This window comes from Eleutherodactylus coqui, chromosome 4 (assembly GCF_035609145.1).
Source record: "Eleutherodactylus coqui strain aEleCoq1 chromosome 4, aEleCoq1.hap1, whole genome shotgun sequence".
NCBI classification, from domain to species: Eukaryota; Metazoa; Chordata; class Amphibia; order Anura; family Eleutherodactylidae; genus Eleutherodactylus; species Eleutherodactylus coqui.
This window is the reverse complement of record NC_089840.1, coordinates 233035294-233323651: the sequence shown is the minus strand read 5'-3', so window position 1 is coordinate 233323651 and position 288358 is coordinate 233035294. Positions and strand designations below refer to the sequence as shown.

General features: G+C 44.0%; 1 protein-coding gene across 3 annotated transcripts; it reads right to left on the bottom strand.

Annotated features, from left to right (window-relative positions):
• Nucleotides 1-161922: 161922 nt before the first annotated feature.
• WDR11 (WD repeat domain 11) lies at nt 161923-282470 on the bottom strand. Of its 3 annotated transcripts, none has more exons than XM_066600851.1 (29): nt 282302-282470; nt 266471-266582; nt 259592-259745; nt 256153-256326; nt 254770-254956; nt 254493-254658; nt 254247-254361; nt 252341-252539; nt 236891-236994; nt 236289-236459; nt 234481-234565; nt 231472-231578; nt 217824-217899; nt 217492-217600; nt 211523-211647; nt 209106-209253; nt 194656-194762; nt 192625-192739; nt 185799-185973; nt 183457-183565; nt 180859-180921; nt 180419-180484; nt 178965-179112; nt 176899-176994; nt 174907-175072; nt 174570-174667; nt 172240-172385; nt 168898-168977; nt 161923-163808 (listed from the first exon to the last, which is right to left on the bottom strand). In XM_066600851.1, the coding sequence occupies exons 1-29, from the start codon at nt 282385-282387 to the stop codon at nt 163654-163656; spliced, it is 3642 nt and encodes a 1213-aa protein (XP_066456948.1). In that variant the 5' UTR covers nt 282388-282470; the 3' UTR covers nt 161923-163653. The 3 variants fall into 3 exon arrangements, with proteins under 3 accessions (XP_066456948.1, XP_066456949.1, XP_066456950.1); XM_066600852.1 differs by having other exon boundaries at nt 185799-185970; XM_066600853.1 differs by having other exon boundaries at nt 236289-236456; nt 236900-236994.
• Between the last annotated feature and the right edge of the window lie 5888 nt (nt 282471-288358).

The following is a 288358-nucleotide window of genomic DNA, read 5'->3' as shown; positions in this document are numbered from 1 at the left end:
GGACGTGGACGCGGCCGAGGACGCGGAGGGCCAAGTCAGGGTGTGGGCACAGGCCGAACTCCTGTTCTAGGTGTATCGCAGCCGTCTGCTGCTCGATTAGTAGACAGGCACGTTTCTGGCGTCCCGACAGTCATCGCCCAATTAATGGGTCCACGCGGGAGACGGTTATTAGAAAATGAGCAGTGTGAGCAGGTCCTGTCGTGGATGGCAGAAAGTGCTTCGAGCAACCTATCGTCCAGCCACAGTTCTGCGCCGTCCACTGCTGCAAATCCGAATCCTCTGTCTGCTGCTCCTCCTTCCTCCCAGCCTCCTCACTCCACTACAATGACACATGCTCAGGAGCGGGAACACTCCCAGGAACTGTTCTCGGGCCCCTGCTCAGATTGGGCAGCAGTGGTTCCTCTCCCACCAGAGGAGTTTATTGTCACTGATGCCCAACCATTCGAAAGTTCCCGGGGTCCGGGGGAAGAGGCTGGGGACTTCCGCCAACTGTCTCAAGAACTTTCTGTCGGTGAGGAGGACGATGACGATGAGACACAGTTGTCTTGCAGTGAGGTAGTAGTAAGGGCAGTAAGTCCGAGGGAGCAGCGCACAGAGGATTCGGAGGAAGAGCAGCAGGACGATGAGGTGACTGACCCCACCTGGTGTGCAACGCCTACACAGGACAGGTCTTCAGAGGGGGAGGCACGGGCAGCAGCAGGGCAGGTTGCAAGAGGCAGTGCGGTGGCCAGGGGTAGAGGCAGGGCCAGACCGAATAATCCACCAACTGTTTCCCAAAGCGCCCCCTCGCGCCATGCCACCCTGCAGAGGCCGAGGTGCTCTAAGGTCTGGCACTTTTTTACAGAGACGCCTGACGACCGACGAACAGTGGTGTGCAACCTTTGTCGCGCAAAGCTCAGCCGGGGAGCCAACACCAACAGCCTCACCACCACCAGCATGCGCAGACATATGATGGCCAAGCACCCCACAAGGTGGGACGAAGGCCGTTCACCGCCTCCGGTTTGCACCCCTGCCTCTCCCCCTGTGCCCCAACCTGCCACTGAGATCCAACCCCCCTCTCAGGACACGGGCACTACCGCCTCATGGCCTGCACCCACACCCTCACCTCCGCTGTCCTCGGCCCCATCCACCAGTGTAGTTCAGCGCACCGTCCAGCCGGCGCTTGCGCAACTGTTGGAGCGCAAGTACGCCGCCACACACCCGCACGCTCAAACGTTAACCGTCCGCACAGCAAAATTCATCAGCCTTGAGATGCTGCCGTATAGGGTTGTGGAAACGGAGTCCTTCAAAAGTATCATGGAGGCGGCGGCCCCGCGCTACTCAGTTCCCAGTCGCCACTACTTTTCCCGATGTGCCGTCCCAGCCCTGCACGACCACGTCTCCCGCAACATTGTACGCGCCCTCACCAATGCGGTTAGTGGCAAGGTCCACTTAACTACGGACACGTGGACAAGCACAGGCTGCCAGGGCCACTACATCTCCCTGACGGCACATTGGGTGAATTTAGTGGAGGCTGGGACAGAGTCAGAGCCTGGGACCGCTCACGTCCTACCCACCCCCAGAATTGCGGGCCACAGCTCGGTGGTGGTATCTGCGGAGGTGTATGCTTCCTCCACTAAAGCACCCTCCTCCTCCTCCTCCTCCTCCTCCTCCGCAACCTCTGTCTCGCAATCAAGATGTGTTAGCAGCAGCATGTCGCCAGCAGTCGGTGTCGCGCGGTGTGGCAGCACAGCGGTGGGCAAGCGTCAGCAGGCCGTGCTGAAACTACTCAGCTTAGGAGATAAGAGGCACACGGCCCACGAACTGCTGCAGGGTCTGACACAGCAGACCGACCGCTGGCTTGCGCCGCTGAGCCTCCAACCGGGCATGGTCGTGTGTGACAACGGCCGTAACCTGGTGGCGGCTCTGCAGCTCGGCAGCCTCACGCACGTGCCATGCCTGGCCCACGTCTTTAATTTGGTGGTTCAGCGCTTTCTGAAAAGCTACCCACGCTTGTCAGACCTGCTCGTAAAGGTGCGCCGGCTCTGCGCACATTTCCGCAAGTCCCACACGGACGCTGCCACCCTGCGCACCCTGCAACATCGCTTTAAGCTGCCAGTGCACCGACTGCTGTGCGACGTGCCCACACGGTGGAACTCTACGCTCCACATGTTGGCCAGGCTCTATGAACAGCGTAGAGCTATAGTCGAATACCAACTCCAACATGGGCAGCGCAGTGGGAGTCAGCCTCCTCAATTCTTTTTTAGAAGAGTGGGCCTGGTTGGCAGACATCTGCCATGTCCTTGGTAATTTTGAGGAGTCTACCCAGGTGGTGAGCGGCGATGCTGCAATCATTAGCGTCACCATTCCTCTGCTATGCATCTTGAGAAATTCCCTGCAAAGCATAAAGGCAGCTGCTTTGCGCTCGGAAACGGGGGCGGGGGAAGACAGTATGCCGCTGGATAGTCAGGGCACCCTCCTGTCTATTTCTCAGCGCGTACAGGAGGAGGAGGAGGAGCATGAGGAGGATGAGGAGGAGGGGGAAGAGACAGCTTGGGCCGCTGCTGACGGTACACCGGCTGATTGCCTGTCATCCTTTCAGCGTGTATGGCCTGAGGAGGAGGAGGAGGAGGAGGAGGATGATCCTGCAAGTGATCTTCCTAGTGAAGACAGCCATGTGTTGCGTACAGGTACCCTGGCACACATGGCTGACTTCATGTTAGGATGCCTTTCTCGTGACCCTCGCGTTACACGCATTCTGGCCACAACGGATTACTGGGTGTACACACTGCTCGACCCACGCTATAAGGAGAACCTGCCCACTCTCATTCCCGAAGAGGAAAGGGGTTCGAGAGTGTTGCTATACCACAGGACCCTTGCGGACAAGCTGATGGTAAAATTCCCAGCCGACAGCGCTAGTGGCAGAAGGCGCAGTACCGAGGGCAAGGTAGCAGGGGAGGTGCGGAGATCGAGCAGCATGTACATCCCAGGCAGTGCAACAGTCTTTAAGGGCCTGGACAGCTTTATGGCTCCCCACCAAGACTGTGTCACCGCTCCCCAGTCAAGGCTGAGTCGGCGGGAGCACTGTAAAAGGATGGTGAGGGAGTACGTAGCTGATCGCACGACCGTCCTCCGTAACGCCTCTGCCACCTACAACTACTGGGTGTCGAAGCTGGACACGTGGCCTGAACTAGCGCTGTATGCCCTGGAGGTGCTTGCTTGTCCTGCGGCTAGCGTCTTGTCGGAGAGGGTGTTTAGTGCGGCTGGGGGAATCATCACAGATAAGCGTACCCGCTTGTCAACCGACAGTGCCGACAGGCTAACACTCATCAAGATGAACAAAGCCTGGATTTCCCCAGACTTCTCTTCTCCACCAGCGGACAGCAAGGATACGTAAGCAATACGTAGGCTGCACCCGCGGATGGAAGCTACGTTCTCTCTCACCATCCAAAACGGGGACATTTCTGCTTCATCAATCTGTGTCTAATATTCCTCCTCCTCCTCCTGCTCCTCCTCCTGAAACCTCACGTAATCACTCTGAACGGGCAATTTTTCTTAGGGCCACAAGGCTCACTCAAATAATTTTTCTGAACAATTTTTAAAAGTTTCAATGCGCTTAAAAGCGTTGGAACTTTAACTTGAACCAATTTTTCGTTAAACTGGGCTGCCTCCAGGCCTAGTTACCACTTAAGCCACATTAACCAAAGCGATTAATGGGTTTCACCTGCCCTCTTGGCTGGCCATGGCCAATTTTTTGGATGTACATTAGTACTGTTGATACAGCAATTTTTGTGGGCCCTCGCCTACAGTGTAATCAAATTAATTTTTAGCCCACCTGCATTACAGCTGACGTTACATCCGCTGTGTTGGGCAATGCAATGGGATATTTTTGTGTATCGCCGGTGGGTTCCAGGGAGCCACCCATGCTGTAGGTGCACACGGAGTGTAACCTACATGTGTCCACTTGTAAAGAACCCCAGTCTGACTGGGGCATGCAGTGTGGGCCGAAGCCCACCTGCATTAAGCACGACATTACTACCTCAGCTGTGTTGGGCAATGCAATGGGATATTTTTATGTACCGCCGGTGGCTTCCTGGCACCCACCCATGCTGTGGGTCCACAGGGAGTTGTAAATGCATCTGTTTCCACTTGTAAAGAACCCCAGTCTGACTGGGGCATGCAGTGTGGGCCGAAGCCCACCTGCATTAAGCACGACATTACTACCTCAGCTGTGTTGGGCAATGCAATGGGATATTTTTATGTACCGCCGGTGGGTTCCAGGGAGCCACCCATGCTGTCGGTCCACAGGGACTTCACAATAGGGGGTTGTACCTGCCTGTGTCTATGAATTAAAAAGCCCGGTCTGACTGGGGCATGCAGACACCTTGACAGAATGAATAGTGTGTGGCACATAGGTTCCCCATTGCTATGCCCACGTGTGCAGCTCCTGATGGCGGTGGCACAGGATTATATTTCTCATTGCTTCTGTACAGCATTGTGGGCTATCGCCCCGCCCCTTTTAAAGAGGGTCGCTGCCTAGCCATGCCAACCCTCTGCAGTGTGTGCCTGCGGTTCCTCCTCATGGCAGACGCACTTATAAATAGACATGAGTGTGGCGTGGCATGAGGGCAGCTGAAGGCTGCGCAGGGACAACTTGGTGTGCGCTGTGGACACTGGGTCGTGCGGGGGGGTTGGTCAGCATGTAACCCAGGAGAAGTGGCAGCGGAGTGTCATGCAGGCAGTGATTGTGCTTTGTTGGAGGTAGTGTGGTGCTTAGCTAAGGTATGCATTGCTAATGAGGGCTTTTCAGAAGTAAAAGTTGTTGGGAGGGGGGGGGCCCACTCTTGCCGGTATTGTGGCTTAATAGTGGGACCTGTGAACTTGAGATGCAGCCCAACATGTAGCCCCTCGCCTGCCCTATCCGTTGCTGTGTCGTTCCCATCACTTTCTTGAATTGCCCAGATTTTCACACATGAAAACCTTAGCGAGCATCGGCGAAATACAAAAATGCTCCGGTCGCCCATTGACTTCAATGGGGTTCGTTATTCGAAACGAACCCTCGAACATCGCGGGAAGTTCGTTTCGAATAACGAACACCCGAGCATTTTGGTGTTCGCTCATCTTTAATTATATATAAACTTTGTGATGTAAGCTGCAAGTTAATTAGTTTATCAGATTGTATTGAAGTATCACTTATTTTATTGCTGTTGTGTTTTACTGATACTGGAATTAATAACTGTTGTTCTATAGTGCGCATATAATATTAGTTAGCATTGTTAGCAGGGGCGTAACTATAGAGGGTGCAGGGGATGCGGTTGCACCCAGGCCCAGGAGCCTTAGGGGCCCATAAGGCCTCTCTTCTCCATATAGGGAGCCCAGTACTATGAATAAAGCATTATAGTTGGGGGCCCTCTTCCAGGTTTTGCATTGGGGCCCAGAAGCTTCAAGTTATGCTGAAGTTATAACTGATACAGATAGAGGGAGGGCCCCAGCTCACCTTTTGCATCAGGGCCCCTGAGCCTTTAGTTACGCCCCTGATTGTTAGCTAGCTATTCAGATTTGCATAACTGTACTGTAAGATTGAAGTGCTTTCTCTTCTGTTTCCTTAAACCACATAACCTTGTACTTTTAGGCTAGGTTCACACGGGGTGGATTTGCTACGGAATTCTCACGGATTGGCCGTACCGAAAATGGGCCACGAGGATTTGGAATTTTGCTTTTCCGCTGTGGCCATCTCTCCCCATAGAGAGAAGAGAGGTCGCTGTGGAAAAAAAAAGAATTGACATGCTGCATATTTCATTTCGGCGCCGTATGGTCGTTTCCAAAGCCTTTTTCCGCAACGAATTGGCCGCAGTATGTGGACGAGATTTTTGAAAAATTTCGTCCACTTTGCTGGCTAATCCCGGGATTAGGGGCCACGGACGGAATTTCCATGAGGACAATTCGCAGCAAATCTGTCCCATGTGAACCTAGCCTTATAGTTTATTGGTTACAATAAACATTGTTAGTTTTGTAACTCTGTCACCTGATTCATATCCTGAAATCTATGTCTCCCCGCTCGTCTCTAAAGATTCGGGGCAGCGGGGAGTGGGGAGCAGTGGGGGAGAGTGGGGAGGAATGGAGGGGAGATCTCTCTCTCCCTCTCTCCCCCCCCCCCCCCCCCGCTCCCCGCCGCTACTCACCTGTCACCCGCACCCCCGAATCTTTAGAAATGAGCGGGGAGATACTCGGCTAAATCACTACTCGCTCGAGAAATGTGCCTTAGCGAGTATACTCGCTCATCTCTAATTGTGACATGTGCATGTGCCTACTTGAAGCAAATTTCTGCTGTTCATAGGACAAGCTAAGTGGCTACTCCAGAATCAGGTAAAGAAAATAAAAAATGGATAGAAAATCGGAAAATAAAATCAGATTAGAATAAAAAACATATTTCAGTATAGATTTTAAATTAGTGTAAAAAATTAGACATTCCCTTGTAAGAGGTGGAGTAACTACTTTTCTTAATTTTTTTGGCAAATCTCTTTTGTACTATCTCATACTGTACTTATACAGTATAATGGGACTTGTCTTTTTTAAACTCTTGGTTATATACGGCCCTGTAAATTATGTACTAAAAAAAACACCGCTTGCCTTTTATACAATCCAGGGCAGAGTACCCTGCTGCGATGTTCCTTTAGAGTAAAGTCTGAAAATCACTCAATAACTGAAAGACTAAATGAATCTGTTCTATTTCTATGCAGAATGTCTAAGAGCACAACATATCCTAAAATATCACATGAAATGCACTAACAATGTGTTACATCAAAAACCACAGGAACGAATGTAAAACACAAAAACACAGCCAAATATAAGTCTCCATAATATTCAGAAAAATGTTACTTACCGTATATACCGGCGTATAAGACGACTTTTGAACCCCGAAAAATCTGCTCTGCAGTCGGGGGTCGTCTTATGCGCCGGTAATACAAAAAAAAAAAAAGTGTAAAAAAAAAAAATTTATTACTCACCTCCCACGGCGTTCTGTCGCGCTCCGGCAGGATGTCGCTCGCTCCGGCAGGATGTCGCTCGCTCCTCGTCCCTGGCGCAGCATAGCTTTCTGAATGCGGGGCTTGAAATCCCCGCTTCCAGAAAGCTAATACACACGCCGGCAGCCATGACAGCATTGAATGGCTGTGATTGGCTAAAGCACACGTGGCTTCAGCCAATCACACTATTCAATGACATCATTGAATGGCTGTGATTGGCTGAAGGCGCACGTGTTAGCAATCACACCCATTCAATGATGTCATTGAATAGTGTGATTGGCTGAAGCCTTGTGTGCTTTAGCCAATCACAGCCATTCAATGATGTCATGGCTGCCGGCGTGTGTATTAGCTTTCTGGAAGCGGGGATTTCAAGCCCCGCATTCAGAAAGCTATGCTGCGCCGGGGACGAGGAGCGAGCGACATCCTGCCGGAGCGCGACAGAACGCCGTGGGAGGTGAGTAATAAATTTATTTTTTTTTCTCCACTGTATACCGGCGTATAAGGTGACAGTTGGGGGGTCGTCTTATACGCCCCGTCGCCTTATACGCCGGTATATACGGTAATTGTTTCAAGAAGATTCCTATGATTCCTTTTCCATAATAAAGTGTCAGTAAAGTAACTCGTAGAAAAAAAAAACATTTTTAGACCCTGCTGAGAAAGGACCAATGTGACTGATAGTTTTCATTGTACCATGTGGGACCATAAAAGTCAATCTCTAAGTTTCAATTCTTTATCATTCTCAAGATTTTGGTTTGCTACAATATATTAGCCTAGTTAAAGGCTATGTAGACCTTTGCACTCCTTTTTTTTCTTTAACCAAGGTGTCTTTAGAAATTAAGACTTTTTGTAATTGGTGTTCATGAAATATTTCTGATTGTTTGGTTTACATGCTTGTATTCTTTTCCATGGCACTGCAGACTGGAGGACTGACAGATTAGCGAAATCTGTCAGTGAGAGTAAGCTGAACACATTACACAGCAAGGGATTTGTGAGACATGACAACTCAGGAAGAAACTAGCACATAGTTATTTGTAAGTTCATGCGAGTATTCCACACAGGAAACTTCAGTCTATGGAAAGCTTCTATATCATTGCTTATTACAGTAACTCCAAGTTATAGAAGTAGAGGATAAAAAGCCTGTGATATAACAGGACGGAGAAGACTTTGTAGCGGCTTGTCTGTAGTGACAACGTCGTGGCATGGTGGCTTCAAAGACCTGTTGTCTTGTTAAGCAGGTAAAGGGTTAATACACCATGTGGAGAGTCTGCTGGTGTTGTGTGCCTTTGCTGCATGATGGATTAGTCATGCCTGGGAGTAGGGTGGAGGTGTGGTTTTCTATTCACTCTGTCAGTGTTTTAGGTGCAGAGTGGCTATATATTCTCACCTTTTCTGGTGAGCAGTGCTGCTTATTCCGTTCCATAGTGGAGAAGTTGGAGTTTGGAGCTCTGCTGTGCTGGGTGTTTTTCCTACTTGCAGATAAGTTGCTGCAGGTTCTTTTTCAGTTGTATTGTTGCTATTCATTTCTGGTTTTGTGGTCATTTACATGCAGTTAGCACTATTATATGGGCAGGGCAATTCAGCATAGCTTTTTTAAGTTGGGTTCCCATAGCCAGAGTCAGACACAACTGATGGTATTTTGGTGCACTTTTTGCATTGGTCCAACATTAATAGCCAGGCAGAACATTGGTGCATGCAACGTTTTCCTGTCTGGTGCAAGTTGGCTTTTTTGCATCAAAACTGAGTTGCCATATGCCTTATAAGGGTTGTCCAGTTGCAAACTATTGATTATCTATTCTCAGGATCAGTCATTATTAGTGGATTGGTGAGGGTATGTCACCAGAGACCCTGTCAAACAGCTGTCCACCAGGTCAGTGCACTTTAGCATGGAGCTGATTTTGGCAGGAAGCAGACAGCTCCGTTCCCACTGCAGTGGCCAGGCTTGGTATTAGAGGCAAAATTCCCATTGAAATGAATAGGAACTTGCCTGCAATACAAACTCTTGCCACTGCAGTGGGAATGGAGCAGTTTGCTTCCTCTAAACATCAGCTCAGTGCATGAGAGTGGCTGATCGTCAGTAGTCACTGGCAACAGACCACCATCAATCTACTATTGATGGTCTATCCTAAGGATAGACCATCAATAGTTTACATCATTTCACTACAACACCGATGGGGGATAAAAAGGCTGCGGGGCCAGATATATGAAAACTCAGCCTTATTTGCCTGGATTTTTTTTTTTTTCCAGAGGTGTCCCCAAACTGCATCTTTGCCCTAAATGCAAGAAAACCTTTCTACATCATTGGCAGGCAGCGCCAATTAGTGTCCAAGTTGTTACTCCTTTAATTGAATATATAATGTAGACACAAAATTACATAGCTGTGACCAAACATATATGCTGAGGCTAGAAGTTGTACGGTCATGTTCTTACTGCAGCCACGAGCCTTTCATCATACATTTTGCACAAGATCCTTTTTCAGCTTACAGTACTTAACTATATTGCCAACTGACATCGTTTTCATTTTCAGTTGCCTAATGGAGACCCCCACTGATGCTACCTCAGAAAGAAATGTTATTTAATGCTTTCATTGCCAGAGGGGTCAGCAATTTATTTGTGAAGCTACACATTGATTCTCCCATAGCAGCAGCGAAGTTCCGAAGTTGCGGGTAAAATCCCACCTCGCACCCCTCCTTACATAGGAGACAGCTGGTGACGCTTCAGATATACCCTGTGCAGTGAACACAGTTGTCTATGACCGGTGTGATGCTGCACTAAGTGAACCGGCTCTTTGCTGGCGAGGGGCCCTCTAGAACACGTGCTTTAATATTAATCATTTCCTGGCTTATAACCGTAACAGATAACTGTAATTATTAGACCTTGTTCTTCCGAAATCATTTATTTTCAACCCTTTTGCTGCGAGGAAGTGGATGAAAAGTTTATTCTATCTGGTCTTTTTGTAAGGTTAACCCATTCATTACCGTCACAAAAACTAAACACCTCTTTTACCATTAGCACATGTTAAGCAAAAGATAAGTTAGAAAAGTTATATTTAGTGCAGCTTCCTTAAAGGCGATAACTTGTGGGAACCAAAATACCCCTTGAAGGTACCTTTTCAAGGGAGAATTGTTGGGCGCAGAAGCGCCAGACATCTACTCTGACCACTGTGAATCTTGTGCTCCCCCACCATGTGAATTCCCTGAGGTTGCGAGGCGTTTTCATGGGAAAACAGCCTCGCATCACTACGGGGAGGGAGGGAATCCCCGCCGCGGCTGTAACAGTCACAGAAGAAGATCATGGAGTTTCTCCACTTCCTTTCAATGGAGCCGCTGCTGCTACACCACCCCTATTGAAAACAATGGGTGGTGCGATGCGAGATCACGCACAAGATACAACAATTTTTCATAATGATTTTTGTTTTTTAACAGAAAGAATAGAATTTTATAGAAAACATGATTATTATGGTCTTTATGTTGTATCTATGCTGCTTTCTCCAATTATATCACTTCATGATTAGAGATGAGCGACCACCCAAATGCTCGGGTCCGCGTTATTCGAGTCGAGCTTTTCATAAAATTCGAGAGCTCTACTCGAGTAACGAATCTCTCTCTCTCAAAACTGGGGCGGGGTTGAGTAACGAGCACCATCAAGTAAGCTAATACTCAAACGAGCATCAAGCTCGGCAGAGTATGTTCGCTCAACTCTATTCATGATCTGTATAGTGACTCCCTTTGTACTTCATTATCCCATCTATGTCATTAGATATGTTGAACGCAATCAATTTGACCAACAGTCATCAATGCAAGAACCATGGAGACCTGGGGAAACAGTTAATATACTGCACATGCAAATGGTGGGGTAGACATATTGTCTGCTTTAAGGGTCCATTTTTTTAGACAAGCTGATCATTCGAACTAGCAGATGATGTGACCGCTCGCTCTTGTGCCACCTGTTTAAACAGGCAGATACATCGTTGGCACCTTTAAATGATAATGTGCCGTGAACGAGGGCCTGTTGACATGCAAGCGTTACAGCCCCCCGCCATGATTTAAAAGGCTATTTAGCCTCAGGAAGTCCAGATGTGTTCTTCCCATCATGGAATTGCACAGCGTATTAGACTTCTATGGGGCTATTTGTGCACAAATATGCAGGAAAATAGAGCATGTCCTATTTTTTCCACGTGTTCAAAATAAAAAGGATGAGGATACACCAATTGAAATCAATGGATTGTATTCTCTGCGTATTGCATGTGCAAATATGCATGCAAATATGGTCATCTGAAAGAGCCCTAACTCTTTGGCCCAAAAGCCCACATACACCAGGAACCAATTCTGTAGTCTTGCTATGTGTTGGCTTACACTAAAATGTAAAAAAAAAATTGCTTTGCTCAACTGAGTTAAAGCTTTATTCATGAGGTCTTGGATACGATGGCGGTTTTAGTTGGCGATGGCGGTTTTAGTTGGCGTTGGCGGTGGGTCATTTTCTTTTTTGAGGTATATCCAATTTTTTTAGTAAAAATTACACAAAAATATTCTATTCTCTGTGTGCGATTCATTCACTGCAGCAAGCAGAAGTTAGCAGGAGGGTAGATTGAGTGATTTTGCCAATTCTAACTTTATCACAGTGGTTAAGACTCTACCTAGAAGGGTGGCTCGTGTAGTAGGTGAGATTGCAATAGGGTCCGTGCCAGGGCAATCTATATTTAGTGTAGGTCGGATGTGACGCCACTGCCTTTTAGTGAGTGTGTTATGGTAGTGACGAAATAAAGAGACAAGTCCAAGTGAGTATCAGTAAAACCAAAGGCATACAGTTTACTACAGCTTGGAACACAGAACACAGTCCGACAGGGGTAACTATATACATTCACTTCTGGTTTTCTCAATTGAAGGAAGAAATTATGTCACCAGGCTAAGTGAAGTGGTTGCTGTACCAGGAGGTTATTTCTGGAGGAATGGGGAGAACAGTGCAGGCTTTCCTGTGGACACTGAGGCCTTTTGACTGGACCGGAGCAAGTTAGACTCACGATTGCGCTGGCTGACTTCCTTCCCGCTGATAAGCAGACCTCCCCTGGCAATAATCCTTCAGGGCAAGGTTGCAGAACACCAAAGAAAACTCCTCTCTGTCCTGCTGTTCTCCCCTCCTGCTCACTCCACGACTAGGTTTTCTCCATGACTTGCCTTCAGGCTTAGGCCAGGCCCTCTCCAGGCTTGGGCCAGCCTAGAAGTTGGACTCCATTCCTCTAGACTTGTTTAGTCTCCTGGCTCAACTCCCAACCAACTGCTGAGACTGAAGAAGAACTCCTGACCCCACCCCCACCTTGTCTTTTATACCTTCCCCACTAACCAATCCCGAGCTAAGGGAAAATCTCTCCACCCAATCCCAGTACTAGCTAGGGGTGATTGACAGAGGACAGAGAGGGTTAGGGTGAATTCTACAAAGTCATGCAGTGTAGACAGAAAAACAGACATTAACTCTTTGTTATGCAGTAAAGGCCAATACACATAGATAGACATTAAGACACAGACAAACATACACACACCCCATGAGGTAGCTAATAAAGTGCTCTGGGACCCCAACTCTAAGGTACTACATGCTACTTATTCTCAACAATCTTTAGGTTATTGTATATTAACCCTTTCCAATCCACTGTCTGACGTCTGAAGACATTATGATTGAAGGCTGTGCAGCTCCAATGGTGGAAGACATCCGGCATGGTATTCTTACTGTAGATTACTGGCCGCTCTGTTGTCGGGTGCCCTTTCTAGCATGTCGCATACCGCAGTACTGTCTCTAGCCAGCAGATGGCACCATTGTAAAATGGAAGAAAGAGAAACCCCTCTAGGAAACCCTGAATCCAAAATTGGATTGCAAAGGGTTAAAACAGTAGTACTAAAGGGGTTATGCAAGTCTTGCAAATGTTTTAAAATAATAAAAGATGCAATATTTGCCCATTCATTTCCCAATGATCCAGTACTGCAATGCAGCGGTCCTTGCTGTTTTTGTTTAGAAATGGCCAGCACCTACCTAATACTGGGAGCCATGATGCGAGGAGTATGGCTAAATGCCATCGCAGCCACTGATTGGCTAGAACAGTCAGGTGGTGGCCACTTGTAAACTTCCAGCAGACTGAATGCAGCAGATGCAGCGTTGGATCACGGAAGAAAAGAATTGATGAGAACTGTGTCTTTTATTGTTTTACTGCCTTTTCCGCCAAGATTGTGAGAGTTGTATGACCCCTTTAATCCCTTCCCGCTCCAGGGCGTAAGTTTACGTCCTGGCAGCAGAGTACTTCCCGCAACAGGGCGTGAACTTACATCCTGGGGATAGCGCGAGATCACATATGATCTCGCGCTATCGGCAGCGGGAGCTGACTATCAGTCACAGCCGGCGTCCCGCTGCAACAGCAGGGGGGGGGGGCATCGGAGATGCGCCCCCCGCTGTTAACCCCTTCCCTGCCACGATCTAAGTAGATGCCTTATCACAGCGATGGGCAGTACAGTTGTCAAAGTCCCCCAGGGGGACTCAAGTTGTTTAAAAAAAAAAGATTAAAAAATGAATAAAAAAAAAAAATGTAAAAAACCCCCTTTTTTTATGCTTTTTCTCATATTAGCATAAAAAAGGTTAAAAAAAATTAAAACCCCACATATTTGGTATTGTCACGTCCGTACCGACGCGAACAATAAGCTGCACATGCTTTTGAGTGTGCATGGAAAAAAGCTAATTTTTAGCATTTTGCCTCACTAAAAACGCAATAAAACTGATCAAAAAAGCTGTATGTACCCCAAAATGGTACCAATAAAAACTACAGCTTGTCTCGCAAATAATAAGCCCTCACAGAGCTCCAAACATAGAAAAATAAAAAAGTTACAGGACTTTGAATGCAGCGATTTAGAAAAAAAAAAGATTTCCAAAAAAAGGGTTTTTATTGCAGAAAAGGGGAAAACCTAAAAAAATGTAAGAATTTTGGTATCGTTGTAACCGTACCAACCCGCAGAAAAAATGGATTGTGTCATTTATGCTGCATAATTAACGCTGTAAAAAAATATATATATGGCAGAATTGATGCGTTTTCTCTTCCTGTTATCATTAAAAAAAAAAAAAAGTTTTACAATATAGTCAATGTACCCAAAAGTGGCACCAATAAAAACTACAGTTCGCCACGCAAAAAACAAGCCCTTATACGGCCGCGTCAACGGAAAAATAAGACAGTTATGACTTTTGATAAATGGAGAAGAAAATCCGCCAAAAATCATTGCGTCCTTAAGCCCAAAATAGGCCAGGTCATGAAGGGGTTAAGAGCTTATTTTATAATGAAATTCAGTAATCAGTACATCCCGATCTGCCAATATGACGGCTTAGCAGCGATGTGTCCCTGCCTGGAAACTGTTTTAAAATGTTCCCAACGTATATGTAAATAAAGATTGAATCCCGCCAAGCTTGATTTGATCCAGAAGGATGGGAGAGTCGGGTAAGCAGGATGCATGCAGCCATTACTTCGAGGGATGGAGGAAGAACATTGAAGTCTCGGTCAACTCCTGAAACTGCTGGAATGTTACGTATGTGTAATGAGTGGAATGTGAAAGACTCTAAGTAGCACCCGGAAGGCAAAAATGTCTGAAAAAACATTAATTGGATAATGTGCAATGATTTACCAATAAGTTATATCAACAGTATGCTATTGTGTTTTGTGCCATTGCCATCTTTTCTTAACCCATTAAGGACCAGGGTGTTTTGCTCCTAAAGGACCGGGCATTTTTTAAGCATTTTACCCATGTGGTGGTTTTACTGCCCTATTATTTCCTTCAGCTATTATTTTTGATACATTTTTTTCGCAAGACATGTAGGGCTATTTTTTATATCTTTTTTCACCAACTGTTTTTTCCCATTTTCTAGTTTTTTGTGGGTAAAAAGCTAAAAAAAAACATTTTTTTATCATCTAGTTGTTTATTTTTAAAATTAGTATATTTGCTCTTATATAAATTGCGCAACTTTGTATCGACACAAAATTGCAATATCACAGCGAAAAAAGCAGCAATATTGCTTAGAACACTGCAATATCACTGCGATGATCACTGTCACCCATGTCAAAGAGGCCTAAATCCCGTACTTCTGCTATCACGGGATAAAAGCCCAGGACCAAGTGCTGTAAATTTTCCACGCTTGGTCCTTAAAGGTTAATGAGGCAGAACATAGGTTGCCTACTAGAGATGAGCGAACGTACTCGGATAAGCACTACTCGTCTGAGTAATGTGCCTTATCCAAGTACCGCTGTGTTCGTGCTGAAAGATTCGGGGCGCTCCGCTGCTGACAGGTGAGTCGCAGCGGGGAGCGGGGCAGAGCGGGCGGGAGAGAAGGAGAGAAAGATGTCCCTGCTCTCCCCTGCAGCTCCCCGCTCCGCAGCGCGTGCCGAATCTTTCAGCACGAGTACAGCGGTACTCGGATAAGGCACATTACTCGGACGAGTAGTGCCTATCCGAGTACGTTCGCTCATCTCTATTGCCTACACATTTCCTAAATCTAGCCCTGGAGCTATGCGGATGTCTCAAATGTAGTTATTGCTCAAGGCTTTCACTGTACTATGTCCTCTCTCTCTCTAATAAAACCTTAAAGCAACCCTCCAGTTTCTTGACAAAATTCTGCCCCAAGACCAGAGGCTGGAGTAGGTTGTTCTACAGGCCCACCGAATATGATTGTGCTACGCAGTGCTACTAAGCATAAAAGTGCCACAGAGTGCCCTCTGAAATCTATGGCACCGCACACAGTACCCCATGATTATAAAAGTACAAAAGATTGCTGAATATAATGGTGCTCCACATAGTTCCCCGTGTCACACGGGTGATACATTTTTACGCATCAATAAAGAGTGGCTGCTATCAAGTCCCGAGATTAATTAGCGCTTTCTCGTCCATTCACATGGGCGTATCGCGTGAAAAATACGCTGCAGAGCGGAATTCCATTAGGCGGCAGAAATCCTTGGAATGACTTCCAACGTTTAAATAGAAGCCGCTCTCTTCTTTTCCAAGCGCCGGACGTAGGTAAACTCCCTCCCCCTCCCTCTTTTTTCAGCTCCCATAGGAGTCCATGGGAGCCTCCAGCATTTTTTGTCAAAAGATAGGTCAAGACCAAGACCTATCTTTTGACACAGCATGAAAAATTGACGCCTGAAAACAGTCACTGATTTCACGTTTTGACGGTGCAATTTTTCATGTGCCCGAAAATCACCCGTGTGAATGAATGCACTGGAATCCAATGCTTCACATGGTCACGATTTTTGTGCAACGCTTTATCCGGACAAATAGTCGCATAAAAATGCACGTGTGAATGAGGCCTTAGAAAGGTGGGGATGGAGATGCCACAGGATGACTGCGGGATCCCCAAAAAGCAATGTGGTGGGGAGAAGGAAGACAGGGCAGGGCGTCTGCATGATTAATGAAAGTGCTGCCAATCAGATAATTCCCTACCCTGCACTCCTCGCTTCATATGAGCGTAAGCGCAATTGCGTACGCCTTAGTGCAACTTTTTTGCAACAAGGCTTTTTTGTGCACACATCAACGTAATTAAATGTACTTTTTCTGCTCGCAGGGCATGTTCATTCACGCGTGGCAAGCAAATGCGACGATTAAAATGGCTAATTAGATCCAAATATATTTTTTTTCCCAGCGCAATAACGCAGTGTTTCACGCATCTCCTTGCATATTGTGTGCCCATTTGTGCACCCCGATAAACTTTTGTGGAAGCCCTAAGCTAGAGCATGGTCTATCTTTTTTTGCGCGACCGAAAAAGCGCACTCAAAATCTGCGTATATCACCCAGCAGTTGGGTTTGGTGGCCATATATAAAAAAAAAAAAAACTCCAGCAGAAGGAAGGGGGCACCACGGCCCCGTACCAGACAAAGCTACCATGTGTGTACTACCATAGATACATTTTACCGCAGGCTGGTACATTCGACTCATTAAGTTTTTTCTTCTTCTCCCCATCTGTTTAGTAATGTCACACTCTGCACATTAAGGAAAATGTGTTAATGATAATAGAAATAATTGTGGGCTTAATTCTCTGTTGAAAGAACATGGCCCGTAAGTAGTAATTACCTATCCAGGGCTCCGGCATTGCATAAGACCTGAGAATGTGGGTGCGTACTGCGGCTCCTAATTGGTTCGAATGCTGGAGGCTACATTACATAATGCATTTATATTAGTACAGCTAGTATTAGTAATAGGCTTCTCATCACATGTGTTATTGTGTTGTGGGAGACTTAATTGGAAAATGTTGCGTTTTTCTCGACGGAGGGCATGTCTTTCTTTACCACAACGTCATGGACGACTCTTAAAAATAGGACAGTTCTGTATGAACACGATCGCTAAAAAGGGGAGAGACAAAAATAAAGTTTCTTCTATGATGTCAACAAGTCTCTAGACTAAGATCTAATAAACTGTTCATGCCAAGTACAATATATAGCTCCCCATGTGTGATTTATGCCTATAGGGTTCATAATGAGCTGGAATGTCATCTTTAATTGCCATCATAGCACTTGTAGGGGTTTGCATTTATTTTGCAAGGACGAGATGATGGCAAACTGACTAAAGAGGGTCCTGGACACCTTTCTTGAGTGCAATAATATTACGTTATAGTTGTAAGAGGGGTTGCATAGCGCTTGGGTTTTATTGTGGCATCAATTATATGTACTATCTCTTTAAGATTTTGTCTTAAGCCACTAACGCTGCAGGACATAAGTTTATGTCCTGGCCAGGGACACTTAACTCAACAGGACGTAAACTTACGTCCTGTGAAGAGCACAGTTGTAACAGTAGGGATCGATGTTCTCATCGATGCCCTCTTTTAAACCCAGGGGCGTAACTATAGTGGGTTCAGGGGATGCGGTTGCACCCGGGCCCAGCAGCTTTAGGGGGCCCATGAGGCCTCTCTTCTCTATATAGGTAGCCCAGTACTATTAATAAAACATTATAATTAGGGGCCCTGCTACACATTTTGCATTGGGGCCCAGGAGCTTTAAGTCACGCCTCTCCTTAAACCCCTTATGTGTCTCAATCAATGCACATCACAGTATGTAAAGGATTTAGAGGAAGCACGCTTCCGTCATCGGCACTCTGTGATGTAATCGTGGAGGGACGATGGAGAGCCATGGCAACTGGGCATCAGATACTGTTGTCCGGGGCTGCCATGGCCTATGATTAGAGATGAGCGAGCACCAAAATGCTCGGGTGCTCGTTACTCGAGACGAACTTTTCGCGATGCTCGAGGGTTCGTTTCGAGTAACGAACCCCATTGAAGTCAATGGGCGACCCGAGCATTTTTGTATATCGCCGATGCTCGCTAAGGTTTTCGTTTGTGAAAATCTGGGCAATTCAAGAAAGTGATGGGAACGACACAGCAACGGATAGGGCAGGCGAGGGGCTACATATTGGGCTGCATCTCAAGTTCACATGTCCCACTATTAAGCCACAATAGCGGCAAAGCACAATCACTGCCTGGATGACACTCCGCTGCCACTTCTCCTGGGTTACATGCTGCCCAACACCCCCCCCCCCCGCATGACCCAGTGTCCACAGCACACACCAAACTGTCCCTGCGCAGCCTCAGCTGCCCTCATGCCACGCCACCCTCATGTCTATTTATAAGTGCGTCTGCCAGAGGAAAAGCAGGCACACACTGCAGAGGGTTGGCACGACTAGGCAGCGACCCTCTTTAAAAGGGGCGGGGCGATAGTCCACAATGCTGTACAGAAGCAATGAGAAATCCAATCCTGTGCCCCCTCCATCTGGAGCTGGACACGTGGGCATAGCAATGGGGAACCTATGTGCCACACACTATTCATTCTGTCAAGGTGTCTGCATGCCCCAGTCAGACCGCGGTTTTTTATAAATAGTCACAGGCAGGTACAACTGGGAATCCCCAACTCCGCAATGGGAATTCCGTGTGCACACACAGCATGGGTGGCTCCCTGGAACCCACCCGCTGTACATAAATGTATCCCATTGCAGTGCCCTGGACAGCAGAGCTAACGTCAGATGAAATGCAGGTGGGCTTCGGCCCACACTGCATGCCCCAGTCAGACTGGGGTTCTTTAGAAGTGGACACAGATGCATTTACAACTCCCTGTGGACCCACAGCATGGGTGGGTGCCAGGAAGCCACCGGCGGTACATAAAAATATCCCATTGCATTGCCCATCACAGCTGAGGTAGTAATGTCATGTTTAATGCAGGTGGGCTTCGGCCCACACTGCATGCCCCAGTCAGACTGGGGTTCTTTAGAAGTGGACACATGTAGTTACAACTCCGTGTGGACCCACAGCATGGGTGGCTCCCTGGAACCCACCGGTGGTACATAAAAATATCCCATTGCATTGCCCATCACAGCTGAGGTAATAATGTCATGTTTAATGCAGGTGGGCTTCGGCCCACACTGCATGCCCCAGTCAGACTGGGGTTCTTTAGAAGTGGACACAGATGCATTTACAACTCCCTATGGACCCACAGCATGGGTGGGTGCCAGGAAGCCACCGGCGGTACATAAATATATCCCATTGCATTGCCCATCACAGCTGAGGTAATAATGTCATGTTTAATGCAGGTGGGCTTCGGCCCACACTGCATGCCCCAGTCAGACTGGGGTTCTTTAGAAGTGGACACATGTAGTTACAACTCCGTGTGGACCCACAGCATGGGTGGCTCCCTGGAACCCACCGGCGGTACATAAATATATCCCATTGCAGTGCCCAACACAGCTGATGTAACGTCAGCTGTAATGCAGGTGGGCTAAAAATTAATTTGATTACACTGTAGGCGAGGGCCCCCAAAAATTGGTGTACCGACAGTACTAATGTATCTCTGAAAAATTGCCCATGCCCAACCAAGAGGGCAGGTGAAACCCATTAATCGCTTTGGTTAATGTGGCTTAATTGCTAACTAGGCCAGGAGGCAGCCCAGTTAAAATAAAAATTGGTTGAGGTGAAAGTTTCAACGCTTTAATGAGCATTGAAACGTATAAAAATTGTTTAGAAAAATTATATGACTGAGCCTTGTGGGCCTAAGAAAAATTGCCCGTTCGGCGTGATTATGTGAGGTTTCAGGAGGAGGAGCAGGAGGAGGAATATTATACACAGATTGATGAAGCGAAAAGGTCCCCGTTTTTGATGGGGATAGAGAACGATGCTTCCATCCGCGGGTGCAGCCTACGTATTGTTTATGTATCGCTGCTGTCCGCTGGTGGAGAAGAGAAGTCTGGCGAAATCCACGCTTTGTTCATCTTGATGAGTGTAAGCCTGTCGGCACTGTCGGTTGACAGGCGGGTACGCTTATCTGTGATGATTCCCCCAGCCGCACTAAACACACTCTCTGACAAGACGCTAGCCGCAGGACAAGCAAGCACCTCCAGGGCATACAGCGCGAGTCCAGGCCACGTGTCCAGCTTCGACACCCAGTAGTTGTAGGGGGCAGAGGCGTCACGGAGGACGGTCGTGCGATCGGCTAGGTACTCCCTCACCATCCTTTTACAGTGCTCCCGCGACTCAGCCGTGACTGGGGAGCGGTGACACAGTCTTGCTGGGGAGCCATAAAGCTGTCCAGGGCCTTAAAGAGTGTTGCCCTGCCTGTGCTGTACATGCTGCCTGATCTCCGCGCCTCCCCTGCTACCTGGCCCTCGGAACTGCGCCTTCGGCCACTAGCGCTGTCGTATGGGAATTTTACCATCAGTTTGTCCGCCAGGGTCCTGTGGTATAGCAACACTCTCGAACCCCTTTCCTCTTCGGGTATGAGAGTGGAAAGGTTCTCCTTATACCGTGGGTCAAGCAGTGTGTACACCCAGTAATCCGTAGTGGCCAGAATGCGTGTAACGCGAGGGTCACGAGAAAGGCATCCTAACATGAAGTCAGCCATGTGTGCCAGGGTATCTGTATGCAACACATGGCTGTCCTCACTAGGAAGATCACTTTCACGATCCTCCTCCCCCTCCTCCTCAGGCCATGCACGCTGAAAGGATGACAGGCCAGCAGCATGTGTACCCTCACCAGTGGGCCAAGCTGTCTCTTCCCCCTCCTCCTCATCTTCCTCCTCCTCCTCCTCCTCACCGCGCTGAGATATAGACAGGAGGGTGCTCTGACTATCCAGCAACATACTGTCTTACCCCGGCTCTGTTTCCGAGCGCAAAGCGTCTGCCTTTATGCTTTGCAGGGAACTTCTCAAGAGGCATAGCAGAGGAATGGTGACGCTAATGATTGCAGCATCGCCGCTCACCACCTGGGTAGACTCCTCAAACTTTCCAAGGACCTGGCAGATGTCTGCCAACCAGGCCCACTCTTCTGAAAAGAATTGAGGAGGCTGACTCCCACTGCGCCGCCCATGTTGGAGTTGGTATTCCACTATAGCTCTACGCTGCTCATAGAGCCTGGCCAACATGTGGAGCGTAGAGTTCCACCGTGTGGGCACGTCGCACAGCAGTCGGTGCACTGGCAGATTAAACCGATGTTGCAGAGTGCGCAGGGTGGCAGCGTCCGTGTGGGACTTGCGGAAATGTGCGCAGAGCCGGCGCACCTTTCCGAGCAGGTCTGACAAGTGTGGGTAGCTTTTCAGAAAGCGCTGAACCACCAAATTAAAGACGTGGGCCAGGCATGGCACGTGCGTGAGGCTGCCGAGCTGCAGAGCCGCCATCAGGTTTCGGCCGTTGTCACACACGACCATGCCCGGTTGGAGGCTCAGTGGCGCAAGCCAGCGGTCGGTCTGCTCTGTCAGACCCTGCAGCAGTTCGTGGGCTGTGGGCCTCTTATCTCCTAAGCTGAGTAGTTTCAGCACGGCCTGCTGACGCTTGCCCACCGCTGTGCTGCCACGCCGCGTGACACCGACTGCTGGCGACGTGCTGCTGCTGCTGACACATCTTGATTGCGAGACAGAACTTGCGTTGGAGGAGGAGGAGGAGGAGGGTGCTTTAGTGGAGGAAGCATACACCGCCGCAGATACCACCACCGAGCTGTGGCCCGCAATTTTGGGGGTGGGTAGGACGTGAGCAGTCCCAGGCTCTGACTCTGTCCCAGCCTCCACTAAATTCACCCAATGTGCCGTCAGCGAGATATAGTGGCCCTGCCCGCCTGTGCTTGTCCACGTGTCTGTTGTTAAGTGGACCTTGGCAGTAACCGCGTTCGTGAGGGCGCGTACAATGTTGCGGGAGACGTGGTCGTGCAGGGCTGGGACGGCACATCGGGAAAAATAGTGGCGACTGGGAACTGAGTAGCGCGGGGCCGCCGCCGCCATCATACTTTTGAAGGACTCCGTTTCCACAACCCTATACGGCCGCATCTCCAGGCTGATAAATTTGGCTACGTGCACGTTTAACGCTTGAGCGTGCGGGTGCGTGGCGGCGTACTTGCACTTGCGCTCAAACACTTGCGCTAGCGACGGCTGGACGCTGCGCTGACAGACATTGCTGGATGGGGCCGAGGACAGCGGAGGTGAGGGTGTGGGTGCAGGCCAGGAGACGGTAGTGCCTGTGTCCTCAGAGCGGGGTTGGATCTCAGTGGCAGGTTGGGACACAGGGGGAGAGGCAGCGGTGCAAACCGGAGGCGGTGAACGGCCTTCGTCCCACCTTGTGGGGTGCTTGGCCATCATATGTCTGCGCATGCTGGTGGTGGTGGCTCCCCGGCTGATGTTGGCGCGACAAAGGTTGCACACCACTGTTCGTCGGTCGTCTGCACTCTCAGTGAAAAACTGCCAGACCTTTGAGCACCTCGGCCTCTGCAGGGTGGCATGGCGCGAGGGGGCGCTTTGGGAAACAGTTGGTGGATTATTCGGTCTGGCCCTGCCTCTACCCCTGGACACCGCACTGCCTCTTGCAACCTGCCCTGCTGCTGCCCTTGCCTCCTCCTCTGAAGACCTGTCCTCAGTAGGCGTAGCAAACCAGGTGGGGTCAGTCACCTCATTGTCCTGCTGCTCTTCCTCTGAATCCTCGGTGCGCTCCTCCCTCGGACTTACTGCCCTTACTACTACCTCACTGATAGACAACTGTGTCTCATCGTCATCAGCCTCCTCACCCACTGAAAGGTCTTGAGACAGTTGCCGGACGTCCCCAGCCTCATCCCCTGGACCCCGGGAACTTTCCAATGGTTGGGCATCAGTCACGATAAACTCCTCTGGTGGGAGAGGAACCACTGCTGCCCAATCTGAGCAGGGGCCCGAGAACAGTTCCTGGGAGTCTGCCCGCTCCTCAGAATGTCTCATTTTCATGGAGTGAGGAGGCTGGGAGGAAGGAGGAGCAGCAGCCAAAGGATTCTGAGTTGCAGCAGTGGACGGCGCAGAACTGTGGGTGGACGATAGGTTGCTGGAAGCACTTTCTGCCACCCACGACAGGACCTGCTCACACTGCTCATTTTCTAATAAAGGTCTACCGCGTGGACCCATTAAATGTGCGATGAATGTGGGGACGCCAGAAACGTGCCTCTCTCCTAATCCCGCAGCAGTCGGCTGCGATACACCTGGATCAGGAGCTCGGCCTGTGCCCACACCCGGACTAGGGCCTCCGCGTCCTCGGCCGCGCCCACGTCCTCTAGGCCTACCCCTACCCCTCAGCATGCTGTATTACCAGTAATGCAGAAACAGAACGCTGTAATTAAATGTGCCGCTTATTGGCCTGTAGTTGGAGGCTGACTTCGCTTACGGAACGCCAGGAAATAATTTGGCGCAAGCCTGCTGTAACACTTAGCTGGCTGCGTATGATTTTGTTGTAGAACTACTACACCCAGCAGAGACCTAGAACACTGAGTACAGTGACAGGCAGGCCAAATAGATTTTTTGCCCAATATTTTTTAGAAAAGGCCCACTGCCTATATTCAATCAATAATTAATATGTCTTCTGTCCCTGCCTAACCACCACTTCTGTCCCTAGGGTATGTGACAGAACTGCAGAGTGTTGCACTGTTAACTGCTACACAGCGGTGATTTCAGAGCCCAGACAGAGCCAGGAAATAATTTGGCGCAAGCCTGCTGTAACACTTAGGTGGCTGCGTATGATTTTGTTGTAGAACTGTTCTGGATTATGATTTCTCCAGCAGGCTTTGGGGTATTTTGCCGCTTCCAAATTGAGTATTGTGTGCACACTTCGTCGACCAGTATCAGACACAAATGCTTGTCTAAAACCGGGAGAGTCTCTACAATGTGTAGAGGCTCAGGCTTTTTATTATAACACATGACAACCACCCTTCAATGGGCGTGCAACAGATTACATCAGTAACATATAAGATTCTCATTCGCTGGATCATATAGAATTCCCAGCCTCCTTGCCCACCTTCTCTCAAGTCCAGTATAATGTGGACTTTTGTCCTAGCTGAAGTCATCTCCATGTAGTGATGAATCATTGTTTACCTAGCTTGTGTTTGAGGAGTGGAAGGGGGCTAGGTAAACACTCAGTATTAAACACAGGATATACACGACACTATGGCCTTTTAACTCTTAGAGGCTTCTTGTGTAATTCTATGTACTTAGAGCAAATACTATGATTAGATTGTGTGTGTGTCCTTTAAACTCCTCAGAGCTTAGAGTCATTGCAACAGCAAAATACATTTGTGTTATATAAATCGATAGACATTTTATCATAATTAATTATTATGTCTACTACAATCCCCCCTTGAAATGTCTATTCTCTAACTTTCCCTAGTAATTCCACAGTTTTCTGCGCATGAGCCTATAACTGGAGCGCGTTGAAGGTTCGTTTTAGGGTCTTCAAGGGGGTGTAGGACTTGTCCACTCCTTCTGGGGATGCATTCAGCAAACTCATGGTGGGGGCGGCTTTTCCAGCATCAGTTTCACAGGTCTCTCTGACACAGGGGATAACACAGCAGACTAGAACAGAAAAGGTAACCATCAGTTCACATACAACAGCGACGCCAGGATCCTTTACCACCCGCTCATCCATGGCGAGTGCTGGTCCCAAAAGTTAGCTCTTTTTAGTCAGTGCGGTCAGCTTCTTAATGGCAACTGCGTCTTTACCCGCGGGTCACGTGTCGTCTTACAGACACTCCCCTTTTTAGCTAAAGTCATATCTAAGGTCACTCTATTTTAAAAAAAAGTCATAGTCGAGGTAGGTCCTATTGGTCGACTAGTCCCTATAAGGCGTCTCTAGTATAATTTATAAACCGCTGCTAATTATAATAAACATAATTAATCCAGTCAACATTTATTTACCATAATGATCAGGAAAATGGACTCGATTCTAGTTTTAACTTGATCTCTAATTTTTAAAACTTGTCAGGTACCCCCCTTGGCTATCCTATGACGTCAATTTATACGTGTAGATCAAAACTACCACCAGGGGTCTCTCTTCTCGCTCTAGCATAATGTTACAATACTAGTAGCGTGCACAGGTACGCACGGCGTGGGACTCCCTAATCTTCACCCACACCAATGTCCCTCCTGGAGATAGTCCTAATGGTGAACACGTCCAAGTCGCCTCACCCTTGCGTCAGGGTTTTCCCACTGCCCGTAAGTCCCTACTCCTAGGAGGGGGGGGATCCCTACCTCACCTCAGAGGGAGGCCATGGATTCCCTGGGCTCATTTCCGGGCATCCATACCCTCTATCTGTACAAGTTAACACCCCACAGGGTGTGCCCTTGCCGGAACCTAAGGTCTTCTGCACTATCCCTTGGCAAATGGGAATTCCACTGACAATCCATCTTAGGAGATCGGGGCAGGCGCAGTACTAGTACATTTCTCCTTTTCTTTGGTAGCGTATGTGGTTGGCATTATCGGAACTGGCTCTTCATCTTTTTTAAACAAGGGAAATATTGCTGAGTTCCCCAAAAATCTCCCTCCACCCTGCCTAATTGCCTGGCAGGTGTAGTTTCCTGGGTAGTCAGTAATACTCTCTCCGGTGCAAAACACTTTAGTTATAGAGTATTCCTTCTTCCATTTCTCACGGACAGTGTAATTAGCGGAAATGTTCGTGAAGAGACTAAGCATCTACAGGGAGATTTAGGGGGACCATCCCCGAGTGTAGTCGGGCACTACCGCACACGCAACAGTTAGACTTGTTGCTCCTGTTAGCATTGTACCTCATCAACTCCAACCAGAGATTCTGGTCAGAGTAGCCAGTCGCTACTGTCAAGGTGTCCTCAAAGGTAGGGTCGGCTATGATCATCATGTTCGTCAAGGTCTTTATCTTACGGCGGAGGGGGTTAATTATGGGCACGGGACTAAGTGAAGGCTTCCATTCGGCTGCATCTACCATACCCCTTATTTTAAACTTCCCTAAGGGATCTGTCCTCCCGTACCGGTATGTCCCCAGACTATAAGTCTCCCTGTCCCCCGGGCTGGGATCTCCCATGGTTAATGTAAAAACCGCATTAAAACCAAGCAACATACTAAGTTCAGCCTTCCAATACCTGCTGTCCTTATTATTCTCAAGGAGGGTTATACGACTAATTAGGGATTTCCCGCTCTTATTTTTCTTATTTAAGGCACTTCGCGGTTTATAGGACTAGTCTGTTCCTGCGTTCCATCCCACTAATCCCCAATAACGGCAGTCTTCTCCCCAGACGTTATCAGTGGCGCAAACATATTGTATTCCCCGGGTATATAAGTCATATAACCAGCTGGACTGAGCTAAATCTGGCCTGCGGTGGGATCTTGCGCCTAGACACGGGACCACAGTACAATAGTCGAAGGAATATGCGGCTACTTGAGCATTGGACGAGTTATACTAGAAGGTAACCATACCCTCATATTCTTCCGACTAAGGATTCCAGTTGCCACCCTCCTCTCTCACTAGCCCTAACCAGAGTAATGTCTTTGGCACAACTAAGACTGGTCTCCCGGATGTGAAGCTTTCTTACAGTATGAAGCATGGATCCATGTAAGTCTTTCGGCTAGTTTCACAGCTGTGGCAGTAGTCAGAAGCACCTGGTAGGGGCCATCAAATCGGGGCTCAGGAGGGTGCTTCCTGGGGAACTTCTTGACACACACCCAATCCCCAGGCTGCAAGATATGTGTCCCAGTGTCTGCCTCTGAGTCTGGAAGAGAACACCTGTGCATAGGCTTTGGTTAGTTCTTTAACAACGGAAATCACATACTCAGTCAACACATCAGATTGTAATTGTAACCACTGAGGATAGTAACGACCTAGCCTTGGGGCTAGCCCAAACAATCTCGTAGGGAGATAATGTATAATCCCCCCTGGGTTCATATCTAACACTGTATAAGGCTATTGGATGACAGTCTTTCCAAAGTGGCGTCATTTTTAAGTATCTTACTTTTTAGCGTGCCACTACGTCTCTCCACCTTTCCACTACACTAAAGGTGGTACAGTATGTAAAAGGCCTGGGATACACCCAGAGCAGACATGACATGTTACATTCACCTGTGAAGTTTATACCTCTGTCTGACTCTGAATCACTTCTGGTACCCCATATTCACAGTTTACCTCGTTCATGAGCTTCTTTGCGGTTACCTACTTGTTTGCCTTGGTAACAGGGTCAGCCTCCAACCTGCAAAGACATCAACAACAACAAGCACGTATTCATACTTCCCAATAAGTGGGAGCTGAACGTAGTCAATTTGCAATCCCTGAAATGGGTAGAGTGGTCCAGGCAAGTGTGGTGTGGCAAATTTACTTCTGCCCTGACTTACCCATGGCATAGATCATGCTAAACCGGACAAATGATGCAGCAGCTACAGAGAACCCAGAAGTCGCCCAACCTCTTTCAAGCGTCGTCGTCAGTGCTGCTTTACTAGGTGGGTCTTTGCGTCCATCAGCTGGGCCATCATGGGATACAGGAACTGTGGTGGGCAAGTGCTGTTGACCGTTCACCACACGCTGTCCTGTTTCTGCTGCTCCCATATTAGTCCATTTATTCTTTTCTTCCTTGCTGGCTTGTAACTGTAAAAGTCTTTAGCATATCAAAGTCCAAATTTTTGTCAATGTCCAAAGTTTTTTACCACTGACTCATGCTGTCAGTATCTTTCTTCTTTCTTCCACGGCTTGAGGGCCGCTGCCTTTGCTGCGCTGTCAGCGAGGGTGTCGTCTCTCGCCTCTCCAGTGTAGGACTCGGTGCGAACTCTCAACTTTGTCAGGTAGAAGCAGGGCCTCCATGCGACTCTGCACCGCTGCACCATTCTCAATTGGTTGTCCTGCTAAGGTAAAAAACTGTCTGGCCTTCCATATTGGGCCGTAATCATGAGCTATGCCAAATGCATACCAGGAGTCAGTGTAAAGGGTTGCCGTCTTACCTCTCACCACTCTACTCGCCTCAGTGAGGGCCTTCAATTCCGCTTCTTGTACTGTGACATGCGGAGGCAGAGCTTCTGCTTCTAGGACATCTTGTTGTGTGACCACTGCATATCCGATGTGGAGTCATCAATCCTCACCCTGGTACCATCTACAAAAAGCTCAACATATGCATTATCAACAGAGGTTCTGATAACTGTTTGCATATCTGCAGTTTCTTACTGAATTAGTACTAAATAATCGTGCTGATGTTTTATTTCACATGGCTCGGAATCTTGTTATCTTATTCCATTTATTTTTATTTTTTTCAAACCCAATAGCTGATCTACAACACCTAGATCATCTATGGCCCAGATCACCTATGCCTCCCCCCTTTTGAAGCGGAATACTCAATGGAAAAAGAGTCATTGCGTTCAAACTAGTAAACCAAGAGGCACAAAAACAAACACTTTGTAGGTCAAGGTGACATTGTATGCAGCGAAGTCTGAGCGAAAATATCCTTTAGATTTTTTTTTTTTTTTTTTTCAGGTTGCAGTTAGCATTTTTTAACACAAGGGGGCGCCACACAATTCAAATTTTACGTCACCCAGTGTAATAGTATTTCAGGGTATGGCCAGCATTTAGCTTTTACTCTCCTGTCAGAATATAATTATAGCTTCAGTGTAAATTGACACTAGAATATACAAAAGACTTAAAGAAAAACTAAAGAATACGGATGACTTAACATCCTACTCTGGGCAATTCAATCCCTCTTTCTTCACATAAAAAGTTAAATTACTTCACCAAATTGCATGAAAAAAAGTTTGCTGGGTGACTATAGGGAAATTATTTCATCTGTAGGAGCCTTCCGTAACATCATCGGTCTGAATATCCATTGGAGAAGCGGGCAGTGGAAAACAGAGCCCCTGGGAACATGAGAGAGCGTCCCCTGTCATGTATTCCTGGTCTCTGCCCCCCATGCATCAACTCCAATCTTCCATGCACTATAAACCAGCTTAGTCATCTACTATGTCCCAAGCTGTATCTCCACAAAGGTTTGTCTCCCTGAACTTATCACACATCCAAAGTGGCCACATCTTGGAGCGCAACAAAGTCTGGTCAAACAAAACCTTACTTCAGACAATCATGATGTTAGCACTGGATACAGTGGCATTGGGGAATATAGGCCTCCCAAATGCAGCAAAATGGCCGCCAGAGGCAGAAAGGGGCGGGGCTACAAATCTCCCAGGTGAGGCAAAATGGCTGCTGGAGGACCGGGCGGGGCCAGGGGCAGCAGCACTCCCAGGTGAGGCAAGATGGCCGCTGGAGGACCGGGCGGGGCCAGGTCCTGTCCCGGATGGGGAGGGACCGGAAGTAACATCACACACCCTGAAAGTGAGCACATGGGGGGGGAAGTAACTTCAGGGTGGGGGCAGGCCTCACTACATTTACTGCAGAGTCACACTATGTTGGATTGTAAACATTGCAAGCATGGCCGCCATTACAGGGAGGGGCTGTAGTCAACACAAAGACATTACATTGTTCATAAGCAATACACATACCCCACTACATGCTTTCCCCTCTTCAATCTCTTAACTACGTTATACCTCCTCCTAGCAATCTAAAAACACCTTTCTTTCTGCTGGGCTTCCTGCTCATCTTCTGAAAACTTTCTACAGTCTATCTTACCTGTCCATGACCTGACATTTCTTTCTGCAACTTTTCCTGATCCTTTCCCATCAGCAACCAAATTACAAGCTCTATGACCTTTGTCCTTGCTCACTTTGCTCAACTCTATTCTATTCGAAGTTTCTGGACACAATAGTGTTTCTCTTGTAAAATCTGCTTTCTTCAAATCCTTCCAATATAACCCCTCTTTCCCACTCAGAAAAGACAAAGGAAACAGAAAGGGTTAATTGAAAAAGCTTTCAGTTCACTCTCTTACCAGCACCCCTCCCCCCACATAACAAAGGGAGACCTCTTCAGCCACATGTTGCACAATGGCTTATATCAACTTTCCTTTTTACTTTCTATAATACCAGACAGACGGGATTACTGGAGAATACCCACAACGGCTCAAGGTATATATATATCTCATCCACCTTTATATCAACCAACCTCTACTAGTAATCCCCAAGAGCACTCCTTGTACACGATCTAGACAGGACATTTAGCTATACACAGAGACTGACGATTATTTTCAATGACCAAAACCTCAATAATATTCTGGAGAAATCAGCCGTCACACCACGGCTATATTCCCGCATATATACCTTTTCACATATGAGAACATAACACGCTCAATCATAAAAGGTAAATATACGTATCATAAATCTTCCTAACCTCACACTAGTTTTACCTAGGAGCACGTGTCACTGGCGTGTTCCCTCAGACTTAAACAGCCGAGTCCGCCCTTCTGACACATTAACCCTCACAGAATTTATCTCTTGGTCTTGCATAAACAATTTTTAACCGTCTCAGACACAACAGCATACACAGCGTACAAAATACCCCTAGACAGGTAACGTGGTGATTTTTCGAGTGGACAGACCTGTCTTTCAGTGAAGGTCCAGTCTGGATCAGGAACAGGCAGAAAAGCAGTCAGAACCCAGCTCACATCGGTAGATTTACATAAAGCAATCTTACCGTGTTCTGTAGATTTTCGGGCCCCTGAGTTCTGCGTGCCATCTGCCGATCTCTGTACGTTCCAGGCTGTGACCTCACAGATCCACTCGAGCCCACCCAGGGACGCCACTGTTCTGGATTATGATTTCTCCAGCAGGCTTTGGGGTATTTTGCCGCTTCCAAATTGAGTATTGTGTGCACACTTCGTCGACCAGTATCAGACACAAATGCTTGTCTAAAACTGGGAGAGTCTCTACAATGTGTAGAGGCTCAGGCTTTTTATTATAACACATGACAACCACCCTTCAATGGGCGTGCAACAGATTACATCAGTAACATATAAGATTCTCATTCGCTGGATCATATAGAATTCCCAGCCTCCTTGCCCACCTTCTCTCAAGTCCAGTATAATGTGGACTTTTGTCCTAGCTGAAGTCATCTCCATGTAGTGATGAATCATTGTTTACCTAGCTTGTGTTTGAGGAGTGGAAGGGGGCTAGGTAAACACTCAGTATTAAACACAGGATATACACGACACTATGGCCTTTTAACTCTTAGAGGCTTCTTGTGTAATTCTATGTACTTAGAGCAAATACTATGATTAGATTGTGTGTGTGTCCTTTAAACTCCTCAGAGCTTAGAGTCATTGCAACAGCAAAATACATTTGGGTTATATAAATCGATAGACATTTTATCATAATTAATTATTATGTCTACTACAGAACTACTACACCCAGCAGAGACCCAGAACACTGAGCACAGTGACAGGCAGGCCAAATAGATTTTTTGCCCAATATTTTTAAAAAAAGGCCCACTGCCTATATTAATCAATAATTAATATGTCTTCTGTCCCTGCCTAACCACCACTTCCCTCCCTAGGGTATGTGACAGAACTGCAGAGTGTTGCACTGTTAACTGCTACACAGCGGTGATTTCAGAGCCCAGACAGAGCCAGGAAATAATTTGGTGCAAGCCTGCTGTAACACTTAGCTGGCTGCGTATGATTTTGTTGTAGAACTACTACACCCAGCAGAGACCCAGAACACTGAGCACAGTGACAGGCAGGCCAAATAGATTTTTTGCCCAATATTTTTTAGAAAAGGCCCACTGCCTATATTCAATCAATAATTAATATGTCTTCTGTCCCTGCCTAACCACCACTTCTGTCCCTAGGGTATGTGACAGAACTGCAGAGTGTTGCACTGTTAACTGCTACACAGCGGTGATTTCAGTGCCCAGACAGAGCCAGGAAATAATTTGGCGCAAGCCTGCTGTAACACTTAGCTGGCTGCGTATGATTTTGTTGTAGAACTACTACACCCAGCAGAGACCCAGAACACTGAGCACAGTGACAGGCAGGCCAAATAGATTTTTTGCCCAATATTTTTTAGAAAAGGCCCACTGCCTATATTCAATCAATAATTAATATGTCTTCTGTCCCTGCCTAACCACCACTTCCCTCCCTAGGGTATGTGACAGAACTGCAGAGTGTTGCACTGTTAACTGCTACACAGCGGTGATTTCAGAGCCCAGACAGAGCCAGGAAATAATTTGACGCAAGCCTGCTGTAACACTTAGCTGGCTGCGTATGATTTTGTTGTAGAACTACTACACCCAGCAGAGACCCAGAACACTGAGCACAGTGACAGGCAGGCCAAATAGATTTTTTGCCCAATATTTTTTAGAAAAGGTCCACTGCCTATATTCAATCAATAATTAATATGTATTCTGTCCCTGCCTAACCACCACTTCTGTCCCTGGAGTATTACTGCAGGGCGCAATGCTCTGCACGGCCGATATACCAAAAAAAAAAAAAAGTGCAACACTGCAAAAAGCAGCCTCCACAGTACTGCACACGGTTAGATGTGGCCCTAAGAAGGACCGTTGGGGTTCTTGAAGCCTATAACAACTCCTAACACTCTCCCCATAGCAGCAGCACCAGCAGCAGCACTTTCCCTCAGCTAAGTGAGAACGCATCTGTGGCGAGCCGCGGGAGGGGCCGATTTTTATACTCGGGTGACACTTGATCCCGCCAGCCACTCACTGCAGGGGGGTGGTATAGGGCTTGAACGTCACAGGGGGAAGTTGTAATGCCTTCCCTGTCTTTCAATTGGCCAGAAAAGCGCGCTAACGTCTCAGAGATGAAAGTGAAAGTAACCCGAACATCGCGTGGTACTCGTTACGAGTAACGAGCATCTCGAACACGCTAATACTCGAACGAGTATCAAGCTCGGACGAGTACGTTCGCTCATCTCTACCTATGATCCATAAATACTGCAAAGCATTATCAAAGTGATCAGAGCTTTTATGGTATCACTTCCACTACAGGGACATAAAAAAATGTGAGAAAAAAATAAAATAAAAATAGCTTTAAAAAACAAACAAAAAAAACTTTTTTGCACACTTTGCCGTTTGTATAAAGCTTTTTTTTTTAAACCCACTTATTTGGTATCATCATATCCATCATGACCTGTTCAATAAATTGAACACGCTATTTATCCTGCAGGGCTAAAAAAATGTTTTTTAAAAAAAGCAAAAGACAGGCAAAATGCAAAAAACAAGCCCTTGTATGGCCATGTCGATGAAAAAAATTAATATGTTATGGTTTTTGTAAAGTGCAGATGAAAATCCCCCAAAATCGTCCAATACAAGTCTATGAGAGAGTGTGTGCATCCCCAATCTAAAAAGATTTCCATGCACCACGCTATCTTCAGAGGGGAACACCGCAGGAACCAGGGGGGTATAAAACTACCTTTTCCGACTCCCTGCCACCTCTCTTAACAGTACCATAACTTATTTTATGGTGCTGTAGGGAGGTGAGAGGCTCCCTCTGAGTTATCATTTGGCTGTGCTGTCAATTCAGTCATTGCATAGTGGTATTATTTGGGTACTGTATGGTACTATGTGTTTAATATAGGGGCGTAACTATAAGGAATGCAGAAGATGCAATTTTTTTAACCCAGGCCCAGGAGACTTAGCTTGCCCATAAGGCCTCTCTTCTCCATGTAGAGAGCCCAGTACTATGGATAAAGCATTATAGTTGGAGGCCCTGTTACAGGTTTTGCATAGCTTCAAGTTGCGCCTCTGGTTTAATATATGGCACTGTTTGGCACTACTGTCCTCTGTACTGTATAGTGCGTCTACACGACATTCCTGCACTTGTGTATCATATGCATTCAAGGAACACAGATAAATCTCATTATGCTGTTCCTTAATGTATTTGACAGGAAGCTACCGGTCTAAATCTTTCCACCCTTTCTGTATAAATGCACTATACAAATATACAAATATCTGTAGATACGCTCAGTCACATATTTACTTAGCCCAACTTGAAAATCTAATGGATACTTGAAGGTAATGCATTCTTTCTCCCTCATTCCTGCTTCCCTAACAGTTTATTGCTGCATGCGGAAATGATTTAGGAGTTTGTATATTTTTCGTTTCATCCTGTTGCACATTTTGTAATACTCAAGAGAGTAAACATGATTCTTTGGAGGGCCCCAAGTTTCCATCCTCCTGTCCCAAAACACAAGTCTGAACAAAGATAGACCCTGCAAGTGGGGGCTCTGAAAAGAACAAGTCAATGCAAATACGTTCAGTGTGTAGCAGAAGGTTTCTTGAGAGTGGAATGTTAAATGTATCGAAGTCTGCAGGTATTGACACATTCTGTAGTTCTGTTCCAGCTTTGCTCCATATTATAAGATCTATGAACTTCGCTTTACTAGTCATGCAGTATTTGGACAATGCGTTTGGCATACACGATTGTAGAGCATCACCCTGGGACTTATGTGACTGTGCATGTAATAAAAAGTCTCTACATACTTTTCCTTTTCCTACAGTAGTTCCACATAGAAAAAAAAGTAATCAGAATCAAACTGTGATTGGATGCAGCTGCAACCAATCCTGGAAAGAACAATTACCGCTAATCATGTTGTCAAATTTGTAACTGAGTTCCAGATGAAACAATCATATTGCTCATATGTATATGATGCTTTTGCTGTCTATCTTAAGTGACCGGTGTAGAACATGTATTACATATTCAGCTGGCATCTATTGTTTATGTGATGACAAGACATTAACGACTTAAGGACCGCCCCCCTTTTTCCATTTTCATTTTTGTTTTTTCTTGCCCACATTAAAAAAAAAAATCATAACTTTTTATTTATCCATCAAAGTAGGTGTCTGAGGTCTTGGTTTTGCGGGACGAGTTGTATTTTTCAATGGTACTATTTAATGTACCATATAATGTACTTAAAATTTTTTCTTATTCTTTTATTATAAATATGGCAAAAAGGGGTAGGGGTTACAACCTTTATTACCTTTAGTTTTTTAAAAATAATTAATAAAACTTTTTGAAACTGATTAATACATTTTTTTAGTCCTTATAGGCGACCAGTACGTGCAATAGTTTGATCACTTTTGCAGTATGATGTAATACCAGTATGATATACCAGTATGTACTATCAGTATGATGTCATACCACGATTACATCATACTGCAGTATGATGTAATCGAGATATGATGTAATACCATAGTATTACATCATATGGCGCGATCTGACATGTAATCTATCAAGCCACGCCACAGGCATGACTTGATAGGCAGTCTACTATGGTAGACCAGGGGGATTTCAGAAGGCCTGTGGCTGCCATGGCAACTGCATGGCATCCGCGATCTCATCAAACATCGATCAGGGCATTTTAATGCCATTGTCTTAATTGATAGCAAAACTTAAAGGGTTAAAAATTGCGATCAACATGTGTGCTGATTGTAGATGTTGCAAGTGGGTGACGGCTGTAAGAAACAGTCCATTCCTTTGGTCTGCTATGCTCCTACGCAACAGGCTAGTTGTCTGCTAGCTCAGTCTCTAATGGTGTGCACACCTAGTATTGGAGTTGAGGCTGGCCTCACTTACACTTTGTTGCATGGGAATCGTTGCTACCACCAACTCAGGTTAATATAAGCTCGGGAGGACAACTCTACTACAGTTCTCTTGGATACCTGTAGCAGCTCTGATATCCCACTGAGTTGGTGAAGTAGTGCAGCTGCTCTCTCACACTTGGCTCCAGATGCTTGGCTTCCTTGCAGGCTTCTAGGTGGCACCTCTCACATTCAGTGGCCTCCTTTCCTGCTCTTCTGCTCAGTTTGCCTAGCAGCAGCTTCTTGCAGGCTCTTAGTGGCATAGCAAAACTTATGCTTTTTATATGGCGTTTGTAGTGCTGAGAGAGTTTGGACACCTTCAAGGGGCATGGCCTCCACCAGTGCATGTAAAGCTGACTAGTAATTATTATAAAATTATAGTACCAGTATTTCTGGAGGTGCAATGCACCACACGGCTGTGCTACATGGCAATCCCCACACATTATAACCCCACACATCGCACACACAGCTCTACTACATGGTACATCCATTTTAATCTCAACACATCACACACAGAGCTCTACTACATCCATCATGATCCCCACATAAGACAAACACAGCATGGCTCCTCCCACAGCAGTGATGTCCCCACAGGTCTTTTAGCTCACCGGATCTCTGTGGTGGGGGTAAGTTGGTGTCTTCTGTTAGGACTAGTGAGTTGTGTCTGAGATAATAATGTCTTAGTTGCATTCTCATTTTATTATTGTTGTCGTCCCCTTTTCAAGAGCCCTAACTTTGTTGTTCTTCTATTGGTAAGGCTCTGTGTTATGTATATGTGTTAGTGGACCTTTGATGACGCCACAAGGGGGCGGAGCGATGGCATCACCAGGGGTGGAGCATAAGAAGCACTCACATACATATTCACAGACAAGTGGTCGTTAGTAGGTTGACAATTACTGGCACAAGGACAGTCTTCTTCTTAACTCTACTCCCCTGCTCGGCCTAATAGGGGGGGCCGAGCTTGGCATGGCTGAAATGGACGTTTGCCAGAGCATCTGGGAGACGCTGTAGTAAGAGAAGGTAAGTTCTAGTGACCCTTAATGGTGCATAAAAAGTTAGTATATAAAATGGGAATGCTTGGTCTGGGCAGGAATGTGTGTAAGTCAGTAAGTAACTGGCTCAGTGATGGAAAGCAGAGGTGGTTATATATGGTACATACTCTGATTGGGTCACCATTACTAGTGTTATTGGACCCTATTCTTTTTGTAGAGGGATTGCACAGTAAAATATCAATATTTGCAGATGATACAAAACTATGTAAAGAAATTAACGCACGAGATGACAGAATGCAGTTGCAAATGGATCTGGATAAGTTGGCGGTTTGGACAGAAAAGTGGCAAGCAGGGTTTAACACTGATAAATGTAAGGTCATGCACATGGGCAAAGGAAATACTTGTCATCATTACACACTAATAGAAATGCCGGAGCTGAGCACAGAGGACAATAAGCGTAGGCAGCATGACAGGGTTAATGGGGAGTGAAGGGGTTAACCAATCCAGGGGAATGCTGGGAGCTAAACGGGGTGGAGTTTTCACAGGAAAGTGTGAAAGGAAGAGTGGAGGAGCCAAACCATTGGCTAAAGAGCCAGGAGAAGGAAGAACAGAGCCATGGAAGAAGAGAGAAGATTGAAATCAGTGGTTCCAGCAACAGGAGAAGTCGCAAGACTGAGGAGAAGTTCCTGAGGGAAGAGGGAGGAAGAAAGAAGTAAGAGCCTGAAGAGGTCGGCTGCTACTTACCCAAGATGGAGGCTGTGCTGGTGAGGATCCAGGCGGCGGTGGAGAAAGATGGCTGGGAGTGGCTGCAGCGGCTGACCAGAGAAGCGCTGCAGGACGAGCCGGCTACAGGAGTGGTGGGAAAGAGGAGGCCACGGAGGGAGCGTGGCTGAGCCCCAGGCATGTGCCTTCCTGCAGGTGCAGCGTCAGGAGTCCGTCCAAGGGCCCTCACTCGTAAATCCGCCAAGCGGGATGGGGGGGAGGGGCAGGCCTGGGAGAAATTCCATGCGCTGTAGTGCTGCGTCCGGAACGGCCCCGTGCTGCGAGGGGTGCGGGGCCTAGCACCGGACAGTTGTCTGAGAGAGGAGACGAGGTAGGGGGGGGCCCTCCCCCTGGGAGTTCCAGGGGTCAAGAGGCCCCCTCCTCCCGCTGCATGGCTAATCTAGCAGGAGCTGGCGGCTAATGTACAGAGGGAGACAGAGATGGAGGCAAGCTTGGAGAAAAGGTCAGCGGGCCGCAGACAGCAGCGACAGCGGTGGCCCGGTGTAGTTCGGCACCCAGAAGGTCCACGGCGGCTGTGAATACAGCGAAGCGGTCGCAGCCAGGGAGAAGCAGGTCAGCACAGAGGGACAGCAGCAATGAGGACCGGATGGATCGGCTAGAAGACGGATCAGCAGGTAAGATACCATCTATGCTTGGTATGTGTAATGTACTTAGTCAGTTGGCGCCTGCAGGAGGTAGTTGGAGGGAATTTGCGGGGGAGGGAAGGCGCTTGTGGGTGCGCCAGACATTGGTGAGCAGATGAGGGCCTTAGTGGGGTGTATGTAGGAGTTCTTATGGAGCCAGAAGTTAGGGCGAACATCGTCGCCTGCGGTGGCGCAAAGCACGCCGGGAGCGCATTATGCAGCAGGGATAGTTTTTCTGTAAGAAGCTTGGCTGGAGGGACTGGGGTAGAGCAGGTGGTGGGTGTGATGGACGCTTGGCCCACCCCAGGGCTGGTTACGGTATTAAACCTGCCGGATGGCGGGTCGTCTAGCGGGGAGAGTGTCCCAGTTGGAAGCTCCGCCAGCGGGGTGAGAGTCGCAGTAGCGGTCCAGAAGGAGAATGGCGGGGACGGGATCTGCCTGGATGGTAGGGCAAAAGGCGAGGTATATGTTTGCTTTGAGTTGCCCTTGGCGGCTCAGAAGGAGGTACCAAAAAAAAATTTGGAGCGATGAATACATTGAGATATTCTCCCTCTTGCCCTAAAAAATTCTGTTGGACAAGGGAAAATGGACAGAGTACAAAAAGGAGGAAAAGGGCAGGTGGACATTCACAAACTGGTTACAGGTTTTTGCCATTTTGGCTATCGTCATAGATGAAAAGGCGCCAGAAAATTGTATCTGCTACTTGCAGTCGATCTGGGAAGCTAATTGGGTTTATGGGGGTCAGAGCTGGCTGCGCTATGATGAACAGTTCAGGCAGAGGAAAGTGGTCCGTCCATTGATTCGATGGGATGAAGAGAATATTGGGTTGGGGCTGAGAGTAATGGCCCCAGTGCGTTTTGGGCTGCTCTTGCAGGGGAGAGCCAGGTCTTCTGGCTCGACATCCACATCCATGGCAAGGGGTTAAGGGGGACAGGTGGGGGGGGGGACAAATTTGGCTTTTGTTAGCAGTTCAATGAAGGCCAGTGTAGGTTTGGTGCAGCATGCAAGTTTAAGCATGCCTGCTTACATTGTAGCGCAGGGTCGCACGAAGCATTAAAATGTTTCAAACAACAACAACAAAAAAGATGGGGGGCACGTTTTTTGAGAAAAGAGAGGACTCTCATGAAATTGGCAGAGATCGTGCCGTTTCTAAACGCATATCCGGACAGGGAGAAAAAGGTGTTATTTTTTAAGGGATTTTAGGGAGGGGTTCGTTATTTCACCCCCTGCATATAAAGTCCTGTTTTTCCACGGAAAATCTACGCTCGGCACTTGAGTACTCGAGTGCGGTGTTAGAGAAACTGGGTAAGGAGGGTAGCTTAGGCTGTATGTCGGGTTCGTTTATGAACCCCCCTTAACAGGATTTGGTGGTGTCCCCGCTGGGTGTAGACATAAAGAAAGGAACTGAACAAGCTTCGGTTAAATTCATCACTAGTCCTACCCCGAAGGATGTAAATGATGGCAGAGACCCTGACATTTGTTCGGTTGTTTATGCGTCCTTTGATGCCGCATTGCATTGGGTGCGGACATATGGACACAGGGCTTTACTGGAAAAGGTAGATATTGCATTGGCCTTTTGCTTGCTACCGGTGGTGCTGGAGAGCACTAGGATATTGCAGTATTTGGGGAAGGAAGTTATTTGGCTGATCGTTGTTTGCCCATGGGATGTTTCATCTCATGTGCATATTTTTTGAAGCATTTAGCTCATTCTCAGAGTGGGGATGGGAGACCCAGTCGGGTATCCGTTACCTGGATGATTTTGTGCTTTGGGTGAACGGGTCGCCAGTGTGCGTCTTTGGTGGCTACGTTTTAATGGACTGCTCAGCTTTTTGGGGTGCCATTGGCCCGGATAAGAGGGACGGGCCTACGACATGTTTAAGCTTTTGGGCATAACCATTGACACCGAGGCAATTGGTTTGCCGATTGCCCAAGGAAAATTGTACGATTTAAAGAAGGAGGTGGCAAAGGCCCAAGAGAAAAGAAAATTTTCTTCGAGGACTGCAGTCGCGGCTGGGAAAACTTTACTTCATGTGCAGGATATTGCCCATGGGTCATGTCTTATGTAGGAGATTGGCAGCAGCCACGGCTGGTGTGAAGGCCCCGCATCATTTCATTACATTTGGAAAAGGTCACAAAGTTGACCTGACTGTATGGGCCTCCTTCCTGGAAAGGTATAATGGCAGATCGGTAAGAATAAGTGAAAATGCTGATTTGGAGTTATATACGGATGCAGCGGGCAGTGCTGGGTTCGGTGCATATTTCCAAGGACAGAGGAGTGACCCGAGGCTTGGAAACAGACTGGCTTGGTACAGAAGCTGGGGTTATTGGATCTTTTTTTTAATAGTGGGGGCCGTAGTGCTTTGGGGTGCTCACTTCCGGAGCAGGAAGGTGAGATTTCATGGTGATAACCTGGAAGTGGTTCAGGTAGTTAACATGCTTACGGCCTCAACTTCTCCAGTGGTGACTTTGCTGCGCCATCTGGTGCTAGAAACATTATCATTGAAGGTGTGGATAGTGGCAGTGCACGTCCTGGGGGTGGAAAAGTCTCTTGCGGATTCTCTCTCTAGTTTCCAGTGGGAGCGGTTCAGGATGCTGGCTCCGGAAGCAGATGTGAAGGGGAAGACCTGCACGTTTCAGCTCTGAAACGTTGTAAGCGAGCAGTTGGACACCTGATGAGGGTCACTGGCTCAGGGTATGAGGGTGGCATACGATGCGGCATGGCATGACTGGGAGGCATGAATATTACAGTGTGGGGTTGCGGACTCTGAGGATGACAGGGTGGAGGGCCTTGTTGAGTTGGCTTGGTACGGTTTCGGAGGAGGAGTAATCAGTAGTATCGGTTTATGGCCAGGGTGGCATTTTTTGGGCAGTGAGAGGATTTAGGAGGGAGAAGATGTGGCGTGATCCAAGGAGATCAGTATCTTTTAGCCTGCTGGAAAGTATGGGTCAATGTTGGATACCATATGTGTGGATCCTTTTGAGAGAACGTTATTTCAGGCAGCGTTCTCAGTGGCGTTTTTTGGGGTACTGAGGATAGGCGAGTTACTTTCGCCTAGAAAAAGGTGTGGGGGGGGGGGCGGTTTACAAGTGGAGGATGTTAGATTGGTGGACGGGAGGCTAGAATTTTTCATTCAGCGGTCAAAGATGGATCAAGGGGGTCGTGGACAGAGGGTGTGCATTGGAGTAGTTAAAGGGGGGGGGGGCGCAGATGTGCCCCATATGGGGTGGGAAGACTGCAGGAGTAGTGAGGATAGGTGGTGTTCGTGGGGTAATTAATTATTCTGTGTTTCTGTTTTTGTTAAAGGTCATCAGCCTGCATTAGTGTGGACTTTGGGGGTACTCCTATTTTTTGTGGGGGGCAGTAAGAGCAGCAGTTAGACTGGAACGGAGGCAGTTAAGGTTTGAAAGGAGCGAGGTGGTCATTAGGTAGAGTGGCTTGAGGGGGATGTGGTGGTGCAGGCTGTTAGAAGAAGTGGAGAGGATGGTGAGTCTAGATAGAGTGACGGATATTCTATTTTTGCACATGGGGGAGAACGATTTAGGCAGGAGACCATTCAGAGGCCTCTCGAGGGATATTAAGTGTGACATGTGGCTGCTGCTAACGTCATACTGGGGCCTGGTAATTGTATGGTCGGAAAGAGGCCCTAGGAGGAGTTGGAGGGGAGTGAGGTCGGTGAAGGGTGTGAATAAGGCCAGGATAAAACTAAACAGGGGGTTTTCTTGTTGTATAGGTCGCAAGGGCGGAGTGGCGGTTAGGTATTTAAATTTGGAGGCAGGCACAGGTAATTACTGGAGATCAAATGGGGATCATGGAAACGTCATAGGGATGGATTTGTGCTCAAAAGGAATTTAAGAGAGCTTTGAACAAGCTCTAGTGGTGTGGAGGACAGTGCAGGCTTGAGGGGGTCAAGCTGTGTCGGCTGTGGCGGTGAGGGGAGGGGTCCTTGGAGTCAGCAAAAACGTATGGTGGGGGGGATGGCAGGGGCTGGATAGCTACCTTCACCTTTGATTCTTTAATTGGTGGGTCTGTTGCCTCTTTGCTTTGCCAGGTCGGTGGCCTGCAAAGTTGGTGGGTGTGGCTAGCCAGGGTATGGCTAGTCTGCCTCAGTGTCGGGAGGTCCGCGACTAGAGGAGAGTTGGTGAGCCTCCCGAGTCGGTTGGTTTGCGGCGGGAGGCGTGTGTTGGGAAATAGGGTCGCCCGAGTTGGTTATTACGCGACGAACGGCAGTTACAACTATTTCCCGAGTGGTGAGGCGACAGAGTGGTACAGGGCTCCAAGGATCTCTCCCCAGTCTTCCAGAGGGTTATAAAATGTTGTTTTAAGTTAATGTTGTTTGTCAATATATATGGCTGCTGTGGCCAAAATTATCCAAAAATGAAATGGTGTCAGTAGTTACTTTAGGTAAGTGGGGTGAGGGAGGTTTTGAAGGGGAAATGGCTACAGCGGAGACGACTCCGTTATACCCAGGTCATCTGACATTTTTGCTGTCTTTTTGTTTCTTTTCTACTTTAAATGAAGCTGACTCCATACCATTTTATGCATGTAAATAATTAATATTTTTTGTGATAATCAAAATAAAGCATGCTACAAAAATGGGATATTTAGCTTAAATAAAGAAAAATGCATAAAAAAACCCCAAAAATCTCACATGTGAATACAACCTAAAACGTTGTACCATATTTACGAAATAAAGGCCATATTAGGGACATTAAATTCTATGAAGGTGGAATATTCTCCCTGCATGTTGGAAGGAAGAGTCCTCAGGAAGAAACATTTGATAAAACTTGGTATAATAGAGAAAGGGACTCATTTTGACAATTTCCTGCACATATAATGTGCTATGTGTTCCACAATCGTTTACATTCGGGTGTTATGACTGTTCCTGGAGGGGAAAGTTTAGTCTAGGTGAGAAATGATTGAGCCCACCATGTTAATGCCCTTTTAATGGCAGAAAGACTGCGATAATAGTAAACACCTGGAGCACTTTATTACCATCACGTGGCACTTGGTGAGATTCATGTTTAGTGGAGATGTCTTGGAAAAGAACTACTTTATGAAGCTGTAAAGATAGTAAATTGATTATAGACTGGATACTCTACTGGCAGGTGCCACTTGCAAGATGCCGCCACTAAGCGCCGGCTCTATTTTATAGTCTGATAACGGCTGTGAACAATAAGGAGCACAAACATACCAGCGCCGCAGCTGCTCCCACAAGGACACATAGGGGGTGATTTACTATTATTGCTCCAAGGTGCAAATCAGCACTAAACCGGGGCAACTGACCGGACATCTGCTGTTTGTCTATATTCCATAAATCTTTATTGCCCATATTATATAAAACTCACACCACTTGTTGATAACTAATTATTGCAGTTTATTACAGACTAGCACCTTTGTGTAGGACTTGCAACAATGTATATATGTAATAGAGCATACTATATGCGGAGAGGAATATATTTATAGTCTATTCTCACACATGTAGTACAGAGAAGCCATAGGAATGTATGTAGAATAAGCCTCAAGGTCCATGCAATATTATGGCCCTTCTTTGACCGGAGAGGCAATAGGGCTGCCATAGAGGTGCATGAGCCCCTGCTGTAACTCTGTGTGTCTCCGATTTATTTTTATTTTTTTTACAGAGGCAGATAAAGGTTTTATTAGTTGAAGTACATAGAAATCCAACAGATAAAAAGTTTTAGCACTCTCTAACAAACTCTGTAAGTATAGAGGTATTCTTCGGTAGAAGCATTACAAGCATATGCGTATTTGCGCGTGCATAAGGGAATCTATTTGCGTTTTTTTGCGACGCATCATTGTATTTTACTCTACTTTTTGCACCTGCAAGGCATGTTTATTTGTGCAAGGCAAACAAAGATGAAATGGCTAAGTAGTCTTAATGAGTTCCAGATGTGTTTTTTTTTCCCTGCGCAATTATGCAGTGTTACGTGCATCTCTATGCTTATTGCGCTTCCCCATTAACTTCTATGGAGATCTATGGTGTGCAAATATGGCAAAAAATAAAACATATTCTATTTTTTGGGGCGTAACCAAAATGACACGCAAAATACAGAAATGTGAACAAACCTACTGAAATCAATGAGTTCTGTTCTCTGCATAATGGACATAATTACACCCATGTGCAACCGGCTGAAGAGAGGTGTCTCACAAGTGTGTAGGCACATGTTTTTGCTTGAGCAACATCTGAAGCGCTCAACACATGGAATAGAACCCATTAATCTCAATGCATTTGTTCTCATGTACGCAAAAAATACATGTTCATGGCAGGTGCGCAGATATGCATGGGGAAGAGTGAAACACTGAGGCGAATGCATTTGCGCAAATGCAGAGGCACAGGGGGAGACCATGTGGATGCTATGATGGCTTATCTGGCCTATTCTCTATGCTACGGAGTAGAAAGAACCTCTGTTAGCAAGCAAAAGGGGGAATTAACCCAAATGGAATGAAAAGTGTATGGCATGGGCATCGGGACTTTCTGACCTGGGTGATAAAACTGGGCACCGTAATGGGGGGCTCATGTTGCATGACTCCCACTCTTCTACATATGGCACTAATCCAAAGGTATCTGAAAGTGTCTTATTTTTTATGTAGTGATTGACCCAGAGAGACACCTTGTGTTACTTCTTTGGGATTTCCTTTCTAATATTTTCTAAGACTGGCCATACTCACTAGATGGCTTCAGCTGAATGCTTGACCGAAAGTTACTATATCTCTCTTGACTCTCATCTTAGAACAAGTAGTCAGACGTGGGTTGGCGGCAGGGGCCATGTCCCATTTTGAATGGTTCGGATATGGAGAGATTGGACCACCGGACATACTGTTTTTAACAAAACTTTATTCCCAAATCACAAACTTTCAAAATGTAGAGGAATCAAGGCCAAATGCCACTGGCAGTCTTGCGATGGGTTGACTGATTCTTGTTGGAGTGAGCAGACTATCCGCTGTGTGAAACTCCTGTGATAACGCACTCTGAATTGCCCATACGGTGTTGAGGCTTCCTCCTTCCCTCCTCCTCCAGTTCTTACTACACCACCCAATCACCTAACCCTGCTCTTCCAATGAGCTGGTTTGTTTTAAACAGAGATGTTACACCTTAACATGGTGAAGAAAAAATTATTATTCTCCCAGATAATACCTCTTACTGGGGTTCCCTTATTGACTTCAACTCTAGAGGGGCTACCCCTTTACACTCACATGCATGTGTTCTCAATGGGGGGTGGTGAATGTAAGCCACTGTCAGTCTCCTTTCGGGGCAGTTTATCTCCCTAACAACAAAAAGATCAGGCGAGTTGAAGTTCATCTTTCACTGAAATAGGCAGCTTAGGTAGATGTACATCTAAGACTGGCTGTACGTCGGCGGGGCGGAATCCCGCAGCAGAATCTGATCTTGTGTCAAGCCGGCATCTGCGCATACCTGCTTTCTAAAAATCTTCTCTGTACTGCAGATGGTCGGCACGGCAAGCCATCGGACACGCGCAGTACATAATTTTTCTAAAAAACCTCTGCTTTTCCCGTGTCATGGCCTAGTGATGACACAGAATCCACGACCTTTCCGCAAGGTCATTGCAGAAGGGCCGCAGATTGGACAGCTACCATTGCCTTAAATGGAAGCCATCTGTGCAGAATCAGCGCAAAAATAGAACATGCTGTGATTTCCGCTCGTGTAGAGGAAAAAGCGATTATCAATAGTACGTTACGGGCAGTATTTGCTGTGGAAATCCGCTAGGGATTCCACAATGCAAATCCGACTTATGTGTATGGCTAGCTCAAAGGGGTTCTGTCATTAAAGAAAAATCAATACTTACCTACTCCTTCCTCATCAGTCTTCTTATCTCATCTTCTCCCTGCTGATCATCTGATTCATCTTCTTCTGGTGACGAAGCGTCCATTCTAGGCAGTCTCCTTCTTTTAAGTCGATGTACGCTACGTCACTAGTGATGTAGCATTCACTGCCTAGCAGGAAGTGCCGAGCTATTGCCGAGACTGTGCATGCGCGCTTTCTTGCGTCAATAGTATATGAACACTCACGTCGAGACACCACGCATGTGCAGTCTCTGCGATAACTCAACATGCCATACTAGGCAGTGAATGCTACGCCACTAGTGACATAACCTACACTGACCTGCTGGAAGGAGAATGCAGAGAATGGACGCTCCAGAACAGGAAAAAGAGAATCCGACCGGCTTGCGGTGAGGTGACTCAGGGGGCTGGAGAAGATCGGTCAGGAGAAGATGCGGTAAAAATACTGCCGGGGAGGAATAGGTAAGTATTGATTATTTTTTTTCTAATGACAAAACCCCTTTAATTTTTTTCTACGGCATGTACAGTAACTTGAAAACCGGCTAGCCTTCCTGCTGAAAACCCTGTACCATTCATTGTATGACATCACTTTTAATGAAACCTCTCACAAACATATGGGCATAATAAACGATAATTGTATTGTGTTATTAGACCAGATTAAATACAACAATCATAAAAGAAAAAGGGACCCTGCGCCTGTAATGAATTACCCAGCTGACCAGTGAACTTGGCATTTACCCCCGATAGACTACACAGCATATTTTCACTTTTATATCAAAGCACAAGATCTAAGCAGTCATTTCTTTATTACTTTCAGTAGCTTGGAAGAATCCACAAAATAACATGGTCATATTTCTAAAGGGAACATTTACATTTATGTTGTATATTATACATTTTGGATGGATAGAGATTTGTGTTGTTTTTGGCCGGCGTTGACCACATGAGCATCTCTGGTTAAAAAGAGGGCAGTAATAAAGCATTAGTAGTCTAACACTACCAATACGCTGTGGGGGATTAGGTAGTCTGAATATTCCATTGGCCATCTTGGATGCCCCAAAAACAGGACCCAGAACCGGCAGAATGAAGGGACGGCAGAGAAGAACTGCAAGTAATATACCCCCCCTACGGCCCTGGAACAGAATTTTGCCTCAAAATCGGAGGGTTGCTTTAAGTATCTTATGTAGATACTGATTTACATATAATTTTTGAGCTCATGACGAGGTTTTGCAAAAATGTGTCATTCTGATTACTAACTCCTATGCCTGGGGTCAATGAGGAAGCTATGACTTACGATGACATAGGACTGGTTATAGTTCTGTAATACTATGCTATCACAGGAAGGAATCTACAGATGACTAGGGATTAGGTGTCTGTACTTGTATGCTCTTGTGGGCTAATTATGGCAGTGAACATTCCTCATCGTGTGCTCGAACATTGATGAATTGATGCACCGAAGGAGTTTCTTGTAGAATTTGCATTGAGGGATCACATCTGTAAGGCTGGGTTTGCAAAGAGACTTTGGAGACCCACATACATATCAGAATGACTGATCTAACTGGACCATTCGCACTGGAGAAATCTAATGAGATTTTCTCTGAAAATAGTGTTTACATGGTACAACCGATAGACGTTAAAGGCGGCGTACCATGGCAGTATTTACCCACGCAAAATCTGCATGCGCTAAACACAAAGAATAGAACTCATTGATTCCAATGAGTTCATTCGCATTTTGCACGGGTATTTCGTGCGTGCACAAAAAATTGGTCCTGCTCTATTTTCCTATTTGCCGAAAGTGCCATGGAAATCTATGGCAGGTGGGAAAATACGCAACTGGAAGGGTGTAACACTGCGGAAAATGCAGGAAAAAGACAGCTGGACCTTATTAGATTTACTTTACTTCCCATTTAAATTCTTTGCTGTTCCTAATTTGCCCATGCCGTCGCCCACTGCTTTGTCCCATTCACACCATCAGCACAATGACAATTAATGGCTGTCAAGTCACCAATGTGGACTCCCCAGATCCCCAATATTGAACTGAACGTGGATCACCATAGGGATGTAGTAACGGTGCAAAAGTAAAGATGACTTATTCATACATGAATTGATATAAAACAGCCGGAATAACATGAAAAGATAGAAGTCTTGAAGTTTTTAAAGCACCTTACAGACAGTCAATGTGGGTCTCGTTGGTGATATGGCAGATGTCAAGTCCACTTCTATCCAGACGCATCCCAGCATATCTTCTGTTATCGATTCCACTGAACTGGACTACCAACTTGACATCTGCCGTGACACAGATTTAGGTATTATTGGTGTCATCTGCTATATCACCAACAACACCCACATTGAACATCTGTAAGGTGCATTAAAAACTTCAAGACTTCTATATTTTCATGTCATTCTGGCTATTGTATGTAAATTCATCCATGAATAAGTCATCTTTACTTTTGCACCATTAATTATGAATTCCCCTGTACAGACCGAAAAATGGGGCTGTATTCCAATTCCAATTCTATCTAAGTCATGTCTGACTCTTGGACACCCTGTAGGCCGGTCCTTTCCATGCTTCTCTATTCTCTATGTATGCTTTCATTTGCTTGATGTCCATTCCTGTGTCCTTCTTATTGGTGTCCAGCCAACATGTCTTTCGTCTTCCGTTTCCTTTTACCACTGACCATAAATCAGCCTTAATTTCAGGGGGAATCACAACCTGTGCATGGTTGTTCTTAGCTATCAATATCATGATCCAACTAACTAAGCTAAAACATCTACCAAATTCATGATGGGAAAGGGTGTTAATTGGTTGAATCAAAACTCCAAGTGGTCTATGGTAGGATCTTCCTAATATATTCAGTTGAGAAAAACATTCTCTTAGGCAAGGGTGGGACAAGGCCACTCGGTGTCCAAGAAAAGAGTTTCGAGATACGTCCTATCACCTGCAGTCCTTGACGTAAGGAATAATAACTACCCCCTGTCCCTCTTCCAACTTACCTAGCCCTCTTATCCATCATGCTTCTCATTTCTCTCTACCCCAATCTCTTTGACAAGCACTTCAGATGGTCAAGGAAAGATATTTGAAGGAAGAGTTTGGGGTGTTTTTTCGAAATTGTTCAATGGAGTCCTACATGGCTGCCTACTCTGCATGCCTCTAGTCCTGCCACTTCTCTTTGGGGTGTCTAATTATACTATTTGAAATAGATATTGTTTTGGGTAATAAGGTTTTTTTTCCCCCAAAGCTGCACTACATTCACACAGTAGCCAGTCCGAGTGAATGGGAGATATTTCACACCAGGTGTGATTTTATTTTTCACATCAAAACTTATCCTTCTTCCAGATAAACTCAAAGAAAAAAGGCGAGACAGGAAAATTGCATCACTCTCTGACCAGGTGTACTCGCCAATAAACCTGCTCTTCCATATTTCCCAAACAGTAAATGTCATTGTACAAGCAGCACTTCATCACATTATGATATGTTATTGCTGAGAATGATGATAAGGCTGATGCATTGATTTTTTAATGATAGGTTTAAAAGCTTTTTATGGTTTGCCGAGACCACTATGAACAGACTAGTGGGAACCTATCTCCCCTGTCAAATCTGTCATGTAGTCTATAAATTACAGCATTGCTGACCTTCAGGGGACATCTGCTACTATGTTCACACATGTCTTGGAAAAGCAGCAATAAGCCGGCCTAGGGTGATTAAACATTGACTTTTACGTTTTTATTAAAAGGGAACGTGAAGCAGAAAGCAAATATTAAATTGTGGCGTTACCTGCAATTGTGCTATCAGCAACAAGAAATAGGACTCTAGACTACAAATCTGTGCTGATACATATTGGGGAAAGTCGCAAAGACTTGATTTTTATGGCACATGCTATAAGACCACTGGCCATATTCACTTATATTAGTACTAGTAAAGAGAGATATTTGTTTACAGTAAGGCAGGGCTAGAACTATGGAGTTTATGATCATTATTTAAGGAAAATCCCACCTTTATGGCGTACGGGTTCAACGTAGAGGAAAGGGAACATAGTTCTTTCTTCAATATAAAGAGAACGCTAGAATTCCACTACTAAGATACTGCTAGTCACTGCTTTGGGCTCGACCACCTTTGGAACGCTGCTCCTTCTATCTCTGTTGCCTTGAATTATGTATTGCTCAGAGACTATTTCTATAATTTCCCTGCAATTGAAGTAACTGGTTGGTCATGCTGTTGTGTTTCCATCGCAGCTACTAAACTGTTTCAGAGCAAAGATACTTTACAAGTTCTACTTCTGCCAGTCCACTGCAGAATATGTGGAACCCGCAACCTGTTGACCACTTACATCCACATGCATGTGCCTTATTGTGGGGCACTTGGAGCTCAATGGCATTAATGGGATAACTAACCCTGTACCCGTTTGCAGCCACATGCTGTCCCGATTTTCACCTCTACCGATCCAGCCCATCCCTGGACCTTTCCACAGAACCATGGACACCAACTGTTCAATACTTGATATAGTGGAGAAAGACTTCTAAAGGAACAGTAGGTTAGGCATTGGAAGTATCTGGTACTTTTTTGTCAAAACAGTACCCCACCTGCCCATGGGCAGTGAATAATATTGGAACTCAACCCAATTTAGTGATTAGATGCGATACCAGACACATCCCTTAGACAATAATGCTGTTTCTGCAATAAAGCAGAAAACATTTTCTTCTCCTGCACAGTCCCTTTAAGCAGGAGCTTAACTATAGGGGATGCAGGGAATGCGGTTGCACCCGGGCCCAGGAGCCTTAGGGGGCCCATAAGGCCTCTCTTCTGCATAAAAGGAGCCCCGTACTATGAATAAACCATTATAGTTGGGGGCCCTGTTACAGGTTTTGCATTGGGGCCCAGAAGCTTCAAGTTACGTCTCTGCCTTTAAGGATTTAGCCTTACAGGTTTAGAACTAGAGATGAGTGAGCATACTCGCTAAGGCTAACTACTCGAGCGAGTAGTGCCTTAGTCAAGTACCTGCCCGCTTGTCTCTAAAGATTGGGCTGCCGGCGTGGGTGACAGGTGAGTTGCGGTGGTGAGCAGGGGGGGAGAGAGGGAGAGACGGAGAGAGAGATCTCCCCTCCGCTCTTCCCCTCCGCTCCCCGCCGGCAGCCGAATCTTTGCTTCCGAGCGGGCAGGTACTCACTAAGGGCAATGCTGGATCGCGTAGTTAGCCTTAGCGAGTATGCTCGCTCATCTCTATTTAGAACCTTTTAGCAATGTCTTCCAAAATAGACTTTGAAGCCAGGACATGTACAAATGTGAACCTTTTGGGACATATTCAAAATTGGAAGATGATGTAAATTGTAAGAAGTGGTAAGGAGCGTATTTCTGAAGGATACTTCATACCAAAGTAATTGCATTGCGGTAATTATTGTTTTGTCTGAAATAGATCTTGGCTTGCTTACAACCCATGCTGCTGAATTGGTATTCATGGAAAGTATTTTTTGTTGGCAGAAGAGAAAAATTGAACTGTAAATGACATTAATTGGAGAAAGATATGGAGGAAACATTTTTAGGAAATAAAAGACCCTTCATCTTAGCCAGCAGTACAGTATATTATATTACATAACACTTTACATAACAGGAAATCCCCATTTACAGGAAATATAGTTAAAGGGGTTGTCTGACTTGTAATATCTCGGTTCAACTCCTTCCCTATGTACTAACATACCAAGTAGTGATATACTATAAGCTGAGCCCTGTGATTGGCTGCAGCCCCTATAACTTTTCCGTAAGCCTGGTGGGACTGCAGTTGTAAATACACACCAGAGCAGGGAACCGAGTACTGGTGCGGGACACATCGGGAGCCTTGAGTATATCACTGCTTGGGTTGTACTGAGATGTTACAACTCAGACAACCCCTTTAAATCAGTTTTAAATAGTACAAATTTATGATTTTATTAAAGGTTTGTACCTATGATATTGGAATAAGCACTCGCATCACTACAAACATCACATCGGCTGCTAGAACAGTGTAGACATCAAATTAATTAACATGTACTAACCTTGGTGAAAGATTGGTCCCCTGCAGCATTCTCCAACTTTTCCCTCTAGTACAATCTACAGTAAAGCAGAATACTGTGAATGCATTGTGAGCCAATGGATGTTGCAATGCTGACTTTGACTCTGTGTGGTTTATGTAACAACTCTAATGTATAATGCTGTCACTGTGCACTACCGCCACAGTTTACTTGTCGCTGGAGCTGTGGTCCGGTGCTACTGTTCTCCTTGCCTTTCCCGCCGGGCTGGGTCCACTCCATGTTGTACTTTTTCTGCTCCATCTCTCTTATCAGCAACCATACTACTGGGACTATCTGGACCAGTAACGGCTTGGAGACTCCACAGCAAAGACCGTATCCCACTTGGAGGGGTCAAGGGTGAAAAACGGGCACTTATAGCCCAAAGTCAAACCGGTGTGTTACAAGGTGGATCCACATCCACCCAACCGACAAATGCACTGGGCTCTGGTCCATCTATATGTTCATTGGTGGCACTGAAACTCTAGTACCTCAATGTATCTCAATGTAACTAAATGCCAACAGAGAGGCTTTTCCAGGGAACTAAAATGACCTTTACTTAGTATAGTCCATAAATGTTTTACCTCTGCTAGACGTCCAACCTCGAAGTCTCCTGCGATAATCAAAAAAAAAAAAGTCGAAGGTGATTGCTGATTGAAGCTATAGAAAGGAATTCCAGCCCAATTTGGGTTGAAAAACTAGCATACAGGACTCGCAACACATTTATTCCGGGTTTTAGATACTTTTTGTGCCTAAATAGGCACGGTGCATCATGGAAAGGGCAGGACTCAGAGGAAAGGGTCATTGCCTAAAATTGAACGTGTAAAAAATTGCACCAAAATTTTAACACAAAGCATTGTCATAAAGTCAGCCAACCAATAAGTAGTATAACATTAGACAAAAGTGTCTAAAGGCTCGTATTCACACTTTCACTATGGATTCAGTTTTTCCTGCTCCATAGAAATGGAATCCCTGGGCCATATTATGATGGAACCAAGTGGTGCCGATCGCACCCCATTGATTTCCATCCAGCTGTCCGACATTTTCCCGGATGCAGTAGTACAGCATGCTGTGCTATTTTATCCAGGATTTTCACTTAAATCAATGATGGACGTTCCGAATTGAACCTTCGATCCCAATGTGAACGCAGCCTTACATGTCTAGCAACATGCACCGAATTTATTCTCCAGCCTGAGCTGCTGTGACAAATTGGGCACATTTACAGACCGCCTGGTCTACGCTTAGGCAGTCTAAATATTAGACAGTATTAGTAAATCTGCCCCACTATGCCGGCAATGAAGGGGCAATGTCCTTCACCACATCAATGAGGGCTGGACAACTACCGATTAAACCTTGATGACCTATAAGAAAACCCTGTAAAAGGAAAGCAATGAGGTATATAATCCATATATTATGAGAGAGTGAGTGTGAATAGGATTATTACCCAGCGGCAGAATGTGTGCTTGTCCTAGACTTACGTCTGATATGGTCACACTAGTCAGTGCGCCAAAGAAATACCTGGAAAATAGATATGGTATTGATACGAGATCGGAAGTACACAAGACTCGTTAGTCACCCTTTATGCACAGTGCAGTCCATTCACTCATGGGCAGGTAAAGATTAACACATCATTTTAATAGTATCGCAAGTAAACAAAGGAAATGGCACACAGGAAAAAACAGCGCACTTATCTCAAGTCGGAAATCTCAGAAGTACCCAATAAAAGTACTACTCCATGTATAGATAAGAGCGGCGGCTCAAAGACCCGACGGAGGTTCTCACACTTGACCTCTGCTGCTGCTGTTCACCGTATGGATTTGTATGCGTGACTGGCTTTCCTTAAGGCTATGTTCACATTGGACGGATATGCGGCGCAATGTCCGCAGCATTTTGAAATCCCAACTAAATGAATGAGTTTTAGGGATTTTTCGTCTACGAGGAGCGGAAAATATCTGCTGCGTAATTGTGTTTGCAGAGCGAATTTTTAAAGTTGCACAGAAGCACGTTTCCGCAGCCATGGAGGTAATACAGAGGAACATAGTTAGGGCGGTTTCAGACGAACATATGCGCAAATCTGCTCACCTCACTGAAACCTATCTGTCCTATGAACAAGGTTGATGAGCTTGATTTGCGCGCATATCTGTGCAGAGTACTGTACATTTGGCGCACGCAGGGCCAGATCACATGCGTGCGACACCTGTGAATTAAACAGGTTAATGAGGTCCAGATGTGTTCTTTTTTTCATAGAATTGCGCGGTGTAGACTTCTTTGGGGGCCTTTGCTATGCAATACGCAGAAACTTAGAGCAGGACCTATTTTATTGCGCACGCAAAACACGTTCATGAGAACAAACCTATTAACATCAATGGGTTCTATTCTCTGCACATTGCAAAAACAGGCAAACATGGAGGAAAATCCGCATACGTTAACAGAAATCAAAATCGCCCTAAAATCCGCACTGAAAAAAAAGCACTTTTAGCCGAAAAAAAATGCTACGGAATCCACAACAAACGGCAACTTTATATCTTGTGGATTACAGGACGGTTTATCAACTGCCCTGCGGAAATTTCAAAGCGGACATTCCACAGTGTATCGGTCCTGGTTGAACATAGCCTTATAGTATAACACGTATAGTAGATTCTTGCTCCTTTTCTATCACATTTTATAGGAGACTTGTTATTTACAGATAACGGACAAATCCTAATTGAAAAATAATGTAAAGGACAGTCAGTAAAGGAAAGGGTTAAATACTCATTGCTCCAGCACTGCTAATGTGCAGAATAGAAAGTAGCAGAATTCTGCTGGCAATTCCACATAAACATTGCATTTAGGCGCATTCAGATGCGCAGATTTTGGTGCTGAATTCCAAAACGTCATATTCGGCAACGTTTTTGCGGAATATTCCGTCCCGTGTGAAAGTACCCTTAGGAATGAGGGGAGCGTAGAAAAGGAGCAATAATGAGATATAACTAGAACTTCTGGGCCCCTATGTACAACTTCTAACAGGGACCCCAGCTACTATGTGCCATTTGGTGCCTCCTTCGGGTGCATTCACATGATGCAATCAAATTGTGCTTTTTTGCCATGATTACTGCAGCAAAATGCAGCTTTGTTGCAAAATCATGACATTTTGCTGTGAATTTGCAGTAATTTGGGCAAAAAAATTGAATTGACTGCACCGTGTACTCTTAGAGGGGTTGTACCAAGATTTAATTTTGTCACCTATCTGTAGGAGAGGTAATACAAGTCTGATTGTGGGGTCTCACCACTGAGACGCCCACTGATTCCTGGAATGGGGGTCCTGTGACCCTCTCATCTCCTCACTGGGGGCTTGCTACACCCACCTGCAGTGATGTACAGATTGAACAGAGTGGCGGTTGCACATGCATGGCATCACTCCATTAATTTAAGTGGAACTGACGGAAAGAAACAGCCTATTGAAGTCTTAATGCGTTATCCGTTTCACCAAATTACGCAGTATATTGCACATTTCTTGCGTTTTGTGCCGCATTTTCGCGAGTCCCGTAGACTTCTACTGGCAAATAGTGCGCAAATACACGGGTAAATAGAGCAGGTCCTATTTTTTTGGCGTGGACGAGATATGAAGGCGCAAAAAAAGGAAGTGAGAAGAAACGCATTGATATCAATGGGTTCTATTCTCCTTGCAGCGCACATGCAATTTTTGCGTACACGAAAATGCATGCAAATATGTCCGTGTGAAACCGCCTAAGGCCAGCTGTCATCCACGATGGATTAACGCTACTTCACAGAAGTGATGCAAGGCATTTTTTTTGCAAAAAGGCCTCGCATCCACGGCAAAATTACAAGTTGGCGAGCGCAATGTTAAGCCGTGATGCGCGGCAAAAGCTTGTAGATGCAACTGCGCCTTATGAGCGGTCCAATACAACAAACAAGCATGATATTTGGGGCCTATTACAAATTTTGGATTGGGTCTACACATCCATTTTCTACATAAATCTATGCAAAATTTTTAAAAATGTGCTTTTCTGCAAAAAAAGGGTAAAATTCAGCACAAATACTCACCAATAATAAGACTTGCTATATATAACAGAAATACATCTCAAAAATGTGAGACGGCCTACAGGCAGCTTGTAAGGGTTAATTCTGACTGTTCTCCCCCTTACCCAGCTATAACCCTTCCTGCCCTACTGCAAACATAATTCATAATTCTTCACATAATGGTCTTTTCATAAAAGGTCTTGAATACGACTTCTTTCCCCTCCCTTGTGTAAGTAATAAACTATTTCCTGCTCTGGCTGTGACATGTTATTTTTTTCCATTATACCTCTAAACAAAAACTATTTGCTCTGTGAATAAACTTCTGTGTTGATTGGAGGCTAGCACAGCCGGCATATTGTTTCTCACCCCGGCCCACGACTCAGACAGACCTGGGGGTGAAGTCATTGCTGATTTCAGCTTAAACACGCTATTGATTAATGAATTACACCCTTCATAAGAAACATTCCATCATTTTCTTTATTATGAGGTTGGAAACAGAAGTTTTCTTTCTATAAAAAGTCCTCAAAACATGGAGGAAGCCTAAACCTGGAGAGCGTTTCTGCTCTGCGTGGCAACTGTCTACACTTTTTGGCCTTGCGTGATTCACTTCGACGTCTCACAGGACAAGACCGAGCTGGCAAGGCTAATCACAAATTAGGCTAGTTATTTTTTTACCTACTGTAAGTTTGCAGAAGAGGTCATCCTGCCATCCGTAAAGCTCCCCTTTGTTTCTCCAGCGCCGGGGCGTAGCTATGGGGGTGAGGAGGTAGCAGTGGTTACCGGGCCATGGAGTCTTAGGGGGCCCAAGGGCCTTTGTATCATATAAGAAAACATCAGTGTTACACATGGCACATGGATGGTTGGGGGATGATGTTACAGAATTTGCATCGGGGCCCCCTACATTGACCTTCTGCCTAATCTTTTAAGATTCTAGCAATGTTCCTAGATGTTACTGTTGTATTGATGGGCTTCTTAAGAGACCCAACGATGAAGAGGAAAGTTGGGGAGGCCCCATGCTGAACTTTAGTATACGGCTCATGAGCCTTTACCTACATTTCTGCTCCAGCGGATTATATCACTTCAAATTATTCTGGGTTCCTGGGAGCTATCATTCTGTTCTGAAGACATATTGGATTGGTTATAAATGAATATAGTTCTCTTAAAGGGATAATTCTATGACAGACTACCCTTTTCCTAATGTTTCGGCTCTTAGCGCTTTTGGCAAACAGCTGATTTTGCCGGGAAAATCGTCTCTGGACAGATATTTTCTCTGCAGCCAATGTTTTTGTAAGCTAATTAAATGGTAACAGTTGGCATAAAACCAATTTGAAGCCTATCTCCTGGTGCCCAGCACTTCTTCACCACCTTCTCATGCCTTGTACATAACTCACAAATAGTATTGAGCGAACCAAACCAGTAGAACCCTGTTTCTGGTCAAACTTTGCTAAAAGTTTTGTTCTTCGTGTGCCCAAACTGAGCATTTAGAAAATTTCTACCAGCTCCTTTCGCCAGTGGAAAGGAGCCCTTAGGATTGACTACCCACTTCAGTTTTTTTTTTCACTGCGAAATTTGCAGCGTTTTTTTTTCTGCAGGGGTCTATGGGACGTGTAATGTTAAAATCGCGATCGCGCAAAATCGGAATTTACCGCTTGTGGCATTGTGCTCTGCAGCTCCCATAGTAATACATAGCCCGGAAATCTTCTGGGCTATATCACTATCGGCAGTGGAGCTCGTCCCGGAAAATTTCCAGGCGTGCCACTCGAGGGGTTAAAGGTACAAGTTGCTGCTACTTAGTTGTACTTCCTAGATTTCGGCATTTACAGAATTTACATTTTGTGCCCAGAAAACCCTTTTAACACTATCTAAGAGCCATAAAGGCCATGTATAATGCTCTCAGTATGTCTTTATGGCTCTTAGGGCTTATTCAGATGAGCATAGGCGCAACTTCCTACGTCGGCACGGAGCGTAGTTGTGCCTGAACCAGGGGAAGATCTTCTCCCTTGCCAGATTTACAAACTGCATATGGGAAAGATATCATAGGTCCTATCTTTTCTCCACCATACAATTGCTGGCCGAGAATCCCAATAGTAAAAACGAAAGCACTGAAATCCATTGATATCAGTGCCTTTGTTTTGTCCCGTTATGCAGGATACAGATACAGAGAGAGGGGGGCCCCTGAGCCTTTAGTTACGCCCCTGAAACCATGTGTCACTGGGGAGTGGTATATATTGGAGGTTCTGTTGGCCTTATGGCTGCCTAAGACTCCTGGGCCCGGGTGCAACTGTATCCCCTATAGTTACACCACTGATGACTACGTTGTATGGCACTGTCCTTTGCTGCAAACCATATGGCTATACTGGTCCACATGAACAAAATATACAAAGTCCAATTCTGGCCAGTCTTTTGCAGATGTAATTTGTAAAATAAAAACTAATCTATATATATAAAGATGAAAGCCCTCACTGACTCACTGACTCACTGACTCACTCACTGACTCACTCACTGACTCGCCAAAAGTTCTCCAACTTCCCGATGTCGTAGAAACATGAAATTTGGCACACACATAGATTATCTCCAAAAAAGGAAAAGTAATTGGGTCCCAACTCGATTATTCAATTCTAGCGCAAAAGAATTGGCGTCGCAATTTTACGTACGTAATCTAAATCTGTCACTTTCCAATGTCATAGAAACTTAAAATTTGGCCCGAGCATTGATTATGTCATAAAAAGGAAAAGTTAATGGGTCCAAACTCGATTATTCAATTCTATGCGCAAAAGAATTAGCGTCCAAATTTTACGTACAGAATCTAATTCTCTCACTTCCCGGTGTTATAGAAACTCGAAATTTGGCAGGAGCATTGATTATGTCATAAATAGGAAAAGCTAATGGGTCCCAACTTGATTAGTCAATTCTATGCGCAAAAGAATTAGCGTCCAAATTTTACGTACGGAATCTAATTATCTCACTTTCCGGTGTCATAGAAACGTGAAACTTGGCACGAGCATTGATTATGTCATAAATAGGAAACGCTAATGGGTCCCAACTCCATTATTCAATTCTATGCGCAAAAGAATTAGTGTCCAAATTTTACGTACGGAATCTAATTTTCTCACTTCCCGATGTCATAGAAACGGGAAATTTGGCACAAGCATTGATTATGTCATAAATAGGAAACGCTAATGGGTCCCAACTTCATTATTCAATTCTATGCGCAAAAGAATTAGCGTCCAAATTTTACGTACGGAATCTAATTTTCTCACTTCCCGATGTCATAGAAACAGGAAATTTGGCACGAGCATTGAATATGTCATAAATAGGAAAAGCTAATGGGTCCCAACTCGATTATTTAATTCTAGCGCAAAAGAATTGGCGTCGAAATTTTACGCGCGGAATGTAATTTTTTCACTTTCCGGTGTCATAGAAACGGGAAATTTGGCACGAGCATTGATTATGTCATAAATAGGAAACGCTAATGGGTCCCAACTCCATTATTCAATTCTATGCGCAGAAGAATTAGCATCCAAATTTTACGTACGGAATCTAATTTTCTCACTTCCCGATGTCATAGAAACAAGAAATTTGGCACGAGCATTGATTATGTCATAAATAGGAAAAGCTAATGGGTCCCAACTCCATTATTCAATTCTATGCGCAAAAGAATTAGCGTCCAAATTTTACGTACGGAATGTAATTTCTTCACTTTCCGGTGTCATAGAAACAGGAAATTTGGCACGAGCATTGATTATGTCATAAATAGGAAAAGCTAATAGGTCCCAACTCGATTATTCAATTCTAAGCGCAAAAGAATTGGCGTCGAAATTTTACGTACGGAATCTAATTTTCTCACTTTCCGGTGTCATAGAAACGGGAAATTTGGCAGGAGCATTGATTATGTCATAAATAGGAAAAGCTAATGGGTGCCAACTCGATTATTCAATTATAGCGCAAAAGAATTGGCGTCCAAATTTTACGTACGGAATCTAATTTTCTCACTTCCCGATGTCATAGAAACAGGAAATTTAGCACGAGCATTGATTATGTCATAAATAGGAAACGCTAATGGATCCCAACTCCATTATTCAATTCTATCCGCAAAAGCATTAGCGTCCAAATTTTACGTACATAATCTAAATCTCTCACTTCCCAATGTAATAGAAACATGAAATTTGGCACGGGCATTGATTATGTCATAAATAGGAAAAGTTAATGTGTCCCAACTCGATTATTCAATTCTATGTGCAAAAGAATTAGCGTCCAAAATTTTACATACGGAATCTAATTATCTCACTTTCCGGTGTCATAGAAACGTGAAATTTGGCACGAGCATTGATTATGTCATAAATAGGAAAAGCTAATGCGTCCCAACTCGATTATTCAATTCTATGCGCAAAAGAATTAGTGTCCAAATTTTACATACGGAATGTAATTTTTTCACTTTCCGGTGTCATAGAAACGGGAAATTTGGCACGAGCATTGATTATGTCATAAATAGGAAAAGCTAATGGGTCCCAACTCAATTATTCAATTCTAAGCGCAAAAGAATTAGTGTCCAAATTTTATGTATGTAATCTAATTCTCTCACTTCCTGATGTCATTTTATATAAAGGAAACGTCGCATGGTTACCTCCACGTGGTGTTTCCTGGGTAACGCAGAGAACTATGCAAAATGGTGAACATATGTTTTTCCGGTATCTCTAAAGTAACCACGACTTCATAAGATTTTCCGTGTGAACACCAGATAAACGCCAGTACCAAATTAACTCGGGTGAAGCCGGGTATATCAGCTAGTATAGAATATGGACAGGTGTGTAGAAGCAGCTCTTTCTCATAATGCACTGATAAGAGTCCTTCTTTAACCAAGCAATATATTGTAAACCGGTGTTATAGGACATCATTCTACGGAGTTCTTGCTCCCTTCTATACTAAAAGGGAAAGAGAAAACTTGCAAAAGTTTTCATAGAAAAAAAGTTCTAGTCTAGTTAAGTTCAGCCCCCCTCTCCATGGGCCCACATAACCTTCAAGGGCTGCTACTATAGTCCATATGCCCTTGAATATTACCTAGGTTACCTAATCTGAAAAGTGATATTACTCCACAACATTCAGATTTCATTAGTGTTTTCCCGGCAGAACTTTGCTGTAAAATGTGTATGTGGTTTACCAGACTTTTCAATGATACTCTTGTTTATTTGCTTTAGTACTTTTTCCTGTATTAGATTTTGGATGGTTTTCATTACTGTTTCAAGGGCATGCTATCTGTAATGGATAGGTATATTAAAAAGGAATCTATCATCACACTTGCATAGATCTGTATTTAATGCTGAAACCAGTTCTTGGCAGCGTCGAGTAGCTGTTTGTGGAAAAATGGGATATTTGAAGACAATGCGGAACTTATTTTCTTCAGTACAGTCTGTATGGGATGTCTTTTTCTCCTTGAGAGATTGTTCCAAGTATTTTTCTGACATGTGAACAATAAGTTACATGACATCAGTTGCTTTACTTCTTACTAATGGCTGTCAAGCTAATGTCTAATAAATCCGGCCAAAGCATTATGATTTTTATAAAGGGCTGTAAGTAACACGCCTGGTGGGCCTAAATATGTTTAACAAGATCGTGTAACTTCTTTAAGAACATGTAATCATTGCCATCAGCTTTGTGAATTTTGTAACAATGCAGAACAAGAATAACAATACTTCTGCAATACTTTCAATTACGCATCAAAATCCACAGGTAGCCTGCGGACTTTGGTGCAGTATTTACTGCGGCGTAATTCAGGCCCGTTTAAAAAGTCCCTTTACGCCAATTTGAACTTACCGGTTCTAATAAAAGTGTGTATTTTTGTAACTTCAATGTGGGCTTTGTATCCTGGTACCTGTGTTACCTACTACCTGCTGCGACCGGCCTCCTGCACACTGCAGAGTAGGATTCTGCATGCGGAATCCGATTCTGCCAGAAGCAACTTCCGTGCGTATCTGCTCTGTCACTGGAGAATCTGTACTGCGGATGGACTGCACATTGGCAGTACAGATTTTGTTCCCCGTGTCGTCACCTAGCGATGTGAACAACCCAAAGCTACTGGTATTGCAGTGGAAATTCTGCAGCATTTACAGTACAAGGCATGTGAAGGAGATTTCTAAAATCTCCTTCAGAAGTTACAAAAAAATTCCGTAATTATTCTGCAACATTCTGCTGCAGATTTCATTGAATTGCATTGAATGGATGTGATTGGTTCATCGAGCGCTGGCTCTGATTGGCTGAGCCGCAGCACTCGAGAACCAATCCCAGCCAGAGCTTCCTGGAGGCGGGGATTTTGAACCTCCCATCCAGGAAGGGCTGATAGAAGACTTCAAACAAGTGTTGGGGACCAGCGAGAAGAAGTGCGGCGGACCTGACAGTCTTTGTTAGGTGGTATATTCTGTTTTATTATTGTTTTAATGCAGCTAAAGCTTATTTTCGGGGTAGGGCTTATATTTCAAGCCCCCCCCCCCAAAAAAAAATCCCGTCAAAAGAGCGATACAAAGTTGCCCAGCTTTGTAGCACCACATACGACTTTGTGGCGACACAAAATAGCGATATCGCTGGAGAAAACACAGTGATATTGCACAGAACACCGATGTGATATTGCTGCGATTTTCTCATGGCGATATCGCTGTCGTCCATATGAAAGAGCCCTAAATCATGCACCACATGCTTAATATCAGCTGGGATTAAAGCCCTGGACCAAGTGCCATATATTTACGGCACTTGGTTCTTAATGGGCTAAAGGGGTTGTTCTACTATTAAATATTACATTTCTCTGTTAGATCATGAAAAACACAGCAATTTTTACTTAGAATCATTTTAAAAACTTGCTCTCGTGTCCACATATTACTGCTACATACATGCTAGGGTATATTCCAATGGGTAGGATCCACTGCAGAGGGGCAGCACGAACAACGGGCCACATGAACCCAGGACAGATATGCACAGTGCCCCCGTGTATGTGTCATTGTGAAATGCTGTAGTGCTTCAGAATAAACATAGTGAGGCTCGTGGTCTTTGACATTGGGAACACAAAATATTTTTTTCAAGTGTATTTATTGTGCAAAAGTAATAACACATAAACAATGTACTCATTGTCTGTATTGAGCTTGGTTCTGATGCTGTACATACTGTATGTATTGAGCTTGGTTCTGGTGCTGTACATACTGTATGTATTGAGCTTGGTTCTGGTGCTGTATTTATGTACTGAGGTTTGTTCTGATTTTGTATTATGTACTAAGGTTGCTTTGTGCTGTATTTATTTTCTAAACTTGGTTCTGGTTGGGATCTTTCACATGAGATGGAATATTCCGCAACAGCATTGTGGAATATGCCGCCCCTAAATTCCAGATCAAAATCTGCACTGCTAACTGTGGACTTTGATGCGGAATTGCAGGCAGGTTTCTGCTATTTTCAATTCGCACTAAAATCGGCACTATCAGTAGTGCAAATTTTGGGACAGAATATCCACTCTGCAGAATATTTCACACTCCGCAGTGCCTCGCAGGAAACCAGAAGATACAGTTCTATTTGTTTTTTGAGTATTTGATACATATCTACAGAACATATCCTGTGGGATGAATTGAGATCAGAATCAAGGTAGAAAGGCTTTATCTGATATGTAAGGGACCTCTTTCACACGGGACGGAATAGGCCACACCAGAGGTGTAACTTGAAGCTTCTGGGCCACAATGCAAAACTAGGAACAGGGCCCCCAACTATAATGCTTTATTCATAGTACTGGGCTCCCTATATGAGAAGAGAGGCCTTATGGGCCCCCTAAGGCTCCTGGGCCCGGGTGCAACCACATCCTTTGCATCCTCTACAGTTACGCCCCTGGTCACACGACACACCGCAAGTAGCAGTAAATTCAGTAGATTCTGAAGGCTACCTTTTTGACCTGCCTGTGATTCCACATCAAAATTAGCAGTTAGACCCACGGATTTTGCTGTGGAATTCCGCAGCTCCGGATTTGGCTGCGTCCTGCGGCGTAATTCCGTCCCGTGTGAAGGTTCCCTTAGTGTTTCAAAGTTATCATTTTCTTCTGCATGTTTTCGCTTCATTCCTTAGGATTACCACAGCCTTTGGCTTTGTCTTTCTTGGCAAACGTTCAACCCTGTGTGAGCGAATTCTCCATGTCTGTCCAGACCTGTTCTGAGCACAACATGTAGAACTTTCCTTCAAGGAAAATAATTACAGCCAAAGAAAGACAAGTAGGAAAACTGACAGGATCAGGCTGGGAGGCAAGCAGGGAAGTGAAATTTCTCTCTCCTTCTCTTTGGCACCTCGGGCAAACATTCTTGTCGTGGCCAGAAAATACACAGCTTGGATTTTTAAAGCAAGAGCTAAGTAAACATGGAGAGTTGGCCTGGAGGCCTTCAGACAATGCATACCTTAATGAAAACCTTTGTCAAGGAAAATTATGGGATCTGTGAGAAGAACCAGGTGTTATCTCTCTTTCTATGAAGGCCTCCACGTGCCGGGAAGATATTACTGATATCTCTATCTAAGAGCTGGCAGACTCTTAAACCTGTTGTGTCTAAAGGGAATTTTGCTACCAGGCTATTACATGGGCAGAGTAGTCGTTTCTAAGAAAATGGTATATTATGTGGTAAATCTTAGATTTCGTCCCACCACATAAGGAGGCACAACTTAGAAGGGGTTGCTTAATGGAGGGGGAGAAATATCCAAAATCCATGGACGGCCGTAAGGGCTTCTTCAGACGGACGTATTTGCGCGTGTTTTTGCATATCCCAAAATTGCATGCACAAAACACAGAGAATAAAAACTTGCTGTCTAACTTACACAACTGGATTTAAATTGCGGAATCCATGATCGTCACCTGCTCGGACGATCCGCGGTATTCTGCACACATAAAAAGAATAGAACATTCTCATATCTGCTCGGATTCCACTGCGGGCTCTCACATGTGGAATCCAATCTGTTCATGTGAGAACGACCTAGGGCTTGTTCACACGAGCATATATTGGCCGGCGTTTTCACGGCCGGCCGATATACACTACCATCTGATGCATTGGATTCCAATGCATCAGATCACACAGGCGTATTCCCACAGCGTAAAAACGCCCGGCCGGAATACCAATCATGGCCACTGCAGTAAGACCAGAGCTGCAGAAATCAGCTCAGTACGTGCGTACACCAAGCCAGAGAGGAGCTAATAGGTGAGAGTCCCGACTATTGACTATCCTAAGGATAGTCCATCACTGGTTTACAACTGGACAAACCCTTTGGGGTGGACACCCACTGGCGATTTATTCTCTCGCGCTGCAAGAGCACGAGAAAACTCTCGCCTCGCAGCGCAAAAAAGACGCCGGTATAGAACCAGCATATCGCCAGTGTTTTCAGCAGCACTAGCCCCATTGAAAACATAGAGAGAATGTCGCGGACCTCTGCCACAGCTGTGACAGCTGTCACAGCTGTGGCAGGAGTTTCCTTCATCCCCGCAGGGACCGCAGGGATGAAGGAATCCTCTGCCACAGCTGTCGCAGCTGTGGCAGAAGTCCCCGGCATTCTCCATCTCTTTTCAATGGGGCTAGTGCTGCTGCTGCTGGCCCCATTGAAAAGACTGGCGATATGTCAGCGTGATGCAGATATCCCGGCGTCATGCCGATTTTTTTTCTCGCACTGCGATGCGAGACTTTAACTTTAGTCTCGCATTGCAGTGGAGAAAAAAAAAGGCCAGTGGGTGGGAGCCCTTAGGGCTTCTACCCACTAGTTTTTTTTTAATGCTGCGATATCGCTGCGTTTTTTTCAATGGGACTTTCTAATGTTAAAATCACATCGTACAAAAATCGCAAAAGCACAAACTTACGATTTTGGTGCGATGCGATTTTAACATTCGAAAGTCCCATTGAAAAAAACGCAGCGATATTGCAGCATTAAAAAAAAAACACTAGTGGGTAAAAGCCCTTAATGCCAATATCTAGAATTCACGTGGCTCGCTTAGTTGTAATGCATACTTAGTGAGTGTCTGTCTTTGACTGTATACTATGAAAATGGCAGGCCTACTGTTTATCTACAAATTGGACGTAAAATCTGTCTTACGCGGACAGGTCGGATTCCGCATGCGGGAGCCCACAGCGGAATTCGGCCCTCTGTCCGGCCGGCGTCCGCATGTACCAGTTTAAATCTGTATTGCGAATGGACCCATGCACAGTACAGATTTATTTTTTTTAAAATCACTGGCTTTCTCGCACCGTCACTTGTCAATTGCAGATGGGATGCGGGTCAGACAGCTTCCATTGACATCAAGAAAATAGAAAATGCTGCGATTCAATTTCCACAAGCTAAAATTGCAATCGCTGTCTGCTCATGTGAATGCTCAACACAACTAGTGTAGTGGCCCAGAACACCATACTGGTCCCCTCCATAAATGTCATATATGTTTTGTCCTATGTGGATGCACTGAATGGTGGCATCACGAGTGATAAAAACTACTACGCCCATCAACCCGTTTATTGGCATTCCCTATCCTAGGGGTGTCGAAGCTGATCTGCGATCCTGCTCTGGCCTTGGCTGTGTGTCATCCCTCTGGGACCAGAGCCTGGTAAGTGCCGCCATGACAAGCCAACACTTAACCCTCCCAGCTCTTCACGTTAGCCAGGCGCTCAGGGTCATCCTTCTGGGCTGTTGCACTAGTATAACAAGTGGTATTTCCAAATTCAACACAAAATGCTACTTTTAATGACTAGTGCGGTGTCAGGCCGGTTTCACGGGGCCGAGAAGCTCATGTGAAATTTGTGCGTTGTGTTGAGAAAGTTAAAAGGCCACTCTGGTGATTTTATTTTTATTCTTTCATTATATAGCTAACCCCTCAGTATATATAAATTGGCTAGTGTTACGTTTGTTAGTTATTCCTTTCTATCTGTAACTCCTGTCCTCTTTTTCCTCAGTTGGTCATGTGATCTCAATTCTGACCAGCTCAGATCTACTAGGGGTTATGTGTTCTCGAATGAAGTCAGTTTCTTAGTCTGGGTGATGCTGTTACATGCACTTACTGCAGAAACTGCCTACAGGGAAATACAGGCACTTCTGTCAAAATTTATGATGATCACACAGCTCCTGTCACACAGTTGTAATAGAGGAGATCACAACTCACTCTTCTGATTGTAAACCTATGATCTATAGCTTATTTAGGGGAATACAAAAGATAATGATAATTAAATTGCCCCCCCAGCAGGCAAAAATGGTTTAGCCTCAGCTAATGTTGTGCTGATGCATCATGGGGCAGGTGTGAAAGTAAAATATCTCAGCATCAAGATGGTGCCTGATAAGCATCAGACAGGGGGCTGCACTGCATGGAAGTGGCTGGAATACACAAAGGAGACCTCCAGAATGTGACAGGCAGTCTGGTGAGGTTAGAAAAATGTGTTTTTGCCAGAGTGGCCCTTTAAATTGTTCTTGCTTGATTATTTCTTTTGCAAACCGCTAAAAGTTTATAAATTTGGCACATAAACCTAATTTGCAGTAAGGGATGAATAATTTGGATTGCAACTGTAATTATTATTACTATTATCTTTATTTTTATAGGGCCAACCTATTCTGCAACACTTTACAAATCAGAGTGTGCAAGTACAGGCAGAATCAGACATTACACATGGCATGAAACAAAATCAAACAATAGGAGTGAGAACGCTGCGTGCAAAAGTGACTAAACTATGAGGAAATAGTTCATAAATTGTAATCCACAGTTACAGGCAAGACTTGTGATCACATATATGCCTTGATGGTGGGATACAATGGAGTAATTACTCACAGCTCCTCCGACCCCAAGGGCTCTTTCACACGACCATATGCGTTTTTACAGTCGCCCATATGCACTGTAAAATCGCATGAAAGAAGAATAGCCATGATCAAGCCCCGATCTTTAGCCACATATTTTCTGGGGTTCACATGGGCGGCTGCTGCGTATCGGCAGAAAAATACGTGCGGAAATGCCTCAATCGCCAGAAATCCTCGGAATGACTGCTAATGCTTAAATAGTGGCAGCTGTCTTTTCCCAGCGTTAGATGCAGTTAAACTCCCTCCGCCTGCCTTTTTTTCAGCACCCATAGGAGTCTATGGGAGCTTCCAGCGTATCTTGGCCAAAAATAGGGCAAGACCTATGACGCAGTGTATAAAATCGGCAACCGAAAACGGTCGCCAATATGCTATTTTTCCTGGCGCAATTTTTTTATGCAGCTAAAAAATCGTCCATTTGTTTGAATACATTGGCATCCAATGCTTTAGATCAGTGTTCCCCAACTCCAGTCCTCAGGGACCGCCAACAGGTCATGTTTTCAGGATTTCCTCAGTATTGCACAGGTGATGTAATTATTGTCGGTGCCTCACACATTGCCACAGGTGTTCTTACCAAAGGATATCCTGAAAGCATGACCTGTTGGTGGTCCCGGAGGACTGGAGTTGGGGACCCCTGCTTTAGATGGTAGCCTTTTTTGCCCGATTTTTGGACACAGCTAAACAGCTGCATATATACGGTCATGTGAATAAAGCCTAAGGGTAATCTACCACTATATCCCTAGGGAAATTGCCCCATAAGGCCGGGCTCACAGGATCGTATCACAATACGTAGCATAAAATTTGCAGATTTTACCCATGTATTGCCACCTATGTGTGCGTATGTACTGTATATGTTACATGCGCAAAAACAAACGCAAGCAGGTAATGATGTCAGGAGTTGCCCTACCCCATAGAAACACCCTTCAGTGCTCACATGACCACACAGGCGCCATTTTCTTGTAGTTTCCTGTATTGGTGAATGTTGTTCATTGCGCTCCAAGGGCCATGTCTTCACTAGAGGATGACGCTCTCTTGGCTTGGCTGTTTTTTTCCCACTTTTGCTCAGCCAAGTCTAATGCATTAGAGCAATCAGTTTGCCCCACATCAAAAGTCGCCATGGTATTATTATTATGGCCTCCGATATCCACAGACAACAGGTTGGATGGGTCGGTGCCCCCTAGAGGTTTCTGCACTGTCTGCCTATAACTTTTTGGTTTCTTTTTTAATGTCCTTCATGTCTTCTAGCAACGTGCGTAAAAAAGTTACAAAGGCGCAAAGTAATTGCATAATCATGGCGTTCGTATTGCACCCATAGAACAATAGGGCTTTTACACGTGTAATACGCGGAAAACTAGAACATGCTGGGACCTTTTTTATACGCATAACATACGCATTAAATTAAATATACGTAAATGTGAGTGGAACAATGAAAAGCAATGCACTTTCATTGACGCCATTTTGCACGTATTATACACGCGTACATTGCGAACGTAATATGCAACGAAAATACGTTCATATAAGCCTGGCCTAAGAGCCATGGGAAAATGCTCACCATCTATGAGAGGAGTCAACAGTTTCTTACCACCAGCTGAAGTTGGCCCATAAGGAGACTGGATCACAGTTTTGCCTCCTGATTTGCTTGACTGACTATTTTATTTGTTTTTTCATATATAAGTATTGAAGATGGGCAGAAGCCCAATCCATGGTGACAGAACAGCGACACCTTCCATTGTACAAATTTGAAATCAAAGACAACGTTCACATAAGATATGAGAGTCCTTCTCCGAAAGCTTCCTTTTTAGCAAAAAGAGAACTGACCAAACTTAACTCCATACCCAAATCGCTCGATGCCATCCCACCTCAAAAAGTTTACAACTGCCATAAAGGCACGAGAGACGGGCAACATGTAGATAAAGTAAATTCTGCATATTGTGTGAAACCTGGGGCAGTTACAAGACTCCATTATAGAATACGAATTTCAAATGAAATGGATGTAAATGACCTAGCCTCCCCAAGTGTCCTGCCTCCGACTTCAGCAAGTACCAGAAAGTATGTCAGAAGAATTCTACCAGCTGTTTAATTTCATTATCGGAACAAAACTTCCAAATAAAACATCTCCATTTCCTAAAAAAAGTGTGTTTTTCTTCCGACCATTCTATTTCCAAACGATCCATAGTAAGATACACCTTGATTTGTTCAATAACCTCCACAAGCGTAGGCTGTAGCCAATGGTTCGCTAGGCATCCTGTGCTACTAGTATGAAGACATGTGCAATCTGCAGGATTTATTCCTCTTCGGAAAATGAATGGAATAATAGGCCTCCAAGGATTAATGCAATAGTGACAAGCAGCAGCTGAGTTCTATGAGACCAAATTTTCCGTGTTTGGGGACAATTCCATATTCCATGTAACATGTCTGTCCTTGGCTCTCCACACTTCGGACACTGCAGTATCCTATCTGGTGCATTCGGTGGGAAAGGATATTAAATCCATGAATAGTTGGATAATAATAGATTAACTTAAAATGAGTCCCCCACCACTTTTCAATGATAATCGCTTTTCTTGCTGTATTCCATCCCTCCATTATCTTGAAATTTAGTAGCCTACACCCCAAATGCCTTCCGCAATCGTGGCTCAACTGCAATATATGATAACCATGGATAAATCTTGGAAAGGAGCGTTTTGGATTTGGAGATAGTAATCCAAATATCAAAAACATTACTTGATCGATCCCGCGTCCAAGTAGTGAAACGCAATTTTACACACACTTTTAGCTGCCAGTAAGTCAGGAAATGCTGAGAGCCAAAGTCAAAAGCAGTGCAACACTCATCAGACGTTAGATATCTATTCTCCTGCAGATGTAAAAGCTGATATGCCGTTCTAAGCCCCTTTTCCTTCCATTGTACCAATAATTTGTTATCCGGCCTAGATAAAATTCAGAGTGACCCCAAAGCATGAGTTATTTAGACATAAGATAGGGATAGCAGAAGACTGCCTTCCATGTGCCAGTGGTACCCCTGAACGTCAAAGAGGTTTTGATTGGTGGGGATAGTGCAGCATACCTAATATACAACAGTGCTGCTATGTTAGTGCAATGAAGGCAGAGTGCAGCTCATTGAAGCCTGAATGTTTAATAAGAAGTGGGATAATTTGCAGGGGTTACAAAGGCCAAGCAAAACGTTGATCAACTGGCAATGGGCTAGTAATGAGGAAGGTAGCCCATGGCTTTAGTTCCAAGCAAATTTTCCCTACGAGTAGAGGGTAGTTCAATTGATATAATAACCCCGGTGTCCTATCCATTTTAATTCCTAAGTAAGTGATAGAAGAATATGCTACAACAAGTGGAACAGATAAGTTTCTCCATTTATTCTTATTTACCTTTGAGGAAAGATCTAGTAGTTTGCACTTCTGTGTATTTATTTTAAAACTGGAGTATCGACCAAATTGTGATAAAAGTTGAAAGACTATAGGTAAATCTCAAAACGGGCAAGATAAAAAGAGCAGCACATTGTCCTCACATAGGACTGTTTTCAGCACCTAACATCCTATTTTAATGCCCGTAACTTCGAGAAGCTGGGGATGGGGTTGGATAGAGATATTAAAAAGCAATGGAGACAGAGAACAGTCCTGCCATCCCTCCTTCTTAAGGGTAAGAATGGGAGAAATAAACCCTAGAGTATATATACTTGCCAGTGGTGAGCAATATAGAGAATCCAAATATATGCAAAAAGGACCCGTCAAATATTATCTAACACATTGCCTATCCATTCCTAATACACATTATCAAAAGCTTTTTCTGCATTGATAGTATGGATGGCTGGGGATAAGTGGGCAGTGGTGGTTGGCCTCACAGCATCCAGATCTGTAAAGTCTTAAGGCCCATTTAGACACAGCGATTATCGCTCAAAAGATATCTTTTGAGTGACTTTTGAGCGATAATCGTAGCGGAGGATGCAGAAGACAAGCAGGGCCGCTTGTCTTTTGCATCAAGCTGTTCCCCGTACCCGGAGCGCCCGACTGTTATACAGCCGAGTGCTCTGAGCGGAGGATGCTGAAGACAAGTAGGGTGGTCCTGCTTGTCTTTTGCATGCAGCTGTTCTCTGCTTGGAGCGCCCAGCTATTATACAGCTGAGCACTCCAAGTGGGGTATGGAGAACAGAGCTAGACCGCTCTGTTCTTCATACCCAGCCCGTTATCAGGGAGCGGGATACAGCTGAAACAATAGTATCAGCTGTATCCTGCTGTGAATCCCTGATAAGGTTCATCGTCGTCTTTCAGCATGCTGAAAGACAACGATGCATGACGGCTTAACGAAAACTGCACGATGTCAGTACAGTTACACACAACGATTATCGCTCAAAGGACGGCTTTTGAACGAATTTTGAGCGATAATCGTTGTGTCTAAATGAGCCTTAACGGACAATAATAACCTCTGACCGACTCTTCACAAAACCAGCCGAATTAGGCGAATTCATTCTGGGAAGACCTATTCTAAACGATCTGCTAACAGCTTTGACATTATTTTCAGATCAACATTTATCAAAGAAATTGGGTGGTACTATGCTGGATATAGTAGGTCTCTACCCAGTTTGGGGAGAACTTTTATATAAGCTGTAATTGTGGAGGATGGCATTTTTTTCACATTGCATCCTTTTTGCCACCCATTATATAACTAGGGATATCTGCTCCTTCAAAAGCTTATAAAATTCCCCAGAATATCCGTATGGGCCTGGGGTTTTCTGATTTTTAAGGGAGGTAATAAGTCCAACTCCTCAATTGGGCTATTAGGGACCTACCCTTTCCAAAGTGGTTAAATTGGGTATATGAATATATGCCAAGAAGGAGGAACTATGAGAATTGGATTGTGAGTCAGAAGTGCTATATAGGTTGGCATAAAATTAGGTTTCAGGACATTTTGTTTAATTTTTTTTATCCAATCCAAATCTCGTCCAATCCATAGATTTTGTCCATTGCTTTCATTGTCCACTAGGACATTTTGTCCAATTTCTTTCGACCAATCAACATTTCGGCCAATTGCTTTCCTCGTCCACTAAGACATTTGACATTTCCCAATTGATACTTTATGCCTTACTTAAGAAAAGAGACATGTATTCTGCTCTCAAACATGTAGTCTAAATGAAATCACTGTCTGAAGGATGACTTCGGATGTCACCACCTCTTGACTTAATACTGTAGCAAAAAAGTTGTAATTTCAAAAATTTTTAACTGATCACATGACAGTGACATCATCACAGGTCTTGTAGTGCAAGCGCTGAAGGACCTGTGATTATGTCAATTATACGCAGATCAACAGACATTTTAAATTAATAAATGAGCAAAAACAAAGAGGCCCATTAACGACAAAGTTCACTAAGTAACTGCTATACTGTATATCTGTGATATTCGATTCTCCCACAACCAGAGTTCCTGCCACAACCCAGTGCAAAGTTGTCCTGTGGTTGCATAAAACATATTTTTCATATGCATAAAAATACATATTTTGATTGTACTCTGCATTGCACAGTTATTTCTATGTTAAATTGACACATCTGATTTCTGGCCATTAAGGCGCAAACAGGCCCGGTCACTAAAGGGCTAAAACAACTGTCTCAGAATTACTCTTGAGTTTTCAATGCTAAGTGGATAAAATCTAGGTTGGACATAGCCATATATAGGACAAATTGAGATTGGATGAATTGTCTGCCTGGATGAGTTTTTTCTTGGACAAACTTATGAAAGGACAAGAAATCTTGGACTAACTGCCCTCAAACCTAAAATTGCTTTACAATATTGTTAATTACTTTGAGGTGAGTTGCCTTCTTCCCTGTCTGATCATAAAGAGCTAAAATATGAGCAGGAATATGGTGCCCTCTGGCTAATGTCACCAATGAGCATCCCGTGTTTGTTACCATATTTGAATAAATGGGCTTCCTTGTATAATTGCTTTGAGCATTCTTGTTTGTCCATCCAAATCTCATATTCCTGTTTAGTTGTGGATCAGTCTGCTTTTGTTTGCACTGAATGGGCTGCCAAAAAGGCATTATAAGCTGTTCTCAACTGTGTACTAAGCTCCTCCAACTTTTTATGAACTTTTTACAAGATGATACATAAGCTAAGATGCATTTCCTGAGCACAGACTTAGCCGCATCCAAAAACAACGGGATTATCTTTATGTGTTTGATTTGTGGATTCATATTCGCACCCCCAGCCAAGCAGTAGTTCTTGGAAGTTTTCATCAGTGGCTAGATAAGTGGAAAAATTTCATTTATAATCTCTGCCCCAAGGGGTAAAATCCTCTAAATCTAATATTTTCAGGGAATGATCAGAAATAATCATGTTGCCACATGACATGCAGGGGAATAAAATGAACCCCTGACTAAATATTGCATGCCTAACACAGGACGAAGTGCAGAGCCGGTTAAAGAGGATCAAAATCGATAAATCGCAGGCCCAGATGGAATACACCCAAGGGTTCTAAGAGAACTTAAGGACGTGATAGCTAGACCCCTATTTCTTATATTTATGGACACTATTGAGACCACGGTCATACCGCTAGATTGGCGCATTTCCAATGTGGTTCCAATATGCAAAAAGGGGTCTAAAAGAGAGCCTGGTAACTACAGGCCAGTAAGTCTCACTTCAATAATTGGAAAGATATTTGTGGGGTTTCTGAGAAACGCCATCATAGAATACCTCAAGGAAAACAACGGTATAACCCCTCATCAGCATGGGTTCATGAGGGGTCGATCATTTCAGACCAATTTGATCAGCTTCTACAATACAGTAAGTTCTAGGCTGGACCTCGGAGAGTCTATTGAACTCATATATTTGGATTTCTCGAAAGCATTTGACACGCGCAGCATAATAGGTTGATATATAAAATGAGACAGCTCGGTCTGGGTGAAAACATGTGTATCTGGGTTAGGAACTGGCTCAGAGATAGAAAGCAGAGGGTGGTAATAAATGGATCATACTCTGATTGGGCTAGTAGGGTACCACAGGGTTCAGTATTAGGCCCCAATGTGTTCAATATATTTAGCAATGACCTGGTAGAGGGACTGCACAGTAAAATATCAATATTTGCAGATGACACAAAATTATACAATATAATTAATACAACGGAGGACAATGTGCGGCTACAAAGGACCTAGATAAACTGGGGACTTGGGCAGAAAAATGGCAAATGAAGTTCAATGTTGATAAATGTAAGGTTATGCACATGGGCAGCAAAAACGGATGTCACCAATATTCACTTAATGGGGTACCGCTAGGGAAAAATGATACAGAAAAAGACCTGGGGGTACTAGTGGACTGTAGACTTATCTGGAGCAATCAATGCCATTCAGCTGCTGCAAAGGCAAATAAAGTCTTGGGGTGCATTAAAAGAGGTATAGGGGCGTGGGACGAGAACATTATTCTTCTACTATATAAGGCACTTGTCAGACCCCCCATGGAATACTGTGTACAGTCTGGTCACCGGTGCTCAGGAAAGATGTTGCAGTGCTTAAGAAGGGTTCAAAGAAGGGCAACTAAACTAATACATGGAATGACGGAACTGGAATACCCAGAGAGGCTATCAAAATTGGGATTATTTACCCTGGAAAAAAGACTGTTAAGGGGTGATCAAATAACTATGTATAAATACATGAGGGGACAATACAAGGATCTCTCCCAGGAACTGTTTATACCCAGGACTGCGACGGTAACAAGAGGGCATCCTCTACGTCTAGAGGAAAGCAGGTTTCATCACCAACACAGAAGGGGGTTCTTTACTTCAACAGCAGTGAGGCTATGGAACTCTCTGCCTGCGGACGTGATGATGGGAAAATCCATAGAGGAGTTTAAGAGGGGACTGTCTTTCTAGAGCGGAAGGATATTACAGGATATAGACATTAGGTGACCAGCAGGATTGTTTATCTCAAATGTTGATCCACGGATTACTCTGGCTGCCATTACGGAGTCAGGAAGGAAATTTTTTCCTCTATAGGAGCTAATTGGCTCGCTCATTTTTTTTTTTTAAACAGGCTGAACTAGAAGGACATTGTCTTCATTCAGCCTAACATCCTATGTCTGTTATAGAGGGTCCAACTACCCTTTGTCACAGGGAGATGGATACTAATAAATAATCAATTCTAGACCATGTGTTATGTGCGTGTGAAAAGTGAGTATATTCCCTTCCCTCTGAGTTTTCCTGCCTTCATGGGTCTACTAAGTTAGTATCCTCCATTAGTGAGGGCATCTGCTGACTTGATCTAGGTTGGGATAAAGATCGTTCCACAGCTCCTCCTTTTCTATCCTCCCCAATATGTACCACCGACTATTTTATGAGAGACATCATCTGTCCAAAGCATACCTTCCAAAGAACGAAAGAAAACCCTATTTTTCACATTTGGGCCATATATATTACAATCATGAAGCTTATCCATAGTAGACTATAGGAGGACACAAACCACTTGCTCATCAGCGTCAACAGAAAAATAGCTGGCTGTATAAACGATCTGTTTTATGAATAAGTATAAGCACATCAGCCCTATTGTTAACAGGCGGTGAGCCAAAAATTTGCCCAACCCACAGCTTTTGCATATGGTCAAAGTCTGTCTCCTCCAAATGTGTTTCTTGCAGTAAGGGTATGTCCACCTGAAATCTTCCCAGATGTCTCAACACCATAGCCCGTTTGGGTGGAGAGCATAGCCCTTTAACTTTCCACAAAATTATTTGTACCACATATATAGCATGATCCAAAAATTGTCCCCCAAACGTGAAACTAGCAACCCCCTCCAACATCTTCTTTACCTCCTTTCCATACTAGAGCGGAAAGATATTACAGGATATAAATCTTAGGTTAATTGTTAATCCGGGTATACAGGCAGGTAGAAACTATTAGGGGTTGATCCAGGGAACAGTCTGATTGCCATTAGGGAGTTGGGAAGGAATTTTTCCCCCAAAAGGGCTAATTGGCTCCTGCCTCTTAGGGTTTTTTGCCTTCCTCTGAATCAACAACACAGGAGGATAACGGGCTGGACTAGATAGACATTGTCTTCATTCAGCCTTACATACTATGTTACTATGACCCTAATATTTTTCTTCTGCTTCTTGTGTAGGTAGTTAAACACCATCCAATGCTTGATGCTACCCCAATCTGCCACGGTTGGAGCCCCGCAATACATCCCTTGCAGCTTTCTTGGCTGTAAAGTCTCCTCTGATCCAACTCTTTTGCTCACAGCAGCCAGTCCTGCTGCTATTTTTACGACTCTTCCACTTCATCTTTCTACCAGCCTTATGGCAAAGGGAGACTTTAATATGTGGGTAATTGTCATTGCAAAGAGATTGTGCCAACAGCTATACATTGCCCAGGTGTTACTAAACGTCTTTTTTCCTTACTCTCTCTAGTTTCTGTCCAGATGGGAGAGAGTTAATACTGCAGATTAATTAAGGTTTTCTAATAAACTGTAGAAAAAACTGTTGAAATGAAATTAAAAAAGACCAGCTTCACTTAGGAAATCTTTCCATATTTAGAAAAGTTTCCAAGGATGTATATTGTTCTGCCCCAGGGCTGATTTCGTAGAAAGTATTTTCATCATAGAAATGGACCTAAAATTTTTCTACAAACGACAGGATTTTAGGTCATCGCTGCCTTGACTCATGCGCCAGTTACTTCTAACATTGAAGCCAAACAAAATCATCTGAACAGAAAGAGGTTAAAAACCTTTCCCTGGGGCCAAAACTTAATTAAAAGATTGTAATATTTGATTTTGTTATTAGTATTTTCCTGTCTAAACCTGCACTGCTCCGAGCTGCAAAATGTATGTATTTTAGGACATGTTTCACCAAACCTGTTATTTTTAAGAAGCATCTTGGCTGGAAGTAAGTAATTACATCTGTAAGACAAAATAAAGAGTTTCCATACCCCAAGGGACGGGAGGATCAGGACAGTGAAGACAGAAAGGATCTAAATTCAGGAACGAAACATTAAACATTCAATGGTAAGTTGAGTAATTGGAGAGGGAAATGACTTACCGTGATTATTTAAAGCAGTGATTCATTTTTCTGCTGCTTCCTTTTTTGGGGGTTTGTATGGAGTCTCAATAGAGTTTCCATAAGGACTTTAGGCTGGGTCTACACGGGGGCAAATTCGCCTGTGAGAACCAGACTTGCTCTGTCACACTCTGTATATACCGAGGTTTCATGAGCGGACTCAGGAGCGTAACTAAAGGCTCAAGGGCCCTGATGCAAAACGTGAGCTGGGCCCCCCCTCTATCTGTATCTGTACCCGTACCCATACCTAAACCATGCTGCACAGAGACATAACTTGAAGCTTCTGGGCCCCAATGCAAAACCTGTAACAGGGCCCCCAACTATAATGCTTTATTCATAGTACTGGGCTCCCTATATGGAAAAGAAATGCCATATGGGCCCCCTAAGGCTCCTGGGCCCGGGTGCAACCGCATCCCCTGCACCTTCTATAGTTACACCCCTGGGAAGAATCATTGCTTCTATGGGACAACATCTTCGTACATACAGCAAGGAGTCGGTATGGCAGTCCACAAAGGTTATGCGGTTCCATACTACAGAGCTAGATGACCTTCATATAATAACATAAATGAGCACTTTGGCACACATTCAATATCTGAATAAAATTGCACAACTATTGTTTATACTAACCGCATAAAAATGCAAGGTTTTTAGCAGATATTGTGATCAAAGCATGTGGGCCCATCTGCCACGTTCCAACAAACTTTATTGGATGGGTACCCATCCCAAAAGACACCTCTCTTTGGACCAACTCAATAAACTCATGGAAAGCTGGATACCTGGCTATATACTGTCATTAAGACACCTGGGACATTTGGATGAATGGAGTGCTAGAAAAAAGTGAGGATCGCCACTCGCCCACCAATGCAATGCATATAAAAAACTAAAGTCAGCAGAAATATAGTAAATGTAAAGGTTTGCAAAAATAACTTTGACAAAAAGTTAACTAAAAGAACATATATCACTCCATAGGAGGGTTTGTGTAGTTTAATGTTGCGGAATAACTTTGGTGTAAACTCCCTTAAAGAGATAGTCATCAAATTATCACCTGTGACACAAAATCTATTTTCATCACACGACATCCCTCGCTGTCATGTACATCTCTTTTAGTCCAACTTTCAGCAGCAAGGCACATTAATATCAGCATCTTTTCCAACTTCTCTTGGCTGCAGCATAACCGTTACATTAATCATCTTTATGGCTGAAGGCCCCGACCTCAAATGTCCCATCGGAGCAGCGTCCTCTACACAGAATGCTTAACACATCATAGACTTACATACCCAGAGGTTGTCATATTAAAGACGGTTCCATACTTTGCACCACATCCAACTTTGCACATTATTGTACTCAAATATGTATTGCTGCTCTATTACATGTGCCTCACTGCACCATTATACATACTTTGTCATAGACGTATCCTACACATTTCACATCAGCAAACAGTTTACATAGCTATCTTTCTTCTTAGGGAGAGCACCTAGACGCTGAGTGAGGAGACTCAAAAGGCCATTCATGCTCCTCTGGGTAATATGCAAATAAGGGAGATGAAATAATACCTCCACAGTGCCACCTATTGGAAGGCAGCTTTCCTTCAAGCCAAAGTTAGACTCTTTATCCAAGCCGTGTAACAATGACTGGGAATTAAAAGCAAAGCCAGATTCCATGTACAGACAGCTGTTTCAGGGTATTTTCCCTTCATCAGTGTACAGTAGGAGTCTGGCTTTGCTAGTGAGAGGCCTGAGATGGGGGCATTACCCAGAGGAGCATGAATGACCTTTTGAGCCTCCTCACTCACCGTCTAGGTGCTCTACCTAAGGAGAAAGGATAGCGTTTCTGACCCCCGTCCCTCCACTGGTGCAGCTCTAACATCTGATATGGCACCTGCCTAAGGGCGCCCACCCACTGACGTTTTTTTACCTGCGTTTTGCGTTTTTCCTGCACAGGCATAGAGATAACATGTGTTCCTGTCCACTGGCGTTTTTTTTGCGTTGCGTTTGCGTTTTTAACATAGGAACTGTCAGTTGCATATGTGTCCTTATTTTTCTCCTAATGCACCCATGAAAGTCAATGGAAATTAATGGAAAAGCCGCGAAAACGCCGTGAAAAACGCGCGGAAAAATCGCGGTAAACGCGGCGAAAACGCTGCGTTTTTTCCCCGCGGAAAACGCAAACGCCAGTGGGTGGGCGCCCTAATGCAGTAACCTGGTGATGCACACCTTACAAGTGTCTAAATGGGTGTGTGAGCATCGGAGCTGGACCATGGAGCAATGGAATAAGGTGCCTGGTCTGATGAATCATGTTTTCTTTTATATCACATGGATGACCCAGAAATAGAACGTCACTTACTGGGGGAAGAGATGGCACCAGGATGCACTATGGGAAGAAGGAATGCCGGAGCAAGCAGTGTGATGCTCTGGACAACGTATAGCTGGAAAACATTGCGTTCTGGCATTCATGTGGATGTAACATGTACCACCTACGTAAACGGTGTACAGACCAAGTACACCCCTTCATGGCATTAGTATTCCCTAATGGCAATGCCCTCTTTCAGCAACCACACTGCAGAAATTGTTGAAAAATTGTTTTAGGAATATAAAAAGAAGAGTTCAAGATGTTGACTTGACCTCTAACTTCCTAGATGACCATTGATCGTGTAGCTCCCTACCTGCCATTCCTCAGTGCTATACTGGTTGGACATGGCCAAATCAGGAGAACCTGTAATGACTTACAATAAAATCATTTTGATGTAGAACAAAAATAGTGTGGAAAAATCTATGTTACGTTAAATAGTCTTGTATAAAAAAGATAGAAGTATTATAGTGGTGATATCTTTATTGGTTAGTCAAAAGAAATTATAAATCCAGGCTTCGAGGTGACTTGATGCTTCTTCATCAGGCTAGAGTCAGAGCATAACTTGTGTATAAATGTTTCCTCAATTACAATCTGACTAAGGGCTCATGTCCACGGGCAAAATAAGAATTAAAATCCGCAGCGGATTTTAACTCTTCTCCTGCCCGCGGATCCGCATCCCATAGGGATGCATTGACCACCCGCGGGGTAGATAAATACCCGCGGATCGTCAATAAAAGTGATTTAAAAAAAAATGGAGCATGAAAAAATCTGGACCATGCTCCATTTTCATGCGGGGCTCCCACGGGGACGGCTCCCGCGGGCTTCTATTGAAGCCTATGGAAGCCGTCCGGATCCGCGGGACACAAAAATCTGATTTTACTCACACGCTCCGGTTCTTCTCTTCGCCGCGGCGCCATCTTCTCTCAGTCGCGGCCGGATCATTTTGCTTCGGCCCGGCGCATGCGCGGGGCACGTCACCGACGTCATCATGCACATCCGCCGAGCCGAAGAAAGAAGATCCGGCCGCGACGAGAGAAGATGACGCCGCAGCGAAGGAAGTATCCGGAGCGTGTGAGAGGTAAGTTAATTCTGATTTATTCCTATTTTCAGCCCTCATGTCCGCGGGGCAGGAGGGACCCGCTGCAGATTCTACATGGAGAATCCGTAGCGGGCCTGATTTTCCCCGTGGACATGAGGCCTAAGGCCGACTGCACACAAACAGGTCAGATTTCACGTGCGGGATCACGCAGCAGAATCCAACTCTGTGCCTGGACAGTGAACCCACATACCTGTCCGAAATCTTCTTATTCTGTTCTGCAGATGGTCCGGCCGGCGCACATGCGCAGTACAGATTTTGCCACGTCATCGCTAGGCGATGACGCAGATTCCGCGACCTTTCCACAATGATGATTGCGGAAGGGCCACGGGTCGAATGGCTTCCATTGACTTCAATGGAAGCCGTCCACATGGAATCCGTCTAAAAACAAAGCATGCTGCGACTTTTCCTCCGCAATCGGAAAAACGCAATTGGTTTCCGCTCATGTACAGGAAAAAATCGCTTTTTCATAGCATGCTATGGGCAGTATTTGCTCTGAAATCTGGAGCCCGACACCCGCTCTAGATTCTGCAATGCAAATCTGCCCGTGTGCAGGAGGTCTTTAAGGGGTTCTGCCATTAAAGAAAAAATTCTATACTTACCTATTTCTCTCTCTTCAGTCTACTTACTGCATCTTCGCCTCACCTAACTCCTGTCTCCTGCAGTCCCACCGGTCACCTCACCTCCAGCTGGCTGATTCTTCTGCTACCTGTGACATTATGTACCTTCACAGGCAGTCTTCTTCCTGCCCGGCAATGTACACTACGTCACTAGTTCACAGCCTAGCAGGGAGTGCCGAGCTATTGCAAAGACTGCGCATGCCCGCAATCAATCGGCATTCCTTCCTAGGCAGTGAACGCTACGTCATAGGGACACAACCGTCACTGATCTGCAGGAAGAAGAATGCGAGGAATGCAGGGTTCATAACAAGCTGGCTGCCTTGCGGTGAGCTGACCTGGGGGACTGGAGAAGATCAGTGAGGAGAAGATGCTGTAAGGAGTCTGCATGTGGAGGAATAGCTGAGTATAGAATTTTTTTTTAATGACAGTACCCCTTTAAGCCTGATGAAGAGGTTTTAAGTAATCTTAAAAGCTTGCATTTATATTTGTTCTAGTTATAAATAAATCCAATAAAGGTATTGCCTCCATAATACTTGTGTTTTTTTTTTAATACAAGAGTATTTAACATCACATAGTAAAACCATCTAAAACAGTCTTAAGGACCAGTCCAGAAGGGTCATGTGACCCAAAGGTCCTACTACACAGCAATAAACACACTGCAACAATTTCAACATTTTTATTTGGTGATACTTCCATACCTTACTGTAATACTAGAAATAAGATATGAGAAACGGGTTGCTGCTGATTTTGTATTTAATCCCATGAGGTACAAGTTATGATTCTAGGAAGAAAACCAAAATATATACAGGGACAATGGGAGACCATGCAAATATCATGTAGATGTCACCATACTGGAATTGAAAGTCAGAGCTTGGTTTACAAAGATTGAGTTGCTTACCAGTGAGCCGCCATAGGTTCCACCATATTATATAAAATGGTAGCATATGTTTCGGGACTTTTTACAAAATGTAGAGAAAACCACATTTAACTTTTCATTGTCAAACTTATTCATTGGATGATGTGATTTATCATGAACAAGTCTGTGGCTTGTTGCATGTTTTTGGCAAATCACAGGATGACTCACACAACTAAGCTATTTCTGTTTTAATGATGTATTTGTCTACCTTTGCCACACACCTTCACCCACTCAGTGATTTGCGGTTATATCTCATCATATTAATTTATTGACACAGTGATTGCTAAATGCCGAAGAACAATGTGAAGCATGTCCTGAAATAGACACGTTTAATGATTTTTGTCTGGAGCGATCATCGCTGCATGACTAATTTTTTGGGATAAAATAAAGACTGATTTAAGAAGAGCTTGTTCATTGTTCCCATAGGAATTGGGTGGTTATACGATTATCCTTTTTTTTTTTTTTTTGCACCATCCTTACCACAAAACACAACAAAGTAGACTTGAATCATATCATAACTTGTGTAAACCCTGGGAAAATTTTGAATAAAGCCACATTGGGGAATGTTTGTGAATTTAGCAGGTTTTAGGCCCTCCACACCCTATTTTATGACTGTTCAGATCATGAACAGAAAATCACTAGTAATTGTTAGGAAATTTATAGCACCAGTGCTTGTGGTGGTGCTATGCGCCACACAGCTCTGCTACATGCATGTCCCACACACAGCTCTGCTACATGTACATCACATACAGCTCTGCTACATACATTCTTCATCCCATACAACAGGGATCACAACCACCACAGCAGAGTCCTGCACACACTGATCACCCCCTGTTCACCTCCCACACAGGTGACTGATCAGATGATGGTGACATCATCACAGGTGCTGTAAGCACACGGCTGCTGTCCGGCCCTACAGGTTTTTAATAAAGTAAAGGAGCTGTGATGATGTTACCATCATGTGATAAACAGATTAAACAATGTAATTTTATTACCCAAATTGCTTTCTTTAACTTGGAGGAACTTGTTAAGGAAAGGTAGCAACAGATCTCACACATGTTCTCCAAGTGCCATCAGCAAAATATAGAATGGTTGTCCCAAAAGTTCCTCATTTTTACTCTTCATTTATCTTTCATTATAGTCCCCTGACATCTCGTCACACTTGGCCCACCCATGTTCCAAGGCTCGGATACCAGTGGAACAGAAGGTTTTGTTGAAGCATTTTAAAACCTCCTCCACCGTACAAATGACATCTTCATTTTTCTTGAAATGCAGCCCTTCCAGCTTTTCTTAAGATTTGAGAAGAGATGAAAGTCTGAGAGTGCCAAATCAGGAGAGTCGGGTGGGTTAGGTGATTCGGTGTTCGGTGATTTTTTAGACACATTCATAAATGCCAGCCACAGAAATGATGGCTTTTCTGTTTGGACGTATTGTTCTGGTAGAAGAGAACGCCGATGATAATCTTTTGCATTGCTTCTGCTTAATCTCCTCACACAGTTAACTCAGCAGACTGGCATAGTACGTCCAAATCACAGTTTGCCCCTTTGGAGGGTAGTCTGCTATCACTATGCCCTCAGAGTCCCAAAAAGCCATTGCCATGAGCTTCCCAGTTGAGGGCACTGAATTAGCTTTCTTTGGTGGAGAGGATTAGGGGCGTTTCCATTGCATGGAGTTCTGTTTGTTCTTCAGCTGGGAGTGATGGACCCAGATCTTGTTGATGCACTGGTGCACCGCTAGGGGTCGCAATTGCGACCTAGACCCTTAGCAAACAGGGGTCCATAGGTCCCCTGCCATAAACTTTATTGCTGCCGCAGGCCAGCTATGGGTGACCCCTAGGGTGGGGAGGGGCCACCACCTGGGGAAATCGGCATCAAATTCCACATTACAAACTTCCCCAGTGAGTGGTCCTCCCTACCATTGAGATACTGCAGTTGTGATTCGTCACATTCTATCAGCGCAATGCCGACCATGTGATTGGTCAGGCCAGCGGTGTCTGATAGTGGAGGATGGGCATGGACCAGGGGTGTAACTAAAGGCTCAGGGGCCCTGATGCAAAACGTGAGCTGGCCCCCCCCCCTCTATCTGTATCTGTACCTGTACCCATACCTAAACCATGCTGCACAAAGACATAACTTGAAGCTTCTGGGCCCCAGTGCAAAACCTGTAACAAGGCCCCCAACGATAATGCTTTATTCATACTACTAGGCTTACTATATGGAGAAGTTAGGCCTTATGGGCCCCCTAAGGCTCCTGGGCCTGGGTGCAACCGCATCCCCTGCACCCTCTATAGTTACGCCCCTGGCGTGGACCATGCAATGTAACAAGATATGTACTGCATATAATGATGTATGTCCAAGACAGGGGTCATCTTCAATGCTGGTTCTCCTGTCTTGAATTCCGCCACCCAGTTTTTCAATATCGTATATGAAGTAGCATAGTCCCCAGGTGTTGTCACCATATCAATATGGATTTCTTTTGGTGCTTAACCTTTCATATGCACATACTCAATTACAGCTCGGTGTTTGAATTTTTCCATTTCTCAAATTTATCAGACATTCCAATCTTTATCAGTGAGAATGAGAAAAAACAGCAATTTTTAGCTATATAGTCTATATTCCTTCCTCAAAAGAGTTAAATTTCAGGAGTGTATGTCAATTAGAACATAAGATAGCTAAGAACATTTGGGACGACCCTAGTAAGCACCACAACTAATGGCCACCACCACAGCTGAAAGGTGTTTCTATCCATTAAGTACAGTCTTTTCACATTGTGGTCTTCTATCCACCTCTGTCTCCAATCCTGCTTTCCATCTTCTATGCACAAAACCACATAGGGACATAAAGTAGGACAGAACTGGAACTGAATTGTGGTATTTAATATGTGAGACAGACAGACTCTTTGTTCTCCGTCTTATGTATTTTATGTCCTTGCCTGTCTTTTAACCAAGAACAGTTTTCGGCATAGAAGACAGAAAGCCGTGACGGAGCCTATGTTGGATAGAAGAGGACATCGTGAGGACACTGAAAGTCCTTGGTATGACAGTACTAGGAAGCACAGCCACAAGGAATTGAATGTCCCCACTTCTACTATCACCTTTTATTTAACTCTACTCCTTGCAGTATGACTAGGGCTGTAAGCCAGTCCAGAATATCCATCTACATATGGCAGTAATCCTGAAACAGCTGGTCTGTATGTACATGGATATTCTGGTTCGATCTACAACTCTAGTCATATTGCAAGGCTTAATAAAGGGTTAGATATTGACTCATAGTGTAGCTACAATTCCAATAGGTATCAGTACAGAGGATTATTCCATCACTCATTTGAATGGCTTTTTCCCATGGAGCATTGCATGGCCTATATAATCTCCCTACACCCTTGTGGTGCTCTCCACGAGGAGATACATTGCCCCCTGTAACCATACATGAACATCAGGCCATCCTGTTGTCTATTTTTCTATTCCAGCCTTATATGACATCCCAAGACATAAGATCATCGTATGAGATTTGTAATCTATATGGATTTGAGCCAAAACAACATCTACAGTTTCATCTTGTCTCTATAATTCACTTAATTAATTGACATTCCATCATTGATGATCCCTACAAGAGTAGACCTGAAATTACTCCATATTAAACAAGTGATGAAAGGATCTGCATTAAATTGACTCGATGCCACTGCCAGATGTTTACTACACCCAAGATACAGAGGAAACATGGATAAAATATGCATTCTATTATTAGTAGTACTGATGATATACGGTATTCTAAAATATATAAAATGAAACCCAACAAAGTATATATTGATAAATGAGTCCAACCTATAGAAACTAGGGCTAGCATAGAAAAAGTAGAATGTGGCCACATCAAATTTTGGATCTTATGCAATTTTTGAAAAAGAGCTGCAAAACGATACATTTTGCTGCGATTTGAAAAAATCATTGCAAAAAATTTGACTTGAAAGCACCATATGAACAGAGTTGATTCTCTGATGGCATGCTAAATCACTTAAGGTTTAGGCCATTTTGTGCTTTCTGACCTACACAAAATCTTCGAATATTTCATCTCGCCATTCCGGAATTAATAAATTGTTGTAGTTTCTACACATGCCATTTTAGGGTTCATATTAGAGATGAGCGAGCGTACTCGCTAAGGCAAACTACTCGAGCAAGTAGTGCCTTATGCGAGTACCTGCCCGCTCGTCTCTAAAGATTCGGGTGCCGGGGGGGGGGGGGGGAGAGCGCTGAGTTGCGGGAGTGAGCAGGGGGGGGGGGGCGAGAGAGAGATCTCCCCCATTCCTCCCCGCTCTCCCCCGCCGCTCCCCGCCCCCCGCCGGCACCCGAATCTTTTGAGATGAGCGGGCAGGTACTCGCATAAAGCACTACTCGCTCGAGTACCGTATATTCCAGCGTATAAGGCGACGGGTCATATAAGACAACCCTCCAACTGTCGCCTTATACGCCTGGAATACGGTGTAAAAAAAAAAAGCAGTACTCACCTCCCCCGTCATCCTGCGGTGCTGCTGCAGACTGTCGCTCCCTCCTCGTCCCCGACAGAGCATTGCTTTCTGGATGTGGGGCTTGAAATCCCCGCCTCCAGAAAGCTAATGCTGTGATTGGCTAAATCATCATTGCATGGCTGTGATTGGCTAACTCACGCGGCGTCAGCCAATCAAAGCCATTCCACATTGAATGGGTGTGATTGGCTGACGGCGCGTGAGTTAGCCAATCACAGCATTAGCTTTCTGGAGGCAGGGATTTCAAGCCCCGCATCCAGAAAGCAATGCTCTGTCAGGGACACTTTTTTTTTTTTTTTGTATAGCCGGCGTATAAGACAACCCCCGACTGCAGAGCAGATTTTTCGAGGTTAAAAGGTCGTCTTATACGCCGGATTATACGGTAGTTTGCCTTAGCGAGTATGCTCACTCATCTCTAGTTCATATATGTTAGCATTCAATTTTTAAAAGTTTGGGAGGACAAGCAAAAACCACCAGTCCGTCATATTCCTTTTTTCTGTAATACAATGGTAATTGTTTTTCATTATCAGTGAAAAGAACTTTCACAAAACATTATTTTTTTTCTATATTAGGCCGCCTGCAGACGAGCGGAAATCCCGCCGCGGGATTTCCCGCGGGATTTCCGCCGCTGAAAGTCTGCATAGGAGTGCATTACAATACGCACTCCTATGCAGACGGCCGCGGTTTGGCCGCGCGAAATCTCGCGCGGCAAACAAACCGCGGCATGTTCTAATTTTCTGCGGGGCACGCACTCACCTGGCCGCCGGCTCCGGTCTGCGCATGCGCCGGCTGCGCGGCAGCCGGCACATCAAAGAGCCAGGGCCGCCAGGCGCGGGTGAGTACGCGCTCGTCCCTGCAGGCTCTGGGGTCGGATCGCGCGGCGAGATTTCTCGCTGGCGGATCCGACCCGCTCGTCTGCAGGCGGCCTTATACTAGCAGACTTATGTGTGCTGGTATACACTATTGTGTCTGCACAACAATAGACACATGGCACCCGTTACGGCATACCAGCTATCTTTATAGTGACACTAACTTTGGCAATCACAAGTGCAAAGGGGTCTACATCTCTTGTACAGTAATAAGATTTAATTGCGGCACTGGGTTGATTAATCACCAAGATTGGCATTCATATGATCATGGCAGTTGCGTTGGGAATGCAAGTGTGTATTCCAGCTGTCCTCCCACCGCTAATCACATGGGCACAGTAGCAGTGCCCGTGCAATCATCACGACGTTATAGTACATTATATTGTCTCAACTATCTGAGGTCCTGGAGTGCTATTACTTCAAGATGTGGGAACAGGTTAAAGGGGTAACCTTATCTTCTTCAGCTTGATGTTACTACTACTCATTGACAAAAAAATTATAATTCTGCATCAAGAAGTAGTTGGAATCGAATGAAACTTTATATGTGTGATTGTAATGATGATATATGTAAGTGTTTAATGTTAGAGTGAAAGTATAAGTTTATTGTGGAAAATTACAAAATACAATTCGATTTCCCAGCAGTCAAGGTTTCTCGTTCATGGCACCACTGTAAACGAAGGTGACGGTGTTGGGTTGTTAATGGCAGGACACATAACGGGTGCTATGACACCAAATTTCCTTCTGCTAAGCATCTGAAAAATGGTGTGGGCAGAGACAACGTTCTGTAATGAAAGTCCCTGGTTAGTGAAGAACAAAATTGTTGGATCCGCTTGTGCTTGTCTGTGGATCAAATTATTTTCTCCACTGGGGGCTGTCAGAGCCACATTGACATGTGTATATGTGCCCTCACATAACAACTGCTCCCAACACCTCCTAACAGCTTGGTCAGAATGGCCTAGATGGCGGGCAATTTCTTGAAACAACCATCCTGCTTTTCTCATTCCAATGATGAACATCCTATCAAAGTCTGGTAATTGGGCTAAATGTCTCTAAGTGTGTCTTAGATGCATGTCTAGTGGTCAATGATCTCTCAGCAAAGGTTACACTACACAAAAGTAACCTCTGAGAGCCTTTTTATAGGGCAATGAGGGAAGCACTTCATAGAATCGTAGAATTGGAAGGGACCTCCAGGGTGATCTGGTCCAACCCCCTGCTCAGTGCAGGATCTAAATCATCCCAGACAGATATTTGTCCAGCCTTTGTTTGAAGACTTCCATTGAAGGAGAACTCAACACTTCCCAAGGCAACCTGTTCCACTCATTGATCACCCTCACTAACAGAAAGTTTTTTCTAATATCTAATCTGTGTCTCCCCCCTTTCAGTTTCATCCCATTGCTTCTAGTCTTTCCTTGTGCAAATGTGAATAGAACTGATCCTTCTGCACTGTGACAGCCCTTCAGATATTTGTAGACAGCTATTAAGTTTCCTCCCAGTCTTCTTTTTTGCAAGCCAAATATTTCCAAATCTTTTAACCGTTCCTCATAGGGCACGGTTTGCAGACTGCTTACCATCTTTGTAATTCTTTTTTGAACTTGCTTCAGTTTGTTGAGGTTTTTTTAAAATTGGAGTTCCCAGAACTGGGCACAGTTTTCCAGATGAGATTTGATCAAGGAAGAGTAGAAGGGGATAATGACCTCATGTGATCTAGACTCTATGCTTCTCTTAATACATTCCAGAATTGTGTTTGCATTTTTTGCGACTGCATCACACTGTTGACTCATGTTCAGTCTGTGATCTAGTAGTATACCCAAGTCTTTTTCACATGTGTTGCTTTGCTGCTTATAGCTCAATTTCTCACATTCTGTATGAGCTTTTTAAATTTGTCTTGCCCAGATGTAGAACTTTGCATTTCTCCTTGTTAAATACTAGAGATGAGCGATCATACTCGCTAAGGACAATTACTCGATCGAGTATTGTTCTTAGCAAGTACCTGCCCGCTCGGAAGAAAAGGTTCGGCTGCAGGCGTGGGTGAGAGGTGAGTTGCGGCAGTGAGCAGGGGGGAGCAGGGGGGGAGAGAGGGAGAGAGAGATCTCCCCTCCATTCTCCCCCGGCAGCCGAACCTTTTCTTCTGAGCGGGCAGGTACTCGCGAAGGGCAATGCTGGATTGAGTAATTGCCTTTAGCGAGTATGCTCGCTCATCTCTATTAAATACCATTCTGTTAGTTGCTGCCCACTGTTTGTCTAGATATTTTTGAATACTCTCTCTCTCTCTTTCTTCTTCAGTGTTAGCTATGCTATTTAGCTTTGTGTTGTTGGTAAACTTGATTGTTTTACCCTCATTTCCCTCCTCTAGATCATTTATAAAAATGTTGAACAACACTGGGCCTAGGACAGAGCCTTGCGGTACCCCAATTGACACATTCTTTCAATTGGATGTGCAGTCATTTATGACTACTCTTTCAGTACGATCACTCAGCCAGTTGTGAATCCACCTAACAGTTGCCTTGTCAATTGCATATTTGGTCATATTTTCAATAAATATGGTATGAGATACTTTGTCAAATGCTTTACTAAAGTCAAGATATAATATGTCTACTGCATTTCCCTGATCAACCCAGTCAGTGTTTCTGTCATAGAAGGAAATTAAATTTGTCTGGCATGACTTATTTGTTACAAACCCATGCTGGCTCTGGTTAATTACTCCATTCTCATCCAAGTACTTGCATACATGCTATTTAATAATTTGTTCAAAGATCTTTTCCAGTATAGGAGTCAGGCTCACAAGCCTATAGTTTCCTGAGTCCACCTTCTTCCATTTTTGAAGAAAGGGACAACAGTTGCCCTTCTCCAATCTTCTCAGACTTCTCCTGTTCTCCAGGAATTTACAAAGAAAAATTAGCTCTGCTGCTTCCTTTAGTATCACAGGATGTAATTTATCTGGACCTGTAGACTTGAATTTATTTAAGTTAGCTAAGTGTTCCCTCTTAAGTTAGCTAAGTGTTCCCACATAGATAACATACCAACAGAGCTATTGCTGCCAGTATCAGTGGAAACCATCACAGCGCTGTGCCAGGCAGTTTGGGTATCCACACAATGGCCACAGGACTTGAAAAGATCTGTCTTCATCCCTCTTCCAAAGAAATGCGACTCCCAGAATTGCTCTGACTACCAAACAATAACCATCATTCCACATGCAAGCAAGATCCTTCTCAACATTGTACAGGAAGACTGAGATCAGTAGTCGAAGTGGCACTCCCTGATGCGCAGGCAGGATTCCAGCGAGTACGCGGCACCTGTGACCATATTGCAAATCTGCAATAGACCATGGAAAAAGCTTGAGAATACCAAAAGAATATCTACATCTGCTTCATCGACTACATCAAGGCCTTTGACTACGTCGACCATGGCAAGCTATGGTGCTCCCTACCAGAGCTGGGAGTAACGGCGCATCTAGTCAAGCTGATAAAATCACATTATACCAATCAAAAAGACAATATGAGAACACAGTACGGGGACACATACTGATTTGGGATCGGCAAAAGTGTCCGACAGGGCTGTATCCTCTTACCCTTCTTGTTTAACCTATATGCGGAAGTCATCATGTGGAAAATTGACCTAGACAAATTGGAAATCAGGGTGAGAATAAGTGGCAGAAACATCAACAATTTCCACTACGCAGATGACACAACTCTGCTTGCAAAAACAGGAGCTGGTCTGAACTAGCTGATATGTAAGATTAAAGCTGAAAGTGAAAGAATGGGCCTCTACCTGAATTTAAAGAACACAAAAATTATGACAACTGCAAAAAATGGCCAAATTCAAATCAAAATCAACATCGAGACCATTAAATGCGTGAGATTCTTCCTTGGCTCAAAAATTGAACAGGATGGAGAATCTATGCCAGAGATAAAACGTACAATAGCACTGGGGCGAAGCGCAATACTAAACATGGACAAAATCTGGAAAAGTAGGGATTTTGGCATCACAACTAAACGCAGGATAATGCAAACCATCGTTTTTCCCATAGCCATGTATAGATGTGAAAGCTGTACTGCGAAAAAGCTGATAGGAGGATTAATGCACTTGAGCTGTGGTGCTGGCAAAAGCTATTGCGTATGCCCTGGACGGTGAGAGTAACAAACAGAGAAGTCCTGAATATAAGAACCGATATATTTTACTGGAGGGGAAGATGACCGGGCTCAGACTCACGTATAATGTGGGAAGAGTCACTAGAAAAATCTATAATGCTTTGACAGATCAGTGGCAAAAGAAGACCCGGCCGCCAAAGAACACGATGGCCGATACTGTCAGAGCTGATACTGGAATGGATATCACACAAGTGAAAGAAGCAGTGCAAAACCGAAAAACATGCTTATAGATAGCCTGCATTCATTTATTCCTTTAATAGCACAGAGAAGATCAGCTGATGTTACACTTACTTTCTGAAAGAAAACATATACAATATAGAAATTTAAAAGTTCAGCCTTGTCAACATCATTTTTAACCAATTCATCATTTTCATCCTGTAAACATCCTATAGCATCTTTGACTTTTCTTTTGATTTTGACATACCCCCAACATTTACTGCCTCTAGTGGCAAGACCCAGTGTCTAATCAAACCACAACTGTAATCATTTACATATCTGACAGAGACATAACAGTAATCTGAAGTTTTTGTCTGGTGCACTATTTTTTTTCAATAATTTTATATTATATATATATATATATATATATATATATATCGTAAAACCTCTGCTGGTCTCCTGAAGCCTTCATTGGACCTTCAATCTTTCGACCCATGCAAAGAGGGCCAAATATCTTTTCTCTTAAGGAAATACTCCTGTAAAAACCGCACAACGGTAAAAAAAATTATGATGTACCCTTTAATTAAACAGTCCCAAGAAAACACATTGCAGCATGGGTTGTAACTTACATAATGGTGACAGACGCCCTTTAAAGTCTATCTATATCAATAGCTTCAGCCAGAAGTTGCTGACGGAGGGTATATGATACCTTATGGGGAAATTCATTCAGCCATGTATACTATTTAACTGGCTTCGATTATCTCATCAGATACGTATAGGCTTTTCCTTTTTGGCCGCTGACGACAGCTCAGTTACCTTCAATAGAAAACAAATAAAAGACGTGATGACGGACAACTCGCTTGTAGTAATACATTTTACAAACAGACTTGTACAAACATAAAATATTCATAGATCTTACAAAATCTGTTTTCCATAGAAACGTTTAACAAAATATTATGCATGCGGGATATTTGGAAGAATCCAAGTGTTATTCATGTCATGAAAAGTTGTCTCTGAGCTGCTTATGAGCGCGGACTGTTAATTACGTTTAGCCTTAATATAAAGGCTACCGTCCAAATTCAAGTGACAACTCCTTGTGGCAGTCCTCGTTGGCTTTGTCCCTGGCACCGAAGCATTAAAAGCTAGGGAAATTATGACTTCTATTTTCTGGGGAAGTTCTGTATGTAAATGAAAGCACTATCATGTCTTGGAAGCCCTCGTCTCTGTAGGGGAATACATTTACTTGTGACCTGCTAGTCAATAAAATCATCTAACAGCTAGTAGTTCTAGCCCGAGCTGGAGTAGGCTTTTTTTTTACAATCTATGCCCGTTTCTGGTGTAGATTATAGTCAATGTGATTGGGCGTGCTTGGCCACATCCCCGAAAGCTGAACTCTGTCCACTTTTTCAAAAAGGGGAAGGCATAAATGGACAAAAAGTGACAGTTTTGGCATGTGTGCCAGAATTGCAACTTTTGCACGCCAGAATTCTAGCGTCCAAGCATAATATATAAGTTATGGGTTTTTTGGAAAAAGAAAGTCACTGTAGTTTTTGGTGCAGTTTTTTATACAGTTTTATGAGTCCAAGTCAAATGTGGATCCAGCAGGGAGAGTGGTAGAAGTCCTTCCTTCATATATTCTCCATTCTCTTTCAATCCACTTCTGGCTTTGGCTGAAAATACTGCATAAAAAATGACCACAAAAACCTTTTTTGTTTTGAAGATATGCTGTGTGAAACCAACCTTTCTGTGGTGTTTTTTGCCTTTTTTTATCAAAAAACATTGGCCAAATTTTAGTTGTAAAAGTCAACAGGGAAATATTGGACTCACCGCAAACCGTGCAGGTGTTTTTGGTGGTGTTTGTTGTCATGCAATTGTTTTCTTGCAGTCAAAACACAGTGTAGGTTTGGCATTGTTTTTGAGTAGGCTTCTCTATAAGACGTGAAAAACAAATATGGTAGAAACACGTTAAAGTTGAAAAATGCTGGCTTTATAAAAAAAATTTGGGTTTAAAAATATAAGAAAAACTACTGTATGGTTAAAGGAGGTCTAAAAGTATTTTCAGTGTTCAGCTAAATGATCAAAAATAGAATTATAAAAACATTGGCTGCTTTTTTTCCAATAACACAGCCACCACTGTCCACAAATTGTGTGTGGTATTGCAGCTTTTCCTATTCACTTCAATTGAGTTAAGCTGCAAACCATGAACAGGTGTGGCAACCTATGCCTATGGTCAGGCTAATCTTTCCAGAGTAAACATATATACAAGGTCGTAATTTTTACTGCATGAAAAAAACTCTAATAAACCTGGTAGAAGTCACTTAGCTCTATGGGTAACTCATCAGTATCAGCTGTAAGATCTCAGAGCTCCAGTAAAAGCGGATGGCAGTCAGAAGAGTGTTGGGGACCCTTCATCAGAAGTGTTGGTGGGGATATTGAATCACAAATCACGAGCCAAACAAACTCAGTCATGTCAATCTCTATGGTGAGAAACAAGTTTTAGAAAAATGTTTGGTTACTTCAAAGTCCCCATGGCTCATATTATAGCAAACAACTGATAACAGAGACTGAGGGCTCTTTCCCACGAGCGTATATCGGCCAGCTGTTTTCACGGCCGGCCAATATACGCTACGATCTGATGCATTGGATTCCAATGCATCAGATCACATGGCTGTATTCCCGCGGTGTGATAACACCCGGCCGGGCCAGTATAGAGCCAGGCGCTTTCACGCTGGGCCGAAAAGATAGCCCTGGAGCTATCTTTTCAGTCGAAATACTTCTCTGGGAGCCAATGACGGTGGCAGGAGAAGGGAGGTGGGAGGGAGTTTAGCAGTGTGACTTGGATGGCTTAGCTCCGCCTGTCCCTGCTCCTCCCATTGCTGGCTGCGGACAGGGGGCGGGAGCTTAGCTCCACCCCCCACACTGCCCCCTCTTATTGCAAACAGCCAGAGGGGAGGAAAGAGGAGGTGAGCCAGCAAGGGAGGAAAGGGCAACAGCATGACGGCCTCAGCGTATGTGCACCGCGCCCATGCTGTTTGAACGGGCGCACAAACATTAGATTCGTGTGCCCGTTCACAGGTTTTTACGGCGCCGGCGGGCGCATGTAGAAATGCCTACGGCCATGTGGGAGAGGCGTAGGGGTCCTTTTACACCAACAGATTAATTGTTTGAGCAAATAAACGATGTCAGAGTTTGCTCGCTTGTTTGAGCAACCGGCTTATACAGGCAGATAAAATTGTTGACTTGTTTGCTCGCTAAATCATTCAGTCATTCACATTTATTGAATAAGTGAATGAGAACGACTGAACGATTGGTATTTAAACTGAATGATTAGTGAATGAGCCAGTGATGATTTTTGTATGATAAGTAGAGATGAGCGAGCATACTAGATAAGGCAAACTACTTGAGCGAGTAGTGCCTTATTCGAGTACCTGCCGGCTCATCTCTAAAGATTTGGGTGTCGGCGAGGGGCGGGGAGCTGCGGGGGAGAGCAGGGAGGAACGGAGGGGAGATCTCTCTCTCACACTCTCCCCCCTGCTCACCGCCACAACTCACCTGTCACCCGCGCCGGCAGCCGAATCTTTAGAGACAAGCGGGCAGGTACTCGAATAAGGCACTACTTGCTTGAGTAATGTGCCTTAGCGAGTATGCTCGCTCATCTGTAATAATAAGCAAACTAATTGTTCGATTGTTGGCTTTTTTTACACTGTATGATTATTGCTTAGTTTCCCTTGTTTAAATGATTTTTTGAACGATCATCATTTCTTGTAAAAGAGCCTTAACCAAAGACTGGTATATACTTGTTCCTAGACTAATCGGATTGCTGCCTTCACACTGAATTGTACTATCAATTTCATTGACCTGAAAGGGTGTTTCATATGGACTGTATTAATCGGCAATAAGATGCAGCATATTCTGCCACGTGGAAAAATCTACATGTCTAGCATGCGGATCCCGAGGCACATGTTGAAATGCCTTAATTTTACTTGCAATTCTACATCAAGATACACATTTACAGAAAAACACACTTCAGCTCTCATCTACATTTAATACCTGAATAAAAGTGCACGGCTGTTATTTATACTAAACTCCATGAGGCCTCCTTCACACGGGCAACAAAGTTGCGCGATTTTGTCACGTTGCTACAATGCTACAGATGGCATGTATGTGAAGTCCATGCTTTCCTACAGGTTAATTCACACATGCGATGTTTTGTAGCATGCAACATCCCAACACGAAACCCCTAATCTAAGTCCTAGCTGCAGAAAAACATTAAAAAAACAGTATAGATCACCTTAGAAGCGCTGTCAGCTCAGCTGAATCTTCTCCTCCGGGTCCCCAGCACTATTCTCTTTCATCCCCGCCTCCTGGAAAGCGCTGCCTCTGATTAGCTGACGCTTAGCCAATCACAGCCAGTGCTCGATGAACCAATCACAGCCATTCATCAAGTGCTAGCTCTGATTGGCTAAGCATCAGCCAATCACAGCCAGCACCTCCAGGAGGCGGGGATTTTTCAATCTCAGAAGAGATGAAAAAGACCAGTGCCGGGACCGGGAAGAAGCTGCAACGGAGTCCTGGACAGCAGTTCTAGGTGAAGTATACTTTTTTTTCTGCAATTAGGACTTATTTTCAGCATAGGGCTTATATTATGAAAATCCTTGCATGTGGTGCTACAAAAGTCACACAACTTTGTGGCTCTACATGGGACTTTGTAGCGCTATAAAATCGCAGTATTTTCGTGAGAAGATGCAGCGATATCGCACGGACCAGCAATGCGATATCGCATGGAGCAGCCATGCGATATCCCTGCAGTTTTCTTGCAGCGATACAGTGTCGCCCGTGTGAAGTAGGCCTAAAATTGCAAGGTTCTTAGCTCACATTTTGATCAAAACATTATGTGGTTTAGTGTAAACAACTGTTTTGCAATTTTATTCAGATATTAACCCTTTCCAATCCCCTGCCTGACGTCTAAAGACATTCTGATTGAAGGCTGTACAGCTTCCGATGTCGGAAGACATCCAGCAGGGTATTATTACTGTCCGCTGTGTTGTCGGGGGCCTCTCCAGCATGTCACATACTGCAGTAATGGCTCTAGCCAGCAAGTGACACCATTGTATAATGGCAGAAAGAGAAAGCCCCTTAGGAAATTCTGAATCCAAAATTGGATGGCAAAGGTTTAAATGTGTATCAATGCTGAGATGTGTGCTTCTGTTATGTGTTTGTCACAGCCGTAGCTTACATACACTTTCACATTTTATTTATTTGTTGGAAGTGCTTTGTTTTTTGTTGAAAAGTTGCATTTAGACCTGCAGATTTTGACAGTGCAACATCCTGAAGGCTCTTGCAGAAAATTCCAGTATATGTCAACCACCCAAACAGATTTCTGCAGAACTTTGCCACAATATATGAGAGTCATTCATGTTAGTCTTGGCATAGATGGATATGAGCTGTTTCATAACCTCTTTGCAATCGGTGCCTTTACCTATACATGGCTGTCTGTACACAGCCAGTCAATAGCCTGTCGAAAGAATAAGTAGCAAGTGGTGTTGTGATCAATACATAATCATCGATATGTTTCTAAACCCGTGTGGATATATGTTGTTTTTTTTATATAAAGGATAGGTTACAAATCTTTCACTTCTTCTGCAAAAAGTCTCATTCCTGTCACATCACCAGTTATCGTATTATATTAATATCATCGTCTTCTCGCTTCTCTTACTTGGAGGAATTCCATGCATGATGAACCATAGAAGGGTTAAGTTTCATGTTAAAGTTATATTGACAATTTTCCACTCTTTTAGCATGGTAAAAGTAATCTGATATAAGCTAAGAAACAATAAACCGCTTCCTGGGTACCTATACAACTATAACCGGTTGTTAAAACTATCTGTGCTGAGCAAAGGTCAGTGATAAAATGGTCTACATCAGGCTAAGAGCTGGGATTTATGGGATACCGTACCAGTAAGGCTTTACAGTTATAATGTATTACCTGAAGGATTCTCTATTCATTGCAGCACTGACAAAAATAACCTGGTGATCTGATTAATGAGTTGGGTGGGGGAAAGTTTGGTTACAGTTTCCCTGTCTGCTATTTCATTAAATCATGTCTGGCAAGGTAAATACAGATTGTGACTGAATGTTTTGCAGCTCAGCAGGTAAGGGCAAGTTTACGATTTGTTGACTGACAAAGTTAATCTCCATTTCAAAATGCTTTAAATCATCCCTATAAACCCATTTGTTTATCAACGTGTTCCTTTCCAAAGAAAACTGGACTATTACAGTTGCTACAGCTGCGGATGTGGATCCGCTGTGCCTCAGAACTGATTTGACTTGGGGCTAGATCCAGAGCAGCACCCTTTCACCCCACCAATCAGGATTTGGTCTTCAATGTACAGACCCCCAGACCGATACCCTAGAAATCATCTCAATTAAAAGACAACTGATTAAATTGGTCAATTTTTCTGTAATGCGATACTGAAGAGTGTAGATAGTGATGTAGTTATAAAAGAGAGCCAAAGTTGGGCTTGATCTCCAAGCCGTGTCCGTTTACCCCATTGGTGGACAGCCCAGGGATCATGGCCTTTTTTCGAGTTTCTTCCCTGACGGCCAGAATAGCAGACTGAGTCTCCTGTGTGCGTGACCTAGTTATGGACACAGGCATTAAGTCCTTGCAAAAGATATTGGAGGGGGGACCCCCTGACTGGTGCGTGGTACCAGTATCTACAACTCTGTCATTACATTTGGTGGCACCCAGCACTCAGGGCATCCCATAACCTCCTTTGAGAGCCTTTGTCTCTTGACCCCAGAGAAACTTTCTAAAATCTCTGCATTATATCAACTACTTATGGAAAGTGACGCCTGGGACGGGGGGGGGGGGGGAGGGGTCGGATGTTAGAGTCGGAGCTGGGAGGTGAACCCTCAAAGAAGTCATGGAGGAAAGCCTATGTGTTGACACATAAAATGAGTGTGTCCAGTAGGATGCAGGAACTTAATTGTTATTGTACACTTCCATTGCCAATTTATGGTGATGAAAGTATAAGCATAAAACTTATTTATATTTTGACATCTTACTAATTCACATTTCTACTATAATATTACTTCATTGGTAGTGAATATTTCCACCCTCTTTCAGGTGCCTTTGATTTTAGATAACTAAAGGTTTGGGGCTGGCATAAACCCTACTGGATTCCATAAGGAGTTACCACGAATGTCAAGTATCAGTTGGTGCAGGAAACCTGGTTAGAAATAATCCTCTGCACCCAATGAACCTTTCCAGAGCCTTTCCAAAAGTCCTATATGGCGGCCCTCAGTGATAGTTCTATCACACTGTCCCTTCTACATGACATGGGCCGGAGCTAAGTTTTGCACAGCTTGTCTGTCTTTTGGGTAGCGTCAACTGCACTAGCAACATGGAGCCCACCTATGTTCCTTTTACAGTTTCTGTACCACCTGCATATACCCAAAATTAAAGGAACTTACAGATATAGCGTTATTATAACTCGATGAGCCACCGTTTGTTTATTTTTTCAATTACTTTACAATCAGTGTAGTTGTGTTAAGATGACAATAACTTTTTAATGGGTTAAGTTAACTTTCTGCGACAAGCTATCACAGCTAAACTCTACTACATCTATAACACATAATATGAATTGGTTGAGGGGTGTAGGATGGGGTGCCCTTCTACCATCACTTGAAGCTTCTGGGCCCCAATACAAAATCTGTAACAGAACTACAAAATCCCCCAACTATAATGCTTTATTCATAGTACTGGGCTCCCTATATGAAGATGAGAAGCCTTATGGGCCCCCTAAGGCTCCTGGGCCCAGGTACAACCGCATCCTTTGCATTCCCTATCGTTACGCTCATGCTCCCGCTCCCCACTTAACCCCTTCCCGCTCCGCGATGTACATTTATGTCCTGGAACGTCGGGGTATGTTTAAAGACAGATCGTGGGGTGACCTCTCTTCATACAGCACGGGCGTTAGCTGTTTATTACACCCGCATTACGTCATACTGCAGGAGGAATCAAATTGCATGTTGTAGTCCCCCAGGGGGACCTAAAAGAAAAGTTTAAAAACAAAATCAATAAAGTTTTATTAATTGTAAAAAAAAAAAGTAATAAAAGTTTCAATAACCCCCATTTTGCCATACCTATAATAAAAAAATTAAAATCATAAAAGAAAAATACATATTTGGTATCACAGCGTCCATAAAAGTCCGATCTATCAAAGTAGTGCATTATTTACCCCAAACGGTGAACGTCAGCCGAAAAAAAAACAAAAATGCACTTTGTTACCCTGGCTCCCAGAAAAAATGCAATAAAAAGCGATCAAAAAGTCGTATGTATTCCAAATTGATACTAACGGAAACTACAGGACATCCCGCAAAAAATGAGCCCTCGCTCAACCACATCGATGGAAAAATAAAAAAGTTATTGTGCGCTCAAAATGACTGCAGAAAAGAATTGAAAAAAATTAAATGTCTTTGAAAAAAAAAAGAGTAGTATAGTAAAAAAAAAAACTACACAAGTTTCGTATCGTAGTAATCATACCGACCCATAGAATAAAGTTATCTTGTCGTTTTTGTTGCACTTTGTGTGCCGTAGAAACAAGACGCACTGAAAGATGGCGGAATGTCGTTTTATTTTTCATTTTACTCCACTTAGAATTTTTTTAAAGTTTTTCAGTACATTATATGGTACTTTAAATAGCACCATTAAAAACTACAACTCGTCCCGCAAAAAACAAGCCCTCATACAGCGACGTCGATGGATATATGAAGGGCGTTACAATTTTTTTAAAGGGGGGGAGGAAAAAACAAAAATGGAGAAAAAAAAGGGTCCGCGTCATTAAGGGGTTAAAGCACATGTACACAATGGAACAATTGCAAACAACAAAATAAACATCAAACATACACTACCCCCTCAGGGTTCATTCCGATGGCTGTATATATGCGGCATATTACATGCAGATTTTTTACACACGTAATATGCAGTGAATAGAATCTATTGCGGGTAAGATCGAGCGGCACCTGTCTTCCCAAGGTTATTTTCAAACTCCTGTTCTCTGGCGGAATATGCCTTCCCTCAATTCTGTACCAAAATCCACATTGCTAACTGCAAATTTTGAAGCAGAACTGCCGCCATGATTAAATTCGGCACCCAAATCCGCACATTAGCAGTGCAGATTTTTGGGCTGAATATTCCATAAGAGGACATATTCTGCAAGACTGTTGCGGAATATTCTGTCTTTTGTGAAAAGTCCCCAAAGGAACATCCCTGTTACAAAACTGCTTGCACTTAACTTTGTAGCAAATAATATATCAAACACTTTATCTGGTCAGGGCACGGAACGTATATGTAGTCATGAAATATAGAATACACTTCTAGGAGGTTAGAAAAACTTCTATTACTTCTGAAGTCTTGAATCCCCCCTTGTCACGTAGTACAGTGGCGCCTGACACCCAGGATGTAGGGTTGAGGGTTGAGATAAATTCAGGACAGCAAACACTTAGCAGTGACAAAGTTACATTCACCCTTGTCAAACTTTCTGATCCTGTAGGGCTCTTGAACTTCTCCAATCCTGGACCATGGCCGCTCGGTATATCTCATTACAATGCACTTTACAATGGAGCTGTGTGCTGTGCAGACATCCATATCTAAGTATAACTTCACCCCTCTTCTGATATACAAGTGAGTAACCTCTCCAGCTCTCGAGAGCCCTGCAAGGCGCCTGAATTCCTGCCCTTCACTTCAGTAGAGAATTGTTCTACTAACTCCTTCCCTGCTGCAGAGCAGTCCTGGTAATTCTTCATATGGATGGAAGACAGAGCCGAAATATAGGTCGATAATTACATTACTTCACATTCTGAATTGTTTGGAAGGCTGGCCGAGGTTTTTGGAGTTAAAAACTGACTTTTAGAAAAGTTTGAGATTACAAAATCCAAAGAAAATATCTCGCAAGCAGCTTTCCTTACAGGGTGGGTTATGTGATCCTGTTATTACTTACGCATCTAACGGCGAATAAAGTGTTGAGGTCGCAAAACGAAGAATGAAGGATCATTTTTTAAATATTAACCAAAATAAAGCGGTAGCGAGCCAATATGCATGATTAAAGGCTTCATTCTGAGCAAGCCTGCCCGCGTGACTGTTCTGTGTTCTGAAATACGAGACTAGAAAGAAAAGCATCATTAGATTCTCTGCCGTTACAACTGCTGGCGAGTTCCAGATCAGTAGGCGTTTACTAGCGTATTGGAGAGTGGAAATGAGATATGATTAGATGGATCAGGGTAGGATTAGGTCAGGCAGAGAGGCTGTTTTTGCATATCAAGACATGGTATTTTTTGCACCAGGTTTGATTTAAGGGTGCATTCACACATTGCTGCAGATGCTATACAGGCACAGCCTCTATTATATATGCGGCACTGTAGCTAGTGCAGTGAGCTGAAGTTGACAGAAAAGTAGCCCGAGTGGTTGCGCCAGTTCTATCGATGTCACGGTGATGGCTAGTCTGCCTGTGATAATGGCTCGTGCAGCAGGTGGATTGCAATGGAGTTCTTAGGAACAACAATTAGTGGTTCGTGTATTAACTGATGTGACGCCAGTGCCTTCGAATGAGTTAGCTTATTGAAATAAAGAGACGAGTCCAGATACACTGCAGTAAAACCGAAGGCACACAGTTTACTGAATGCTTGCAAATCCATGACAACATTCACATTCTTCTCCAGTAAATCAATAACTTTTCCAACAGGAACTTGTACAAATGACATGACATGCTTTCGTTCTTTACTTCTACCCTCTAAAGAAGAATTGGGGCTGCCAGGCTAAGTTATCTGGCGAATGTACTGGGAGATTATTTGTGCAGGAATGGAGGGATTAATGCAGGCGCTCCTGTATACAGGGTCAAGAAAAACTTAAAGTTGAATTGGCTGCTTTTCCTTCCAGATTCCACAGGGTCTGCCCTGACTTAGACTCCCTCTCAAGCCGGGATGAAAAAGACTCCGCTGTCCTTTAGTTCTCCTCTTCAGCTGACTTCATGACTACACATTCTGGCTGGCTGGCCTCCATACCGACTTAACTCCCTCCATGCTAGCCTAGTCCAGACTCCACACTCCCCAGAAGGAACAAGAAGCACCAACCACACCCAAGTTCTGTCTTTTATATCTTCCCACCAACCAATCCTGAACTAGGGAAAAGCCTACTACCCAATCCCAGGACTAACTAGGGATGACTGACAAAATACTTCAAAGTCATGCAGAAGGTAGTTAGAGAGACACTAGACATTAACTCTCAGGGACTTAAAGGGGTTGTCCCGCAAAAGCAAGTGGGGTTAAACACTTCTGTATGGCCATATAAATGCACTTTGTAATATACATCGTGCATTAAATATTGGCCATACAGAAGTTATATACTTACCCCCCCGGTGTTGGCGTCCCCGTCTCCATGGCGCCGACCGAAGCCTTTTTCTGCCTCGATTAGACGCGCTTGCGCAGTCTGCCTCTTCTGTCCCGTTGAAGGAGCCGCTCCGGCGTGCTCGCGCCGCACAGCTGGTCTGCGCATGCTCATTTTCACGCAGCCGTTCAGGCTGTTCGGTTCTATAACCTAGACTCACCATCCTGATGATGCGGTCACTGCATTAAGGACCGCGAAAAACGCGTAGATGGTGTTAGCCAGCCTAAGATAGCCTTATTGTTGTGCTTGACATGCCACAGATGTCCACATCATTGTATATCGGGCTATCTATGCTTAAATGGTGATAGTGAATGCAGCAGTTACTGACAAAGAGGGTTCATTATATATCTTATTGAACCCTCTTCAGTTTAGCTGCTCGTAGCTGCTGGTGATTATAAAATCTCACAAACAGCGGCATTCATCTCTAGTGAAGCAGTGATCAGCTGTTTTTATTAGCTGCACTCAGCAGTGTTCAGTCCATGTGACAGGGTCTTATGAGATAATGACCCTGGTCTAAGACTCTCCGCTGTGTCTGTCCCTAATGGGAATGTGGCAAAATAAAAGGAACGTTTGGTGCTGTAATATGTCCTTGCACCATTTAACTCCTAGTTACAGACCACTCAGCGCTGCAGTCTATTTGCCAGCTTTTATATAAACTAGATAAACACGCTAAATGACGTCAGTCAAGCGAGTCACTATATAGATGAAATTAGTGACCGTGTTTACTATAGCTGGTTATCGCATCAGGGTATAATCCACCATAATAGGGGATATACCACATAGTATATACCTGATTGATGCTATATTTTCTGGGCATTAATATATGCCTCAATACTCTGCCAGACGGGGGTTACATTTATTATTCTGGCCTTTACCCATTTATCGGCTCCAACGTATAAATACAAAAAATATAACCTACATTGTGCTTTGTTAGCCCTTGTGGCCATTTATACACGTGGAGCTGTACACAACCATAATATATATCTCGACCCATGCACCAACAATATAGATTGGGTCATTGTGGTTGTGGAGTTAGAACTTCATCATCTGGTATATACTTATATGGACCTACTACTGTTAGAATATCTACTTGTCCAGTAGGAGTGTAACTGGAATAAGAGTCCACGCCTTTTATACATTTTTATCTTTACCTAATAAAAGTTATATTTTAGTGATTCCCTCGGTGATAGGCTTGTTGACACACAGGGTTTTCCTTTCTGTCACGGTGACAAATACATTGTATACGGGCTGCGGGTACCCGTGTCATCGCTAAGCGACGGTGCGGGAAATACAAACAAACAAAAAAAAGGTGTACTGCGCATGACCACCCGTGTAAGTGCGCAGTTATGCGCAGTACATTACGTGGCCGTACGCAGGGTCACAGCCGGGATCACAGCTGGGATCCGCTGCGGGCCTCCGTAAGCGGATTCCATCTACGGCTGCGTGAGTCCAGCGTTATTCAGACCGCTACCTGTAATACGTATTTTACAAGAAGCCCCGGGAACGCTCCCCTTCATGCAGTTCCAGGAGCAGCTTGTTGAGTGCCTTCTGTGTGAGACCGCTGCACCTCCGCAAGCTTACGAAGACTCACGCAACTCCACTTTTTACACCCCATACCCGCCACTAAGGTCAAGAAATGACCCCCAAAAAGCATGAGAGGAGGGGGGATACCCAGTTTTATGGCCCTATGGGCCCATTCCAACCAGCCTCCGTAATTACGTCTGTCTTCGGAAATACCACACAGTTCACATTATTACTTTTATCTAAGATTTGGGGAACGCCGAAATAGGCGCGGAGGGGGAGGGAGGGATATTTTTAGGGAGTCAATTTTTATTCCGTACAAATAAGCAATGGGGCCTGGAATTTATTCAGTTGTGCCCTGCAATCCAACGGGTGTTTCCTCCTTTATAGGCCTTGCCATGGGTCCTGTAAGTAAATTAGGGCCACAATGGGTATGTTTCTGAACACAGAACAAACGGGGGTATCCATTTGGGAGTGAATGTCTTCATTCCTATGTAGACTGTACAAAAAAACTGTTTTTAAATTTAAAAAATTGCCCAAAAAATTGAAAATTGTAATTTTTTCCTTCTGCTTCGCTTAGATTCATTCAAATACTGTGGGGTCAAAATACGCAGTACACCCCTAGATGAATTCTTTAAGGGGTCTAGTATTCAAAATGGGGTCATTTGGGGGGGGGGTTACTTATCGTTTTGGCCGCTCAATGGCTCTATAAGTGGGCAATGGGGCCTGGAATTTATTCAGTTGTACCCTGAAATCCAACGGGTATTCCTTTCATTGTAGGCCTAGCCATGTGTCCTGAAAGTCTATTAGGGCCACAATGGGTATGTTTCTGAACACGGGACAAACAGGGGTATCCATTTTGGGGTGAAAGTTTTCATTTATATGTGTGCTCTACAAATAAATCTGTTTTTAAATTGACACAATTGCCCAAAAAATGAAAATCATAATATTTTCCTACTGCTTTGCTTAGATCTATTCAAAAACTGTAGGGTTAAAATACATAGTACACCCCTAGATGAACGCGTTAAGGGATCTAGTTTTCAAAATGGGGTCATTTGTGGGGTTCTCTATAGTTTTGGCCGCTCAGGAGCTCTACAAGTGGGCTATGGGGCATAAAAGGCCTTCAAGCAAAATTTATGTTCTAAAAGCCACCGACTACTCCTCTCATTTTGGGCCCCGTTGTGCATCCAGACATAAGATTAGGGCCAAAATGGGTATGTCTCTGAACACGGGAAAAACAGGGGTATCCATTTTGGGGTGAAAATCTTCATTCCTTTGTACACTGTACAAAAAAAGCTGTTTTTAAAATGACAGAATTGCCAAAAAAAACGAAAAGCCCAATTTTTTCCTTTTGTTTTGCTTGAATTCATTCAAAAACTGTGGGATCAAAATACGCAGTACACCCCTAGATAAATTCGTTAAGGGGTCTAGTTTTCACCGATTACTCCTTTCATTTTGGGCCCCGTTGTGCACTCAGATATAAGATTAGGGCCACAATGGGTATATTTCTGAACACAGGACAAACAGGGGGATCCATTTTGGGGTGTGAATGCTCATTTTCATGTAAACTATAGGAAAAAAATATGTCTTTAAAATGACAGATTTGCAAAAATATGAAATTTTACTTTTTCACTCTAAATTGAATTAATTCCTGAAAAAAAACTGTGGGGTCAAAATACTCATAACACCCCTCAGTGAATACATTAAGGGATGTAGTTTTTAAAATAGGGTCATTTGTGGGGGTAACTATTATTCTGACACTCACGAGCCTTTCCAATCTTGGCTTGGTGTAGGAAAACAATGTGTTCTTCAAAATGCTGAAAAGTAATGTTAAATTTGTATGTCCCCTAAATGGTTAAAAAAACACGAAGGTTTTTCAAATGTGCATCCAGAATAAAGTAAACTGATGGAAATATATACCTTAGCAGAAATGTGTACAGTATGTTTGCACATATTTGCGTAATTACAGTTGAAAATGTGAAAAAATGACAATTTTTTTCTTAATTTTCCCAATATTGGCACTTTTAATAAACATTCATAAATTCTATCAGTCTATTTTTTCCACCTATATGAAGTACAACATGTGGCGAAAAAAAATGTCAGAATCACTTGGATATGTAAAACCTTTACGGAGTTATGCTAAGTTAAATGATACATGTCAGATTTTCAGAATTTGGCTCCGTCACTAAGGAGCAAACAGGCTTCGTCACTAAGGGTTTAAAGCACTAGGAACCACTTTTTTTCTGCAATGCACTGCTTTGTCCAATACAAATAAATGAAATTTTGATGTATCCAATGTGGAAGATGATAACTGATCATTATGAATCCTCACAGATCTTCTCTGATCATGATGGATTCCACATGGCTGTAAAAAAATGTAAGCTAATATGAACAGTACTTAAAGTTGTTATCCCGCAAACAATATTTATCACCTGTCCACAGGTTAGATGATAAATGCATGATTGCTGAGGACACAAAGATGGGACCTCCAATGATTGAATCGGAGTCCCAAGGCCCCTATCCAGAGGAGTTGGAATGAAATGCACTTCTGCTCTATTCAGAGTTTGTGGGGCTAACAGAAATAGCTGAGTACAGCACTCGGCTATATACTCAGTCCCATATAAATTGAATGGCGTAGAGAGAGTGCAAGCTTGACCAATGCTCCATTTAAACTCCTTCGGAATAGGGGGCTTTAGAGCCCCCAGTGAGCATACATTTATCCCTTATCCTGTAGATAGGCACTATATGTTCTTGGTGGGATATCCCCTTCAAGTTTGTTTAATAGGAAAAGTAGAAACTAATTTCTCTTGCAAATCCAGTAGCTGCTTTTGGAACCCGCTAATTGTGAACCCACGATGAAGGGAGACGAGCATTTTGGATATCATTACGTCACCAGTTGATGAGATGAGAGTCCCAGAAAATGGTGCATCCTAGTCATCATTAAGGCTAATTTCACACAGGCAAGCACGATTTCGGGCGGTGCAACTCAGCCCATGGATGCGGGGTGTTTTTGTGTCAAAATCGCTTCCCATCACTTGAGGGAAGTAGCGATCCTCCAGTGCGGCTTTCAGACGTGTGGGAGGATTAGCAAGTGCTTTCAATGGGAAACCTTGCATTGCATCGCATTCGCTTGCACCTCAAAAACAATGGGCGATGTGTTCTACACAAAGATAGGGCACGCCGTGATTTTGTCCCGCACCACAATGCAGGCAAAAAATTGTTCCTGTACATGTCTCCATTCAAAATAATAAGGTTCATATTCGTGCGAGATTTGTGCATCTCGCAACGCACAAATCTCACGCAATTTTCTCGCCCAAGTGAAAACGGCCTAAAGGCCTCGGTCACACGACAGTTTTTTGGTCCGATCTGCAGACGCACTTGCGATCTGCAGATCTATAGACCGAATGCATCCCAATGGGATCGGTCACATGTCCGCTTTTTATGCGGATGTTCGATAAATTATAGGACACAACGATTCGCAGAACGCACCTATCTGCGTTCTGCGCATCGCTGTGCTCTATATATGCGCTCAATGGGGCCGGCGGCAGCAGCGCCGACCCCATGGAGAACATATATTTAAAGATCGTTCTTCTCTGCCACAGCTGTAACAGCTGTGGCAGAGAAGAAAGATGTTCGCCCATTGACTTCAATAGAGCCGGCTGTATTGCAATGGGCTGCCGGCGAGCGTGGGATGAATTTTCGGGAAGGGCTTAAAAATATAAGCCCTTCCCTGAAAATCATCCTGAAATGTGTAAAAATTAAAAAAAATTATACTCACCTTTTCCCTGCAGCCGGAGTTCAGCCGCGTCCGGCCGGCAGTTCTCCTGAACTGCTATGTGTAGTATTCAGCAGGCGGGGATTTAAAATCCCCGCCTGCTGAATGGGCTGCCTCTGATTGGTCACAGCCCTCACCAATCAGAGGCAGCTCTCACTCACCCATTCATGAATTCATGAATGGGTGAGTGAGTGCTGCCTCTGATTGGCTGAGCGTAGGGACCAATCAGGGGCAGCTCTCAGCTATTGAATGACAGCGAACAGCGGACAGCGCTCCTTTGATTGGGCCCATTTAGCTGAAAACGCTGCTAGGTGCAGATTTTTCAGCGAATCGTCGGCCCCGGTCATGCGATTTGCGGATGCGCATCCGTTATGCGATTTGCAAATCGTGCGATAAAACGCCTGTCTGACCGAGGCCTAAAGGAGCAATCTCAGGAGAGACACTAAAGGCAAATAACGCACAGTCCAACTGCTGCGCTCAATCACCACGAGGTCCTTTTACACGAGCCGATTCTCATTTGAAAGAGCGAGTAATGTCACCGCTAGCTCATCCGTTCTCGCGCCGCCTGTTTACAACAGGCTGTACAAGCGAATGTGAAAGACTGAACAAGCGCTGTTTGAACTAAACGATGAGGGAATAATGATTTTTAGTCCTGCGGAAAACCAGAAAACGCAGTTTCAGAAAACGCCACTCAAGATCGCAGCAATTTTCCTGCAATTTTAAACAACGTTTTTGTACGCATTTTGATGGGGCTTTTCTAACGTGACGGGTGATGAGGTCCGTTAAAAAGCGCTAAAACCAATCACAGCACAGCTTTTAGTTCTTATCCTGCTCAGGTAAAATGAAAGCTGCGCTGTGATTGGTTGCTAGGGAGACAGAGACAGAGTTTCTACAGCTTTCCTAAGAGTGCGGTGCCGGCCTGCTTTCCATGGCCACCCTGTATAATTGTAGCTATAGTAATAACAGAGTAATTTCAGATGCTTCACCTTCTGGTAAACCCCAACACTCAGCATTATACATTCTAGCTATTTTCATCCAGATAAAACCAATAAAAAAATCCCAGCGTAGTGCTTGCCAGGTATTTTTCAGTTGTTTTTGGCCCTGCAGAAGGTAATCAGCCTGCACACAGGGCTAATGTTCTTTTGATGTCTCTATTGGAACCTAGCTTTAACGGAAGTTACATATCAGCGCCTTAATAAGGAGGCACCAGGGTACTCTGGGCAGGGCATTCAGCCAGGGTCAATAATATCTCACACTGCGTTTGTCAGACCCATTAGGATAAATAAATAGATATATTAATATGTATATTTTGAATTTATTTTATTTAAACCTCTTAGTGCAAATAAGGAAGATGAAACAATACCTCTGCAGCGCCACCTATTGGATGGCAGCATTCCTGCAAATGAATGTACGACTCTTTAACAAGTCTGTAAAACAATGATTGGGAATAGGAAACCAAGCCAGAATCCATACACAGACAGCTGTTTCGGAGTATTGCCCCTCATCAGTGTGCAGTAGGTTTCTGGCTTGGCTGGTGGGAGGCCTGTGATGTGGGTCAGGAGGGGTGTCGTCTCTCCTTAAAGGGGTTGTCCCGCGCCGAAACGGGTTTTTTTTTTTCAACGGCCCCCCCGTTCGGCGCGAGACAAACCCAATGCAGGGACCTAAAAAAAAATCCACACAGCGCTTACCTGAATCCCCGCGCTCCGGTGACTTCTTACTTACCGGTTGAAGATGGCCGCCGGGATCTTCTCCCTCGGTGGACCGCAGCTCTTCTGTGCGGTCCATTGCCGATTCCAGCCTCCTGATTGGCTGGAATCGGCACGTGACGGGGCGGAGCTACACGGAGCCGCTCTCCTGCACGAGCGGCCCCATTCAGAAAAGAAGAAGACCCGGACTGCGCAAGCGCGTCTAATCTGGAGATTAGACGCCGAAAATTAGACGGCACCATGGAGACGAGGACGCTAGCAACGGAACAGGTAAGTGAATAACTTTTTATAACTTCTGTATGGCTCATAATTAATGCACAATGTACATTACAAAGTGCATTAATATGGCCATACAGAAGTGTATTGACCCACTTGCTTTCGCGGGACAACCCCTTTAAGGAGAGCACCCAAAAAGTGCGTCAGTGCTCTCCTTGGGAAGAGACGATGCCTCCCCAACTTACTTACCCCATAGGTGTCTCCACCCCGAGTAATGAATACACAGAATCGATCAACACAGTTGTCCCATGTTAAACAAGCCCAATGGCACCTTCCTGAGGATGAAGGTATCTGACTAAACCAGGGGTGCTCAAGCATTGAAGGGGAATATAAATACAGGACATCTGCTGGCCCTTTAAGACTGTAGGCATGTATATTAATGCCCCTCAAGCAGCCAAAGACAGCCTGACAGGAGGCTCGTGCTTGTTGTATGCCATGGACAAGAGAAGAGCACACAGTGTGGCAGTAAGTGGAGACATGTGAGGCAAGATGGTGGCTGTGAATTGTAACACAATATACATCAGTAATATATATGTTATTATGATATATTAACTAGTAATTATTAGGAAATTATAGTACTAGTGTTTCCAGCAGCGCAATGCGCCACACAGCTGTGCTGCATGGTACATTCATTATGATCCCCACACATAACACACAGAGCTCTACTACATCCATCCTGATTCCCACACATTTCAGACACAGCTCTACTACATCCATCCTGATTCCCACACATTGCACACACAACACATTACATACACACAGCTCTACTACATGCCTCACACAGTTCTACTACATCCATCTTGATTCCCACACATTACACACACAGCTCTACTACATGTATCCCAGGCCCTACACATCACACACACAGCTCTACTACATCTATCCTAATTCCCACACATTACACACACAGCTCTACTATATGTATTCCATGCCCTACACATCACACACACAGCACATTACACACACAGCTCTACTACATCCATCTTGATTCCCACACAATACACGCACAGCACATCACACACACAGCTCTACTACATCCATTTTGACCCCACACATTACACACACAACACATTATACACACAGCTCTGCTACATCCATCCTGATCCCACACATCACACACACAGCACATGGCAAACCTTCAGCTCTGCTACATCCTGATTCACACACACACAATGCTCTGCTGCATGGTACAGCTATTATGATCCCCACACATCACACACAGCTCTACTACATCCATCTTGATTCCCACACATTACACACACACAGCTCTGCTACATAGTACATCCATTATGATATCCACACATCACACACACAGTTCTACTACATCCATCCTGACCCTACAAATTACACATACAGCTCTGCTATATCCTGATTCCCACACACACAGCTCTGCTATATCTACATCCATCCTGATTTCCACACATCACCAGACTCCTGGATACAGTGTTGAGCCCCTGGTCATGTGATTCCTGACTCCACCTACACATGTGATCACATGACGGTGACATCATCACAGGTCCTAGTAGTAGCTGCTGTCGATTTATCCAGTATACAGTACTTTCTACCAAACTGCACAATGGATTCTCCCCCAACAATGACATCACCACAGGTCCTTAAGCCGACCGGATCTCTGAGATGATGGTAGGTTGGTGTTTTCTGTCAGGACCGCTGATTTGTGTCTGAGATAATAACGGCTTAGTTGTATTCTCATTTTGTTATTTTTGTCCTCCCCTTTTCAAGAGCCCTAACTGTGTTGTTCTTCTGTTGGTCAGGCTCTATGTTTTATGTATGTTGTAAGACCTTCAATGACGTCACCAGTGGGGGAGCATCAGAAGCCCTCACATACTGACAAGTGGTCATTAGTAGTTTGACAGCAGAGACTGCCAGTGAGCCTGATGAACGAGGCCACAAGTAGACAATCAGAGGGCCTGATGACCTGGTACTGAAGAGACAGCGCAAGGGCGCTGATGACCAGGGGCCAAAGGAATGGTGAGCATAACTGTGGACTCATTGGCAGGGGCCTCACATTCTGAGGGAGGACACAAAAGTGAGGCTTGGCCTAGATTAATACCCGTGTGCACATTAAATGGGACATTAATGAGTAGCAGGCCTGCTAAGTGATAGGAATCAGTTATCGTTCATGCCGGGAAGTAAAAAGTTAATCTTGTCTGAAGATGTTTATGTTGATGAAGCCTGACAAGTGTAACGTATAGAGAATATAGAAATGGTTGCCTAGCAATTTTTATATTAATGAAGTATGCTAAAGTGAAGTGACAGCAAGACCTTGGCTGTGAAAAATAAGGAAAGCATGAATGTATGTCAGACCTTGGCGGTACTGATGGCTAGGATGTCGATGCATCCAGTTGTAAGGACGTGGCCCCAGCAGGGTGGAAGAGGTCGATATACCATAAGAAGTCGGGTTAATATAAGTGAGGCTAGTTTCGGGTACATGTTTGGGTGGAATTACGGATGTCTTGCAGCTGGATGCAAAATGAACTATAAATGTGATGCACCAAAGGTGCCTGGGAGCTGTAGAGAAGAGATCCCTTCTCACTATCCACTAACCTGCTTTGGGCCCCCTCTCTTCTTGGACCCCATAGCTGCTGCTGCTTTTATGGGACATAAACCCTTGGTCAGGAGCAGCAGTTATTTGACCCTGGTGGTCAATGAAATTGCTTGTTGTAATCTACCAAAAATTTTGGCTAAAATGATTGTGTAAACTTTGGATGCAGTTGCACTGCGATGTTTCATGAATACTTTTGTACAGCGTAATAGGCAGTTTTAATATTCTGCATAGGAGCGGTCCAGATTTATTTCTATAAATTATCCGGATTTCCTGATCAACTGCAAAAAAATATCCTCAGGCTTAGAAAGTTAATATTTATTGAACTGCACTACTTAATAAGTCAAGGAAAGCGTATGATTATGAACTATTTAGCATTTCATGATGAGGAATGTAGTTCTGCTCATTTCTGCATGATAGATTCATACATAATAGACTTAGATACACAAGATAAACAGAATTAGGTCCTGGGAAACCATTCAGAGCAGAAGCAATAAACAGGGATGTGGAATGGTGAGTGGGAAACATTTTGGCATTTAACCATTTCCCATCAACTGTCTGACGTCTAAAGACATTCTGATTGAAGGCTGTACAGCTCCGATGTCGGAAGACGTCCGGCAGGGTATTCTTATTGTATATTACTGTCCGTTCTGTTGCTGGGGGCCTCTTAAGCATGTCACATACCGCAGTACTAGCTCTAGCCAGCAGATGGCGCCATTGTATAATAGCAGAAAGAGAAAACCCCCTAGGAAACCCTGAATCCAAAATTGGATTGCAAAGGGTTAATAATCTGAGACGTACAGTGTTTGTCACTCCTTTTTAGACATCTGTTTTTGACTGTCAATATACTGTATTCTGCAGCTTTTTCAGTAGGGAAGGTGGTAAGCAATCTTAACAAAACATGGGGAAAAAGGGAGAGAACACTGTCCATAAGAGCTTACAATCTAGAGTGAACGACAGATAATATATCACGATACTAGATGTGGATTCGCTGTACCTCAGAATTGATTTGACTTGGGGCTGTTTTATGTTTTTCACCAGGATCTGGTCTTTGCTGTGGGGACCCCCAGGCTGTAACCCTAGAAATAGGCTTGGTTAAGGGGCAGCTGATGCATTTGGTCGGGTTTTCCATCATATGGTATTGGAGGGTGTAGACAGGGATGTAGTTATTAAACAGAGCCTAGGTCAGGGCAGGCAGAATACTTTCACAATGTAAATCAGGCAAAGGATCAGGCCAGCAGCAGACAAAGAAATGTAGTCAAATAACTAACCAAGGTCAGGATTGGAGATGTCAGGAAAGCTGGGTGGTTTAAACATTGATCAAATAGCTGGAGATCAGATTGCACCTTCGCACAGTATAGAGACTAATTTCTCAGAAATCTGCTAGCTAGGAGTCCTGCCTGAGTTAGGAGGGGATGCAAACGCTGTGCACACTGGCCCTTTAAGAGGTGGTCCACCCGTGCGTGCACCTTGTGGGGACCAAGGAACTGACAAGAGAGGAAGGAGGAGGTAAAGGATGCTGTTGGTCATAATCAGCAAAGCACAATAGGTATAAAGTGCTAATTTTTCATTAGACCACCCACTTGTATGTAATGTGACGGGGAATATAAACGAAAATCGCGACCATCTGAAGCATTGGATTCCAATATGTTCGCTCAGATGGGTAATTTTCTAGTGCGAAAAATCGGCCGGCCGGAAAAGATAGCACATATGCTGCCGATTACGGCTAGATGCTTTTACACGCTGCCAGGAAAGATAGGTCTTGTCCCATCTTTAGCTATGATCAGCCGGCAGCTCACATAGAAGCCTATGGGAGCTGCCAGCAAGGGGAGGGAGTTTAGCACGACTAGCACTGCTGAACCCCCTCTCTTTACCGGCAGCTCCCATAGGCTTCTATGGGAACTTCTATTGCTACAATCAGCCGGCAAAGGGAGGGGGAAAGAGTTTAGCATTGCTAATCTCTCCCTCCCCGCCCAACGGAATTCCAGTCTGTGGAGTATATATGCCACACCCAGCCGTGTGACTGGGCAAGAAAATGTGAGATTTAGTCACAATTTGGTCACGGCTTTCTTTCGTACATACATTTTTCATCCACGATGCGGGCGGTCGAGAATCGCAATGCTCGTGTGAATAAAGCCTTAACTTGAGACCCAGATCCGGCAGGGAACCGCAGACCACATCAGATACACCTTCAAACTGAGAACCAGGAAGTCAGATAAAGAGTCAAACCAGGTGAAGCCAAACAAACTAGACATGACCAGATCTTCGTACAGGGAGATCAGACCACACAGAATGATCAGACCAGACTGAATGAATAACCGGCATCCTCTTCGAGGAGGAGCCAAAATAAATGTACACAAACTAATGCCGATTGGTTGGCTGGGGTTTCCCACTTCTCAGCCAACCAATATGCCCATACACAGGAGGAGAAGTATCACTGTCAATGTCTAAATAACAGTGAGCATACTCTGGCACGGGCAATCTGTGAACTAACATAGTGATGTCACCCGCCTCCCAGTCGTCAGTCGTAGCCGGGGCGCCATGGCAATTTTGTTGGTTTAATATAAATAGGAATCTTGATTGATTTCTTAATATGTTTTCACATTGATTGTAGATTTGTTATTCAGATACAGAGCATCAAATCCCCTGCTCAGATATAAAATGAAATGTTAAAATTATAGCTGCCTGCAGCTGCCACTAGAGGGAGCTTACTACATACGGTATATACATAGAAGTCAATAATAACACATTATGCATAAACCCCTCTCTAATTTCTTAACAGAGCAATTCAACGTATTTTCACAAATCTTTTAGATGTCCGCTAATAACAATAGCAAAATAAGTTGGAGCTCGTTCACATCTGCATTTTGCTTTCCGTTTTTCATGTTTTTCGTTTTTTTTATAAATGAAATGGACAACAAAATGTTACAAAAGAAATTAAAGGAATTTTTTTTAATTATAATTATTACCTTATTTTCAATTATTTATTGTATATTACAAAATACCGTATATATTCGAAAAAATGTGCTGAAAAAGCCCCCCTCGGCTTATACTACAGTTAGGTAAAAAAAAACAACAAAACTCAATACTCACCTATCAGCCGGCGCCTGCGTCCCCCGCGCGATACTGTCCCCCGCGCGATGCTGTCCTCTGCGTGATGCTGTCCCCGGCGCGATGCTCTCTCCCTGCTGTCTTCTCCCTGGCTTGCTTTTAAAATCCCAGCCGTCAGCGCTGATTGGATTGAGTGCTGGCCAATCACAGCCGGTGCTCAATAAACCAGTCACAGCCATTCAGTGATGTCATTCTGAATGGCTGTGATTGGTTTATCGAGCGCTGGCTGTGATTAGCCGGCGCTTGATCCAATCACAGCGCTGACGGCGGGATTTTAAAAGCAAGCCAGGGAGAAGACAGAGGGGAGAAGACTGCAGCAGCTGGCCGCACTGACGGAGAGAGCATTGCGTCGGGGACAGCATCACGCCAGGGACGGCCGATAGGTGAGTATTGCTTTTTTTTTTTAACCTACTATATACTCGAGTATAGCTCGGTTTATACTCAAGTCAATACATTTTACCAATTTTTTGTGGTAAAACTTATTGACTCGGCTTATACTCGGGTCGGCTAATACTCGAGTATATACGGTAATACTGTATTGAAGGAAATTTGTTATAAGTCAATAACGAAGTATGAGTAATTGTATATGTGCCGTAATGTATATTATATTGCTTCGTGATTTTGCGAATAAAATGAAGTTAAAAAAAATGTAATTAAAATGGAAGCGCATAGAAGCCAAAGATTTCATTTTTTTAAACAAATTCAGTAGACAAATGTGTCCAAAAAACGGACCATTTCTATCATTTTGTTTCCATTTTGCTTTGTCTGCATCTGTTTTTAGCTGATCTATTTTGCCTTCATTTGCCTTTCTTCCGTTCTGCACATGCTCATTTAAAAAAGGATCCATTAAATGGGGGAAAAAACGGAAGCACACGGAGAACTGTTTATTTCCGTCACCTATTGATCGTTATTAGAGATGAGCGAACGTACTCGGTAAGGCCGATTTCGCAATCGAGCACCGCGATTTTTGAGTACTTCACTACTCGGGTGAAAAGTACTCGGGTGCGCTGTGGGTGAGCGGGGGGTTGCAGCGGGGAGTGGGGGGGAGAGGGAGAGAGAGAGAGCTCCCCCCTGTTCCTCGCTGCTACCCCCCCCCCCCCCACTCCCCTCTGCAACCCCCCGCCCCACAGCGCACCCGAGTACTTTTCACCCGAGTAGTGAAGTACTCGAAAATCGCGGTGCTCGATTGCGAAATCGCCCTTACCGAGTACGTTCGCTCATCTCTAATCGTTATGGGAAACGGTATGATCCTTTCAGGTTTTTTTTCCCTTTTTCTAAGCAGAGAAAAGGCGCTACTTTTTTAGTTAAAAAAAAACAACAAAAGTAGACGTAACAGAACCGATCGGAGCAGAACTGAAGCACGGAAAATCCCACTGAAATCGACAAGAAGTAAAATGGAACCATGTTTTTCTGTGTTTCCGCTCCTCTGACGGAACAGCAGAATGGAAAACAAAAACAGCGACGTTAACGAGCGCTTAACACGGTTTAAAGAAAAGTTTTAGTAACTTGGAATCAGCATTGCGCTATTTGGGACTGTAATAATAATAAGGGTCGGGACTTCTCCTTACGAGCCACTTTTGTAGCGTGCTATTGTGTGTTTATTACATAGCGCTGTAGTATTCACAATACACTGCGGATATGTCTGGTTTTAAAAATCAAGCACCAGAGATACTGTTATGCAATTAACAACTTTTATGAGAAAAAATAACTTTGAGTCCCTCTCATTGTAAAACGAGCTACAATTCATATAGTCTCGCTGCAAAACAACTGCTGCCAAAATCATATTAGGAATGAGGTAAACAGTGTCTGTGGGGATTAGAGTGTATCAGTTATCTCAGCAGCTAAGGGTGTAAAGCTCTTGTTTGGCCTGTCTGCTGCAACAAGTCTGTCTCCTAGTATCTTACAATCTATTAGACATGACTACTTGCCATTTCTGATCAGCTGAACTCCACTGCCACCTAGTGTCTTATAGTATAACTGCAGTAACAGTATGGGATTATACAATTCTTTTCTTGACAGGGTATAGTAGTATGAGAGGTAGTGACAGCAAGAGGGTCATAAGGGGTTAAGAAAAGTCGGGGGCCCCAAGATAAAGTTTTGCAGTCGGTCCCATGAGCTTTTAGCTACACCCCTGTTCGTCTGCTTGTGCAAAGCCAATCCTCACATTACCCAATCAAGTATTCGAGGAAGGTGGAACAACTTTTAAAAAGTTTTTGGGGGATTTATATAAAGTTTAATTACTCTACAAATTAAAATCTTTCTAACTTTCTAATATATTTTAGATTTCAGTTTCTCGTCATTTTCAAGATATTAGTTTAATGACAGTGAATGAGAACATTGCAGTTTACATAAAGGGAATGGAATTGTCCGCAGGACGCAATGTTGGTGCGGATTCTGTCAGCGAGTGCAGATTTTGTTGCGTTTTTAACTGCTGAATTTGCTCTGCGAAACATCTTGCGGAATTTCTTGCGTTTTATTCCGCAGATTTTAATTGCAGAATTACATCTTCTGTATGTAAGAAATCCACAACAATTCCGCTAGACGTACTGAATTCTGCAAGAGAAAGTTTTTCCATTGCAGAATTTAATCTTGCAGTTTTGAAGTAAAGACCGGTAGATTTTAGCAGGTGTGGAATTCAAGCCCCATAGGGGTAACATTGGGATGCGGAAATTCCATTGTATCCCAATTCCATACTGTGAGAAACACCCCTAACAGAATGTAAACATAGCTAGTCCTGCTCTCAGTAGGTACAACTGTATCCACTCTAGGCAATGCTCTGTATATCCTTGGAGTGATACAATGCAGCCAGCTACCTACCAGAGATTTGTGCAGAAGCTGCGGGCTGGTAAGTCTTTGGGCCCATTTACACATACAAGATTACAAGATTACATGGATTGTCTTGCTGGGAACAATCGCATTTTAAACCAATGCATCAGATGGGCCAAGCGTGAAAGCACGTCTGATATACGTTTGTGTGAATGAAGCCTCAAAGAGAAAAAAAATTATCTAGAATTTTTAATGCAGAACATTCTACATCAGGAAGCTTATTCTTAATAGTTTATATGGAGCCTTAAAAACGTCCATCCAATGACAGTCTTTACTATCAACATTTCAAGTCATTATACTTTTGTGAGATTTCTCTCAAGTACAAGTTATTATCTTGCCAGGAGGCCTGCAGCCCTAATCTGTCCTGCTGGGTTTGCTGTTTGCTTATGTCCATTTACCCTTCTAATCTTGATCATCCTATAGTATATATAAGTTGCACCCTTCCCAGATCAAAGTAGACCATAGGAGGAAATGATAATGTAAAGAAGCTCCAAGATAATTTATGAAGTGGGACTTTGAGTAGGAGTCTTTTTAGCTCAAGATCAGGTGCTAAGGTTGGTTTCACATGAGCGCTACATATTTGCAGAATGAACAATGCTTTTTTGCATGTGTGTCAGCGTATTGTACTGTAATTTTTGCCCCTTCAAGATATACATACCGTATTTGGGTGCAACAAACAAATGCATCCATTGAAATGGCTAATTAGCTCCAAATGTGTTCTTTTCCCAGTGGAATTACACAGTGTTTCATGCATCTCCTTATGCGTTGCCCATACCCCATTGACTTCTTTGGGGACCTTTGGTGTGCTAATGTGCAGAAAAATAGAGCATGTTCTAGTTTTTTTGTTTTGCATGACCGAATACGCCTGTGTGAAGCCGGCCCAAAGCTGAAGTAATTTTGTAATGATCCAATGTGCTATATATGTCCTAATAAATGCAGATGTTTGGACAGTTTACGCACATCGACTCTTTAATCATTTTTAACAAACTAGAATAATGTTTTGAGCACATCATTCCTTCAGCCAGTTTTTATAGTTCACAAAGCGACGGTCAGCAGTGGAAAAAAAAATCATCTTATAATGAATTGTTGTTTTTTTTTTGTATTCATGCCTGCAGATGTACTGGCATTATTCCTAGCTTGGACTAGATGGACTTTTTCAAGGATTCATTTTCTCACTTTAGTTATTTTATGTTACGTCATTGATAAGAAATTTTCTATGAAATGATTATCAATGTATGCACACCATAACATTACTGTGATTTGCTATGAAAAGTTTATTGTATTATGATTGAATGCTTACAGGGTGAGATGAGCTCATGATCAGCTCCTGACAGTACTAAGTTTACTATGTAAGATGTACTTAATAAATGTGCTTCAGAAGAAGAGAAGCGTGAAACACCATCTTGTCTTCTCCAGTACATTATATATACAAAATAGGCTTCCATGATTGATAAGGCTATGATACCCTTTAAGTATCACCTAAATTAAGTGATTACTCCAACTAGCCAGTCGCTCAAGAAAGACGTTAAAGTTATAAAGTCTCTTGTTCACTTTTACACAGAGTGATGATTGTTCATTAGTTATTTGCCAACATATCGTTCTTAGAGGACATCTCCATGCAAATTAATTAAAATTAAAATACACTTGAATGACTATGACTTTACACCAGATGACTTTGATCAACCAGTGACTACTTTTTGGTAAGCTGGAATGCTGAAACTATTAGCAACTTATTGCTCGTTACCATGTCAGTGGCCATGTTTACACTGAACAACTATCGTTTGAATTCTCCAATAGTTGTTCTGCTTAAAGGTACCTTTACACATTTCAACAGAATGAAAAAATCTTTTTGGATAGCTCCTTGTCATATGCCCTATTAGGTTATGTGGAGGTAATAGGGAAAGGTGATCCTTCAACTAAGGTGGGACCCCCTCTGTTAACCAGCGCTGAGATGCAGCTTTCATTATGAGGAGCTCATGTGGTACATAATCTATTTAGAGAATTTGCGGCATGCCTTATCCCTGACACTGACTCATTTCATTACCATTTGACTATAGTGGTAAAATGTCAGAATAATTTCAGCCAGCATAGAAGCAATTCTCACCAGAGATCTGCTATCTATGATTTATAAGTGATATACATAGATGTAATCTTACGGTGGTTTTAAACGGGACGACAGTCACCTCTGTGCTTTCACTCAGGAGCGATAGTCGTTGACTAAATGGAGGCGGAGTGAGCCGGAGATCTCAACTAAAGATGAATGACTGCCTGTTTATACTGAACAAGACGTTGCTCCCTAGTCGGTTCAGTGAACTGAAATGCAACAACTGGCAACTATTGAACAACTTCTTGTTAGGTACCCTGTTGGGTGCCGTGTTTACACAGGCCAACATTCGCCATAATCACTCATTTGAGCGACTTTTGGCCCATGTAAAAGTAGCATTATCTTATCAAATTGTACTAAAATTGTAGTGTGTAAACCCATCTTGAGTTTGCCATTTAATCAATGCTGCCATCAGAGCAGTACAGATGGTACAACTATCAGGTGCCCAAGCAAATTAGGGGCCTAAACCAGGGACCCCCTTTTCTGTCAGACCACCTGCTGTACACCAGTCGCTGCATGGGAGCTACAAGGTCTCACTTAAAAAATGAAAGGGCACTATTTTAATAGGCAATCATATGCAAGTCTGGTTCCCGACGTCCTTCATTTCACATAAGTGACAATGCAGTCTCCAATTAGTATTCTGACCCCTTCCCTGTGAACCCAATAAACATGTAGTATGGGTCTGAGGTCCTGTATAGAGATACTATTATTCCCCTTCACTTTAAAATCAGTGATCATTGTGTTTGAGTAGTATATCAGCTTTCCTCAGGTGCCCACCAAATGTATGACTTTGGGTAGTTGGACACATTACGGGCCATCACCATTTACCTGTATAGGGACTAGATCGGGGGTATTTAAACTGCATCCCACAGGGGAAGAATGTCTGTTTACTGCACTGGGAATATTTCCAGTGGCCAACCGGCCAGCTGCTGTGGCTCATTATACACAGGGCTGGCTGCTGTGTATAAGAACTGCGGCAGCCCGCCTGCCTAACTTCTACAATGTGTGACTGTGAAGAAACGAAGTACAGAGACACATGTATGGAAGGGTGAGGAGCCTGGGGATGGGCACTTACAGGTCAGCTGCTGCTTTTGCTACTCCAAGTTATAGGAGAGGAGAGCCAGGGAGTCGTGCTGGCTGAGCCTAAACCAGGGAGCTCTCTGATTAGTAAGTCTATGGCAATTTTCTGTGATGGCTTGTCCGTAGAGGTGAGCGAGTATACTCGCTAAGGCACATTACTCGAGCGAGTAGTGCCTTAGCCGAGTATCTCCCCACTCGTCTCTAAAGATTCGGGGGCCAGCGGGGGGTGGGGAGCGGCGGCTGAGAGCGGGGAGGAACGGAGGGGAGATCTCTCTCTCCCTCTCTCCCCCCCGCTCCCCGCCGCAACTCACCTGTCACCCGCGCCAGCCCCCGAATCTTTAGAGACGAGCGGAGAGATACTCGGCTAAGGCACTACTCGCTCGAGTAATGTGCCTTAGCAAGTATACTCGCTCATCTCTATTCGTCTGTTTTTTATATTTCCCTTTCAGTGATACTTTCATATTAGTGTAGGGACTCACAAAAAGTGAGGAGCCTTGACGTTGGCTTGTGAGCTCAAGTATTTTGGCCAAAATCCATCTAATACCTCGTATTTATTATGTATTATTCACATGCAGTGCGGATTTAAGATGCCAAGGGAGCCCAGGGTGACAGTACCAATGCGGTTCACCTTTTGAGGTGCAGGCTACCGAACTGATATGGAGTCACTAATAGGTTGAAAGCCTGCATGGTGCACTACATGTATCAGAATGGTCTGTCACTTTGTATCTACTACTCTGTGTGGGAGTATACACCAAGCAACCACCCCCCACTCTATATTCAAGAGGTTGTGTGAGTGGCTGTCTCATTGGTGTCCTCCACAGGTGTAATTGGCTCCCTCATTTGGCATTTTGGCTGCCTGCATGTTGAGGTGGTGCAGATATCTGTTCCCCTGTATCAGTGAGATACACTGTATGCCCGTTTTCTGTGTCTCATTGGTCCAGCACTTAGTAGTCCTGCCTCCAGGCCATGCTGAAAGCGTTGAAATGTACTCAGCAGAGCAGCGATGGAGCTGCATGGGGCCTATGTTAGCTCCACCTCTTCCTATCCCCTCTCTAATTGAGTCTCGGGCTAGGTGAGTCAATGTGAGTTAATAAGCCGGCGGCCTAGTGCAGATAGTAGTTAGTAGACTAGTCAGGTCAGCCACCCCAGCCACATTCATTTACAAGTCATCAGCTCAGTGCTGCCTGCCCCTGTGTCTCAGGTGGGTATGAATTGATTATTTGAACCCTAAGGGTAGGTTCACATGGTGGAATTTTTATATGTGCAAATTTTGTATCTAAAAACTGCAAAAAACATGTCTTTCTTCTGTGGTTTTTGTCATAGATTCGTACTCAGATTTAACCCTCTCAATGGGCAAAATCCACGTGCAACTACCAACGCGTTTCATTAGTCTTTGTGTATTTAATGAGTAACCCAAGACAACTCTTCTACTTCCAAAGTGACCCAGAGAAGGTTGGGCCCCCTTGGGACTACAAATTTCTGAATTTTGAGGTTGTGTAAACATACATGTCCACAAGAATTGGCATATTCAAAGTCTTATATTAAACCATAGACTACAGTATATCATGGAGAGTAGTTCCGAATAACAAACTGAGCTCGGCCAGATCTTGCAACGTACGACCCTCTTCCCGTGTTCCTACCGTGGTATAAGTTTCCTTAAGATTTACAGCAATCATCATTGGATTAATCTTACATGTACACACATGAAAATGGTTGTGGATAATATTAAATGCTCTCATTGTTGTAAATGTGGAGTCAATAAACATACACAATGGAGTCTGTTTTCGCATCTTGGAATGACATGACAAGCCTGGGAAGTTGGAACATATGTTTTCATGTTCTTAGCTGGTGTACGTAACATAGATTATGGTCTAAACATTGCGGGCCCCCGTCAGCGCTGTGACGTGGACCCCAGTAAGCACTGTACTAGGCGGTGTGTTTAGTTCTACAGAGCAGGATCACATTGCCAGATGTTCAGGCAGTCAGGACAAGAAAATGCAGAGTTCACACACCTAACACTACCATTGTTTATAGACTTGTATACAGTGATTTGTGCAAGGGAATCTCTGTGAAGGAAACTCATTTGACTTAATAAGCATGGAGAAACTGCAATGAATCCACATAACGTAACATTAGACATTATATCAAAAAAAGGGCCGGAAAGAGATAGCAGGGACAGCACACTATGTTCTCCATTGGAGCAGCTGATTACATTGCATTGAGCTGACAGCCTGTGGCAGCATGTGAGAAGACAATGCAAAGTCCAGAACACATGCTGAGATTTGCAAACAGCTGCTGGAGGCTCATTTACATGCAAATGAAGCTGATAAAGTGCTAATGGGCATTATTGTCCATTAGTACTTTATGCAAAATGATCACTAGAACTTTCAATTGCTTAAAAGATTGTCTTTGCATGTAAATGAGCCTTTACTCTCTTCCCTTTTAGATATCCTCCCCTGCACCTCAGCCCCACTGTATTGTGATTGCCTAATTTACATGCACTAATCAGTCTTAACATTAAACCCACTAAAGGCCCATTTAGACACAATGATTATTGCTCAAAATTCACTCAAAAGCCATCTTTTGAGCGATCCGTAAGATGAGAAAAAGTTGCCCGCGCTCTCAGGACACCAACCCCCGGATCAGGCTGCAAACATCACTCGCTTCAACGTTTTATTAATACAATCTCTGCATACTCAGTGCTGTGTAGTGCAACGCGTTTCGTCGTAAACTACGACTTTCTCAAGCACAATCAGCATAAAATTACATATATTCACTATTTATAGGTAACTCACATTTAAGTAGTGGCATCCTATACGTCCCGGTATAGTAGGAGTGGGCAGTCCAGGCATCTCTCCAGAGCGGAGCACAGCGCGAGGGGGGAGTGTCCGTGTGGTGCCTCCATGCGTGATGACGTCAGACGTACTCGGGGTGGAGCTATGTCCTCCATATCCTATTCGTTCTATGACCTGTCAATCATAGCGCGTGAGTCTCGGGAACGCTGGCTGTGCACCAGCGCTGTGCGCCGTACCTAGCTCCTCCTCATGTGACGTTGATGTGTAAGTGGCCGTACCTAGCTCCTCCTCATGTGACGTTGAGCGATAATCGTTGGGTGTAAATGTGCCCATCTTTCAGTTTTCTGCCAAACGATGATTTTCAGTTCTGCTTGAAAACCATTGTTCAGCAGAACAGCTGATTAGCAGGACCGCATGCTGTGTTCTGCCCAGGGAGCACTGATTACAGCTGATTGCATTCTCTCAGCTGTCAGCCCCGCGGCAGCTGATTGGTCCCGCTGAGCCAATCAGAGGCAGCAGTCACACACCCATTCATAAATACTACTCACAGCTCACAGCTGTTCAGAGCAGTTCAGGAGGACTGCCGCTGGCCGCGCTGAACTCCGTCTGCCGGGACCAGGTGAGTATATATATTTTTTTTTTACACATTTCTGGATGAATTGCAGGGAAGGGCTTATATATTTAACCCCTTCCCGACAATTCATCCCGCGATCGCCGGCAGCCCATTGCTTTTAATGCAGCCGGCTGTATTGCTGGCTCCATTGAATTCAATGGGCTAACATCGTTCTACCGGGACAAGGTGAGTATATATATATTTTTTTTTTTTACACATTTCTGGATGAATTGCAGGGAAGGGCTTATATATTTAAGCCCTTCCCGACAATTCATCCCGCGCTCGCCGGCAGGCCATTGCTTTCAATGGAGCCGGCTGTATTGCCGGCTCCATTGAATTCAATGGTCAGTGCTCGTTTAATCGAGACGAGTACCGCGTGGTGCTCGTCTCGAGTAACGAGCATCTCGAGCACCCTAATACTCGAACGAGCATCAAGCTCGGACGAGTATGCTCGCTCATCTCTAGGTACAACCCCTTTAATGTGTATTTTATACCTGTACCATGACATCACCTTGAGCATTATTCCTTTACACTGACATTGCTATTTGCATGCTTGTACTGTAACTGTAACTGTGTGCTTTATTCTCTCTGACTGATGTCATGGTTTGCATGTTCACATTTCTTTGTCAAGGCATCACTACTATTGCTAATCTGTAACATCTCATCACCATCACTGTTTGCAATATTCCTACTCTGTGACACATTGATATCACAATGTTTAACACTCCTAATCTCCGAACAGCAGCACATTTATGATGTACAATTACATCAATGTGTGGATTTCTTGTCTGCTGACACATCACTGTGGATGCTGCCCCTGCAGTGTGGCATTACTTTGATCATCTTGTGCAGTGGAATGTGGAATTGTGATGGGCTGCCACCCCTTTAGGTAAAAGCGTAGAACATTTTCAACACTAGTGGGGGTCCAATGGTCAATTCCCTCCCTGCCCCCGCCACACATTGTGGAGTCAAGAATATTACATTAGTAAGCATAAACTGCCCACAACTATGTGCATGTATAGGTATTTAGCACTCTGAGAGCGAACGTGGGGATTCTGGCATCTGAGGTTTCTTGTTTGATGTGACAACTTCATACAAAACTTTATGCCATAAAAAGAGTGCACCGGTCTGGAAAATGTCTGAAAACCACAAATTTCAACAAAATTGCATCTGGAAATATAAACAGAAAGACACACTGGGCTGTTGTAAATTCCAATATGATTTTCTTCTCTGGGATTGTATATGTGTCTTACATCATGGTGCAGTTATACGGTGGCTCCTGCTATAAACAATGGGAATTATATTTAGCTGTAAGTATACATACCAGTAGCCCATCGAGATCATTACTGAAGTATAGACAGTTTAACATCCACCTAACATGTCCAGTATTGGGGAGAAGCAGAGCCGGCATTAGGAGACGGCAAACTGGGCAATTGACCAGAGCTCCAATTCCAAAAGGGGCCTCTAGGCAATGTGAATTACTGACTGGACTTGTCAATGTGCAAGTGTACAGATGGATTATGGCTCCCTCCCTGAGCAGTGGCATAGCAATAGGAGTCTCAGGGGTCTCAATTGTGGGACCCATAGGTTGGGAAGGCCCATGGGGCACCCCTCCCCACTGACATCAACTTACAAATGACAGTGTGCTGCCTTCTTCCTGCCAATGCAAAGGGTCCCTGAGCTGTCATCTGTTGGAAATTCCTAAGTAGGCACAATGTATAATGTGCCCCCATTGCTGGTGTGATAGTCTGTGGGGCCATCGCATACGACATTCCGTCCCCCCTAGTAGTGGTATGAGAGACAATGACAGCTCAGCGATATGTTCAGGACATCCTGCAGCCACGTGTGTTCCTCTCATGGCGACATTCAAGAGGAGACAGGATAATACTTACCCATACATACAAGGGGGTCACAGGAATGTCTCCACAACATTGTCACACTTCTGTCACTGTCTAGTCACCATGTTTATTGTCAATGGAACATTATGGGACCATCTGAGATGTCAATTTCCACAGCCTCTGAGTTTACACCATCTAGAGACCCAGTTACAGCAAATGTGGAGCGATATGCCACAGGATACCATATGGAACCTGTATGCTTCAATACTCGCCCGTATCACATCTTGTATCCAAGCTACAAGCAGTACAACAGAGTGCTAGAGCCTCCATGTCCACCCATATCACATCTTGTATCCCAGCTAGAGGTCGTACAACAGGGTACTAAAGCCTCCATGCTCACCTGTATCACATCTTGTATCCAAGCTAGAAGTGGTACAACAGGGTATTAGAGCCTCCATATCCACCCGTATCACATCTTGTATCCAAGCTATTGGTGGTACAACAGGGTACTAGAGCCTCCATGACTGTCTGTATCGCACTTTGTATCCAAGCTAGAGGTGGTACAACAGGGTACTAGAGCCTCCATGCCCCCCCCCCCCCCGTATCACATCTTGTATCCAAGCTAGAGGCGGTACAACAGGGTACTAGAGCCTCCATACCCGCCCGTATCACATCTTGTATCCAAGCTAGAGGCGGTACAACAGGGTACTACAGTGTCCATGCCAGCTCGCATCACATCTTACATCCAAGATAGAGGCGGTACAACAGGGTACTAGAGCCTCCATGCCCACCTGTATCACATCTTGTATATAAGCTAGAGGCGGTACAACAGGGTACTAGAGCCTCCATACCCGCCCATATCACATCTTGTATCCAAGCTAGAGGCGGTACAACAGGGTACTATAGCCTCCATGCCCACCCGTATCACATCTTGTATCCAAGCTAGAGACAGTACAACAGGGTCCTAGAGCCTTCCTTCAAGTGTTCAGTTTACTGCAATAAATTCTTCTTTTGCTCTGAAAAAAAAATCAGGTATTGCATTTTTGGCTCTTTTCCAGTGAAATATGTTTTTGTGTTCCCCCCTTGCCTCTGTGATTTTAATTTAATTTACTTTACAGTGAGATAGTGTAAGTTCTGAGGGACGCTGTGTAGCCTTGCCGTTTGGCCTGTCAGCCTCTGCATCTTGGCCAAAACGCTAACTAACCCGCATTTTCTTAGTGTGTATCAATATTAGTGTGCATCAATATTAGTGTGCATCAATATTAGTGTGCATCAATATTAGTGTGTATCAATATTAGTGTGCATCAATATTAGTGTGTATCAATATTAGTGTGTATCAATATTTCCTTTATGTAGTTTGCTATAAACTTCTGGGGGAGCCCAAGATGTCAGCCAGTGTGGCCCACAGTTGAAATACGGGGCAACCCACGCACCCCCGACGCACCCATCTATTGGCTGGCTTCTGTGGTATCCTTTACACTGCAGATTTAGTTGCATGCAGTCGCTCCTCCCCAATCTGGGCTGGGTTGAGTGGGTGGTTACATATACGTCTGCAGTGGACAGCTTAGCTCCTCTGGTTTATAGTCTGGCTTGCTGCATATTGTTAAATTTTACGGCCATTGTGCCTGCTTAGCGGCGATCGTGTCTGCTCTGCACTTTATCAGGTATTGCATTTTTGGCTCTTTTTCAGTGAAATATCTCCTTTTGCTCTGATATTGTAATCACTTACTTATATCAATCTTACAATCACACAGAAAGTTTCATTTGATTCTGACAACTTCTAGGTGCTTGATTTTTTTTACAATGAATGTGTATACTCACTGTATAGCGGTATGTAGTGGGCATGGTGTGGTGGTATTATTGGTAATACTGGTAATTATACAGTACATTTTGTACAAAATAATATGAAATTAATATAATCCCTGTCTGGAGGTAATATTTAGTCCTGCTATTTCATAACTAGAAATATACATGAATAATCTGTTTAGTAAAACCCCAGCCACCCCCCTGAATGTTTTAGGCCAACTTCGCAAGGGCTTTAAACACGGAGGAGATTTCAGAAATCTACGGAAATTTTCTTCAGTGATTCCACAGCATTTTTTTTTAACGCTGCAGATTATAAAACCATAGCATACCTATTTATGCTTCAGATTTCTGCTGCGGGATTCAACCCTTGAAATACAAGAGTTAAATCCTGTAGCAGATCTGCTTCAAAAACTGCAGATATTCTCAATCATTGTTTTAAAGACTTGTTTAAAGAGTCATACATTGATTTGAAGGAATGCTGCAATCCAATAGGTGGTGCTGCAGAGGTATTGTTCCAGCTTATTTGCATATATTACCCAGAGGAGCATGCATGGCCTTATAAGTCACCTCACTCACCTCCTAGGTGTCTCCACACACCTTCTGGGTGCTCTCCTTAAGGAGAGACGACACCCCTTCTGACCCAAGAAACTCCTTGTCATATAGTCAATCTTATTGTTTCAGTATATGACAACTGCTATAGGGCCTGTAGTAGGAGTTCGATCGAACGTGCTGCCTACTTGCAGCCACCACTATAGGGGACCAAGCTGCATATACTGTAAATTTACACAACTGTCATTGAGTTCACTGTTAGCTCTATGCATCTATCCGTTTGCAGTTAGCTCCCCCAAGTGGTGAATGCATGCAGCAGTAATATCATTTATCAAGAGCACCCAACTCATGGTATATCTTTAACTCCTTTCCTGAATTACACCATGCATGTATGGTGGATATCGATTATCACTGCATAAAGCAGGTTCAGGAGCCAGGAAATGTCAGCTGTCTTTGACAGCTCACACCCAACCACAACTACCAGGATCCGAGGAAACTCCAAGCGCTGCAGTTAACCCTTTAGATGTGGTTTTTAGTTCTGACAGCTACATTTAAAAGACCCAACAGAGGAAAAAGGACTCTTACCCGCACCAAGACCCTGAGCAGCAGGAGCCTTGTGAAGGCCTACAGGGCTGCCATGTATTTCTGCCTAATAAATCTTGCCTGCATCATGGCTTAATAGAATGCCTGCAGAAATACAATATACTGCAATACAGAAGTATTACAGAAATATTGCAATATATTGTATAAGCAGTTGAAATGATCGCTAGTTCAAGTCCCCCATGGGGACTAAAAAGAAAACGGAAGATTAATACTTTTTTGTTTATTTTTAGTAAATTTAAAAGTATTAAAATTTAAAGAAAACCCCTTTTCCCATTCTTACATAAAAAATAAGTTTAAAAAAATTAACCAATTTGTATCGCTGTGTCTATGAAAGTCTAATCTATTAAGACATCACATTATTTATCCTGCATGGTGAACATCATCAGAAAAAAAAACACAAACGCCAGAATTCTGGTTTTTTTTTTGGTCTCCAAGGAAAATTCAATTAGTTTGTACGCCTCTGATCCTGCATCATATATTACAATATATATATCAGTGTAACACTAAATGAGTGTTAATAACTATCCTGCTGGAGCTCTTCCGATTTATAAAGGGATAGACATACCTCTTGCATTAGGACCTGTTCGGGGATTACGGTTTATGGTGTTAGTTAATCCACAAATGTGAACCAAAGATGAACTCGCACTTTACAATGTATAAACTGACATTAAAATTCTTAACTGTGATTCCAGATTGATAAGTCTGGAGCCAGAATGCGATATGTAGACTGAGCATACACAATACTCATGACTCAGACTTCCTGTGAACGCTGTTGATTCAGGTATAATATAAATACTTGGCCACTGACTTGGGTCAAAGGTGCAGCCCTATAGGAGCCTGGAATAGCAATATGTACATGCTTGTCCTGCAGAAATAAATGGACGCACAACTATATGCTACATCTACAATATGTGCTGCACTTCAGATAAGCCACATGTAAGAAATTCTGAGCCCGAAGTCTCATTACTTATATTCCACATAAACTAATATGGTTTGAAATTCCACTTTATGCTAAGGCCCCATGCCCACGGCCGGGTCAGATTCCCACTGTGAAATATCCCAGTGCCCCCCAGAGACCCTATACTCACCTCTCCGGCTCTGCCGCGAGTGTCTCGTCCGGCGAGCCATTGCGCATGACACATCGGCGCTGGGCTGTGATGCAGATTCTCATGGTACTTCTGCAGTGCTCACTGCAGAAGTATCTTGGGACGGATGGCTTCCATTGACTGCAATCGAAGCCGTCCGTGCGATTTTCCGCACAGAATAGAACATGCTGCGATTCTCCCCCGTGAGCAGAAAATCGCAGTTGATTTCCGCTCGTTGACATGGAAGAATCATTTATCACAGCATGTCTATGGACGGACATTGCTGCGGAATTCGCGGCGGGTGTCTGACGTTGAATTCCCCAGCAATAAACCATCCGTGGGCATTCGGCCTAAGTGTGATTCTGTATGCAGCCCGGGCTCTCCGCTCTGCTAATGAAACCAGACTGAGCGCCTCTTTAATTCAAACTTCTCATTCCCGCCTACAAGACTTCTCCAGAGCAGCACCGATCCTCTGGAACGCACTACCAAAGGCTATCCGAGCAATCCAGGACTCGCAGAACTTCAGGCATGCTCTAAAAACGCACCTCTTCAGGGAGGCATACCGCATTCCCTAAATAAACCCCTCTGTACTCCACCTGATAACATGCTCCCTGACCTACTGACTGCAAACCCTGCTAGCCATCATAAACCGCTCCTGCAGTCATACCGATTCTGCAGTCACACGGCTAAATGTCTGACCATTGTATATGTGTATAGCATCCCTCACTCTCCACCTCGCCATACAGTGCACATCTCCAGCCCTTTACCTTCTGTATCACCCCATTACTTGTAGTATGTAAGCTCGTTGGAGCAGGACCCTCACCCCTATTGTTTCCATCAATTGATTACTATTAGAGATGAGCGAACACCAAAATGTTCGGGTGTTCGTTATTCGGAACGAACTTCCCGTGATGCTCGAGGGTTCGTTTCGAACAACGAACCCCATTGAAGTCAATGGGCGACCAGAACATTTTTGTATTTCGCCGATGCTCGCTAAGGTTTTCATGTGTGAAAATCTGGGCAATTCAGGAAAGTGATGGGAATGACACAGTGACGGATAGGGCAGGCGAGGGGCTACATGGTGGGCTGCATCTCAAGTTCACAGGTCCCACTATTAAGCCACAATAGCGGCAAGACTGCCCCCCCCCCCCCACTGTCAGCATAAAGATCGTCCTCCTCTGGCACAGCTGTAACAGCTGTAGCAGAGAAGAACGATGTTTGCCCATTGAATTCAATGGAGCGGCAATACAGCATGTTCCACTGAATGCAATGGGCTGCCGGCGATCGCAGGATGAATGGTCGGAAAGGGGTTAAATATATAACCCCTTTCCTGCAATTCATCCAGAAATGTGTTACACTAAAAATATATACCGGCGTATAAGGCGACCGGGCGTATAAGACGACCCCCCAACTGTCACCTTATACGCCGGCAATACAGTGGAGCAAAGAATAAAAAGCATTACTTACGTTTTTAGATGATCTGCGGCGCTCCTGCAGGCTGTCACTCCCTCCTAATCCACGGCAGACAAGCTTTCTCTATGAAAGGCTTTAAATCCCTGCCTCCAGGAAGACACGTGCCTTCAGCCAATCACAGCCAATGACAATGATGTCATTGAATGGCTGTGATAGGCTGTGTTTCTGGAGGCGGGGATTTCAAGCCTTGAAATCCCCGCCTCCAGAAACACAGCCAATCACAGCCATTCAATGACATCATTGTCATTGGCTGTGATTGGCTGAAGGCACGTGTGCTTCTGGAGGCAGGGATTTAAAGTCTTTCGTGGAGAAAGCAATACTCTGCCGTGGACCAGGAGGGAGTGACAGCCTGCAGGAGCGCCGCAGATCATCTAAAAACGTAAGTAATGATTTTTATTCTTTGCTCCACTGTATTACCGGCGTATAAGGTGACAGTTGGGGGGTCGTCTTATACGCCCTGTCGCCTTATACGCCGGTATATATTTTTAGTGTAACACATTTCTGGATGAATTGCAGGAAAGGGGTTATATATTTAACCCCTTTCCGACCATTCATCCTGCGATCGCCGGCAGCCCATTGCATTCAGTGGAACATGCTGTATTGCCGCTCCATTGAATTCAATGGGCAAACATCGTTCTTCTCTGCTACAGCTGTTACAGCTGTGCCAGAGAAGAAGGATTTGTCTTCTATATGTTCTCAATGGGGTCAGCGCTGCTGCCGCTGGCCCCATTGAGCGCATATAGAATGCATCCATAGCGAGCAGCGGGAGGGGCAGATTTCAATACTCGGGTGACACCTTATCTCCCCAGCCACTCACAGCAGGGGGGTGGTATAGGGCTTAAACGTTGCAGGGGGAAATTGTAATGCCTTCCCTGTCTTTATATTGGCCAAAAAAAAGCGCTAACGTCTCAGGGAAGAAAGTTTAATTTACCAGAACACCGCATGGTGTTCGTTACGAATAACGAACATCCCGAACACCCTAATATTCGCACGAATATCAAGCTCGGACGAACGCGTTCGCTCATCTCTAATTACTATGTAACCGTGGTTCTGTAATGTTTGTACTTTTGTCTTTCTGTCTATGTAAGCGCTGCGGAATATGTTGGCGCTATACAAATAAAGTTTATTATTAAAGTTTATTAATGCCTACCAAAACCTATCGAAGGAAGAACAACTGTTGAATTGGTGACAGGGTCATGGGTACCCAAAAGCATTCTGTTTTGCCTTCTAAGCTCCCATATTCAGTAGAGGTGCCAGCACTGTAAAATCACATTATATTTTACAGCTATGCCTGACCTTGGCTACATACGGTCACACAGGGCACTAGCGACCAGATTGTAGGGGCGCAACAGGCAGATTTAGGCTAAGGGTGATTAACCTCCCTTAGGTCTGCCCAGGCAGATGATTTTCTTCCTCTGTGCGGCAGTCTTGTGGAGCTAATTAATCATCTTCTTTCAGCCCATCAGCAACCCTGCAACACAATTGCTTAGTTCTGCTACTGTACTTATGTTATGAGCTTGTGTCTGGTACTGCATCTTTGTACTGAGGTTGCTTTGTGTTGTATCTATATTATGAGCTTTGTTCTGGTGCTGTATTTAGGGTATTAGCTTGGTTCTAGTACTGTATTTATTCACTCAGCTGTTCTGGTCCCATCTTGCTGTTTTCTGTACAAGCAGTGCAATACTTATATTGTTTTTTTTCTTTTGATGGGGGGGCACCAAAAAAAATTCAGCACATGGTGTCATCTAAAGTAAACGACGGCTGAAACTATCTACAGCATTGTAGAATCCCATAGGAAAGACTCAGCCGGACCACACGGCTATTTGAAGCAGAATCTTCTATATAATGCATTTAGAAAAAAATATTATTTTTCACTCTCCTGCAGTCTAATCATTTTCTACATAATTGGAGGGATACTATTTTTTCACTTTTTTAAAGTAGACCCTTGCCTGAGTATCAGTTCCTATCCTGTACGCTGCCTCCAGCATGTATTATATTCTCCAGCTTGCCTGTGTTTGTTTGTGATTCATGTCTGGACTCCATCTCTTGCCTCGCCCCTTGAATTTATCGCCATCTGTTTATCTCTCCAGTTTGTTGGCTTGGATTTCTGACTCTCTCTTTGGTTTGCCCTCTGGATTTGTCGTCTCTCACTTACTTTTCAGTTCTGACCCATAGCTGCCATCTAACCACCCTTCTGTGCATCATCAATGACTACTCTGAAGGATGTGACCTGGGGATCCCCCTTCTTAAGTCGAAACTTCCTTATGGGGTTCCCTGGTGAAGAATGGGAGCCTTCTCTAAACTCCACATCTCAGTTTAGTCAATCCAAATCCACAGACCATGTGATAGCTATGCCTGACTACCCTATGCGTTATACTGTGTTTCTATATAATTATGGGATCAGCACTATATATGTGGGTGAGGAGATCAGAATATTGCTTTCCACATATTATCATCATCATCGAGGGAAGCTTTATTCTAAAAGTCACAATGTCTGTTGCCACATGTGGGGGGTCAGTCCCGTGTGCAGGAGGAGTAAAAAAAGGCACACGTTGCTGTAAACAGTAACAGTCTTTACTCTGTACAATTACAGAACCTAACTTAGCACATAGTTCAGAACGCAGTTTTAAATACTTTGGTTATGCTGGCTTTGCTATTCCAAAACTTTATCTTGGCTTTCTGGCTCCTGCGAAATTGAAATTTCAGTCTCTTCGTATGTTCACAGTCTCATTGGCTACTCACAGTCTCTGTGGTTACTTAAACACACCTGGTGCAACTCCATGGACACTCAACACATCTCCAAATGGTGTACACTCACAGTCTTAATTGCATAAGGGTATCTCTTTATGACTTGGCAGTTTAGCAGACTACTAACCGAAGCTACCACAGGTGAACAGTCCAGACTGAATGGATACACTAGTTCCAAACAGGAGATTCCAAGGATTCTCTCACATTCATGCTTCTCCCAATTTCTTCCACAGTGGGCTTCCAGGGCTTGCTCTTGAAGCTCATGATTAGGCCATACTCAACCTTGCGCTGACCACATACTTGCTTGCACTCTTCACCATTGTGTCAACATAACAAACCAACATGCCAGCCATACCTAGCAATACAGTGACCTGGTGTGGTACATCCAGGGGCGTAGGTATAGGAAGTGAAAAGGGTACAGTTGCACCCGAGCCCAAGAGTCTTAGGGGGCTTATCATGTCTCTCTTCCACATCTTGGAAACCAATACTATTAATGAAGCATTATAGCTAGGGCCCAGTTCCAGCTTTTGCATTGGGGCCCGGCCGCTTCCGTTATGCCTGTATGTACATCTTCCAATGGTCACCGAGTCTGGGAACAGAGCCACTCACAGAGCCACAACAGAAACGTTACAAAAAGCTACCTGCAGAGTATCTGAGATACCATAACAATTTGTGGCAAATTGCACATCAATAATGCCCAATAACCCCTTAATAGTTATCTATCACAATGCAATTACTCCCAATAAACCTCAGCATTTACATAATAGGCATTACTCACTTTAGCATTGCTCCTAATAAGCATTATATCACTTTCCTTAATATACATTAGTACTTTACTCTTCCTCACTAGCTAAATTCTAGTATATATAGCAATTCCCCCAGTATACATTAGCATGAAGGACTTCTACTGTCATAAACATCAGCACTTTTATAAAACTTTTCCCTTCAGCATCAGCGGCATCCTACATCATCTCTAGAATTACACTCTGGGGGTTATAGCATTTACCCGACTACATTGTATTAACTTCTAATCCGCCTTACATGTGACTACCCCAGGGTATAAGGATACTGTACAGGACAGAATATTTGGGCTGCACATCGTTATTGGGACTCATTGGAAGCCTTTTATTTTGTAACTAGAGATGAGCGAGCATGCTTGGTTAAGGAAATTACTCGACCGAGCATCGGCATTTTCGAGTAACTGCCTGCTCGTCCGAAAAGATTCAAGGGGCGGCGGGGGAGAGCGCGCGCATGCGCGGGGGGGGGTTATCTCTCTCTCCACCCCGCAACCCACCGCTCACCCCCCGAATCTTTCCGGACGAGCAGGCAGTTACTCGAAAATGCCAATGCTCGCTCAAGTAATTTCCCTAACCGAGCATGCTTGCTCATCTCTAGTTGTAACGGTTTCCCTACTAACTATTTGCATATAACACTTTTTTGCATTGTTTTTTGGATAGAGAATATCCATCTTCTGTTCATCATTGGTAGATGACTAGCTGACGTAGACTTTTAGAAGGCTGTTTTAGCTGCACTCTGTTACTCCGGCATCACAAACGAAAGAAGTAACCAGTGTCTTCTACTTGAATTTCTATAGCAATCCGTCATGGCATTTCAGCTTGTGCTCATGGTTATTGTGGTCCTAGGAACTGACAGAAGCACAACTCTGCAGGTTTTGGTTGATTTGGCTGTCTGTCAGGTGGGTTAGACCAGCCAGCCAATCACTATTGGTCTATGCACATATATTCTGGCCCCTCCTCTCAGAGGGCACCAGTTATTGTCCTGAAGTGATTTGGGTTTGAGTATGCATGCTGGTCAGGTCTCTATCTATCTGTCTCTTGTATAGATCTGTCTAAGTTTATGTTATCTCTGAATTATGTCCTGAACCCTGTAAAGGTATATACACTAATTGTCAAAAAAATCCCTTCCCTAGAAGGAGTTATCGGAATGGAGTGACACTTTGCCAGGTGCGTAACTAAAGGCTCAGGGGCACAGGTGCAAAAGTTCAGCTCCCCCCCCCCCTCTCCTCTCCATCTGTACACATACCCAGAGGCATAACTTGAAGATTCAGGGCCCCAATGCTATACCTGTAACAGGGCCCTCTAACTATAATGCTTTATTCATATTACTGGGCTCCCTATATGGAGAAGATAGGCCTTATGGGCCCCCCAAGGGTTCTGGGCCCAGGTGCAACCGCATCCCCTATAGTTACACCCCTGACACTTTCTCTGTGTGATATAAGTAAGTATAAGACCTGGGGGTACTAGTGGATTGTAGATTTAACTGGAGTAACCAATGCCAGTCAGCTGCTGCAAAAGCAAATAAAGTCTTGGGGTACATTAAAAGAGGTATAGAGGCGAGGGATGAGAACATTATCCACCCACTATATAAGGCACTTGTTAGGTCCCACATGGAGTACTGTGTACAGTTCTGGACACCGCTGCCAAGGAAGGATGTTACAGGGCTTCAGGGGGTCCAAAGAAGGGCAACTAAATTAATACATGAAATGATGGGACTGGAATACCCAGAGAGGCTATCAAAATTGGGATTATTTACCCTGGAAAGAAAAGACAGCTAAGGGGTGATCAAATAACTATGTCTAAATACATGAGGGGACAATACAAGGATCTCTCCCATGATCTGTTTATACCCAGGACTGCAACGGTAACAAGAGGGCATCCACTACATCTAGAGGAAAGCAGGTTTCATCACCAACATAGAAGGGGTTCTTTACTGTAAAAGCAGTGAGACTGTGGAACTCTCTGCCTGAGGACGTGGTGATGGCAAACTCCATAGAGGAGTTTAAGAGGGGACTAGATGTCTTTCTAGAGTGGAAGGATATTACAGGATATAAATTTTAGGTGACCAGCGGGTTGTTGATCCGGGTCTTACAGACAGGTGGGAACTATTAGAGGTTGATCGAGGGATTAGTCTGACTGCCATTAGGGAGGCAGGAAGGAATTTTTTCTCCAAAAAGGTTAATTGGCTTCTGCCTCTTGGGGTCTTTTGTCTTCCTCTGGATAAACAAGGAGGTTGAAACAAGCTGAACTAGATGGACATTGTTTTCATTCTGCCTAACATACTATGTTACTATGATTATAATATCAGAGCAAAAGGATCATTTATTCCAGAAAACTGACCCCTTGAAGAGAGGCTCTAGTACCCTGTTGTACCACCTCTAGCTTGGATACAAGATGTGATACGAGGGGCATGGAGGCTCTAGTTCCCTGTTGTACTGCCTCTAGCGCTCGCTGGCAGCCCATTGCTTTCAATGGAGCCAGCTGTATTGCCGGCTCCATTGAATTCAATGGGCTAACATCGTTCTTCTCTGTTACAGCTGTGGCAGAGGAGAACGATCGTTATGCTGACTGTGCGGGGGGGGGGGGGGGTCTCACTCTTGCCACTATTGTGGCTTAATAGTGAGACCTCGGAGCCTGAAATGCAGCCCTGCATGTTGCTCCTCGCCTGCCCTATCCATTTCTGTGTTTTTTACATGACTTTGGTGATTTGCTAAGATTTTCACAAATGAAAACCTTAGCGGAGCACCAGTCATAAACAAAAATGCTCGAGTCGCCCATTGACTTCAATGGGGTTCGTTACTCGAAACGAACTCTCGAGCATCACTGAAAGTTCGACTCGAGTAACGAGCACTCGAGCATTTCGGTGCTCGCTCATCTCTACATGACACCACTGCAAACAGAGACGATGGTGGGTGGTTGTCAAAGGCAGTACACGTCATGAGCATCGTGAGACCAAATGTTTTCAGCCAAACACCTGGGAATGGTTCAGACAGACACAGGGGCCTGTAATGATGCTGCCACCTGTCTTTGGATGATGGACAATGAATCAGTTGAAACTGCCTGTGCTTGTCGGATGATCAGCCAATCCTCTCTACTAATGGTCTGTCAAAAGCATCCTGTTGACCTCTGTACGTGCCCTCACTCATTCACTGATCCCAACGCCTCCTAGCAGTCTGGTCAGAATGGCCTAGGTGGCGGGCAAATTGTTGATACAACCATCCAGCTTCTCACATTCCAATAATGCGTCCCCTTCAAACTCTGTTAACTGCGCAAAATCTCTTCAACTGCTTCATAGAGGTGTCCAGTGGTCAACAAGCTCTACACAAGCAGAAAAAGAGGTCCACTACACACAAGGAGCATCTGAGAGCCTTTTTACAGGCCAAGGTTGGAATCACTTTTAGGGTCTCAGGTGACAAGATGGTTCATCTAATCCCACCACAACTCTAATCATTTGTATATCTGCCTGAGATGAAACTGCATGCAGAGTTTTGCAGCAAAACAACAACTCGTTTTGACAAAGAGTGTATGTTTGTCACTTTTCCATTCTTGGTAATTAATCGTCCAGTTAGGACATAATATTGGCCCCCATCCAGGCTACATAAGTGTAATTTCTGCATGGCCGTAGTAGTTGGTCCTTTTAGAACATCTTACTTACACTTGTGCAGGGGCACAATAAGTCTGCACGAACGTAACACAATCATTATAGCTGGCATCCTGGGATATACTTTAGCACTATTACTCTACACCCTAACATATACCCCCTCAACAGCTTTCTTGAAATTTTTGGACTTATGAATTGAGCATAGATAGAAATGTTAAACCTCTTAACGCCTTTATATCCATAGAGAGATATGCTAGACAGGAAACTGTGCAGAACACATAACTTCTAGAGAACAGGGTAACTTCTGAGCAGCGCTTAAGGAGAAGGCTGCGTCAGTCTCTCGAATGTCACAATGAATTCTATGGGTACTTATCACCATAATAAACAATACATATCTCTGTGTTGAGTAGTCAATGCAAAACCGCCGTCTAGCATCCAACATCTCAAGACCATCTTTGGTCATAGTGTCCTTCTGGTCTATAAACACAGATTAATGTTTGTCACTGTGACCTGTTCTAAGTACGAGTCCCATGACAAGTACCTTTGCTTCAGACATGTGCAGCTGGTAGGAATTACTATGAGCTATTTCCTATTCAGTTTATTCCAATCCCACTTTTTAGATGCCAAGTGCAGAATGAAAATAACAATTCGCTGAAAGAAATGACGATATTTTAGCTTTTGAGTCCTGTTCTACAGCGGCCGCCATTGAAGGCTACAATTTCTGGGAAAAATCTCCCAAACCAGTGTCCAAAGTTTCTTTTACACAGATGACATTACCATATTAATTAGATAATCTGCACATCCCTAGATCCACAGTAGTGCCTGATAAAAGACATGGCCATGTAAGCTCAGCTGCAAGCAAGTCATCTGACTTTTCTATTTGCAGGCTCAAAATGGTGACGTTACCTTGGTTCCCATTTATTAATGCAACATATCAATATTTTTTGGAAACCAGCTTTCCAAGGAAGAAGTGCAGAGCCGCCTTAAAAGGATTAAAATAGACTAATCGCCGGGTCCTGATGGCATACACCCCCAAGTTCTAAGGACTCTATAATGATGGAATCTAATCTAATGGATTCACACATAGCAAATGTGGTACCGATATTCAGAAAGGTGTAAAAAAGTGAACCTGGTGACTATAGGCCGGTAAGTCTTACTTTTATTGTGGGTAAAATGTTTGAAGGGTTTCTAAGAGATGTTAAGCTGGAGTACCTTAAGGAAAATAGCTGTATAACTCTGTATCAGCATGGGTTTATGAGAGATCGCTCCTGTCAAACCAACCTGATCAACTTCTACAAGGGGTAAGTTGTAGACTGGACCAGGGAGAGTCATTGGATCTTGTATATCTGGACTTTTCCAAAGCGTTTGATACCGTGCCGCATAAAAGGTTAGTATATAAAATGAGAATGCTTGGTCTGGGTGAGAATGTGTGTAAGTTGATAAGTAACTGGCTAAGGGATAAAAAGCAAGGTTATTAATGTTACATACCCTGATTGGGTCACTGTTATTCGTGGGGTACCACAGGGGGCAGTATTGAAGGAGTCACCATTACTCGTGGGGTACCACAGGGGGCAGTATTGTGCCGTGTTCTTTATAATATATTTATTAATGACCTTGTAGCTAACTTTTATTTACCCAATCAAGGACAAGTGGATTTTGGTCACTGGGCCCTAAAGCCCCTAGCTTAGTTCACAACAGGATCATACCTACTAGTGGGAGGAGACTTCAATTTAGCAATGGATGCAAGTTTAGACACTTCTGCAGGTAGGTCATTGGTGTCTTGATCAGCGGTTCGTAACTTGCAGAGACTATTTGCATATAGAGCTGGGCGATTTTGGCAAAAATTAAAATGTCGTTTTTTAAAAATTTATAGACAATTCTTCATTTAAATTTCCAATTTGTATTTTTGCTAAATGTACTGAAAATATCGCCAAAAGACGCTTTTTTTTGTGGGACAAGTTGCCCTTTTTAATGGCACTAGTTTTAGATACATATAAAGTATTGCTGAACTTTATTCATTTTTTTAGGCTGGGGGAGGAAAAAAACCTCAGCTATTGTTTTTTTTTATGGTGTTCATTATACAGTAAAAATGACATGTTAGCGTTATTCTGCAGATCGCTACCATTGCAGGATATCCAGTCGATAGTCTTTTGATGATACTACTTTTCCAGATCTCTTTAAAAAAATAATTGCGATTGCATCAGCACATTCCAAGACCTATAATATTTTCATATTTCTGGCTCTGGAGCGGTGTGAGGTCCTGTCTTTGTGGGATGAGTTGTAGTTTCCATTTGGATCATTTTGTGGTACATGTGACATTTTGACCACTTTGTATTGTGTTTTTTTAGACCAATTCTGGCATTTATTTTTTATTGTTACGGCGCTCACTGTGCAATATAAATATGTTAACTTTATTCTTTGGGTCAATATGATTTTGGTGATGACAGATTTATTTATTTTTATTCATACCTCTGCAAAAAATTACCTTATATAGCAGCCACCTAGCCTCATACTCAACCATGATTGGTGTCACTTTGAGGAGGAGGGGGGGGGATGGATGTTCACATTTTGGCAATCAGCCAATGAGCGGAACGGCTCTTGTATTAGTTGATTTCTTACACTGACAAAAGCCACTCAGTTATTGGAAGGCTGCATTCCCACGAACGTATATCGGTTCGGTTTTCACGCCGAGCCGATATACGTCGTCCTCATCTGCAGAGGGGGGGAGGATGGAAGAGCCAGGAGCAGGAACTGAGCTCCCGCCCCCTCTCTGCCTCCTCTCCGCCCCTCTGCACTATTTGCAATGAAAGGAGGCGGGATGGGGCGGGGCTTAGTCCCGAGAATTAGCCCCGCCCCTTCCCGCTGCAAATAGTGCAGAGGGGCGGAGAGGAGGCAGAGAGGGGGCGGGAGCTCAGTTCCTGCCCCTGGCTCTTCCATCCTCCTCTCCCTGCAGATGAGGACGACGTATATCGGCTCGACGTGAAAACCAAGCCGATATACGTTCGTGGGAATGCAGCCTAAGGGTGGTTTCACATCCGGCTGGACCGCATTATAGTTAATCCAGAGACGGAATGTTCGGCCATGGAAATTCCCTTTCTCTGCTCCCCGAAAGGAGCATGAAAACTTAATCTCCAGCGCAAATATAATACCGCCCTTATAAATCAACTAATGCGACATCCACTAGGCACATTTATCCAACCCTAGAGGAACAGTTCATTACACAGTCCGCATGCAATGTGATGCTGGTAAAATGCAATGCAGAACGAATCATGGGTAGGTGATGGGGCTCTCCATGACTTCTGAACACACAGCAGCTCTATTTTGTACAAATAGCGCTCTCACTGTGAAGAACACCCATAACCTGCGAATGATTTTTCATTGGTTTTGCACGTCACTTTAGGCTGTTTTCATACCTGCGTTAGGGTCAGTTCAGGGTTTCTGTCTCTCTGCTTCATTTTTTAAAGAGAAAAAGTGAAATAAAACAAAAATAATGAATCAGTCTCCCCATTAATTTCATGTGGGCAAGTGCAATATCATGCTCGGGAACATGCGATTACCCCATGGATGGGAGGGTAACAAGAAAGCCTTCTAACTAGGCCTCTGGTAACCAATAACAATTTACCTATTCAACGCCAAAATGATCCGTAAGTATATTTCGAGTTTTGTCTTCTTACTATTATCTCCATTATGGTATATGGTAGGTCCAAGAACCTGCATCCACACCATGATGCACAGGTCTCCTATCCCACCCCCTAGAGCGCTCCTATGCAGTGAGGATTAGTGGGTCCTTAATAAACAAATTAATCTAATTAATTGTATTAATTGCCCAGCCCTACTTGCATCCCTGGAGTTAGTTGATCTATGGCGTCTCTTGCGCCCCAGAGAGAAAGATTTTAGCTTTCATTCCATGGCTCATAATAGTTATGCTAGCATGGATTACATATTCATATTACATACCCTGCTAGACTATGCAACTGAGTGCTCAACAGACCTTTATTTGTGGTCAGATCATGCCCTTATTTTGGGATTGATCTGTGGACAGGGCAAGCTCCTGGAAGCTAAATGATGATTTACTAAAGATGGTTCCACATCTGCGGCAGGAATTTTCATTGAACCAGAGATATTGCCCCGGTGTGTCCTAAAATTTTGACTGCAGTGGTCACGCATGCATGACACCACTCCATTAGCTTCAATGAGAATTGCCAGAGATAGCCAAGTTTAAGCGCTTGACAACCTCCAGAGGCTGTTCTTGTTTTTGCGGCCGAAAGGCTCCGGACGGACACCATTCACTATAATGGGGTTTGCCCACTTTCTGCCCGGCTGCCCTGCTTTTGGACTAAATAAAAAGCATGGTAAAGTGTTTTTTCTTAAAGCAAATGGGACCTCTGGAGATTGCCAAGTGCTTGAACTTGGCTATCTCTGGCACTTCTCATTGAAGCGAATGGAGTGGTGACGTGCATGTGTGACCACTGCAGTCAAAATTCTGGGACACACCGTGGCAACATCTTTGGATTGGTGGGAGTCCCAACAGTTGGACCCCCACTGATCAGCAGGTTATCCCCTATCCTGTAGATAAGGCATAACTTGGATGATGAGATGGGAATACTCCTTTAAGCAGATGCCATTACAATCTACAGGTGGCAGATGGCACCGTTAGGCGTCTCTCACAGCCTCCATTTAACACACATACGTTGGACACTTTTTCTGGCATATATGTTCAGTGGAGGCCAAAACAGCAATGTGAACAGAGCCTAAGCTAGTGAGAAGCCGAGTGTTTGTATGCCATACCTGGTTCCCACCACCAGTATATGTGTAGACTATTCTATAGCAGATATTACAATTTAGAACAAGACCGGGCAGGACGACTTTGATATTTTATCTCCACTGTATAAATACAAGGCTCTGTTTACTTACGATACTCGGTAGGAGACAGACTTCCTATGGTAAATAAACCTCATTGTATGGCTTAGACTCCCGCTCTATACATTGCATTCTGCGACGGTAACAAAGAGCCGCCAGCTCTACAGAACGGACGCCTTACAGAAGTTTCAGCTTGTTAGAATTTGATACTTTATTTATACATCTCCAAATCCATGAGCTGACTTCACCCAGCAGACAAAACACACAGGCAACACATACCTACTCTACTTTAACCCCTTCATAGGCCACTGCTCATCCGTCGGTTCATTGTCAATGTAACCCGCAGCGTTACAAGTGGTTAACAATCCATGTTGGGGTAGACCGCTAGACGTCAGGCATTTGCCCAGATGGCTCGGACCACACTGGCCTCGCCTCTTCTACACAAAATATGTATCCAAACTGTCTCGACAGATTTCACACCCCATGTTGCCGGTAGCAAGAAATCTGCCTCCAGCTTTATGACAATCTGCGGCCACAGCGCTGTCACGGCATGAATGATTCTTAGTGGAGTCCAACAGCTAAAACTCATTAACTAAACTCAAATTTCTCATTAAAAACCAATCCAAGCTATATTTCCTGCAAACTACACAAAAAGCACCATCAGGGGGTTGGTGAGAAATAGACTAGTTATGGGGATGTAGCGGAGTTGTCATTTAATTCTATAGGTTTGCAGTGTTCATTCATCTTAATTCTCTGATGTAATTTAGTTAGTTGTCTGCAAAGCCAGGTTAGGGCCCATTCAGACCTCGTTATTGGCTCTATCCAGGGGTCCCGTGAGTGTATCCATTTAAAATCCTGAAAACAGCACAGCTGAACGGAACTTGAATGCACCAAAGTTGGCCATTTTTGAAAACCGATCATTTCCAGCATTTTGGGCAGGAAAGACTATCATAGCGGATTCCCTCCAGGTTCCATCCAGCAGTGCTATTTTCAGCATTTTAAACGGACACCCCGACGGGACCCCTGGCCAGAAGCAGTAACGAGGATTGAATGGGGTCATAGGGCTTATTCACACAAACGCATTTGCGCACACAAAATTTGCGTGCTCAATACACAGTGAATAGAATGCATTGATTTAAATGGGTTTGTTCACGAATGGATTTTGCATGCACATTTCATTGGCACAAAAAAATGCGTATGTTCTATTTTTGTGTATTGCGCACCAACATAGCACATAATAAACTTAATCGCCCATTGAAATCAACGGGAGCATGCTTGCATGTTTTTTTGTACGTGCAAATACCTGTGAATCTGACAGTCTGAGGCTTTGTTCCAGCGAGCGTTCAGACGGCAGAGGTCAAGGCACATATACGTCGAGGCCGCCATGCCCTCACCCTTACCCCTTCCCTCCCCCTCGCCGACTGACCTCCTCTCTCCTTCCCTCCGGCTGATTGCAATGGCAGGGGGTGGGATAGGGCGGAGCTAAGCGCCGTCCCATCCTGCCTCCTCCCATTGCTGGCTGCGGACAAGGGGATAAGGGGGGGGGCAGCTTAGTTCCACCTCCGCCCCCTCCCATTGCAATCAGATGGAGAGGCGGAGAGAAGAGGGAGGAAGTTTAGCAGTCACACTGCTAAACTCCCTCCCACCTCCCTTCTCCAGCCGCTGTCATTTGCTCTCATAGGAGCCCATGCAATGGCCGGTGTATTCTGGCCCAAAAGATAGTTTCAGGACTATCTTTTGGGGCCTACGTAAAAACGCCCAGCGCTATATTGGCCTGGCCGGGTGCTTTTATGTCATGGGAATACGGCCTTGTGATCTGATGAATTTTAATCCAATGCATCAGATCACAGCGTATATTGGCCGACCGTAAAAACAGCGGGGCGATATACGCTCGTGGGAAAGGGCCCTTATGCAGTATTTTACATGGACGTTGCAAGTGGCACCCAACTCTCGGGCGCAACTCCCATCATACAGCACACGGACAGCACACGTTACATGTCCTATTCTTGTAGGATTTTTTAAAAATTGGATCATCGGTCCAAGTGAAAATCATCTGTGTTCACGAACCCATTCATACTAATGGGTTCTTTTCCTGTGCAGGTTCTCTCCAATTGAGATATTGACTCACACTGGAATATCGCCCGTGAAGATGCAGCCCTGATGCCTAAACCCAGCTCTACCGCACTTTTTTGCAGTTTTCAGAATCGCCATGGTTATGTCTCCAGCTATCTGCTGCCACAGTGAATACAATATATTTCCTCTGCACTCTTAAAAGACGATATCAGCTGAGGTCTGTTTTTAATAAATCCTCACATTCCCCATGAAGCTATTCTGGATCATATTTTCTCAGAAACCTGCTCTATGCCATTCTTCTGTTATCCTTCCGGGAAATGTTTGAATGAATTGACAATTCAATATATTGTCAATGGGACATATATACAATCTGGTATTCTGGGATTTTAAGGGCTAGGTGTCATCAGAAAATAGATCCCATTTTTATGTTAAACATGTTTTTTAAGAATTTTTGTTGATTTTTAAAAATTTTCAATCACAATCTATATTTTTTTTTAAAATTCTAATATCCTGCATTGTTCATGCTAACCACAGATCCTGATATAATGGTCTGTCACTTCCTGTTCTGTAGAGGAAACTGCAGCACTAAAGATACCTTTACACGTGGTGAATATTACCCGAATTATCGCTGGAAACAGCAAATTCGGGTGAAAGTCGTCTCGAATACAAGGGGCTGCGACAGGGCATTGAGCAACAAATCACTCATCATTTATTGGAGTCACAAGGTTTTTAGCTCATCTGAACACTAAGCAACTGTTGGGTCGTGTGAACAGAAGTCGCTCAATCTTAGTGATATTGTCCCTTTAACTAATGATGACCTATTCTGAGGATGTCTGGCTCTAATCGCTTTAAGCAGCCGGAATAGTAATAGGAGACATCACTCCCACTGATTTCAATAGGATTAAAGCCTGCTTTAGGCACTGACCACCAATGATGACGTCAAACCCAATGCACTGACAGCCGCCTGCACCACCAGCTCATCACCAGGGATCTCAGGTCGATCCTCCGCCGATTGACTATTGATGATCTATCCTTAGGATAGGCTATCCGTAAAGTCTGGGAATACCTCTTTAAGTATAGTACGGTTAGATTTTAGTTTTATACAGTAGTGTTCAAAAAATAGCAGCGAGTTTGGAAAAGTAAATAAAGTGCAAAATAATAACTTTAATTTCCGAAAAGGCACTGGAAATACTTCACATTCAAGTCCAAATCAAAACAATTAGGCCTCATGTCCACGAGCTTAAAATCTGCAGCGTTTTTCCCACACGCGGATCTGCGCCCCATAGGGATGCATTGGACACCCGCAGATAGTTAAATACCTGCGGATGTCATTTTTCCCGTCAGGTGCGGATCCGCGTGCGGGGAAAAAAATGGACATGCTCCATTTTCGTGCGGGTCTCCCGCAGGCTTCTATTGAAGCCTATGGAAGCCGTCCAGATCCGCGGGAGACCCGTCCCAATATTAAACTCACTTGCTCCGGACGATGCGGTTCTTCCCTTCTTCGCGGCCGGATCTTCTTTCTTCGGCCCGACGGATGTGCCTGGCGCCGGCGTGCCGAGCACATCTGCCGGGCCGAAGAAAGAAGATCCGTCCGCGAAGGAAGGAAGATCCGCATCGTCCGGAGCAGGTAAGTTTATTCTGATTTTTAGGCCTCATGTCCGCGGGGCAGGAGGGACCCACTACGAATTCTACATGAAGAATCTGCGGCGGGCCTGATTTTCCCCGTGGACATGAGGCCTAACACAATTTATCCAGTTTGTGTTAATCCTTTACAGAAATAAAGAAAAAGGACATTTTGGCTGTTCAAAAAAATAGCAGTAAAGCATTTTTCTATAAAAACTCAAAAATGTAATATATAAACTGAAAAAAATGTTTCAAATTTCACTTTCTTTTGAATAAGTAAACATAGTGGCACGGCCATGTCGTCTGAGAACTGCCCGACATCTGTCCTGCACGGAGTCTACCAGCTTCTGGCACCTCTGAGCAGGTATTCCAGAACAGGAAGATTGGACTACATTCCACAGCTGTTCTGCATTTTTTGGTTTTGCCTCATAAACCGCACTTCTCATGTCACCACAAAAGTTCTCTATGGGATTGGGGTCCAGGAATTGAGATGACCACTCCATTACCTCAATCCTGTTTGTAACCAAGATGATGATCGCTTACTTTGTGTATTTTGGGTTATTGTTGTGTTGAAGCACCCATTCCTAGAGAATGTCCTCTTCCGCATCCAGCAACATGATTGCTATGTATTGTATGCTGATGTATTCAAACTGATCCGTGATCCCTCGTATGTGATTAAATAACAATCATCTTATGATTGTAGCAGAACCTACTAGTAAGTCCAGAACTTCTTTGATCTTTCTGGAGTTGATTATTGGCCGAGGCTTTGCCATTTTGACTATTCTCCGATGCATTTGAACAGTAGTTCCCAGCTTCCTTTTGCATCTTTTAGTTTGGGTTGCTAATTTAAGGCATTCGAGATCATTTTTAGCTGATCAGCCTATAACTTGCGGCACTTTTCTATATGTTATTCCCTCTCCAATCAACTTTTTAATCAAAGTATGTCCTTTATCAGAACAATGTTTAGAACGGCCCATTTCTACCAGTATTTCAAAGGGAAATGCACTATAACCAACATGTGCAACATTTGCCACCTTCCTATCTGAACCCCTTAAGGACCAAGCACCGTAAATTTATGGCGCTTGGTCCTGGACTTTAATGTCATCTGATAGCAAAAAGTACGGCATAAGATTAAAGCCTTTGCTCCTGTAATCAAGCAAGAGCAGGTTGGGTCCTCGGCTGTCAGACACAGCTGAGGCCCCAGAGGAGAACGGAGAAGCAGTTTTTAACGGCTTCTGCCTTCTCCTTTTCAGGCTGCATAGTGCTATGTACCAAAAAGTGAAATCGGAAGTGTTAATTCTGTTATGGGACTATGATTACATGACTGCCTGATGTCCTCTGTCACAGCAGATCAGCACCCTTAGTGACTGATGTCACTACAGGGGATGGTTTCCCATGTAACTGGTGCTTCTATGGATGCCCAGCTACAGGGGAAAAGTGTGAAGTTGAAAAAAACAAAAAAAGAAAAGAGACCATGTGAATGACCCCCAGAGGTCTTATATGATGTCATGGGGGTCATAAATGGTAAAAAAAAATATATTTTATATATATTAGTTACAATAAGTAAAAACAAATTACAGAATTAAAAAAAAAAAAAAGATATAAAAAAGAAAGCAACACACCGCCGATGCCAACCAAAATAGTCACCATATGTGCCCTGTAATCCAAGACTATACAAATTATATATCAAAACGGCCGAAACAAAATGAGGAACCCATTCCCATACTTTATTTTAGCCAGCTGTCATTCTATGTGTGGGATCGTCAAGGAGGCCAAGTATAAGATTTACATTCCTGGATTCAGCGTTTCATCTCCTGTGAGCCCATAACCTTAGTTTATTGGGCTCATAGGAGCTGACAAATTCCCTTTAATAACATGGAATTCCAAAAGTCCTTTATGGTCTGGGGATGTTTTACGTGGCATTGTCCTAGTCCATTGGTTGTAGTGGCAAGAACCATGAACACGGAGGTGTACCTTGACATTCTAGAGCAGTGTTTCTCAACTTGAAGCCTCAGGGACCCCCAACAGGTCAGGTTTTTCAGGATATCCTATAGTAAGAATACCTGAGGTACCGACAATTACATCACCTGTGCAATACTGAGAAAATCCCGAACACATGACCTGTTGGGGGTCACTGAGGACTGGAGTTGAGAAACACTGTTTTAGACAATAATGTGCTCCCAACAATGTGTTAGTACTCTGGGAATGGTCAGCCATACTTCCAACAAGACAATGCGCCTTGCCACAAATCCAACGCTGGTTTACGTTGGTTTGAGGATATGGATGTTCCATGATTGGACTGGCTGCACAGAGTCCCAACCAGAACCCTACTGAACATTTTTGGGACAAACTAGAAATACGTTGTGTCCACCTTTTTTTTATAGAGAACTCGTCAGACATTTGCAGGATGAATGGGAGAAAATATCAGATGAAGTGTATAAGGTTTTAGTAGAGAAGTATACCCCAGAAAATATCCAATGTCATTAGGGCCAAAGGAGCCCCACTAAGTATTAACATATGTAAATAAGAACTATTTTTGATTCTTGCTCAGGTGTCCAATTACTTAGGTAGGATAATAATGTATTTCTAGCAGTAGTAGTGGAGCTGCTGAAGACCAGGGCAGACTTTTATGGTTTAAAGTTGCTGGTAGCGCGGTTAACTATGTAGTTTCGAATATACCTGGTTTTCCAGAAGTTTATGACTGGTAGTCAAGTAGGATGACTATGGTATTATCCCTGGTGGTCTAGGAGGATGACGGTGGTATTATCCCTGGTGGTCGGTTTCCCTTTCCTCTCCTGATCTCAGAGACTATTTAACACCTACACAGTTGTCACAATGATTAGACAGAGGACTTCAGGAGAATTTTGAAGCTGGTTTTCCAGAAGTTAATACATTTTTATGACTGGTGGTCGAGGAGGATGACGGTGGTATTATCCCTGGTGGTCTAGGAGGATGACGGTGGTAATATCCCTGGTGGTCGGTTTCCCTTTCCTCTCCTGATCTCAGAGACCATTTAACACCTACACAGTTGTCGCAATGACTGGACAGAGGACTTCAGGAGGATTTTCCATTTAGAGATTTTCAAGTTCATGTTAACTGCCAGTCATAAATAGCAATAGGATTGTAATGCCCACTGCAGCCTGCTGAAGTCTCATCAATTACTCAGAGCCCTAAAAGGTGTTCTGGGAGCCGGTTTAGGGTATTTCCACATGGACAAAAGTATTCTACCAGGATGCACCTTAAACCGGTATTGCAGATTTCCGCACTAAAATCCACATGGCTAACTGCAAGTTTTTCATACAGAATTGCAGGTAGATTTAAGACATTTTCAATTCTGCATCCAAATTCCTGGGTAGCCCATGGATTTTGGGGTGGAATTTACTGTATGTTGCGGTGCCGTGTTGCGGATTAATTCCACCCGTCTGAAAGCACCCTCATACCATTAATTGGCGACTAGTCTCTCTGATACATAAATTGTTTAATAAAAGCAAAGGAATTTGAATTATCGCCGTGATCGTTTGTGCCAAATGATAAACTAAAGCTCTGCTACATCTTGTCTCTGTGAATCGCTGTTAAGGCATGCCTGTCTGTTACAGAAGTAGTGTACATAGTTAAAATATGTATAGTTTATACACATCACGGCACATATTGTTCCAGTTGTAGAATTTGATTTTATCCCGGGGAATTGGCCTGGAGGAGAATCTCTTCTCTCATCTGCTTTCCTGTTTACAAGATGGGGAAGCGCTAGCTTCTCTCCAGCGAGATTCGCCGCCTCCTCCTCTTCGGCTTCAGGGTGTTTACCTAAACTTGTCACTTGTTCCTGAGCCTAATCCATCACACCTCTCTGCAACTTTTATGAACGCGAGGTGCAGGACAGGAAAGCACAAGTTCAGTAAATGTGTTACTTGTACCTGAAAACTTCGATCCAAGTAGAGGACCATACACGTGGCAAGACACTGGGCAGCACAGTGTCACTAATATACTGGATTACCGATCAGAAGATCCTTACTCCATCCCAACCTGCCAGGACACTCCAATAAAAGATCCTTGGGGAACCAAAAAACCTTCTGCGTGTCTCCATATATACAATTCAAGACAATGGCTCATGCATTCGTGTAATGACTAGGTTCTGCTTTGTGAGCTATAAAAGGTGCCATAATCGTTAGACAGAAGTAGGGTCATGGCTGAATGATTAACCTGGTGAACAGACTTTACCATACACAGTAAGTATATGCCGTCCCAGCCATTCAAATTGGCCATACATATTCAATGATACAAACGACGGACGAAGGGTCTTTCTGTGAACATTCTCTTAAAAGAAAGATGTCCGCATTGATTGCTCGTTAAATTTTACCCTAATAACGGTTTTGATTGATATCATCCATTTCCAATCAACTTAAGCCTATGGGAATCTTAAAGAGGTTGACTTTACTACTGATGACCTATTCTCAAGCTACTGTAGGACGTCGATCAGCAAGGGTCTGCCGCTTGGAATCCCGATGAGTAGCCATTTTGCAGGGACCTCCGCCATCCCAGAAAGAACCAGCTCAATCTGGAGTGCAGTGGCCCAGATTGGTAATGCATTGAATTCAATGGGAGATGTGCCTACCATACCAATCCGGGCCATTGCACCATGGACAGAACTGTCCTCTATGACTGCTGGTTGGATACTAGGCGATCAGCGGAGAGTCCAAGCAGTGGACTTCTTCGAACAACTATTGATAACCTATCTTGAGCCTAAGCAATTAATAATAGAGTCCTGGAAAACCCTTTTAAGAGACAAGGCCAGATGATTGTTGGTAGGCACCTTGACCCTAGGTGAACCATATCTCAGCCACATATAGACAAGATGGCCAGCTACAGTACGTGTATTGCTCTCTCTCCTTTGAACTGTATGGTAGTTATGGAAACAGTTGTCCCAGTGACTCCCTTAGACTTTGGATTGTGTGACTACTTCTACAGTTGGATAGGATCAATGAACAACTATCTAAGAATTCTGATAGTTGACCCAGAGAGCAGTGTATACACTACATATATAAATAGTGGAAACCACATGAGTAAATAGAAAAATGCAGATTGCTATAGCAAACCCGTTCTTCCCAATCAATTAGTGAGCCACAGTAAGCCGGATGCCCCGTAGACAAAAAAATAAAACAATATTAGCTTGTGAGCTTGAAGCAATTGGCTGAGGGCTCCATTGCATGCACTGGCTTTTTCCAATCTAGTTTAACAGTCAGTTTGGAAGACTGCCCTTGGCAATGACTGTGTGGTCTCCAGAGAGGCGAATGCCTTACAGCATTTCCGCATACAGAACAGGGTCAATATCTGCACCATTGATGTGGATTCAGACTCGAAATTCAGTGCGTATCTGCAGATCGCAGAAGATACAGCGCTCCCCGCACCAGCACGCAGCAGCCGCTGGTCAGGTGATGCAGAAGTGATCCACAGCGTTATTTTATAGTGGAGTATAAAATAATGTAGATGACTGCCCTGTTCTATATTCTAAATATAACGGAAACTAAGAGAACCCCGGTGGAACGGACACCGAAGCGGTATTCATTTTTACTAATGATAGTGAAGACTTCCATTCCAGGATTCCATCGCAGCACTGTTTTTGTATGTGAATAATATATTACAGGGTCAATGACAGCACTCGGCCCTGCGGATCATGGAATAGGGAGCATCGAGCTGGCCCATTAGGACAATTCCTAGTGGAATACGCTGCCAATCCACCCCTGATTTTCACCCACATAATCCGGGACACATCATTGGTGAAGATAGTACTGCAGCTAGAACCAGTACATATTTAGGGTTGGGTTCAGTGGTTGCACTGTTGCCTTGCCCTACTGGGCCCCAAGTTCAGATTTGACTATGGGCAACATTTGCAGAGTTTGTATGCTCTCCTGTGTTTGCGTGGGTGGCGGATGTAGATTGGGTTTCGTCTCTGGGGGGGCTTACAATGTAAGGGATCACAATCTGTGTACATCGCTATAGTAAATCAGTAAAATCAATAAAATGTAGGTTCTGCGCCGATAACTCCACACAATTTTAATAAATTCTCGCAGCTTCGGCGGTGATCAGTGTGTAGCACCGTCAAACAGCGCTGGGAAATTATTTTTTACTTCAGGCATAAACAGTAATGTGAAAAACTGCCATAAAGTGCTTTCAACCCCACAGTACACTACTGGCTTGTTGTTAACACACCGTTTGGTTTAAAGGTAAATTGGTCATATACATTGTAATGGGAGTCAGACTCACAGATTTCAGCAGGATGAGCTAATTAACTAATGTGGATTAGGGTGGGGGTCCCAACCTTTTCCAAGGACAGAGGTCAGGGTGTTGGATTCCAACTTGTCAATCCTTTTTTTCTCTGGGCAAACAAGATATCTAGCAGTGGCTTAGTCCACTTGCCCCACTGAAATTACATGCACACTTGCCTGAGCTGAGTGTGTATAGGGAGGCGGAAGGAATGGTGGTTGTTCAGCCAACAGCTAGCTGAAGCCAAATTTAAAGGGCCACTCCAGAAAAAACACATTTTTTTTTATCCCTTCTCCCCTCCCCTGGTTGTCTGTCACACCCTGGCCATCTCCTCCTTCTGTCTAATACTTATCAGGTACCATATTGATGCAGCCATTTCTATTTCTCGGTGTTCTGCTAATACTCCCATGATCCATCAACAGCTTAGTATGACCAGCTAGAGCCAGTACCATCTCTGCCTGCAAGGAGGACACTGTACCATCTGTATTCATCTAAATAAACTGTAGCCCATAATTATACAGGGAGGAGGATAGGCTGTAGCTTGTTTCATTATAATTGTGTGATGAGAACCTCTAATCATCGTCAGTAAATGTGAGGAGTCTCTGCTTCCTCCACGAAGAGCTTGTGTGGTACATTCGTACAGGAATTATGCCAACTGAAATACTCACTTCTTGAGAGAACACACAGCCAATTGATTCTCATGCGGTCATAATGAGCTCATAAGACTCATCGAAGGAGAAGGACTCCAGGAAGTTTCAGATAGAAAGGAACAACTAACAAAGGTAATACTAGTTGACTTATACAGTATATACTGGGATTGGGAGGGGCTAGTTACATAATGAATGGAAAAAAAAAATCACTGGAGAGACCCATTAACTCTACAGAATGCACTCTAATTCGGAAGCTTCAGCTTTAATGCTATGGCTACTAGATCACTACTGCTGTTCCAATAACAACCTGCAGGGAGCAGTCAGCAGAATTTTTTTCTGAGTGCACAATGCAGCTACAGGCGGTCCTGGTTTATCACTACATCCCTGCAGTCTGCAATAAGAATAATATTGAAACCTTCATGTATCCTGCAGACGGCGCCTCCTGCAGTGCAACAAAGACCATATCAATTGTCAGTCATGTAATGCAAAATCAGAATCAAATCATTCTTGCACAACACTGCATGTTACATTGATAGTAGTCACATCAGTACACAAATTCCAGGTTGTCCCTTACTAAGTTTTTACATGTAGTTTTTTGTTCTTTTTTCAATTCACCTGTTCAACCAGCAGATGGCAGTGTTTTACATACATATGGCTCATGTTTCCAGCACATCTATAGGTTGAAGTATAGCGTTAAGAAGGTAACTATAGCGAAGATGCTTTAGAGATGCAACACAGGCTTTTCCAAAATTTTATATTTTTAGGGCCCAGGTGCCGAGACTGCTGGAACCAAAAAGGGATTGAAGTGCTCGGCTATTGGCCTTTTACACACAATGGTAAATGCACGATTCTCCAGCTCCTTTGTGTAGCCTGTTTAAACAAGCAGATAGTTGAGAAATCGCTCACTTCTCATTCCATGTTCCTATGGGAAACACTCATCGGCAAGAAAGCATTGGAAACCATCAGGATTGGAGTTTCCCTTTATGGAAGTCAGACCCCTGACCCCCGGGGTGCAGCATAAAATCAAGCGAGTGAATTTTCGGTGAATCAGTTTCAGTGTGAATCCACACTAGAATGGGAAAAATCAAGCTGAGTGTCTTCCAGCAAGGCCTGGTCATCGGTAGACTAGACGGGGCCAGGATTTCATATATTGCCAACCTTGTGGGGTTTTCTTATGAAACGGTGTGGAGACTATACCAAGAGTGGCGTGTTAGAGCAAAAACAGCAAGTGAACGCGAATCCGTGGATATAAATAATTTGTCGAAGAAAGGTGTCAGAGGAGGACGTCAATCATCCTGACGAACAAGTGGTGCACGGCCAAGCAAAGTGCAACCAAATACAATGCTGGCGCTCCAGCTAATGTGTCCCAACGCACAACTCATCCTTCCTTAACCCTTTGCAATCCAATTTTGGATGCAGGGTTTTCTAGGGTTTTTTCTCTTTCTGCCATTATACATTGTCGCCATCTGCTGGCTAGAGCCAGTACTGTGGTATGGGACATGCTGGAGAAGCCCCCAACAACAGAGCGGCCAGTAATATACAGTAAGAATACCCTGCCGGACGTCTTCTGACATCAGTGCTGTACAGCCTTCAATCAGAACGTCTGAAGACGTAAGACAGTGGATTGGAAAGGGTTAACATGGATGGGTGATATCATCAGATGAGCAGTTTGAGCACAACTCCAGGGGGCAAAAGAGCTCAAAATTGAATCACTGAGCTGTGGAAAACATCACTTGGTCAGATGAATCCAGATTTCTGTAGCACCATGCTGGCGGGAAACTCAGAATTTGGCGCAAGCGGCCTGCATTGATGAATTCTGTCAGGCAGCTAGATTTCAAGCTGGCGGAGGTGGAGTGGAGAATGTTTTCTTGGCAAACCCTGGATCCTCTGCTACCTGTGGATAGAAGCCATGATAAATTGCTGTGGTTCTGAAGGCCAAAAGATCTCCATGGGTGTCTGAGTCATTCAGTGCACCTTACAGTACACAAAGAACACACATGTAACAATGTAACCATTTCATAATTTTATTAGAGTAGTCAAAAGACACATCAGGTAGAGAATGGACAGAAATCACAGCCCTCCCGCCTGCAGCCAGTATTCGCGGAGAGCCCCGACCCCATGGGTTTCTCTGCGAGTACAAACTCCTCTCATTCGCGCTCTCCGTTTATATTCCAAGAGATGATTTATGGTCCGTAAGAGAAGGTCCACACAGCACTGAAAGTTTGGAAAACTAATTAGATAGGGTTCCCCAGGCAATTGTTTAACTGAGACTGGAGCGGATTATCCGAAGATCTATTTTGCAAGCGACCATGAGAGACTTGTTTGCAGACAGAAGTTGTTGTGAGCGGGGGACAGCACAAGTAATGAGTTGCCACTAGAGCAGCAGCTGGTGAATGACAAGTAGCACATTAATTCCTCATTCCCTGATCCATACAAATGTGTTAAACAATGTGTGCACGGTTGCAAAAAAAACAAAAATAAAATGTAACAATTGTGCAAATACCCTTTAAAAAAAAAAATTATATATATAACACACACATACCGTTATGTGTATACAGCTCCTGTGCTAACCTATGCGTATCCATAGTTACATACCGCAAAAAACAACACCCCTGTCTGTAGCACGGTCCTGCCTCCAACTGGAGTTACACATGACAGCAGGGTCATGCTGCACACTGTTTCGTTCTTCATAGTCTGTAAACATGGAGATGCATAGGCCCGCATAGAAGCTGTATACACAAAACTGAAAAACATGATAGTATATAACTCGGGCTTTGTGAATATTTCCAATGTTCTTTTTGTTCTGTTATAAAAACAGAAAAACTAAAATAAGAGCGTGCTGGATCCATCACGAAGGACACAGACAACACCCGACGGAACTCATTGGCTCTAATGGGTGGTGTTGAGTTTCTGCCATAGTGGACAACATTTTTATCAGAGTTTTTTTCCAGTAGTCATGATAGAAACTGTTGAATAATCCTGAGGGGGTTTTCACGGACAGTTTTTTTTTGTGTGTGGAAGCCATTTGCACTGAAATTTACGTTTAACTTGGATTTTCACATGGTTTTCCGGCACATTCACTGTAGTGATGTCACTATTACAAATCTGCAAGGATTCTGTTACAAACCTACATCAATCCAGATATTAGTCATGCGAATTTTGGTGTGGATAGCTTCCATGCAAAAAAAAAAAAAAGTGTGAAAGCACCCCAATGAAGGTGTGAACATGACCTTACTAACTGATCTTGTTCACCTTCCGGTGAGATTGGTGGACTCTTTGGTCTGTGACATAAAGAATGGTACTTCTACATGGGACAACCATCGGGCCGTCCCAACAATTATAGCTTCTAGGCTTTCACATAGGAGCAGTAATCGCTTATTGAATGATTGCTGGTGATCGCTTTTGGCCATCCAACACTATTTGGAGAAAACAGGCAGTCACTCATAGATGAACAACTGCCTGTTTACACGGATCCATAGTCACTCGGTTTTTAGGCAAGCCAAAAACCAAGCGACTACGACAAGAGTGATTCTTGCCCACTTGCCCTGTTGGGTCCCATGTCTACACAGGACGACAGTCTCCAATATTCGCTCGTTTAAGCAGTTACTTTGGTGACTATCGACCTAATAAGTAAAAGCACTCTTAGTAGAGCAGTGTGCTCCATCCAATGTCTCCAGTTGTGATTTAGTCTTTTGAGGTGCTGAACGATACCTCATTGCATCCAGCACACAATTAGGAGTCCGCTATAATACAGCGTCTGCATGGTCTGCAGAAAGTGGATGACGCGATCGGATAACTGATTATAGATATCCCCAATGGGGTCTCCATTTTTGACAGCACACCTTCAATAATATATATGGAACTAGAGTGATAATTAATTAGTAAGCTACATAATATTACATTTAGGCCGTTGAATAAGTTGGCGCTATACAAGTAACGATTATTATTATATTAGTAGAAAATGACTTCCCTGAGGCTACAACGGTGAAGGGGCTAGGCTTCTGCAGCGATTCGATTATTAATGCTCATGTTGGCTAACGTAAAGTGATAGGAATGACATCCCAGACTTGCTACCCTTTCCTTCATTGCCATAGTAAGCGATCCAGGAACACAAAGTACATGCTTAGACTAACTTCTAAAGAAGGTAGAATGGAAAGGAACAGGGGGTGAAGGTGTGGCGGGGGGGGGGGGGGGGGGGGAAATCACAAATAATTCACTTTCATAGAGATGGCTGTTCTGGACTGGTAGGGAAACCCTAAAGAAACAACAGAACACAGGAAACAAAGCAAACAAGCATAAAAGTTCCCGGAATAGAAGTCCGAGCAGCTCTATATACCCCCGAGCAGCTCTATATACCCCCGAGCAGTTCTTTATACCCCTGATCAAAAATACAACATATATTCCGTTATACAATCTCCCCTTTGTGGATTAGCACATGACGTCCACTAACAAGGTACTGGTATCATTTACAGGATAGTAATGATGTCATCACGTTATTGGGAACACTCATTAAGAAGGTAGTAGTAACACTCTCTTAGGTCCATCAACTATACAGATGACCAACACACTACAAAAATACAGAGTTGCAGCTACTATACACATATTTGTATTCTAATACATCAGTAGAGACTAAACCAAGCCATAGATGTCCCAAGAGTGAGCTCAGGATGGAATATCTTGGTTCACTCCTGTTGGTTTTACATAAGTCAAGCAAGCCACAAACATGCTATCGTTGTCGACTTAAAGCGCTTTCATCCGATTTCTCAACCAACGTGCACATCTGGCTCGGCAGAACATGTACGCACACTAGACTTACTGCACAATTTTAGTTGTTTTTGTGGCATCCAATATGGCTGCCACATACATGGCTAGTACACTGTTAAGACTATTAAAGCGGATTAGACTTTACTGAAAGCTTAGTTAAGGTCAGTCTTTGCTATAAAAACATCTCCAGGTAGCAGGGCAACATATATTTAAAGGCATGTTCCCCTCCCCTTCACAGCCAATTTATTGTCATTTTCCAATGCATCTAACATGAAGCATTTTTGCAAATAGTCTTGATGTACAATTTCCTATTATTTTTCTCTGCAGCTCCTGTGTCTCCATGGTAACAGACTACAAACAAACCCCATGTAGTCTGATTCTGCTGTCATACTTCCATGCTGTATGGAAATTAGACACATCGCCTTGAAGCACAACAGGAAATCAGGTTTTCCATAGATCAGTGCGAGCATGAAGTCAGACTAGAAGGGGGAGGGAAAAAACAAAAAACGAGCGATCTGAGCGACTTCCAACAAGGTATGGTCAGCTAGACTGGCCGAAGCCAGGATTTTACTGCCAACCCTGTGGGGTCTTCTCATGCAACGGTATGGAGAATACACTAAGAATGGTGTGCTTGAGAGGAAACATCCAGTAAGAGAGTCATCAATGAAACGGGATCAGAGGAGGAGGTCAAGAAACTGTACTGACAAACAGGCGATGCATAGTCAAACGGCAGCCACATACAACGCTGGTTTTCCAACGAATGTATCCTAATTAGAGATGAGCAAGTATACTCGCTAAGGCACATTACTCGAGCGAGTAGTGTCTTAGCAGAGTATCTCCCCGCTCGTTTCTAAAGATTCGGGGGGCCGGCGCCGGTGACAGGTGAGTTGCAGGGAGAAGCAGGGGGGAGAGAGGGAGAGAGAGATCTCCCCTCCGTTCCTCCCCGCTCTCCCCCGCCGGCCCCCGAATCTTTAGAGACGAGCGGGGAGATACTCGGCTAAGGCACTACTCGCTCGAGTAGTTAGCCTTAGCAAGTATACTCGCTCATCTCAAATCCTAATGCAAAACTCATTGTTTCTTAGCACAGATGGGATACAACAGCAGTTGACCAGTTTGGGTCCCCTTCTTGTGTAATGGAACCTGAAAGACAAACCTTCTGTGGGTAAAAGAGAGCAAGAATTGGATCACTGAGCCGTGGAAAAGCATCAACTGATCATATGAATCCAGATTCTGTTGCACCGTGCTAACGGGAGGTCAGACTTTGACATAAGCAGCATGAATCGAAGAACTCTTCCCATCAGCTGGTCAGAACACGTCAGCAGCTCCATCTTCGACAATTACAAGAAGCTTCCCGTCCATAAGGGCCAATACCATGATTTAACACCTAGTGGAATGGATGCCACAATGACCTGCTGCAGTTCTGAAGGCCAAAGCTAATCCAACGTGCTACTAGATGGGGTCTCTTCATTGTCGGCATGGGAACAGGATAATAGAGTCACACTACACCGCGGTTGTAGTTTGTTACAATGTAACACAGAGGCGCAAAGGAAACAAAATTGTGTATTACAAAATGTCCTCTTTTTTCATTTGAGATGCTTTGGGACAATGAAATTGGCTGCAAAGATGTACAAAGCCCAGATAGACTTTATGGCGTTTTATGTATTATCGGAGCTGAATAGAGATGAGCGAGCATTGCCCTTAGCGAGTACCTGCCCGCTCGAGACAAAAGGTTCGAGTGTCAGCACGGGGGAGCGGTGAGTAGCGGCAGTCAGCAGGAGGGAGCGGGGGGAAGAGAGGGAGAGAGAGATCTCCCCTCCGTTCCTCCCCGCTGTCCCCCGCAGCCGGCACCCGAACCTTTTGTCTCGAGCGGGCAGGTACTCGCTAAGGGCAATGCTCGCTCGAGCAATTGCCCTTAGCGAGTATACTCGCTCATCACTAGAGCTGAAGAAGTGGCCCATATAAAAGCCCACGTTGCCCGAGGTCAGGAAAGTAGCTGTACAATATATGATAGCACAATTATAACTACCAATCCGGGACAGGATAGGCCTGCTCCACAATGTGCCTCCTATAAGACCCTCCTCCGCAGAGCTTCATAATAGAATAGAAGGACATCTCTCCTCCACTCTGCATTATTTTCTGCACTACCATCCTCTCACACCTCGCTGGTAAAGCTTACTTTATAATAATCTTGACAGATTTTATATACATTACATGAATACTGTTTTTCCAAATTGACATAAACCCATAACTTCCACTCATCTCTACCTTTACGGAAAATCAGATAACCTGTAAGGACCCAACCTGCACAGGGCTGAACCAGATTGTGTTAGCTCTGTGATGTAACAGCCCCGAATTACTCATTTTTTATATATTGCAGCATAATCTGTACAGTAAGGAGGTGATAATGGAATGTCTCATGGGACTATACGGAGATGCTCCATGTCCACCGCTGGAGAAAAGCGAATAGCAGAGCATATATTGAGTGCAATCATCTGCTGTAGTTCTTAGCAGCCTCCTTCCATCTTTTCTTCATTCTCTCGTTATCAGAAGATGTGCAGTGAATCAATAATTTGCCTCATTTTTCATCCTCGGATTTGTTGTTTTGAAGCTCCGTCACCAACTCCGCTCCGGCATCGCCTGCCTTCAGGGCAAATCGCAGGGCTCCCTGGGTGAAACCTAAAGAGCGGAGTGTGCGTGCGTAATCTACAAAGACTGCGGAGATCAGTTTATGTGAGACGGGGTTAAGGAAAAGCCACCCGTAAATGATGAAGTACCTGCGCACTACTTATCAGTACCTCCACACTCTGTTATCACGTTCATTACAGACCTGAGAAGGGAAGCCATCATTCAGCTGCGTTAGCAGACAACTACAGACAACATTAAAGATGAGCAAAGTAAATTCCACTTTGTCAGCATTTTTGTATAGGCTTCTTTATAAAAAAAAAATAAAAATAAAAAAACACCATAGTAAAAAAGTGAGAACGAGGGGAGTAAAAAAAATAAATAAATAAATACACACCGAAAAATGACTAGCCAGGTTTGGAAAAAAAAAAAAAAAAGTTTGGCTGAGTTCACACTGGGCAGAAATGACACGGAATTTCCGTGCAGACTTTCTGTACGGAAGATCCGTTGACAATCTTCAAACCAAACACAAGCAGCACAGTGGACAGGCTTTGCAAAAATCTCATCCACGTGCTGCGGCCAAGCCGCGCTGAAGCTTACATGGCGCGTGGAATTTACAGCCACGGCTTGTCAATTGTATCGCCGTTTCTGCTGCGGCCATCTCTCCTTGCTGGGAAAGTATGGCCACAACGGAATACAGGCCTCAGAGCCACTTCAAAATTCGCAGGTTTTGAAGTTGCCTTTCTGCCATGGAAATTTCCATGCGGTCCCGCTGCAGCTATTCCGCAGAATTTACTGCCCGTGTGACTGCAGCCTTAAAGGGGGTGTTTAGTTCTAGAAAAAAAAACATGGCTGCTTTCATCCAAAAACACCCCCCAACCAGGGGCGTAACTATAGAGGATGCAGGGGATGCAGTTGCATCCAGGCCCAGGAGCCTTAGGGGACCCATAAGGCCTCTCTTCTCCATATAGGGAGCCCAGTACAATGAATAAAACATTATAGTTGGGGGCCCTGTTACAGGTTTTGCATTAGGGCCCAGAAGCTTCAAGTTACGCCTCTGCCCCCAACTGCCCATCGGTTGCGCCGGTTTTTCCACTATGCACCTTTGAAGTGAAAGTGGCTGAGCTGCAGTACCCCATATGACACGTGAAGATAAGGAAGTAGCCATGTTTTTAGTATCCTGGACACCTCCTTTAAAGAAGTATTCCCATCTCAGCAAATTATTCCCTCTCCATGGATGAATGGGACTGCCAGAGATTACTGAGCACTTGAGCTCTGCTATCTCCAGCGGTCCCTTTGAAATGAATGGAGCAGTAGCACACGTATATGTAATCACCATTGTCGAAAATTTGGCATGCATCGGGAAAATCTAGCGATCAGCAGGGGTCTGAGTTGTCAGATCTCCGCAATCAACAAAGTTATCCTCTATCTACAGGATACGGGTTACCTGCTGAGATGGGAATACCCCTTTTAGGGCTCCCACACACTGGCGTTTTTCTTAACGCTGCGATATCGCTGCGTTTTTTTCCACACGATTGTCAATGGGACTTTCTAATGTTAAATACGCATTGCAGAAAAATCGCAAAGTACAAACTTGTGAGGCGTTCTTAACATTAGAAAGTCCCATTGACAATTGTGTTAAAAAAATGCAAGTGGGTGTGAGCCCCAACGGTGGTTTCACACAGATTTTGATACAGAAGTGGATCTAGGAGGAAGGAAAAGTAGAAGTCGTCCTTCTATATTTGCCATTCTATTTGAATTTACTTTTGGCTTTAACTCCAAAAAACATCATGAAAAACTCATACATTTTCCCTAGGGAGAGGGGGCGGGAGCTCAGTGCACTGCTCCCAGCCCGGCCCGCCTCCTCCCCCCGCAGAGAGGGACACCATATATCGGCCGGGCGTGAAAACCCAACCAATTTATGGATGTGTGAATAAGCCCACAGATTGATGAAATAGTTTAAAAAGAGGAAAAAAAACGGTTTATATTGCCCATAGCAACCAATCACAGGTCAGATTACATTTTTAAGAGTGGAATAAGAAAGCCGAGCCGTGATTGGTTGTTATGGGCAACAGAGTTTTTGTTTTAGACAGTTTCTCAAATCTCCCAGATTGTGTGGAGAAAGCTTAGAGTGGTTGCTTTACCAAGTGTCGGCTATGATCATCTAATTGCACTTACAAGCTGCTGTAACACGGCTGCGCTGCAAGAGCAGAACTCGTTGACAGCCGTATGAGGACTTTTTTTTTGGTCAAGTATTTTTTTAATGGCACCAGTCTGGGGTAATATATCGCGTGTCTTTTATAATTTTTTTATTTATTTATTTTGGAGGGGAGGGAGGGGGTGAGGAGATGGAAAAAATATCCAGAAATTCCGCTATTGTTTGGTGGATGCTGTAAAAAACAAAAAAGACAAATCGGCAAATATAACATGATAACTTTCTAATGTCTGGATCAGCACAATTAGGGCTTATTCAGACGAACGTATAACGGCTGGGTATTCACGCTGGCCGATATACGGCGTCCCTCTTTGCAGGGGGAGGAGGCTGGAAGAGTCGGGAGCAGTGCACTGAGCTCCTGCCCCCTCTCCACCCCTCGGCACTATTTGCAATGGGAGGAGCGTGACGGGGCGGAGCCAACTCCCGGTACGCCGTATATCGGCCGGCGTGGATACGCGGACGATATACGGTCGTCTGAATAAGCCCTTACTATATCATGTTTTTATAGATTTTTTTACATTTTTTACTACTTTTGAACAATTAAAAAAAATATATATATATATAAGGCTGGCGGCACACGACCGGATTTGCATTGTGGAATCCAGAGTGGGCGTCCACCTCCGGGTTCAGCAGCAAATACCATCCATAGCTTGCTATAGAAAAGCGCTTTTTCCTGCACACGAGCGGAAATCAATTGCGGTTTTTCCGCTTGCAGAGGGGAAAAAAAAATATAATCGCAGGATGCTCTATTTTTGAGCGGTTTCTGCGCGGATGGCTTCCACTGAAGTCAATGGAAGCCATGCAACCTGCAGTCCTGCCACAATTAACACTGCGGAAAGGTTTTGGAATCCGCATCATCGCTTGGCAATGACGCGGGAGAAACAGTGTTTTAAAAAAAATAATAATGAAAAAAAAATAATCTGTACTGCGCATATTCGACAGCTTGCTGCGGCGCCAGGTCCATCCGCAGTACAGATGAAGAAACAAAATGACAGGTACATGCAGACGCCGGCTGGCAACAGGGTCAGATTCTGCTGCAGACTCCTGCATGTGGAATCCGACTTGTTCGTGTGGTCAGCCGGCCTATAAACCCCCCCCCCCCCCCCAAACTGTTGAGCCCCTTCCCCCGTTATCTGCTTACATGCGTCAGAGGCTATGTAAGGGTTGAACTGCCAGGATCTGAGGTTTCTCCTCTCCTGGCAGTTAGAGCAGGAGCCTGGCTGTCAGTAGTCAGTCAGGCCACTGCCTTAAACAGATATATATGCAGGTTTGATGCCCTTTACTGAGGTCAGTAAAAAGGCGTACAGGCCGTCACTAAGGGGTTAATACACAATAGTTTTGCTTTGTGAAGTCAGCCAGTAAACACTTGTAGATGAGCTTTAATCTTCCGTTTCATGTAACTACTTATGAGGATGAGGTTTACTACAGTAATGTTCTTCTGACACACGAAGGTCTTTAGCCCCATTATGTTCCAGTCCGGCCCGGCGCCGACCGCTTGGAGACAGAGCGGATATATGGATGTCTACGGTACCTGTTCACACACATCAATCCGGCGCTGCTTTATTCACTAAACTCAGAGATTTCAGGAACCTTGGCAGCAAGATTGTGTTCTGTTTAACCCCTTAAAGCGGAGTGCTTTGGACCTAGAATACACTTTAGAGGGATTTTACGGCCCTATTTTTTTTCTTTTTCTTCCTTGGTCAGTGAAAATTATTTAGTCGGTATTTACTCAAGACATAGAGGGCTTTTTTTAAATACATTTTTGTCACTTTTTCCAGTTTTTAAGGGACAATGTGCACAAACAGTAAAAAAAAAAAAAAATCATCTCTAAGGGACTGACTCTGTACATGGCTTCTGCTCGGCAGCCCCCTAGAGATGAACGGAGCAGCAGCGCCCATGCTTTGCTATTCCTAGAGGTGGATGTGGAACTTCTGTTCTCGTAATCAGTGGGGGACCCCAACCGATCAGATACGTATCCGCTATCCTGAAAATAGGGATGACTTAATATTTTGGGACAACCCTTTTAAAGGGGATTTTCAGGACTAAACTATTAATGATCTATCCTCAAAATAGTACAACATAATTGATTGGTGGTGTCCGCTTCTCAGGATCCCAGCTGACTGAAGAGGAAGCAGCTCTTACGTGAGAGCCGCGGCCTCTTCTCAGGCCTATGACATCACATTTATTAGTCACATGGCCTCTGAGTAGCTCAGTCTCATTCAAGTGAGCTGCTATACCATGTACAATGTACAGTCCTGTGCCCAGTATGGACTGAAGTGGCCGCCGTGCTCTCTAGAGCATTGCTATTGCTTCAATTCCTAGCAGCAGGCTCGCTAATCAATGGCCTATCCTGAGGACAGGTCATCAATTGTTTAGTCCTGGAAAATCCTTTATATCTATGCAAAGTGTAAATGGAGGTAAAGGATTTAAATTTCCGTAAAATCCGAGTGCGGTGATGGGAGGGGGGGGGGGGGGGGGGGGAGGGCAGGACAATTGATACACATTTTTAATATAGATCAGCGCTGTAGTCTCTGATACATGTCAGCCTTAGATAAAGGACAGAAACTGGACAAATGATGTAACATAACTAGTCATACCCATTTACAATAACACAATCAAAATAAATGGAACATCTGTAGAAACATACTGAGTACACAGGGACAATGGTTCCCGGCCTACTGTTTGGTCTCTGATCATACTTGCCGCACGGCTTCTGTTCCTACACAGCTAGAACAGATCTCTTTTCTAAAGAATCTTGACATGTCCCATTGATTTCTAATAGGGTCCATTAGGAATAGCGCTGCAGACCGCACTGTTCTGGTTGTGAAGAACACCACTGTGAACAGAGCCGAACTGCAAACACTATCCCCAAGGCCGAAGCCAAATATGTAGACTGCTGAAAACAAGACTCTGTTTCCATACTAATTTACCGAGCCACGAGGAAGGTTCGGAGATACCGTTAGGAAGAGATAAAAAGGATATTGGTCTCATCGCTGATCTCAATTGCTGAGTTCTTCAGACAGGCTTCCAAAAACAAGGCTGCACGATCAAAACACCTCATGCTGAAAGATAATGAAAACATTCTTTGACTAAAGAAGCAGTAAAATCCTCTGGAAAGCAGACATCAGGGTCAGACTTCCATAACCTGTTGTTCTCCCGCTGCTATGGCGGGACGACGCAGAAACGTAACACTCCAAAGCCAACTGGATTCAATACTTACACCAAAACCTTACTCAAGTGACAATGACTGTGTTGCAGTACCCGACATAGTCTGTGGCCAGGAGTGGCACTGTGGCAGAAGATTTTCTGCAGCAAATCCATACCATTTGCTGCAAGTTTTGTCACGGATCCACGACAGATTTAACCCTTTCAATTTGAATTCAAATCTGCACCAAATCAGCTATGTGTGAATGCACCCTTAAAGGGGTTTTCTCATATCCAGGTGGATTTCAGAAAACCCATTTACTTGGGCTTCCAAAAATTAAAGGCATTTTCACACAGACGTTTTTGCAGCCGTTTTCATACACGTTGAGCCTAAATCAGTAGTGACTATAGATCTATAAGGATAGGGGATGTAAAAGGAAGAACTTTGATTTATCCTTCCGCTTGGATCCATTTCTGGCTTTGGTTCGAAAAACTGCATAAAAAAAAACAGCCAACTTAGCTAGGTCATCAATATCAGATAGTGGGGGTCAAACTCACAAGCCCACCAACCAGCTTACTGAAAGGACTGAGATGCTTGGGTAAGCAATGGCAGCCTCTTAATTGTTTAGCAGACATAGCTCTGTACATTGTATGGCAGCTGTGCCTGGAATTACAACTCAGACCCATTTACTTGAATGGGACTGAGTAGCGGTAACTTACATTACTTGGCACAGTTGTTGCAAAATGTACAGAGCTGTGCCTGCTAAACCATTAACAGGCCATGATGCCTGACAGCCGGCCGGACGTGGTGGTTGGGCATCAGCACAGGAAGTGCATGCACCAGCTTCACTCCCATTGAAATCAAAGAAAGAACAGCACTGCTATAGCACATTCTGCTGGTCAGGCCATTACATCCAGTTATGATCAGGAGAGGAGCAGAAAGTGCTGTAGCAGCGTGGCTCGCCCACTGATTCCAATGGGAGTAAAGCCAATGTACGCCCTTTCCTCCCCTGTCTGCCTTTGCCAACATCCAGCCCTGCTGAACTGGACAGCAGGCTAGACAATCAGCTGGTGGACGGGGGTCCCGCACGGCAGACCCAAAGGATAGGTCATCAATGAAAAAGAGGGCAGAAAACCCCTATAAGCAGAGTGGGATAAGAAATACACAATACAATCTAGTGGCGGAAAAATAGTAGAAGCCACAGATTTCAGCTCTGCCTGGGATTTAACCCTTTCCAATCCAATTTGTATCCTGGTTTTCCTAGGGGGCTTACTCTTTTTCTGCCATTATACAACAGCACTATATGCTGGTTAAAGCCAGTACTGCATGAGGTGACACGTTAGATAGGCTCCGACAACAGAGAGGCTGGCAATATACAGTAAGAGAACCCCGGCGGACGTCTTCCAACATCGGAGCTGTACAGCTCTAAATCATAATGTCTTCAGAGGTCAGACAGTGAATTGGAAAGGGTTAAAAGACATCTAGACTATAAGACATGTCCAAGTTTAAACAGAAAAAAGGGCAGTGAAGGGGATAAAGCCAGCTATGATCAAGGTTAGCAAGGGGTTAATAACAGTTTCTCTAGGGTTGGGCTCTTGCTCTATTGTGTAGGGTACAGCATAACTCAGGAATCACTTCTAAGATATGGACAAGGATGACTGTGCAACACGGTCGATCGGCAAGCACTCCGCCGTTACCTGTGTAACACGGTCGATCGACAAGCACTCCCCCGTTACCTGTGTAACACGGTCGATCGACAAGCACTCCCCCGTTACCTGTGTAACACGGTAGATCTACAAGCACTCCGCCGTTACCTGTGTAACACGGTCGATCGACAAGCACTCCGCCGTTACCTGTGTAACACGGTCGATCGACAAGCACTCCGCCATTACCTGTGTAACACGGTCGATCGACAAGCACTCCGCCGTTACCTGTGTAACACGGTCGATTGACAAGCACTCCGCCGTTACCTGTGTAACACGGTCGATCTGCAAGCACTCCGCCGTTACCTGTGTAACACGGTCGATCGACAAGCACTCCGCCGTTACCTGTGTAACACGGTCGATTGACAAGCACTCCGCCGTTACCTGTGTAACACGGTCGATCTGCAAGCACTCCGCCGTTACCTGTGTAACACGGTCGATCTGCAAGCATTCCACCGTTACTTGTGTAACACAGTCGATCTACAAGCACTCCGCCGTTACCTGTGTAACACGGTCGATCCACAAGCCCTCCACCATTACCTGTGTAACACGGTAGATCTACAAGCACTCCGCCGTTACCTGTGTAACACGGTAGATCTACAAGCCCTCCGCCATTACCTGTGTAACACGGTAGATCTACAAGCCCTCCGCCATTACCTGTGTAACACGGTAGATCTACAAGCACTCCGCCGTTACCTGTGTAACACGGTCGATCGACAAGCACTCCCCCGTTACCTGTGTAACACGGTCGATCGACAAGCACTCCGCCGTTACCTGTGTAACACGGTCGATCGACAAGCACTCCGCCGTTACCTGTGTAACACGGTCGATCGACAAGCACTCCGCCGTTACCTGTGTAACACGGTCGATCTGCAAGCACTCCGCCGTTACCTGTGTAACACGGTCGATCTGCAAGCACTCCGCCGTTACCTGTGTAACACGGTCGATCTGCAAGCACTCCGCCGTTACCTGTGTAGCACGGTCGATCTGCAAGCATTCCGCCGTTACTTGTGTAACACAGTCGATCTACAAGCACTCCGCCGTTACCTGTGTAACACGGTTGATCCACAAGCCCTCCACCGTTACCTGTGTAACACGGTAGATCTACAAGCACTCCGCCGTTACCTGTGTAACACGGTAGATCTACAAGCACTCCGCCGTTACCTGTGTAACACGGTAGATCTGCAAGCACTCCGCCGTTACCTGTGTAACATGGTAGATCTGCAAGCACTCCGCCGTTACCTGTGTAACACGGTAGATCTACAAGCCCTCCGCCGTTACCTGTGTAACATGGTAGATCTGCAAGCCCTCCGCCGTTACCTGTGTAACACGGTAGATTTGCAAGCACTCAGCTGTTACCTGTGTAACACGGTAGATCGACAAGCACTCCGCTGTTACCTGTGTAACACGGTAGACCTGCAAGCCCTCCGCCGTTACCTGTGTAACACGGTAGATCTACAAGCACTCCGCCGTTACCTGTGTAACATCACAACGACTTTCCTGAAGCAGCCGAGGGAGAGGAGAACAAGGATGGCTTTGTATTTCTGGTTGATATGTGGTGAGCAGAGATGGTCAACCCAACGCTTCATGACCTCCGCACATTCCTCCGGATTCAGTCGCACCTGATAGAGAAGTAGGTGAACATTGTGAGGCTGGACTTGCACGCACCGTCCGCTGCAGGCAGACATTAAATTCTATAGTGAAATCTGGGAACACCTGCTACATAGAGTTTGGGAAGCGGTAGTGTTTTTGGGCGCAGTGGTGTTTTTATCAAAACTCTGCACGCTATATGGTATAAACTAAGGGCCCTTTTACCCTAAACAATCATCATTCAAATTTGCAGAATCCAGTGATAATTCACTCACGTTCGTCATTCACTTTATGCAAGCATAAAAATAATCTTTTGCTCCTTCACAACTTGTTGTGTGTGAACAGCAATCATTTTGGTACACAGAATGTGAACTGAACAATCAAACAAATTAAATTTAAGAGATGTAAACTGGCGGCACATCCGAACACTTTCTCACTCCACATAAAAGGACCCTAACTTACAAATGTTACATTTTAGCCCTCAGTGATCCATGGTATAATGTGACCTTTTACAGCCAGTGATTGGCTGCAGCAAGTCACATGTCCTGGTAAGCAGCAACCAGGAAGGACACAGTGGTTGGGAAGCAATTTTAAGTGGTAGGGCAACCCCTTTAAATATTTTTCTATACTCCTGTTCCCAAAGCCATCCCAAAATGACACTTTGGCCAAGGAGGGATTTAATTTACATGTATTATATACTTTATCTAAAAAAGTGTACATTCAGTTTTATGGGGAATAGTCGAGGTCAAGGTTCACATCATGTGACCTTGAAATCAAGAATGTAATTTTATTATAAAACATTTTTTAATGATCAGTGTGCTCCATTAGCTTAGAGATGCTCCAGGTGAAAGTTCTTCTGTAATTAGAAGCAATTTATTCTGCTGGACCTCGTAAGCATACATTTTACAATTTCCTCATGTTTGCAATCCTGCTGAATACCAAATATTACATCTGAAAGTTACTTTATGCCCTCTACCATTCTACCAAATTTCATGAAAATCTGAGACGGTCGGGTTGGGAGCCGTGATGATTTGGCATGGGATCGCCCCTAAAGGGTTCATGCTGCAGAAATTCTGCAATTGAAAATCAGTTCCATTAATCTGATTGGGGATGTTTAAGCAGCAAGTCAATGGATTTCAGATGGACAGAACAGTCGCCAAAGTTTCTGCAACAAAACTGCCATGTGTGAATTTATCTTAAAGTTGCCGTTCCCTGTTCGTTTTTTTATGTTGGGTATAAGCCCTCATACACACGGCAATATTAAAGCTACATACAACCTTGGCGTACAAGTTAATGGGTCCTTACTGTATCTACATGTGCCTCAGATTTTATATGGAAGCATACAGCGTATTTTGTTTCCTTCCGGATTCCTTAAGAAATCCAGTGGAGAAAACCTAAAGCGTGCTCCACTGCATACTGTAAGTTACAGGTACACATTTATGGGGAAATAGACCCGGATATGGATTATGGTACAGGGCTTCCATGTTCTGCAGTCTAGGTTTCATGTGCACAACTGTGCTACCCATGTTTTAATTAGGCCGCAGGGACAGTAGCAGAATACTTTGCCATTATGGACAAGTCAGGAAGGGTATCGTTTCTCCTTAAGGAGAGCACTTAGGTGTGTGAGGAGACTTAGAAGGCCAACCATAAGTTTCCTTGCATACCTTCAGGTTGCCCTCCTTAAGGAGAAACTATACCCTTCCTGACTCACGTCTAAAGGCCTCTCACTAGCCAAATCAGAAACCTCTTGCACACTGATGTGTGCAAACCCCGAAACTGCTGTCTGTGTATGGTTATTCTGGCTTTGGCTTACAATTCCCAGTCTTTGTTACAAGGCTTGTTCAAATAGTCTGACATCGCCTTGCAGGAATGTTGCTTCCAATAGGTGGCGCTGCAGAGGTATTGTTTCAGCTTTCCATTTGCATTATGGATAAGTGACCCACAGTGAGTGGACAACAGAGCCCTACAATGTAGCATCAAGAAGCAATACTACTGCGGCCAAGCCGTGATAGAAGTGTATTTTAATGTGTGTAACATGGCCGAAATGCTCGAAAAACCTGCGGTTTTGCTAAACTAGAATCGGATCACAGTTAGTTCCTTCGAGGTGCAGATATTGAGCCCTTAATAACGACACTTTTTTGATGCCGGACAACAACCCAATATTATATATAACCCTGTTCCCCAATAAATGTACTGGTCTCATCCGCAATACTCACCTTTGCCAGCCAGGCTGCATGGTTCCACTCGTTATACGTTTGCAGGTAGCGGCAGGCGTCTGCAGCCTTGTCTATCAGGCAGAGCAGCTGCACCCCCTCTGTGCAAAAGAAAAACGGGTAAAGGGGCTGTTCAATGAAAACAAGCTATCCCCAGCATATAGGATATGGGATAATTTACTGATTGATGGAAGCCCAATTGTTGGGACTCCTATCTGAGGTTTCAGGATGCCCCAGAACAAATACAATGGTGGTCGCATGTGAGCGCCGCCACCCCATTCATGCTTTAAGAATTTACCATTCATTCACTTGGTTCTTGTCATCGACATTATCTACCCACCTGCCAGCTTCCCGTTGGCGATCATGTTAGTTGCTACTAACTTAATAGTGCTCTGGGAGGGCCCGGAGGACGTGACTGTGGTAACGAGGCATGCCTTCAAGGAGTCGCAGTAATACTGTGGGTTGTCAGCACTGGTTTCTAGCAGTAGTTGTACAGCTCGGTCTGTCTATAGAATACATACATATGTTCAAAGACAAGAAATAACGCAAAAGGGGCCATGTACACAGTGCAGACACAGATGTTAAAAACTGGAATACTGCCTTTAACAGTCACTATCACATATCCATGGGAGTGGTTCAATGGAATGGAGGCCAGGCATGTTCACTGCTGGTCCATACAATTTTATGGAACCTGCTGAGCGGCCTCACTAAGTTGCATCCGCACCTCCTATAGAGATGTATGGAGCAGATGTAACTCTGCTGGTGGGGAGAGATAAGGGTTTGGGGTTCTCTCTAGCAAATCAGTGGATGTCGAATTGGACATACCCCCAAACAATCTAATGTTTATCACTTATCCTTTGGACATGTGATAAATGCCAACAGCTAAAATACACTATCTTACCAAAAGTAATTGGACCCAAGAATCAAAAGTAGTGTTCATTTCCATATTTTAATACTTACTGGGGACTCCTTGTCCCTAATCATGTTGGATACTCTCCATGGCACACTTTCTACTAATGTCTTCATATATTTTTAGCTGGTATTTCCCTCCATTCACCCTGCAAACTCTTGGCGAGTTCTCTCAAAGACGATGGACGCTGTTCATATTCCCTAACCTGATGTTCCAATTCGTCCCAAAGATATTCAATAAGGTTCAGGTCAGGACTGTGTGCAGCCAGTCCAATCGTGGAACATCTATATCCTCAAACCAACGCAAAACAGCGTTGGTTTGGGACAAGGTGCGTTGTCTTGTTGGAAGTATGGCTGACCATTCCCAGAGTACTAACACATTGTTGGCAGCACATTATTGTCTAGAATGACAAGATCCACCTCCCTCTTTTTGCCACTGCAACCAACGGACTGAGACCATGCCACGTAAAACATCCCCAGACCATAACGGAACCACCACTGTACTTAACTGTTGGCACAACACACTCAAGCAATAGGCTTTACCCATGCGTCCTCCAAACAGATTCACTGTGTATTTGCACATCAAAACAATGGCCCTTCTGTGTATTTTTTGGGGTTCATAGATACGCTGTGTATTTACTCGTGCAAAAAATGCAGAAGGGAATAGGCAATTTTCAGTCACCAAGTACTCTGAGTATTCACGGACTGAAAAATGCGGACCCCTGTGTGAATGATCCCTTAGGGTGTCCAAATGCTTTTGGTAGGATAGTACTAGTACCATGTTTCCCCAGAAAATAAGACCCTGTCTCTTATTATGCTTACCTAGCAGGCTCAGTCCAGGTCCCTCCTACTGCTCTCCACAGCTCCGACGTTCTTCCCGCAGTCCTCAGACGCTCATACATCACCACTTCCTGGTTACGGGATTCATAAATCCAGCCTCCAGAAAGCGATGACTGTGATTGGTTCTTAAACCACTGCTCAGCCAATCAATGCAGCGCTGGATGAACCAATGTGATGGCTGTGATTAGTTTATCCGACGCTGCATTGATTGGCTGAGGTGGGATTTATGAATCCTGTAACCAGGAAGTGATGCTGTACGAGCAGCTGAGGACTGCGAGAACCATGCCGAACCTCTAGAGAGAAGTGAGGGGGACCTGGACCCAGCCTGTTAGGTAATGTATTATTTTTTTATGTAGTGTAACTAGGGCTTATATTTCAAGCTTTCCCAAAAATTAGACTAGGGCTTATTTGGGGGTAGGTCTTATTTTCAGGGAAACGGGGCAGCAGTTTCCCAGTACATCCTGGTGATAAACTCATAGTTTCATCATAACTTATTCATATATTAAAACATAACACTACTGTATTACCCTGCTACAAACTACTTATTGGTCTATCAAAGTCTCCCCCCATACTCTATATGTACCTGCCCTAAGAGAAGCAGCTGGTCCGCACATTTCCTCGTATGGTCATAGCTTGAACGCTTCACCTCTTGTAGACAAATTCTATCCAACTGGAATTTCTGCAGGTAAAAAAGGAGGTAATGACAAATGGTAATATTCTAGGATTTATGTCATTTGTTTTAGTGATAGCCGACAGGTCCATCAATAGATGATTGGCAGGGATCCGAGCAGTGGCTCCTCGCCAATCAGCTGATTCCTGAGGCTGCTGTCATTGAGGTCAGGGCAGAAAACAAAGTGCTAACCATACAGCAGCGACCCGGGTTGGTACTGCAGGCACAGCACCCATTGAATTCAATGGAGCAGTGCCTGCAATAATAACCCGAGCACCAGTGCTTTCTGCTTCCTATGCTGACAGCAGTGACAGCAACCTCAGGAATTGGTGATATGTTCAGTTACACAATTTTTATACTCACATACAACATAATCTCATTGGACCATTAGAGCTCTGTGTACTCATAAGCCCAATGTCCATGGGTGGATTTGATACGCGGGAGATCCGCAAATCAAGCCGCTCATAGGGATGCATTAGCATCCGCAAAGCAATTAAAAGCATGCGGATGTTAAAAAAAAAAAAAAAAAGAATCGCAGCATGCTCCATTTTCTGTGGATCCTGCACGGAAGGCTTCCATTGAAGTCAATGGAAGCCGTCCGATCCGCGGCACCCCCACAGCTGACACTGTGGACGTGCTGCGGATCCGCAGGGAAGCAGGAGATTTTGATTACATTTTTTTTTAAAAAGGACTGCGCATGCACGGGTGCGCCCGCACGCATCTGGCGTGCAGAAGAAAGAAGATCCGGCCAGGACGCAGGAGATCCACACTGCATCCAGACAGGGAAGAAAACGGTCCATGGCCGTGGGTGGATTCTGTGCAGGAATCCACACTCAGAGTCCGTGTGTGCCGTGGACATGAGGCCTAATGGTCCTGGATCCCAAGTCAATTAAGGCCTCACGTCCACAGCGCATGTGGATTTCCATAACGAAAGACTTGTGTATCAGTGCGGAAGTTATTTTCAAATGCTTGCCGGCGATCGCAGATGCAATTTTTTTACGCACATATGTAAGCAGATGCACTGTAGATCATCCGCACAAAAAAAAAAAAAAATAATATCTGCAACCCCACCTCCCAATCCGCAGTGCATCCGCAACTGTATTTGAGGATGCACTGCGGATCGTCCGTACCCATTGACTTCTATTGAGCCCATCTGCACAGAATCCGCACTAAAATGGAGCATGCTGCGGTTTGTTTTCTGCACCAAATGGTTCGCAAATCAAATCGGCATGCTTAAATTCAGTTGCAGATGCCAATGCTTCCCTATCGGTACTTTGAATTGCGGATCTTCCGATTGGGTGACCCGTGCGGATTGCGCAACTCAAATCCGCCCTAAGTGGGACTGCGATTTGAAGCAGATGTTGAAGTGCCCACATCTCCAGATGCAGACTGGTGGGATGTCCTCATCGTGCTGCCTGTATCTCTACGCTGCAGTTCCCAGGGTGAGAACTGGCCCCGATGTGGGTCGGGAGATATGCAAGCGCTAAGGAGACAATGATGGGCATCGTACAGAGGGGATACTTCTTGCCACTACTGCAATATAGGTGGACATGGGTGAATATGGAGTACTATATTCTGCAGAGAGTAGATTAATCAGGGCCCTCTTTAGCTCTGTTGTCCCCTTGAGCCACCCCCATGCCAGCAACATTAGATATTTCCCCTTAAGTAGTCTTAGAAGTGGAGTCCGTGTATTTAGGTGGCACAGTAATCTGGAAAATGTTCTGTTACATTTGTAATGTACCGTCTGACTTCAGCCCTTGCCAGATCTCTAGCTGCGCCTCTGGTTCCCATCTCCATAACACATCAGCCATGTGTATTACATTTATGCTTTACCAAATTATCTTTTTACTGCCATTTCTATGTTGTAATTAGCATGAACACTTCCAGAAAGAGATGACTAGCCCGAGTCCGAGTCCGAGTCTCTCAGCCTGCATACATCCTGCATTTCCCATTTTTGCTTGATTTTCTAGCTGTATTACCTGGAAGTAGGAATTCTCACATAGTAGGTCGTAACAGATGTCCAAGGGGTTTGCTGAAATGCTGACATGAGGCGCTTCACTTTGGAAAACCTGAAGGTAATGTGAAGCCACAATCCAAAAGTGAAGCTCAGACTCATCGCCATATAACCTGCAGAAGGGAAAAATCATAAAAACATAAAAGAGACAGAAACATCCAGTTAAATGTGTCTTTACAAACAACACTAATGCTCTGCAAATGTGAAAATGCTACTCATAGTCTAGATGTTAATGGGGTTGTACAGTCTTATGTAGAGAAAGCTTGGGATCAAGAAAGACAATCCTGATCTAATGCTACCAACACATCGGTGTACGTAAGGCTGTATGTAAACAGGCGAGAAACTCATGGCGTTCCGTCCAAAGCGATGTGGATAGAACTGGCATGAGTAAAGAGCCTATTCACTTAAATGGGTTCATGTACACAAAAGCAATTTTTTGCTCGGACCTATTGGGGACTGGGGGATCCTGTTCTAGTGATTGGTAGTGATCACAGCAGCTAGATCTTCAACATTCTGGGAGTAACATTTGGTGATTGTTTTCAGTAAGAGAAACCAAGTAATCTCGTAGATTTACCACCTTTTAATGGCTAACAAAAATACATGATGTTATTGCAAGCTTTCAGATCTTCTATGGACCCTTCGTCAGACTTGTTACATTTGGAACAGGATTTACATGTGTGTTTACAGGGAGAGAGTTACTAGAATAAGAAATACCTGGTGGCTGTTGAGGGCACAGATATCTCAGGTGTATGGCCATAGCTATGAGATAGGACTCATTTTAAAGAGGTTGTCCAGGGCGTTTTTCTAATTACCGTATATACCGGTGTATAAGACGACTTTTGAACCCCCAAAAATCTGCTCTGAAGTCGGGGGGGTCGTCTTATACGCCGGTAATACAAAAAAAAGAAAGTATCAAAAAAAAAATCATTACTCACCTCCCCCGGCGTCATCTAAAAACACCCCAGCTACCCAACCTTAAAAGGAACACCAAGCAGAAACAAATCTAGCAATTCCGTTCTTGATCATCTTCATTCCTTTCATCCTATTGGCTCTCAGATTACAATAATAACAGACATAAGTAATAAAATGTTCTTTATGGATGTCAGGACTCGTATGTCCCAACCCTTCCACACTATTCTGTGAGTGGGGCTGCAGCAGGATCCTCCCCCCTCTGCCCTCTCTATGGTAGAAGGATCAATAAGCCCCTCCCCTGAGCTGCTTTTCCGTCAAAAATGGCAGAGATCAGCAGAAAATGATCCCCTGTATTCTCTGCAGATTTCTACAAAACTGTTTCCATTCTATGCCGAAAACTAGATTTCTGTTCACTTTAATCATTCATGTCAAGGTTTAGTGTTCCTGTAAGAAATATCCTACAGCTCAAATACATAAACGTTCACAGCCAGACATGTCTTATTATACCTTGCAACCAGCAGACACCTCTGCAGGAGGGTGAATTCGGGGTCCAGAAGGAGATCCTTGATATCACTGTGGAGGTAAGTTCAATAGTTACCATATGTTGCACTAAGGTTTATTATGCTACTAACCATTATTTATCTCATGTGACTAATGAGGGATTATGATTTCCCATTACTTATATAGTTCCAACATATTCCATAACACCATTCCCTTCAGCCCTTGCCCGTCAGGGGGCACACAGTCCAACTTCCCCATCTCAGACACAGAGCCCAATTGTGTGTGTGTAATCCCATGCAAACAGAAGGAATACAACCTCTATTGGACCCATATATTTGGGTATCATAGTGCACCCTCTCATTGCTACAATAAGTTATGCTAGAAACACAATGTATATTCCCAGAATTGCACATTTTGCCCTTCACTTTCTATGTGGCGAGACTCACTTGGTCAATGCGTTGACTTGCTGCTGGATCAGGTTCTTGATGTCATCGTGCTCTGCGTAGTCACTGTAATGAAGACACACATAGCAAGAGGATTTTCATTATAGCCATCTCTCAGTTATCAGATTTCCTAGTACTATAATTTGGCAGAATAGGTTATGGAACTGGAAAGAACACAGAGGACAGATGCAGCATCATTAGAAACACAACCACCCTTGTGTATAGGCTAAGTCTGGTATTACCCCTATTCCAATGGAGGTTCAACGCTAGACAAAGCTGATTGGAACAAAAGTGGTGCTGCTCTAGGAAAAAAAAAGAAGCTTTTTTTTGGACATAGCCCCTTAGCCTTTGACCAGAATTCCCCTATATAGCTTGTAAAGCTCTGGGTGACCCCAAACTGCTCTTCTCCCTAAAGGTAGGATGCCTGTGAATGAAGCCCCCACCTCCGGCCTGTCCTTTCCATAGAGGGGGCTATAATGATTAATACCATAGTAGATGTCCGCACGGTCTCTGGATGGTGTCGGATTTAACCCCTTCCTGACACACATACACTGTGCAGTTAAGACATATATAGACGGCCACAATATATGCAGCGGGCTCGGGAGAAGAACCTGCTCCATACGGTCTTTGACAGTTGACACTCGACTGCAACAGCTGCGATCGGAAAAAAAACTCGGATTACAGCTGTTAACTCTTTAAATGCTGCCATTAATTCTGACCACTACATTTAAGTGTCCCGAGCGGCCTCGCTGCACTAAGATCACAGGCTTGCCTTCCAGGTGTCATGGCAGCCTGGGGTCTGCTGAAGCCTGCACGGCTGCCCTAATGGTTGTCCTATTAAAATATGCACGTGGTAAGTCTTTAACAAGCAGCTTGTAATACAGTCTAATGCAATACCCTATATTGCATTATACTGTATAAGCGATCAAACTATCACAAGTTCAAGTCCGCTATTGGGGGTGGGAAAGTAAAATAAAAACATTTAAAAAACAAGTTTACCCCCTCTCTTTTCCCAGTTGTTGCATCGAAAAAGAAAAAAAAAATTGTATTGCTGCATCTGTAAAGATACAGTTTATAAAAAAATGTATTACATTAATAATTCTGCATAGCGAAGGCAGTCAGAAAAAGATGCAATGCCAGAGTTGTGCTTCTTTTGGTCACCAAGGTAAAAAAATAAAAAATAAAAAGTTTTTTGAACCCCAAAGTAACAATAAAAACTACAGGTCATCCCACAAAAAAATGATCCCTCACACCTCTAGCCATGAAAAAAAAAAAAAGTTATGAGGTCTTTGAAAGTGTGAATGCCAGAATTGCAGAATGTGACCTGGATACAGCGGCATCAATGATCCTTGGTCATAAGAGGCTTAATGTTCAAATTCATGCATATCAAATGTTCACTTTATAACATAGAAAGTCAGTCTGTGTTAATGCAAGAAGAGCAGAACATGGAGGGTAAATGATGAGGATGCAAAGATGTAGAGCGGATACTTTATTGGAGACGCCTTTCTGAGTCGCACCAACCCTTCTCAAGGCATAATAATTCTCATAACAATGATGATGCGACTAGTCAGGTGACCTGAGCGAGGAAGTGGAATCAAAGCAAAAATTATCAAAAATTCTATATTAACTAATTATAACGACATAATGCATCTGAGGGCGGTAAACAAATGGTTAAACCCATGTATCCAATAAATGAATAAAATGTATTTGCCTGAGCAGCGCAGGAATAACAGGGATTAGTCGCAGACCGCCAGTGACAGAAGAGAACGTCTCCAGGTACAAGAACTAGCGGGATGACAGCCGATCTCTGCTAAGAGGGATAAAACATGAATTTTCAGCATGAGTCTGTCTGTAGTTCCGCTGACTGATCCCGGTTATCGCTGCACTGCTCAATCACACATTTTATTAATTCACTTGATACGTTTATTAACCATGTGTTAACCACATCAGATGCATTATGCCATTGTAACCTGCTCATATAGTATTTTTCTTAAGTCTTCATTCATTTTCACTGTGTTTATATGTCTAAGAGCTCCACGCTTTCATTTCATGGACATGTGCTTGCCGACGTACTGTTTGACATGAAATTCATGTTTTATCTGTATATATGTGAACATTTACTGATTTATTGAATTTGATATTATGACAATTGTTAGTATCGCATAATGTGTAAATGAAGTGGTTTGAAATCCCACGGTCAGATGATGTCACCAGACTGGTGATGTCATCACTGACAAGCTTTCGCGCTGTTTGAGTTTTTACATTTTTGTTGTTCTGAATATTATTATAGCTTGAAAAATTAGTCGGTGAGACTCAGAAAGGAGTCTTCAATAAAGGATCCTCTCTATAGCTTTGCATCCTGATGGTTTGCGTCACAGCGGCAAACATCCATCATCTGCTCTTCTCCCATATACAAGGTCCCTGATTGGTGCCTCTATGGAGGAGGCTTCAGCTGTGCTAATGACACTACAGGTTGATGTGCACTCAGCAGAACATCATAGGAGGAGCACAGTCATTACTGGGAGCAATCTTCTCTTTATAGAGATTTTCACATTGGAGTGAGGTTTCCCTTTTTATATCATGGAAAAGAAAACAACTTACATGCTGGAAATGTCTAAGGAATGTTTCTCGCCCCAAGGCTGGTGCAGCAGGAAAGCTTTAAGGACCAGCGATGCTCTTGGGAGAAGTAGGTACGGACACCAAACGGGATCTGGAAGTATAAACAATCACTCTACAACCATTTGGGTATTCAGCAGTTGATTTCCCTTCCAATCCTAAACGGCATTGTGCTTATTTGTTGAACCAGCAGTTATTACATCCCATCCTTCCATTATCAGGCAGACGCTGCTCAAGAACATGCATGTTAGGCTTCAATACCGTATAGTATTACACAGATCCTTTAGAGGTGTAAGCAGACTCTAACAAACAAGAATTATGGATAAAAAGTTCCCACCAGTGTCAAGTTCTTTCTAAGACACCTATCCTTGGCCCAATGTTCATTGGTGCTTTGAATGACCGGTCGTGAATCAGTGGCTTAGGTCTTCTTCCAAGTAACCAATTCTACCAGCGGAGATCAAAAATGACCAATAGTACCGCCAGGGTTAAAATTCCTCACAGCTTTTATTGTACTCATAAAAAAAGAAATGATATGACAAGCTGTTTAGACACAAAACATCAAGTCCACGGGTCACACGGATCAACTCGAGTTTTGCTCCCACTTCTGCAGATGGAGCTCAATAAGAGCGAAACTTGAGTTGGGTGATTTGACCGGTGGAGTTGAAGTTTTAGGTCCGAAAGGCTTGTGATATCTTCTTTTGGGCAAGTACAAGAAAAGCTGTGTGGAATTTTAACCTTGGCGGTCTTCACTATTGGTGATTTTTTTGTTTCTGCTGGTAGAGTAGGTTACTTGGAAGATGACCTATGCCATGATTCACCGTAGGCCATTCAGAGGACTGGTGAACACTCCCACAAACTTGTGTGTTTTATAAAGAACATGAAACCAATTGGAACTTTTTGTGGACCGCTTTCACCTCTAAAGGAGCTGCGTGGTACTTTCTCACTGGGCTGCAGTATGACTTCACTGTACTTATCACAATTTGGACACAAGGTTTATTTATAACTAATGCATCTTGTTTTAACCCCTTAGTGACCACCAATATACCTTTCTACAGTGGTCACTAATGGGCTTTTAAACCTGCACATACATCTTTTTAATGCAATGGCTTGGCTGATTACTGACAGCCAGGCTCCTGCTCTAACAGCCAGGAATGAAGAAGCCTCAGATCCAGGCAGGTTAACCCCTTACATACCACAATCAATAGCAACTGCAACAGGTAAACAGATGACAGGACGAGGGGGCTCTGTCACTCATCAGCACCTGGCAGTGGGATTGTAAGATACCAACGGGTTCCCATGGGAGCTAGAAGCCTGACAAAGGCCTCCATGTCTGCCATGTAACTCAGCCTATTAGGTTCTGACTCTCACTGAGTACATTTTTTTTCTTCAATACTTCTATTTTTCGCACCATCACTAAGTGAGGACATGGGTACCTGCAGTCCTTAATTGTGTATGGGCTGCGGTTCGGACAGCCTCCATGTACTTCAATGGAGGCTGTCCAAGTGGAGTCCATGACAAAATAGAACAGACTGTGATTTTTCTTCCGCTAGCAGAATACGCAATTCTTATCTGCGAGTGAATGAAAAAGTGAGAGTTCATGCCTTTCAATGCCTGTGTTTTGCCGTGGTTCCTCTGCGCAGACACCAATCGCGGATTCTGCAATTGGTTTATGCCCGTGTGAGCCCAGCCTTAGACAAAAAAATAGTGTCATAAAAAGTTCAATAAATTTAATGTGAAGAAAGAAAAATCCACTTGGAAAAAAAACCAAACTTCTTTTTCACCACAAAACCCGTTGTAAATGGATAATATACAAAAAAAAAATTTAAACAACAAAAACATAATAGGTATTACCACATTCATAACAACCCAAACAATGCAAATATTTTATCATCACACATGATGAACGCCAAAAGATCATTTTAGTATGGCAGAATTGCTGGGGGGGGGGGGGGGGGTTGTTCACCTGCCATAAAAATGTAATAAATTAACAAGATATGTGGATTTTTAATTAGATTTTGCATTAGATTTCACATTTTACAATGTAATGGGTGAAATCTGCAGAAAAGCTGCAACAAGCTAAAATGTCATTTTTATGCTGTTTGTGAATGGAGGCTGTTAAAACTCCATTTACTTATATTGTTCTGTACTTTGTTGGGAACTCTGCCTGGATTCTGTAACACATATATGATGTGTGAACACAGCTGTTAGGGCTTATTCAGATTCTGTTCAGGTTTTCTCGATTTTGTCACCAATTTTGCATCATTTTTTTTCTACAGTTAAGTAACTTCTGTTTGGGTCGCACTATTGCTGGATACATTGTAATCTACCTAGTAGCTCTTGTTCATCCACTCTGAAGCAAGCGGGTTTCATGGACATCTCCAGGACTCTGATGCAGCCATCATCACAAGCCAAAATAACCTTGTCCGATGAGCACCAGTCAACATCTAGTACGCGATAATTCATATTTCTTCCAGTGCGTAAAGAACTGACCATCTGAAGCTGCTTAAAGAAAGAGTGAAATGTTAGACTTACTTTAAGATTGTTTAGGTTGGTGCGGCTGTAAAATCTCACCGGATTTATCTGAGGGCAGCATAACGTATACACAGCCACCCTGATCCAAGGTCACTTACCTGATGCTGTACTTTTCATAAAATCTCTATTTAGCAGAAGCAGCTGAGCACAGAGTCCTCCTATTCATCAGCAGCAGGCTAACCCCACCCCCAAGACTGATTGACAGCTTTCTCCCTCTAGAGAGAAAGCTGTCAACCGGCAACAGGTGGGCAGCAGCTCATGAACATAGAGAACTCCACAACACATCATTGAGAAGATTGAATCCTCAGTTCTCTCTACAGTTGATAAACTGTGATTTTATGAAAAATGACGGCATCTTCACAAGTGACCCCATGCTGGGATCGAGGTCCCTATTTTATGCTGCCCTCACATAGGTGAAATATTTACTCTAAATTTTACAATGATAACTCATGAGGAATTAAAGTATTTCAGCCTAAAGCAAAAAGAAATCACCCAGCAAAATTGCTACAAGGTTTATTCAGCCATTACTGGGAAAGTTTGGTGGCCACCTAAACGTCAGCCACTACAGCATCCATGGAACTAGTCATTGAGCTTTTCTATAGTCCTGTATAGAGAACGCCAAAAAGGGTGTGACCCATAGGACAACACCCAGTGCTGAGTATATGCAAACTAAATGCCCTTAGGTTTTAGCATTATTATATTGTAATTCTTCAGATATAACCTTTATTATGTTTCAAAAAAATTACCCAACAAAAAAATAATCTAAATTACAATGAGAGCCCACATGAATAGCCTCGAAAACTGGACTTACATATCAATATAGGAAGAGACAGTTTATGTGTTTTCCCCAAGTAGCTACAGTCTGTATAGGCTCTCCCTTAAAGCCCTGTTAAGTCACGTACTGCAGCTGGGGACCAAGCCAGCAATTGTAGAGGCCAAGCCCTCTTTTACACGGGCGACAGGGATATCGGTGCTACAAAATCACGGCGATATTGCAGCTTTGTTGCTGACTGTGATTTCATTGCGAGAAGGTTAAGCACTATCTCTAAAACTCTAGCTGCATTTCCCAGGGAAAAGAAGGGAATACTTACCTAAAAGGCTCGGTCCAGGTCCTCCTGTTGCTCTCCGGAGCTCCGCGGGGGATTCTGCGGTCCTTGTTCGCTAACAGAAGATTACTTCCTGCTTGCAGGATTCAAAAATCCCACCTCCAGGAAGCGATGGGTCCGATTGGTTCCTCCAACGCTACTCAGCCAATCAATGCAACGCTCAATGAATCATTGCGAGGGCTGCGATTGGTTTATCCAGCTCTGCATTGATTGGCTGAGCAGAATTCGAAGAACCAAATCACGTTGTGGAGGCGGGATTTATTAATTGGCTGAGCCAATGGCCATCAGAAGAAGAACCAAGATTGTATCAGGTAAAAGAACAGATCTGCCATTACAATCGGTTTGTATATAGCATAATTGTTGCGGATTTGGATTCTCTATATGTGGTGTATGTTTGGTTTTTTTTGCAAACAGTGAAATTCACAGCAAAACTGCAATTATGTAAAATACATTTCCAGCAACATCAGAATTTAGCTTTATTTTTCCAGAAAGAGCACTTTTTAGGAAAAGAATCCAAAGAACATCAGTAAGTAGTCAGGATTTCTTATATAAAGGGCCCTTTTATAACGAACAATAATCATTCGCATTCTCGCAGGATCACAGGAATCTGAAGGATATCAGTCTAAATGCCAGCAGCGGCTGAACGATAATGTTCACTTTCTGCAGGTATATAAAAAAAAAAAAAAAAAAAAATCAGACGATTGCCCTGTGTAAACAGGTGGGCGGATGGAGCGATCGCCGGCCAACTCCATTCACTGAGCGTTCCTCACTCTTGTGTGAAGGCAAAGGAAATTATCGCTGGGCTGATAGGCATTGCAACGCCCGCAAGTCGTCACATGTAAAAGGACCTTAACAGGGGAAGCAACCAGCCATCTATCAAGAGAAAGAGGGCACAGCTAGCTCAGCAGCTTATGAGTCAGCATGACTCTTCCCAGCCGGATGACTCTTCTCTGCTCTTTTGCATACAGCAAACGATAACTTTAGAGCCTTATTGTGGTCTTAATAAGATATCCTATTAAGACCATGTCTCATATCTCATTAGAGAGGATATTAAAAGTGGTTATTTTTTTCCACTCCTGCTGGACAGTGAAGTTAGTTAGGGGTCAGATGGTGGGGACAGGTTCTCTTTAAATAATGCTTCTGCACTACCAATCTGATCTTTCTGTAATTGGTCTGTAGGAGCTGATAGCTGGATAAAGGGTCACCGGGTCACACATTATTTCATGTCCATATAATTACACTGCAATACCGCACTAGTTCCAGACTATAATCAATGTCAAAAGAAAATGCCAATTAACGTTAGCCGTTTTTCTATGTAAAAAGCAAAGACATTCATACTGAGCAGCTATACAAAGCAGTCAGATACCCTGCAGTGGAAACGCAGAAGGGTAATACGGTCTCACAAATAAGTCTAATTCTTCTTGTAATAATTATACGATTTATCAATAGATTTTCTGTATCAGTTCCTCATAGTTTTCAAGATAGAAATAGGAAGAAAAGAAAAGGGATGGAGTGAAGCAACCCCGGTGTGGACAAGTCTGAAGTGAGGAACCCAGAATTAGGTAGCAGGTGTAGTACAGAGACCACTTTCTTCTTCTGAAGGTGCAGCCCACCTATGAAATTTTCTACCCATAAGGTGAGCATGTAGAATCGCAGGTAAGGAACAAAAAAAATATATAAAATTTTTTTTGGGAGTCGTGACTATGGCGCAACCTTTAAAGACTGTCATATGTATTTACCAAAAAAAGTATCAGCTTATCAATCAACCAGCTTGTCTTATTAATAAACTAGTACTTCTTTTGGCAAATACATATGACAGTCGTCTTTGTCTGGAGATTACGCCATAGTCACCCCTCCAAAAAAAATTATACTTTTTTTTGTTGTTTGTTTTTCTTATTCTTTGTCTGTAATAGTTTTCAAGATCTTTGCTGGCTATCATTCAATAGGAACCCTTAAACATCTGTCCTGGTCATGTGATAGACAACAAGGTACAAACAATTATGACAAGCTGATCACCTGTATGACCAGTAGGATGCTCAGCTGCATAGCTAGAGGTGTGACCAGTAGAAAGAGGGAGATTGTGATCCTGCCATATAAAATTCCTGGGGTTAAGGGGTCAGCAGCAGGTCAGGAAATATTTTTTACTGAAAAAGTAGTAGATGCTGTAAAATGAATGTAACGAATGGCCGAGTGCTGTGACCAATCACTGAGCGGTCATTCAATGAATGGCTGAGCGCTGCCACTGACTGGTTGAGCGCTCAGCCAACCAGAAGCAGCCCTTTCAGCAGGGAGGATTTTAAATCCCTGCTGCTAAAAGAACTTCATTACAATAATGGGACCCAAGCGGCTAGATGCGCCTGAGCCCCGGCAGCGGCGGAGAGGTAAGTTGCCAATAAAATGTAAAGTGAATGAACAAAAAGGAAAAATCCAAGTCAAATTAATACTTGGTGCAACCGCCCTTTGCCTTTAGAGCAGCATCAATTCTTCTAGGTACACTTGCACACAGTTTCTGAAGGAAGGTTTGTTCTAGACATCTTGGAGAAATAACCACAGAACGTCTGTGAATGTCGGCTTGCTTAAATCATTCTGTCTCTTCATGTAACCCCAGACAGACTGGATAATGTGAAGATCAGGGCTCTGTGGGGCCATATCATCACTTCCAGGACTCCTAGTTCTTCTCTATGCTGAAGATGGTTCTTAATGACATTGGCTGTATGTTGGGGGTTCTTGTCCTGCTGCAGAACACCTCCCTGATGGTATTGCACTAAGTTTCCTTGGCCGACCACTGTTTGCATGGTGGCTCCTCAGCGCTGCCAGTTTCTTTGTGCTTTTTTTTCGAAAGAGCTTGCATAGCACATCTTGAAACCCCAGTCTGCTTTGCAATCTTTGCCTGGGAGAAACCTTACTAATGTAGTGTAATGACCTTGTCTCTTGTTGCTGTGCTCAGTCTTGCTATGGTGTCTGACCTGTGACAGAAAACTGTCTTCCATAACCTCACCTTTATAGCAGAGTTTGGCTGTTGCTCACCTAGTTTTAAGCCTCCTAGACAGAGGTTTCATTTAATGACTGTTTCAACCCACATACAAAAATGATGATCATTACCACCTGTTTGACATAATTAGTTCATCATATACCTGACTATAATCCTACAAAATCCCTGACTTTGAACAAGAGTACCTAGAAGAACGGATGCTGTTTTATAGGGAAATGGCGGACACACCAAATATTTGTTTAATTTAGTTTTCCCTTTGTTCATTCACTTTGCATTTTGTTAAATTGACAAAAATAACCATTAACACTTCAATTTTTGAAAGCATTCTTATGGGTGGCATTTTTTCCACACCGGCCTAAATCGTTTGCATAGTGCTGTGCATGACCGCCAAAGCGAGTATCAGCAAACTACTCCAGTCACTGGAGCCGACAAGGTATAGATAATCAAAATTGGCTTAGTAGTCATTATGTATGGAGTAAAGGCAGCAATAGTGTGTGCCATAGACTCATAAGAAATAACAAATCAGGAAGGATGAAAAAAGGGGAAAAGAAGAGCATGAAGGAAAATGTTTAGACCAATGTAAGGAGGACCCAAATTAAGTAATTCTAGAGGAATCGTTTAGTGTGGCCAACAAGACCCGTAACATGAGTCAATGAGGTCGTGGATAAGGACCATGTTGAATCAGAGTGTTATACAATCCATGGATCCAACATCTGAAATGTGGGTCTTGTTGGGACGGAGTAATGGTCCATTTCCAGAACAAAGCCAGTCAAGCATTAGTCTGCTGTAAGAATATGTAGGAAGGACCTGGTGTCACGTCTGCATGGAGGTTTTTATGGGACATTTAAAATGCAATTACTATACGTGGGAGAATCGAATGGAAACGTAATATGAAGAATCTGTTCAATCAGGGGTTAACCGACACCGAGTCCAGTAAGGAAGGAGCCAGGGACGATCCCATATTGTATGGGGCAGTGAACCACAAAGTCAATACATACTGAAAATGCAAGGTTTCTACTGTTTTTTTGGTGTTCAATGTAGCATATAGTACGGCATTATTCTAGGAGGCCATGACGTCACTGTGAACAGACACAATAGTATAATTAAAAAAAAAAAATAAAAAAAAAAAAAAAATATATATATATATATATATATATATATATATATATATATATATATATATATATATATATATATATATATATATATATATATATTTATTTATATATATTTATTTATTTATTTGCCTTGGCATTTAATCCTTTCATTCCCAGGGACAAGTAGGAATTAATATCTATGTTAATATATGGTATTTTTTATATAAAAGACACGAGGAATTACAATGTCATAATAGGGTAAATGATGAGCATGTCACCAGCTTTCCCTAATGATATTACATCAAGAACATTCTGCAACAATAATGCCTATTTTTGTGTTATATCATTGCAAACTATAGGGCAAATTACAATATTGCTGGTGGTATCCATTTTTCCATAGCTGCCACGATTTTCCAGGGCCTTGCTTCATTGTAACTCCCTTAATTACTTTCATTTCTTTGCTTTGAATTTTAAATTAATCATTTACTGCAAGTTCACTTTATAGTTATGTTCAGTGGTAATGATAGCGACGGGCTTTAGAGAAAACCAGTTACTGAAAAGCCGAAGCAACAGTGACCTCTGCTGGGCACAAGAAGAAACATTAGAAGACTCTACGAGGTGGAAGGTCTATCTCTAGCCTACCTAGCTCAAGTAGAGTTGAGCGAACGTACTCTGTCGAGCTTGATGCTCGTTCGAGTATTAGCGTACTCGATGGTGCTCGTTACCCGAACGAGCATCCCGTTGTGTTTGAGCCCACCCCAGTTTTTGGCTCCTCCCCGCTGTGACGTGCCACAGAGAAAAAAAAAAAAAAAGAACAGGCTCGGGACCCGGCGTCCCACATACAAAAATGCTCGAGTCTTCCATTGTAGTCAGTTGGGTTTGTTACTTGAGTAGAGCTCTCGAATTTTACGAAAAGCTCGACTCGAATAACGCGGACCCGAGCATTTGGGTGCTCGCTCATCTCTAATCTCAAGCCTGTCTGTCTCAAGCCTGTCTGTCTCAAGCCTGTCTGTCTCAAGCCTGTCTGTCTCAAGCCTGTCTGTCTCAAGCCTGTCTGTCTCAAGCCTGTCTGTCTCAAGCCTGTCTGTCTCAAGCCTGTCTGTCTCAAGCCTGTCTGTCTCAAGCCTGTCTGTCTCAAGCCTGTCTGTCTCAAGCCTGTCTGTCTCAAGCCTGTTCTACGACCTTGACCTCAAAAAACAAGAGACAGTTGTTTCTCTTAGTCTGGTTTGAATGGCCTGTGATATGGCTTTGACTCGGATGCCAATTGTCTGTGATGCTTTACAACCTTCCAGCTATTGGTCCAATAGTGCCTATGTATCAGCCACCAACTAGGGATCTACATGTCGGGTACCAAAGTCAAATGTGGGTACCCAACTACCAAACAACATAAAAAACACTGGCTGGAACAGGCCATTAAGACACTTACGTCCTTTGTATCCCAAACTTCTGCCCCATCATTGTACAGCACAATTAACTTCTGGTTGCCTTTGCCCGGAGCAAAACGGATTTTCCATACACCATTCCTGCGAGTTGGCACTCCTCTGAAGCAAACAGGTTATATGTAAGTGTTAGCCTTGGCAATTGGTTAGTGCTTACAATGATAAAAGTTCAGAACGGTAGGAGAGGCTTATTAATATACATATAACGGGTCAGTCCATCCATCAACGTGGAGATCACATCAGCAATGAAAAGTCACTAAAACAATTGATGGACTTTAATTACACATTAATTCCAGGATTTCACTGTAATGGATTCATAATGCATCTGTGAGTTTCCACAGTGGGATAGTAACAATCTGTAGATTTTTACATCTTGCATGAGCGAATTATTCTGCATGTAGTCCTGCACTTCAACACAGATGGATAAACAACAATGAAAAACGATTTCATTTCAGTCTACGGAGGCAAATTATCTTTTTTATGATCGCATTTATTATAGCGACTCCAAAAATAACCTTTTTTTAAAAAAAAAAGAAAGAAAGAAAAAAACCCTCAAAATTATTAATGTGGAGTCAGTCTGACACCTAAATAGAAGCTGAAGGTACGGCGAATTGGGGATTGCTTCCTCTATACATAAGAAGTCCCTCTTGTCAAATGCCTTTACAAAAAGAGATAAGTATGGCTGCTCACATTCACCACTAGGAGGAGCTGAGTGAAATTATATCACTGATACAGGATTATAAGGGTTAGAGAATCATATATATATTACTGAAAATGCACCAAGTAGTAGTTGTTGGACTTGGATGCACCTTTATATGTGTGATTGTAATGATATATGTAAGCGATTCAATATTAGAGCAAAATAATAGGTTTATTGGGGAAAACTCTACAATAAAAAGAAGGCTCTAGTACCCTGTTGTGCCGCCTCTAGCCTGGAAACATGATGAGATACTACCGGGCATTGAGGCATACAGGCTCCATATGCTAACCAGCGGCACATTTGCCCACAGATGGGGATCCTGCACACTCGTAGGCAGTCTTAGCTGGTCCCATAAATGCTTGAGCAGTGTGTGGTGTCTTATGCTACCGATGTACAGTACACAAAAATCTTGGAAAACCAAAGCGGGGCCCGGACCCGGCGGATGCTGAGCAGAATGTTGCAAACGGAGGGTTACTTTAACTCTATAGCTGCGTGAAAGGAATAAGGCCTCATGTCCACTGAGACAGATCCGCAGCGGGTCACCCGCAAGCGTGATCCGCACCCCATAGGGATATATTGGACACCCGTAGGTAGTTAAATACCTGCGGATGTCATTTTCCCCTGAGGCGCGGATTGCGTGTGCGGGAGAACACCCGCAGCATGCTCCATTTTATTGCGGGTCTCCCGCAGGCTTTTATTGAAGCCTATGGAAGCCGTCCGGATCCGCGGCACACCCGCAGCTGAATTCCTGCTCTCTGGCGCGGGAGCGCAGGAGTTCAAAAAAAAAAAAAAAAGAGAGAATGCACGGCGTGCCGAGCACATTCGCCGGGCCGAAGAAAAAAGATCCGTCTGCGACAGAGGGCAGATCCGCAGCGTCCGGACAGGTGAGTAATTCTTTTTAGGCCTTATGTCCGCGGAAAAGGAGGGACCCGCTGCGGGATTCTGCATGCAGAATCCGCGGCAGGCCTGATTTTCCCCGTGGACATGAGGCCTTAGGGTCTCCATCACAAAAAAAAAAACACTAATGCCCCCACCTGTTTGGGGGATTTTGAAGTGCTGCCCCTGTAAATGCAGCCACATTCAAAGTAGCCAATTTCAGAGGAAAATGAAGAACCTACAGCTGCATTTCTGGAATTCAAATTACATACAAAAAGGTATTTTTGGATTTGTATTCATGATATCCCCGTTCTATTCTGGATACCAATCTAAATGTTCAGAAACCACAAATCTCACAAATAAAGTTTAATGTAAGATCGTATCAGTTTTGGTTGAAATGTTAATGCGCTACAATGTAGGACAGCCGCCAGAGACCGCTCACCTTGAAACACGGGCCTTTAAGTCCCAGAAGTTTAAGTTTCCATCCACGTCTCCCAGGACCAATGTGTCCCCCTTCCAAGCAATGCAGGAGATGCTTCCCATACTGCCCTGCGGATGACAGGCACAATGTAATAAAGGGGGAAAAAAAAGCTGTGAAATAACACTACATCATACAATTAAAGACCATAACTAATGTAAATTGTTGACTACTTTCCTGGGAGCCTCACCATTTTTTAACTCCTCTCCATCTACTACTCTTCACAAATGTCATGACCGATTCCGCGGCATATATTTTTTAGAAAAAGGGAAAACCTAACAGTTCCTGTCTGAAAAGTCCACCAGCATAAGGCTGGGTTCACACAGGGCGGATTTGCTGCGAAAATTCAGTGCAGAATTCCGCTGCGGAAAATCCGCTTGCAGCCACTAAACCTGAAATTAGCCAGCCAGATTTGTCAAAAATCTCGTCCACACGGGACGGTCAATCAGTCGTGGCAAAGCCGGCATTAGCCAGCGCTGCGGCGTGGATTCCCCAGCCGCATGTCTTTTTTTTTCCCATTGCAGCCCAGCTCCTCTCTATGGGAGCGCCGGCCGCAATGGAAAAGCAAGCGGCCAAGCCGCTGCAAAACCTGCAGCTATGTGCCGCACGTTTTGAAGCTGCGCTTTTCCGGCGGAAATTTCACTTTTTCGCTGCGGCAAAACAGCAAGATTTCCGGCGAGATTCCGACCCATATGAACCCAGGGTAAGGCTCAGAAATAGTGCTGGAGCTTAAGAGTAGTGTTCTCTAATTTGTGCTTTACCAGTTCTTGAGAAACTATAACAAATCCTAACAGATGGAGAACTACAGATTGGAGACCACAGCTGGGACTCCCCTAAATAAGAAGGACAAAGAGCCACCAGTCTTTGGTAGAATATAAAGTACGCTCATTGTCAAAAAAGGCTCTAAAAGTTGTTCTACCTTGTTGACCAATATATGTCTCTACGGTGCCAAAGAAATTTCACCCATTTAACAGTCTGAGAGGTAACACATTATTGGAATGCGAGAAGCTGGATGGTTGTATCGACGAATAATCCGCCACCTAGGTCGTTCTCTCCAGACTGTTAGGAGGTGTTGGGACCAGTGGATGCGTGAGGGCACACAAGGTGACCGGGCTCAGGATGGCCTCGACAGACCACCAGTAGAGGGGGATCATAAACTGCCTTTGACACCTACTGCCGCCTCCGTTTGCAGTGGTGTCATGAACGACTAAACTGGACTGCTATGGAGTGGAACTGGGTTATCTTCAGCGACAAATTAGGTTTAGTATGGTCACCATCAATGGCTGTACTCATGTCTGGAAACCTGGGGGTGAGAGCCTCAATGCTGCCTTTGCTGTGAAGCGGCACACTGCCCCCAATGCTGGTGTAATGGTCTTCGGAGCATTGCATACGACAGTTGGTAACCACTAGTGGTGGTACGAGGGACAATGACAGCTCAGCAATATGTTCAGGACATCCTGCAGCCACATGTGTTCCTCTCCTGGCGGCTTCCAAGAGATATTTGCCAGCAGGATAATGCTTGTCCGCACAGCCAAGGGTATCAATAGAAGCTCTCCACAAAATTTCCACAATTCCGTGGCTGCCCAATCAAAGATTCTTCATCAATAGATCATGTATAGGACCACCTGGGATGCCCACCTCGACTGCCTATGAATTTGCACAATCTAGAGGCTCAGTTACAGCAAATGTGAATTGATATGCTGCAGGATACCATAGAGAACCTGTATGCCTCCATGCCCGCTCATATCACATCTTGTATCCAAGCTAGAGGTGGTACAACAGTGTACTAGAGCCTCCATGCCCGCTCATATCACATCTTGTATCCAAGCTAGAGGCGGTACAACAGGCTACTACAGCCTCCATGCCTGCCTGTATCACATCTTGTATCCAAGCTAGAGGCGGTACAACAAGGTACTAGAGCCTCCATGCCTGCTTGTATCACATTTTGTATCCAGGCTAGAGATGGTACAACAAGCTACTACAGCCTCCATGCCCTCCCATATCACATCTTGTATCCAAGCTCGAGGCCGTACAACAGGGTACTAGAGCCTCCATGCCCTCCCATATCACATCTTGTATCCAAGCTAGAGGTGGTACAACAAGGTACCAGAGCCTCCATGCCTGCTTGTATCACATTTTGTATCCAGGCTAGAGGCAGTACAACAGGGTACTAGAGCCTCCATGTCTGCTTGTATCACATCTTATATCCAAGCTAGAGGCGGTACAACAGGGTACTAGAGCCTCCATGCCTGGCCGTATCACATCTTGTATCCAAGCTAGAGGCGGTACAACAGGGTACTAGAGCCTCCATGCCCTCCTGTATCACATCTTGTATCCAAGCTAGAGGTGGTACAACAGGGTACTAGAGCCTCCATGCCCTCCTGTATCACATCTTGTATCCAAGCTAGAGGTGGTACAACAGGGTACTAGAGTCTCCATGCCTGGCCGTATCACATCTTGTATCCAAGCTAGAGGCGGTACAACAGGGTACTAGAGCCTCTATGCCTGGCCGTATCACATCTTGTATCCAAGCTAGAGGCGGTACAACAGGGTACTAGAGCCTCCATGCCAGCCTGTATCACATCTTGTATCCAAGCTAGAGGCGGTACAACAGGGTACTAGAGTCTCCATGCCCACCTGTATCACATCTTGTATCCAAGCTAGAGGCGGTACAACACGGTACTAGAGCCTCTATGCCCTCCCATATCACATCTTGTATCCAAGCTCCCTTCAAGTGTTCAATTTTTCGCAATAAATTCTCCTTTTGCTCCGACATCGTAATCACTTACTTACATCAACAGTACAATCACACAGAAAAAGCTATTTGATTCTGACAACTCTTTCTAAAGGATGGATGATTTTTGACAATGTGTGTATTCATTTTGAAGCTTTATGTGGAATTTCAGGTGACTTGTCAGAATAAGCTGCCATGTTTGTACACAAGTAGCAGCACTACATCTGGTCATTATATCCTGCAAATAATCACCAGTTTTACCTCTGCAAGCAGTATATATAATAGTCAGTTTTCCCTGAGCTGATGGGTGAGCACTAGCTGCTATGATAGCTCTGCACACTGAGAAGGAGGAGATTCTGCCTTCATTTCTCTCTGTAGCACAACCTAATAATTAAGAGCAGCACTGAGCAGTGTAGCTGTGAATACAGCACGCTTTTGAATTAAAACACTTATTAAAGCCAAGAGCAGCATTTCTGCATCTTATTACTCCATACACTTCCTTCTACTCTCTCCTTAGATGTCTATGGGCAGCATGTAACCTTATCCCTCAGTGAGCTGATCTATCTCGAGACTGATTTTAGCAGCATTTCAAAGTGAGTGATTAATAAAAACAGTAAGTATGCATCATAGTGAAGGGCAGTCGTGAATTTCTTCAGGGCCGAGAAACATGCAGAGTCTTCCGAAACAACGGTGTGTGTGGTGGGAAGGATTGAACTGGAGGACCCTTCTCAGTACGGTCTAATGGGACATATAACAACTGACTGATGAAACTAGACAACTAATTTCACATACAACTTTCATCAGTGGCTGGAGCAAATACATTTTACATTTGCATGTGGGAGTACAGGTCTTCTCATGGGTATTAGTGGATAATGAGACTGCCATTACCAGACTGAAGAAATGCTTTGGAAGACCTAACAAAACTGATACAAAGAAAAGTAACCAATGAGAATGCTGCTTTGAGAGTTTAAAAACAATACAAATGTGGAATGGGATTGGTTGCATGCACCATTCCTTTTCCTTTGCACCAGTTTTGATAAATCTTCCCCATTATCTAGCATGTGTGACATTCCGCTAACCGTACATTATAAAGTGTAACCGTACATATAGATATTTAGCATCTTTAACTCCTACTACCCAAACAAATCCTGTTTATACGTCGCCCATGGATGATGAACATCTCGGTACAGCGGCAAGTGTAATTTCAGCCTATTGAGTAGAATATATAGCACTTAACAATCCCCTGTGAGCCACAAACAAAATCTTCACACATGCCTAATGTGCAGGTGACCCAGCAGATATAGCATTAACACAATATTCTGTAGTGATTACATCGGGTCCTTGCAATAAAAGTGACAATACCTGCAGAACAATGTGTGATTCACAGAGCTCTTAAGCAGTAATCTGCACTGAAGAGGAGCAGCACCAGCCGAAGAAAGGAGAGTGCTGAAAGCATACAATGTAACCAAAGGGCTGCCTGCTGGAGACATAGTGTCAAGATCATCATCAATACACATAGGGTAAATAGAGCCGATTCCTCTCCACTCACGTGACGGCAGTAAGCAGACGTTTGAAAAGACTGAACTCTAACACAACCAGAATACTGTTGTGTAAGCAGCACTCAGGAATCTCCTGATGTATCTTTATTGAATCCACAAACGAAAAACAATGTTTCGGTGACAACGGGATCAGGAACTCGCCAAAAAAGACCAGCAGTGACATGCTCATTGGTGGTAAATATATCAGTAACCCTTTCCAATCCAATTTGTATCCTGGGTTTCCTAGGGGGCTTACTCTCTTTCTGCCGTTATACAATGGCGCTATCTGCTGGCTAAAGCCAGTACTGCATGAGGTGACACGTTGGATAGGCTTCGATAGCAAAGAGGCTGGCAATATACAGTAAGAGAACCCGTCTTCCAACATCTGTACAGCCTTAAATCATAAGGTCTTTAGACGTCAGTGGATTGGAAAGGGATTTCTGAAATAGAAATACATGAGTTCTCTAGGGGGTCTGTCATTGTGTCCAGTCCCGAAAACTAACTGGTTTCAGTTGGACCTTGACAGTAGGATTTTGTGTAGGAGTTTGAAGTTAAAGAAGCATTTTTTTGCAACAAATATGTCTGTTACATCTGATGTTCGGGTGGATTTGACTGATGCTCAGTCCAAGCCCCGTGACGGATTTACGTTGAGAGGTGTAGGACTGTGCAAGAGGAGCTCCTTTATTTCACCTGTCAGTAGCCATGCCATTGAGACCTTTGAAAATCTTGTGAGTAATGATTTAGCGAAATTAAGAGCTAAAAACGACAGGATTTGGGTGATGATACTTCAATCACCATCAGGGTTGCTGATAAAGGGGGTGCAATCGTTATCATGAACACAGCGTTCTATCACAAGGAGATTTTCGCTCAACTCTATGATAGTAACAACTATGAGCCCTTGAGGAGTAATCCTACCACACATTTTTGCAATGACCTGAGGTCAACATTGGACGAGGCCTTGGATCAGGGCATCGTTGATGTCCAGTTAAAGGAGTTTCTGTTGCCTAGATTCCCAGTGGTGCTCATCATGTATACCCCTTCCGTAGATCCACAAGAATCTGGAAAGGCCACCCAGGCGGCCTATAATGTCTGGAAGGGGGTCATTTTATAATAATGTGTCTAGATTCCTTGACAGGGTCCTTTGACATTTTGTGACTGATGTAAGGTCCTATGTATGGGACACAACTGACTTTTTGTCAAAGATCCGGGATGTCCGGGTCACTGATGGAGTGATCCTGGGATCCTTTGATGTTCTGTCACTCTACACTAATATTTGCCATTCGAGAGGCTTGGAAGCAATGATAGGATATCTAATTAACTGTGATATGACAGGTAGAAAGATTGAATTTGTTATGTTCCTCTTGGAGAGGGTATTGCACAATAACTTTTTCGTACAATAGAAAATTCTACTGTCAAAAGCAAGGTACAGCGATGGGGTCCAACATGGCTCCATCATATGCTAATGTCTTTATGAACCAGGTAGAGGAGACATTGATATATATATACCTCCCCAGCCTGGACTTATGTCCAGGCGTGGTGGAGGTATATAGACGACGTATTTATCATTTGGAGGGGCACTTAGGGTGAGTTAAGTGCCTTCCATGATGAGCTCAACAACATTCTTCCCGAGCGGAAGTTCACGCTCATGTGTTCTAGCCATCAGGTACAGTTTCTGGATGTAATGATGACAGTGTGTGATGGATCTCTTAAAACAGACTTGTTCACAAAATCTACAAACAGAAATGGCCTTCTCTGCTATAATACCTGCAATCCACCAAGCATGCGCAAGTCACTCCCATGGAGCCAGCTGCTTAGAGTGAGGATTGTCGATGATGATTTTGTGGACGAGCAGTTGAACGAGATGAGTAAAAAATTCCTGAAGAGAGGCTATCCGGTTGCCCTGATAGAGGATCTTGCCCTGAGGGCAAGGTCAGGTGGGCGTGAACAGCTCCTGATCAATAAGCCGCAGAAGAAGGTTACCGCTCGAATCCCCTTTGTTACCACATATGGGAGAGATAGCAGGAGAATTTTGCAGATTGTCAGGAAACACTGGCCTATTTTGGGCCAGTGCCATCCTGAGATCTTGGAATTTAAGGAGCCCCCGCTGATGGCTTACTGTAGGGGCCCCAACTTAAAACATAGGGTGGTGCGTACTCTAGGCGACCATCTGAGCAGACACAGCAGCGGACCTTTAGCCCAGTTAGGAAAGGTGGCTTTCCATGTATGGGGTGTGCCTGCTGCCACAATTTACTCAAGAGTGACACATTTGCACATCCCAGGTCTGGAGTTTCTTATCGCATCATGCCAGTCGACGTACGTAATCTACATGATATGTTGCCCATGTGGATTATTGTACGTCGGTGAGATAACTACAAAAGTAAAAACTAGGATTACCAAACACAAAAGCACTGTTAGGACCAGGAAAACCAATGTGTCAGTCGCAAAATATTTTGTTAATATGGAGCGCTCTGTGAGCCAATTAAGAAACCGGATAATGGATCAGGTACCAACTGACATTAGGGTCGGTGACAGGGAGAGGAGGTCAAAACTGATGGAGCTAAAATGGATCTTTGAATTGCAGACCCTACACCCTAAAAGGCCTTAACCCTTTCCAATCCTATTTGTATCCTGGTTTTCCTAGGGGGCTTACTCTTTTTCTGCCATTATAGAATGGCACTATCTGCTGGCTAAAGCCAGTACTGCATGAGGTGACACGTTGGATAGGCTTTGACAGCAGAGAGGCTGGCAATATTCAGTAAGAGAACCCCAGACGGACGTCTTCCAACATCGGAGCTGTACAGCCTTAAATCATAATGTCTTCAGAGGTCAGACAGTGGATAGGAAAGGGTTAACTTGGAGTGTAGCCCTGTGCCATATTTCTAACAGGGATTCATGTACAGCGTCCCTTGCGCTACATACAGTACTAAGCAATGTGATAAGCGGATTTTTGTACAATTGATTTTAATTTTGTGTTGGTGTTTTTGTGCAGGTTGAATGGAGGATGATCCACAGGTGTGGTGGCTTGCCAAGTGCATCAAGTGAAAGAATCGTGGAATGTACAAGAAGATGATCGCTGCATAATTGTTGGTTATGATTTGGATAGTATGACCCGTGACATGGTGGGGCAAATGGAATATGCTGTTTGACGTTAACATTTGTATATGTGAATAAAGTGTTTTTGTTGCAATTGTTGTGTCATCCAAAGTTTACTTCTGTTGCAAGATGGACCTATATAGCATGGTGAAATATAGAGTTACTGATAAACTGCTCTCTTGACAGCTTGGGTAATAATCCAATTATATAATATATGAGAATGTAGTAGTGGGCCAAAGTTTTGGGGCTTGGAATGGGTGAGAAGCATCCTGGGGGTATGTGGCACCATCGGAGTGCCCCCTAGTGACTCTAAGTGCAGTGTTATTTTCTAGCCCTTAGACAAAGATTTGGTGGTAAAAGCAAAATACTGGGATGCTTAGGTGTTCAGGGCTATATGGCCCGGTATATAGATACTGGATATCAGTGGTATGATCAGATCATTGCCTGCTGTGAAAGGCTGGTGTCCATGGCAACGGTATCTTGTTTGGCTTTATGCTGAATTGATAGGTGATGCATATAATGTGGCTACGTCTGCATGGTTACGCTGATGTGAGTGTTACTATGCGGTGTTAAACCAATGCGATAGCTGCGATTGGTTCAGCAAGCGCTTTATTGATTGGCTGAGCAGTGCTCGAGAACCAATCTGAGCCATCGCTTCCTGGAGGCGGGATTTATGAATTCAGTGACCAGGAAGTGATCTTCTGTTGGCGGCGGCGGACTGCAAGAAGCGTGTCAGAGCTCCAGTGAGCAGCGGGAGGAACCTGGACCGAGCCTGCAAGGTAATGTATTCCTTGTATTTTTTAATGAAATTTTCAGAGGGGGGGGGGGGGGGGGGTTATTTTAAGCCTCCCTAAAAAAAATCAGGCTAGTGCTTATTTTACAGGTAGGTCTAATTTTCAGGGACACGGGGTAGCTGACATATATACTGGGGAGACAGCTACATTATGATTAAAAAAAAATCACTGGGGCAGTCCTTCAAAAAATAACATTCTTGTTGACTGAAGCCACCACTAAAAGGAGTGCAGGAGGTTTCAGTCTACTGTAGTACAAGGACCTCAATAATAGAGCAGCATACAGTAAACTTCTCAGCTGCCTCTAAAAGGGATTCTAAAAAACAGAAGGTGTTAGAATCCAATGAAACTTTATCTGTGTGATTGTAGAGGTGATTAAGCAAGTGATTACAATATCAGAGCAAAAGGATAATTTATCTTGGAAAACTAACTCCTTGAAGGGAGGCTCTAGTACCCTGTTGTACCACCTCTAGCTTGGATACAAGATGTGATACAGACAGGTATGGAGGCTCTAGTACCTTGTTGTACTGCCTCTAGCTTGGATAAAAGATATGTTACAAGCAGGCATGGAGGCTCTAGTAACCTGTTATGCTGCCTCTAGCTTTGATAAAAGATATGTTACAGGCGGGCATGGAGGCTCTAGTACCCTGTTGTGCTTCCTCTAGCTTGAATACAAGATGTATTACGAGAGGGCATGGAGTCTCTAGTACCCTGTTGACCACATCTAGCTTGGATACGAGATGTGATACAGGCAGGCATGGAGGTTCTAGTACCCTGTTATACTGCATCTAGATTAGATACAAGATGTGATATGGAAGGGCATGGAGTCTCTAGTACCCTGTCGGGCCACCTCAAGTTTAGATGCAAGATGTGATATGAACAGGCATGGAGGTATGCAGGTTCCATATGGTATCTTGCAGCATCTCACTCCACTCCTCTAGGTTGTGTAAATCCATAGGCTGTTGAAGTTGGCATCCCAGATGGTCCTATACATGTTCTATTGGCGATAAATCTGGTGAGCATTTAGACCACACAAGTGTGACAATGTTGTGGGGCATTCCTGTGACACCTGTGTGTGTGCGGCCAAGGATTATCCTGCTGGAGATTGCCTCTTGGAAGCCACCATGATAGGAACACGTGTGGCTGCAGGATGCCCTGAACATATCACTGAACTGTCATTGTCCCTTGGACCACTACTAGGGGTGACTGACTGTTGTATGCAATGGCTCCCCAGACCCTCACACCAGCAGTGGAGGCAGTGTGCCGTTCCACAGCAAAGGCAGGATTGAGGAACTCACCCCAAGGTCTCCAGACAAACACAACTGTGGCCAGTGCCCAAACTAAACCTTGATTTGGCATTGAAGACAACCGAGTTCCACTCTGTAGCAGTCCAGTTTAGATGTTCATAGCACCACTGCAAGCATAAGGCACAGTGGATAGGTGTCAAACGTAATATACATAACGGGTACTGCAAGGCCAAATGTCCTTCATCTAAACACCTGAAAATGATTTGGACACAGGGGTCTGTAACGATGGAGGACAACTTAACAGTTGGAGCTGCTTGTGCTTGTCGAACGATCAGATGATCCTCTCTATTGGTGGTCTGTCGATGAAGTCTTGAGCCCAGTCACACATCCACTTGTCCCAACACCTCCTAACAGTCTGGTCAGAATGGTGGTGGTAATTCGTCGATACGACCATTCTGCTTCTCACATTCCAATAAAACATCCCCTCTCAAACTTGGTTTACTGGGCAAAATCTCTTCCAATTGGTCAACAAGCTCTACACAAGCAGAAAAAAAATCCACACACAAGTAGCCTCAAAGCCTTTTATAGGCCAAAGGTGGAACCACTTTTAGGTTCATCTAATCATGCCACAACTCTTTGTAATTGCATATCTGCCTGAGAATGTAAATGCAGCAAAACGACAACTCCGTCTTAGTGCTTGATTTCTTTAGTTTACGAAGAGTGTGTATGCAGACATTTTGGAGCAGTGTGTTGTAATAGTAGAATTCCAGAAATTAATCAGCACAGAATTTTGGACCTAAAAACTGCATGGCATTAAAAAGTGGACATTTATTTAAAGTGTAACTAAAGTTTCAGCAAACTCTGGCATGTCACAGTAACATGTCAGAAGTTTTGATCGGTGGGAATCCTGGGTATTTCTGCACCCGAAGCACTCAACTGAATCCTGTGCCTCTTCAGCTGTGATCGTCAAGCATTGTACAGACTCAGATTTTTTACTGAGCTCATACTGTGCTCTGTGGACACCTCTGTTCCTTATTTTGCAGCGATTGGGAGTTTCAGAACACATATCTGCGTTGATTAACCCTTTGCAATCCAATTTTGGATTCAGAGTTTCCTAGGGGGTTTTCTCTTTCAGCCATTATACAATGGTGCCATCTGCTGGCTAGAGCCAGTACTGCGGTATGGGACATTCTGGAGAGGCCCCTGACAACAGAGCGGCCAGTAATCTACAGTAAGAATACCCTGCCGGACGTCTTCTGACATTGAAGCTGTACAGCCTTCAATCAGAATGTCTTTAGACGTCAGACAGTGGATTGGAAAGGGTTAAACTGTCTGACATATCACTATTAAGGTCAGAAGTTTGTTTAAAGTTTAGGTACATTTTAAAGTATACTGTAAAGATTCATCCATGTTCTTATGAACACTTAATTCCGTAACATTTTTTTTTAACAGTTGAAGCATTAAGATAAAAGAGCAAGGAAGCCACAAGAAATACTAATTCCTACTGGTGCGTCTGTCAACCTATCCGTAGGCACAAGACCATTTCAGGACATTCGGTGTTTGCTGCCTGTAAGAATAGAGCTGAGAAAAATGCCCGCCTGCGGAATGAAAAGTAGGACAACGGTGGGAAATTTGGCCTTCCCACCACTGCCCTGCAATATTATCCAAACACACCTGCTCATAAAGAGAATATTTCCTATACAAGTAACAGACTAGGAAAATACTGAAAACCTCATATCCAGACACAGATAAACCAGATTTTTTAAAAATTCTCCTAATGAGCTCCAATATTCTGCGACAAATGTCACGGACATGGCCTTCTCTTCTACCCTGACTGCATCATATTTGTGGCTGTGCAGATCATCGCTGGCTGAGAAGGCTGCCTTTATCTGGGTCACTAGTCTCCTTGGGAGAGAGAATAGAGGCGCGCACACTGCTGTGTACCATGATGTCCTATGCAGAGTCAGAAGGACCGAGACGAAGGTCAGCTACAACTACAGGCACTAGCTGAGCTCTAAAACTGAACTCACCTCACGACTTCTACCTCTAAGAATGATAATTAAGGGCAGAGGTCCACAATACCGTTCTGTGCAGCCCCAATTAGGCTGGCACTGTTATGGGGGAGCACTGTGTGGCTGACACTGACGGGGGGACTTTATTGGCTGTATGAGTTCTATTTTAAGGTACTCAAAGTACAATCCAGGCAAATCCAGGACACCAGTTTGACTCGGCCTTTTAAAGAAGTCTATTCCCATGTGAGACAATTATAATATTTCTATAGCATAAATGTCCGATCGGTTTGGCGCTGAGGTAGAAAACGTCTTTCTGTTGTAGTTAATGGGAGCTGTGAAATATTCAGCAGTTTCTGTAACTATAAACTACAATGGAGAAAGGTGAGGTGGAGGCCGGCTTGTCTCCTCTTCTTAAAGGAATCTGTCACTGGGTTCATGCTGCCCAAACCATGGGCCACATGAAAATTCGTAGGCTGTTGAAGTTGGCATCCCAAATGATCTCATACATGTTTTATTGGTGATAAATCTGGTGACCGGGCAGACCACTGAAGTGTGACAATGTTGTGGGGACATTCCTGTGACCCCCTTGTACGTGCGGCCGAGCATTATCCTGCTGGGAAACACCTCTTGGAAGCCGCCATGAGAGGAACACATGTGACTGCAGGACGTCCTGGACATATCGCTGAGCGGTCATTGTCCCTCGTACCACCACTAGGGGTGACCGACTGTAGTATGCGATGGCCCCCCCCAGACCATCACACAAGTGGGGGCAGTGTGCTGCTCCACAGCAAAGGCAGGACTCAGGCGCTCACCCCGAGGTCCCCAGACACAAACCTGGCTATCATACGTGTGCAAACTAAGCCTGGACGTGTCATTGAAGACAACCCGGTTCCACTCCATAACAGTCCAGTTGCGTCGCTCACTACAAACAGAGACAACGGTGGGTGTCAAAGGCCGTACACATAATTGGTGCCGTGAGACCAAATGTCCTTCAGCTAAGTGCCTGGCAATGGTTCGGACAGACACAGGGCCTGTAATTATGGCGTCACCTGTCTCTGGATGGCGGACAAAACAGTTGGAGCTGCTCATGCTTGTCAGATGATCCCCTCTACTGGTGGTCTGTCAGGTGTCCTGAGCCCGGTCCCCTGTGTGCCCTCACATATTCACTGGTCCCAACACCTCTTAACAGTCTGGTCGAAACAGCCCAGGTGTCAATAATTCATTGATGCAACCATCCAGCTTCTCACATCCCAATATTTGCGCCCCTCTCAGCTTCTGTTCACTGGGTGAAATCTTTTCTCTGCATCATAGAGGCGTCTAGTGGTCAACAAGCTCTACACAAGTGGAAGAAGAGGTCACTGCACACCAGGAGCCTCAGAGCCTTTCTATAGGCCGAGGGGGGAACCATTTTTAGGGGCTCAGGTGGCAAGACCGCTAATCTAATCACACCATAATTCTAATCATTGGCATATCTGCCTGAGATGTAACTGCATGCCGGGTTTTGCAGCAAAATGACAACTTCTACTAGGGGCTTTATTTTTCTTCGTTCCCAGACTTCATGGGTCATCTACTTCAGTTCATAAGCTTAGCTAATAGGGATAAAAGTAGGTGACAGATTCCCTTTAACAGGGGGGGGGGGGGGGCAGGGGATTCCCTTTCTTTTCACTTGCAAGAAATCCACAGCAAATCAGCTACATGTGATGGCAACTTAAAGGAATTTTCCAGGGAAATACTATTAATGACCTATTAATAGTAATTAACGCAGGATAAGTCATCAATACTTTACTGACTGGGATCCACCGCTCAGGACCATGGCTGATTGAGATCCGCTGTCATTGCCACAAAACACAAAGGGAAAGGAGCAGAAGATGCTTCGCTGACCGCTGTGTATTGGCCAGGCTTGTACCGCACGTGCAACGGTCAGTGATTTTAATGACACTCCAGCAGGCAGTTACATGCGCCGACCACCATACAGGGGTCAGTGCAACAGACTCCACTCTGTACCCCAGTGTGTAGCAGCGATGAAAGTGGGCGTCTGGTCAGTTGGGCACCTAGAATCCCAAGTGGCGAACCCCAAGCCAATCAACTGTTGATGACCTACCCTGAGGATAGGTTGTCGACAATATCTCCTTGGAAAGCCCCAACCTTTGTGTATGGCCACAGTATAGCTTTATACAAATGCCTTAGTTTGTAATTGCATGGCTAATTTTCCACACTGCTTGTGATATTTACACTATATGATCCAGAGAGCTCCCAAAATTATTACTTCTGTACTGGAAATAGTAAGGAGTTAAGTGAAGTGTTCACAATTTAACGAATAAGGCCGGGGTCACATGACCATATGGTAAATCACTGCGTAAAAATCATAGCCTTTTACCGGCATGTGAAGTTGCGTATCACCGCATTTCTGATCGCGTATGCCTACGCATATCAGCGTTTTTGTACGCACCCATAACGAACAATAGAGCTCTATCACTCGTAATACGCAATAAAAAAAGAATGTGCTGCGTTCTTTTTTACGCACGTATTAGACGCAACGAATTTAGTGTGCATAGATCAATGAAAGTCAATGTACGTTCATTGACTCCACTGACCACGTATTATGTACGCGTAATACACAATAAAATTCGTGTGAGCATGGCCTTAGGTTATCAGTCAGAGTGTTAAGGCAGCAGAATGCAGTCCTAAGCTCTCACTCATGACCTGAAGGTTGCGGGGGTCAATCACCGCGTGGTCCCGGCAGCCGGCTCAAGGTTGACTCAGCCGAGGTCCGTAAAATGAGTTTGCTGGGGAGTAATAAACATTAAAAAATGACATAAAAGCGCTGCGGAATAAGTTGGCGCCACACAAATAATAAGTCCCTTCTCCTCTGATGAAGTAAATCACTATTGACAACAAACCACATTGTTAATTTGCTGTGTAGCTACCTGGCACAATTTCTTTCACATACCTACAGGGCAAGTCTGCCATTGGCACAAAAGCAAAAGAAACGAACTCACATCTGGGGGGATCCTGGCGCTGTCTTTCACGCTGTTCCCTTCCACAGTAAGGTGATAAACTTGTCCATCTGTGTCTGCAAACACAAAGTGTTCCCGGGCCGAGATGTTCTGGCTGAGCTCCGACTTGCTCTCCGCCTCCTGTAACAGACTAATACGGCAGGTAAATGCTGGCACCAGCCACTTTGTAATTCTCTTTACCGCTCTTCCTTCTAATTGCCTCATTAGTGCGGCATTAATGCACAGCCAGTGGCCATAAAGGGAGAAATTTAAAAAGCAGCAAACCAGCAGCTTCCGTGATCAGCTCTTCAGATTAATGCCCTTTTTCTCTATAGAAGTATGTGCCATCTTTCTGCCAAGTCACCCACATGGAAAGAGATGGGATGAGGCGTAAGAAAGCAATATAACGCAATGTGGGAGTCATCGCATCTATAGACCCATAAGAACAATTTCATTTATCCAAAACCAGCAGATATATAAGAGGTATTATTGAGCACTTCAGTGCCGACAATCAGCAGCTCCGATGGCTATAAACCCGACCCACCTCTATTACCCATACCCTTTAAGAGGCGCCATGTATTACTACACTTCACGGATAGCTGGCTGCAAGCTTCCCAGACCGTAACAGCTGATCAGCAGTGGTTTTTAGAAGCTACCGTTGACACTAGCCTCCTGCCCTGGTTCATTACAATAATTTGTGTATTAAGATGCCGCTAATTACCCTATTCGGCATGTGGATTGGATCCAGGATTGACATGTCAATTTTCAACTGCACTATGGTGCAGATTCCCATCGAACACAATGGGATGCTAAAAAATTGCAAATTCCGAAGCCGAAACTGCACAATAAAAAACCCATTGTGAACAGAAGCTAGCAGGAGCCATACACATTAGATCTAGATTGGCCAACCCCACCAATTTCAGTGGGACCGGCCAATTATTTAGTATGTATGGCGGCCTCTTCCCCCAATGACAGATGCTGGGGGAAGATGAGGACCGGGCAAGTTCAATGGAGGAGTTTAAGAGGGGACTAGACATCTTTTTGGAGTGCTACAACATAGCAGGATATAGACATTAAATAACTAGAGGGGTTGTTGATCCAGGTATTGGGGTCAAGTAGGAACTTTCAAAATGTTGATCCAGGGAGTTTTCTGACTGCCATTATGGAGTCGGGAAGGATTTTTTCCCCCCAAATGGGCTAAATTGGCTTCTGCCTGTTTGGTGTTTTTTTTTGTCTTCCTCTGGATCAACAAGGAGGTGGAAATAGGCTGAACTGGATGGACATTTGTCTTTTTTCAGCCTAAAATACTATGTAAGTTGGATTTCAACCGCCAGATCCTTTAGTTCTTCGATGATAATCCACTGACAGAGGTGTCTAGCAGTGGATTTCTACATCTCTACAAGTGTACACAGGTATGAAGGGGGGGGGGGGGGATAGCCGCTCACACAAAAGGACATTAAGATATCCAAGTGTACGGGCAGCTTAAAAGGATTGTACTAGAATCACAACAATCTTGAGAACACGGGTCCCAAGTCTCCCTCTGCCTGTCACTTTGGAGTGTCACTTTTTCCCCTGCAGTGAATTCCGAATGAATGGAGTGCTAGCCAAGCATGTGCAGTTAGTGTTACATTCATTTCAATGGGGGTAACAGAAATATTCTAGTGCTTGGCATTCTGCATATCTACACAGCGATAGTGAATACAGTGTCAGCAAGCTTGAGTGCCCAGCGCTCCAATTCAGTCTTCTCACCACCACCGGGGGTTGCAGTGAGCTCACAGTGTGGAGGACACAGGACCTCTGTTCTCGGGATCGATGGGGTCTCAGCAGCGAGACCCCCACCAATCAGCAAGTTATCCACTATCCTGTAGATAGGGGATAACTTGTCATACTGGTACAACAGCTTTAAAAGGTTTGAGATGGGGAGAGAACACCCTTCAAAATCAAGACTCTTGCATCGTACATTAGGTTGATACGTGTGCAAAATGGGCCGTTACCAAAATTAATGATTGGAGGAAAATGGTTCACACTCTTATACATAAGAGCAAAACCAATTCAAGGCAGATCCTATGCCTAAACATGGCTTCCCCATGATCCTAATATTTAGGACTATGACGCTTTATTGAAGCGCCATGCTGCCATTTATACATAAGCCCAAGCATGCATGAGCTAGGAGAGCTCTATTCTGCCGATCTGTGTAGGCCAGATTATATTTTTACGTAATCTAATATTTATCAGTTTGTTTCCTAGTTGGAAAAAGTTTTCTATGTTCTAAAACACGTCATTATTAGCAGTGTTCGAGTCCTACATTTTCCTTTTTTCCACTGCAGTTTTCTTCTTCCTGTCTCAAATGTGACATCTAAAATATGGTGAGGAGGCTTTGAACTATTAGTACAGTGCTAGAGAGCTGGCAGATGTTTTACCTGATGACTGAGGATTCAACACAGCTCAGATCCGTGTCTGAAGAGACTGTCTGACGTGCCATCGCCTCTCGAGCTGCCATCTGTTTTTTACGAAGGCTCTTCAGATTGTGAGAAGGGGACCACTCCTGAGAGGCAAAGGAGGAGGGAGCTGCGGTGTTACAATGCCCACCAAAATAGGTATTAAATATTCACAGATCACAGAGCAAAAACACTTTACCGGAAACGATCAGTAGGTATAGAGAATGCAGAATCGAAAATATAAAAACGGTACTGCGAAGGACACGGCAACAAAAATAGCAGGTCAGAGTCTTGTACCAAAGTTGGGCACCTGAAAGCAAAGTAACAAGTGGGCAGTGCAGATTTGGATCTACAGGTATAGTTTGGGAATTGAAAAAAATTCTCTCATGCAAAAATGTAATGGGTAGTCCGGGACTTTTACTAATGATGACCAAGCCTCACGATAGGTCATCAATAACTGATCGGCAGAGGTCCGTCAGTCGGTATCCCCGCCGATCAGCTGCTCCCAGAGCCGGTCAATGTAGACAACTCGGGATGCTGTAATATGGACAATGCTGTTAGCTTTCAGTGATGTCCAAGGCCGAAAACAGAAGCAAAAATGCAGATGTGAACGAACTCTAATGCCAGCATTCATGTTCTCTGGTTTCCACCAACACCCCAAAATATTAACCCCTTGATTGGCACGGCCGGAAATTTTCTGGGACAAGCTCCACGGCTCATGGCAATATACCCCGGAAGACTTCTGGGCTATGTTTCACTATGGAACCTGCAGAGCACACTGCCATAAGCTGTGGCATTGTGCTCTGCCTGCACAGACCCACACAGAGAAGTGCAGGACTTTGAAAAAAGAAGTAGGAAGATATTACCAATCTGTCGGCAACTTTCCGCTTCTATTTTCAAACTTCTGCACTGATTTGCTTACAGGTTGCCACTGAGACCATCGGCTTGTTAGAAGCCAGCCGATTGTCTCTGTGGCAGGGAGAGCTGGTGCTTGGCTGTCAGAGGATAGCCAGGCACCATCTCTTACAGCAGAGAATGGAGAAAACCTCCGATCTCTACCGTGTTAACCCTTTACAATTCCACGGTCTACGCCACCACAGCATGTAAAGGGCTGTCACCCTCAGACCCCCACAATGTGATCAGGGGGTCCTGATGGGTCTGTGGAAGTCCCCTAAAGGGACAAAAACTTTAAAAAGAAGTTTAAAAAAAAATAGTTAAAAATTAGTAACAAAATAAAACTTAAAACACTTTTCTCCCTAAATAACAAAATGACACATGTGGTATCCTTGCGTCGTAATGACTCAGAGAAGGAAGTCAGTACATTATTTAACCCCTTAATGATGTGGCCCCTTCCCTTCCTTTTAAAAAAATCATAACTCCTTTATTTATCCATTGACGTCGCTGTATGAGGGCTTGTTTTTTGCGGTACGAGTTGTATTTTTCAATGGTGCTATTCAAAGTACCATATAGTGTTCTGAAAAACTTTTACAAAATTCTAAGTGGAGTAAAATGAAAAAAAAATGACATTCCGCTATCTTTCAGTGCGTCTTGCTTTTACGGCGCACAAACTGCAACAAAAACGACATGATAGCTTTATTCTATGGGTCAGTACGATTGCTACGATACCAAACTTGTATATTTTTTTTTCCCTGTAGCACTTGTATTTTTTGTCAAAGACATTTAACTTTTTTTCAATTATTTTCTGCTGCATCTCCTGCGCACAATAACATTTTTATTTTTCCATCGACATAGTTGAGCAAGGGCTCATTTTTTGCGGGATGTCCTGTATTTTCCGTTAGTACCAATTCGGAATACATACGACTTTTTGATCGCTTTTTACTGCATTTTTTCTGGGAGACAGGATGACTGAAAAAGTGCATTTCTGAAATTATTTATTTTTCGGACTACGTTTACCATGTGGGGTAAATAATGCTTTCCTTTGATAGATCAGACTTTTATGGATGCGGCTATACCAAATATGTATTTTTCTTTTATGACCGATTTGTTTTTATTTATTATAGATATGGCAAAAGGGGGGTGATTTAAACTTTTATTACTTTTTTATTTTTTTTATTTTTATTTTTTTAAACTGTGAAAAAGTCACGAAAAAGAAAAAAACTAATACAATTTGGTATTCGCATAATCGTACCAGCCTGTAGAATGACTTTAATATATCATTAATACTGCTCAGAAAATGCAGTGAAAAATAAAAATAAAAAACATGCCAGAATTACAGATTTTGCTAATCTTGCCCCTAGAAAAAAATGGAATAAAAAGCGATCAGAATTTTACATGTTCCTAAAAATTAAATAAATGAAGACTAGAGTTCATCCTGCAAAAAACAAGGCCTTCTAGAGCTCTGGCAATGGAAAAAAAATTAATACGGCTCTTGGAATGTGGCGACACAAAAGCAAACCTTGAAGAAAAAAAAAAATGTTTTAAATGTACAAAAATAGCAAAATATAACAAAACTGTATAAACTTGGTATTACCGGAATCGTGCTGACTCAGAGAATAATGTTATCACGTTATTTATTCTGCACGCCAAACGCCGTAAAAATGAAATCCAAATAACAAAATGGCAGAATTTCTTTTTTTCCCCCAATCTAACTACAATTTTTTTTACAAAAGTTATGCAATACATTATATATACCCAAAAATGATGCCATCAAAAAGTACAACTTGTCTCGCAAAAAATAAGCCCTCATATGGCCCTGTCAATGGAAAAATGAAAAAAGTTATGGCTCCTGGAACGCGACTGGAAAATTAATTGAAATTAAATGACTGGTCCATTTAAAAAAAACTTGCCCTGGTGGGTCTGACAGGGGGGTAAGAAACACACCACTCAAGGGGTTAAAGGGGGTTTCCGGGACTTAAAAAAACAAACAAAAAAAAAAACTGACTAATGGCAGGGAATGGGATAAAATAAATTATTCAGCACTCCCTCGTTAAAGCTCCAGTCCTGGAAGCTCCTGCAATGCTCACAATTTAGGGTTATGACTTTTTAACTTTTTTCAAAATATTAATTTTCTTGATGTTGCATTTCATGACCTTTGGCTATATGTGATTTTCTTTATGTCATGTAAAAACCTCCCGCAGCCAATATCATTTCATTTTGGCCATATACGGCAAATACCAACAAATAATAGGAGTTTATAAGTTGTAAAACATAATAAATAAAAGAAGCCAATCCACTAGGAAAGGATTAATGCAAGCTTGAATACAAGAATTTCTGTCAGCAAGGTTACTAGGTCATGTGCAAAGTTTACATAATGAGTCACAGAGGATGGAGAAGTGCTGGATAGTGATGCTCCAAGTTCAGCGTATTATTTAAAATTGGTTTAAATATTGTTAGCATCATCAATTCACAATTCTCATGTCTAATGGGATGCATTTTATTTTCAGATTTCATGCTTCAGGCTAAAACAACATCTCGTTAGGTGCAGAGGCTTTTCTTTTACAATTTAACAAAATCAAAATTGTTTTTGAGAGTTACATGCTAAAAGTCATTGTTTGCCAACACAGGCTTTCAAATTTGAAAAAAGTCATAATCCTAGGTCACATGCTGCGCTGCAGCCAATCACTGGCCTGACATGTGAGTTCAGCATAGTTATTTTATCCTATTCCATGCCCCGGGTATCCAATTTGATGTGAGAATTCAGTCACACTGCCCTTTTTTAGTGACACGCAGTTCAAAATCTGTGGGTGCGGGGGGGGCCAAAACGTTTGAACTTCAGCACTGATTTCCATTGAAATCAATGGGCCATGCATTTCAGCATGGAACAAAGTCCAGAAGTATACCAAATATAGTTTATAGGTGTCCACCTGATGGCATTACCTGGTTATAGCATGCATTAATAGGAACCTGTCACTCCCCTACAGCACCATCAACTAAGTTATGGTGCCATTAGGGGAGGTGACAGGGAGTTGGGCGTTTTTTGCTTTTTTTTAATACTCCTCCAATGCCCGATTCCCGCAGTGTTCCCCTCTGAAGATCATGCGGCACACGGAAATCTGATTCACTTCAGATTGCCATTGCATGCACTACCCAATACAAGTCTACGGGAAGCACGCACACGTGAAAGGAAGGGGGGCCCAAGTGGTTGAACCCCTTTTAATGTGCCTGCCTTTACATAATTAGACTTCTATATATTCAAGGACCTTCAGAAACCGGAGGTCACATGATTTGCTGTGATTCCGTGGCTGTGGGGTGAAAACAACCTGTGACCCGCCTGCAGAAAAGTCTTGGAACTAACTAGGACTGCCTCTGTGTTGGGGCTGTGAATGTGGACTAACGCTCACCCCGGGAGATGGCAAAGGGCCCTGATGACCTGGGGGCCGAAGCAGACAAGCAGCCTCCAAAGAGAGGGTGACTTGGTCCCAAAGCAGACGACAGCACCATTGACCAGAAAGCACGGAGCAATGCTGCATGATACATGAAACTAGATTGATGCAACAGTGTGCACACTATAGGGACTATGACATGCTGATGTGACTAAGGGAGTATCTCTCTGGAATGGACTGCGACATGGGGAATTGTTATGATACTGTGTGACATTTAGGAGGAAAAGAGGAAATGTAATGCAAAGCACTGTGTTTTACAGAGAATATGTGCTAAACTGTCTGTTAAGGGGCGAACAATGCACTTTAGGGTAGCAGCTCTATGCTCCAGTAAGAGATGATGTGAGGCCAAAATAGGCCAAAAGAGATGTCTGCACCCATGGTGCGTTGAGTCTGCAGTAACGTGGGACTCCGAAAAACTTAGATGTACTCCCAATGAAATTGATCAGAAGAGGCATGCATATATTCACACACATCCTTTTGACAAGGCACAGACAGGGATGTGATTAATTTGCCCTTAAAAGAATACTGCAACAGAAATACAAACATAGATGTGAAGGTTTCAGGGACCATAAAACCTTCACATCTATGTTTGTGTTTCTGTTGCAGTATTCTTTTAAGGGCAAATTAATCACATCCATGTCTGTGCCTTGTCACAAGTATGTGTGTACCATTTCATTATTGCCTTGATGAAGGACCCTGTGAGGTCTAAAAAAGCTTGCTGTAACATCATGTATTTTTGTTAGCCATTAAAAAGGTATCATACCTACAAGATTACCTGGTTTCTATAACTGGTACTTGATGAAGGCCAGACCCCTGACTGGCCGAAACGCGTCTACCATCATTGTAAGTTAATAAACCAGTGAAACGGATCGCTCCTTGCCGCAGGATTCTGTTATATGCTTTCTGGGATCGGAGGCGTCTATTCACGGACGCCTCCGTGAAGTAAGTCGACTTTCATATTTAACCTCACAGTTAATTGGTACCCAATTCTTGAGCGCTGAGACTCTTTTCTTTTTCTTTTACTGCATACTTTCCCCCATCAATAATTGTTTGGGGGTCATCTCAAGCCGCTCTGCAGCCTTCAGCTACCTGCATGAACTGGGACCTCAGGATTTGTTCGTCTAGCCACAATTCATCAATCACGGCCATCTGACTAGTGAGCGCTCCCTTTCTTTAACATTGGTTTCTATAACTGAGAACAACAACACTCTGCTCTACTGGCTAACACGGTACCAAACCTTTTTTTTTCGTTTTACCAAATGGATCCTTAAAACAGAACCCCCGCCCCCCGTTTTTCTTCTCCCATGACGGAACAGCTGGAGAGAAAGCGAAAAAAAAAAACCGCTAACGTGAAATAACCCTAACAATGTATCTGATGTATGTTTATGGCTCTCCTGCCGATGACCTAGTATATTCAGCAAGCATATTTTGTTAACTGGCTGCAGCGTCCCGGTGATAATTCCAAGTGGAACAGGTTGTGTAGTACATAATGGTTTCGATGAGACCTCTCGGCTAAACACCATCCAACTGTTCTAATGCCTTAATTAGAACGCGTCGCCCGTTGGTATTGGAAAAGCAACGCTGTCAGCATTCGTTAACAGGACCTACCAAGGCGGTTACAGTAGGGAAGACCTTGGACATTTCCCGCAGCAGCGTACAAGTCCTGATATCCCATAATTCCATTGGCTTGTCTTTAAACACCACGACCAGATACTGCCTAGAATACACAAGGACAGATGTCAGTTCTGTATAATTACCTCGTCAGGATGGAGGAGCCGAAATTTCAGCACTGCAGCTAAAGTGAATATTTATCCCAAACAGAAGCAGCAGACATCTGCCACACAGTATCTGAGACGACTCGGGAGGAGCGAAAAATGACTACAAATGTATACGCTTCAACATAACATTCTGCTCAAGTGCAGCAATACAGGCGCACTTACTTCAGGTGGGACACTTTAATCATCTCCATGGGTTGCTCATCATTGCCCCTCTCTCCTCTGAAAGCCATACTCTTGCCTAAAGTAAAAAGAAAACAAAAAGTTTAAGAAAAAGTTTAAACAACATACACAGCGGAAAACATACATTTGTTAGGATCTCCGACATCCCATCATCTTTTAATCTCCAGTAAGGCTGGAATCACACATGCAATTTAAGCCAAAGTCTGGAGTTGATTCAAAGGGAATGGGAAATATGAAGGAAGGACGTATACTTCTATCTGCTGGCCCCACTTCTAGCTTCAACTCAAAAAGTGCATCAAAAACTGAACCTCAAACAGAATCAAAGGCTTTACATGCTTTTTCAACCTAAGGCGAATTCAGACATAACCTAACAGTCCGCTAGATAAAATATGAAAAGATTGCTGCCATCAGAATACAGAGGAAGTATCATGATATAATATATACACACACTGTATGTATATGTGTATATATATATATATATATATATATATATATATATATATATATATATATATACACACATACATACACACACACACACACACACACACACACATATTTATTTTTTACTTATTAAAACCAGATAGTGAAGCTTTTTCCAATTTTTTTAAATCCGTTTTAATTTTCTGATTATAGGTTTATTCTATTGCATGCACACAACTATCGGGACAGCCATTTTGCCTGAGCAGCTGTTAACAGCACTTCGAGATTTGTTTTCTAGTAACCTCATGGGTCATAGAAGTAAATGAGTCCTCTCAGTCCATTAAGTCAATGGGAGAGTGTAGTGGACATGCTCTGTGCAAGGAAGGGGAGGAGGTGAGCTCTGACCATCGCCTATTGTGGATCCTGTGTTATCTATATATAGGTGTCACCTTTCATTGTAATTCTGCCTTGATGATAGTGAAACAACTACTAAAACAGGGTCTGTCTACAGAACAGGAAGTGTCAGACTAACTGCAGTTTATTTTAAATATAGATCGTGACATCGGGAAAAAAACAAAAAAAAAATTCTTTAAAAATATGTCTAATACAATGGGTATTTTTCTGATAACACATTCTCTTTAAATGGTTTTCCCAGAAAACTGTTGATCACCTATCCTCGGGATAGATCGCCAATAGAAGATCATGGAAGTCCATGTGCTTGGAACCCTCGTAGATCAGCTGCTAGAATGGCTGGAAATATGAAAGCGCGTGCAGGGAGCAGTGGCCCAATTTGATATTCACATCAATGGCAGAAAGTTGCAATGCCAAACGGGGCTACTGTTCTATGGATGGGACTATTCAAGCATATCATCAGCAGATTGGTGGGGCTCCCAAGTTTTGGACCCAAACCAATAGTCTTGCTCCTGGTAAACCCCTTTAACAAAACAGAAAGCTACTGCACATTGATGAGGAGCAAACACTCAGAAACAGCTGTCTGTGTATGGATTCTGGCTTGGCTTTCAATTCCCAGTCATGGCTTGTATAAAGAGTCTGACATTGACTTGCAGAAATGCTACCTTCCAATAGATGGCGCTGCAGAGGTATTGTTCCATCTCCCTTATTTGCATATTACCCAGAGGAGCATGAATGGCCTTAGAAGGTGAGGGAGTGGGGAGACTTATAGGTGCTCTCCCTAAGGAGAAAAGATAACATTCCGGATCCTCTACAAAATGTCACTTTTTTGGAGCAGAATGGAACAAGCCCTAAAATGTACCCCTTTTTTTTTAATACAACATATGAAAGGGATATTGAAAACCCCAATCCCTTTTATTGCACTGCAGTTTACAGTGGATGTTTGGTGCAGCTCCAGTGAAGTTAATTGGCATGTTATTTGCTCATCAAGTTTTTTTTCCCTTTACTAGGAAATGGATTCTTCTGCAGTCAATGCACAGGTGTCATCTCCATGTGACTAATGCACGCCAAAAAAACTTACTAGATGTGCCAGGGCACATACCCACAGAGTTCGCTGCACAGCCATTAACGATGAATAGTCAGTAAGCACTTAAATCATTAGCAAGCCACGGACAAGCAGGAGCGGCCACATCTCAGCCACGCTCCATGGGAGCATGCCTTATAGTAATAATGATGGGAATCAATACTTTTACACCAGAAAATATGATGAAAAACATTTTATAAGTATTGACCATGTGAATATTTAAGCTCCTTCCCTATAAACACCTTATTACTGGCCAATAAGCACTTAGCGCAGGTATATAGTAACAGTTATTTCATTTTAGCACCTCGGGGAGTCCAGGCTCAGCCTGACATTCTCTAAATTCAGTTCCGGCAGCCTCGCATATCACCTCGGTGTTAAATAATTCACATTGTGAAAGCTGAGTCTGCTGCCAAGCACAGCGTGAAACCTGAGCACTTAAAATCCCGGAGACGGGGAAGAGGTTTAGTTAGAGGAACAGTCACCAGGCTTTAGAGCTCTCCTAATAAGGGTGACATTTCACTTTTGCAGAAAGATCAGAGAACACCCTATAGGTGTGTGTTATTACAAGTTACACATTTGGTTTATGAGATCCCGCCGTGTTCCTGTACTTATTATTATACAGTCTGGATTATAAAGGAACGACAGCCCTGCCTTCAGCAACATGACTGGAACACGATTTTATTAAAACCGCTGACAGGTGACAGAACATGAATAGTTAAATGGAATCTGCCGCTATGATGGAACCCGTTAGATGCCCTAATGGAAACAAGCGTTCCCATAAAGCATGCCCCGATTAGTGGAGGAGACGCAGAGCCGTGTTCACAGGTATTAGTATGTAAGAAGTGTTGAATGTGAACCCGCTGGGCTAAACAAATGGCCTTGAAATGAATCAAAAATCAGCACAGAATTTTGAACCTATTTAGATTTAAACTATAGACACATTGTAAAAAAACAAACAATCCCCCCCTAGAAGTTGTCAGAATCAAATTAAACTTTCTCTGTGTGATTGGAACACTGATATAAGTGATTATAATCAGAGCAAAAGGAGAATTTATTGCAGATACCTGGACACTTGAATGGAGGCTCTAATACTCTGTTGTACCGCCTCTAGCTTGGGTACAAGATGTGATACAGGTGAACATGGAGGCTCTAGTACCGTTGTACCACCTCTAGCTTGGATACAAGATGTGATATGGGCGGGCATGGAGGCTCTAGTCCACTGTTGTACCACCTCTAGCTTGGATACAAGATGTGAAATTGGTAGGCAGGGAGGCACTAGTATCCTGTTGTACCGCCTCTACCTTGGATACAAGATGTGATGCGGCCAGGCATGGAGGCTCTAGTACCCTGTTGGGCCACCTTTAGCTTAGATACAAGAGGTGATCCGGCCAGCCATGGAGGCTCTAGTACCCTGTTGTACTGCCTCTAGCTTGGGTACAAGATGTGATACAGGTGAACATGGAGGCTCTAGTACCGTTGTACCACCTCTAGCTTGGATACAAGATGTGATATGGGGGGCATGGAGGCTCTAGTAACCTGTTGTACTGCCTCTAGCTTGGATATAAGATGTAGAAAATGTGCTTTAGAATGCGCCTCGCTAGCAATTTCAAGTGCTTTTATAGCTTAAAAAAGTAAAAAAAACGAAAGAGTGGACTTACCCGGTGCCAGAAGGGTTAATCCGATGGTAAGGAAATAACCCCTCTGCACCTGTTGTCCACGTTTGCCTTCAGCAGGTTTCTTACTTCTCCGTCTGTCCTTTTGGAGCGGCGTCCGGGGAAATCCTTTCACCGTGTTTGCAATCACGGTCTGGTTGGATGATAAAGTTTAAAATAAAAAACAAAAATATCCCGCGCCTTGAAAGAAACCAATCTTTTTTTTTATTTTGTTTAAAACAACGCGTTTCGACACATAATTGTGTCTTTATCAAGTTTATACCTTGGGATAAACTTGATAAAGACACAATTATGTGTCGAAACGCGTTGTTTTAAACAAAATAAAAAAAAGATTGGTTTCTTTCAAGGCGCGGGATATTTTTGTTTTTTATTTTAAACTTTATTGGATATAAGATGTGATACAGGTGAACATGGAGGCTCTAGCACCCTGTTGTACCGCCTCTAGCTTGGATAAAAGATGTGATACGGGCTGGCATGGAGGCTCTAGTCTACTGTTGTACCACCTCTAGCTTGGATACAAGATGTGAAACAGGTAGGCAGGGAGGCACTAGTATCCTATTGTACCGCCTCTAGCTTGGATACAAGATGTGATGCGGCCAGGCATGGAGGCTCTAGTACCCTGTTGATCCACCTTTAGCTTAGATACAAGAGGTGATATGGGCGGGCATGGAGGCATACAGGTTCCGTATCGTATCCTGCAGCATATCAGTTCACATTTGCTGTAACTGAGCATCTAGATCGTGCAAATGTGTAGGTTGTTGAAAAATTGGCATTCCTGATGGTCACATACATGTACTGTTGGTGATAAATCTGGCGGTCCAGGCAGAACACGGGAGTGTGACAATGTTGTGTCCTAGCATTATGCTGCTAGGAGCCTCTTGGAAGCCACCTTGAGAGGAACACATGTGGCTGCAGGATGTCCTGAACATATCATTGAGCTGCCATTGTTCCACGTACCACTACTACCAGTGACAGACTAATGTTTGCGATAGCCCTAGACCATTAGTTGGAGCTGCACGTGCTTGTCTGATAATCAGATCCTCTCTACTGGTGGTCTGTCAAGGGCGAAGGCATGCCCATACATTCATGGAACCACTGCAGTAAATCACTGGCCTCAGCGGTCTTGATCCATACACGACAGGGATCAGTGTCAGGATGCAGCAGCCACATGTGTATACAGCCCATTACTGAGGCATCCAAGTAAATAAAGACCGGCAGGTGATGCTGCAGTGGTGGTAACTTAAATTGGTTTTCTGCAAATCCAATACAGATGACCTATCCATGGGATAAGTCATCAATATCTGATGGCCGGAGTTCCATCCTTTGGGACCCACACAGGTCAGGTGTTTAAAGAGTGCATGGCACTCAGGCGAGCACTGTGGCCTTCTCACTCCACACCAGGCACAGCGCTGTACATTTCATAGCGTTGGTGCCTGGTATAGCAACTCAATCTCATTCACTCGAATAGAACAGAGTTGCTTTCAGGCCATCTCCTGAATAAACGTTACGCCACTGGCCTGCAAAGAGGCAGTGCCACTCATCTAAGAGCTACAGTCTCTTCAAACAGCTGATCAGGAGGGTCCCGAGCAGCGGGTCCCCACTGACTGGATACTGATGAGGCTCTTCTGAGGATACGTCATCCCAAAAAGCTCAAAATGCTGTCTGTTTGGCAGTAGCTTGATTCTGCATTGCGGCTTCTTCTCATGAAAGTGAATGGACCCAACCGAACTGCCATTGATGACCTGTTCTAAGGATAGGTCATCAGTAGTAGTCACACTCTTAATAACATTCAGAAATATGCTTTATAGCAGAACTCATTGGCCATAGGCACAAAGGATAGGAGCTGGCACACTGATTTCTATGGAAGACTGTTCTAGGCATGCTCCGTGACACGTGCAGAGGTCACTGTGCAAGTGAGCCGTGATCATCTATTGTGGATGGTGCATCCTGTATTATCTGAATATATAGACGCCACCTTTCATTATAATCCTACTTGTGAGGACAATTAAATAACTGCTGGAAAGTTTCTTTTCTTCAGAACAGGAAGCGTCATCCTACGGTTAGGCATGATAGACCGTGTGAAATCTGCAGGATATTGAGATGGTTTATAAAAACAGATCAGGATATCGGAAAAAGAAAAAAAGTCAGCAAGAATAATGTTTAACAAACTTGATTTTACCAATAGATACTTTTCTGATGACACATTGCCATTAAAAAATGATACTAAATGGTGTCCAAGTAGAAAAACATGTCAATCACGGAATGGAAAAAGCCGTGAAAGACAGAAATGCGTGGAGAACATTGATCCGCGGAGTGACCGAGGGTCAGATGCGATTGAACGGATAATCATCATCAACCAGCAGAAAAACAGCGCTCTGACTGCTTCAAAGATTTACATGACTTAACGCGTTTGGATAACAACGCCTTTACGCAAGATGACTGCCGGGTGGCTAATTGCCCAGTAGCCGTTTTAGCGACGGTCAGTCTTGGACTTTCACAAAGGAGTCATAGTCGTTGAGTGAATGGAGGCCAATCAGTGGGCGATGCATCACTTGTAACATGTCAACCACTGACTCGGGCGGCAGTACTTACCGCCTGGCATGGTCTGAGCAGGGGCGGAAGCTGGCACTTTAACAGCTTCTGCTCTGTGATCGGACTGCTGCCGGAGAGAAAGAAGAGCAGCAGCCTCCCGGTGACCGGCCCCGTACGGCACAGGTGAGTATGTTTTTTTTTCGTTTTTTTTCTAACAGAACCCCTTTAAGGTATCTTTAAGCAGTGCAACTATCACCCAAATTATAGCTGAAAGCAGTAAATTCGGGCGATAATTGTCCTGTGTAAATATGGCCACTCTCGGGGCATTAAGGGAGAAACCGCTCACCTGTTGGCGCTGCCAGCAGAACAAGGGATGATCAATGTTTGAGCGACTTCTGTTTACTGTGACTGGAGGTGGGCGGCCAGAATGATCCCTGGCCACTATGCCTCCGTTCACCTGAACGACTATCGCTTCTATATAAATCCCAGGAGCAATAATCGAGCAGTAGCCAATGGGATGGTGGTCGAGCGCTTATGCACCCAACCGTCATCCCGTGTAATGCCCCTTTCACACGAATGGATTCTCGTTTTAACAAGTGCACGAGCGAGTGACGTCACTTCCAAATCGTTCGCAGTTCTTCGCGTTCACGCAGAATGTTGAGACGGACAGATCGTCGTTGAGAATCGCTCACTTCTTGTTCAATGCTTTACATCCATACGTTAAACTCTGAGCGGGGAGTGCTTGAAAAGTAACGAGAAGTGAACGAATCGCTGATAACTTTTATGCTGGCTATATTAGGATGAGACCAATAGTTTTTCTTAATGGCTTTAAAGGGGTTGTCCCGCGCCGAAACGGGTTTTTTTTTTTTTAACCCCCCCCCCCCCCCGTTCGGCGCGAGACAACCCCGATGCAGGGGTTAAAAAAAACACCCGCACAGCGCTTACCTGAATCCCGGCGGTCCGGCGTCTTCATACTCACCTGCTGAAGATGGCCGCCGGGATCCTCTGTCTTCATGGACCGCAGGGCTTCTGTGCGGTCCATTGCCGATTCCAGCCTCCTGATTGGCTGGAATCGGCACGTGACGGGGCGGAGCTACACGGAGCCCCATTCAGAAAAGAAGAAGACCCGGACTGCGCAAGCGCGGCTAATTTGGCCATCGGAGGGCGAAAATTAGTCGGCACCATGGAGACGAGGACGCCAGCAACGGAGCAGGTAAGTATAAAACTTTTTATAACTTCTGTATGGCTCATAATTAATGCACAATGTATATTACAAAGTGCATTATTATGGCCATGCAGAAGTGTATAGACCCACTTGCTGCCTCGGGACAACCCCTTTAATTAAGGTAACTTTCTGCGGCATGTTAACATCGGCACCACTTGTACTAAGAAATTAATAAGCACTCAATTTTGGATATAAAAGCGCATGATAAAAGATCCGCTTCAGGCCACTCAGACACAATAGATAAAAGCTTGGTGAACGTCATCATCCAACGACAATCCAGCGTGTATGGGGACATCACAACTGTCTCCCTGTGGCAGAGAAACTAGTATTGAAATTCAGCATGCTCAGCTCTTTGTTCTGCCAGGTGGTGACAGGTGTCAGAGGCGTCTGGTACGGGTCGTCTCCTCTTTTTATTGGATTATGTGACAGATCAGACGTTTATTAAAAGTTTAGTTATGCTTTAAGCCCACAAGATAGCTTTCATTGAAGGGGTATTGCAGGACTTTACAAACCTGTAAGCTTTAACCACAGTCTGCTTCAACAATACTTTTTGTTTACCATTAAAGGAAATCGGTCATCCAGTTTTTACAATGTAATCCACCAGCTGCTAATGAAATTTCCTTATTGCCATTAAGTCCTGCAGCCCGTGCCCCGATGCCTTTACAATCTGCTTTTGAAGTTTTCCCATGCTGTATTCTAATGAGCTGAAGAGAGTGAGATTTTTCCCTCCGCTTCACGCCAGGCATGCCCTGCACTTGGTTGGCATGCATACTGATCTCTCTTCTTCACAGTAATCCCACATAGGTGCCGTAGCGAACCCTGCCCACGTCTACGCACCTCAGCTCTCCTTTACCAACTATGACCCAAGCGGTGTACTGCGCATGCACCTTTGAGAATCGCTGCTCCCACAGCATCCAAGGTCAGATGACTGTGGGATTAGGGATCCTTAAGGCGCATGCACAGTACGCTGCTGAAGTCTCGCAAGCAAGGGGAGGTGCGGGCAGGGTTTGCTACAGCTCCTGCCTGGGATAACAGTGAAGGAGTGAAATCACTTTGCATGCTGATCAAGAACAGGGGCGTACCAGGAGCGGCACTGAGGGAAAAACTTGTCTCTCTAACTTAATACAGCATGGGAAAACTTCAAAAGTAGTTGGTAAGGGTATTAGGCATATACTGCAAAACTAATTTGCAACTAGGAAGTCTCATTAGCAGCTCTTATAGAGGCTTTTCTAAAAATTGCATTGCAAAAACTTGACAGGTTCCCTTTAAATGAGTGCTTGTGCCTCAATCATGGTGTGTCACATGACCCTGCTGTCCTGATTTTGAGTCTTCCTCTGATGTAAGGATAAGGGTCAGAGCTCCTATCTTCTAGTTCTGAACATTTGATCATATGAATATTTAGGAGTTGGACGGGCAGTTGTGAGCGGGCAGAGTTGTAACCTCAGAACGGGCACTGTGCATGCTCACCAACACAGCCCAGCGCCGCAGCCTTCTCCCTTTACCTGTTACTTTGATGACTGTCATGCGTTGGGAAGTAGAATGTTATCTATCATAGATAACATGTATAGCAGTGGGTCAATGAGCAATAAAGGTTACATTTCTGGAAGGTGTGTGTACTGTATACATCTTACTCCACAGCATTGGTATACACTGGAAAATAGATCTGGAAGGTAAAGGTGTGTATTGCTCTGTATGGGTGATGTGGGGCTGACACTGTCTATACCATACCAAGTGGCTGGATAGAGTAGTGGCTAAAAATGCTAACTTTGACATGGCAGACTGGGGTTCAAATGCTGCCTGAAACCTGCTATATATTTGGTCCAAACACGGTATTTTCTTCTATAAGGTGGTATGATGATCCACTGGACACTAGGTCTGTTCTCTTATATGAGAGCAGACTGCAGTTGCAGCTATAGCTGGTGACAGCGATACAGGCTCTCTCCTCTTATTCAGCTTGAGAGCCGCTGAATGATCATCATTGTTTAGTGGGTGGGATTTAGTATTCATGTGAAAGGAGGATATGGAGTAGACAGGCAGATATGCAGCCCAGGGGATTCTGGGAGATGTAATAGAGAAGCACAGGAGGACTGTGAACAGGAAGTGCTGGTATAAATGCCAACAAAGCACAGCGAGTGCAGCAGAATGATGAGGAGAGCAGAAAAGTAGAGGGAAGGTAATGGATGGATTTACTATAGCACTGGGAGATGATCTAGGACTTTATTGGAATTTGACTTTGGTCTCAGAATATCCTTTTAAGGGGGTCTCTCCAGGTAAGGTTACCCTTAAGGTACACCTCGGAGGAGGGGAATATTTTTTTTTTTTATATAACACACACACACACACACACGGATCAGACCTATCTCTGGATGTAGTACAATAGGCTACACCAGAAGGACTGGATGATACCTTTTATTCATTGATTTTCAGATTGATGGTTTCTTTGAATAAGCTGAAGGTGCACCATACATACATGAGTGAAAGCCCTAACTGACTGACTCACTGATTGACTCACTACTATTTCTCTAACTTCCCGATGTCATACAAACATAATATTTGGCAGGAGCATTCTTTAAGTCCTAAATAAGAAAGATAAAGGGGTCACAACTTCATTATTCAATGCTAAGTGCAAAAGTATTGGCACCACTATGTAATGTATTTAATCTAATTCTCTAACTTCCCGGTGTCGTACAAACATGAAATTTGGCATGACCATTTTTTAGGTCTAAAATAGGAAAAGTAAAGGGGTCACAAGTCGATTATTCAATGCTAATTGTAAAAGTAAGTGCACCCCTATGTAATGTAACTTCCCAATGTCGTACAAATGTGAAATTTGGCGCAAGCATTTTTTTAGGTCCTAAGTGAGGAGAGCGGGAGGGGTGGCACATTCTGTAGAGGGTAATCAGTACATGCAGCCGGAGGAGAATCTAACGCTCCTCTATGTGTATATGTATTTTATTCCTCGGTTCCTCTAAAGTAACCATGACTTCCTAAAATTTTCTCTGTGAACAACACATAAACACCTGTATCAAATTAACTCCAGCAAAGTCGGGTATTTCAGCTATTATATATCTCATTGACCTACTAAATTGTGCAACAGGATAAACATGTAGTTTAAAAATAGGAAACCAATTATTCAGATTTTGACAGACAACAAATTGTTCAGTGTGCTGGAAATTTTCCTTATGAAACAGCACTTTGGCCAAAAAGTTGCAAAAACAGCTGACTACACAAAGCAATTAGAAGATATCTGAACTCATTTGTTTAAGACTTCTTGTACGTGTGAGCCTCGGGGTGCACTATTATATTATACCAGCACATTTATGTTTAGAAAAAGCATTTTTACTATATTATTATAGCTGTTTTCCCACAGGCTATGACCTTTATTGGAATGACTAGAAATCCTCCTTTCCATTGCCAGCTCTCTCGGCTTCTCCAACACTAGCCACCGGCTCTGGTATTGCAACATATCCTTATTCAAGCTTCTATCCCACATTGGGTCATGAGTCAAGACTAGTGCAGTATAGAAGAAAAGCCGAAGGGGCTGCTGTGCTTTTAACTCTCCTGCAGCACATTCATTTTAAGGACTTGTGCGGAATCACAAATGGATGACATGACTTAGCAATAGGTCACTGAAGGGATTTACTAGGACTTAGATCCTCATGGATAGGCTATCAAAATCAAACTCCTAGCACTCCCACCAATCAGCTAACTAAAGAGCTGCGGCACCATGCCCCCTTCAGTACTTACCCAACACAGCACTGTATATTTTCTAACAGCCAAACCTTGTATTGCACCTCCTTGTGGCTCATTCATGTAAATGGAACTGAGCTGCAATGCCAGACACAGCTGCTACTAAATGTATAGAGCTGTACTTGAAAGGGAAGCAACTCTTAACAGAGTTCTGTGACCCATCAGTCAGCTGATTGGGGGTCCGACTCTTGGCTTTCCTGCCACCAATTTGATAATGATGCTCTATCTTATGGACACAGGCAGTCAACATCAAACTCCCAATAAACTATTTTAAAGGGGTTATCCGACTTTAAAAAATTGATGACCTAAGGTCTCATCTCTCAAATATACTCGAGCCTTGTTCATACCAAGTTCCGCACACAATTATGATATGTAACTAGATGGGAGCGGGACTTGGGGGACATTCTGAGTGGGGAGGAGTGGTCTCAGATTTGGAGATCCACCAACCGTGGCGTCCGTAACATATTAATGTTGGAAACCTCATATAAAATCCTCCTTCGCTGGTATTTGTTCCCAACCAGAATTGCACATGCGGTCCCTGGCTATTCTAAAGAATGTTTCCGAGGTTGTTCTTTCCCTGGAGACATGCTCCACATATGGTGGTCAGACCTAGAGTCAAAAGACTTTGGATTAGGACAGACTCCCTAATTCACTCAGTAACGTATCACAACCTGCGCAAAAATCCATGGGAGGCCCTGCTGAACAAAAAGATCGAGAATATAATCCCAAATTCCAGGAAGTTGATTTCTTTCCTCTTCTGAGCTGCAAAACAAACTATTGCCTATTCTTGGCGTAAAGCTTCTCTGGACTTTTCTTAAGTTATACGCTGAATGAATTGGTATCTGATAAATGAAGGGCTAATCTCGATAACAGAAGAAAAAAGTGATAAATTTCTTAGTATATGGACTCCATGGATAAATTACGCCTTTCCTATAGCGGGGTTCAGCCCACTAACCTAAATCTAATTTCCTGGCATCTTTGCCACTCGGAGTGGCAGCCCTGGGAAAGAGGGAATACCCGCCTCCACCCTTATACTCTTCTCTGTTCCCACGCTGAAATGTGAATTGGCCCTGGCCAGACCTTTGTTCATTATTGTATAATGTTCTTCCCGAAAATAGCAAAGAAAGATGTGAAATTCGATAACATTCGATTGCTATCATATAGTTATATATTTTTTTATTCAGATGGTATAAGCTCATAGCTACATTACTGTGTTAGGACTGGAAATCTTCTCATACTGCTATGCCTTAGTACGCATAATTGAAAATTCAATAAAAACTATTGTTTAAAAAAAAATTGATGACCTATCCTCAGGCTAGACCATCAATATGTGATCATGGAGACTCAACTGCCTGGGAACTCCAATGATTAGCTGATGAAAGAGGCCAAGGCGCTCATTCGGGCACTGCAGCCTCTCCCATGTTTGTATAATCCGGCCCGTACTCAGAACGCCGTACTATTTGCAGCGCTGTCCTGAATACTGCAGCAATGCCCCATGGAAGTGAATGAGAGAACTCTACAATACTCAGAATGACAGGTACAAACACTACAGCGTTCTGAGTACGAACACGATTGTCATAACATGTAAACATTGAAGAGGGGGCTGCACTCGCAGGGGTGCCGCAGCTCCTCCAAACAACTGATCGGCAGGGGTCCCAAAATACCTTTAATCCATTTAAATGCAGGTTACAACTTGGCCATAGCGCATTGAATACATGAGTGATAATAGAATGCTAAGTAATACAGACCACTACATCTAAAAGCTACATTTACACACAATGATGATTTCTCAAAAGCCATCTTTTGAGCGATAATTGTTGCATGTAAATGTGTGCACTTTTCGTCCATCGCCGAGTTAAGCTGCGCATAAAATTCACCGTCCCAGATAAGAGGGACCGCATGCGGAGTTCTCCGCAGGCAGCGCTAAGATTCTTTCAGCTGCTGTCCAGCTGGAGAACAATAGTGATGTATTTAGAGAACAGACCACCCGCTGTTCTCTAAATACATAAAAATGTGGCTACTTAGCTTCTAATTGGCCGATTTGCCCATTAGTAGCTAGTGCAAAATGATCACTCAAAACTGTAAAGGCCCATTTACACGAAGCGATGATCGCTCAAAGGACAGTTTGAGTGACAACTTTGAGCAACTGTTTTGCAAAAACTATTAAATAGCTACTTAAGAGCAATTAAGTGTGTAAATGAAGACTTAGCTGAAAGCAGTTAATAGCCCGAGGGCTCTTATCTGCATACAGCTCCTTTGTTCTCCAGTGGGGAACAATGCTATCGGCACTACCCGTGGAGAACTGCTGATAAGGCTGAAGGATGATTTTTTTTGGTTGGACTGAATGTAACAATTAACTAGCAGTGCACGATAAGTGCACGATGGGCACGCGTTTAGATGCAACGATTATCGCTCAAATGATCGTTTAGCGATTTTTAAGCGATCATCGCTGTGTGTAAATGGGCCTTTAGTTTCTGACGAATTTTGAGCCATCATCTGTGTGTATAAATGGGGCTTTAGGCACCAACTTACCAGTAAGCAAATCTACCAGCTGCAGCTCATTTCTCACCAGTCCTGAATTGTTTGGAGTTGAAGAGGCAAAAGACAGGAAGCTTGTGAGACTTGTCCACTCGATGCCCCTGAAAACAGAAGAACTAGTCAGTTGCGCTCAAAAGGCACTTACACGCACATATTTCGTCTGCTCTTGTGTATCTGTGTTCGCAAATGCACTGCATGTTTTCGCATACAAAAACACATACAAAAAAAAATTAAAAAAAAAAAAAATCACATTGATTTTGTACATACATGCACAGATTTTCTGCGTATGTCATGTGCATTTTTGAACTCCCATTGATTTCACATGAGCAGATTTGCGCAGAATGCTACACGTGCATGATGCACAGTGAATATAATCCATTGATTTCAATGTGTGATGGCGTGAAAAACCACACAGCATGACCTATCTTTCTGCGTACTTGAGCACCACAGGAGCCAGTGAAATCAATGGGCGTGCATAAATGCGCATGACGGACGCAGAAATCCTGTGTATTCGTGGCGCATGTACGCCCCAAATCAAGCGAAATATGCAGGTGTAACCACATTTTGGCTACGTCAACACGGCGCAATCGCTTAGGCCCATGTGAACAAGCCCTTAAAGGCAATAGGCCCCCAGAAAGTAAAATACAAAATGTGATGTAAACAGTGGGTCAAAGGGTATCTGAACTCTCTAAAACATTTAACATACATAGAGACATGTCAAAAGTTTTGATCAGTGAGGGTCTGGGTGCCAAGACCCCCTTCATCGATTGCTAGAATGAAACAGAAGAGCTCAGCTGAATGCGGTTTCTGCTCACTAGCTGATAACAGGTTCAATAAAAAGTCTATGAGCCCATCTTCAGCTAGTGAGCAGAGACCGCATGCTGCTAATTCATTCTAGTGATGGGCATCTTAGTACTCGGAACCCATTGGTACCATTTTGGGGTACAGATTACTTTTTATTGTGGGTTTAGACAGTTGAGGTATACAAAAAAAAACAAAAACCACAACTCGTTTTTTTTCCCATACACTGTTCACTGTGCGGTATAATTGATGTTTTCCTTATTCTGTGGGTCAGTATGATTTCGGCAATATCAAATTTATATAGTTTGGGGATTTTTGATTTTACTACACATATTAAAAACTTTTTTTATCTTAGAAAAAGTGTTTTGCATCACTATATTCAGAGAGACGTAATTTTTTTTAAAACTTTTCCGTCTATAGAGTTGCGCGAGGACTTTTTTTTGCCCACAAGGGGACGTGAATATATGACAATGTGATCACTTAAGCCTGGTTTAGACACAACGATTATCGCTCAAAAGATATCTTTTGAGCGATAATTGTTGTGTGCATTTACAGGGCAAGGTGATCATTGAGTGATCACCTTGCGCTCCGAGCGGGAATGCAGAAGACAAGCGGGGCCGCTTGTTTTCTGTATTCATCTGTTCTCTGCTCGGAGCGCTCAGCTGGTATTCAGTTGAGCGCTCCGAGCGGGGTATACAGAAGACAAGTGGGGCCACGGTGTTCTCCATACCCCGGCTGTTCACAGAGCGCTGAGCTAGTATACAGCTGTGCGCTCCATGCAGAGTATGAAAAACACAGCTGGTCTGCTGTGTTTTTTATACCCTGGCTGTGTTCAAGGAGTGGGACACAGCTGAAACAATAGTATCAGCTGTATCCCACTGTGAACTCCTGATATGGCTGATGGTTGTTCTTGAGAACAATTAGCAATTCGTTAATGAAAACTGCATGATGTCAGTGTAGTTAGACACAACAATTATCACTCAAAAGACGGCTTTTGAGCGAATTTTGAGCGATAATCGTGGTGTCTAAAAGGGCCTTTAGATAATAAACTGTATATGGCAAATCAGGAGGCTGATCGAGTCAGTGCTTCTCTCTCTCCCCCAGAACTAATGGCGTCCCAACATTATTTCATTGCAGTCATCCATGTGCAATCCAAAAGGTACTGATAGCCAGCTGCGGGCCCCTGATATACAAGCACGGCTCTGACTGGCTGACTCTCAGCCAATAAGTGCTATACTTACTTGTTGCATGACTCCTTCACTGCTTTTTCCTCACCCCGCCTCCACTGCGGGTTTTGGACTCCACGTCCCCCACTGCTATTTCCCAGACCAAATATCAGCTCCGCCCACATGGGTGGGGCTAATATTGATTTCACGATTCAGAGCAAACTCTGAATTGTTGCCATTAAAATGGCAAAATCAAATTAATTTCATCACCCAGCCCTACCCCCAATACTACACTCCATGCTCAAACCTATAGGAAAGCAGCTCAGTTCCCTGGTTTACTGACTGGACAGGGTTATTTAGACAACCGACTGGCAGTATTATAAGGTTATAGTTTAAAACCCTTTCTGTCTCTGAAATTTGCAATCTTGTGCTCAAAGTCAAGAGGCTCATGTACCATAGCCATGAAGGCTTAAAAGGCCATTCATGCTTCTCTGGGTTCCAAAAGGTGGCGCTGCGGAGGTATTGTTCCATCTCCCTTACTTCCATACCCATGTTTAATTCTATTTTGCATAGGCTCCATGATGGTCTGTTAAAAGGCCAGTCCTACATTAAAAAAAAATTTCCGCTGCACTCAGGATGTCTCCTATGTATACTGCAGTCACTTCCATGCAGTGCAGCCTCCTATCTGATACCATCTTTATTAGAATTCCCCCTGCTTTCTCTTCCTACGTGCTGTGCTAGTAATCCCATAATGCATCAGTTTTACATGACCAGCTAGAGCCATTACCATCTCTGCATGCTGGGAGGACAGTGAGATTATATCATTGCCCAGTATATTGTTCTAAATGATCAAAGACCATAAGTATACAGTCAGGAGCATGAGCCATCATTATCTCCATTATGTGCGTGAGACAGGAGCCTCCAATCACCAACAGTAATTGTGATAAGTGTGTCTGTGTCCCCCCCAGTGAAAAGCCTGTGTGGTACAGGCCATGCAGTTTCATCTGCCCGAGTTCCCATTTTCCATGCAACTCACCTAACCTCACAAGAATGTATGTTTAACTCTTTGTGTAGCAGTCCACTGGTCAGATTATACACAAAGACCGAACCGTTGCTCGTACCTGTTAAACAAGAAGACGCTCTTGTCAATATTCTTGAGCCAAGAAGAGCTTTAAATGATTGTATATTAAATTAATCGCACTAGTTCCATGCTATGATCCCATTATCCAAGTAACTAAACATCATTTCTACCTGCAGCTACAGTTGGAATAAAGGCTTTAATGCATTAGTCTCCTACCAACAGCTGAACGCACCATCCTCCCAATTCATTACTGACAGAATAAGTACCCGTCATTAACCACAATGTCTACCTCTCCGAATACAGGCTTTGTTTATTAAAAGGCTTCATTAACTGTACCCTCTCTGTCTTCACATTAATCCCTCCAGCGGTTCCAGCAGTCAAGCCAGTAAGGCTGAAAAATAAGTTAAAGGTATATTCTCGTACTGTGAGCGAGCGTATTTGGTAAGGACAGATACTCGAGCGAGTATCGTCCTTTTCGAGTACCTGCCCGCTTGCCCCCGCAAAGATTTGGGTGCCGGCGGGGGTGAGCACTGTGTTGCGCAAGTGAGCAGAGGGAGGAAAGAGAGATCTCCCCTCGGCCGGCACCCGAATCTTTGCGGGCAGGCAGGCACTGGAAAAGGACGATACTCGCTCATCTCTAATTGCGACAGCTCACTGGCAGTAATGTCTAGTACAGTTTTTTTTTCAATATTTGTTTTTCCCGCGCCGTCGCTAAGTGATGACGTGGCTACCCGTGGGCTGTGGGCGGATGGCCTCTGTTGACATCCACGCAGATTCCATAGCAAAATAGAGTATGCTGCAATTTTTCTTCCGCTTGAGGAATATGCAATTCATATCCGCAAGTATGAGCGAAAAATCCTGCGTTTCGGCACAGATCCTCCAAGTGTACGCCAATTGCAGATTCCCACCGTGTGAGCCAGGCCTCAGATGTCTGTGAATCTAGGATCTTACGAATCAGTCCAGCTTCATCCCAGTATGAATTTCCCTTTCTACAACCCAAGATCTTTCCTCTGCGGGGTGGACTGGCACTGATGCTGGGGAGTGTGTGATTTCCCTATCCTCCTGTAGAGCCTTCTGTAGGTGCTCTCCTCGGTCTACGCTCATACATAGTCTGTGTGCTCTCTCTACCCATCTCTCCATCATCTGTGTGGTGTATGTGCTTTCCTTCCCCATTTACACTCCCATACAGTACAGGCTATGTGATCTGCCCTGCTTGAAGCCTTGGATGCTTTCCTCCCTCTACCCACTTTGATCTGAACCTCTTCCTCCTCCCTGTTGACATCCCTAACACAAAAACAAAGGAAAGAGCAGAAGGAGAGGACTCAGCCAGGAGCAGTGTGCTGTCAGATCTGCTGTATGACAGAAGCAGCAGCACACCCGGCTATGTACAGGAGTTACACAGTCTCTACAGTAACAAAATAGTAGGAAAGTTTTAATGAAGACTATTTAGAAAGTTATTTCATTTTGTATTCAAGAAGCACATAAAATGAAATCCGTGCAGAAGGAGTCCATATGTTTTAGAAATAAGGGACTATGTGGTCTTCAGCTGTCAATAAGAGTGAGAAGTGAAGTCTTACTTTGAAAAGTCAAAAGTTTGAAAACAAAACAGATAATCACTGATTAATATATTGATATCTCCTTTCTGATAATAGGAACTAAGTTTGGATGACTTCATGGTCAACATTCGTTAATAGATTAAATTATGATTATACTGGATATTGAATATATGGCTTCGTTTCCTGCGTTCGATATGGAAGACTTACCTACAGCGAGAAGAGGTTTGTACTGTGAGATATTCTTTGTGGTAAGGGGAGGGCACATTCTCACCACAAATGGGGGCTGTGGCAACCCAGAGAGGAGGCCAGTGAGCAGGAATTTGAGGTGCACTTCTGGAGAACTTGCAGACTGCAGGGAGTCAGACAGACTCTGTCCTGCTGCAAAAAAATCAAAAGGTTATAAAAGAGTTAAGGTCTACGGAAATCAGCTGCCGGATTTATAGAGAATATTTGTCGCAGGAGAAAGGAATTTGGAAGAGAAATATACAATGAATTACTTTACAAACTGCTATAAAGCATTGCCAATGTTAACAAAAGATGAAGAACAAAGAAATATATGATTTTGTTGCGATTCTGGAATTCTAAAAGTGACTAATAATGATCACTAATATCAGGTCAAGCAGGAATTGAATGTGAAGCTATCCAGGCTTAGGAGCACATAATGAAATCCCACTGCCAATAAAATCTGCTGATGGCTCTCTTATTTCTCTCTCGTCTCCTCCAAACTTCAGAAGCTAAATGGCACAAGCAGTAAAAGATGCCTTGCAGAAATGTGCAGGAGGAAGTCTGTTCGTAATAGAGTCTCTTACCGATCATACCGTCAAGTGAAAGATCTGGACGTTTCTTCTGCAGAAGCCCGACTGGTTTCCCGAAGAAGGACAGAGGAGCATATAAAGTGCACGTATTCAAGCCACTGTAGAGACAAAGCAAGAGTTATAATAAATTAGGCTTCGACATCCTAATTACTACACTGGTCTACACAGCCTGCCAAGAATAAGGAGGAATAGCCGTCATTCAGCCACTGAGCTCTATAGTCACATATCATGTGGCTCAGAATGGTTAGTAATTTTTTGTTATTTCCCCCATGAATCTAAAAATGAAATAAAAATTAGGCAACTTGGCAAATAGGCTTCAAATTAAAATATCCTATTATTGCGTATGCAGCTCCAATGCAGATCAATGCATCTGTGTAGTCAGATTCTGTAGCCTTTCCATCTGTCCTGCAACTCTTTTTAACAAGCCTTTCAGGTTTCGTCGTGACAATATGAACACCATATCAGACTACACAGTTTGTAGTCTGCTACCATGGAAACATGTAGGTCTGCATAGGAGCAGCAGGCCCAAATAAGTAGAATTTTTAATAAAGTCTATTTTCCGTTCCTCACCACGGACACGCTATAGAAACTTGAAGCGTGAAGTCCCTGCTATCAGCGTTTCTGCCGAACGATGGATTTTATGCTGAACATAAAATCAGCGTAAGGCAGAAAAGTGAAAGATGGGCACATTTACACAACGATTCACTCAAAAGATGGTTTTTGAGTGATCATTGTGTGTAAAAGGGCCTTTACTTGTCCTGAGACAATCCCTTTGACAAGCACATATGTACAACATTATACCACCATTACCATGTATTTCCTGAAACGTAGACACCTGAGATATTGTGAAAATGCCCCTATTAGAGAACTCTTAACTAATAGAGGGGGAACTCCCATTGAAGACAACTGCTACAAAGTCTGTCTCGGTCTTAGTGTCACTTCCATTCAGCTAGATCCAGATCCGCCAATCATTCATACCTATTTTACTGTAGCAGGTTCTTTACGAAACAAACATTATGACATGAAGTAAATGGTGCTTGTCAATTTTGAATGTACTATGAAAACTAAACGTGTATACGAGCTCGGATGCGACAATTGCTCGTGTTATTTTCTTATTTGAACCCAGCTATTTTTATTCCATCTCCAAACTAGATAAATATTTGTAACAAGCCTTGGGCTGCCGGCAGTGGTGATGAGAACAAGTCTAGTCTGACAGCTCCGCTGTATGACAGCTCCTTTCCAGCAATGGCTAATCAGCACAATTGCTGTCACACAAGTGCTCAAACACCCTATAAACACGATTTGCGGTGCTTTCTGACAACATTCTTCGTTGAAGACGCTTCTGACGGCAATTCAACAATCATTAAGTGTTTTCATGACAGCGAAAATGAGCAGATAAGTATTGGCTGTTAAAGGAATTATGAAAAACCGTAAAACATCATATTTAATAAGCTTAAGAGACAGGGATGAACAAGCGCCCTTGTGATGTCGGCCTTCCTTTAAGGCACTTTTTCCATAGCAAATATTAACCTTGGAGTCTGAGGTTGTAGTCGGCATTAATGGCTCGTGGAAAACTGGCCAGGCCGAGGGGCTACAGGAACAGCCTAATACCTCTACAGCTTTTTTTTTCTACATCAAACTCTTGACATTAGACTCTAGATGCTGGTAAAATCGGTCACGTTAACGTCTTGATGCGGTTCTGTAAGATTTCTGTTGCCCTTGACGGGTTTCGTAGCATTGTCTGTTGTGGTGCTCTGCCCTAAAAAGGAATACTCAGAAATCGAACAGCTCCATTATTTGTTGAATCCCAATTGGGCCTTAATATTAAAGAGGTTTTCAAGGTTAAAACTATTGATGACCTATCCTTAGTGACATAGTAATATAGTTTGTAAGGCTTAAAAAAGAAAAAAAAAAAAGCATTTATCCATCCAGATCAACCGATTATCCTGCAATGTTGATCCAGAAGAAGGCAAAAAAAAACCACACAACCCACAAGATAAAAAACAATCATTCTCACTTTAACGGAAAAAAAAAAATTCCTTCCCGACTTCAAAACTGGCAGTCAAAATAACTCCCTCGATCAACAATCCTTCTGAAGTAATTGGTGACTATAACATGCAATATTGTTAAAGTCTTTTATGGGGTTCTCCATCACCATGTCCTCAGGCAGAGAGTTCCATAGTCTCACTGCTCTTACTGTAAAGAACCCCCTTCTATGTCAGTGTAGAAACCTTCTTTCCTCTAGATGTAGAGGATGCCCTCTTGTTGCTGTCATAGTCCTGGGTATAAATAGATGATGGGAGAGATCTCTGTATTGTCCAATGATATATTTATACATAGTTATTAGGTCACCCCTCTACTGGCTTTTTTCAAAACTAAATAACCTCAATTTTGAGAACCTCTCTGGGTATTGTAGTCCGCCCATTCTATTTATTACTTTAGTTGCCTGTCGTTGAACTCGCTTTAAGTTCTGATATGTCCTTCTTGAGCACCTGTGCCCAAAACGGTCTATAATATTCACATGCAATGACAAATAAGTTGTAAAGAGGAAGAACAATGTTCTGTCATTTGCCCCTAGACCTTTTACTGCATCTCATAAGCCTAAATGCCTTGCAGAAGCTGCCTGACTCTTTAACCATGGATGTTTGGAGCCTTCGGATTATGTAAGGTTTCATGGATGTCCTGTCATCTCACAGAGATAAGCAGAAAGGAACAGCACAAATTACTAAAATAAGTACAATCAGAGAGTTAATAGGTCATCTTAAAACAAGTTGCCGCACAATTGAAGGGATTTTCCAGGTAAAGGCACTTTTAAGTTGTATATAATGCACTACTTCCTAAAGCGGAGTTCTCCGAGGTTTATATGAGCCATTCCACCACTTGCCAGCCGGACGACCATGGTGCCACCGCAAAACGATTGGTCATTACACGTCCGCAGTTTTGCAATGGTTAAAAAATGCTCCTGTTACATACTTATTATAGTGCCCCTTGCTGGTCCTTTGTTTCTTTCTTAGAATGTGCACCTGCTAAGAAGCCTCTTCTTCTGCACTGGTTCTTAGTGTCCGGATTGCACAATAGCAGGAACCACTCTGCTGTCCGGGTACAAGAGGCGAGACTGAGCATGCGCGACCACCAGCATGATGAGGGCATTCTGAGAGGGACTCAAAACGATAACGGGGATTGGGGAGGTGGTGGGAATTTAAAAAAAAGTGTGCAACAGCAATATCCAGACACAGGAGCCCTTTCTTAAAATGATTGTTTAAATTGTTAAAGGGGTTGTCCCGCGCCGAAACGGGTTTTTTTTTTTCTTCAACAGCCCCCCCGTTCGGCGCGAGACAAACCCGATGCAGGGGTTAAAAAAGAAAACCGGACAGTGCTTACCTGAATCCCCGCGCTCCGGTGACTTCTTACTTACCCGGTGAAGATGGCCACCGGGATCTTCTCCCTCGGTGGACCGCAGGGCTTCTGTGCGGTCCATTGCCGATTCCAGCCTCCTGATTGGCTCTCCGGCACGAGCGGCCCCATTCAGAAAAGAAGAAGACCGGACTGCGCAAGTGCGTCTAATCTGGCGATTAGACGCTGAAAATTAGACGGCACCATGGAGACGAGGACGCTAGCAACGGAACAGGTAAGTGAATAACTTCTGTATGGCTCATAATTAATGCACAATGTACATTACAAAGTGCATTAATATGGCCATACAGAAGTGTATAGACCCACTTGCTGCCGCGGGACAACCCCTTTAAGATTTTGTCTGTTCAAACAGTCTAAATTAAGATTTATTTTGGGACAACCCTTTAAACTATGCTGTGCCCTCAGTCATAAGTGCCAGGTAGTTGGAAAGCAGAAGGTGGGTTCTTGTTAGCCATACCAACGTTAATTAACGGTAACATAGAAGGCAACAAGCACATCAGTGTGCAAATCCTGAAGGTAGGTGGAAAAAGGGGAGTGGAGACTCAATCACTTATTAGGCTTGTGCCGATTAGGCATAACGCTAAAGCCACTCTCACACATGCCGCGATTTTACTGCCGGTACAGCGGGTTTTAGTGCACCATATCATTGTGATGGGCGATTAGGTACACTTAACACGGCAAAATAGAACAGACAGCTCTTAAAAATCGTAATCGGTAAACAAAACGGATGAGTGAGAGTGGCCTAAGAGCAGCATGGTATAATCAGTATTGGCAACTGCAGCTTCCTCAGTGGCAACCAGCAATCTGGACATGCAGTAAGAGAAAACAGGAGGAAGTCCACCAAACTAATTTCTGTCCTAATCACCTGACTACTGCACTATGGCTGGATGGGAAGAGGTGGGCCAGAACAGAAGATAGGTGTGGATCCCATCTCTTGAACTAACACCTATCAGACCTTTTTGACGACGCCTATGGATACGGCATAAAACTCTAAGATGGGAATATCCCTTTAAACAAAAGTGCTGCCAAATCTGTCCATGGCCGGTGTCTGGTATTGCATCCCATTTCATCCCCAATTCAAGTGAATGGAACTGAACTGCAGTACCAGAAACAGTCCATAAACAGATGAGGCGCTGCTTCTTGAAAAAAGAAGAGCCTTCTTCAAGTCCCGAACAAACCACTTTATAAGTTTAGGGTATCTTTAATAACAAGTGTACTGTTCATGGGAATGCATCACTTATATTTTCTTTACTAATTAAAGCCAGATAGTGAAACATTATCCATTTTCTAATCTGTTTTCATTTTCTAATTGTAGATTTTCTTATTTTATTGTCTGTACCCGACTATGGGGCGGCCATCTTACCAAACTGTGTTTAACAGCATTCAGGTATACGCTTTACAGCAGTTTCATGGGCCATTCACACAATAAACAGGAGCCGACCAATTGAATTCTATTGGAGATTGTTCTAGGCATACTCTGTGACCTCTTCAGAGGTCATTGTGCAAGGAGGCGAGGAGGTGAGCTGTGATTATCACCTATTATGAATGGTAGATCCTGGTTACCTTTCAATGTAATCCTGCCTGTGATGAGAGTGAGAAGACTGCTGAAACATTTGCTACACCGAACAGGAAGTATCAGCCTACCATTAGGCTTAGTAGTCAGTGTGAAATATGCAGGATTTTAGGATTTTTTTAAATATAGATTGTGATATTGAAAGTAAAAAACAAATAAAAAAATATATGCCTAAACACAAAAACCTGATTTAAACAATATGATTAACCCTTTCCAACCGAATTTGTATCCTGATTTTCCTAGGGGGCTTACTCTTTTTCTGCCGTTATACAACGACGCTATATGTTGGTTAGAACCAGTACAGTAAAGCGCTGTGGAATAAGTTGGCGCTATACAAAGATTATTTTTATGACTGCATGAGGTGACACATTGGATAGGCTCCAACAGCAGAGAGGCTGGCAATAAGAGAACCCCGACGGATGTCTTCCAACATCGGAGCTGTAGAGCTTTAAACCATAATGTCTTTAGAGGTCAGACAGTGGATTGGAAAGGGTTAATACAATATTTTCTAATGTCACCTTTAACAGTATACAACACAATGCTATAAGAGACGACACCACAAAAAACCTATAAAATCTATATGGTATTCTCCTCCCATGAGGCAGTGGACTGATTTCCAGATTATAAAATAAGATTATGAGTTTCCAAAATTGGTTGCTTTTTCCCCATATAAACTGAGACTTACATGAAACCGCCACGAAGAACACTGATGGAAGGGAAAAGCTACTTTACAAAATGCATCAAATTTCTTCACAAACTTAGAATTTTTTTTTTTCCAAGACGGACTATTACCAATGATAACACTGGCTTTTTTTTCCCATATGAACATACCCCAATGCAGAACATATGGTAATTGTGAGCGAGATACGGGAGGCTAATAACACAGACTGCTGCAGGGAATCCTTCTGCGTCTTATCGAAATGGCAGCATTCCGTGAAACGACAGATAATGACTTGATTATGCCTACGAGCCGAAGTTTAATAATCCAGAATAAACACTGCACGGATGAACTCAATAAATACACCAGCGGAGAATGTTAAATACTATGGGAGCGCGTCCGGGGTAAAAGGATACATATGCTTATTTGGCAACTAAGGTAATAATGGTGACATTTAGTACAGTTTTTACATTATAAAGGAGCTGGAGGAGTTTTCGTGACATGTTTCTATAAAAGGCTGTCGTTCTCGAGACGGTAACCTGCGGCACTTCTCTTGATGAGTCAAATAAAACGTATGGCGTACAGGTAGGCGATTGTTCTGCATAGCTTATCCCACACACATCTTGGGGACCACATAAAACAAGTGATATGCTGATGAAACTCTTCATACGAGTTTAAGATGCAGTTTAACGAGTCTTGTTGCCATGGGAATAGGAATATCTTGGGACGGTATTGCACGAATGAAATAATGCTGCTAAACCCCCAAATTAAAATGCCCACATAGGAACTTTCGGATTGAAATGCATTATTCATTATAACCTGGCACAGAGTCTGGGTCTCGTTAAAAACTAGGCTCCATTGTAGACAAATAAAGGCCCTGTCGCCTTCTTCATGCTGATGGGCTCTGATACAAGTCAAAGAGCTGAGACTGCAAGTGTTGCTGGAAAATGTCTTGTCCTGGATTTCTGGATAAATCCGCCAAGTCTACCCGGCACATCGTATGCCGTGATGTTAGCTAGTCCATGACAGCCGTGATAAAAAAAATTACACTAAGGGAACATAATCAGCTTATTAAAAAGGTACTAAAGGCTATGAATATCCTTGGGGTGATATTTGTTTTACAATCATTTTTTGCACAGTTTGATTAAAAAAAACTTTGCAGTTTGTCTTCTGCAGCTTCTGCTTATCACTGTATACAGAAGCTGCAGCTTAAGTCTCAATAGGAGATCCATCAGTGAAGCTGGACTGACAGATTCATTCGTAAGAAGATGCAGGAGAAGAGAGAGCAGAGGGAAACTAATTTAGAACCACAAAGTTTATTTATTTAAAACTTAAGGTACTTTTACATGGGACGACTGTTGGGCGCATAAGCACATGACAGTCGTCCTAATGACTAGCGCTCCTGTGCTTTCAGTGAATGGAGGTGGAGCAGGACAGAGATCTCTTCCAGCCGCCCGCCTCTATTCACTGCAAACAAGCAATTGAAAGACTTCCATGTACTATGACCAAGAAGTCACTCGCTAGTCGCTTTGTTTCAGTGAGCTTAAAGGGAACCTGTCACCTGACCCTTCTCAGAGTCCTGTGCTCGCGTTCTCCCATAGACTTGTATAGGAGAGCACAAACGGGACTCTGCAAGGATTCAGATTTTCACCTGATATGCCGACTTTACAGTCGAGCACTGTGGGAACCAGGAGGTTGGCGGGTAGGAAAAATACAGCACTCGACTCCCCGTCATCTGCCCTTACAGCACCATAAGTAAGTTTATGGTGCTTTCAGTAGGTGACAGGCTCACTTTAAATGAAGCAACTACTGAGCAATTTCTTGCTCAGTGCCGTCGATGGCAGGGCATACACAGGTTGACTATCACCGAAAAATCGATGGTTCAGGCAATTATTTGGGGGCGGGAAAAAAAAAAAAAAAATTGCCCCATGTAAAAGGTAGCTTTAGATGAAAAAAAGTGCAGGAGAGGAGAAATAAGGGCTGAAAAGTAAGCCATCAGTTCAGTCTCACTGACCGACCTCTAGATGAGACTTATGCCCCATTTGAACAGGACAAGCTGTCAGGCAATCAATTCGCGACAGCTTGTCCTAGGGACGCTCGCATCTGTGCTATTACGGACATCACTTTAAAAAAAAAAAGGCTGCCAGCATGAAGGCAGAGCGGCTGGGAAGCATTTTTCCCTGCCTGCATCCATTCACAGTAAGCAGGCAGTCGTTCAGAAGTGACCGACTGCTGTTTAAACTGAACAGCACACTGTCCAGTTTTGTGCATGCAGAAACTGAACGACTGAACAACTGTTGTTCAGTTGCTGCATGCTTACACAAGACGATTATAGTTACAACTTCTGTGGGAATTTGAACGATCCTAAATGATAATCATTAAACGGCCCTTTAAACCGCAATGCCTCGATATTATTTGCAGGGATAACTAGAAGCCGCAACAAACGGGACAACATTTTAATTCAACCCTATTGCAAGAATGATTACCCGCCCAAAATGCATGGATTTAAGTGAACAATAAAAACAATGAAAAATTGCTCCTCCAAAGGGGTTTTTAATAGGGATGAGCGAGTATACTCGCTAAAGGCAATTGCTCGAGCGAGCATTGCCTTTAGTGAGTACCTGCCCGCTCGAGACTGAAGGTTCGGGTGCCGGCAGCGGGCAGGGAGCTGCGGGGGAGAGCTGGGCGGAACGGAGGGGAGATCGGGGCGGAACGGAGGGGAGATCTTTCTCCCCGCTCCCTCCTGCTGACTGCCGCTACTCACCGCTCCCCCGCGCCGGCACCCGAACCTTCAGTCTCGAGCAGGGGAGATACTCGCTAAAGGCAATGCTCGCTCGAGCAATTGCCTTTAGCGAGTATACTCGCTCATCTCTAGTCTTTAACTTTTAAAGCCGAACTCCACTCTGTACTGGAAAAATTAATCCAATATCCAACCTACTAATGATACTAACAAGAGTCTAGAAAACTTGGGAGCGAAAATGTATTTTTGATGAGGGCATGGGATGCCATCACACGAGAAGGTTTAAGGCAAGGTAAGACGGACTAGATGAGGGCAAGAGATTTGTGCACATGCATAAACCCTGGCATTACAAAGGCCAACGACCAATGACTAGCACACCAAGAACCAGGGAGACATCATAGCGTTCTGTGGCATCTTTACTGGTCCTCTTTTGCATCGTGCAAACTGTACACCTATTAAGAATAATGCTTATTTCCAGGGATACTGACCTTTAACTCCTTTAGTGGCACGCCCGCAAAATCTCTGGGGCTTGCTGCACTGACCATGCAGTTAAACCCTGGAAGATTTCCATGGATAGCTCTAGTGCTGAAATGTGCAGAGCGCTGAGCTGTCAGCTGAAATCTTCCAGGGTTTTTATTGCATGGTTGACTCATTTAAAAAACCTGCCCTGTGAGGCATGGTAATAATAAACCTGCCACTCAAGGGGTTAATCCCAATGATGGTGCTCTACGTTGTTCCTAGACATGCCCTCAATGTTGCATCCATGATGGAGAATCCAATTGGGGGTAGAGTCTGCCAATCAATCCTCAGTCTCTTTTCATTCTCTGCAGTGGGACCATAAAAGTCGCTCATTCATTGAGCCGGCTCTATTCAAAACTCTATGCAAATGTAAAACAAATGGTTGGCTATATATGAAACAACTCAATAAGCACCTGTCTATACAAGCGTCAGACATTAACTGTGCATGCCCGACTTCCCTCTGCTCCTGCATAGAGCCAGAAGAGGCGGAGGTATGGCATTTTACATGCACAGGATGAGTGCTGCTACGGTCCCACTGCTGAGAACAAAAGGCGACTGGAGGATCGATTGTACATACTTGGCCACCCAAACGGAGTCCCACTCATGTATGCACACGGCGTGCACAAGGGATGGCCATTATTAAGATGAAAGGTGAATCGCTTTGATAAGTAGTATTACTTTTAACAGGCGTCAACTGATGAAATGATTACAATACTGCGTTCTACATAACTTAATGCGATGGCGGCATAACTCCTTTAACGACTATGCCAAGGTCAGTTTAACAAACTGCTGCTTTGGAAAATCCCGATTGAATCATTTAGTGGCGTACCGCCTCTTCTCATTTGTTACGTCTCCTGAAAATATCTAATGCTGAACTCTCTAGTCTGATATAAAATCCAATCAAGTAATCAAGATCAAAAGTATTAAGAGAAGAAGAGACTAAGGAAAAAAATCTCAGTCTGATGAAGAACATATACCAATATATCACAAAAGTGACATAAAAAGGTTAAAAAAAATACTACAGAAGCAAAAACAAAAAGTGAAAGTCATTTAAAAAGGTTAAAATAGAGTAATCCCCAAACGATGTTCATATCCCAGCCATTAAAAAACTATTTTCGTAACCTTGTAAATGCTCATCAAGTGATACAGCTACATTGTAGAAGCTTCTTGCAGTAACCAAATACTAAAACATGTGCGTCAGCAGTTTAAGACGGCATCAGTTTAGTAAGAGATTCCTCATGTAAGCGGCTATCTCTGGGGTTGTTGCTGCAAAGAGAACTGGGCATCTCGTTTGATGGCGAGCTGGATGTGTCCATTCTGCTGTAGGGACTTCTTCCGAGTACTTTATACAGACTACGGGCATGCTGCAAGTACACGATGTTCATTCCAAAACCAGAAGATCGGAACACGGCAAAATATACTCTTACCTACATTTACATGGAGTTTGTTTTCCGTGTGGACTCATTGATGAAATGTGTGTGAAACCCATATACATGTGTTCCACCTCAAACTAAAGCCAAGCCACATTTACCCGCAAAGACGATCGCTTCAAATTCCTTCAAAAGATAGAATAACTCACAGTTTGAGGATGACTGGCTGAAGATAGGATGACTGACAGCTTTTGCATGTAAATGAGCCTCAGTGCGCTGTATGCAGAGAACAGCAGGTGGTCTGTTATCTCCATGCAGCACTTTTGTTCTGCCATGGGACTGCAGCTGAAAACAATGTTATCAGCGCTCCCGTGGAGAATCACAGAGTGTGGTCCCTGCTATCCACTAACTGGCTGAACAATGTTTTTTATGCTAAACTAGAAAGCTAACGATTGTAGCATTTACACGTGACGATTATTTTCAAAAGACATCCTTTGAACAAATTTTGAGCGATAATCGGTGTGTGTAAATGGGCCTTTACAAGGGAGAAGTAGGTCCGGCTCACCGCCTTGTGTGAGCCCTCGTTCCAGCAGAGCATGGATCTCATATAGACTAACCATAGAGGAGCGTAGAAGACACACTCCAGCTCCACGGATGGTTTCACGGATGGTTTCACATGAATGTATGCGCAATTGTGCACATCTTTTTGCACTATGAACAAGGCTTTTTTGTGCAGGTTGGCATATTGTAACATACATTTTTTGCCCGCAAAGCATTTTTTTCTGCGCTTTGAAATGGCTAATTCGTCTACGGAGTTCCAGGTGTGTCCTTTCTCCAGCGGAGTTACGCAGTGTTTCACGCATCTCCTTGTGTATTGCGCATGCATTTGTGCATTCCCCTACAGACCTATTTAGGGACCAAATACATAGAAAAATAGATCATGTTCCATTTTTACAAAAATGCGAATGAACTCATTGAAATCAATGGGTTCTACGTTCTGCATATTGTGCATCCAAATAGGTCCGTGTGAAGCCGGCCCTACTTAGAGTAGATCCATAAACATCACAGATCTCGGCCACTTGACAAAAGCCTTACAGATGCAGCATGAGGTCTTAGGCACCCTACAGAGCCGGATTCCGCGTTCGCATGTACCTGGTTAGTTTTTTTTCCTTTTGTACTGCACATGCGCAGTACAGATTCTCTTTTTTAAACTGATGCTTTTCCCACGTCATGGCCCAATGAGAATCCGCAATGTGATTGCGGAAGGACCCCGGATCGGACGGCTTCCATTGAGTTCAATGGAAGCCATCCACATGGAATCCGCGAGAAAAAAAAAATGGAGCATGCTGTGATATTTCCTCAGCTTGCAAAAACCATAATTGGTTTCCGCAAATGTGCAGGAAGAACTGATTTCCCATAGTTTGCTATGGGCACCGTTTGCTGTGGATCCGCGGTGCGAATTCCGCAACAAATATCCATCCGTGGGCAGGAGCCCTAAGTCTTTGCGTAAACACATCGACCACCTTTTCAATATTTAAAACACAAAAAGTAGCCAATGACAAATTTGGTTAGAGATCACATGATAACATAGTAATTAGCGATCATAAAAAGCTCGTTTGTAACATCACATGGTGCGTTTTGGTCAGCGAAAGCCAAATAGCAATAATGTGGTGTCCATTTATAACGAGGTCATGTGACAGAACATCATTTTCAACCATGAGTGATAACATGATCATTCATAAATAGGGTCACTTGTTATATGCAATCCAGGTATGGGGTGGGAATAAAATATAAATGTAGGCTGTGCGATAAATAAATTGTGTTCGCTCATTAGACCAATCACATCAGCTCGAAACCACTCCTTTGTATGAAAAAATATATTTTATTAAGAGTTTAAAAAAAAAAAAACTGGATCTGCATGTATGATAGAAATAATCAAGTAAAGGGAAAATAAGTCGTTCCAAACTACAAATCATCATTATTGCCCGCTGATAAATACATATTACACTCAACCTAATTCACTGTTATTTCTCTAAATCCGTGTGCACTCCGGGCCAAAGAGAACAATACCAACCCAAGCTAACGGCCCCAGGATGTCCAGCATCTCTGCCCCTGAATGTGTCGTAATAGGATGGTACAATTTGGACAAATTAAGAACAAAAACTGCTAATTTCTGTAACATATGTGGCAATTAGGCCTCAGACCTCTTATTCATAGTGGTACATTATTTGCCTCCGCAGGTCAATGTCATTAGGAAACCGGGTACTTCAATGTACAATCCACAAGGCTTCTGGGGGCGTTATGTTGGGTTTGTATTGTTCTCTTTTGCCCGCTGTGCACACTCGTCTGCAACAACAGCAAATTGGGTTGACTTCATCATGTAATTATCTGTGGACAATATAATACATTGTACGAGGACTTGTATTCTGTTTCATCATTATTTCCATCATGGATGTTTATTCAATAGGGGTTTTTTAATTATGAATATTTTTAATACAGGACTCCTTCTAGGTGACTGATTATTTTTTTTTTAACGGAGTTGTCGTTTTACTGCAAAACTCGGCATGCAGTTACATCTCAGGTAGATATACAAATGATTAGAGTTGTGGTGTTATTAGATGAACGGTCTTACCACCTGAGACCCTAAGGGCTGCTGTCCACGGGCGATAGTGCATTGCATTACTCGCGGCGATAATCCGTCCGTGAGTAACGCAGTGCACGCTTTCCATAGCGTTGCTATGAAGAGCGCAGCCCCCTGTCCATGAGCGGAGAATTATAGCGATTCTCCACTCGCGAGACTCAAATCGTGGCATGCTGTGATTTGCCGCGATTCTCCGCGGTGAGCCTATCTGTCAGATAGGCTCCCCACAGAGAACTGACAGTTTTCTCCCCTGCTCCCTGGCGGCGGCATATCACTAGCGATATTCCGCCTCGCCCGTGGACAAGGGGCCTAAAAGTGGTCCCCCCCCCCCCCCCCTTGGCATATAAAAAGGTTCGACTTGTGTGTAGTGACCTCTCCTTCCGCTTGTGTAGAGCTGGTTGACCACTGCATGCCTCTACGATGCAGAGAAGAGATTTTGCCCATTTACCAGAGTTTGAGAGGAGCGCATTATTGGAATGTGAGAAGCTAGACTGTTGTATCAAAGAACTGCCCACTACCTGGGACATTCGGACTACAATGTTAGGAGACATTAGGACCAGTAGATGTGTGGGGGCACACAAGGCAACAGGGCTCAGACAAACCACTAATAGAGGAGGATCGTCCGATTGTCCAACAAGCACGAGTAGCTTCAAATGTTTTGTTGTCCTCCATCCAGAGAGAGGTGTCACCATCATTACAAACCCCCGTGTCTGTCGGAACCATTTCCATAGAATCAGGTTCTATTCAGTGACAAATTCAGGTTTAGTTTAGGCACAGACAACAGCTGGGTTCATGTCTGGAGACCTAGGGGTGAGTGCCTGAATCCTGCCTTTGCTGTGGAGCGGCACACTGCCCCCTGCTGGTGTGATGGTCTGGCTCGATCATCACATACAACAGTCGGTCACCCCTAGTAGTGGTACGAGGGACAATGACAGCTCAGCGATATGTTCAAGGCATTCTGCAGGCACATGTGTTCCTCTCATGGTGGCTTCCAAGAGGCATTTTCCAGGTGCTCAGCCAATCACAGGCAGCTCTCCCCAAATGAATGCTGGGCGAATGCTGCCTGTGATTGGCTGAGCACCTCAGCCACTCACATTTAGCTCTTTCAGCAGGCAGGGATTTTAAATCCCCGCCAGCTGATAGATCAGCACCACAGAGCGGGGGACAGCAGAAGACGGGGCTGTGCCCCGGCAGCTGAAGGGAGGTAAGTATGTATTTTCTTTTGTTTTTTAAACCACTTTTTCTGGATTTTCAGGGAAGTGCTTATATTTAAAGCCCTTCCCTGAAATCAATTGAAGGGGTTGCCAGCAACAGAATCCTATACCACAGCTGACGTGTGACAGCTACGGTAGAGAATTGAAGAATTCCTCTGCTGCATCTGTCACAGATGTGGCAGATGTAGCAGCAGGGAATTCTTTACACTAGCGGGGATGAAGGAAACATCTGCCGCATGCGGCAGATGTGTTCTTCATCCCCGCGGGGGCCACGGCAGCGGCGGACAGGTAAGTGTATTTTTAATTTTTTTTTTCTCTTTTATATATACACTAAAATCTTTTTTTTTTCCAGGGAAGGTCTTATATGTAAAGCCCTTCCCTGAAAAGAATGCAGGGGTTCCAGCAGAGCATTGTTTTCAATGGAGCCGCCGGCAGCAGCCGTGGCTCCATTGAAAACAATGCACGGACCTGCATTCACGCGTGTTTTTGCACGTACATGGGTGCGCACTTATGTACACACCTATGTAGGCACAACAACACACTCTTGTAAAAGCCACCCTTAGTATTCACTAGGGTTGTAACTTTTTTCACAACCTCATATTCCTATATCCTAATTTCATGCACTTTTGCCTAAAAACGAATCTTATTGTTAATTCAATATTCTTTCAGAAAAGGTCACACCAAAATCATATCATTGGATATATGGATTCTATAGACACTACCTATACAAATGTATAGGTCTCACGCTGTGTGTAACGCAGAGAAATAGAGCATGCTGTGATCTATTTCTCATGTGTATCTACATGCACAAGGATCAATGAAAGTCCACTGACTTTCATTTACTCATTTCTCCGTGTATAACAGCCGTGTAACAAGTCCGTAATACGTGGTGAAATGTGAGTGTTCTGGCAGTTTACGGACCTTTAAAAAGGAATCCGTTAGCCATTTTGAATCCTATAAGCTAAGCTTATGTGCGCAAAGTAGCAGACCCAGGGGTGCAAGTGTTAGAGTTGCCTTCCCTGCCATGCCCCAGTGTCTGAGCGTACATTGAGCAGACTGCATGGCGCACGCCAAGTAGTCCTCCTATTCCAAGTTTAGAATGGGAGACTTGCTTAGCGCGCCACTTAATGCAATGTAGTGGTGGCTTTCAGTGCCAAAATCCAAAGAACAGTGTGGAAGGCAATTATACAACTTACATTCCCGGACTCAGCGGGTCAGCTACTTTGAGCTTAGCTTATAGGGCCCAAAGTAGCTAACCGAGTCTCTTAAAAATAAAACAAATATATTAAAAAAGTAAGTTGCATGTCGTACAAACCTGGCATTGCGCATCTTCCTCCCATGGACACTGGACTTCAGCTCCCAAATCATAACCCTTCCATCGCTGATAATAAGGGCAATAGCATTCTCATTAATGGGGTTGCAGGTTATGCTGTAAGGGCGGACTGTCTTAGTAACCCGAATGGCATCACACTGACAGCGCAAATCATAAGTCATCTCCGGAACCGGATCGGACTCTGGTAAGAAAAAAAAAAACAAAACACCAGGATTAGTTCAGTTAAAGTGAAAAGTCCCATTTGAGACAAGACATAATGTGGAGACGTTGAACTTCACATCTATGCAAAATTGATGACTACAGCCATTAAAACTACCCGCAGGGATTCGTTTCTGTAGCTCACAATCACAGCAGTTTGCATAGTTTATTAAGTTTGCATCTATAGCCAAAATTCAGTGACTATTCCAGGAGACGATGGCAAAGCCTAAAGCCATGCTTTACACCATTTAATCGGAGAAGGAAGAGCAAACTTATTTTTCAAGACCTCATTCCCTATTGAGTTTTGAGACTTTTTTTGTTCCATTTGTGGCTGCGAGCAATGATGAATACAATTCATAAAAAGTTCTACAAGAAAAAAAAAAGGAATTAGGGAATACAAATATCGCTCTGGATGGAAGGCTGCTAACTCAGACTTTCGGGTTTCTGGCTCTGCAAGGGAGTCTGATCTGCAGGTGTCCCAGAATCTTCATTAATTCTTCATAGAATGGTGTGCGCTCATTTCGTCCCATGCTGATGTTTGACACCCCGGCAGCTGTTACACAATCTAAAATTGATGCTGCTGCCCTTTATTTTTATCCGCTTGCTCAGTTTTTATTCAGTTGCTTCTTTTAGTTGCCATGGTGAAAAAAAGACTGCAAACACTGGTATTAAGGTAGGTGATTAATCTTCGTGTCACCCAGAAGATGTATGAGAAGACGATAAGGCTTCGGACTGAGGAATTGTATACAACTTTTTTTCGTCCGTCCGTGTGCATTTCCCCTCTATGTTATGCTGTGCTGTTCCTGCCTATATTACAAGACCAGTAAGGAAACGCACAGCTGCCATTGTGATGTTAGATCTCGGTTTTATTCTGGCCCCTGATCACACAGAGTACTCCTCTTCTTCCGATTACTCTCAGTGACCCAACTTTTAAAGAAGTCACAAGTATTTCCAAATCCACGGCAGCATCTATTCAGTGGTCTGGTGACATGTCAAATGACCTGTGACGTCACTGGTAGTTCTGTCCCCATTGATAGTCTGTATACAGGTCACGTGGGCCTGTAGTTAATAGGCTCAGGAATGTACACTGATGTCACTGGTGAAATTTTGTTTCAGGGCAGGACACTGGCTGTAGCAGTCAGGCGGGTAGAGAGGTATGCCACCATTCCAGCCAATGCAAACACAGACTGGCGGGGGGGCGGGGGGGGGGGGGCAGGAGTGGTGGCGCTAGAGAAGTGGGAAATGTGCAAGACAAGTACAGGTCACACACACTTCCGCTATGCTTTATCAAATCGAACAACTTCTTTAAGACAATTTAAGGGTATCTAGCTAAATCAACTTTGCCATTAGGTTTAAAAAGAAAAATACAATGGTCTGTACTACCAAACTGAACCACTGCAATACAGACAGCGCTATATGCAGCAGACTCAGTGATCAGAAGGGATCCACACCGGTGGACCCTTGCCGATCAACTATCAATGAGCTATACTGAGGATAGTTAAGAATAGCAAAAATCCAGAGAAGCACTTCAAAGTTATCAGAAATAATGACACATTTTTTCTTAATCTTTCCACTATAGAGATTAACTCTAATTCCCCATAAAAAGAAGATCTAAAGTAGAATAACTCACAAAGCATAAACAGGGACCACACAAGTGATTCTAGTACATCTCCGATCATACTCTTCTTACCTCCCTCTTCATTCGGGGCCCCCGAGCTTCCACAACCTTGCCGGCCCACGCGTAGTGTAATACACCCATTCTCATGCAGACAGAATAGCAGATCTCTCTGAAAGCAAGGGGTCACCTGCGCATGGAAGGACAATATAATATCAGTCATACAGTAGATCATGTCACAGCAAACAGGCGCCCCAAAAAAACATTTGTTATCTGTCATCTATACGAGTCCAAGAAAAAAAACAGAATATATATAACAACCTGCAGGAAGGGTACTCCTGTCCTCTCGATAGCTACAACTCCCACCGTCTGGTTAACCTCAAGGTCCAAGATGAGGATCTCCCGGGGATACAGCAGCAGCATGTGGTTGCGTTTCGAGGGCAAGTAGGACAACTGCAAACACTCATTCAGCGTTACGGCCTCAGCACTGAAAGCGGAAAGACAACATTGTTTAGCCACATGCTACGCGACACAGTCATGTTCAAAGCCAGTTCCTTGGGACACCGGATAAGTGTGTAAGGATCTCAGCTCAACCTACCTGGGCTTCTCATTGGTAATGAGAATCTTGACCTTGTTGAGCGCCTTCTTGGCGCCTGTGGTGGACACCAGCTTTGCATGTGCAGGGCTGGAGTGAGGGCTTGAGATATAAACTTTCCGTCCACAACTTGTTGGAGGCTTAGATGGTGAGAAGTCAGAGACAAATACGATGCCCTCACTAGTCAGTACTGCAAGATTAAAAAACTGCAAAATGTCAAAACCAGACAGAGGGATACCCAACTGAATAAATATATGAGGATCTGTCCGCTTTAGTAAATACTTGTACAATTATCGAGTATTTTTATTTACAGCCTTTTTGTTTTCAACTTTTTTCATTGCACCATTCTTCTGTTACCCCTCCTGGAAATACACAGACTTTTCCTTTGTCAAAGGGATGTTTATTAACATAGTTTGTCACTTTTAGCACTGATAGTGTTATAGTGACATCCTTACTTGACTCAGGGAATGTTAACACAGTTGTGAATTTATTTATAAAGGCCCATTTACACACAAAGACAATCTTTCAAACGATTGAAAGATTGAAAGTTTTAGCGATCGCACTGCATAAAGTGTTAATGGACACTAATGTCCATTAACACTTTAACAACTTCATTTAAAAGGCATGTAAAAGGGCCTCTGGGAGCTGTTTGCAGAGCACAGCATGTGGGCTGGGCTCTGCACACAGCTTCATTGTTCTTACACGGGCTGTCGGCAGAATGCAATGTAATCTCCAGCACCCGCTGAGAACAGTGTGCAGTCTGTTATCTCTCTCCGGCTGAACAATGGATTTTAAGCTCACATAAAATCATCATTGAGCCGAAGAGTGAATGAAGGAATGTCTACATGCAACAATTATAGCTCACATGCCATCATTCGAATGAATTTTGAGAGATAATGGTTGTATGTAAATGGGCCTTAGGTTCCTCAGAGGCATCACAGAGGAACCGGGCCATGCAGATTTCTTTAAAAAAAAAAAAAGAAGCTCTAGAAAGGTTATTTTCTGTGGAAAACACGTATTTACTAAAATAGCCATCTTAGGAGAGGTGACAGGTCCTATTTAGAGATCGGTTCTGTACATCGTGCCTTCAGCGAGGTACAGTAGTGGTGGGCACTTCTACCAAGTAAAACTGAAAGCACCGACAAACTCATATGTAAGCAACATGGAATCCATACTTTATATTCTTGGGGCTAGAAGGGTTTCTTGGATTTTTACCGCACACCAAAAACACAATCATACATTAATTGGCTTCCTGTGGTAGGTACTAGTGTATCGGCTGGGGAAATTAAGTCTTCCATCCCCACTGGAAGCATGGAGATTGTCACAAGTTAAATACAGTGTACGCCGTGCTGAAATAATGGGTAATAAATAATAAACGACTCTCACAGGCAAGTTGTGAAGGTTGGAAGGGATTGAAGGAAAAACTCAGGATGTTCTCGGCGTAGCTTTTCTTCCACAGTTTGGTGCCAGTGTCTGCATTCCAAAGCACAATTAGATTGGGAGGGTGAACGGCCAAAAGCAGATCACGGGAGGCATCCTGGCTCCACAACCACTGCATGTCTGCAGAAAAGCAGAATAAAAGGTTATAGAGGACAATCATCACCAAGTCAACACAATTACTGTATGTGCAAGTCATAAACATTGGTAAAAGAATCCTGGGCATCCATGGACTCATAATATCATACACTGGGTAGCCCCTTTAATAGACGCCCATCATGTCATAGATTCCACTAGGTGTTGTAATCGCTCTGCCGGACTATTGGCCAATGTGGGCAGGAAGCCTCTTGTATTTGCTACAATTAGAAGGAGGTGCTGACGTGCTCTGTACAGCTCGTTGTACCTCATCCTAGCGACGCTCTATGGCACTGAGGGGGCTGTGAAGTTAGGGAAGCAGAGGAAGCTCACTGCCATGTTTCTAGAACCAATCCATGACTATTCAACCATGGTGGCTTGGGGCATCATTCTGTAGAACGTGCCTTTTTGCTATGGGGTAAGGCGCTGCCATGAAGGAACAATTTGGTTGACCATAAGGCCGCTTTCAAGCGACAGCGATATCACCTCAAGAAATTCGCAGTAATATAGCATCTGTGTTCTGTGTGATATTGCTTCGCTTTCTCACGCCGATATTGCGATTTTATTGTCGCTGCAAAGTCGCACAAATTTTTAGTGCTTTTTCGCTGGGATTTTCAGGGGAAGTTTGAAATATAAGCCCTACCCCAAAAATAAGCCCTAGGTGCATAACCCCTCCCCCCATACATCTAACAGCCACTATCAGGTCCAGCGCAATTCTCCTCTGCAGCTCCAGCACTTGCTTGAAGTGAATGAATAGCTGTGATTGGTTCATCGAGTGGTGGCTCTGATTGGTTCTCGAACGCAGCGGCTTAGCCAAATCACACCAGCACTTTCAGGGGATTTTGAACCTCCAACCCAGGAAGTGCTGACAGAAGACTTCAAACAAGTGCCGGTGCTGCAGAGGAGAAGTGTGCCGGACCTGACAGCGGCTGTTATGTTATTGTATTTGGGTTTTTTTGGTTGTTTTTTTATTATGTGGATAGGGCTTATTTTAGGGCTGTAAACGTTGCATCGCACTGCACGAAATCCACATTTTTGTGCGATGCAACAGAAAGGCAGGCTCCATAGGGAAACATGGGCTGCAAAACCTCGCAAATAGCAGCAATATTTAGCAACCTACAACTTTTTTTTCTGATCTGTAGCAGCCTACAAAACAGGTAGTCCCTACTTTTCAAAAACTCATATACATGTACCAAAGGACCCAGGGTGTGCAAAAAAAAAAAGCATTCCCCACACTATTACTCCACCCTAACCAGCCTGAGCTGTTGACACCTAACAGGAAGGGGTCATCGATTCATGCGGCTTGCATCAAATTCCAACCCTCCCACCAGCACGGTGCAACAGAAATCTGATTCCATCTGACGGGAGATGTTCTTCCACTTTTTGCACTCTTTTTGCCCACCAGGCTCTCATTTTTTTTGTGTCTCATATTCAGCAGTCGAACTGGTCATCTGCGTCTCCAGACCATCAGTACTGAGGAATGATCAGGAGCACGCTGCTCCTCTTCTCAGGTGCCATAATACATGCTTCCTCATTAACTTATACCGCATCCTGCTCAATATCGTATCACACTCAGACAACATGGGCCCAGTCGGAAAGTGCCGATGTGCCAGGACACCCTTTAACAGAGGCACCACTCAAGGCTGCGAGGAAAAATTAGACCAAGCTCTAAGACCCTGATCCTTACGGCTTGTGTAATGGTCTAAAAAACACGTTTTCATGAGATATTTGTCTTCTTTCTAGATGTACGGCGGGTTTAACACACGTTTATACAGGTTACATTAGAGGGATCTGTGGTGATGGGATTTGTTACTTTTCCTAGAAGTTGAACTATTCCTTGATCTACAAATAGATAGCTTGTAATACTAGAAAGAACGAGATCTCCTACATGTAGCCATCAGATGACATATTAGTGGACAGCGTATAAAAATGATGTTACACGACTATCGGCCAAATAATCGTGAGAGAAAAGTGAAGACAAGAAGTTTTTTGGTGTAAACTGCCACCGACAGGCTGATTAGCGATAATTCACTCACTAGTCGTTTTGTTTCAGTTCATCTAAAAAATAGTTGCTGGTTGATCAAGTCGTCTCATGTAAAGTCACAAGAGTCCATATTTGAACAACTCGCAAATGAAGCGTGATCCGCGCCCCATAGGGATGCATTGGACACCCGCAGGTAGTTAAATACCTGCAGATGTCATTTTCCCTTCAGGCGTGGATTGCGTCTGCGGGAAAACACCCGCGACATGCTCCATTTTTAGTGCGGGCCTCCCGCGGGGACGGCTCCCGCAGGCTTCTATTGCAGCCTATGAAAGCCGTCCGGATGCGCGGAACACCCGTACCTGAATATCTGCTCTCCGGCGCGGGAGAGCAGGAGTTTAAAAAAAAAAATGGGGAGCCCAGTGCATGTGCGCAGCACGCTGCCGGCGTGCCGAGCACATCCGCCGGGCCGAAGAAAGAAGATCCATCCGTGATGGAGGAGAGATCCGCAGCGTCCGAACAGGTAAGTTTAATCTTTTTTTTTGCCTCATGTCCACGGGCAAGGAGGGACTCGCTGCGGGATTCTGCATGGAGAATACGAAGCAGGCCTGATTTCCCGGGTGGACATGAGGCCTTAGCCCTTTCCAATCCACTGTCTGATGTCTTTTTACATTCTGATTGAAGCTTGTACAGCTTCAATGTCAGAAGACGTCCGACCGGGTATTCTTACCGTCTATTGCCAGCCACTCCGCATTTGGAGCCTCTCTGGCGCACACGCACTGGCTTTAGCCAGGAGATGGCACAAAGAGAGAAGTCTTTTAGGAAACCCTGAATCCAAAATTGGATTGGAAAGGGTTAGGTAATGGGGAGTTGCTATCATATCATACGGCATGCATTAAAAACAGACGAATGTCGTACATGGTCCACAACAAGCACTCTGACACATTTTCCTGCATGGAATTTTTTGCGGTCCACAACGAGAGTCGTTCTAAGAACACAAAGATGTTCGCTGTATCCAATACTCTCTCAACAGAAGACATTTTAATAGTTTAAGGAGCTGTAGGTGGCAAGGAACGTCTTGCATTATTTAATGTGGAAGTGTTTTAATCTTCATGCAATTTTCAGTCTGAGCGATACCTTAGCGAGGCTCCTGGGGGGACGGACTCGCCATCCACAATACTGAAGTATATAGACAATGCCTTCTTGATAGATTTGCATTGCAAAAGCAATAGAAAAAGAAGGAAGCATTGCAAAAATGAGAAACAAGTTTACCGTGGATGGGTTTGGAGTGTTCTTGTATTTCGCATCGTGTTGTACCAGTGGTAACATCCCATACCACAATTTTCCCGCTGGCATCAGCGGACGCCAGACGTAGGGCATAGGGCGAGCCCAAATTATGATGATAGTTTTCTCTGGCCCATTTAACCTGCGGAAAAAAAAGAGCAAAATTAACACAACTGTGCCAATAATCGGTTAATTAGCAGTAATTCATAAAAGATTTTAATAAAATGTTTTTGTGATTTAAAGGGGTTGTCCCGCGCCGAAACGTTTTTTTTTTATTCAATAGGCCCCCCATTCGGCGCGAGACAAACACAATGCATGTGTTAAAAAAAACAAAACGTTTAGTACTTACCCGAATCCCCGCGCTGTGGCGACTTCTTCCTTACCTTACTAAGATGGCCGCCGGGATCTTCACCCACGATGCACCGCGGGTCTTCTCCCATGGTGCACCGTGGGCTCTGTGCGGTCCATTGCTGATTCCAGCCTCCTGATTGGCTGGAATCGGCACACGTGACGGGGCGGAGCTACGAGGACCAGCTCTCCAGCACGAGCGGCCCCATTCACCGCACAGAAGACCGCACAGCGCAAGCGCGTCTAAAATCGCCAGAAGACAGCGATTTTAGACGGATCCATGGCGACGGGGACGCTAGCAACCGAGCAGGTAAGTGAATAACTTCTGTATGGCTCATAATTAATGCACAATGTATATTACAAAGTGCATTAATATGGCCATACAGAAGTATATAACCCCACTTGATTTCATGAGACAACCCCTTTAAGAGGAAATTTCACAACTCATCTCTATAGGCCTTGTTAGGAATTTGAGAAAAACTGTGAAAAAGCAGACCATACAAACTAATATACAGTTTGTATGTTTAGAATGGCAACTTTTCTTTTAAAGATCTCCAGGTCACCTATCTGATCAGTAAAGGTCCAACCACTGGGGCCCCACTGATCCTGAGAATGGAGGTCCTGTGAAAGTATTGAATTATATTTTATGTAGTACTGTTGTGTGCGTAGCAAGAAGTACAGGTACAAAAGACAAGTATTGCAGTTTTACTAAAAAGGTCTCAGATGCGGAGCATGCAGCTTTATCATAATCAACCTTTGTAATGTTTTACTAAAATAGAAGTATCACATATACTGTAGACTTTGAATTGTTGACTTTGTGGGGGTTGTCACACAATATAACCTCTTGCATTAGAGAAGCGAACAATGAGAACCACAAGTAATGTTTTCAAACTATTCTGTTTTATTGCTGCAATGCATCATCTATATACAATAAGGCATACCTGATTGATAAGGCTATGTCACCCTTTGAGTATCACCTAAATTAAGTGATTAGTTCAATGGTTCCCTTGGTAATTGAATGAATAGAACGGTGGTCGTGCATGCACACTACTGCTCCATTCATATCAGGGCAAGTGCTCCGCTATCAGTAGTCCCCTTGAAATATATGGAATGGTAGTGCGCTCTCATGACCACCACTCCATTTATTCATTCAGGGACCTCAGGACCCCTGCTCTTTTGATCATTGTTTTCAATGATTTGACCCCCACTAATCAGAAATTTGTCTTCTATCCTGTGGATAGGGAATAACATATTTTTGTGTGACAACTCTTTTAAAGCGACCCTCCAATCCTGGGGACAAAATTTGTCTGGGAACTAAAGACATGGGGTTGCAGGGGGTAGTTCTACTACCTAGGGTTCTCCTTTGTCTCCATTCTGCTACAGATTCCTGTTTCTGGGGGCATATTAACTTTTTCCACCAGACTTCTGCCCTATTCAGCAATTCCAGCAACCCGATTGGTTGTTTGGTGAATCAGCCAACCCAAACAACCAATCAGGTTGCTGGAATTGTGAATCAGCCAACCCAAACAACCAATCAGGTTGCTGGGATTGCTGAATAGGGCAGAAGTGTTGTGGAAAAAGTTAATATGCCTCCTGGGGGCCCTCTGTGGTGTTCCAAGATGGCAGCAGCACTCCTGTCATTACTCCATGCACACGGAGCACTGGTGGCCAGGAACTGCACAGTGGTGATAAATTGGCCGCTGCTTCTCATATGAGCAGCGCTGGCCATTTAGAGCAGTGTGCAGTATCTTAGACTATCAATTTACCAGCAGAGCTCAATTTGGATAGGGTAGTCTAAGAAGCAGCGTGGCCAACTTGGAACACCACAGTGGGACCCCAGGAAGAAGCAAATCAACAGCAGAAAGGGGTAAAAGTAGGGCATCAGGATATACAATTCCCTCCCCCACTCCACTTCTGGGATAAATTTTGTCCCAGGATCGAAGGGTCACTTTAGAAAGGCCAATTTCAGACTCCCTCAATCGCTCATTAGACAATAAAGCTAAGTCGTAGTCAGTGATTAAGATCGCATGATAGTGCAGAATAGGAAAAGCAGCCAATATTGCAGTAGCTAAAGGAGTTTTCCAGGGAAATACTATTGATGATGTATCCTCAGAGTAGGTCATCAATAGTTGATTAGCCAGGGTCCATCGCTTGGGACCCCAATCGATCAGCTGATTGAGCGCCTCTTGTCGACACTGCAACACACAGGAGTACTGAGCAGTGTAGTGGCTGGCCCTTGTAACTGCAGCTCCCATAATTTTAATAAGAGCTGTGCGGAAGAACCCAGACGAATCAACTATTCATGACCTATCCTGAAGACAGATCATCAATATTATTTCCCTGGAAAACCCCCTTATAAAGGTAAGCATTAGTGAATGTCCTGACTGTAGCTGACACGGGGTCACGTTGCCATTTGTTCAAACAATCAGTGGGGGTCACAGTGGTCAGCACCTTACCAATTGAATATTGATAACCTATACTATTAAGGTCTGTAGTGAAAAAGTTATTCCAGCTTTAAACTATTGATGACCTGATCTCCGGATAGGTCGTTAACAGTTGATCAGCAGGGGCCTCGGCACAGGACCTTCATTGATTGCCTGCTTGCTGGAGCCAGTGTTTAGTGCGCAAAGCGCTTGATTGGGAGCTGTGCATGCAATATCAATCAAAGCCACAGCATAGTGTATGGAGCTGTGTACTTCCAACACACATCGGCTCTGTGCACCGAAACACTGACTGTGATGAACGACATGGGTCCAGTGTGGCGGGGACCCTTGTCGATCAACTACTGGTGATCTATCCTGAGGATCGGTCAATAGTGTAAAGCTGGAAAAATCCATCAAACAACCCTTTTAAAAATGGAAGCCCCAATGTCAGAGAGACTTACGTATAATTTTATAAGTACAAGTAAAATCTACTTAAAATTCTAGACGGTCCCTCCCGAAATTAATGTTACAATACATCTACACTTAAGTGACATGGTAATTTTTCCAGACTGACAATGACAGACCCAGTTTAACACTTATTTTGGCTCCATTTGCCTTTACCCTACAGATTAATGATCGGGACCCGACGCAGACCTGAGAAATCATTTTCTGAGCTGTGATATGAAAGAAGAGGCAGCGGCATTGATACATCAAAGAACCGTAAACTTTAATCTAACACCGAGAATGATTTCCAAGTGTTCCATGTAGGTTAAAAAGGGAATAAACTATAGGAGTAAAAATGCATTAAGTTGTTGGAGAGATGCAGGAGAGGGCTGTCAAGTACATACTAATTATCTGAAAACAAAGCCGTAGATGGATTGTGGAAGGAGCCACGGCTGGATGCATCTCCGTCTAATACCCGAGGGAGGCGAAGTGCAAGAGAGGAGCTCTATATGCAACACACAGAGCAGCGATGATGAATCACTACCTCCACAAGCACATAAAGTAGGGCACGAAATAGAAATGTACGTACATATACCTTTATTTAACCAAGAACTAAAGTCCAAAGGGCATGTTCAACCTGGCAGTCTTATAGGCTCAAACAAAAAGTGTGACCTAATAAAACTCTATGACGTCATCATTAGGACAGCGGGTGTACCAGAGCTCAGGTATCAAGTGGTGTCTGGAATAAATATCTGAAAATAGGCAGCGGAGAACGTACACCATATTTATACATAAACCAACCAGCCTAATATTTTGTAGGTTAAAGGGGTTTTCCCAGTGAAATCCTATTAATGACCTATCCTCAGGATAGGTCATCAATAGTTGATCAGCTGGGTATCGTTGCTCGGGACCCCAACCGATCAGACGAGCGGGAGTATGATGTCAGCGCTGCAAATACACAGCTCTGTGTAGTGGCCAGTGCTTGTAACTGCAGGCCCGACTCTCTCTGAAATCAATGGGAGCCGTTCCTGCAGTTACAAACACGGAAACCACATGGGAGGGCGGCGTGGAGTCTTCCGCTCCAAATGCACAGAGGTTGGAGGAGAAGCCTCCACGCTGACCTCCTTATAGTGGCCGGCGCTTGTAACTGCAGGCTTGGCTCAAATTGATTTCCACTATGAGGAGGTCGGCGCGGAGGCTTTCACTCCGACCTCTGTGTTATTGCAGCACAGACAGCATGCGCTTGCCCAGCTAATCAGTTGGGGTCCCGAGGGTCGGACCCCAGCCGATCCACTAATGATGACTTACCCTGATAATAGGTCATCAATAGTTTTTCACTGGAAAACCCCTTTGATTCATGTCAACAGCAGCAGCTCTGACCCATGGGGGCATAGACTCCACAAGACCTCTGAAGGTGTCCTCCTCCAGCCAAAATGTTAGCAGCAAATCTTTTAACACTTTAAGGCCTCATGTCCACTAGCAAAATTGAATTGCTGCGGAATCCGCATTCAATTTTGCCCATAGGGATCCATTGGCCATCCGCGGGCAATTAAATTGTAATTTGCACCCGCGGATGGAATTTTAATGGATTTGCGTTTTCTCCCGCATGTGAGAGAAAACGCAGCATGCACCATTTCCTGCGGGTCTCCTGTGCGGACGGCTCCCGCGGGCTTCTATTGAAGCCTATGGAAGCCGTGTGGTCCCGCGGTACACCCGCAGCTAAATTTCTGCTCTCTGGCGCGGGAGACTCTGCGTTCAAAAAGGAAAAAAAAATTTTAAAAAAAGAGTGCACGGCGCATGCGCGCGGCACGCTGCCGGCGTGCCGAGTGCATCCACCAGGCAGAGAGAAAGAAGATCCGGCCCGCGACGGACGGGAAGCCGCAGCGTCTGGACAGGTAAGAAAAATCTATTTTCAGGCCTCATGTCCCCGGAAAAGGAGGGTCCCGCTGCGGGATTCTGCATGGAGAATCTACGCGGGCCCAAATTTCCTAGTGGACATGAGGCCTAAAGGTCAATTATTTTTGGGATGTTCATCTCAACTCATTAAAATCTATAACACTTCATTTTTCCACCAACATAGTCATATGAGGGCTTGTTGATTGCATAGCGAGCTGTACTTTTCTATTGGTACCATTTTGGTACCAATAGAGGTATCAAACTTATTTTCAATGAGGGCCACATCAGTTACCATTTGTAATTGGAAGACTGTATTTTAAAGGATATACCCTTTTTTTAACCAAAGACAGCCACTAGAGGAAGTTGTTTTGCTATATCACTAGCCACGCAGTTACACTTCAGACAGATATGCAAATTATTAGAGTTGTGCCGTGAAAAGATGAACAGTTTTGCCACCTAAGCCCCTAAAAGTGGTTCCATCCTTGGTCTATAAAAGGCTCTCAGAGGCTACTTATATGTAGTGGACCAGTAACTGGACAACCCCTTTAAGGGCATACTACACTCCATGAGAAATGTAGACGTGATGGTACTAAAATCCCATTGTCCCATAGTGCGCTTTTGCTATTGTTAGGCCTGGCAGCTGACCCTCGGTGGTCAGAGAGGAAATCTCACCTTGTGCTAGTCGGGAAGGTGGTGGTACCCCTGCCTAAAAGCGGGGTAGGCGTGTTAACAAGGACAGCCCCACAGTCTTCCTCTCGAGTCTGACTATTCCTGATAGGACACAGGACAGGGCGATACAAACCACAGAGATGGGAATAATGCAGGGACAGGAAGGCAATAAACAAGCTCACACAGACAAGGGCAAGAGACAGAGGAACAGACAACAAGGACAGAGACAGGATTCGAACAAAGACCGAGAGGCAGCAGACAAACGAAAAACAGATATGAATCCGCAGTGAGCGCAGTCAAAGTAGTGGAAGAAAAGGACCTATGCTGGGAGACAAACACACACCAACACTGTGGCAATGAGAGAGTACTCCCAGCTCAGCTACATAGAGAGGCAATTGCCCATGCCCTACAGCTGAGCTGGAAGGACTGGAGAAGGTAAACTTTCACATGTTGGTGAGAAGCGTGCAGCAGTTCCTGTTATAGAGAAAGCAGGATGACACCCACGTCTGCCAGAAACAGCAAAGGGAAGGCAAGTCTGAGAACCTAGCTTAATAGCTATGCTATATGTGACTGGTCCAGGAAGTTGAATTCCTATCTGCTCAGCCAATAAACTTTCTTCTTCCTTTAAATAATGATGATGAGTAAGGGCTAATGCCCACAGCTGGATTTACGTCGTGTGAAACGCGGCGGAAATCCAGAGAGTTTCACCACAGCTATTAGGTTCTATTGAACCTAATAGCTCAATGTACACGCTGCGGAATTCGGCAGCATGAAATTACCCGCAGCATGTCCTATTTGCCACAGGCATACGCGCGGACGGCTTCCATTGTAGTCAATGGAAGCCGCCCTTCAGGCTTTACTTCCGCTGTAGCACAGCGGAAGTATAACGTGAATACGAGCCCTGCCCACCGCGTCACATATGCGCCGATGCATCATGCGGGACTTCGTGTAACGGATCCGGAGGTAAGTATGGGGTCTTTGGGGGGGGTGGGGCATGGCGGAGCCCGTCACGGCCGTGTGGATTAAGCCTAACACCTTACTAGATAAAACTCTCACATTTCACAACAAGCCAAGCTTTACTGCTTACCTTGACTACGTCCGACTTGTGTTTTTCTAAGACTTGAAGTGACTGTGCGGTGCTGGGGTCCACCACAAGGACCAGCGAGTGACAGCCGTAAGCAATTAGACCTTGACAACCCCTGTTAAGAAAGTGATGTTCAGAGTCAACACAGAAATTTAAAAGAAAATGCATACAAATTTGTGCTTTCAATTTGCAGGTGTTGTACGTTACAATAGGATACATTGTAAATCTTGTCATTAAAAGAAAAAAAAAGCTTCACTTTATGAACTAAAACTCAAACCTGACCTGAGGAGGAGACATACTTTCCCGCAGGGCTATGCTCAGGTATGTATCATTTGTGCCTATTGAAAAATCCAGCCATGCGAACCAAAGGAAAATATAACGTAAATATAACTGCATGTATCCAATAGCCTGAGGCTGTGGAGGGATAGCTTCTTTACTAGATCTTTTTCTGGCACTTAATGTGGCCACCACTACATATCTCCTAAAGCTGTTGACACCTTGCTGGCACTTTGTTGGCTCGGACTCTCAAACTGCAAAGCTGCTTACTTATGTAGCAGTAAGAGTGTATATATATATGTTGCTGCATAACTAGAAAAAGTGTCAAATCGAGAAGTAATGCCGTTTTTCCTGTAGATGTCGAATAATCAAATATAACTTGGAAAAGTCAGAATATATTTTTAACAAACCAGTGAAACAGAATTAACTAAAGACTTACTGGGTTTCTCCAGTTTTCCACTTACAAGCCTCATAGGATGTGTATGTACGTGTAAGTGTATAAACTCAGGTTTCTATTAGAGAATTCAAAATAAATGTTGCACAAGGTGTATAAGCAGGCTGTGTTCCATTCATTTCAATATGGGGCAAAGTAGGAAAAAACTTCAATTAACTACAGTCCTTTACTTCTTCCCTGCTGTTGTCAGCTGCAGATGGGGTGAAAAAAGATTGAGAATGAGAAATAGCTAGTACTCATCACTAGGAGTACACTGTATTCTGTGCTAGGTGCTAATAGCCAAAACTGTACTTATAGCAATAATTCTAATAAGGTCTAATAGTACAGCAGTCCTGTGATCACAGCAGCCTCACAGCGAGTCAATCAGTATGTAATAAGAGGAAAGGAAAGAAAGAGGAGAAACAAATGTAATATCAGCTGGCACTCTTGTAGAGATAGTGACTGTGACCAAACTGCAGCTCCACTGTATCTGTAGCATGGCAGAGGATGATAGGAACCCTTTGTTGGTAAAACTGACAGCAAACCTTAAAAAAAGAAAGACTTCACAAAAAAGGTACAAGGTACTGCCCAAGAGGATCTACGAGCTAATTGTTTCTTTTCCATATGTGATATACTTAAATTTTTTTTACAACATGCACAAATGGTAAGGTGCAAGTGAATGCAATGGGCAAAAACATACACAAATATGCAGTAAAAATTGGAGGCAAATATTTTTGCACAGCCCTAAAGTTACTATAATTAAATGTGTTGCTCCCAGGAAATAAGGTTATCTCCTATCCACAGATGAAGGGCTTTATTCTTACGAGCGCATATCGGCCGCCGTTTTCACGGCCAGACGATAAAAGCTACCATTTGATGCATTGGATTCCAATGCATTAGATCACACAGGCGTATTCCCGCAGCGTAAAAGCGCCCAGCTGGCAAAATAGCGCCGGGCACTTTTATACCAGGCAGAAAAGACAGTACTGGAACAATCTTTTTCGGCCGGAATATGGCTGCTGCCATAGACTCCTATGGGAGCCAATAACAGCTGCTGGAGAGGGGAGGTGGGAGAGAGTTTAGCAGCGTGTCTGCTAAACTCCCTCCTCCTTATCTTCCCCTCTCTGCCCCTTGTTGGCTGTTTGCCATGGGAGGGGGTGGGACGGGGGGGGTGGAGCTAAGCTCTTCCCCATTTCACACCCTCCTATTGCTGGCTGCCGACAAGCGGCGGAGAGGGGGTGGGAGCTTAGCACACTAGCTCCTCCCCTTGTAGAGAGCAGGCGAGGGGGAGAAAAGGGGGAGAACAGCTTAGCAGAGCTAAACTGTCTCCCCACGCTCAATGGCATTGCAGGCTAAGCGTAAACGTTAGATTTGTGCGCCCATTCACAAGTTTTTACGTCGCCAGTGGGCACACGTAAAAAATGCATATGCCCATGTGAATCCAGCCTAACACAAGCGATTACTAACTGATTGGTAGAGGTCTGGACTGGTGGGTTCCCCACGGATCACGAAAAGAAGGGTCATGTGCACCGCTCTACTCATTTCAATAGGACTAGCCAGAGATAAGAGTGCTTGAATTCAGCCATTTAACCTCCAGTAGTCCCATTGACAGGAACAAAGGGGTGTTACACATGCGTAAACACCACTCCATTCATTCTGGGACTTTCATGACCCCCTCCCCAGCCCCTGGTGGGGATTCCAATGGTCAGACCCCAACATCCCCTGTCCTGTGAATAGGGGATACATTTCATGAGACAACCCCTTTAATCAGATATGCCTTTCAGGAGTCTATGAAATCCAAGTGAAAAGTGCTGTTCGAGCCGTAGCATTAGCCGCCACCAACCTGCCAAAAAACATATACTATTAAATCTTCTATTTTGGACTTTTATGGCAATGAGGAACATGATCGAATTCTATTAGAGCACGTATTAGACGGACGGCTGTTTTCACAGCAATTTCGCTTTGGACGCAAGCTTTGCTCAGTATAAAAATATACTAAAGAAAATGACATATTAGAAAAAAGGGTCCAGTGCCCTTTATCACCACTCCAGCCCAAAATGGCATCATATCTATTGGATTCACACGGTTAATCCATCTCGCCACATTACAAACTGTGCATATTACTGGAGCAAACCATGCATGAAGATGGCTTCAACTGAAAAGCCAAACCGTCCAAGTTAATTTGTGCTGAAAGAGGATTTCATGCGAGGTTCTGGGAGTTTCTGTCATTTCTTTTGCTCATTATCCGACTGCTGAAATGGTGCGAGATCAAAAATATAACAAGTCGGAGCAAGAATGCCGGCTCTATTAAGGCCAAATATTGGAGTCGTGCTCACTTCACGCTATATTCCGAGATGACGCCACAAGTCAAACTGTAGCTAGGATGAGACGAAACACATACGACCCATCATACAAGTCTTCTGGAAGGACACAGCTGTAGCATCATAAACAGGGGACATAAAAGCACCAACATTGCAAGATCTGAGGACATTTATTACTTGCATATAGATCAAGGCGGTAAAAAAAATTAAAAAAAAATCTTTTCTACTTTGAACCACCGAGACATCAGGGCTTCACCTAAATTACTTTTTGGCAGCTTCCACATGAGCGCCATATATCGCTGCTACACAATAGCTTCGATATCGCTGCTATGTACACACGATTTTGTAGCGTCAGTGATGCTTTCCTTTTGGGGAAAATGTAGCATTAGCGATTTTGTAGCAAGAAAGTTTATATAATTTTGGGCTACTAAAAAAAAAAATATTCATGACCGTATACAGCATGCCCCAATTTTGTAGTCTCGCAATGTAGCAAGCTACAAAATATTGTTCGCGTGGAAGAACCCATAGGAAAGCACGGGCTCTACATACATCGCCCGTGTGGAAACGGCCATCAAGAAGCAAAAACATGACAAAAAAATAAATACTCCCCTCCGCCCACCTCCCCTTCATCATTGAAGCTTTCTTCTACATTGTGTTAGAAACATTGTCCCACATGGGAGCTATGCAAGGAAATCTCAATGTCGGAAGAGATCCAACACTGGATTAGAAAGGGTTAGACCCTTAGGCTGCCGGTCCACGGGCGTTGCAGTATGCCGCCGCCCGGGAGCAGTAGCCGGCAGACGGAGCTCAGTTGTCAGCCTATCTAAAAGGTAGGCTGACTGCAGAGAATCGCGGCAATTCACAGCATGCTGCAAATTGCTGCCCGCGAGTGGAGAATTGCAATGATTCTCCGCTTGTGGATGGGGCGGGGGGAGGGGGAGTGGGGAAGCGCTTTCCATAGCAACGTTCCGCCATTGCTTTTTGGGCTTAATTTCAAGGCGTTCATCATGCAGAATGAATGTGATAACATTCTGTGGGTCAGTGCGATTCCGACGATACCAAGTTTATGCGGTTAAGTTTTTTGTATTGTTTTTGTTCAGATTTGCTCTTGTGTCACCGCATTCCAAATGCCATAACGTTTTTATTTTCCCATCGATGGAGCTTTACGAGGGCCTGTTTTTAGCAGGATGCGCTCCAGTCTTTATTGATCCCATTTTTGGGAACATAACATTTTGATCACTTTTTATTACCTTTTTTTTTTTTTACAGGTAAGATAAACAAAATCTGCAATTCTGGCATGTTTTTTTTTATTTTTTGGTGCTTTTCCAAACAAACAGAGAATTCATTGGAGGACTTACTGCTGCCCATTCCTATTAAAACTGCGAGTGCGAGAGCTTGCGAGTACGGTTGGATGAAGGCAGGATTTATTTTAAGTCTGACTTCGGATCGGACGGAATCTCTGCTTTGCATTTTACATCCAGTCCCAGCGGTCCGTAGTTTATACATTGTAGCCACATTTGTCTTAGCGGTTAATACCTTGTGCTGAGGGGACACATCGGAGGATTACATGGCTACATTTAAACACATACCGTATAGTTTGCTAGTATACTCAGTCTCCAATGCCTTGCACAGGTGATTAATTCATGGCAGGGTTTCTTAATTAATGTGATAAATTGCATCTGCTGAACTTGCCGTGTTCTTTCCTAACAGAGGATTCATTGGAGGAGTTACTGCTGTTGAAAGCCATTTAAACCCTTCCCGCTGCAGGGCGTAAGTTTACATCCTGGCAGCAGGGTACTTCCCACAACAGGGCGTACACTTATGTCCTGGGGACAGCACAAGGTCATAAGAGATCCAGCGCTATCCGGCAGCGGGAGCCGGCTGTCACCGATAACCAACCTCACACTGCAACATGGGGGGGGGGGGCATCGGAGCAGCAACCCCCACGGTTAACCCGTTCCCTGCCGCGATCTATGTAGCTCACGGCATGTAAAAGGTTCACAGAGGAAGCGTGCTCCCTCTGTAAAAGTCCTGTTTAAAGCCCACGCTACATGAAGATAAATGTGAAGGAAATGAACATGTGTAAACTCTATGGGTAAAAATACATGACGAGAAGAAAAAAAATAAATAAATTCCTCATAGGGGTTTTTCATAGGCCACCAAATATAACAGAAGCCACACAAAATCTATTATTAAGGCCGCCTGCAGACGAGCGGGTCGGATCCGGCAGCGAGAAATCTCGCCGCGCGATCCGACCCCAGAGCCTGCAGGGGCGAGCGCGTACTCACCCGCGCCTGGCGGCCCCGGCTCTTTGATGTGCCGGCTGCCGCGCAGCCGGCGCATGCGCAGACCGGAGCCGGCGGCCAGGTGAGTGCGTGCTCCGCACAAAATTAGAACATGCCGCGGTTTGTTTGCCGCGCGAGATTTCGCGCGGCCAAACCGCGGCCGTCTGCATAGGAGTGCGTATTGTAATGCACTCCTATGCAGACTTTCAGCGGCGGAAATCCCGCGGCGGGATTTCCGCTCGTCTGCAGGCGGCCTAAGGCAAATAGATGAAGTGGGAGATCACAGTGAGGTAATTATTATGGGGGACTTTAACTATCCGGATATAAATTGGGAGACTGAAATATGCAGATCTCATAAAAATAACAAGTTTCTGTCAGTAACTAATCACCCAACTGGAGGGGCGGCCATTTTAGACTTAATATTAACCAACATGCTCGACGGAATAACAGGAGCTCAGGTCAAGGGCACATAGGAAATAGGGACTGTAAAATAAATTTCCATTTGTCTTTCAATAGTGTTTCGTTGGGGAGTCCCAAAATACTAAACTTCAGGACGTTAAAGTTCAATCAGTTTGGAGAAACCCTTAAAGACCTTTTTGACTGGGACAATGTCTTCAGAAATAAGAGTGCAGACAATAAAAGGGACATTTTTAAAACTATCTTTTTCAATACTGACTGAGTGGGTTTATACCTTACAGGAATAAAAGGGTTAGGAATAGGAGAAAACCCTATAAAGGGGGCAATAAACAAAAAGAAAATACTGAAACAAGAAGGCAGTGAGGAAGCACTGAAATCCTATAAGGAAAAGACAAATAATGTAAAAAGCAAATAACAGCAGCGAAAGTGGAGATGGAGAGACTCATTGCCAAAGAGAATAAAACTAACCCTAAACTGTCCAACTATATAAAATGTAAAAAGATTGAAACGGGAAGTTTGGGCCCTTTAACAAGTAATGAGGAAAGAATGAAGGCGGCAATGAGGAAAAAGCAAATCTGTTACATTACCTTCACATCTGCGTTGGAACCTGCAGTCGGAGGTTCTGTTGCCGATCCGGCACAAAATACCAGAAGAAATAACGTTACATACAGCACTTTTTTTTCCAGTAAAATGGCGGGCAGCTGAGCGAAAACGGAACAGACGTCCATTATAGTCAATGGGATCTGTTTGGCGCTGTTGGGTTCAGTCATAAGACGGACACGTTCGGTCAGGAGACTCTTTTTCCTGCTCCCGGAACATAGCAGGAAAATGGAAGCCCTGCCGCAGATGTGAAGGCAGCCTTAAATAGTTTTTTCGCCAGTGTATTAACTCAGGAAAATGAAATGCCAGGTGAAGTGATCAAGTAAACTCTCCATTAACCCCTTGAGTGGCGGGTTTCCTACCACCCAGTCGTTCCCACCAGGGCAGGTTTTTTAAATGGTCTAATCATTGAATTTCAACTAATTTTGCAGTTGCGTTCCAAGAGCCATAACTTTATCATTTTTCCATTGACTCAGCCATATGAGGGCTTGTTTTTTGCGGGACAAGTTGTACTTTTTGATGGCATCATTTTTGGGTATATATAATGTATTGCATAACTTTTGTAAAAACATTTGTAGGGAAATTGGGGGAAAAAAAAAAAGAAATTCTGCCATTTGTTTTTTGGATTTCATTTTTAAACATGCAGAATAAATAATGTGATATCATTATTCTCTGAGTCAGCACCATTCTGGCGATACCAAGTTTATACAGTTTTTATGTTTCGGGGAGGAAAAAAAGAAATGGGGGGAAAAAAGAAAAAAAGGGGCCATGTCATTAAGGGGTTAAATAATGTACCAACTTCCTTCTCTGGGTCATTAAGACGCACGGATACCACATGTGTGATTTTATTTTAAATTTTTTACAAAGTAAAGGGAGACAAGTGTTTATTTTTTTTTACTTTTTTTTTTTTTTTGTCCCTTTAGGGGACTTCCACAGGGACCCATCAGGACCTCCTGATCACTTTCTGGGGGTCCGATGGTGACAGCCCTTTACATGCTGCAGTGACAGCCCTTTACATGCTGCAGTCATATAGACTATTAACCCTTTACATGTTGCAGTCATATAGATTGTTAACCCTTTACATGCTGCACAGCAGAGATCAGAGGTTTTCTCTGATCTCTGCTGTAAGAGCTGGTACCTAGCTGTCCTCTGACAGCCAAGCATCAGCTCTACCTGCCACAGAGACCGTCGGCTTGCTTCTGACAAGCCGATGGTCTCTATGGCAACCTATAAACAAAGCAGGAGACTTCGAAGCAGGAGATTGCTGGCATATCGTCAATATCTTCCTGCTTCTCAATGTCGTGCTTTGTTCTGTGTGGGACTGTGCAGGCAGAGCACACTGCTACAGCTTGTGGCATTGTGCTCTGCAGATCCCATAGTGATTCATAGACCGGAAATATTCCGGGCTATATCACTATCGGCAGTGGAGCTCGTCCCGGAAAATTTCCGGGCGTGCCACTCAAGGGGTTAAAGCTCAACAATCTAATCAAGGTAAAAGCGCATAACCGCCTTCAAAAGATTAAAATAAACAAATTGCCGGGTTCCGATGGCATACAACCCCAGGTACTAAGGGAATTAAGTAAAGTGATAGACAAACCGCCGTTTCCTATATTTAACAACTCTATAGTAATAGGCTCTGTTCCACTGGATTGGCGCATAGTAAAAAGTGGTGGCAAAAAGCAAACCTGGAAACTACAGGCCAGTAAGTCTAACTTCTATGGTGGGTAAAATGTTTGAGGGGGTTTCTAAGGGATGCTGTTCTGGAGTACCTTAATAAAATAGCTGTACAACTTTCATATCAGCATGGGTTTATGAGGGGTTGCACCTGTCAAAGCAATCTGATCAGCTTCTACATTGAGTTAATTTGCAGACTGGACTGGGGAGAATCATTGGATCTTATATATGTTGATTATTCCAAAACGTATTCGACACTGTGCTACATAAAAGGTTTGTATAGAAAATGAGAATGTTTGCTCTGGGTGAGAATGTTTGTAAGTAGGTAAGTAACTGGCTCAGTGATGGAAAGGAGAGGGTGACTATTAATGGTACATATCTGATTGGGTCACCGTTACTAGTGTGCTACCACAGGGGTCAGTATTAGGCACTATTCTTTTTAACATATTTATTAACATTGTGGAGGGATTGCACAGTAAAATATTATTTGCAGATGATGCAAAACTATATAAAGTAATTAAACACAAGAGAGGACAGAATACGGTTTCAAATAGATCTGAATAAGTCGGCAACCTGGACAGAAAAGTGGCAAATAAGGTTTAACACTGATAAATGTAAGGTCATGCAGGCAGGGTAAATACATGTCACCATTACACACTACATGGGAAACCACTGGGTGACACTGACATGGAAAAGGACTTGGGGGTTTTAGTTAACTGTAAGCTTAACTGGAGCAACCAGTGTCAGACAGCTGCTGCCAAGGCAAATAGGATCTAGGGGTACATCAAAAAAAGTCAAGGGGAGCCCCTCAGAGAAACTCCAAAATTTGGAGAAAAACTTATTTAAAAGCACCTGCAAGTAAAAAAACTGATTAAAGAAGCTGTGATTGAGTATTTTAAATTTAATACAAGCCCAGAAATCACTGCTTTTACTTTCTGGAATGCCCACAAGGCGTACATGGGAGGGTAATTGATAAAATTGAACGCTCAACAAAAAAAAGCTAAAAACAGGCGCACATCAAAGATTAACGTAAGCAAATTCACACTCTAGAAAACCCTGGGAAAACTCCCAAACTGAACTAATGTCCCTTAGACGTAAACTGCGAGCAATATTACTAGAAGAACATAACAAAAACATTGATTTTATGAATGCAAATTATTATGCCTCCTATGACGAGCCCACAAAATTAATGGACAATCGGATAAAACAAAGCAAAGCTAAAATCCCTTATATAATGAAAGCTGGAGACCGCCCAACTACATTGTCTCATCCACCAGACATAGCAGATGAATTTAGCTCCTTTTACACTAAATTATATCATTTAAGAGAGGATCCGTCAGCCCTTCAACCAAACTCAGCCATCACACATGAGTTTTTGCAAAATGTACACCTCCCTATAGTAGAAAGCTCCAATTCTTAAACAGTTCCATATCTAGAAGGGAGGTAGAGAAAACAATTAAACTTTAAAAAAAATGTTAAGTCCCCGGGCCCAGACGGCTTTTCCAATGAGTATTATAAAATCTACACTCCAGCCTTATTCCCATCCCTTACAGAAACCTTCAACGAGGCAAAGTCCAAGGGCACTCTACCGGACGAAATGTTACAAGCCACCACTGTGGCCATCCCCCAAACCGTTATATGGCTGTGATTACAAATAGACGCATAAGATGATAAAAGTACATTCGTATGACTCCGCCCTCATTGCGTATTTGCGCATAAAATTAGTGGGTTTCTTTTGCACTTGGATAGTTTCACACGGGCGATTGAGATTTTGCTGTGAGAAAAACAGCAAAAATCGCTTCTTTGTTCCCGCGATTTTTGGGCATCAGCAATGCTTTTATTTTTATTTTTTTTAATAATCTCGCATCCCATTGGTGCAGCCCGCAATGCTAAAAAAAAAACAAAAAAAAAAAACGTGCATTTGTTTAAAAATCGCAAAACTCAATAGGACTTAGTAATGTTAAATAAATAAATAAATAAATAAAAAGGAGGCTCCTGAGGAAAACCTGAGAGATGAGGGGGGAGAAAAAAAAACAAAAACGCAAATCGTAAAACGATAGGACATGCTGCGATTTTTTTTGTTCGCATCAGTGAAAACATCTCAGATGGGAAGGAAAGCGTTGTGAATCATTGGTTTCATAATCTGCTTTTTTACAGATTCGCAAATCACGCGGAAATTGCACGATCTTCTCGTCCGTGTGAAACTACCCTTATGTGTGCAAAAGAGATAGTTGTAAGAAGGGCCGAAATACACCCTGAACAGGCAAGTTTTAGTGCATAATTAGGCAGCGTATTCATGGACCCAAACCCGCATCTGCCTGTGTGAAGGAGGCCTTATAGTCACTGCTGACTGCAGAAGGGTCGGCCATCCAGGGGGTTATCCCGATTGCCAGAATGGAGTCAAGAACACTTTTTTCCCCTAAAAGGATGAATATTGGTTTCTACCTCATAGTGCCAATTTAAAGGTCCCAGTAGTAATAGTGCCCCTTTAGTGGTACCTGTAGTAATATTGCCCCTAACAATGATAGTGACCCCTTAGTAGCTCCAGTAATAAAAACGGTGGAGGCCAAAAAACTAACTTCTGGCCTGGCAGCAACCCCACACTATCATACACTCTAATCACGCTGTAGCTCTGGTAATCGGAGACTGTTATCCCTGACTTCTCCTCCCAGCTTCGGTTTTCCTGCAAGTCCTGTACGCAGCACAGTACCCAGGAAGTGGCTGTGAGGGTTAGTGGTCAGGCCTGAGCTATGGACTGATGGTGTGTGGGGTTGCTGCCCAGCTGGGGATGCTCACCACTGACTTTTTTTTTGCTTTTATTTTTTAATTAATATGGCCGGTAAAAAATAAATACCAGCACCGACCTTTGAACCCAATTATCAAAAAAAGATTTAAAAAATGTAAAAAATAAAAGAAAACTCTACATGTCAATATTTTTAGTTTTTTTTCTTTTGTATATCTGCACTTAAAACTAACCATACATCTCCAAAAGGTGAGGGAATATTGAGGTGCTGTCATGGGCTCATGGAAACCAGATTATCAGTAAGTAATGTCAAAATTTCAGTTAAGCCCATGACAGCACCTGTGAGAATAAACTAGATAATATAATCCTAAAGAAGACTAATTGTTGAAGGACCTTCTTTCCAAAGGATCCTCAGATTGGAGGTCCAGTCTGTAATGTTAGGCCCCCTATCCACAGACGTGAATTCGCCGGCGATAAAAATCACCGTCGAATCACGCTCTCTGAAGCCTTCCATAGCATTACTATAGAAAGCGCCGGCCCCCTGTCCACAAGCAGGGAATCATTGCGATTTTCCACTCGCGGCCTGCAATTCACAGCATGATGCGAATTGCCATGATTCTACGCCGTCAGCCTATCAGATAGGCTAACTGGCGGAGATCCGTTTGCCGGCTCCTGCTTCCGAGCGGCGGCTCCCGCGGCAGTTCTCCACCGCGGGACACCGCAATGCCCGTGGAAGCAGAAACTGCCCCGGTAGAGAGAGCAACAAGTCCTGAAGGAGCATCAGTCCCGGCAGAGGAATAAACTGACCCAATCGTGAAAACAATGCATCTAGCCTACGTCCTACTAGACCCTTTCCGGCCTTTGTTATTCCCCTTGAAACTGTACAAACAGTTGAGAAACCTTCCTAGAAGATTTAGTAACTTCTAGCTTTGTGATTAGACGTCTTCTAACATCAAGCAAATAAAGTGGAAATTCCCTTTCATCCTTCGGCTCTTGGCAGATGAAGGTTAGGACAACGTCCTGAGAACGGTGGAAGTTAGAAACCACCTTGGGAAGAAGAGCAGGGTCAGGTTTAATTACCACTATATAAGATTATTCGTATATGGAGGAACTGCAGACATCGGTGCTCTCTATTCTAACAGAAGTACTCGCTACCAGAAAGGCCGTAGTATAAGATAGAAATCCAATTGCAATCTCCTTCTAAGGGATGTAGACAAAGATGGGATAATGCCAAGTTTAAATCCCACGGAGGAGCGCTAGATCTAACAGTAGGATGTAATCTACGAACAGCCTTGATGAATCTTCTGATCCAAGGATCCTCACATACTAGAATATCAAAGAGAGAACTAAGAGTCGACGCTTGTACTTTAATAGTATTCGGTCTTAACCCTTCATCAGTTACCCACCTGAAGAAATTCTAGGATGTAAATGGGAACTTTATCAATAAAATTAAAGTAGACCTTCCAAGTTCTAAGACGCTTTAGAGGTCTCCTCCTTTCTAATAGAGCAGTGTTTCCCAACTCCAGTCCTCAGGGACCGCCAACAGGTCATGTTTTCAGGATTTCCTCAGTGTTGCACAGGTGATGTAATTATCATCAGTGCCTCAGACATTGCAACAGATGTTCTTACTATAGGATATCCTGAAAACATGGCCAGTTGGTGGTCCCTGAGAACTGGAGTTGGGAAAAACTGTTCTAGAGAGTAATGACTTCATCTGATACATCCTTCTGTTTTAAGACCTGCCTTTCAAAACGCCAAGCAATCAGGTAAAGGGGCTTTATTTCCAGCTGAAACAAAGGGCAATGATGGAGAAAGTCCTCTCACTCCAGAAGACCCCAAGGGTCCGCCAGAGACATCTCAGGCAAGAAAACCAAACCTTCTGGGCCAAAATGGGGCCATGAGAATTATTTTGGTCCCCTTCTCCCTGATCTTCTCGATCACTCTTGATACAGAGAAGGGAAGGCATAATAAAGTGATCCTCTCTCCCCGACTAGCATAGAGCATCCACCCCAAAGGGGCCACCATGAGGATTTAGGTAAAATGAACCTACTGCATCTTTAATTTTTTTTTTTTTCCGTTGCAAATAAATCCAGAGTGGGCTTTCCCCAGAGACTGGAAATTTGGTTGAAAATCTCCAAAATCAACATCCACTCCCCTTGCCTGAGTAGATGGCAACAGATAATCTGCCTGGATATTTTCTGAGCCCTTCAAATGAACTTCCAGACACCAATAACACCTCCAGGAGAGGACAGCTCCGTGCTGCCAAGATTTGCGCCCAGACAAGCCCCGTCGCTGGAAGTCAGTGTGACCCCGGTCAGCGCAGTATGAAGCAGGTCACATGACCAGAACCTCCCATTACCCCAGAGCCACGGTAGTTTTTTTTAATATGGGTAGGAAGCCGCTGCGGCGCCTGTAAGCGATCCAGGAACATCCAAGAGAAAACTACCCTGCCCATGGACAGGAAATAACGGCTGAGGATACGGAGGGGGTTCCAGTCATTAAAGCTATCTGGGAGCTTCCTGCAGGATGGGAGGCGGTACCCCACACGGGTGTAAGGGAAATACGTAGCAACGGTTGCTGATTTGGTGTGGATTTATCTCAATAAATCTGCAGTAATAACCGAGATGTTGCGGGTCCAAAATCCGCTCAACAGGTTCATTTTCGCACAGATCCTGCGCAGATTTTTTGATGTCCCTCTGCTGCTACTCCAAGTGCCGTAGATCTTCCATGCAAAAAAAAAATACACGGCAAATTCGCGCCCGCGTGAACATACTTGTTAACGCTCATGTAATAGTGCTAATTGCCCGGCTGCACCGGAGCTTGTAGCTTCAGCCTGGCAATTGTCGGGAAAAATGCATCTAATGGCCTGTTTACTGTGAATGGAGTCGGGCGGGCGTCCGAGGGGCGATAGTCGGGCGGGCGTCCGAGGGGCGATAGTCGGGCGGGCGTCCGAGGGGCGATAGTCGGGCGGGCGTCCGAGGGGCGATAGTCGGGCGGGCGTCCGAGGGGCGATAGTCGGGCGGGCGTCCGAGGGGCGATAGTCGGGCGGGCGTCCGAGGGGCGATAGTCGGGCGGGCGTCCGAGGGGCGATAGTCGGGCGGGCGTCCGAGGGGCGATAGTCGGGCGGGCGTCCGAGGGGCGATAGTCGGGCGGGCGTCCGAGGGGCGATAGTCGGGCGGGCGTCCGAGGGGCGATAGTCGGGCGGGCGTCCGAGGGGCGATAGTCGGGCGGGCGTCCGAGGGGCGATAGTCGGGCGGGCGTCCGAGGGGCGATAGTCGGGCGGGCGTCCGAGGGACGATAGTCGGGCGGGCGTCCGAGGGACGATAGTCGGGCGGGCGTCCGAGGGACGATAGTCGGGCGGGCGTCCGAGGGACGATAGTCGGGCGGGCGTCCGAGGGACGATAGTCGGGCGGGCGTCCGAGGGACGATAGTCGGGCGGGCGTCCGAGGGACGGAGGTAGCTTTACACTCACTCCATCAAGTGACTAGTTGGAGTATCCCATGTAAAGCCACCCTAAGGGCTTCTGCAGACGGGCATTTTTGCGCACGTAGAATTGCTCACGCAAAATGCAGGGCATAGAATCCGTTGATTTCAATCGGTTCCGTCACATTCTGCGTTTTTGCGCTCAACTTTCACACGTGCAAAAATATACGCAACATATTTCATTTTTATGTGTCTTTGCGCACCCAAGGCACTATAGGAGTCTATGGAGGTGCGCAAATGCGCCCCCATCTGCATAAGGGCTCTTTCACACTTGCGTTTTTCTTGCCCGCTTTTTTTACGCGATATCGCTGCACTTTTTTTACGTGATTGTCAATGGGACTTTCTAATGTTAAAAATACATTGCAAGTTTGTGCTTTGGGATTTTTGTGCGATGCGTTTTTAACATTATAAAGTCCCATTGACAATCGCGTTAAAAAAACGCAGCGATATCGCGTGAAAAAAAACGTGCAAGAAAAACGCAAGTGTGGAAGAGCCCTCAGGTCGCTCACTGAACTGCAAGATTAAGTCAATTACAAGGGGGGCTCGTTAGGCTGCACAGCCGGTTCAATCACACTGCGGGATGTGAACGGGCCCGGCAGCGCAGAGAACTACAGTAAAATGCGCGGCTACCTTTAGCGCTATTGCATCACACTATCGCGAGCGTATGTACGCCTACACTCGTCTGCAGGAGCTCTATGACCGGATTCACACGAGGGCATTTGTATTTGCGTGTGGAATTTGCCCCACAGTTTGAGCATCTGACGCTGCACTTTTGCGCGCACTACTGCGGTTTTATCGGTACGTTTTCTCAAATTTTGCGCATTTGTACGCACAGAAAAAAAACAAAAAAACTCACAGCTATAAGCCCGAATACCGACATGGCGAATTAGCTTAGTTTCATATGTTCTAAGCCCCTGAGCAGGAAAATCGAACACGTATTTTTTGGCGCGACGAAATATGCGCACGTGAACAAACCTATTAAAATCAGTGGTTTCTATTCACTGCGTATTGCACACGCAAATACACCCGTGTGACTCCCACCTCCGGCTCACTCACCTAGGTGTATATGCCCACGTATCCCATGCATGTGAAATACGCAATAAACGTTGACTACGCCGAGCCCGCGAATGACGAATCGCTGTACTGGCCCGCAATACGAACCAAAACAGGACAAGCTGCGTTTTTTCCCTGCATGCAATACGAGCGCGACAAATAACGCAGGTGTGAGACGCCTAACAGCAATCAGCGTACTTTTAGCATGGCGCGGTGCGTGGACGCCAGCCACTCGTGTGGCCCCTGGGACGCCGCTGTACTTTTATTTGCACTGTGTAATGTTCTCAGCATCCGGCTGCCTCTAAACCTACAGCTCAGCGCCATTCTGTGAACACCGCGTCTCCATAGCGCAGCCTCGTTCACCTATAAATAAAGTTAATTTAAAAAAAAAAAATTAAAGGATAAAACTAGAAAATAACAATAATAAGGCTTTTTTCCACCAGAAGTCACTGCTGCAAGCATTACACATGGCTGCCCGCTACTGCACATTCCTTGCTGGTACTTGCAGTTCTCCAGCCACTGACAGCTGGGCTTCCCGCAGTCACTCACCAGTCTAGCGCCCCCTTGTTGTGCTGTGTGAGAGCTCCCGTCAGCGTCCGGGTGGACAACTTGATATTCACGGTGAAGGGGATCATGGCTGCACTAGGGAGGTGACTGATAACTACTACTACTACATGACAGCTGACGAGAACCCAGGCTCCATGTTCACCACACACTTCCTGGTCCCGGCAGGAGTACGTAGCTACTTCCGGGTAGATGTGACGTCATGACGTGTTGACGCTGCCGCGGCCATGTTTGGTGAGGGCAGATATGGCGTCTATTGCCTTTGTGTTTGTCTTCAGGTTTTAGTTTTTGTCTTTCCTGCTTTATTGGATGTGTTTATGTAACTTGTGCAGGAAGGAGTGTATTTACTGGAGGAAGAGGTTTGACCCCTTAGTCAGCAGCCTATTTTTTTTACCTGCTTTGCGAGGGCTATAACTTGCTGACATGGCTATATGAGGGTTGGTTGGAAAACCCAGACATTACGCCATTGTTTTGGGGTTTTGGTTTTTTTCGGCGTTCACTGTTCCGTAAAAATAACACGATAACTGTCTTATCTTGATCAGCACAATTACTGCAATTCCGAGTTTCTAGAGATTTTTTTTACTATTTTTGCACAATAAAAACATTTTTATGATGAAAAGCAATTAAAAAACGCATCGCCGCAATCTAAGACCAGCGACACACAAGAATATGTGTATCTGCACGTGCAGAAGTGTGGCCTTTGTGCAGAATTAACCATGCTTTTTTGCGTGCGCTTCGCTGTATTTTACTATAATTTTTCCGGGCACAAGGGCTTGTTGATTTTCGCCCAATTGAAATGGCAGGGGCTAGAGGACTTTCTCAGGGCTTCCCCGAGAGCGGGGCGAGGGAGCTGGGCTGTAGGGTTGACTATGAGAATCCCTGTAGCTCTGCCCCCTCATCCCCGCTCTTGGGGAAGCCCTGTGAAAGTCTTCTAGCCCCGCTCCCTAACTCTCCAAATATGGGGAGATATTAAGAGATCCCCTGTAGCTCCGCCTCTGAATCTTTTCGCCCGAGTAGGCCGTTACTCGAAAAAAGTGATACTCGTTCGGGTAATTGCTCTAAACGAGCATGTTCACTCATCTCTAGTACTAGTTGAGGTGCATACGAATTTCAGATTGCTCTTTTTGCGTTTCTTGAGAAGTGACTATTAAAACGACTTTTTACAGCATTCACCCTGTGTGATAAATAACAAAATATTTTCCTTGTCAGTTATGTGCTGCGTTTTTATCCATTTAGAAAGGTTTTTTGGGGGTAAAAAAAAAATTTTCGGGATTTTTTTTATACATGGTGCTTATGAAATCCTTCCATACAACATTAAATATCACTAAATGTTGCAATACTGAAGTATTACCGTATTTAGTACAAGTGATGAAATGAATTCAAGTTGAAGTCCCCCTGTGTAGACTAAATAAAAATGTACAAAAGGGTTTAATACAGGCTTTAAAACTGAAAAAAATTAAGAATATTAAAAGTTAAAAAAAAAAATGTAAACCTTTTAAAAAAACACATATTTGGTATTTCGGTGTTTGTAAAAGTCCAACCTATTAAAATATCAAAATATTTGTTTTGGAGGGCGGACACTGTAAGAAAAAAGTACAGAACGACAAAATTGCAGGGGGGGGGGGGGGGGCTGTCATCCCGGGTACCCGAAAAATTGAATAAAAAGTTATCAAAAAGATGTTTGTACCTCAAAATGGTAGTAATGAAAATAATTATGTCAACGAAAAAATGAAAAAGTTTTGGTTCTCAGAATACAGCAATGGAATGCAACTTTTGTTTTAAAAACGTTTCTTTATATTTTAAGGGTAGTGAATAGGGATGAGCGAGCACGCTCGGAGAAGTCAGTTCTTCAGCGAGCCTCGCTCTTCTCGAGCAACTGCATTCTTGTCCGAACCTGCTTGGAGGGGGGGGGGGGGGGGTTGGCGGGTTGTAGCGGGTGGGAGAGAGAGATCTCTCTCACTCTCTCCCTCGCTACTCCCCCCTATCCTCCGCCGCTCCCCGAGCAAGCTCGGACAACAGTGCAGTTACTCGAGAACACCGAGGCTCGCTCAAGAACTGACTGTGCACCTCCACAGCAATGGCAGAATTGAGGCTCTCACTGCTATCGGTAGGTCTCCCAACACCAACACAGCCGTGGTCAGTGCCCACACTAAACCTGGATTCGTCGCTGAAGACAACCCAGTTTCACTCTGTAGCAGTCCAGTTTAGAAGTTCACGAGACCACTGTAAATGAAGGCAACGGTGAACGTCAAAAGCAGTACACGTAATGGACACCTTAAGAACAAATGTTCTTTAGTCAAACGCATGGAAACGATTCTGACAGACACAGGGGCCTGTAACGATGCTGCCACCTGTCTCTGGATGGTAGACAAGAAAACAGTTGGAGCTGCTTGTTGGATGATTAGACAATCTTCATTACTAATGATCTATCGAAAGCATCCTAAGCCCAGTCACTTTTGTGTGTGCCCTCACACATCCACTGGTCCCAACACATCCTAACAGTCTGGTCAGAATGACGCAGGTGGCGGGTAGTTTGTCAAAAGGACCATTCACCTTCACGCATTTCAATTATGCGCCCCCTCTCAAACTTTGTTAACGGGGCGAAATCTCTTTGATTGTAACAAGCTCTACACAAGCAGAAAAAGATTTCCACTACAAACAAGTAGCCTCAGAGCCCTTTGAGGCCAAGCATGGAATCTTTCAGGGCTTCAGGTGGCAAGACCATTCATCTAATCACACTACAAGTCTAGTAATTTGCACATCTGTCCATCTAGCATGGGGGTCTGGTTGCCATGGCTTGATGGCCGCGACAGGGCCGTAGTATACCGGCCATGAGGCGAAAACAACTGGCAGTGCTAGATCAGTCCAAGCCACCTTATGACACTTTTGTGGTTGTACATTTGTTATCTCCTTGGGTTCCCCTGTGGGTGATAAATGGTCTTTGGGAGTCATATGTTGAAATTTTCCTAGGTGGTTTGTGTTTTCCTTGGCTGGCCAATCTATTTGAGAGGTGGGTGTGAGGGATTAGCGTTAGGACAAGATAGCAGCCTGGGCGTCCACGGCCAGAGACAGTGACACCAGGAAATAAAGTTCTTTAGTCCAGGCTTCGCCTGGGTTTATTGCAGCATAAATAAAGTAAAACAGGCCTTAACTCCAGGCCAACAGAAAATGAACACCTGCTCATCTGAGCACTTACTATACATAGCTAGGGTCCTGACTACTCACTGTCAGAAATACTTCTTGCTGCGCACAGCCAGTCTGGTCCTCAGACCTGCAGAGGTCTCAGCACACACCTCTCCTAGGTGTGGAGGTTAGGGGCGTCTCCCTGTGAACCTTTGGCCTTTTCAGCCACACACTGGGCTAGCCGGGCTCCTAGCTCCACTGAGCTATCTCTCTGGCTCTCTCAGCCCACATCCACAAGACCTGCAGGCCCAGGTTTTTATGAGGCCTGTTACCAGCCTCACCTGGTACGTGGGAGTGGCCATCCCACCCTTCACTTTGACCACTCCAAGAAAAGCCGGCCCGGATTATGCGGCTTGGAGTCACTACATAAACTTACAATGTGTCAGTAACTTAGTGTTACTGACACCCAAATGCTGGCTTCCTCCACCGAGCCCAGGCTGCTCGGTGACACGTATCTGCCGAGGTGCTCCCTAAAGCCACATATGAGCACTCTAAGCGAAACATGTCTCCCCTCCAGCACTTTGCCAGTCACTGCCTCTTACAGGGGTTATATATTTCAAGCCCTGCTCTAACAAGTTACTGCTTATTATTCATCTCTAGTGGGTGAAGTTGGTTTGGCTCTTTTTCGCTTGGTGCTGCCATCTGGATCAAGCTAAGTAGTTGATGTATTGATTATTGTCTTAGTATTGTTCCTTTCATTAGTTGTTACCACTTTATTATTGGCATTTCTTGTATCTACCCAGGGTCAGTACAGGTGGCCTAGGTTCGGGACGTCGGGTTGTCCTTATCAGGACGATCACCCTAACTTAGGCAGGGATATTTTACCCCCTTTTGGTTATTAGGGCTAGATTCCCCATCTTTTCCCCTTTTTTATGTTTGGTGGTGGTTTTGGTGTTTTCCGTAGAATTTTCTGGAGTGCATTTGTCCAGTATGAACACTGACTTGCGTCCCTATTGGACATGGTGCTTTAACACACAAGCAACATCTATATGTGCCACGACAGAAACCGTTATATAATCCAATTATACAGTGATACATAAACAGTATTAATCATACATTCACCATCATTTGTACAACATACATTGGTAATTCTACATTCATCTCCACAGCTACGCGGTAACTATTACTGCATCTATCCTACGGTATTACTTCACTTCTTTTGCATAATAAGCATTCTGTATTGAGACATTTCTCTTATACACGCTAGTGACTATTATACTCTCCTAGGCAACATTAGTACTTTACTCTCCCCACTAGCTAAAGTTTAGCACACATATAATGAGTTTCTGAATAAACACTTTGTATTCATAGCATTAGCCCTATCAATAAACTGTACTGGCTTTTGCCTGGCTAAACAGTAAAATTACAGCATTCTGCTGCAAAAAACATTCTCGCAATTTCTGTAAATTAATGCTGGTAAATTTGACATTTTCTTACATTTCATTTTCTAAAGTTAACTAATGATAGAATTGCTTTTTTTGTCACCCTCCCCCATCTCCCAATAGAATTCGAATAAAAAGTGATCAAAAAGTCCTATGTAGCGAAATATGTTAGCCATAAAAATAAAAACAGCTAGTCCTGCAAAAAACAAGCATTCCACACAGCCCCATTGTTGGAAAAATAAGAAAGCTATGGAGATCAAAATATGGCTACGAAATGTAATTCCTCTGTGAATAAAAGTTATTTTTTAATTTTTAAAAAGTAATAAAACAAAAAAAAACAACAATCAATAAACATAATATTGTTATAATCCCACTGACCTGGCAAAAAAAATTAAAGCGTCATGTTTACTACATCATGAACGCTGTAAAGACAACCTTACCCCCCACCCCCAAAAAAACACAATTCTGTATTTTTCCATTTCGCCCCATTAAAAATATTTTTAGATACATTATGTTGTACAACTTGTACAATAACCCCTGACGACATGGCCTATTTTGGGCTTACGGAGGCAACAATTGTTGGCGGATTTTCATCTCCATTTTTCAAAAGCCATAACTTTTTTATTTTTCCGTCGACGCGGCCGTATAAGGGCTTGTTATTTGCGTGGCGAACTGTAGTTTTGTGTTGGTGCTATTTTTTGGTACATTGACTATATTGTAAAACTTTTATTATTTTTTTTTATGATAGCGGAGAGAAAACGCATCAATTCTGCCATAGATTTTTTTTTTTTTTTTACAGCGTTAATCATGCAGCATAAATTCATGCACAATCCATTTTTTCTGCGGGCCGGTATGATTACAACGATACCAAAATTCTTATATTCTTTTAGGTTTTTCCACTTTTCCGCAATAAAAACCCTTTTTTTGGAAATCTTTTTTTTTTTGTAAATCGCTGCATTCAAAGTCCTGTAACTTTTTTATTTTTCCAAGTACAGAGCTCTGTGAGGGCTTATTTTTAGCGAAAAGAGCTGTAGTTTTTATGGGTACTATTTTGAGATACATACAAATTTTATTGCGCGATTAGCGTTTTGCCTCAGTTTTTTAGCGTTTTTTTAACGTTTTTTTCCGTGCAGCATCAGTAGCATGTGCAATTTATTGTACGCGTCATTACGGATGCGACAATACCAAGTATGTGGGATTTTAATTTTTTTTACCTTTTTTTAAGTTAATATGAGAAAAAGCACAAAAAAGGTGTTTTTTTTTTACATTTTTCTTTTTTGTACATTATTTTGATCTTTTTTTTACAGCATCTGTGTCCCTCTGGGGGACTTACAGCACAGCACTGATGATCGCTGTGATAAGGCATTGCAGGACTTCTGTCCTGCAGTGCCTTATCGCTTATTACAGCGATCACAGGCACTGGCAATGCAAGACGCTGGTATCTGGCGTCCTGTTGCCATAGCAACCAGCTGGGCTC

What these genes read in the sequence shown, in the direction of transcription:
- WDR11 (XM_066600851.1), bottom strand. Translation starts at nt 282,387, where the DNA reads ATGATCCCCTTCACCGTGAATATCAAGTTGTCCACCCGGACGCTGACG. An exon ending in TCCCTACTGTAACCGCCTTG is followed by an intron (nt 211,648 to 217,491) that starts GTAGGTCCTGTT and finishes TTTGCCTCTCAG; the next exon opens with GAGTGGTCCCCTTCTCACAA. An exon ending in GCGCCAGGATCCCCCCAGAT is followed by an intron (nt 194,763 to 209,105) that starts GTGAGTTCGTTT and finishes TGTCATCCGCAG; the next exon opens with GGCAGTATGGGAAGCATCTC.